This window comes from Ursus arctos, unplaced genomic scaffold (assembly GCF_023065955.2).
Source record: "Ursus arctos isolate Adak ecotype North America unplaced genomic scaffold, UrsArc2.0 scaffold_21, whole genome shotgun sequence".
In the NCBI taxonomy this organism is placed as follows: Eukaryota; Metazoa; Chordata; class Mammalia; order Carnivora; family Ursidae; genus Ursus; species Ursus arctos.
This window is the reverse complement of record NW_026622886.1, coordinates 1,073-287,254: the sequence shown is the minus strand read 5'-3', so window position 1 is coordinate 287,254 and position 286,182 is coordinate 1,073. Positions and strand designations below refer to the sequence as shown.

The 286,182-nt window shown below is 50.6% G+C and overlaps 3 protein-coding genes and 1 long non-coding RNA gene across 32 annotated transcripts; 1 reads left to right on the top strand and 3 right to left on the bottom strand.

Annotated features, from left to right (window-relative positions):
• Window positions 1-16,154: 16,154 nt before the first annotated feature.
• Window positions 16,155-41,019, bottom strand: A4GALT (alpha 1,4-galactosyltransferase (P blood group)). Of its 20 annotated transcripts, XM_057316384.1 has the most exons (6): window positions 39,416-39,442; window positions 37,604-37,822; window positions 35,564-35,690; window positions 19,592-19,824; window positions 18,210-18,750; window positions 16,155-18,066 (listed from the first exon to the last, which is right to left on the bottom strand). In XM_057316384.1, the coding sequence occupies exons 5-6, from the start codon at window positions 18,482-18,484 to the stop codon at window positions 16,959-16,961; spliced, it is 1,383 nt and encodes a 460-aa protein (XP_057172367.1). In that variant the 5' UTR covers window positions 18,485-18,750; window positions 19,592-19,824; window positions 35,564-35,690; window positions 37,604-37,822; window positions 39,416-39,442; the 3' UTR covers window positions 16,155-16,958. The 20 variants fall into 20 exon arrangements, 19 of the variants coding, with proteins under 19 accessions (XP_057172367.1, XP_057172368.1, XP_048073948.1 ...); XM_057316385.1 differs by lacking the exon at window positions 37,604-37,822 and having other exon boundaries at window positions 39,416-39,480; XM_048217991.2 differs by lacking the exon at window positions 37,604-37,822 and having other exon boundaries at window positions 19,691-19,824; window positions 39,416-39,480.
• Window positions 41,020-76,893: 35,874 nt separating this feature from the next.
• On the bottom strand, window positions 76,894-124,631 carry ARFGAP3 (ADP ribosylation factor GTPase activating protein 3). 2 transcript variants are annotated; one of them, XM_026479480.4, is made up of 16 exons: window positions 124,404-124,631; window positions 118,489-118,607; window positions 111,932-112,004; window positions 110,824-110,955; window positions 109,611-109,694; window positions 107,303-107,390; window positions 102,340-102,399; window positions 100,981-101,027; window positions 100,263-100,405; window positions 96,909-97,037; window positions 96,354-96,476; window positions 91,227-91,358; window positions 86,243-86,366; window positions 85,510-85,600; window positions 79,152-79,273; window positions 76,894-77,964 (listed from the first exon to the last, which is right to left on the bottom strand). In XM_026479480.4, the coding sequence occupies exons 1-16, from the start codon at window positions 124,470-124,472 to the stop codon at window positions 77,947-77,949; spliced, it is 1,554 nt and encodes a 517-aa protein (XP_026335265.1). In that variant the 5' UTR covers window positions 124,473-124,631; the 3' UTR covers window positions 76,894-77,946. The 2 variants fall into 2 exon arrangements, with proteins under 2 accessions (XP_026335265.1, XP_044248229.1); XM_044392294.3 differs by lacking the exon at window positions 118,489-118,607 and having other exon boundaries at window positions 124,404-124,469.
• A 444-nt stretch (window positions 124,632-125,075) lies between these two features.
• LOC130544498 (uncharacterized) lies at window positions 125,076-131,252 on the top strand. The gene is made up of 3 exons (XR_008960811.1): window positions 125,076-125,662; window positions 126,577-126,722; window positions 126,838-131,252. It is a non-coding gene; the product is annotated as an uncharacterized LOC130544498 (long non-coding RNA).
• Window positions 131,253-140,704: 9,452 nt separating this feature from the next.
• Window positions 140,705-268,097, bottom strand: PACSIN2 (protein kinase C and casein kinase substrate in neurons 2). Of its 9 annotated transcripts, none has more exons than XM_044392377.3 (13): window positions 222,624-222,923; window positions 203,823-203,994; window positions 199,662-199,814; window positions 178,986-179,123; window positions 162,534-162,690; window positions 160,391-160,626; window positions 158,683-158,838; window positions 153,909-154,084; window positions 151,588-151,708; window positions 148,675-148,796; window positions 146,398-146,520; window positions 145,777-145,973; window positions 140,705-142,479 (listed from the first exon to the last, which is right to left on the bottom strand). In XM_044392377.3, exons 4-13 carry the CDS (start codon window positions 179,043-179,045, stop codon window positions 142,367-142,369), a joined length of 1,461 nt encoding a protein of 486 aa, XP_044248312.1. In that variant the 5' UTR covers window positions 179,046-179,123; window positions 199,662-199,814; window positions 203,823-203,994; window positions 222,624-222,923; the 3' UTR covers window positions 140,705-142,366. The 9 variants fall into 9 exon arrangements, with proteins under 9 accessions (XP_044248312.1, XP_057172144.1, XP_048073756.1 ...); XM_057316161.1 differs by having other exon boundaries at window positions 203,823-203,977; XM_048217799.2 differs by lacking the exons at window positions 199,662-199,814; window positions 203,823-203,994 and adding an exon at window positions 212,635-212,788.
• Window positions 268,098-286,182: the final 18,085 nt, after the last annotated feature.

Sequence of the window (286,182 nt, the reverse complement as noted above, 5' to 3'; positions counted from 1 at the left end):
GTGTGTGTGTGTGCGCGCGCGCATGCATCTCCACTGTATGTGCGTGAATCTCTGCTGTGTGCGTGTGCGTGTCTCCACCGCTCCAGGAGACGTTCCTGGTCATTCGGCGTCCATCCCCCCTACAGATCTCTCCGCGGAGAGGAGAGGCCGCGGTCCCCCCACCCCAAGGGGGTTGCAGTACCCTTGCCCCATGGAGCGTCGGGGAAGCCGGAGGACGGAGCAGAAACTCTGCCCAGGGGAAGGGTTGGACGGCCTCGGGAGGCAGCCAGAGAAGGCCTGGGAGGACCAGCAGGGGTTCAGTGGGTGGAGAGTGTTCTGGGCCCCGACGGCGAGGCTCCAGCAAAGGCCCGGAGGTGGGAGAGCTGGCTGGGCGGGGGAGACCAGCGCGGCCCTGGTGAGTGGCCGGGGTCTCCCTGCGGAGAGCCTCGGGGCCCCTGGGGCCACGGTCTTGGACCCCTCCCCCCCCACCCCCCCCCCACCCCCGCGCACCCTCGAGGCGGCAGCACCCGGTCTCCAGCGCTCCTGATAAGATTGCCTTCCCTCCCGCCCCAGCTCCTTCCCTGGCCGTACCCTCAGCCGGCTTACTTCCCCGCAGCACTCAGCACTTCTAGCCCTGCCCCCTAGTTCTCCAGCACCCCCGGGGCTTCCAGCCTGGGTAGGATGAAGCGCTAGAACAATGGGCAGCAGGCATCTGCGGGGGGGGGGGGGGGCGGCCGCAGGGCCCATACCCCTAGGAGTCCCCACCTGATGGGTTCAAGGAGGCCATGCGGTAGGCGCTGAGGACAGAGCCTGGCACAAAGGAGGCTTAATCAACATTCGTGCTTTGTAATAGCTGTCTCCCCCCAAACCTCCCATAGGGGCCAGTTAACTTCTCCAAATTTCACACTCTGAAATTTTCTTCTGTCCCTTTCTACCTACCTCTTTCCAAAACACACTCTGCTTCCTCCATCGCAACCCAATCTCCTTCTATCCAGTGGGGCACAGGTGCTGAGCCCAGTGGGAGAGCGGGGAGGGGTGTTCCGGAGCCAGCATTTCCCAGGGGACTTCCCAAACAGCCTCCGGAGGTCAGATCCAGCTGGAGCCTGCAGACTACTGCAGGACTGACCCCATGTCAGTTTTTTTTTTTTTTAACTTTCATTCTGAGGCCTGTCCTCCTGGGCAGTGGTGACCCAGGTCACCCAGAACCTCTGAAATCCTGCAGAATTCCAAAGAGGGGGATGTTACTGAGGGCAGAGGTGGGTCCCAGGCCTGGCTTTGACACTGACTTTGACCTTGAGCCCATTACTTAACTCCCTGAGCCTCCATTTCCTAGTCTATAAAACGAGAATAATTATGCCCATTCTGTCTCTGGTAAGCTTTTTAATGCCTCCGAGCTCAATGTTCTCATCTGTAAAATGGAACTAATTATAGCCTTTCCTGTCTGCCTTACAGTTTTGCAATTAAATCCATCCATCCATTCATCAAACAATAAGGGGAGGAGGGTGCTTGTTACATGCTGTATGTGGCATTATGCGCACACCTTTACACATCCATTACTCCCGAGCAGTCTGGAGGTACAAGGCTGTATTACCACCATTCCACAGATAAGAAAACAGGCCACTGGCTCGCTCCCAGGCATCATGCAGCTGAGCGTGATCCAAACGGGGCGGTCCAGCCTGGCAGGCACCTCTCTGGACACGGTCCACCGCAGCAGGAGCTGCTGTATGGTAGCCAATGATAAACAGTGGCCGAGTGAATGACACTGCAAAAGTGCCCTTTGGAGAAAGGGTCCACACCCCAGCCTGCTCACTGACACAGATGAACATTGCAGGGTTTTGCACTGTAACAAGCAAAGGATGGGATTTGCCATGTATTTTCATCCCCATCTGAGATCTGGGATTTGATGGGTCCCCTGGGTGGTCACAGGGCAGGGTCTTTGGGAGAAAGCTCGGGACCCCTTGGTGTGGTTGAAGGAGCAGGAGTTCTATCCTCAGAGAGATAGGAGTTCAAATCTTGACTGTGTGACCGCCTCTCTGAGGACTCAACAGTCTCATCTCTAAAATGGGAATCTTTATTACAACGTAGTAAGGTGATTCTGTGAATTAAACAAGAAAACTAGGTGAGAAATCCTGCAAAGTGAACGGGAACCATGGCACAGACCACCATGCTGTGGCTGTTGAGGCAGGACCAGGAACAAATTAACTTTGCCTGGAAAATACCTTCTTCGTAGCTTTCCGTCATCTCGGCTTCCCGGGGAACCCACCCTGTTTGTCGCTGGGGCCACTCGCTCTGCTTAATTAAGCTCTTCGTGGAAACAGATTGTTTGCAAGTAAAGAACTTGTCGAATCTGACGCAGGATGGCGGCAGGACAGAGGTACTGAACTGCATTTGTTCAAAGATGAATGCAGATAAGCACCGTGCCAAGCTCTGTCCTGGGCACAAAGACAGCCAAGGGGTTTTTCTTTTGTTTTTTTTAACTTTCATTCTGAGATTAATTTTATTACAAAAGAAATCAACCCCATCATTAAAAAAATGAAATGGTGCCATAGTTTTAAATGTTTGAAACGAACAAGTCCTGCCTCTAGTATATTTCCTCTTCATTCTGCTCAAAACTTGAACAGTTGCTTTTTTAGGTCCTCGGTCCTCCTGTATTTTATGACAGACGCTAAAAGAAGACAGCTGGCATTTTCAACATTCTGCCTGGACGGCACTTGAACCAGATCCACACGTCCCTTAGACGCCTTTCCTATATTCTCCATCACCATAGGCAACAACTGGGCTAAGTGTTGTGGCATAAAGACTAAAATTAAAGCCGATATCGTGTACCGAGTTAACTTCTGGTGAAATCAGAAGACCCTCAAATGGCCTAACGGCAAGTCCCCGTGAACCCAACTCTGCTCCTACGGGCAGATAAGGCCACTAGCTAGGGGCGCCGCAGTGGCTCTGTCGGTGAAGTGGCTGCCTTCGGCTCAGGTCATGATCCCAGGGTCCTGGGACTGAGACCTGCATCGGGCTCCCCACTCTGTGGAAAGCCTGCTTCTCCCTCTCCCTCTGCTATTCCCCCTGCTTATGAGCTCTGTCTCTGTCCAATAAATAAATAAAATCTTAAAAAAAAAAAAAAGGCCCCTACATAACCAACCCTCCTTATCACACATAGACCAGGTACAAACTCCCCCTTATTCCTGCAAAGCTCGGGTTTTGGTTCCCTGGCAGCCCGTCGAACTAGACAGCCAAGCCCATCCCATCCACCCATGGAAACCAAGGGCATTCTACCGTCCTGATACTACAAAGCCTGCCTCTCGCCTCCCCTGGTTGTTCATGACGTCCCCAAGTGCAGCCCTGAGTGGCCATGCATGGCCAGTGATGTCACTCATAGACCACTGTCCACCTCACCTGTCTGGTGTTGCGTGACACGTTTAAAACAAGTGTCTGCTTTTAGCTAACTTGGGTTACATGACCGGGGTCCTATTGTCTTCAGCAATCTCCTCACTGTTCTTTAAACTTTGACAAACAGTTTCCTCAAGGCCCTTCCTACTGTCGGGTCCCCAAACCAATGCTGCACGTTTAAAATGTTTGTTTCAACAGCATCCTCCTTCTACATATCAGATTGTCTTTTTTTTTTTTTTAAGATTTTATTGACTTATTTGAGAGAGAGCAAGAACTGAGAGAGCACAGAGCAGGGCAGAGGGAGAGGGAGAAGCAGACTCCCCACTGAGCAGGGAGCCGGCTGGGAGACTCGATCCCACGACCCTGGGATCACGACCCTGGGATCACGACCTGAGGGGAAGGCAAACGCCCAACCAACTGAGCCACCCAGGCGCGCCTATCAGATTGTCTTCTGCTCATTCAGTGCTGCCTAACAGACCGTCCTCTAATTTAGTAGCTTGGAACAAAGATCACTTACTTGTTAACAGCTTGCAATGACGCAGGCCCGGCAGGATCACGTCTCAGCTCCACTTGGCAGCAACGCGGGGAGCCGACCGCGTGGAAGACCCACTCCCTGCCGGCTCACTTGCAAGCTGGGGGCCTCACTCCTCCCGCACGTGGGCCTGGCCCGGCCGCTGCTCGGGCTTCCCGGCGGCACGGCTCCGGGAGGGAGGAAGTGGAAGCTGCCCGTTCTTTTCAAGGTCAGGCCCAGAGCGGCACGCCATCACTTCTGCCCCCACACTCGGCCCAGCCCAGACTCAATGGGTCAGACGGAAGCTCTACATCTTGATAGGACAGGTGGCGTGTGTGCCCTGAGAGGGGAGAGATGGTCTGGAACCATCTTTGGAGAGCAGCTACCACACCCCTGCTTTTATACAAGAGGGGAGCGAGACTCGCAGCGGGGCTGGAGGCTGAAGGGGTGAGTAACAAAGAAATCACAGCATTTGGGGCACCTGGGTGGCTCAGTCGGCTCAGAGTTCTGGGATGGAGCGCCAGTCAGCCTCCTTGCTCAGCGGGGAGCCTGCTTCTCCCTCTCCCTCGGCTGCTCCCCCTGCTTGTGCACTCTCTCTCTCTGAAATAAATTAATTAATTTAAAAAAAATCACATTTCTCGAGCTTTTCCAATGTGCCCAGTCCTGTGGCAGGTGCTCCCACACGCGATGTTACAACAATCCTATGAGGCAGGAACAATTATTATCCCATTTTACAGATGAGGAAATGGAATCACAAGCAGGTAAGTAATTTGCCCAAAGCCATATGGCTTAGAGAAAAAGGGTCCAGAGTCACACCTAAGCAGTCAAACCAGAGTCAAACTCCAGAGCCCATCCTCAGGAACCAGCAGCAAATTCCAAAAACCATTATATTTTTATCTTGGGACCTGGTTTTGGCATTAACAATATAGTGGAGCTGTGCCCAAGATGCTAGCAAGTTCCAAATAAAACAAACTTCGACATTCTTTGTGCCTTAGCATGGTGCATTCTAGAAAATCATGCCACAGAATGGTCTGTATTTTCCCACAGGCACCCCCTGTGGCAGAAATGGACAGTTTCTTCCAAATAACCATTTCTGTGTCTTATATAGCAATGGACTTTTTAGTTAGGCTTCTGGCACCCCACCTAACAACTGTTTTTTCCAGCTCCCCTTGCAACTTAGGGGAGTGAGGTCTAGCCAGTGGGATTAAGAGCTCTGGGTTGAGTCTGCTGGCTGAGTGTGGGTGCAATGGCAGGAGCTGGAGCCGTTGCTTTTGGACCATGAGATGAAAGCTGAGTGTGGAGGGACAAGGACAGAGCAGGGTCACAGGAGCCTGGGTGTTTGGATAACTTGGAGGAGCAGCTAAATCCTTGAGCCCTGACTGCCCACCTTTGGCTTCTTACCTGAGAGAGAAATAAAATTCTACCTTCTTTAAGCCATTGTTGATTTCACTGTTTCTGCATTTGGAATTGTATCCTAACTTACAGGCTGTCCTCAAACGGAAAGGTAAGTATTTGTCCAGGGTGGTAGCCACTGAGCCCATAGGTCTAGGATCCCTCAAGGGTCCTGAAATTCTGTGGCTTTGTGATGGGAAAGGATTGGTTGGGTTGAGGACTTCCAGTGGTTTCTAGGCTCTGGACTGGATGCTGATGTTTTCCTCCTTTTCATCATGTGAACTAGTTTCCCTCGATCTTATTTTGGCCGTCTGAGACTTGAATGCGGGGTTGGACTACACTTAAAGCCCCATGGAAAGTAAGAAGCTGTTTGAGATGAATTTTCCTTTCAGTCTCTTTGGGAAGTTGGGACAGTTACTGATCATTTTGCAATGGCCAGAAATCATTTTGTGAAATGCTGTGTGTGTCTTTTTGCTCTTTGCTCTACGAAAACATCATGGAGTCATTTGGGGTTTCGTGTGTGTGTTTCCTTTTACTCTGATTAAAAAAAAAAAAAAAAGCTTTGTTTCCCCATCATGGCTAGGATGTGGAGTTTCCTGGTGAAGAAATATTCAGTTGATTTAGCCTCTCTGGGCATGGGGGGACTTCCCTGGGATGGGGAACAGGATGGGGAGGCTCAGGAGTTGGGGGAGACAAAAACAGAACTGAGAGAGAGAGGACGGTTGTTAGGCAGGAGGGACTGGAGGCCCAGCCATGGCAAGGCTCAGGTAGGACCACAGACGGAGGAGAGGATAACAGGGCAGCATCGGCGAGGACCGAGGTCTCAGGGCAGGGAGCCAGGTAGCTGGTTTGGGGGACACAGCCCCCATGCCGGGGGCCTCTCTTGGATGGGGCGTTCCTGTCCAAGGGGCTGTGCCTGGCATGTGTCGCCAGAGGAGTCAGCAGTCACACTGGCCAAACATGGAAGAAGCAGAAATTAATTAAAGGCCAACATGAAAATGACACTGACCACAAATGGCTCAACTTGACTTAGAAGATGCTTCGAGATCTTGCAAAGTGGTGTCAATGTAGCCCCTTCATGGCCTGAAAAGAAAAAGAAAAAAGAAAAAAGGAACTCCTTCTTCAAAGGGTGAGTGTAAAGGATAGATGCGTTAACACATGTAAAGGTGGCTGAGAACAAGGGCTCGGAAAATGTGAGGGGCCACTGCCGTCATCATGGTTCCCCCTCCTAAATAATTATTCACCCGAGTCAGCAGTGGCCTTTCGTGACTAAGAACGTCTTTGTCATTAGGTTTCATGCTGCTATTAAAACAGTGGGTGGCCAAAGGCAACAAGGAAGGCACTGCAATCTCCCTGTGATTTGAGGAATTTTATGTTTGGGGTTTCCGTCTCTCAAGCACAGTCAGCACGGACACACGTCTGTTGGACAGGGTTCAAGTTCAAAGCTTTGCCATAGCGCTTCCTGATCTCATCGCGCACTTCCCATCTCCTGTTGATTATTACTGCAAAAAATTAACTGTGCTAGAAAACGCGGAAGGCTTACCCTCTCACGTGTGGGTGTCAAGGTCAGTCGTGCCAGGTACACCCGCAGAGTCTGAGCTCATTATCATTTTTATTTTATTTTGAAGGCTACCTTGCCCTATCCTGGGGCTACTCGTTTGTCACTATCATCAGTCCCTGTTGTTTCCTGGAGGTTCTGAGTTTCCGGTAAGATGAACTCTTCCCGAGTCTCTCAGCTTGGAGGGATCCCACCTCAGCTGGGCCTTTAGATCAAGCTGGGGTCAAAACTGCCCCTGCTCGCCTCAGCCCTGCTCACTGCCCTGGAGAGCGCGGCTGGCTGCGTGGACTTCATCCACCACCACCGGCGGGGGGCCGGGGTGGGGGCGTGGGGGGCTCCAGGGGCGGGGATGGATCTGCAGGAAGCCCTTGCCTCTGAGATGCCCGGCCACCCAGAAACAGCCGGTCCAGCAGGATGGGGCAGGGCCGACCGAGGACCCAAGTTCTGCCCGCACGGGGGAGGCAACGCATAGAAGATGGGCATCTGTCTCTGCGTACGGCCGACATGTGCCGTAACCATGACCAGGCATCACCAGCACCCCCAGTCAGCGCTCACGGAAGCTTGGTCTCCTATCCCCAAAACTTGGAGCGGGGAATGTTTCCACGGCGGTGGGGGTGGGGCCGAGCAGTGTTTCCACTGACTTCAGAAGCCCAGACCGCCAGGTCGGGCCCCATGATTGAGACACCTTAACATCTGCCCGGTGGCTTTGTTTTCGTACACAGAGCTGGGCCACAAGCGCCCATTTCAGAACACTGTCATCACTCCTGAGAGACGCTGCCCCTCTCAGCGGTCATTTCCCCGCAGCCCCTGGCAACCACTCATGTAGGTCCCGTCTCTGTGGATTTGCCTCTTCCGGACAGCTCGGACCAATGGAATCCTGCGGTATGTGTCCGGCTGCTTTCAGGGAGCGCGTAGGGGTGCTCGTGCTTCGTTCCTGAAAAACAGGCCATTGTACGGACACATCCAGGCAGGACTTAACGGACGTTTGGGTCGTTCCCACCGTTTGGCTGTTACGATGGTTCACGTGCACGGTTTCGTGTGGATACAGGTCTTCCACGCTCCTGGGTACACCCCTGGGTCCTGCGGTAACGCCACGTTTAACTTCGGGAGGAACTTTCAAGCTGTTTTCCGAAGTGGCTGCACCACCTTAGATTCCCCCAGCGATGGAAGAGGTTTACCATTTCTGACACCTTTACTGACACTTGTCATTGTCTTTTGGACGATAGCCACCCTAGCAGGCGTGACGTGGTGTCCTCTTACGGCTTTCCCCTTTCCCTAATGCTTCATGGTGTTCAGCATCTTTTCAGGAGCTGATGGGCCATTCGTGTATCCTCTTTGGAGAAGAGACTTTCGTGCTTCCTGCCTCCTCCCTGTCCAGCTGCGGGAGACTCGGGAGACTCGCGGGCTCTCCACCCCTGGGAGCTGCTATGGGAGCAGGGACAGATGGCAGTTGTGTCAGCCTAGCTGGGGTCCCCTGGGGGCTGTCGAGTCTATTCTGCTCAAGCCAGCCCACGGCAAGCTTATGGGATCCAGATGCCACGGCTGGCTCCAACACCTGCAGAGTCAGGCCTGAGGCCTCTCGGCGGAGCCGGAGCCGGGGAGGCTGTGCGATTTTTACCAGCAGGGGTGGGAGCTTCGTTCTGCCTAGATTCTCCCCATTAGAGAGTCAGTCTCTTGGCTCAGAAAGCCCTGTGGTTTACCTGATGGGCCTGACCTGACAGCGGCTCTGGCTGAAGGTGGAAGGAAGGAGGGGTGGGCCCGTGACCCTCTCTGCATTCCCCTCATGAATGAGTTGGCTCTTCTTGGGTTTACCTGGAGGACATCAGAGCAGCACGAGCCCCGGGCTCAGAATCGGACAGACCCGGACCTCGTCACGTCCCTGCCTCCTACTAGCTGTGGACTCCGGGCCAGGTCTTCTCAGGGCATGGGTGTCTCCTCGGTAAAGTGGGGACAATACTCGCCTCACAAGAAGAGGGGGCACTTTGTGAAATGTAAAATCCTGCACCCATGGAAAGGACAAGACTTTGTCCTTGTCCTTGAGGCTCTCACAGCCTGCAGGGAAGATGAAAGTGCTCTGTGCATAAAGGGCTGGGTGGGCAGGGGACAGAGAGGGAGCACAGGGCCAGACTGGAGGTGCTGGTGTTTCTGTGCTCAAGACTGAACGGTTCCAGGGACCTGGGTGGCTCAGTCGGTTACGAGCCTGCCTTCGACTCAGGTCACGATCCCAGGATCCTGCAACTGGCTCCAGTCTGCTTCTCCCTCTGCCCCTGGCCCCTGCTTGCGCTCGCTCTCTCTTTCACTCTCTCTCTCAAAAATAAGTAAATAAAATCTTTAAAAAAAAAAAAAGATTGAGCTGTTCTCTGAGACTGGGAATACACTAGCCCTCTCTGGCACCCGTCTCCTCATTGGCAGGATGACAGTCATGATGCCTCCCCCAAAGAGCTGGGTGAGGAGGCATACAGCACACACTCTCCCCTGCACTGTGCCTGCCCTCTGGGGACAGCTCTCGGGCCTTCACTGCCTCTAGGCTTTGAGGTGTGTGGTCTCCTGGCATGGATGCTTGGATGCTCTATGACAACTCTGCAGGTGGGATCCAGAAACTTCCTCCCAGGCACTGATACAGCACCCCCCCGCCCCAGGCAGCTGGGCCAGAGCCCCCTGTCCCATCGAGGCCTCACGAGGGGCCTGTGGCCACATCCCAGCTCTAGCCCCTGAGGCCCCTTGAAGTTTCTCATATGTTTGGGGATTTTAGAGCCAGAAGCTGCTTAAAGGCTCCTTGGTCTCCTGCCCCCACATTTCAGATGAAGAAACCGAGGCTCGGAGAGGATGTGACTTTCTCAAGTCCCACGCAAGTTTGTGGCCCAGGAACACAATTCTTTCCACTGCCCTGCAAAGCAGCCTTCCAAGGGTCTCTATCAAGTTTGATTTGCATGCCCCGCACAAACTCTTTCCACTTCCTAAGGTAATATTTGGGGTGAATATCCCAAAGGCCCCAAATCCCAGGGCCCAGCCTAGCCCTTCCCCTCGCAGCTGACCTATCCCACTGCAGCCCCTCGGCCTAGCTCTGTCCTCCACACCACGCACCCCAGGCTGCATCTGGCCCAGCCCACCTTGGCTCCCTGTCCATCCTCTGCTCTGAGAGCATGGGCTGGGCTGGCAGGGACCCAGCCAAGTCTCTAGCAGTGCTGCCAGAGCCTCCTCCACCTGGGATCCCTGCAAGGCCTCCCCGGTTGCTGCCAACCGTCTTCATAAACGGGCAGGTGTGGCCTGCTCCCTGCCTGTGCCTGAAGGGAGTGTGCCCGGCACTGCTGGCTTCGGGGTTCGAGGGGCCCCAGCTCTTAGCACTGGGGGCCTCTGTGAGCTCCAGAAGGAACCCCCTTCCCCACCCCGGGCTCACTTCTCAGACACTGCTGGCTTCTGGTCCTCTCTCCACCTCCTCCAGCTGCTTCTCCAGGACCCACTCGCTGGGGGTAGGCATCCCCCTAAAATGGGTCTTTGGCCCCCAGGTACCTTATTTGGCACCCTCGCCTGGGGCCAGCTCATCCCCCTTTCTAAGGCATCACTGGCCATGGCCTTGCATCAACTCAATCCGGGCGGTCACGGAGCTGGAGCCACATCTCCAGGGTCCCCCCACATTCAAGTCTCATCTGAGCTTCCTGTCGGCTCATCCTCCCATTCCCGGGCCCGCAGCCCAGCTGTACCGCAGCTCCTCACATCGTCCTGCTCTGCGGAGTGACAGCCTCTGCAGCCCTGTCCCTCCGCCCCTGTCTGGCTATTTAGGGCATCACACAAACCGTAAGCGTACAATCGGTGAGTGTTCACAGAGTGACACCTCCCCGCAGCCAGCACCCTGTGAAGAAATGGTAACCGAGCCCCCCGGAGTCACCTCCGAGCTGTCTCTGAGCATCACAGATGTGGAATCTGACAGCACTGGGGTGCACGTTGTGAGGAGCTGCCCAGGTTCCCCTCCTGGAACGAAGAACTCACTCCCCAGCTGCTAGGAGAGCAGCTGGAACATGGTCCTCAGTTCTTGGCCTTTTTTGGGCTAAAAAACGCTGCCTTGCCTGAGGTCATGTCTTCCGAGGCCAACCTGCATCCAATGACTAATCAACGTGGGCCGTAAAGACCTGGCCCCTTGCCCCAACTCAGGACAACCCCGTGGGGCCGTCCCAGCCCCGTGGGTGCCGAGGTTGTAGAGAAACGGCGTCACAGCGCAACTCCCCCTTTGCAGCTACATTGTCCTCTAAGTCCTGGCAGATGCTATGAGGTGTAAGTATCACATGCCACTTTCGGGGACTCCCTCTAATGGGCAGAGAGTGTCCTGCTTCAATCCTTCCTTATTCCTTCCGGCTGGAATGCATACGTGATGCTGGCGCTTGAGCAGCCATCTTGGACTGTAAGGCGGAGCCCATGTGCTGAGAGCGGTGGAGTTTCCAGCTGATGGGAACCTTGGGTTTCTTCGCAAGGGAGAAAGTAACCTCTAACGCGTTGAAGCCACTTTTACTTTGTTGTCACTGTTTACAATTGAAATGAACCCTAACAGATTAATTTCCTTCATGATTAATAAATCTTCCAACGGTCTCAACACCAACCAGTCATGGAATGAATGAGAGGCCACAAGAGTAAAACTGTGCAGGGCATCTAATAAAACAGATACAAAAGAACGATTTCGCAAAGAGCCTTAGGGTACTGTAAATGTGCATTCACTCAGTTACAATGTAGAATTAAACCCGAGTCTGCAAAAATACTCCACCATTTACATCATCACGAAGTATTTCCTAAGACCTAATTTTGCTGGTCATAGAACTAAGACGGTCCCGTCAACGGACTTCTGCGGGTCTATCCTGCAGTGGGAGGGGCCTGGCTCTAGAGCGCGACAGGTTCAAGTCTCCTCTGAGCTTCTGGTCTGCTCATCCCCCAGTTGGGGCTGGAACTGCAGCTCTGCCACATATTGGCTGTGTGGCCTGAGGCAGGTCCCCTAACCTCTCTGAGTCTCCATTCCCTCATATATAAATTGCAGCTGCCGTCCTCCTCACGGCGTGAGGTGAATGAAATCACGTGCAGGGAAGTGTTTACCACGGGGCTTGGGGCAGAGCGGGTGGGCAGGGAGTACCATTCCCGTGGAGGCTCCTTCCCCACAGCCATATCTCCCCCTCTTCTTTCTTGCTAAGGGAATCCCGATTTTCTTCTGCCCTCAGGTGGGCTTGTGTTGGAAAGGAAGTGGAGTACCCTTCACCCTTCCCAGGCCTCGGGGGTCAATCTCAATCGGTCTAAGCCAGTCCTTGGACCCATCCACTTCTGCAAGAGAGGCAACAAGGCGCAGCCCTGAGCAGGGCACAGAGGCCAGGAGGCAGGGAGGACGGATCCTTGCGCTCCCCTGCTCTGCCCTGGGCATTTGGGCTCCCTTTGCTAGTCATTGAGTAGGAATGGACAAACGCTGCTTATTTGGCCAGTGAGAGTTAGGGGGAGTCAGCTGGAGAAGGGGGCTTCTGAGAAAGTTTTCAGAGACACAAGGGAGGAACATTCTCTTCTCTGCCTTTCTGCATTAGTGCATAAGGAGACGATGCTTGGAGCAGTGGAGCCACGAAGAGACAAGCTTGAGACCAAAAATCAACTCACGAGATCCTTGAAGACATGAAGATGTTGAGCTACTGACTTACCCAACAATCACCAGACTCTGGTTAGTGTGACAGACACTGCTCACTGTTCCCCTGTGTCCGTTTTCCCTGCCATCTGTTTAGGAATAGAATGTGCAGAGTTTCAGCGGGCTGTGTGTCCCCCCAGCTTCAGACCAGCCTTGGCAGCCGGGTGTGGCCAAGTGATTAAGTCCAGGCCAATGGGATGTGAGCAGGAGTGATGTATGCAAACTTCTGGATTAAAGCTGGTTGCCTTGGGCACTCTCCCTCCTTCCCACTAGCCGGAAAACGGCAGCAGCTGGAGCCTTCCAGATGCCCCGTCTTGGAGATGGCAGAACGGCCCCAAGGGCCCCGGAGTACTCACCTGGGGGCTGTGATGTGGGAGAGGAACAATCTTCTGTCTTCTTTAGGCTACTGTACTGTGGAGTCTTTTCCTCTATAGCAGCTTCCTGGGTACCTTAACCACTACGACATGTGGGACGATAAATGCCCTTGTGGTTTCAATCACCCTGAGTTGTTTCTAGAAGCCAGAGGCCCCGTCTCTGATCTTGTTTCTCTCCTTGGAACTTGGTGGGTCTGGGGGCTGGGTTCTGATTTGTGTTGGTGGACCACGGCTGTGACGAATGTCTTCCTGTTTGGGGACCTCCCCCCTACCGTTCAGTCTCACCCACCACCTTGCTTCCCTCCTGCTGTGGCCCCTTGCGCAGGAAGGTGGGTGCTCCTCCCCCCCCCCCCAATAGCCCGGATCAGCCTTGAGTCCACAGCCAGTTGTCAGGTCCCGGAAGCTGTGTCCAGTCTCAAGCCCCGCCCTCACAGCGGAACTCCCAGCATGCCTTGCCCTGGGCTGGCCCCTGTCAGGACTAGCAGGGATTTAGGAACAAGCGAACCGTGAAGCCAGACTTCCAGAAACACACTTCTCACTCACTCACTCATCCTCCATCTCTGTTAGGTACTCAGATGGAGAACATTCCAATTTAATATTTAAACAAGAAGTTGAGTATTGATACAGGGGCAAGGGGAGATCATTCCCTCACCCCAGCTATGCGCTCCTTGCCTGTGCTTGGTCAGCTAAGAAGGTTCATTCAATTATTGACAACACACCTGCCTCGGGCCCTGCTGGGCCCCTTGCTGACCCCCCATGAAGGGACGGGTCCTCATCTCCTTCCCCAAGCCCCAGACAAGGACATCTGCGAATGCACCACCAGAACCAAACCGCAGGGATCCTGGGATCTGATTACTGTCCCCAGGGCAGGCTTCCACGGAGCCGGCCCCTCCTTTCTCGTTTCCGAGAATTAGAGAACTCAGTTGCCCAGCAAATGTTCCGGCTCCTACCATGAAGGGGGGCAGCCCCGGGCTCCAGAGCACCAGGCAGCTGCGAGCCTGGGATGGGGCAGCACCAAGCACAGGGTCTCAAGGGAATCAGGGAGACGCAGCGGAGCCGGGAAGGGGTGTGTGCTGGGGGGTGCTCTGTGGTGTTGTACGCGGAGGTCAGGAAAAGCCCTCTCAAAAAAAAGGAAGAACACTCTCCAGCTCCCAGAGCCTGCCTCCTTCCTGCCTGGAGCTCGGGCCTCAGGACAGCCCAGGGCTTGGTTCAAATCTCAGTACTGCCACCTTCTTGCTAAGCCTCGGTTTCCCCACATCGCAGTTGGGGGGCTGTTATAGATAGCGTATTCCATGCCGGGGGCCCTGGGGGCCCCGTTGATCACCACAACCATGCGAGGAGGCTGGACCCATCCGTTTCTGCCAAAGAGGCCGCAAGGCACAGCCCCAGCCAGGGCAGAGAGGCCAGGAGGCAGGAAGCGGGAGCCACCCCTGCTCCGCCCTGGGCATTAGGACGATTCCTCCCAGACCAAAAGAGGGCCAAGAACACTCCACCAGGGTGGGCAGAGGCTGGGGTCCACAGGGCTGGGTGGTGAGGGTGGCACCTTGTGGCCTCGCCGCTGGGAGATGAAATCAGCCTTCCCCCCTTCCCTCCGCCCACACCCATCCCCTCGGCCTCGTTTCTCCAGGACGCTGCTGTTATTTCTGGCCAGCGGGATCCTGACTGGTTTCGATCTGCTGCATTAAGAGGCTGGCGTGGGGCAGGCTGAGCGAGGTATAGCCCTGCCCCCCCCACCTCCAACCGTCAGGCTGATGGATGGGGGGTCCTTCGTGGAACATGGGAGAGGAAAAATCACCTCTGTGCCCCCCCCCCTGCCAGCCTGCCCACTTCCTCAGGGAAAGGATGCCAGGAACATCTGAGAGTTATACCATTCTCGGCCCTGCCTGGCATGATGTGAGGAGAGTCTGGGGCCAAGGCTCCCTCCTGGGCCCCATTTCCAAAATGAGGTCCTCTGAGAAGGTCTGTAAACATTTGGCCAAGCTGCGTTCCTACAGAGCTGGCTTCAGCTACTCCGGCCTGGCCCAGCCCCCTGGGTCAGAAGGTGTCAGGGGTGGCCAAGGGCCTGGCGATCTTACTGATGCATCCTGGAGAGAGGGGATCCAGAGTTGGTCCCTCAGCTCTGCACGGACTGCTGGGAACTCCTTGAGGCCCCTCTTCGCCAAAGTGACATGGATGTGCCCTGCTGGGAGCCTGAGACCAAACCCAGGAATAGCCCTGAGGCCTGTGGCATGGCTCTGCCCTTCAAGATCTTTGGGGGAACAGGCCAAGAACCCAACAGTCAAGGGGGATGCTTGGGAGCTGTGGAAAGAGCTGGAGGAAGGGCAATCAGGGAAGGTTTCCTGGAGGGGACATCAGCCTTAAGGAAGGAACAGGAGGAATTTGTTGGTGAAGATGGTTGGGAAGGGCATTGCAGGCAGCAGCACGGGCCTAGAGTATCAACATGTGGCCGTTAGGGGAGGGAGAAGAGTCTCCAGATGCAGTTCAGGGGCGCCTGGGGGCTCAGTCGGTTGAGCGTCTGTCTTCAGCTCAGGTTGTGATCAGGTTGGGCTCTCCTGCTCAGCATGGAGTGTGCGTCTCCCTCTCCCTCTGCCTCTCCCCCTGCTCGTGCTCTCTCTCTCGCTCTCTCTCAAATAAAATCTTTAAGACAGGTGAATGATGTTGTGGTTGGAGAAATAACTGATCTGTAATCCATTGTTGTCATCAAAATATCACCTGTTCTTGAATACCCCTAGAGCCGGGGAGCTCACCTCCTAACTAGGCTGCCCAAGACGGTCGGCAGGCAGAATCCAGAGGTCTTTAAACATCTCCCCCTCGGCTGCCAAAGAGCAACCTGCTGAGCCCCAGACTTCCTGGCAGCACCCCCTGGTCCCGCAGGGAAGTGCTTCTCCAGCCTGGCTGGAATGCCCAGCTCTCAGAGAGGGCTTCCTCAGCACGAACCAGCTGGGGCCGCATCTGGCAGAGAGCATTTTCCTCTGGCCCAGCCAGTGGGGCTGCCAGCAGGGCACCTCTGATCTCTCCCAGGATCTGGGCCAGGCATCCAAGGTGAGACAGGAGGGACCCCACAGGCTCTCACACCTCCCCCTCTACGTCTGGGGGCAGCATGTCCCTACTCTGGTAATGGGCTCCTGGGGTGTCTCATTCACCCCTCCCCCGCCCCCGGCCCCCCTGGGTCTCTGGACTCTGCTCTCTGGGCAGGGCTCTCCAAGCATGTCACCGCCACCTCCAGCCCCAGGTGCTTCCCCATCCGCAGAATGGGGCTAATGCAGGCTTGTGGGAGTGGATTCGCTTTATCAACCACCAAGCACTCGGTGTCAGGGAGTCACTTTTATTGTATTTATTATCCCGTGTTTATCGTGGGCAAGGTGGGGGGTGGTTTTCTTAAAATGCTTTTCCTGAGCCAAAAGAGCTCCACGCCCCCCTGCCCTGGAGTGGCCAGCTGGCGCACGTCACCCTTGCAAATCTCGGGAAAGAAGAGAGAATGGGGTGAGCAGGCAGGGCTCCCCCAGAGGGCTCCCCAGGCCGGCTCTGCTGGCCTCAGCGCCTCTGAAAAAGAAATCAAAGGCAGGAAAGAGCAAAGCACCTGCCCCGCCAAACAGGGCTCATGAGGCTGGGCGTGCACCCCTGCTCCCCCACAGGCTGCCTCCCCTCTCCTCGGGAGCTCTCCTCTCCTTCCTACCCCTTTTCTGGGGCTTTTCCATCCATGCTCTCTTTGTGGGCACCTCGGCCCCCACCAGCCTGGCCTCCCCATGATGCCCGGGCAGCTGCTTTGATGTGCATGGCTCTGGTGTTATCCAGAAGCCCCAGATACTCACTCCAGCTGACCCCCCCCCCACTTGTTGCCTCCACCCTGAGAAAGCACACTGGCCTGGGGGTGTCCCACTGGCCTCACCCTGAAGGGAGCAGGGCCGGGGGCCTGCAGCGTGTCCTCCAAGCACACCTCTGGGGCCAACAGCTCCCCACCCTCCCCAGAGCCTGCCCCAAATCCTAGGCAGCAACTCAGGCCCCCCTCTCCCGGGCTCTCCCATCTTGCCGCCCCCCCCTCCCCAGGAAAGGTGGCTGGGAGCCCTTCCCAGTCAGAAAGCCTGGTGGGGGGGGGGGCGACCGGCAGGCTCCTCACAAGTACATCTTCATGGCCTCATGCGTCGTGGGACAGTAGCGGGCGTGGAGCTGGGCCAGCAGCGCCCGGGACGTGGCCTCCAAGCGTGTGCCCTGGCTCTTCTTGTTCCACACGTGGACAGCGTAGGTGGCCTTGAACAGCTGGCGCAGCTCCTCGGGGCTGACCTCTTGGAAGTACTTCTTCCAGTCCTGCCAGGGGATGGGGTAGAAGGCCTCGCAGGGCAGGGCGGTGACGCCGCGGCAGGCGTGGCTCTCATCCAGGCTGCGGATGGAGCACCACTTCTTGAAGACCCGCGTGAGCAGCTGCGGGCCCTGGTGGCCCCAGATCCAGCCGTTGTAGTGGGCCACGAAGTCGCGCATGCACAGCGCCATGAACTCGTGGTGGCGCTCGAAGGCCAGGAAGGCACCGTTGAGGACGTAGCGGGACTGAGTGCCCAGCGTGTTGGTCAGATTCTGCAGGTTTTTGAGGACGATGAAGTCCGTGTCCAGGTAGATGCCGCCGAACTTCCACATGAGCGCGATCCGGGAGGCGTCGGACAGCACGGGCAGCAGGTAGGGCTCCCAGCGGCGCTGCCGGGCCGCATACCAGGCCGCCAGGGGCGTGTCCCGGAACAGCTCCTCCAGGTCCAGCGGGAGCAGGTGCACGTTGGGGAAGCAGCCCAGAAGCGAGAGGCCCAGGTGCCGGGGCAGGGAGGCGTTGCCGCCGGGCAGCCCCTTCATCAGGACCACCACCCGGGACTCGGGGTGGGCCCTGGCGGCTGACTCCACTGAGCACATGAATAGAAAGTTGGGGCTGGTCCGGTCTGATGTCTCCAGGAAGAAGATGTTGCCCGGAGGCTGGGTGCTAGAGGGCAGCGGAGGGGGCACCAACCGGGGGCAGGGGATGTTGGCAGGCAAGTTAGAGAACTCTCTTTGGCCTCTGGGTCCTCCCACGATGTGCCAGTAGATCATGATGGAGACGAAGAACGTGAACTTGAAGCTGATGATAAACAGGGTGCAGACCCGCTGTCTCGGGGCGCCCCGGAACAGCCGCAGCAGGCACTCAGGGGGCCTGGACATGTTCTCCCCAGATGACGCCAGGAGCCCGCAGCAGGAACTGGCCGGTCTATAAGAGACGAGCATCACATTCGGGCAGACTGCTGGCATCCCTGGCCCAAAAAAACACTTCCCACAAGCACCAGGTACGGCCAACGCCGGCTTCCAAAGCCCCCTGGGCCTGCTGGCTCTGAGTCCCACCTCCTTCCTCACCTGCGAAACGGGAGTGGCAGGCCAGGGGCCGAGGTCTGGGCAGAGTCCCATTTGCTCTCTGTGACACACCTGGGAGCTTCCCGAGCACAGAGCCAGGGCTGCCTACAACATATGGCCATAGCGGGCCCAGCCCGGGCCCTGGCACAGGCGACGGTTGTCAGAAGTGACAGCTCTGCCATGTGGCACGCAGGCCTCTCTGTCCTGTGAGGCCTGGGCCCCTCAGGCCACCGGCAGCCCACGATTCGATGCCTAGCACATGGGCCCCTCAGCCCCATTCAGTTCCGCAAACCAAGTCTGGAGCTGCTCCAAGAGGGCAGATGCCCAGCAGCCTTGGGGCCTTTCAGCAGAAAAGCCTGGGGACTGGACAGGCCTGGGCACTGGCGTGCTAAGGGGCTGGAAAGCAAGCCTGCGGGACGGTGGGCTCCAGGCTCACGGGGATGCACGCCGGGCCCTAAAGCCCTTGCCTCAGACACGATGGAGTCTCCCGGGCGCCTGGCCTCCCCAGCCTCTGACCTGGGCCGTGCTTCTTAGAGACACAAGCCTGGAGAGAAAGGGGCAGGGAGACTGTGCTGTAGCCCGTAACCCTGCCTAGGACTACTGTCCGTTGACTCTCAGCCTCTCCTAGTGATGTCCACCTGGCCAGCAACCAAGAACGTTCTGGGGGCCCTGCGGGCGGCTGGGGAAATGAAATAGGCTTGGGCTCTCCCCAAGGGCAGGGCGATGGGAGCACCTGGAAGACAGACACAGGACCTTAAGTCGGCCTGAACCAGCTAAGACCTGGAGTGATGCACTCAGCTCAGATTTCCCACGGGCAGGGCAGGAACACTGGAGCCCTCTAAAGGGCTAACTGTCGCCACACATGTGCCAGGTGACCTGCTTGGGATGTCACGCACATTTAACTTGCTAGACCCCCACGGCCACCCTATGCAGTGGCGGTCATCACCCCCATCTCACAGGTGAGGACCACGAGGCACCAAGAAGTCTGGTAACGGTCCTGTGGCAGGCGAGTGGCGGGGCTGGGGCTTGAAGCCAGGCCACCTGACTCCGGAGTCTACTCTCTCAACACTGCACCGTCCTGCCTGGGAGAGAAATGGTGCAGGGACGTGGGAACGTGCCTGGCACTTTGGGGACTCGGTGCACGTTCACCTGAGCTGTTCTCACTCTTCACAGAATCCCAGCCACCGTTTCCTCAGCACCTTCTAAATTCTTGGTGCCCCATGCACAGCCCCCCCCCGCCAGCTCTCCATAACCCCAGGGTGGCTGGATCATTTCTACTTTAGAGGCCAGGAAACGTGGACACACAGAGGGGTGGAGGGACTGGACACAGCCTGGGGGCCAGCGGGAGCCGGAGGGAACCCCACCCCAGGACGGACGGGTCTCACAGCCTGAGCGTGGTGCCAGGAGGCCGGCGCTGGAGCATCCAGCCTGCCCTGCCGGCGGGGGGCCAGGAAGCGCGGTGACGTCACCGGCTGGTAACTGACCAGCCTGGGTGGCGCATGGTGGCGAGGTGGGGATCCAGGCAGCCCTCTGCGAGACACGCCCCGGCTCAGCAGCCAGACTCCTCTGCCAACAGGAACACGGCCCTTCCACAAACTCTCCGCGCGCACAAATCCATCTGCAAAAGACGGCGAGACACAGAGTGAGGAGGTGGCGGGCTCACGGAGGCCTCGTCCCCCAGCCACACACGGTCACTTGTTCATGGAGCTGTTGGCTCTCTGGCCCCACAGGGAGTGTGCTTGGGAGAAAGGAAGAGCCAGGTGCAGCTCTGCCCCGGAAGAGCTCTCAGCGCGTGGGGGACCGTCTGGAAGCAGACAAGGACAGTGCCGGTGACAGCTGACATGGAGCGAAGGGCCCGGCGGAGCCAGGGGAAGGTGGCTTCCTGGAGAGCTGGCACAGATAGAAGGGCCTTAGCCAGATGGGCCTCCGTAAGCGCCACGGGGGCTTGTGCAACCCCCCCCCCACCAGAGCCTGGCTCGGTGCCTGGCACACAGTAGGCACACACAAACGGGCTCGTCCTCTCGCTGATCTGCTCACTCACAGACTCACTCCCCCAGCGGCCAGAGGGACGCTCCAAAGACACGAGCCAGGCCAAGTCATTCGTCTGCTGAGACCCTCAGTAACGTGGGAGGCCCAGGTCCAGCAGGTCCTGCGTGTCCCTCACCCCTGGCCTCACACCCCGCGTCTCTCCCTGTCGTCCGCTCTACCCCAGCCACACTGGGCCGGCTTGCTCTTTCTCAAACCCACCCCCCCCCCCCCCGCCGTTGCCGTCTCAGAGCCTGTGTGCACGCTATTCCCTCTGCTTGGAACGCTCTTCCCACAGCTGTTCACCTGGCTCGTTCCCTCACCTCCCTCTCGTCCTCACTCAGAAATCATCTTCCCAGGGCATCTGGATGGCTCAGTTGGTGAAGTGTCTGCCTTTGGCTCAGGTCATGATCCCAGGGTCGTGGGATCGAGCCCCGCGTCGGGCTCCCTGCTCAGTGGAGAGTCTGCTTCTCCCTCCTGCCCCTGTCCCCAGCCCCCTGGACTCGTGCTCTCTCTCACTCACTCTCTCTCAAATAAATAAAAATCTTAAAAAAAAATTATCTTCCTGTGGGGCCTCCTGAGCCCCTAAGTTCCCCCTCCCCTGTCACCTCATGGCCTCCTGTGGACTGTCCCCCGTACCTCATTTAGCGTACGGGACGTTTGGTGCTCGTTGGTGTGGGTTATTTATGAGGAACACCACCCCACGGGGATGCTATTTTCTGTGTTTTGCTCAGCATCTAGAATAGAAGGTGCTGGGTATGCAGTCGGTAAGTATCGAGTGAGCGAGTGACTCAGCGGGTGGGTGAGTGAAGGAACAAGTGAGTCAATGAAGGAGCGAATCAATGAGCCACGTGTGAATCGATGAATGACCAGTGAGTGAGTTAATGAGTGGGCGAGTCCGTGAGTTAGCAAATCAGCGAGGGACCACAGGAGCCATGAACATGTGAGTGAGGAAACGGGCGGAGGTCAGGTGAGCAGCCTGGGATCCCCCAGCTGGGTCATGAGCGGCAGAGCCGAAAGAAATCAAGAACCCCGTGTTCCCCTGCCCTGGTTTTCCCCTGCAAGGAGAGGCTATTTTGGTCCTGAGTATTTTTAACCCCATGTGAACCACACTGAGGAGTGGACAGAGTTGGACAGAGCGAGGTCCCGGCCTCCGGAGACCCCGCAGTGTTGGGGTGATCTGGCTCTTCCGTGGTGCGGGGTGGGTGGGGGCTGGGCCTGCTGGGCAGGCAAGATGTGCCACCCGAGGCCGCGCCTGCCCCAGTGGAGAGTGCCAGTCCCAAGCAGCACCGTATTTGGTCCCGGAGCCCAAGACCCAGGAATAGAAACTGTGCATGGGGCCAAGTTGGCCACAGCCCAATACCCATGTGACCTCAGGTCCAAAGCATGCTCCTGGCCCCCCGGGGATGGGCCTCGCAGCTGCGGCCCAAGTCCTGGCCCTTGTCAGCAGAGCCTGGCATGTTGCCACTGCCTCCTCCTGCCTCCCTGCTCCAGGGAGATGCTTCCCGTTAGCTCATTAACTGTGGCCACGTGCCTGCTCTGAGCCGCTCTGTGGCCCCCCATCATCAGGAGCCCCCATGAGCCATCTCAGGCAGGAAGTGAGGGTGAGAAGCACACAGCTGGTGGGTCAAAGGGCCCAAGGCCTGACCACCTCCTGCTGGCCGGGCCCTCGGCCCCAGCTTTATGGGCCCCACGTCAGGAGCATCGGTGTCAGGGACCAGGCCCACGTGCCTAGAAATGGCTCCTCTGCCTGAACACTGTCACTCCTTCATGGCTCACGGTGGGGGCACTCCACCTCTGACCTGCCCTCGGCTCCCGTGTCCAGCCCAGCTCAGGCCGGTGCTGGTGGACCGTGACCCAAACAGAGCAGAGTCATGGAGATGGTCACACACAGTCCATGCTGAACCGCTGGCTGCCGGGATGGGTGCTGACTGGCTCCTAGAGTCCCAGAGAGGGAAAGGGACTCGCCCACGGTCACACAGCAGTGGAGGGTGGAGCTGGCGCCCTCAGGGAGCCCTTCCTGCCCCTCTGCAAGGAGCGCCGCACCCCCAGGTCTTCCTGGAGATGCTTCAGGAGGCAGACAGCCCAGCAGAAGTCGCAAACCGCAAAACCGAGGAAACAGAAGAGGGACCGACTCTGCAGCTTCCCCAGGTTGCTTTCCTGCAGCTGCTGAAACCAATGACAGGCACCTATTTTCCCACAGCTCTGGAGAGCAGAAGGCTAAAACCAAGGTGTCGGCAGGACGGACTCCCTCTCTAGCTCTAGGGGGGAATTGTCCCTTGCTCCTTCCAGTTTCTGGTGGCTCCAGGCCCTCCTGGGCTTGTGGCCGCTTCCTCCCGTCTCTGCCTCTGTGCTCACGTGGCCTTCTCCTATGTGCGTTCTCCTCCTCCTCCTCTGTCTCTCTTAAGGACACTTGTCATTGGACTACGGCCCACACCTGGCTAATCCAGGATCGTTTCCTCACCTCCAGATCCTTAATATAGTAAGACCTGCAGAGACCCTTTTTCCCAAGGAGGTCACAGTCCCATGTTGCAGGGGGTAGGACACGACGTATCTCCTTTGAGGTCACTATTTATCCCACAACACCCCCTTTCTATGTCCCTTGGTCCTGGAGTCTCAGAGCCACCTACCCTCAGGTCACACACTGCCTGGAACATCACTAAAATGGCAGCTGCATGGAGAATGTGCCTGGGGGGGATCTCTGCATGGCAAGAGAAAAGGGTTAGAAGTCACTTGCACTGGGGATTCCCAGTGGAGATGATGGTCTTGCCTGCCCAGCATCCATTCCCCCTTCTCCTGATAACAATACTCGGATTTCCTTTGAGGAACCCCCTCTGCCCCACAGACCCCACTCTCCAGTTCTTGGGGTGGGCACACGACTCGGGTCTGCCTAATGCCGGTGCCACGTTCTCCTGGCCACTGTGAGAAGCTCAGGAAGGGCATGTAGCCCAATCCAGGCCAAGCAGAGTCACGTGCTTTCCCACGGAGGTGCTAAGATGGAGCCAAGAGCCAGGAGGGGAGAGCCTGCCTGAGAATGAAGCTGGCCCCGAGGCCAGCAGAGACGAGAGATGGAGAGAAAGACATGGTGGTGACATCATCTTTACAGCTGGATTCTCCCACCCCTGAAGCTGGTACATCCTGGACTTCTTCAGCATGTCAACCAACCAACACACACACACACACACACACACACACACACACACACACACACGGGGAGAGAGAGAGAGATGAGGGAAGAGTCTACCAAATTGGAAGCAGGGATGCTTCTGGAGACAGGACAGGATCCAGAACTCAGACCCTCCTTCGTGGGAAGAGCCAATACCCAGAGCTTGAAAGTCCTGCTTGAAGGGTCTGCTGCCCTGCCCCCACACCGCCCTCCCACGTTTCAGGGCATACACAAATATTTCTACTCAAGAAGTAAGAGTTTACTAGAAGATGATCCTTGTAAAAATGGCAGTTTTCAGAGCAGAGGTTATAAAATGTTTCTCCTCCGAAGCCTGTAAGATGTGCTGAAGCCAGCAATCAGGAAGGCAGTGGCTTGCTCTTACCAACAAAATGAGGGAGGTAGAGACTTGTTTTTCCAATAGGCATAGGGCAGATTCTTGGTTCTGAATCTTTCCTCTGCCGCTGATGTCACACAGACCAGCAGGGAAAGAGAAAATAAACCACAAGCTACAGCTTTAGGGCAACTAGGGGCATGAAAAACCCATAAACCCCAACTCACATGTGAGGCCTGAAGCACCTGAGCCCAGCTGGTGAGGAACAGGGTGCAGAGGGGCCCAGAAGTGGAAGACGGCAGGAATCACTACTTCTAAAAGGAAGATGAGAAGTCCGAAGAGTGAGCTGTAGCCTGAATGAACCAGGAGAAGTTCAAGTTTGGAGGCAGGTGACCCCTTCAAGCCAGCTGGGTTCTGCGAGGCGAAAGGGCAGTGGATCCAGAGAACGGTCATCTTTCATTTTATTTTTTAAAAGATTTATTTATTTGAGAGAGAGATAGAGAGAGCACACAGCAGAAGGAGCAGGGAGAGGGAGAAAGAAGCCCAAGCTGACTCCATGCTAAGTGCAGAGCCCAACACAGGGCTCGATCTTGGGACCCTGAGATATGACCCGAGCTGAAACCAAGAGTTGGACACTTAACCAACTGCGCCATCCAGGCGCCCCAAGAAAGGTCATATTCTAAAGGAATAATCCATTTCCATAAAAACAGAGAAACTTAGAGAACTAGCCTGGCCTCTCTCCCAATTTCCATCAAAACCTCCTATTAAATGCTGATCCAGGAAAATTCAACCAATTTGAATTAAAAAAAAAATGGTTAAAGGAATAAAAAAATAGTGTCCATACAAAGATGCTCCAAGAATGAAAAGGGAAAGAAATAGTAATGTTCTCTTACGTGTAAGGAAAATTCACCACAAAAATATTCCCACAAAGCAAATAAAAATTCTAATACAAAATTACAGCATGAATTAAAAAAACAAAAACAAAAACAACCCAACTTTAAAAAGTAATTCCAGCTATGAAGGCAGACCAAAAAGCAGAAATAAAAAAGCTGGAGAAGAAATGGTCGGACAAAGTGACAGCAGGACATGAGGACCATATGTGATGTGAGCATGGCCAGACCTCAGGAAAGAATTAGAGGGAAAATACAAGAATATTTCAGAAACGAAGACTAAGCAACAAGAAATACACAGGAGAACAGACTCCAGACAAAGTACAGGAAGAGACACGAAGATTAATGTGAAAAAAAAGTCAACAAAAATCCAGCAGAAATAAAGAGAACAAAGAACCAAACAAAAAAACAAAAAAAACAAACAAACCAAGATGATCCAACACACGTACAACCAGGCTCCTGAAGAAGAAACAGAAACGAATGAATAGAATAAATCTCTGCAGTTACAATTCAGGAAAACCTTCCCGAAATAGGGGAAGACCTACTGAAAAGGCACACCTTGTACTAGAGAACAGTGACCCAGAATGATAAATCCCAAGACATAAGACAGTAAAATCACTGGGCTTTAAAGGTACAAAGATAAATCTTTGCATAGCTATGTACAAAGCGCAAGCCATCCACGAAGGACAGAGAATGAGGCTGGCGTCAGACTTCTCCGTGGCAGCATTTAAAGACTGAAGATAGTGGAACAACTACAGGGTCATCAAGGAAAGAAAGCTGGAGCCAAAGATTAACCCAGAGCCACACTGTTCTTTATAAAGATGACGGGGCACATGGGAGGCTCCGTTGGTTAAGCGGCTGCCTTCAGCTCAGGTCATGATCCCAGGGTCCTGGGATCGAGCCCCAAGTCGGGCTTGGGGAGCCTGCGTCTCCCTCTTATTCTTCCCCTCTCATCTGCTCGTTCTTGCTCTCTTTCTCAAATGAATAAATAGAATCTTTGAAAAAAATTTAATACGTATAAAGATTACACGCCAACAGTTTTGTATATAAGGACCTAAGGCAAGATTCCTCCTCTGAGGAAAACCGAGGAATCAACTTCGGCCAACCAAGGAGTGCTTGAAAGCACTGTAATAAGAGAACTGAATATATTTAGATGCAGAACCCCCTCTCCCCCCAAGAAAGGGTAGGAATAAAGATGACAGATGCAACGAAAATGTTATCTAGCCAGACAACATGGAAATGATACAATTACCCAAAACTTGGTAGGCAAGGTTCCGGGAAAGGAGGTCAAAAGTGGAATGAGTTCCATGGTTACCTCATCTTTTAACTGCAAGCGGTAAGAGCTAAAAAATCAAACAGTAAATGTTTAAGCATATTTAAAGTACAAACGTGGCAAAAAGGATAACGCTGCCCTATTTTATCGAATCTAGTGAAATGCATTGTTATGTGCCCACTAAAAAACCTAAAATGCTGTGAATTAAACAATGTCACTTTGCTTTCTTATCATGCAGAACTTTCTTGAAAAATGCTTTAGTCAGATTTTAAAATCACCCATCCAAGGGGCGCCTGGATGGCTCAGTCAGAAGACCATGAGACTCCCAATCTCAGGGTTTTCCCACACGGTATCACTCCTGTACCATCACGTGTGGGCCATGCAGCCCTTCTCAAAAGTGCCTCACTGTTGTCCCCAGAATCTTCTTCCAAGCTGCTCATACCTCTTCTTTAGGTCTTCGTGTCATTGCCTAAGTAGGCAATGGCAACTGTCATGAGCACCACCTGACCAAGAGCTGCTGGAAGCATTAGAACGGAAAGAAGATAGGCCGTAATCACTCAGCACAGTGTCAGCTGAAATGGGGCAGCGACAAGAGAAAGGGAAACAAGAAAGAGGAAACAAGTGAAGTTTATTGTTCAGAGAAGAGAAACAATACTGTCTAAAGCGAGAAGAAACTAAGACTATTATATAAAGGTGTAAATAGAAATATAGCCACTACAACAAAAATACAAGCTTTCCCAGGTATCAGAGGAACTTTTTTGTATTTTTCTTTCTTTATTTATTTTTTAAGATTTTATTTATTTATTCGACAGAGATAGAGACAGCCAGCGAGAGACGGAACACAAGCAGGGGGAGTGGGAGAGGAAGAAGCAGGCTCATAACGGAGGAGCCTGATGTGGGGCTCGATCCCATAACGCCGGGATCACGCCCTGAGCCGAAGGCAGACGCTTAACCGCTGTGCCACCCAGGCGCCCCAGAGGAACATTTTTTTTAAACACAGTGAGAGAATAAGGAATATAGCCCTCCCACATGTGTGAAGACCTATCTACGTACATACACACAATATGACAGACCAAAGACACCTGTGACATCAATATATATAAACAGGCTTAATTCACTTATCTTTATGAAGAAGAAGATTTTTTATTTAAATCCCAAGCCAAACCTAACTCTCTCCTGTATCTGAGAGATAGAGATGCACACCAAAGTGATTCAGAAAGGTTAACAGCAAAAGAAAGAGCAAAGGTAGAAAGAAAAATACAAATAAAACCAAAGCTGGGGCCATAATCTTAAGATCGGACTGAGAATTCAAGCCAATCATCACTAAGTGAGCCAAAGAAGGGCCATTTGTAATGCTAAAGGGTATAATTCACAATGTACCAAGTAACACTGCAGCAATTTTCAGGAATTAGAAATTACAAAATGCGGGGCGCCTGGGTGGCACAGCGGTTGAGCGTCTGCCTTCGGCTCAAGGCGTGATCCCGGCATTGTGGGATCGAGCCCCACATCAGGCTCTTCCGCTGTGAGCCTGCTTCTTCCTCTCCCACTCCCCCTGCTTGTGTTCCCTCTCTCGCTGGCTGTCTCTCTGTTATATAAATAAATAAAATCTTTAAAAAAAAAAAAGAAATTACAAAATGCTAGGATAAACAGATTGAAACACACTAATAAGAGATGAAACACACTAATAAGAGATTTTAATTCCCTTTTCTTAGCCCAAGAAATAAGTAGATCAAATTATAAATAAGAATTCAGAAGTCGTAAATAAAAGAGTAAAGTTCCACACTATATCAAACTCTCTATCCTATCTTTAGACTTTCTTTGTAAGAGTGATGAAGCATTCATAAAAATTGAAAACAAAATTGACAAATCTTTAGCTAGAGCCATCAAGAAAAAAAGAGAGAGGACTCAAACAAATAAAATCAGAAATGGAGGAGGAGAAATAATGATCGACACCATAGAAACACAAAGGATTACATGAGAATACTATGAAAAATTACATGCCAACAAACTGGACAACCTAGAAGAAAGGGACAAATTCCTAGAAACATGTAACATTCCAAAACCGAATCAGGAAGAAATAGAAAATTTGAAAAGACTGATTACCAGTAATGAAATTGAATCAGTAATCAAAAAACCCCCAAAAAACAGAAGTCCAGGACCTGATGGCTTCATAGGCGAATTCTACCAAATATTTGAAGAAGCATTAATACCTATTCTTCTGCCTTTTTTTTTTTTTTAAGATTTTAAAAAATGTATTTACTTGAGAGAGACAGCAGAGGGAGAGGGAGAAACAGACTCCCACCGAGCAGGCCCGATGTGGGGCTCTATCCCAGGACTCTGGGATCATGACCCAAGCCGAAGGCAGATGCCTAACTGAGCCACCCAGGCACCCCAATACCTATTCTTCTTAAACTACTCAAAAAATTAGAAGAAGGACAGCTTCCAAATTCATTCTATGAGACCAGCATTACCCTGATACCAAAACCAGATAAGGGCGATATGTGTGTGATGAACATAGATGCAACAATTCTCAACAAAATATTAGCAAATCCAATCCAATGATATACTTTTAAAAAATCATTGTGGGGGGTGGGGCGGGGAAAAAATAATTTGTCACAATCAAGTGGGATTTATTCCCAGGATACAAGGGTGGTTCCGTATTCACAAATCAATTAACATGATACATCACATTAACGAGAGAAAGGATAAAAACCATATAATCATCTCAATAGATGCAGAAAAAGCATCTGACGCAGTACAACATCCATTCATGATAGAAACTCTCAACAAAATAGGTTTAGACGGAATATACCTCAACATAATAAAGTCCATTATGAAAAACCCACGGCTGGCGTCATACTCAATAGGAAAGAACTGACAGCTTTTCTTCTACAATCAGGAACGAGATGAGGATATTCACTCTCACCCCTTTCATTCAACATTGTACTGGAAGTCCTAGCCACAGCAATCAGACAAGAAAAAGAAATAAAAGGCATCCAAACAGGTAAGCAACGAAGCAAAACTCTATTTGCAGATGACATGATACTATTCATAGAAAACCCTCAAGATTCCACTAAAAAACTACTAGAACTAATAAATGATTCAGTAAAGTCACAGGATATACAGAAATCTGTCGCATTTCTACACAGTAATAATGAGGTAGCAGAAAAGAGAAATTAAGAAAACAATCTCATTTACAACTGCACCAAAAGGAATAAAATACCTAGGAGTTAACTTAACCAAGGAAGTGAAAGACTGATACTCTGAAAACTATAAAATACAGATGAAAAACATGAAAGATGACACAAATAAATGGAAGACATTCCACGCTCACGGATCGGAAGAACCAATACTGTTCAAATGTCCAGACTACCCAAAGCAGTTTACAGATTTCATGCAATCCTTACCAAAATACCAATAGCATTTTTCACAGAACAAGAACAAATAATGCTCAATGGGTTCAGAAGCCCCCAAGACCCTGAACAGCCAAAGCAATCTGGAGAAAGAACGAAGGTGGCAGTATCACAACCCCAGATTTCAAGAAATACAACAAAGCTGTCGTCATCAAAACAGTATGGTATCGGCATAAAAACAGACACATAAAACAATGGAACAGAACGGAGAGTCCAGAAATAAGCCCAGCTTATATGGCCTATTAATCTCCAACAAAGGAGGCAAGACTGCAATGGGGCAAAGACAGTCTCCTCAGTAAATGACGCTGGGAAAACTGGACAGCTACATGCAAACGAATGAAACTGGACCACTTTCTTATACCATACACAAAAATAAACTCAAAATGGATTAAAGACCAAGCTGTGAGACATGGAGCCATAAAATTCCTAGAAGAGAGCACAGGCAGTGCTTTCTTTGACCTCAGCTGTAGAAACATATTTCTTGGTACGTCTTCTCTGGCAAAGGAAACAAAAGCAAAAATACATATGTGATTCTGGAATTTGACAAACTGATCCTGAGGTTCATATGCCAAAATAAACAAGCAAAGACCTATAGGAAAACTCTGACAAGGAGGGAAAAGAGAAGAAGGACTGGAAGTTCTTTAGATGGAAAAACATTCTATGAAGTTTCCATACTTAAAACAATGCAGTCTTAGCATCTGAACAAACAGGGCAACGAAACAAAAGCTACCACAGCAATCTTAACGTCCCTGAATATGCAATGAAGGCAGGATCTCCAGTTAGTAAAGTAAAATGGGGGGGTGCCCGGGTGGCTCAGTCGGTGAAGTGTCTGCTTCGGCTCGTGGCGTGATCCCAAGGTCCTGGGATCCAGCCCCACATCAGGCTCCTCTGCTATGAACCTGCTTCTTCCTCTCCCACTCCCCCTGCTTGTGTTCCCTCTCTCACTGGCTGTCTCTCTCTCTGTCAAATAAATAAATAAAATCTTAAAAAAAAAAAAAAGTAAAGTAAAATGGGTCTTCTAAGGCATTGGGCCACTGGAGTAGAAGCTGGGTTCACATCTCAGAACATGCCCCAGGATAAACACCAAATGTAAAATAATAAACCCCATAAACATTTAGAACAAAACATGGGTGAATTCCTTTATAACCTCGGAGTTGGGAAAGTTCTCTTAATTACGTACGAAATCCATCCAGAAGCCATAAAAGAAAAGACGAATACATGTGACTCCTTGAAAAAGCCCAACTGCTCCATGTCCTCCCCCAAAATCCCATCAGCAAAGCCAAAATGGAAGTGACAACTTGGGGTAGGTTTTGTGCCCCTCGGATCCCCAAGGTCCCCAAGGTCCCCAAGGTCCGACTTTCTGGACCCTCTAAACGGCTCCCGGGAATCAAGGAGAAGACACCCAACCACACAAAAGGGAAGAGGCCAAAGCCAGTTCAGACACATGCAAAACATGCTCCTTAGTAAGTCAGCAAGCGTGAGGATCTTTTTGTAAGTAAGAGAAATGCAATCAGAACACTCAACATCTCTCACCTGTCAGACTGGCAAAAATCCAAACTTGGACAACACACTGGTCCGGCCTGGCTGTGAGGTGACAGGCCCCTGGCCCAGGGCTGGTAGGCACGCAAGCGGTCCGCCTCCAGTCCGTGGTGGAGGGCAACCGAACAACCTCTACCAGAAGGACACAAACGCTTACCCTCCACCGTGTACCACCACCGGGAATTCATCTGTAGATAAGTGCCATTTGTACAGGTCACAGGTTTGTTTTCAATTGCCAAGGACTGAAAACAGCCCAAGGTCTTTTTTGAAGGGACTGGCTAAATACACAAAGACACACTGACACGTGTAAACATCGGCTCTCAGAGGCAGGGGCGAAGGCTGCTTTTACTCACTGTTGCACCCCTTGTGCCCTGCACAGGCCCCCGCACACAGTAGGGGCCCAATGTATATTTTCTGAACGAATGAGTAAATGATCCCTGAACGGCCCACGAAGCCAAGATCAGATAGGGTGACCAACCCGTAAGCCATTTGCAAACGGCAAACCGGATGCCGGATGCCGATTACAACTGATAGAAAGTGTAATTGACAGGTCCCGCCTCACCACCGGAGGACACAAAATAAGGTCACATACCTTCGACTTTTCATATTGAAATACGTGAGTCTTTCCTGGTGACCTTCTCAAAGCTGCAGGGCTAGGGCGCAGGGGAGACAGGATTTGCACCCGGGTAAATCTGCCCCCAAGTCGCAGAACTCTCCTTTTTCCCTGAGGCCATCCCTCCCTGCCAGGGTCACTCCAGCTCCGCCCTGGAGGCTGGACTGAGGATCCGGCTGCCTGGGGTTGGCTTCTCAGGAGAGGGTCAAGTCATGCCCCCTGAGCTTTATGCCCAGTTCGGGCAGCATAAGCCACCACGAATCTGGACTCCTCTACGTTTGCTATCTTGGCATGTGCACACACAGGCTTGCAGGACGTCTGCGGTGCCAGGAGGGCTGGCTACGGATGAGCTTTCTGCCTTGGTCATCTGCTACGCCCAGCAATCACAGAGGCACAAGCAGCAGGGAAACTCTTCATCAGATAAGACCGTGGCGGGCAAGTTCCCGCCTGTATTAAGAGCCCTGAGTTCACTGTATTTGGAAGCTCCCAGGTTGCTTCATTTTTCCCTTTTTTACCGTATTAAAGATTACAGATGATTGGCAGCAAAAGAGCACGCCAACCCCGCCCCGCACGACATGCACACACAGCACTGACCATACGGGGTATTCTCCGTCTTAACAGTCTTTGCTGACTGCGTATTACCCAAACAAGGGACCTGGTTTCTATCTTCCACACACTTGCTCTGTGATCTTGGAGTCTGACCTCTCTCTCATCAATTCTGAGCCTCAATTTCTTTATCTGTAAAATAAAGAGCTTGGAAGAGACAATGTCTAAGGACGCTTCTAGAAAGACCTTCCAAATTTGGTTTCTCCAGTACCAGTTCGGTTCAGAGGTGGACCTCGCTGACCTTTCTAGACAGTGTATTTCAGGGCCACCTGCCCCTTGGTGCCAGGCCAAGAGCACAGGCAGATAATAAGGCCAGAAGGATGACAATTCACAGATAAGAGAGTTCCTGCTCAACCTGATTTCAAAAGTCTTCTTGGAAAGAAACCCAAGCCCTTGGCATCACACTCAGTCCCCTGACCCTTCATTCAACAAATGTTTGGACACTTATTATGAGCCATGCCCCCACTCCAAGGTCTGGAAATAAGACAGCAGTCAACAAAGCAGATCCTCTCTTGCTTCCTGGAGTTGAAATTCTAGTGGGAGAAAATTAACCAGTAAAGAAATACATCAGGTGGATAACATGCTATGTGGAAAAATGCAGCAGGGAGCTTGGACTGAGAGGCCGGGGGGTGGGGGCGTGGGGTGAGGGTGGGGGTGCTACATCACACAGACCGGTAAGGATGGCCTCTCTGAAAAGCTGACATTTGTGCCAAGAGCTGAAGGAAGTGAGGGGACCAGCCTTAGGGCTATCTGGGGGAAGTGTGTCCTGGGAGGGAAACTAGTGAGTGCAAAGGCCCTGGGGCATGTGTGCCTGAGGTGCTGATGAAATAGCAAAGTAAGTGAAGTAGTAAGTAAAGTGGGAGGAGGAAGGTACCAGGAGAGGAAGTCAGAGAGAGAATGAGGAGACCAGGTCATAGGGGGCCTTGAGGGCCATTGGAAGAATTTGTCTGACTGGGAGGGCTGCCATTGGGAGCTTTTGAGGAGGAAAGGGCTACAATGTGCGGTATGTCTTAAGAGGTATTTGGGATCTGGCTGCTTTTTGAGACTAAACCACGGGGCATGTGTGGCCACAAGAGAGCAGTTATGAGGCTCTTGGGATAGTCCAGAGGAGAGGGGGGTGAAGGGCTGGGAAACAGGGGGAGTGCTCCTCTTGAAACATCCTTCTGACCCATCTCTCCTTCCCACGCCAGCCCCGTGACCACAACTCAGCTCAGGGCTCGGTTCTCTGCCTCGGGACCCACCACCCCAGCCTCTTGCCTGGCTTCCTGCCTCGGCCCCAAGCAGGTTTCCACACCCCACACCACCCAGGCCTGGTAGGCACTTCCCCTGCAGCCCCTGCCCCTCCCCAGGCCCACAACTTCCAGACCAGCCAGGCTGACCTCTGCCAGATTGCTCAAGCCATCGAGCGCTGGGAGTTCCAGATTTCTGCAATATGCTCTTTCCTTTCCCTTAGAACATTCCTCCATCCCCCTCTCCCCAGCAACCTTTTAACCATAATATGTGGGAAGAGCTGCCATTTGCCAAGAACACACCACAGGTCAGGCATCCTGCCAAGCACTGATCACTCTTCCTCAGGTCTTCATGTCTACCACTATGGCCCCATTTCACATGCAAGAAAATGAAGGTACAGAGAGGAAATGCGACCTTCCCACTGCTGCAGGGCTAGTGAGCGTGAGGCAGGGTCTGCACCCCGGGATGTCTGCCCCAAGTCCTCAGACAGTCCTCCCTCCCTGAGTCTCTCCTGACCTAGGTGGGCAGAGCAGGCCACCTCCAGGAAGCTGCCTGGATTTCAGCACAGCTCCAACTGTGGGCCATGGGCTGGGTCCCCATTCCTGCACACACTGGTCCTTGTGGCTACCTTCCAAACCAGTGTGCCCAAACCCTGGGCCTCGTCCACATCTAAACCACAGGCAGACCCTCAGGGCTCCGGTGAGGCCCGCTGGGAATGGCCAGGGTGCGTGTGGCCGTGGAGGACACTGGGAGCACAGGAACATGGGCACTGAGCCACACGCCACCCACTCTCCCGCGGCTGTAAATGACAGTAACTTAGAGAGGGCACCATCCATGTGTGAGGACTGAGGCACGAAGGAAAGCCGTCCTGACACTCCAGGTGCCCTTGAAAATGACAGTAAAAACAGAGGAAAACCAACTCCATTGCTCAAACCCACCAGGCTCTGGGATTCCCACATTTCTGGAGTACGTGCTTCCCACTTCCCAAGATGTCCCTCCAACCCCTCCCCTGCCCAGCAGCGTCCTAACCAGAATAGGAAAGAAGAGCTGCCGTTTGCTACTAACCGCACCAAAATGCCATTCTGGCTGCACGGGTGACAGGTGACTACAATTGTGGCTTCACGCCTTTGCACACTGTCTCCGTATTTCCACAATCGAGGGGTTGTGTGCGTCTCCGGTCACCACCCTGCAGTGACACCTGCTTTACTCTACCCCGAAGACGAAGACGGTGTGAGGGCACTGAAGACCTGAGGCAAAAGCAGGCGTCATCTATTCTTCTCGGTCCCTTCCGGATGCCTCCCTGCTGGGGGGGTGGGGGCTGCCATGCGGGGCTGTCGGGGCTGTCGCAGACATGGAGCGGTGTCTACCCAGAGCCACAGGAACACAGAGGGAGAGCCTACTGCACGTAATGTCCGACACCTTGCTTTGTTTTTCACTTAAAAATCTGCTGGGCCCCCGTATTTTAAAACTAGATAGTTGCACAAACGTACACATTTCCTAAAACTCCCCGAACCGTGCACGCGCACCGATGTGTAAATTGCACCAGAATAAACCTGCTGGGACGCCTGCGCTCTGCCCTCGTTTCCTGCGGTAAACACCGCTCCATATGCTAATTTTCCGGGGCTACAGCGTATCTCATAGGGCGGTTCCATCCTTCCCTTGGCCTAGTTCCTGTCCTGAGTCCTGGAAATGTGGTTTCCATCTTTCTGCGTTTACAGACAACGCCGTGGTGAATATCTCGGCACTCACGTCTTCGAGCACATCCTTAATTACTTCTGTAGGCCTGGTTCCTAGAAATGAGCCTCTTGGGTCACAGGAAACATAATTTAAAGTTTTAGATACAGATCACTATCTTGTCTCCAGAAAGGTTTTTAAAACACTCCACATTCTCTGGGCACCTGGGTGGTTCAGTCGGTTAAGCACCTGACTTTGGCTCAGGTCATGGTCTCAGGGTCCTGGGATTGAGCCCCCACTTCTCCTTCTCCCTCTGCTCCTCCCCTCCACTCAGACGCACGCTCGCACTCTCTAATAAGTCCATATTCTCTCCAGTGTCAGGACTCACCCACCTTCCCATGACCCTCAGCCCGGGGAGGGGTGAGCTGCTTGAGCCATTTCCGGAAGGCTCCCTGTCAGGCGTGGAGCTCCGTGGTTAACGTAACAATAGTATATACATCTTCTGAGGGCTTCGTCTGCACAGACACTGGTCAAAGTGGTTTTCGTGGAGCAACTCATTTAATCCTCCCGGCAGCCCCGTGAGGCAGGAGCTCTTACCATCAACTACGGTTGAACCAAGGCACAGCTGGGATTCCAGCACCCCTCGCCAGGTGGAAGGATTCAGTCGGCCTGTGGCCCAGCCAAGTTCACCTGGGACTGCTCTGGCTCTGCAGGCTGAAACTCACTGCAATAAAGAAAAGGCGCGTAACCCAGAGCCTCAGTGTCCTCATCTGTAAAATGGGAAGAGCAGCACAGGATGGCAGAGGGATTTTTTTTTTTAAAGATTTTATTTATTTATTTTGAGAGACAGAGAGCACAAGGGGGGGGAAGTGGCAGGCAGAGGGAGAGGGAGAAGCGGACTCCCCGCTGAGTGGAGAGCCGGATGTGGGGCTTGCTTCCCACGGGATCACGACCTGAGGTGAAGGCACTGTGCCACCCAGGCACCCCTGCAGAGGGGGCTAAATAACAAAGGGTCTGGCACCTCATAAGGGCTCAATCCATGGCCCGCCCCCCAGCTCAGGAGGTTGCCTTGGACACCCCGGTGGGAAGGTACAAATGAAGATCTCAGACAACTGGAGGGCTGGTGGGGGCAGGGACCTTTCCGGGCTCTGTGTCTACATCTGGGATGAGGGGTTCTGCTCTCTCAAATCAAGTCTGTTGGGTGACTGTGAAGACCAGCTCCCCTGCTTCACTCTCATGTGCCTGTTCACCTAGCTCCCTGGTTGCCAATTCAGACTTTGCACAGGTCTGACTTTCAGAATGTGCGGTGTGTTCCCGCTGGAGTCAGCTCCTGGCGGGTGAGAGTGTGGGCACAGGGCAGAGCGTGCGGCCATCAGCCAGAAGGGAAGGGGCTCTTCTAGTCCTGTGCCCAACTCAGCTTCCACTGGAAGCTTCTGGATCCACTGAGGTCTGTCCAGAGGGAAAACAGAGACAGACAGGAGAGGAAGGGACGCTCACTCACCTACAGGGGCAGCTTCCTGATATCTCCTAGAAATGGAGGCGCTAAGAGGAGAGCGATTCTCAAGGGCACGCACTTAATGCCTGGACGGCCGACTCGGAACACGTCCCTGCCACTCATCAGCGGACTAAACCTGAACGAGGCCTTTTCCCTCCCTTGGGAGTGGGGCGAGGGGTAACCCCTGCTACACTGGACTCCAAGGGATGAGGCTCGCAAACAGCCCTGGGAGCTGGGGGCCTCAGGACCAGAACCTCTTCTCCCCACTGAGCTTCTCCACCTCCCCCTACATGAACATCAAAGCCAGTTCATAAGGTGTCAGCCTGGCCCTTCCCTTTCGCCTCCTGTCTTCACCAGCTCAGAAGTTCCCTCAACCGGTGCCGGACACCCCCACCTCCTGCATCCTCTGGGACCTCCATCTAGGGACCTGCCTCTCCGCTGGGACTCAGCCACTCCATCTTCTGGTTCCTTCCCAGCAGCTCCTAAACGCAGCCAAGTCTCCTTTATTGAGAAGCACACACACAGATGCAGGAAAATAAAAATAAAAAATGTGCTCCAGCAAAGCACACACCAGCAGCAGCAAAAATAAAAGCCAAATGATAATCTGGGAGGAGGTCTTCGCCACCAGGAGACAAGGGGCAAATACCCTGCCGATGAGCTCAAACCAATGAATCAGAAACTCACATACTGTGGTCATTTCACAAGGTACATATATGCCAATCGCGCTGTACGTGTCCGCTTACACAGCGCTGCGTGTCAGTTACAGGTCAATAAACGGGGCGGGGGGGGGGAGGGGAGCGCACAAAGATCCCAGAGGTTCATACTCTTTGACTCAGTAATTTCATTTCTAGGAAATAACAAGAAATGCACACTCCCAGCCTGGGGAAGTACGAAATGGTACAGGCCCTCTGGAGAGCCAGCTGGCTCTAGGTAGAGCCCTTCGAGAGGTTCATATGCGGTGACGACCAGGTGATCTCTTTCCAGGAAAAATCGGACAATGTACACGTGTGAAAGTTCCACCTAACGTTATCGCAAAGAGCCTACATTTCAAACGTGATCCATTAACTAACATGATGTAACATAGGCAAACACTAAAAAATATAAAAAAGGTTGGAGAGAGGTGAGGAATTTGAAAAACTTACATAGACAAGATCTATTTAAATATGTTAAAAAGTATTTCTAAAAAGTCTGGCAAAAATGGAGAATTTTAACAATAGGATTCGCCAAGTGGTGCAAATACGGCATCTTCCTCCTCCTTCCTACAGTTAGTTCATTCAGGCGGCATTTAGGGAGCACTGCCTATGTGCTGGGCTGGGCACCCGGTTTCAGGTAAAGTTCCTTTTCCTCCCGAAGTTTCCAACCTGGACAGCAGTGGAACAATGAAAAATACAAGGCATTTAGGAGGAGCTGTGAGCTCACCTAGGAGGTTAAGGTCAGGAGGAAGTGCACTCCAGAGACAGGGGTGCAGAGCTTGGGGGACCGGTTGCAGGTGGAGCCCCATACCCCACCTGCCTGGAGGGAGAGCAAGGAGGGGCAGCAGCCGGTGGGGAGGGTGGAGGTGAGGGAGGAAAGAGCTGTTTCCACATTTCAAGCCTCCCTTTCTCATCTGCCCCTACTTCCAGTCCTGTCGCGAATGTCCCCCAGCAGCCACCTCTACCCCCGTCCCAGTTTGGATCTTTAACCTAGGCAGCTAGAAGGGCTTCCATCGGTATACGGGAAGGAGACATATTTCAGAATTTCCATTTGGGAATTTGTCCCTACTATGGAGCCCTCCTAGCAGTCAAGCAGGGACTTGCGCCCGAGGCACTGGGAACAAGTTTGGAAGGAAGAGGAACAGAAGATTCCATCTTGCCTCACCCTTTCTTTTCTCTTGTATTCGGGCCCGCCTGGGGGAGTTCCCCCTAGGGGATCTCTGTGTGGGAACGCGGAGCGCAGACCTAAGTAGGGAGGGTATAGTCCGGGCCAACCCGGGCCCTGCTTCTGCCGACCCCTAAGGGGCCTGCGAGGAGCCCGCAATCACTGAGCAGCGCGGCGAGACGGAGCCCGAAAGGGTGTCCTCCTGAGGGAGGGGTGGATGCAGGGGAGATGGCTTTTAACCCTCTCAGTCAGAGGCTAAGCTGAGTCTGCCGAGGACGTGGGAACTCCTATTCCAGGGTGTCAGATGAGGAAACTGAGGCAAGCTCCCCCGCCCCCCAGCAGCGAAGGGCAGTGGACTCAGAGACTGGACCTCCCACCAGAGCCTCTCCCAAGCACACCACAACTCCCACTCGGGGGCTCCCATCTGGGTAACAGGGAGGGAGCGAAGCGAGCCAAAGGACGATCGGCGGGTCGGGATCCCGAGAACCGGCGCTCGGACCCAGGCCCTTCCCGCCACCTGCAGGGCCCTTCCCCCGCCTGGGCACTTCCGAAGCCTCGGCATCCCCCCACAACTCTGGCCCGGGGCCGACGCCTCCCGCCCCCCGCAATCTCCCCTCCAGCCGGCCGCTCCCCGGCGCTCTCCCAGCCGCACCCCCTCCGGGGCCAGGAGCGAGCGCGGCGGGCCGGCGAGGCCTCCCGAGACCATTCCGCGCCCCGGAGCTACCGGCGCGCCTCGCCCCAGGTCGCCGCGCGGGGCGGCTGCGCCCCGGGCCTCCCGCCCCCACGGCCCCTCTCCGCCGGCGCGGGACCCGGGCCCGGGCGGGGCTGCTCCTCCCCTCTCCAGCCAGGCTCCCGGTGCAGCCGCCGCGCTCAACTTCGGGGCGCAGTTGGCCGGGGACCGCCGCGCCCAGTCGGTGCGCACGCAGATGTCCCTCCGGAACAGGTGGCCCGGGCGGCGGCCGAGCCCTCCCTGCCCTTCCGCAGCCCACCCTCGCCCCCGCCTTCTCGCGGCGCCCCTTCCCACCCGCGCCCCGGGCGCCCCCAGGGCCGCACCCCGGAGTCCCCGCCCGCCGCCCCCTGAGCGCGGTCCCCGGTACCTCCGGCTCTCGCGGTGGCGGCGGCGGCGGACGAGCTGGCCCCGGGGGCCGGCGGGCAGCGCGGCGGCGGGAGCACCGCCCCTCCGGCCCGGGCGTGGTCAGCGCCGCCCCGCCCGCCGCCCCCGCTGGGTCCCCGCTCCCCGGCCCGAGCGTCCCCGCTGCTCCCGGCGCCAGGGCTGGACCCAACGTCAACAGGTACGGAGCGCTCCCCGGGACTCCCTGTCGCCTACTGTGTGGGCTGGTAATCCGATTTCCCCATTTAACAGATGAGAAAACTGAGGCTCGGCCGGTTAAGTCACTTGAAGGTCATGCAACTGAGAAGGGGCAGTGTCAGTATTGGAACCCGGGTCTGCCTGATGCCACCACCTAGAATATATTCATGAGCCTCCCCAGCCCATGCCCCAACTGTGACTGGTGCTAAACGCTTGGCCTGCATGGCTGTGTTTTACCGAATTTCACTTAATTTGCTTGAACCTTCACAACTTCTGAGGGCCCTTGTTGCTATGGCGTCCTGGCCCCGCTCACCCCTCTCTGGGTCCACTGGCTGCTGGCTGTGTTGTCCTCACTCCTTGGGCCTCATCCTCCCCCTCAGCCAATGACTGGGGCCCAGGCCTCCTTTGAGAACATGGAAACTCTCCGTCCCAGCCCTGGAACAGGCTGGCACTTAGTAGGTGCCTTTGAATGAATGAATCAGAAGAAAATTCCCATGGGCTCCCACCATCCATCTGCAGCCTCTGGACCTGGCCCTTATGCTCTGCCTTCCCTCCCAGGACCCTCTGGACCCCAACACCCCCCTCCCCTGTCTACAAGCTGCCGTCCTTTAAGCCCACACTGACTCAGCAGCTCTGCCCTCTTTCCCCTGCCCTGCCTACCCTCATCAGCCCACACACTGATACTTCTCTGATCTTAAAAGAAACCAAAACCCCTTTAAAGATCCCCTAACCCGCTCCTCTTCCCCGCTGCCTCACGTTTGTCCTTCCCTTTATAGCAAAAGTCCTCCAAGAGTTGTATCTCTTGGCTGTCTCCCGTTTCTCCCCTCCTTTGTCCCTTAAACCTCTCCCCCAACTAGCCCACTCAATCTGTCATTTTTTGTCCCCAGCTATGGCCGTGTTCCTAGGTCCACGTGGAGCCTGGTGTTCGTCTCGCCTGTCCCTCCAGCAGCACCTGTCACTGCTCCACTCCCTGTTCCCTGAAGCACCTTCCTCTTTTGGCTTCCCAGACGACACACCTGGCCACTTCTCCTCTGTGACCACCCCCTTCACCGAAACCCTTTTCTGCCCAGCCTCTAGAAGTTTCCACAGGCTGTGCTCAGCTCTTGATCTTCTGCTCCTTCCCCCACTCTTTACCTTGATGCTGTCATCCAGACCCGCGGCTTTGGAAGCATCTGTCTGCGGATGATGCCCATACGTGGCCCGCAGCCCGGACCTCTCCCTGAAGGCACATTTCTATCTGTGCTCCCTTACAGGGCTCCAGCCAGCAGCCTGATCTCTCCCCACGCTGTCCTGCATCTCCCCCATCTCGGTTAAGGACAGCTCTCTTTCCTGGCGCTTGGGCCCCAAACCGCGACTCCTCTCTGCCTACCATACGCCTTCCCCACACCCACTCCAGTGGCAAATCCTATCAGATCCGCCTTGAAAATATGTCCAGAATCTGACACTTCTCACCCCTCCCCCTGTCCAAGCCACTAGCCTCTCCCCAGAGACCTCGTCTGGCCTATACTCCTGCCTCCCCCACTCCCCGGTCCAAACAGCAGCCAGGGGGATGATGGGAGAAGGAGGTCAGGCCACATCCCTCCTCTGCCCAAACCCTTACCCTTCCAGTGGCTCCTCACTGAACTCAGAAGAAAAGCCCCTGCCTCACCCTGGCCTCATCCCTTTCTTGGATGGGGACCCGGCCCAGCCCCACTGGCCTCCTTGCTGGCACTCACCCCCTCCGGGACATTCACTCCCCCTGGACAGGCTCTCTGCCTGCAACAGCTTTGCCCAGATGCCTACGTGGCTCTCTCCCTCACCTCCTTGGTTCAAGCTTCAGTGTCAGCTTCTGAGTGAGGATTCCCTGACACCCCCCCCCCCCCCCCCCCCCCCGTCTCAGATCACACATGCGCGCCCTGCACTCCCCACTGCCTTCTCACCTCGAGTCTGCCCCATACTCTTCCCACCATGTGACACGCTTCACGTTTTTTCCTCTATACATTTATTTTAATGCCTGTCCTCTGCACCGGACTGTGAGTTCCATAGAGTGGGGGTTCCTGCTGACTTGTTCGCTGCTATGTCTCCCTCCTGGAACAGTGTTTGGAACAGAGTGACTGGACAGTAGCACACGTGTGTAGAATGAATGAACCTGTAGGATTTCACCACTGGTAACATTCAAGACCCTTTTTCTTTGTATTGGCTTTTTCATTTCAATAAACGTATTTTATTTTATTTTTTTTTTAAAGATTTTATTTATTTATGTGACAGAGAGACAGCCAGCGAGAGAGGGAACACAGCAGGCGAGTGAGAGAGGAAGAAGCAGGCTCCTAGCGGAGGAGCCCGATGTGGGACTCGATCCCGCAACGCCGGGATCACGCCCTGAGCCGAAGGCAGACGCTTTAACGACTGCGCTACCCAGGCGCCCCTAAATAAACGTATTTTAAAGGGAAACTTTATATTACTACTGCCGTAGGTAGGATACCACTATTACTAGCCTAGAATGGAAGGCAACAGTAACCTGTTGGTTAAGCATCTGTCTTCAGCTCAGGTCATGATCTCAGGGTCCTGGGATCAAGCCCCACATAGGGCTCCCTGCTCAGTAGAAAGCCTGCTTCTCTCTCTGCCTCTGCCTCCCTCTCTCTCTGTCTCTCATGAATAAATAAAATCTTATTTTTTTAAAGATTTTATTTATTTATTTGAGAGACAGAGAGAGAGAGAGAGCATGAGATGGGGGGAGGGTCAGAGGGAGAAGCAGACTCCCCGCTGAGCAGGGAGCCCGATGTGGGACTTGATCCCGGGACTCCGGGATCATGACCTGAGCCGAAGGCAGTCCCTTAACCAACTGAGTCACGCAGAGGCCCCTAAATAAATAAAATCTTGGAAAAAAACAATGTTCAATGGCTCTGGGGACCCCTTTGCCCTCCTACCCTCTCCTTATTAAAATGTAGGATTCACAAGTTGTAGCGAGGTATCAAAGACAAGCCAGCACCTAGAATAGACTTGCTCCTGGACCCAAGCAGAAGAGTTAAAAGAGAATTGAGAGGAAATGACTTTCTTAAGGGATCCCTTTCCTGGGCTCTGCCCAGCCCCACAAGTTCTTCCCAGCGGCCCTAGGAAAGAACACCTATCCCTCCTAGCTGTCCCTCCTAGCGGCTTGCTGAAATCCACAACCCTCTGAGCCCGAGCTGTCACCATCCCCATTTTACAGAGGAGGAAAGTGAGGCTGAGTCGGAACTAGCCCAGCTCACAGAGCATGTCAAGGTGGACAGAGATTAGAACTAGAGTTTGCCTGACCCCAAGCCCTTGGCAGCCTCTGAGGTCAAACCCCCCTTGTCTGCTCTGGCCTGGCTGTTGGGGAAACTGAGGGGAGGGCATGGCGGAAGTGGGTGGGGATAGAAGAGCCCACATGTCAGCCCTGCTCTGGCCTCAGTTTACCCATGTGTAAAGTGCTGCCCGGGACCACAGTCTGGCCGCCCTGGGTCTTTCGTAGAAGTCTGGGACCAGGGTGTGTCCTCTGTCTTCTGCACGGGGCCTGGGGAGTGCGTAGGGTAGAGCTCGGTGGTGTCTGGTCACCACATGACGGGAGGGCCCGTCTCAGAATAGAGCCCACCTCCTGGGGAGGCTGAGCCCTGAGACCCAGGCAGGGGAGCAGGACATCCTGGAGCCTCTGTGTCCCTGTGGCCGGACCTGTGTGGCCCACAGGCTTCCCCACTTCACAGTTACGTTTAACCAGATCAGCGGGATTCTTTTTTCCTTGTCCCTAGAAGAATCCTAATTGATTCAGCCTTTCACTAATGACCCTTTCTGCTCCACCCATAAGCAAGCTGGAGCCTCGCCCATCGCCCATTGTAATAAAAAGGATAGGAATCAAAACGAAAACAACTCCCTCCTTGACCTCGTGACCTCCAACTCTCTCCTACCTTCAGCCAGATTTCTCGAAAAGACTCATCCCCGTTCTGTTGTGGTCCTTCCCTTGCTGGTCCCCCTTGCCTGATCTCATGTGCTTCCTGTCCCCCTCTGGGGTTGGGGCTCTTGCCAGTGTGACAGTGACCTGCCTGTGGCCAAATCCTGTCACTATCGGGTTAACAACAACAATATTGTTAACCTCTGTTAGCAGAACCACAGACTGCAAGAATATACTGTAACTTTATGACCTTAAAAACAAGCATTTCTGGCTTTGTTTCTGATCAGAGTGTCCTAAAAGCCACAGGAGTTTCTGACCACCGTCCCCACGTCTCAGGGACACCCCAGTGCCCAGACGTTGGCCTCTAAGACCTTCTCCCCCGAAGGAAACCAGGATTCTTTGGAACATAAAGAAAAGTGTGAATGGTCCAGGATACCCGTTATGGCCAGAAGTAAAGCCACCCTCAGAAATATTAGGGGAGCAGAGGAGAGACAATGGAACCATTGAAAGTCTCCCCTAACACGAGCCATGCTGTATTAATACAAACATCAAAAATTGTCGGTTGAAATAATTATGGTGAACTTGAATATATTCACTCTGTGAACAGAGTGGCTATAATGATACTCAGAGAAAGGTTAATACAAAGCTTTCCAAGAGAGTTATAAGAAAGATGACTGTCACATGACTTGTTTGAATTTTTATTGAGCTTAAGTTGGGATGCGTTGGTCTGTGTATCTTGTTGGGTTTTTTTTTTTTTTAATTTTATTGTTAACAAGTTAGATGTGTTTGCTTTATCTGTGTAATCAGAAGAAAACAAACTTGGAGCTCTGAGCTGGAGGCCTAGAATACACCAAAGAAAGGAGGACAGATTTGGGGGCTCTGGGGATCCCACGGAAACTCTGGGGTGGACGAGACTCCCTCAGGCGCATAGCATGGGGGTCACCGTCGGTTGTCCAGGAGAAGGGGGCTTCACAGAGGATGTCCACAATGGCTAATTAGCCAAGTCTCATCCCAGGAGCGGCAGCTACGCCCTGTGTCCCAGCCCCCGAGGACCCAAGTCAAACACCCAGATCCAGTGACCTCAGCCTGTCCCGGGAGATTATGGCAAACACGAGATGGTATCCAAATTTCATCACCAGAGCTCTGGGGAGAAAGCAAACAAGTACAGCAAAATCCCTAAGAAGAAACGAAAGCAAGGGTGGGAATGATGCCTATGGCCTTGACATTTCAGAAGAGTTTTTAAGTATAAATGTTATGACAGAGCTGTTTTCGGACCTCGCCATGAGAAATCTGCAATTGTGGTTTAAATTGTTGACAGAGATTTACTTAATCAAGTTTGTAATCAAGGTTGGAATACTCTAGACGAATTGGATTTCTAAGTTTCGTTTATGACACAGAAGAGCTTTCGGGAAGGAAGTCCACATAGCTGTGGCTGTCCCCTCGGGGGACCGAGGTCTCCTGACAGTAATAGCTCTGTCCGCAAATTCACTGGGGGGTTCACGGGCTGCCTTTCTGACTTCCTGGTGGCGTCTGGCTGTTTACCATAAACTCTCTGTGCTCTTAGCCTCCTGCCCTCTGACTGGCCATCCTCCGGAGGACTCTTCGTTCTCCACCCAGCCCTTCCATACTGGAGTCCCTGGCCCTTTTCCAGGCTCTCTTCAGGCGTCTCACGCACATGTGGGCTGGCCTCCATCCTGCCCTGGCCTCCTTCCGAAGCTGAGCCTTCGTCCAGCCCACAGAGGAGCTGTAGGACCCAGAGCCACCATCTGCTCGGCCTCTGGAAATGGCAGCATCAACCCTCTTGGGCCCCCTCTCCCCGCTCTGCCCCCTACCCCCACCACTGCGTGAGGCAGCCGACCACCGACCACCAAGGCCGGGCGATCTCACCTCCTCACTCTCTCAAACACGCCTGCTCCCTTCACCCCGCACGGCAGCCCTCAGCCAATCATCAGTCCCACACTCAGGCCCTTTGGAGCGTCCGCAATGTTTAAGGTCCTGGAAATGCAAGACGGACAAGGGCCTGGGACCGAAGCCAGCACCCCTGAAGTGACACCGTGCACGCTATTCCCGGGGGAATGGTTACAAAGCAGATTCTAAGAGGCTGCTGCTGGCGGTCCTGGACCTCCTCTCTGAGTCGCAAGATCGCAGCTTACACAGGGCTTTTGAGTCTTGCCGGACAAGGTTAGCAGAGAGCCACGGAGGGCCCAGAAGAAGCATCACTTGGTGAAGTCGAAATGAAGTCTTCCTTCTGGGCAAATGCAATGGACCTTGGTTTCTTGCATCAAAGCCTCTTCCCCCCTCCTTGGCTGTATCAGGACATCTCCCGTGATGTTTAATGAGCCTCTTGCCTCCTGAGCTTGAAAGCTAAGATACCCAAGGCTATCAACCCATCTCTAGGGACGAAAACAAACACCCCTGCCTCCGACCCCTCCTTTGTCGCTACATCCAGCCCCAGACCCTGAGAGGGTTTTTCCCAGCCAGCTTCGTGCCTGCTCCCAGCAACCCCTGACTGCTCTCCTGCTTCTAGGATATTTGGTCCAGTTTTTGTCTTTGAACTTCCCAATGCTCCCAGGGCTGAGGATGAGGTCCAGCCCCTCTAGACTGCCCTCCAAAGCCCACCTTTCCGGACCTCCCCTGTGCCTTCCTAGCCTGGATTCACAGGCTCCTCCAACAAAGGGGACACATCCTTTCCTTCCTGCTTTGCTCTTCACCCCTGCTGGTCCTCAGTCTTACAATGGCCTTCCCCTCTCCTTGACTGACCCCCTAGCTTCTTAACAGGATTTTATAGTTTTTACATCTATTTAATTCCTTTTTTTTTTTTTTAAAGATTATTTATTTGAGAGAGAGAAAGAGAGCACATGCAATGCGCCTGTGCTCATGCAGGGGGAAGGTTAGAGGGGGAGGGAGAGGAAGAGGGGGCGGGAGAGCGAGAGAGGGGAAGGAGGGAGAGAGGGGAGGGAGAGGGAGAGAGAATCTCCAGCAGACTCAGAGCTGAGCATGGAGCCCAACACGAGGCTCACTTCCACCACCCCGAGATCACCACGGGATCAGAAACCAAGAGTCTGACGCTTGACCGATTGAGCCGCCCACACACCCCTACACCTATTTAATGTCTATGCAAGCTTAGGGAGAACATGGGATTTTGACCATTTCATAGATGACAAACCAGAGGCTTCACGAGGCTAGGTCCCTTAGCTCAGGTCACACCGCCGGGAAGACATCGGGCGGGGGGTAGAGCTACTCTGATGGAGCTTCTCTGTCCCTCTGTTGGGTGGCAAGAGGTTGGTTTGTTTTTTAGCATTTCCTTGTGATCAGTCCTTCGATGGAGAAGACAGGGGTGATGTGAGCCCTGAGGCTCATCGGCCAGTTAAGTGCTGGAGCCAACTCCCGTCAGCCGGCGAGAGCCAATGGCGGGCTCTCTTCCTGACTCGCGTTCGCAGATGTCACCCTGGTCGTGTGAAATTGGCCATGGGAGGGGCATTTACACCACGAACACTGACAAACGCTCTAAACCAGGGCTTCCTTCCTGGAGAGCGAGTGGCTCGTTGGCCAGCATACCACGGACGCTCACTCGAGTCCGGGAGACAGGGAAAGCCTTGTGGGGGAGATGCCGTCCGAGCTGAGCCTGCCAGGACGGGTGGGAGGCGGACGGAGGGGCGGGTGTTGCCTTCACCTGGACTATTCTACCGCCTGTTTAGGTCTAACACACGGGGGAGCAAGAGCACATGGTCTGTTCTGGAAAGGAAGCAGGCAGTTTCGGGAAGAGGAGGATGCTGGGGACAGGAAGGGGATTCTAGTCGGAGACTAGAGCCGGTACCAGGGTCATCTAACCCAGCGCTGGGACCCAGGGGAAATGGTTTAGAGTTTATCCTGCTCGCACCTGGGGGCCTGTGGCCATTTGCATGCTGGGGCGGGACATGAATGGATGTTTCAGGGGAAGATGTCCCTGGTAGAAGTGGGGAGGCATAGAGCGTGCTGACCGGGGCCAACGAGGAGGCCACTCAGAGAACCCTGAGACTGGCGACAGCAGGTGCCTGGGGTGGCCGTGGCCAAACGAGCCCGCTGCAGATGCCACAGGCCCCGGGGGTCGTGGGGCAAGGAGAGGCAGGCATCTGGAAGGAAGCTGGGTTTCTGGCTTGAGTCCCTGGATGCCTGTCATTTGAGCTAGGGAACCAGGGGGGGCCTGGTTTGGGGGGGATCATGGTGATTTCAAATCGGACGTGTTATTGAGGCACCTGTGCCTTCCAAGGGGGAGGTCAGAGGCAGAGGGGCTTTGCAGCCCCAGCTCCAAGGACGGATCTGGGCTGGAGCGTAGTGACGGCTCTCTGCACAGAGCCCTGAGCAGCACTAGGGTTCAAGGGCACGTCAAGACAGTCGCCAAGTATTTACCATCAGAGAGGTATGGGGTTTTTTGGGTTTTTTCCCTCTTAAAAAAGATGAGACTGTTCAATTCCCAGGGTGGCCTGTAAAGAGCTTGGAGGTCTCACTCCCATCCTCACAACAACAGAAAACGCCGAGCAAACTGCAAATCAACAGCTTTCCTCAGATCCATTAGAAAATTGGGGTCACAGGGCAAACCAGTGGCCCAAAGACGGGAGAGCGAGGCTGATGCAGAGAATCACAGCTGCCGAGCTGGAGCCGGTCCCGGCAGAGACGCTTCAGCTGTGCGGGACGGTTGCTAGAGGCTCAGGGTAGACAAGCTCGGAGAGAAATCTCAAGGAAACCCCCTCACGTTCATGCTGAGCTTCGGGCAGGGAAAGGGGGAAACCAACTCTTGAAATACATCACACACATTCTGTTCTTCTTTCTGTTCTCCGTCATGCAGAGGTAGTCCACACTTTCCTCTACCCTCTTAGGGTTTCCCGTTGGGACCCACATAAGACAGACGGGGGGCGTCTGGGTGGCTCAGTTGGTTAAGCGTCCAACTCTGGATCTCAGCTCGGGGCTTGATATCCGGGTCACGAGTTCAAACCTCACACTGGGCTCCATCCCGGGCATGGAGCCCACTTAAAAGAAACACACAAACAGGGGCGCCTGGCTGGTGCTGTCGGTTAAGCGTCGGACTCTGCTCGGGTCATGATCTCAGGGTCATGAGCTCAAGCCCCGGGTCGGGCTCTGCGCTCAGCTCAGAATCTGCTTAAGACTCTCTCTCCCTCACCCTCTGCCCCTCCCCCCAATAAATACATAAATCTCTTAAAAAATCAGAAACAAAAACAGATTAACAGGGGCGCCTGGGTGGCGCAGTCGTTAAGCATCTGCCTTCGGCTCAGGGCGTGATTCCGGCGTTATGGGATCGAGCCCCACATCAGGCTGCTCCGCTATGAGCCTGCTTCTTCCTCTCCCACTCCCCCTGCTTGTGTTCCCTCTCTCGCTGGCTGTCTATCTCTGTCAACTAAATAAATGAAATCTTAAAAAAAAACAAAAACAGATTAACAACAGAAAAGCATCCAGATTTTATTTACGAGTACTTGGGTGTTCTCACAAGACAAACGAAGACCCCAAAGTTGATGAGGGCCAAGATACAAGGTTGAAGACAGAGTAGCAATTGTGGAAAAATCAACTAAAACATGGGGGAAACTAAAGGAAGGTAAGAGTGATTCTAACAAGGTCTGTTTGTGGGGCGCCTGGGTGGCACCGCGGTTGAGCGTCTGCCTTCGGCTCAGGGCGTGATCCCGGCGTTATGGGATCGAGCCCCACATCAGGCTCCTCTGCTATGAACCTGCTTCTTCCTCTCCCACTCCCCCTGCTTGTGTTCCCTCTCTCGCTGGCTGTCTCTCTCTCTGTCGAATAAATAAATAAAATCTTAAAAAAAAAAAAACCAAAAAAACTAGCGAATTAACATTCTTTAAAAAAAAAAAAAACACAAGGTCTGTTTGTGAGAATTTCTCTTGGCCTTGCCTTTGTTTCTTCCTCCTGGTACAGAGAAGGCACCTTTGACACGGGCATTTTATTTCCTGCTTTCCGAAGGAAAAAGGGAAGGTCAGAGCATACCCTGTTGGGATCCGCTTTTCAAGTGCCTTTAATTCAACATAATCAACGTGCCAAAGCATCACATGTGGGAGGAGGAAGAGGCGTGTTTTGAACTCCTTTAGCAGCAAAGCCAACCCTTAAAGATACTCTACCAAACATTATCCCACTGGGGAAAGGGGAATCAGCCAACTCCATGTCCTCTGGCCTTCTGGTCTTACGTAAGAGAAGGGAAAAAAATGGCTAAGAAACTCCCCTGAAGGTCATAGCCCAGGGACTGTGGCCTGCCAAAAACAACAAAAACCAGGAAGATTTGATTATAAGATTATAGAACACTTCTCCTCCATAACCTTCCCAAACAGAAAGCACCAGACCTAAATGGTTTCACTGGTGAATTCTATCAAATATTTGAAAAAGAAATGACACCGATGGTCTGTAATCCTTTCTAGAGCAAGGGAAACACTTCGTCACATTCTATGACCCCAGCATTACCCTAATATCAAAACCTGATAAAGACCTTACAAGAAAGGGAAACAATAGATCAGTACCTCTCATGAACGTAGATGCAAAAGTCTTCAAGAGAATATTGGCAAATTGAGTGCCACATGACGCGTGAAAAGAATTATATACCAGGACCATGTGAAATTTATTCCAGGTATGCAAGGCTGGTTCAACATTCAAGAATCAATTAATGTGGGGGAGCCTGGGTGGCACAGCGGTTGGGCGTCTGCCTTCGGCTCAGGGCGTGATCCCGGCGTTATGGGATCGAGCCCCACATCAGGCTCCTCCGCTATGAGCCTGCTTCTTCCTCTCCCACTCCCCCTGCTTGTGTTCCCTCTCGCGCTGGCTGTCTCTATCTCTGTCAAATAAATAAATAAAATCTTTAAAAAAAAAAAGAATCAATTAATGTAATCCATTACATCAAAGGCTAAAGGAGAAAACTCGTATAACCATATCACTAGTTGCAGAGAAAGCGTTTGACAAAACCCCACACCCACTCAGCAAACCAGCATAGCGGGGAACGTTCTCAACCTGGTTAAGAACATCTATCCGCTCAATCTTCTGTAAGTGGAAACTGCCCTACAGTAGAAAGTCTGTTAATTAAAAAAACAAACTCTAAAAAACCAGGGGCACCTGGCTGGCTCAGTCAGTAGAGCACGTGACTCTTGATCTTGGGGCTGGGGGTTCAGGCCCTGTGTTAGGTGTAGATATCACTTAAAAAAAAATGTTTTTTAATCTTAAAAAAAGTACTATAAAAAACAAAACCAGGGGCTCCTGGGTGGCTCCGTCAATTGAGCGTCTGACCCTTGGTTTCCGCTCAGGTCATGATCTCGTGGGTCGTGGGATCGAGCCCCTCGCTGGGCTCCATGTTCAGCGGAGAGTCTGCTTGAGGACTCTCTCCCTTTGCCCCTCCCTCCACTCCTGCTCTCTCTCCCCCAAATCAATCAATCAATCAATCAATCAATCTTTAAAAAAAACACAAAACCAAAACAAAACCAAAACTTATCAGGGTAGGTAAAACTTGCATATGGTGCAAACCACAAAAAGTGTAGGGGGGGAAGGAGTGAGCCTCCTCACCCCATCTCCCCGCTACCTAATTTCCCTCTGCAGAGAAAGCAGCTGTTCGCAGATTCCCTGAGCTCTTCTCGAGACATTCTTTGCAGATACAAGAGTATCTATCCTCACACGCACACGCACAAGTGCGCACACACGCACACGGTAGTGGTTTGGATGCATGGTTCTGCATCTCACCTGCTCCCTGAACAACATACCTCGGAGGTTTTTCACGGCAAAGCAACCAGCCAAGTCTCTCTCCACCAGGTTTGCTGCGAGAGCTACAGAAAAGGATTTGGAGGCCTCTTTTCTCGATTGTCCCAGTGATGGGACACAGCTGATCCCTTTCTAGATGCATAGGAGAAAAGCTAATTCAGGATTTTAATTCTCTGGAACGGGGCAAGGGGGCAGCCTGTTCGTGCCTAAATGTTGCTGTGTAGTGTCTCCTGGCTTAACTATTTCATGGTTATTTAGGTGGTCCCCTGTTGCGTGCTTTTTTAATCCTTTTTTTTAATTTAAATTCAAATACATAAATAAAAATCTTTAAAACTAAATAAATTTAAATTCAGTTAATAACATAGTGTATTATTAGCTTCAGAGGTAGAGGTCCGTGATTCATCAGTCTTATACAACACCCAGTGTTTCTATAATGTCACGTGCCCTCCTTAATGCCCGTCACCCGGTGACCCCAGCCCCCCACGCCCTCCCCTCCGGCAACCCTCAGTTTGTTTCCTATGATTGAGAGTCTTACGGTTGTCTCCCTCTCTGATTTTGTCTGGTTTTATTTTCCCCTCCCTTCCCCTAGGACCCTCTGTTTTGTGTCTTAAATCCCACACGTGAGCGAGGTCATACGATAATTGTTTCTCTCTGATCGGCGGCAGTTGCATTTTCATTTCCTTTTTCCCCCAGATATTGTTTCAGAGGCTTTAGAGTGTTCTGGATGTAGGACCTTTGCCGGGAGGTGGGGTTGTTTATTTTACAGTACAGGCTGAATTGTGTCCCCCCCCAAATGCATGTGTTGAAGTCTTAACCCCTAGCACCTCAGAATGTGACCGTATTTGGGGACAGGGCCTTTATCGCGGTAAGATAAAACGAGGTCATGTGGGTGGGTCCTAATCCAACAGGACTGGCGTCTTTATATAAAGAGATTAAGGCAGAGGGATGGTCATGTGGGGACACAGGGAGAAAATGGCCGTCTACCAGCCAAGGAGAGAGGCCTCAGAAGAAACCAAGCCTGCCAATACCTCGATCTTGGACTTCTGGCCTCCAGGATTGTGAGAAAATAAAGTTCTGTTGTTTCAGCCCCCCAAGTCTGTGGCGCTTTGTACGGCGGCCCGAGCAGACTAATACATCGTATTATTAGGTCTTTCCGCCTCGCGCTCAGAGAAGTACCATCTGTCCTACATCTCCTGGAGGGCACTGGTCAAGGTTTCCTTTGTCATCTGCTAGTGTGTCTAGTGGAATTTTGCAAATGTCCCACGAGTACCTACAAGAAAGGTGTGTTCTGTTGTCAGAGTATAGAATTCAAGAATCTCAATGTTTTTTAAGTTTATTTATTTAAGTAATCTCTACACCCAGCTCTGGGGCTTGAACTCAACACCTGAGACCAAGAGTCATGTGCTCCTCTGACGGAGCCGGCCAGGGCCCCTCAATAATCTCAATTAAAATAGCTTTCTTGATGATGTCATTTCAGTCTTCCATATGGTTATTCATTATTTTTATTTCTTAATTTTCTACTCCACCTGTCATGGGAAGTAATTCGTCCGAAGGCTATGAGACAAGCATCTGACTTCAAAATTTCCAGGGCATGGGAGTATGAAGTGAACAAGATAAACGCAATAGAAAACCCTGGTTCGGAGAGGAAGGAAAAGAGAACGGCCCGGGATCTCTGGCCAGCTACTGCTGGGCAGGAGTGACAAAGGTCCTTGCTCTGGCAAAGGGCCGAGCTCTTTCGTTCCCCAATATGGCGGCCAGTGTGGAGGCCCGGCTTCCCTTCCCCCACCTACCCAAACTCTGCTCTGCTTGCCAGAGGCTTCTGCCTGCCTTCTTCACCTCCTGTCCTGTCCGGCTTCAGGAATCTACCGATCTCTGGGGGAAACAGGGAGGACGTGGGGCTCCCTTCTCTGCCCTTCCCTTCTCTCTGGGGTCCTGGCTCTCGAGCCTCTAAATGTTGCTGTCGAGGGTCACAAGATGGTCAGAAGCTCTGCTTCCTTGTCCGCAGCCCCTGCCCAGGCATTGACCCAGCTTCCTGCCCCCTCCCAAGTGAGCAGATGGCCAGAGGGAACACCTGCTCCAGAAGGCCGTTCCCCTTCCCCAGGATCGGGTCCCCTTCCCCTTCGGTTCCTTCGGTAGCTTGAACGCCTTCCCAAGGCTTTCATGCTGCGGGTCGGGTGGGCTGCGCGTTGTCCCTGACTTTCCCGGATCCCGGATCCCGGATCTCGGCGGCATCATCGACTGTTGCGAACTTCTCCAGCAGAGCTGGAAGCAGAAACCCCCTCCTACGGACTTCTCAAGCACCCCTGTTTCCTGAGCCGAGGCTTACGGGATTCTGCAGCTCCCGGGTTTGGCCCACATCATCTTTGTGGGGGTCTGTTGGAGGAGTTCGTCTCATTCTCTGCCTTCCGGCTCCCCAAGTGTTACCACCCCCCTTCTTTTCTGGGTGTTCTGTCCCTGAGAAGTTATGCCTTTGAAAGCATCCCTTCTGTGTCACTTTGGTTGAACTTTGGAAGAAAGTGGAAGTGGTCCTTTCTTTTCTTTTCTGTTTTTTTAAGATTTTATTTATTTATTTTTGAGAAAGAAAGGGAGAAAACGAGTGGGGACAGGGGCAGAGGGAGAAGCAGACTCCCCACTGAACAGGGGCGTCTGAAGCAGGACTCAATTCCAGGACCCTGGGATCATGACCCAAGTCGAAGGAAGACGCTTAACCGACTGAGCCCCCCAGGCGCCCCCTTTCCTACGTGGTCTCCATCTCCCTGTCGGCTTCTGTGGGAGCGATTACCATCCTGGTTTATAGATAGAAACTGAACTGCAGGGTGGTGACCTGACCCGCCGAGTTCAGTGCCCCGGACGTGGGATGTGCCCCAAGTCTGTCTGCCGTCCCTGCTCTTGCTGGGTCGCTCGTCAGCGCTGTGAATCATTGGTTGACCAACCCAGCAGCACACAGAGTTGCCTCCCTGGCAGGAGCGCTTCGAGAAGACGGAACAGAAGAAGCAGGCCCGAGAAGGCCGTTTGCAGCCTGGCGGGGGCTGTGTGCGTGCTGGTTCCTGCATATAGAGTTTGGTCTGATGGGTAAGGCTTGGCCTAAGGTTCCGGGTCGCAGCAGCCTGGTTTAAGGGCTGATTCTGCCCGGGCGAGCCATGTGACCCTGTCGAGCTTCGGAGGGCAATGCTGCTAATGTCGCATGAATTGTCAGAGCTACGGTCCCAGCTCACACGGTCAGAACCCCCAGCACATTCCGCACATCTGCTCCTATCCCCTCGGATGGTCCTCTGGATTCGAGGACAGTGGCTTTCGAGCTAGGGGAGTGCACCGGAACCCTCAGTCGGGCTTGTTCAAACACAGAGGGCTGAGCCCCACCCCTGGAGTTTCGGATTCAGCAGGTCTGGGGCGGGGTCTGAGAATCTGCATTCCCACTGGTTTCCAGGGGCTGCGATGCTGCTGGTCTAGGAGCCCCACTCTGAGAAACGAAATCCCGAAATCCCATCTGCTCTAACCCCCAAGGTCCTGCAGGCTCCTGGCCCCGGGAGATGAATGGCAGTTGCAGACCGTTCTGGGCAGGCCCCCCGCCCAGCCTTGACAGGTCTTAGAGGAAACTGGGTTTGTGTTCCAGCTCTGCGGCCCAACATGGGGACGGCGGGGGTCAGCCTCCACGTCCTTCTTGGGGCCCGGCAGCTTGGCTGTCTGCCCCGCCTCACCTCTCCCTGCCCCCATCGCGGCCTTGGGGACACAACAGAGACACGGTCTGCTTTCTCCTCTCTCAGCCCTGCCGACCTGCCAGCCCTGTTGAGAGGGAGGGCCTGGGTTCAAGTCAAACCCAGCAGTGTTGAATGAATGAATGAATGAATGAATGAATGAATGAATGAAGTGAGGTTTACCCCAAAAATCAGATCAAAGTGACTTTCTCCCTATAAGTGGTTTGGTTTCAAGCCCCTTGTTTGTGTCTAAGAAAGAGAACCCCAACCGCACTCCCCACTTGAAATCACAGCCTTCAGGTCAGCCCCGGGAAGCAGGTGAGTTGGAGGTCATGGTCCCCATTCTACAGGTGAAGACTCTGGCCTGTGGGGCTCCGGGCACCTGGCTCTTCCAGCCTGGATGGAGGCGTGGCCAGAGATGACTGATGTCAGCGATGCTGGACTCCATCAGCTCCCGGTGACACTGACCATCTCTGCTCTAGAGTCCTGGAGCGTGAAAGGCCTTCCGTCCATAGCAGTTCTGTGTGGGGAGGGAGTGCCTGGCAGAGGGGACAGCCCATCCAAGGGCACAGCAGCAGGAGGCGCTGCTCCTGGAAGGATGGTGAGTTCAGTTTTGACTTGTCGCATCTGAGGTGTGACTCCCCTGGGGACGTCCACAGGGCACTGGCTGGGCTGGTGACAAGGGATTTGATGGCTGTGATTGTCCTGGGAGTGGTGATAGTGACCGGAAGAAATGAAAGGCCCAGGAAGAGCCCCAGAGCCCAGCACTAGTCCTGGAGTGGCCCAGAACAGGGGGGAGAATGCCCTCGGGTGACCAGAGTGGGGGCAGGGGAGAGGCCTTGGGGAGGGAGGGTATCGCAGCACCAGACCCTGCAGGGGGGCCAGGAGGAAAAGGGCTGAGGTTCCTGCGATGTGGGGGATGTGGGGCTCGGGAAGGACAGGCCAGAGGGACGAGGGGAGATAGCAAGTGCACGCCACTCTCGCGGGAAGTTTGAATGCAAAAGGGAGGCCAGGGATGGTCAGGAGCCGGAGAGCAAGGAGGAAGGCTTTTGTTTTAGTTTTAGTTTTCGTAGTGATTCAACAATTCAGTACATGACGCAGTGCTCTTCGTGGAAGGGTCTTCACTGCCATCACCTGTCTCCCCCACCCCCCACCCCCCACCCGCCCTCTGGTGACCAGCAGCGTGTTCGCTCTGGCTGAGAGTCTGTTCCTGGGTTTGTGTCTCTCTCTTTTTTTCCTTTGCTCATTTGTTTTGTTTCTTAAATTCCACATATGGGTGAAATCATATGGCATTTGTCTTTCTCTGACTGGCTTATTTCCTCTATCTCCATCCGTGTTGTTGCAAATGGCAGGATTTCATTCTATTTTACAGCTGAGTAACACTCCATTCTGTATCTACACCACATCTTTACCCAGTCATCAGTCGATGGGCACCTGGGCCACTTCCGTATCTTGGCTATTGTGAATCGTCCCGCTATAAACATCGGGGGACACGCATCCCTTTGAATTTGTGTTTTTGTATCTTTGGGTAAATACCCACTAGTGTAATTGCTGGGTCGTAGGGTAGCTCTATTTTTAATTTTTTGAGGCACCTCCACGCTGTTTTCCATGGCGGCTGCCCCGGTTTGCCTTCCCACCAACAATGCCCCGGGTTCCTTTTCCTCCGCATCCTCGCCCACCCTCCTGTTTCTTGTGTTTAAGATTTCAGCCATGGTGACGGGTGTGAGGTGGTATCTCATCGTGGTTTTGATTTGTATTTATTTCCCTGATGATGAGGGACATGGAGCTTCGTTTCATGTGTCTGTGGGCCAACTGTGTGTCTTCTTTGAAAAAATGTCTATTCCTATCTTCCGCCCATTTTTAATCGGATTATTTCATTTGGGGATGTTGAGTTGTAGCAGTTCTTTATATACTGTGTATACTAATCCTTCATCAGATATGCCATCTGCAATATCTTTTCCCATCTAATAGGTTGCCTTTTAGTTTTGTTGATCGATTCCTTCACTGTGCAGAAGTTTTTATTCTGTTGTAGTCCCAGCAGGGCTTTTGTTTTCGTTTGTTTTGTTTTAGGGTTGGGAGGCCGTGAGTCAGCAACCCACCTCATTCACTGAGACACAAAGAGGGTTCATTTGGCAGGTAGCACCTGGGGAGGGAAAACTTCCTGCTCCCCTCGGGCTCCTGGGCTGGCCCGAGATTCAGCGGCAGGAGACAGATCAGCGGGAGAGAAGCGTCCAGGTTTCTATAATGTTTCTATTGTGCGCAGGACTCCGCAGAAGGATCTAAGAGGCCCTTAGGCCCCAAAGCTTATATACTTTCCCAAACGAAGCAGGACACCTTGTAGGGAAGTGACAAGACCAGGGGGCTTGGCTGGCCGGTAGACTGTGGGCCGGTGACCAGGAAGTGTCCAGAGAAGCTCGAGGCTTGTTCTAGAAGGTTTGTTTGTACACATCCAATTTGGCATCAAACCCCCGGGCTCTGGTGATCAGAATGTTCTCTTCTTGGTGCCTCGAGGGCACCTGTCTCTTGGGAAATGTGACGGCCAACGTTTAGGTAGAAAGGGGGCCGGCAGAGAGCCCGTGCGGCATCTGCTGCTTCTCAAGTGCCTTTGAATGAGTGAGTACTTAAGCTGTCACCACTTTGCCCTCGAGCTTTCTAATTGATGAAGTTCTTCCCAGAGTATCTCTTAACTCGTAAAAGACCGGCGGGCAAAGCAGCTGGTGACAGAACGGAAACTACCCCCTCCAGCCACGGGGTCCCCCCTGAGCCAGCAAGTCCCCAGGTGACTGAGCCCAGGACAGTGACCGACCTGACCTATACCACCCACCTGCACGGACCCACCTTACTTCGCCCCTCATTTTCCCGATACAAACCTGGCCGTCTTCTCAGCTCTTTGGGGACAGTGTTTGAGATGTCAGCGCGCTGTCTCCCCGGCGTCGGCCTCCCTGAAAGAAATCCCTTTCCTGCGTCACCGCCACTTGTCTCCCTGCCTTAGGATCCTGTCCCCGGGAGTGGCCGCAGCTGGTCTGTTTGGGGCCCCCGAGCCGGGCGCTCTCGCACCCCTGGGCCCTGCTGTGCCTTCAGCTCAAGAACCGAAACACCAGGGCGGCGTGTTTGGGGGGCATGTTCTGAGCTCCTTCAAAACCAGATCTTGGGGAAGGCAGAAACACCCCAAGCGTGGGGCCTCGAACACCCCCCAGACAGGAGAAAGGAGGGCTCCTGCGGCTTTTCTCCCACGGGCACATAATCTTCGCTGGGGTCCAGCTTTTCCGTGCAGTCAGAGAGACACCGCGCAAGGATTCTGGGTTCCGCCCGTGACCTTGGCCGCCGCCCGCAAACATTAACATCTCGGCAGCAGCGCCACTTAGTGAAGCCCTGGGTCTGGGCTCGACCGGCCTGCGGCTGTGGTGCGGGCAGAGGTTCCCGCAGGCCCAGGGCGCTTCGGGGGCCCTGAGGTTGGTTCCCCGTTTGCGCCTCCGGGCCAGCGCACCGTGGTTTGGACACTCTCGGGGGCTGCTCAGGGCACCCTCTCCCCCTGGGGGGGCCCCGCAGGCCCAGGAGAGGTCACAGCCAGTGTGGCAGGAGATTGAACAACTATGAGGGTCTGGGGCCGGGGGACCCTCAGACTGGGTGGGGGCCAGAGTGCCCTCTGTCCTGGGCCTCGCTGCTGACCTCTCAGAGGACACTTTATTCTGCTGGGGGGGTTTCACACCTGCCCTGCTGACCCTACTCTGCTCACCTCCCCTGCCAGGGTGCCCAGGGGAACAGAGAGGGTCTCTGGGGCCCCAGTTGAGATACTCCTTGGAGCCTGGGGCAGGAGGCCCCTGCTGGTGGGAGCGGGCCAGGCGTTTGGAGCCAGGCTCAGGCTCAGCCCTGGGGATGCCCCCGCGGGGGACCCGCTTGGCCTCCCTCTCTTGGGACCTCTGTTCTTTCCATTGTTCGGCCTTTGCTTGCCCCCAGTTTCCTAGAAGATTTGCTTTGGGGGGGATTCCAGCTGGTCTCAGCTGAACCAAGATGACAGCACTTTCATCCCTGTGCGTCCCTCAGGCTGGGGCCCGGGAGCAGCCCCGGAGGCTGGGGGAGGGGGGGCGGCCCGGTCTGGAAGGCACAGGGAAGCCAGGAGGGGCACAGGGGACCGGAGAGTGTGAGAGAAGAGTGAGCGAGAGAGAGATGGGGACGGGAAGAAATGCCGGTAAAGAGACACCGAGGCCCAGAGATGGGACGGAGAGCGAGAGATGATGGGGGAAGGGTCAGACGGCTCCCGGGGGAGGGAGCCCCAGAGACTGACTCTGGCCCCTAGTCTGTCCCCAGGTATGAGCCGGCTGAGGCCTTTGGCTGTTTCGGGCCAGACACTGAAGATCCCCAGAGCCCAGAGGGAAGAGGGGGTGACAGCCGTAGCTTGGGCCTCAGGCCTCCTGGGGTGGACACACGTGGGAGCCACGCTCCCAGGGCACGGCCACCCGATGGAGCGCAGGAGTTCCAAGCAGGAGCACCTACTACTGGACGGAGCCAGCCTCCCACCACGTGGGCTGTGACCCCACCACTCCCAGGCATTGACTACCGGCTCCGGGGCTCCCTCAGTGCGACAGGACACCCCGGGCTGCAGAGGGTAGGGGTATGGCCAGAGCAGCAGGCATTCGGTCAGCAGCAGCCCGGGTGGTCTCAGAGGCAGACTCACTCACTCATCCAGCAAACCCGCGCTGAGCAGCCCCCAGCAGGGTCTGTGCGGCCGAGGCTCACTGTTTAGGGAGGGGCACAGGCTAATCAGCGGACAGCCGCAGAGTGGTGTGTCCTTGGGCCACAGAAGACCAGAGGACGTGTCTGTCCCAGCAAGGCATGTCTGGGAAAGCTTTCTGGTGAGAAGGAAGAGGAAAAGTGCCTGGAAAAACGTGTTCCAGGGGGTGCCTGGGTGGCTCAGTCGGTTAAGTGTCTGACTTGATTTTGGCTCAGGTCATGATCTCAGGGTCATGGGATCGAGTCCTCATCAGGCTCCACACCGAGCATGGAGTCTGCTTGTCCTTCTCCCTCGGCTCCTCCCCTGCAAGTTCGCTCTCTCTCTCTCTCTCTCTCTCTCTCAAATAAACAAAGTCTTAAAAAAATATGTGTTCCAAGCAGAAAGAACAGCCTGAGCAAAAGCCAAGAGGTGGGAAACAGCAAGGTGTGTGTGGGAAGAACCTGCTGGTTGGGATTCTCAAATTAGGAGAAGAGCCAAGGCCGAAACCAGCCACAGAGCGGGAGAAGGGTGGAGACTGAATGTGGAGGGGACCCGAAAACACCCTGGAGAAGCATCCCTGGGCCACGTGGCATGAAAGGGGCAAGAAAACCCGTTCCCCCAACAGGAAGCTGGGGTCCTGTTGCAGGATTTCTCTGCTTTTAGTGCCCGCAGCTCCTGCTCACGCCGCTTCGAAGAACGAAGAGGTAGACGAGACGGAGAGCGGTGGGCAGCAAGGCGAAGTTTACTGAGCGATAGTACAGAGCTCCCGGAGAGGGAGGGGGGCTGGAGAGGGTTGGCCCCGGAGTTTCTAAGTTTCGGGGTTTTTATCAGCTCTCTTGCGGAGCTATCTTAAGCAACCAGGCTGTGCCGATCAGGGCTTTGGTCACCTATCTGTCTACCTACTAGGTTCATGTCTACACGCTGATGGTCTTTTGTGGCTGACATCTGGCCACACCGCGTCGGCGGCTTGCCCGTGATATTGACAAAGGCCTTGTGGTTAATTGTCTTACTTTAGGACGTTTCGCAGAAGTCATTTCTGCAAGGGCTGCAGAGCAGAGTGTCAGTGCCGACCTGTCTCAGCTGCAGACGGGATATTAGTGCTGTCCTGACCCCCTCTTTTCTTGTTGGGGACCCTGACCCTGACTCCCTAACTCTCTAACTCCTAACAGTCCCAGGTGAGTAATGACCCAGGCTCCTGGCTCCTGGCAGAAGCAAACGCAAAGCGTCTTAGGGGGAAGGCACCCCTGGTTTGGGCGCTCCGGATTTCCAGATTAAGTTCAACATATGAGTTTACAACACGCACACACACACACACACACACATGGAAATAAGCCACTATAAATGAGAGTCAGCTGAAGTAAAACATGCTGGAAATATAGACATAACTCCCCACCCCCACCGAGGACCACAGAGAGCTGACATCAGACACGGAATAGAAAACAACCAAGTTCCAAATATTTAGAAAAATATAAAAGATGAAATTAAATCACGATCGGGGGACCAGAGACCATCAGCAGTGGTCAAGGGTGATTTAAAATTAAACCAGAAGGAACCTGAAGGTGTTAAAAATACAATTAAAAAAAAATTAAATTCTCAGTGGAGAGGGACTTCGTCGACCACTGGGACAGGATGAACTGGCTGGGAGACAGGGATGGAGAAACCGCTCGTGGGGCAGCTCAGAGAGGCAAGGAGGTCGAACGTGTGAAGGAGGTGAGGGACACAGCATAGATTAAGGAGGTACAGCAGAGCCTGAGTCCCAGAAGGCAGGCTTGGAGGACAGGCAGCAAATGAGGAGATCACGGTGGAGAATTTTCCAGAAATGGTGCAAGTCATGAATCTACAAATAGAGGATTCCGAACATATTTTGAGCAGAGTAACTAAAAATAATCTAAACCAAGATATTTTTTCACAAATCCGTGAAGGTTGGACCCCTGCTCTGGGCTCCCGTGGCCCGTGCACCCCCATGCAGCTCCCTTGGTCACAGCCAGATCCCCTGGCTTCAGAGCCTGGCAGCACGCAGGGGCAGGGACTTGCAGGGGGCCACTCTGGGGCCACCCTAGGGCCGTCCTCTCCTAAGAGCTGCCCACGCACCCTCCCCAGCCTCGTGGGGGTCCAGTGGCTGGCTCTTACCACGCCCTGTACCAGGGAGGGGGGGCCCTGCATCAATGTCCAGTCCCCAGCCTGGCTGGCCCCCCTCTGTCCTCAACCTCAGGAGGCTTGGGTCCAAGTCCTGCCGCTGATGCTGTGTGGTCCTGGCCAAGCCCATTGCCCTCTCTAGACCTGAGCTTTCTCATCTTGAAGATGGAATTTGGCTCCTTTCCCTGCCTGCTGGAAGGGCTGTGGGGACAACAACCCTGGGGCAGCTGTGGGGTGCCGCCCACCCCAGGGCGAGGATCAGATTCTTTGGTGGAGGAGGAGAGAGGGGGGAGGAGCGCTAAGCCTGATCCTGAGACTTCCTTTGGAGTTTAAAGTGACTCCTTCCTGCCCTGAGGTCTCAGGTCGGCTGGGGCGGGGCGCAGCAGCGAGAGGAATGTTCCCTGGTCTCTTCCCACAGGGCCCCGCCCTCCCCTGCGGGACTTCGGCCACCACTTCCAGTCTTGAAGCCATCTGAGCTCAGCGGCTGCCCCACAGCCCATTCTGGGTGTGCGGGAAGCTCCTGGCTCAGGCTGGGAACTGGGTCCCTGGCAAAGCTCGTGGGCTCCTCTGCTTCCTGAGTAGGTCCCTCCTAGTACTGCTCTCGGAACCGAATGGGAGCTTCTTGTAAAGCTCAGGGGCTGTGTCATAGCGCGTGTCCCCACAGTTGTGGTCTCGGGGTCCCCCGTGTGGAGGTTGGTATGAGGCCGAGAGCGATGAGTGTCCTGGGTACCCCTGTTCCTGCCCGTGCACCATCCAGCCCGTCCTCTCTCTTTGGGACGACAGTGTCCCCAGCATGTTCTGTCACGTTGGGTGGTCCCTCCAGGGGCCTGGCTGCCTCTGCCAAGGGCTGGGCACAGACCCGGCCAGGCCTCTTGTGGGCCCGCGGGGGAAAGCCCGCAGCCGGCCAGTGACTGATGGCCTCAGCCTGGCGCCTGGAGAGCCTGTCCATCATCACTATACACTGTAATCTCATGAGCTCTCCTCCTGCCATTCGTTTATGGCTCTTGGCCACAGAGCGTCCACGGGAGGCTGGCTTGGCTCCAAGGCCTTCTGGGCATCTGTTCATCCAACAGATGAGTCTCCAGGAGGGGAAACCATGAGCACACACGGGGCCTGACAACCAGGTTCTTCGCCTCCTGCCACAGCCTTGAAGGTGGGACTGGACAACAGTCTCTGTTTTTCAGATGACGGACAGAGACCGGGCTGCAGCCAATGAGGGACCAGGCGCCAAGGACCCCAGGGCTCAGTGAGAAAGCCGAGGGCCAGGCTCTTCTTCTTAACCTTGGGTTTGGCAGCAGGGCCCAGACCTGGCAGGAAGGAGTGAGACCCCCCCCCCCCCAATGGCCAACATTTTACTTTAGGAAATTCCTCCCGTGAAGTAGAGGCCCTCCCAACCCCAAAATAAAGGGCAAGGCCAGGGTTGAGTGGAGACTGGGGGCCCAGTCAGTCTCCACGGGGGGCCTCAGCAGGGCGATTGCTGTCTCCCACCAAACGGCAGAATGAAGCCGCCCTGGGGCGTATCTGACTTTCTCCCTGACTGCCCCAGTCCAAGCTGCTTTGACCTTCTATTCGAAACAAAACAAAGCAATCAAGAGATAGGAATGTACCCTAATCAACTTAAAAAATTGTTCCCCAGAGAAACAGGACAAAGGACAGCACAGCCGAGGGTGCATTAATCATTCGGGGAAGCAAGAGAGGACTTTAAATTGTCCCCTGATTCATGGACATATGTGGGAGGGGGTGACAGGCACCCCCCATATACTCCCTTAGGCAGCATCGAGAGAACAACTCCTTGGACTTGAATCTGTCCCTGGGTCTCCTTCTGGGGGGCAGGGGGAGAGAAGAGGGGCAGAAATGCCAGGGCCCTTCAGTCCCTCTAGGCCGGAGGAGAAAGACAGGGCAAGGGACTGGAGGCCACTGTGGACACCCCACCACCCACCCCACGGTCTTCCCCGCCCTGGGCAGGCCCTAGTGTGGTACCACTCCGCTCTTCGTCCTCCAGGAGACTGGGCGCCGCTCAGAGCCGCCGCGTCCTCATCGGAAAACCAGGAAGAATGTTCATCATTCCCTCCCGCCCGCAGGGTGCAGCGCTGGTTACCTGGGGGCCCCGGGGGCACCATGGGGGCGGCAGGGCCACCCCACCCGCCATAAGGGCTTCTGCAGCCCACGGCCTCCCTCCGTCGGCCCTCCCGGGACCTGTCAGGCTGTCTGTCTGCACAGCTTTGGCCCTAACCAAATTATCTGGGCATCTGCCCCGCCCCTCTCCAAATGGATAAGACAGGCGGATTAAATAGCAATTATGTCTCTATGACCCATGGCTGGGCTTTCCTGGCCTGAGGTGGGGTTTTTCCAAGTGAGAGGAAGAAATCAAAGACGCAGACTCCTGTCATTTCCAGAGTGCCTTTGGTGTACTGGGGGATCACATTCCGGGAAGACTCATTCCACAAGCCCTGTCCACGCCTCCTCCAGGAAACCCCCCCCCCGGAATGTCTCCGCTTCAACCCCCGGGAGTGTGTGCCCAGCTCTGCTGGCTCTGCCTCCGGCCGTGGGCTCTGAGCTCCCATTCTCTTAGCCAGGGCCAGCCAGGGCCAGTGCCCTGGAGTCACAAGCCCCTTTCTGGCTGCACAGTGCTCAGAGAACTTGAACCTCGCCCCAGATGCACAGGCTCTTCTCGACCGCCTTGGAGCTGCTGGGCACTAGCCGGGTGCCTTGGGCATGCCCCCCGGGCTCCTGAGCCTCAGTCTCCTCCCCTGCAGAATGGGGATGCAGTGCACAGTAGGCAGGGTGAGCTGTTACCAGGAAGGGGGGGTGTATGGCCCTAGAGAAGTGTCAGCCACACAGCACGGGCTCAGCGAAGGGGGCTGGTCTCCGTGGTACCAGCGGCCCAGCCCCTGCTTGTCACTGTGCTCCTTCAGTTTTAAGTAAATTTTTATGAAGACTCACAATTGTTGAGATAAGAGAAAATGCAAGAGTTGAGTTGAAAAACTAACAGTAGCTCAGGTCATGATCTTAGAGTCCTGGGACTGAGTCCCGCATGGGGCTCCTTGCTCAGCAGGGAGTCTGCTTCTCCCTCTGCCTCTGCCTGCCGCTCCCCTCCCCCCCTTGTGCTCGCTCTCTCTCTCTCTCTCTCTCTGATAAACAAACAAATAAAATCTTTTAAAAATAATAGTAAATAAATGGCGTTGCCTCAGTGGATAGCTGTAGGGGCAGAAGTAAATTTTGACACCATTCCCCACACCATACGTAAAAACTACTTCCCAGTGGATTGAGAACCAAAAAAAGAGAAAGGTAAAACAATTAACCTTCTAGAAGAAAACATTAGTGAATATCTTCATTACTTGGGTTATACAAAGACATCTTAAAAGGCCACAAAAAGCATTCACGTAAAGGAAATGATTGATAAGTTGGGCTATGTTAAATTTAAGAATTTCTGTTCGAGAAGAGAGAGAAAAAGGTCACCCACAGGGTGAGAAAAGACATCTTCAATCGAAATTTATGGCGACGGTCTGCATCTCGAATCTACAGGGAAGTCCTACAAAGCAATGTGATGAAGAGGGGGAAGAAACGAACCAATGACCTCCCAGAAGGGAACCCGGGGGTGGCCGGTAAATGGTGCAGAGACGGCAAATGTATTAGTCAGCAAGGAAGTGAAAATTAAAAGCACAATGATAGGTCATAGCGCCACACGGGAAAGAGGCCGCCCATGACTGTGCATTGGCTGCTTTGGAAAATCTTTTGGCAACATCCATGGAAGACACACACCTGTTGACCTAGCGAATCCACTCCCAGGTACATGCAACAGAAATCACACCGATGTTCCCCCCAAATCTTGGACCATAGTTCACTGCAGCTTCATTCATAATAACCCCAAATCAGAAACACCCAAAAGTCTATCAACGAGCGAGTGGGTCCACAAACTGTGGTGTATTCACACCTTGGAACCGTGGACAACCCTGAGAAGGAGCACGTCACGGAGACCCAGCCACAGCAAGGACCAAGCTCGCTGATGTCACAGTGAGTGAGAAAAGCCAGGCACACGGAAAGTAAGAACCAGACAATGCTGATGCGGGTTCGAGAAGACCCCATGGGGAGGGTGACTGGGGGGGAGCTTAGAGGGAGCTTCTGGTGCCGCTCATAGAGGGTATTGTTTGTGAAAACTCATCCTATGGGTATGTCTGTAGTCATGACATCCTTCCAAAAGTTACTTGAAAAAAGTCACAGCAATAATTTGGAAAACAACACCAGTTCCTATTCCCGGGGGAAAAGCTGATGAGGTTGACAATCTTTTTCCTAAATGCATCTGTATCCTCTTTAGGCTGCGTGATAAGTCTTACTTAGATCATGGGTCCTGATTCTTCATTCCTACTAAATTAGAAAATCCCATAGGCTATTGGGATTGACTCCTGGCCGTGATGGTCAGTTTCACGTCAGTTTCATGTCGGTCCTTGGCCGGACCATACTCCCACTTACTCAATGAAACACGAATCCACCGGCTGCCATGAAGGTATTTTGTAGATGCGATGTACGTCAGCGATCAGTTGACTTTATGTAGAGATTATCCTGGATGGGGGGGGGGGTCTTGATCCTACCAACTGAAAGACTTTAGAGCCAAAGGAAGCTTCCAGGAGGAAGAAACCACGTGTGGACAGCAGTGTCGGCTCCTGCCCACGAGGTTCCTGCCCACCCTTCCTGGTGGCCTGACCTATGCATTCCAGACCATGACTCACACAGGGCCCTCTGGGTGTTCAGGTCACGTCTGGGCTCAGAGGCTGGGGACGGCTCCCCAGGAGATGGCCTTCGGTGTGGCCCTAGGGACTATATCCACCACACATCACCCTCCTGACCTGGGGGTGCTTCAGACTAGCAGAGTCCTAAGCCTTTCCGGTGGCATTTGACTTTGGAGAGGGTTTCTTCAAGCTCTGCCACAGCATTTATTTTTTTATTTATATTTTATTTTATTTATTTATTAGAGAGAGAGAGCATGAGCGGGGGTGGGAGGGGCAGAGCAAGAGGCAGAAGCAGGCTTCCTGTTGAGCAGGAGCCCGATGGGGGACTTGATCCCAGGACCCTGGGATCAAGACGTTAAACTGAAGGCAGACACTTAACTGAGCCACCCAGGCGTCCCTCGGCCACAACATTCAGAGACAGCTCATAATTTGCGTCATTCATGTAACCCTCGGCACAGTAAACAAAGTGAAGAGTCTCAGTCTTGCAGTGGGGCCAGATGGCTGGGGGCTTCCACGTCCCGACTTCAGAGCTGCGTGACTGTGGGCAAGTCACTCCACCTCACCTGGGAATCCGGGTAGAAGTACCGACCTCAAACACTCATTTACAGATTACACGAGCGGGGAAATAGGAGGTGCTTCAAAGCGTGCATGACACGCAGGAAGGGCGTCTTTGCTAAATGCTTGCTACAATTACTATTATTTTGGTTTTATTGGAGCATATTGGGAAAGAGCCAAACTGTCAGCGACTGAGCTGTTTGCACCACACTTCTATCTTCTAGAAGTTCCCACAGCTTGTTTTTACATGAAACTTGTGATATTTGGCCACGAAACAAATTCAGGCAAAACAAGGTACTTCTAAGAAATGTCATGCTTGCAAATCATTTGAAATCAGGAAAATAGCTTTTACTGGAATTAACAGTGTCAGGAAGGAAAAAAAAGAAAAGGGGGATCGCATCCGGTGTTTCCAGAGTTCCCGCGCAAGGCTTACACTCGCATGTGGAACTCCAGCCCTGGAACGGGGGGCATTTCAGCATGCTAGAAACACACCTCCTCCTTGCTGGCTGCAATTTGGTTTGATTCTTATCTTTCCCCACCTCCCTCCCCACCGAAGCAAGGCAAGGAGGGCTCTGCTGAGCCCCCACAGGTCTCTGTGACTAACGGGAAAATGGAAAGACGCTCGCGCACAACCTCTCATTCCAATTGTATTTGGTGCTCCCTCAGACTGAGGTCAATGGGGCTTTTCCTCTGTTGAAACTAAGGGGGCAGTTAACGCACACTCACACACACACACACTCACGCACACGCACACGCACACATCATCGCTTCTCCTGAGCCTCGGTTCTCAGCAACACACGAGCCATCAGGCGCTTCTCGCTCATCGACAAACTGTCAGAGGCTGAGATGAGCCGAGACCCAAGGTTTTGTCCAAAAGACAAAGAAGTCTACTAGTCCCCTCACGTGGTCTTTCTTGCCATTCCTCAGTACGGAGCTGATATTCTGCGGCCTCCAGCCGTGTCTTTGGATTCAGGAATTCCGCCAGCTGTGTGTCATACTTTCTGAACACCCGTCTTGGGGTGAGCTCATGTCCTGGGGCCGCCGTGAGAAAATACCACAGGCTGGGCCCTTAAGCCACTGAAATTTACACTCCCCACATTCTGGAGGCCAGAAGTCCAAGACGAAGGTTGGCTTCTTCTGAGGCCTCCCCTCTCGTTGGCTTGTAGACGGCGGTCTTCTCTCTGACCTTTGGGCGCGTCTGTGTCCTAACCTCTCCTAACTGTGTAGGTCAGACTGGACTAAGGCACATCCCAGCGACCTTGTTTTAACTCGATTACCTCTCTGAAGACCCTGTGTCCAAAGACAGTCACGCTCCGAGGTTCCAGGGGTTAGGATTTCAACTTCCGAATTTGGGTGGGGTCACAATGGAGCCCCAAACTTTTCCTACTTCTCAGATCCGTTTCTCTTTTCTTGCTAGAAGGAAGGGAGTGTTGAATGGTGTCTCTATAGTTTGGGCATCTCCTCTGCCTTTGGCAACAAAATTAATCAATTTTGTAATGTAGAGAAGGATTTGGAGGGGCGGGGGGGGCTTGTTTCGGAAATAACACTACGCTCTGGGTTTACCGGGAGAAGCCATGGTGCTGTCTTTGAAAACGAGCGGCCGCCACTCCTACGCGGACTGGCAAAGTTGCATCCGCCACTGCGCTGGGAGGCAGGATCCGATAAAATCTGGGTCTACTCCCCATTGTCATCCTGCCAGCGCCTTCCTCTTCCGGCTGCTCTTTGGAAGCATTGCACCTGCGTGCGGATTTGCTGCCCAGAGCGCACTGTTCACTGTTCGGGGTCGCGTCTTTCTCCTGCTCCCATGTTCATGGTCACTGATTCGGAGTTCTAGAATTCATACGTCTCATTGCACCCCCACATTTACGCCTGAGGGAGTCACCTTGAGTCGTGGATTCCAGCTCCGAGTTGGAGGGATATAATGCAATACTATAGTAATAAAGAAAATGCAAATTTAACACATGTAAACTCTAACAGGCAAATAATATGCAAATGCAACTGGCTGAGGTGAACCCGTCAGGACAGTCCTTGTGGCTCACACTCAGCCTTCAGGACAATGATTATTCAGAGCGCGGGGAGATGTCCACGAATCATCATGATCAACCTTGCATCACACGTTGGTCAATTTGTGTCACAAAATGTTGCTCTTTTCTCTACCAGTGTAAACTCCCTGGAGGACCCCTGGATAGACAACTAGGGATCTGCCCGACTTGGAGAAACGCCTCACTCTGGGGATGGGAGAAGAGATCCACTGTGGTCGCTCTGGGGATGGGAGAAGAGACTCACTGTGATCTCTCTGCCTTCGGGGCCTTACGCTCTTGCAAGAAGGCATGCAGCTCTGTAAAAGAGAGTCTGTGAGGATGAAGCAGGGGTGCATTGGACCGGCCAGGCCTTGGCACCCAGAAACGGGGGGCTCTGATCTGGGCTCCACCATTTACTAGCTGTCCCATCCCATACCGTCCGAAAGTCTTTGTTCCTCCACCTGAGACTTGAGGGTGAGAATATCTTATGTAGGGTTTCAAAGTCCCTGCACAGAGTGAATGCTCAGGCAATGTGTCCCTTCCCTCTGGAGGCACCCACCACTCTGCTGCCCTGACCTTTCCCCTTCTTCCCAGAGCGCCCCTACCCAATTGTGTGGTTCCCATGGGAGCCCCTGTTCTTCTTCTTTTAAGATTATACTTACGTATATGACAGAGAAAAAGAAAGCATGAGCAGGGGGAGGGGCAGAGGGAGAGGGAGAAGCAGATTCCCCACAGAGCCCGATGTGGGGCTCGATTCCAAGACCCCAAGATCATGACCTGACACCTAACCCACTGAGCCACCCGGGCGCTGGGGAAGCCCCAGTTCTTACAGGACTCCTCCCTCAGGCCCCTCTTGATTGGTCAGGGGGCGGGTCCCTACAGGAGCAAAGCCAATCAGAGCCCTTTCCTGGGAGTCCGCGCCAGCCGGGAGCCCGTAGGGCTGGCGCAGAGGGCGATGCCCTGAGGCGTGTCCAGGAGCTGTTGGCCTCGGGCTCCTGCTGCCTAAGGAAGCAGTGTGCAGCGAAGGAATGAGGGTGGGGGCGGAAACTCGGGGGGAAGGTGCCACCCACGCAGGAGAGCCTGCCTCCGGCTGTTCCTGAGGCCCGCAGCATCCCCATCCATCCTCTCCCAGTCTGGTAGAACGCCCATGGTAGCCTCTGTGCACATTCACCCCCGGAGGCCACCCTCGGCCTCTGTCGCAAACTCCCCCCCCCCTCCCCCCCCCCCGCCCCAGAGCTTTGATGGATAATGTCGGTTTTCCAGGAGATTCACCAGGCGACACAGGACCGTGCAAGGACTCCCATGTCCTCTTCCCTGTCTCTCCCTAACCCCGCCCCCGCCCCCGCCCCCGCCAGCACACACCGGGGCCCCAGGCTGTCTCCCCCACCACCCCCGACCCTCCTCTTCGCATGTCCGCGTGCAGCATAAAGCAGGGAAGCAAGCCTGTAGTTCTGCAAACTGGAACCAGCTTCTCTATTCACCTGACGCCCAACCCTGAAGGAATTTGGGGTTCTCCACCCAGAGAGGCTGTGCAGTGTTCCCAATGGCACCAGAAGCTTCTCTGATCTGTGGCCCAGCCTCCCCAACACCCCCTCCCTCCACATCACATAGCTGGAGCTGTGCTTTCTGCTGAGCCTGGAGGGGGGCAGGTGGTTGTGGCAGGAAGGGGCCCGGCCTGACAGCCCAGTCTCCAGGGAGCCTCTCGGGGCTGTGGCATTTGTTTCTGTTGGGGCCCATCTCACCGGAGTCTTGGACCCCACACACCCTGGTGGCTTGGGCCCTCCCTCGGCTCCTCAAAGGCAAATCACAGGGTGAGGCCTCTTGGGTAACGCCCAGCCTCGCACAATGAATGGAGCAAGGTGGCGTGCCCTCCTCCCACCCCTGGGAAGCCCTCTTTGTCCCTGAACTTGTCTTCCGCCTGCCAGGGCCTTGGAGGACTCGGCAGGTGGTGCCCCAGTGGCAGGTGGCCAAGCCTGCTCGGTGGGAAGAGACTGGGGTTGAGATGTCTGACGGGCGGGGACTAGGCCGCAGTGCCCGCCTCAGGGCCCCAGGGACCACTGACGCCACAGCCCTGAAATGTGGCTTTGTTCTCACTCAACAGCCCAGTTGCCTCTTGCTCTTTTTCCCAAATGAGCCTCATTGACAGGGGAAGGTAGGAGTTGAGTGGCCTCTGGGTCTCTGATAAAGTCCCCAGGTTCCTAGCGACATGTCTCTGTAAGCTGCTGTCCCCTGGCCATGTCCTGCCAGGCTTCTCCATCATACTTTGGGGCTAGCGGCAGGTTTCTCTGGTCTGAGAGAAATTCAGGAAACTCAGTTAACTGTCCCAGCACTAGCATGTCCCTGTCAAGAGCTGTTGGGCGTTGGGCCCCTGGGACACGACCTCACGACTTCGCGACTCTGAGTCCCCAGTCCTTCCTGATGGTCTGTCCCTAGTGTACCTCTGAGCCCTGTTCTGTGGGGACATTTTGGTGACTTAGTACTAAAGGTGACCGAGGCCTCCCCTCCTGGCTCGCTACTCCCTGCACACTGTTCTGCCTCTTGACTTCAGCCCACGGCTTTACGGGAAAGTATCTTGAACTCCCTTGACCAAGTGATTTCACACAGCAGCAAGCCAGAGGGGCATTCATGCAAAACCCACGAAACTCGAACCTTGCGACCGCCGTCGGGGCTGCCCCAGGAATGCACGCACGCCGGCATATTCTTCCATAAAATTTGAGGAAGTGAGACATTCCTACTGCAATCAGTGAAGACCACCATCTTTTTCCACCTGACCCCACCCACCTCAGCATCTCTCCCTGGGTGTGGGCATCCGGCGAGCTTTGGCGCAGGCCCAGTGTTCCAGTAATCCAGCTACAAAGAAGTTGAGTCCAGGGTGTTGATGGTTTGGGTTTGGGTTGAGTGGGATACATTTACGTGGTTTGTACTCGCCACCCTGTCCCCCCAAGTACAACCACCCAAATAGTGTCCTGTGGGGGTAAGATGGTGTCCCCCAGGCCAGGCCCAGAAGATACATGAGTAATGGGGGAGAAATGTACAACTCTCGACCGTGTGCAATGTCGGTGTTCAATAACGCTTGAAAGGTACAGAGCCACAAGCTCGCTGGCAGAATATTCCTCCAAACACCAGGCAGGTCAAAGTGTATGCAGGGAGCTACATGTCACCAATGCCTGGACAAAACTATCTATAATAATAATAAAATCAATCAACCATACTGGAATTAGGCCAAATTAGCATTCTGTTCTGTCAATAAAAAATGATATTACAAGATAGTCATTTTATAAAAAGGCGATCAGAGAGTACACAGGTTGGAAAAACAAGGAAAAAAGTATTATAGAGGTGCATTGGGCACTTCTAGTAAAACTATATTAAGTGTTTGGATCTTATTATTATTTCTTTACTCTTAATACTCACTTCAATACCTAATTTGGTATTCACAGCTTTGTATCTTTCTTACTCAGAAAGAGGCATCCAGACGGCCCACTTACGGTCCAGCTGTCCCCCCTCTTGCAGGGACAAGGCTGGAGTAGTTGCCATGGCTTCCCTAGGGATGCCAGGGGACGTGGGGCCCTCCTGGGTCAGGTGGGGCCTCTAGCCATCTTGTCCAATGTCACAGGGAGGGTCTGCTCCTGGCTCACTGCCAAGGGGCGTGATTTAATCCAAGATCCAGTTGAGTCCTGCCCAGGTGTTAAAAAGCCCCAAGCAGCCCCTGAATGTCACCAGGCTCAGCTCCTTGCTCTCCAATTGTTTCATCTGATAGAATCCAGTGCAGTCTCGTTGCCTCTCTTTCTGAGGATTCTGATTATCGTTGAAGTTTTTTACCTCCTGAAGGATCACCTCTCTCCACGTTGCCCTGTTTGTGACTGGTGCTCATTCCTCGCGTTATCTGCTTTCCTGAAGCATCTGGTGGTCCTCAGCTGTCTGCTCACATTCAAGGAAGGGGCACCAGAACATCGCTTTCGCACTCTGGGCCCTCGCCCGGGGCGCATGAGCTGTGGGAGTCCCTGTAAGGTAGACCAGCTGGACTGTTCTATTGGCAGAACTGCTGATGCCAGAATTTGGGGGTCTTTTCTCTCGGGGGGCTCAGATTTCCCGAGAAGGATGTTATAAGGTCCTGCCTAGAGGGCAGCCATCCTAGAGTCAAGGGGGAGGACCAGGGGTTTTATGGAAGGTAAAATGGCCCTCGAACATGTCCATGTCTTAATCCCTGGAATTTGTGAAATTTTTTTTTGTTTTTTAACATTTTATTTATTTATTTGAGAGAGAGCGAGCATGAGTGGGAGGGGCTGGATCCCAGGACCCATGGGATCATGACCTGAGCCGAAGGCAGCCATTTAACCAACTGAGCCACCCAGGCGCCCCTAGAATTTGTGAATATGTCGTAAAGACAAAAGGAACTTTGCAGGTGTAATTAAAGTTATGAACCTTAAACTAGGGAGGGCAATTTTCCTACATTATCCAGGTAGGCTCAATCTAGTCATACAGGCCCTTCACAGCAGAGAACTTTCTTTGGCTGGAAGGGAAGTTGGAGATTTCAAGCGCGAGATTCCGCACTGCTGCTGGCTCTGAGATGGGGTGGGTCCGGCTGCACAGGAAAGCAGGGACTTTGGTCCCATAGCTGCAATGAGCTTCCATGAAGGGGACCCAGGGCCATGTGCCTATTGTGCGTCAGGGCCCCGGGAGGGGAGTGCATGCCTTTCCCGCGGTTCCCGCCAACCAGGTGGCGCGCGAGGCTCGCCTCCCAGTTTGTAGGATAAAGTGGTGAGATCATCACCGCCTGTCACAGCCGTGTGGCCTCCAGGACCAGCTCTGGGCCACACGCTCTGAGGGCTCCTTCCTGGCAGAGGTGGCCCCTGAGGAAAGGCCTGGAGGAGAGTCAGAGCCCGGCCACCCCAAGGGCTGTGAGAGGCGCGGGTCCGAGACCCGGGGTCCTTGGGCCACGCCTGAGGAGTACAGGACTCCGAGCAGAAAGGAGCCAGGAGGGTCTTGGCTGGGAACACAGGAGCCATGGGAGGTTCCAAAGCCACTCTCCAAGAGCCGGGGTGGCTGGGGCCGGTGGCTGGGGCCGGTGGCTGCAGTCCTCCAGGTCAGCGGGAGGCCGTGGGGCTGGGGACACTCCGGAAGGGGGCCCTGCAGACCCACTGGCTGTCTGCACGCAGAAGGCGGGAGCAACGACAGGAGGGTCCCTAAGCAGGACCCCAGGCCCTGTACACCTGCTGGGGGCGCAGCCCCGAGGGAACGCCAGCACCCCCACCTGTGGTGAGCGGTGCAGACGAGGGGGCAGCTCACCAGGCCACAGGAGAGTCAGAGGGGGCCGGGGAGGAACTGGGAATGTAGACAGCTGAGGTCATGTCTGGTGCAGGCGGCGGGGCGGAGCGAATCAGGGCGTCCAGGCACAGCTGGGATACTCACCTGGGCCACCCCAGAAAACCCAGGCTCAGGTCCAGGCGAGGGACCAGCACAAAGGGAGGGAGGTCAGGCGCTGGAAGCGTGTTTGCAAAACCAGCCTGTGTGGCTGAGTCCCTGGTGTCTGCTTCCTCGCCATCCCTGTCTCCATCCTTCTGTCCATCCATCCGTCTACACCAGGCTGCTCTTATTTTAGGTGAGACAAATGAGCTGGGCAAGCAGAATGACAGGAACTACAAACAGAGGACAAAGAACCGAGAATGGAAGGGAGGGAGAAAGAGCGTGTGCCTTCATCAGAGCAAACACGGCCGGCCGCTGAGCTGGCGACCAGAGAGCAGCAGCGCAGCTGGGGGAGGGGGGCCAGCGACCCCACATCCCAAGTGCTGGAGCAGCTGGGGTGGGTCCTCATCTGATGCTGGGAGGTCAGTCACCCCAGGTCCCACACCCGATGCCAAGGTGCCTGCATCTTCATTCTGCCCCAATGCCATGGTCCACCGTGTGTCCTGGGCCTTGGGAGCCGGGTGTGGACAGGGAAAGGCCTGGGAACACACCAGAATGGGGGGTGGTGGCAGCAATGGCCTAAAACAGTACCACCAGGAGTTAACACGGGCAGTCTGTCTCCTCCTGTCACCCTGCACATCACCCTCCCTGGGGGGCAGTTAGCAGAACAAAATTCCTCCGTTCAAAATACGTGCCAGGCACCGTTCCAGGCACCGGGGTATTGAGTGACCCAGATGGGGCAGCAACCTGCCCTCAGGACACTTCTGTTCTAAGGGAGCTAGGAAGACAATGCCAATGCTCTGGAAACGCAGGGAGGAGGGGGTGAGGTTTGGGAAAGGGCAGAGACAGCGCAGGATGCAGATCAGAAGGGGCCCGGGTTGGGCTGGTTTAAAAATGGGAGACCAGGGTCATGGAGAAGGTGACTTTGGAGCAGACTGCTCTTGGGGAAGGAGACTGGAGGATAAGGCCCTGGGGAGGAGAAAGGGGAGCAGGGGGTTAGCAGAGGGTCTGGGGGCGGGGCAGGGGTGTGAACCAGTGGGGGCGGGGAAGCTCGAGGTGCCTCCTTAGCTCCTGGGGGCGCCTGAGTCTCCGCCCTGTCGGGGAGGGAGATGCCCTCTCCCGGCGGCTGCACCGCCGGCTCTGTTCACCTCTGGGTAACTACTTCCCAACGGCTCTTCAAGGTGATCGAAAAATTTTGCATTTCTAAGGCGATCTGTTCTGCTAAAGGCTATGAAAACAAGCCCCGCCCCTGGCTTTCTCAATTTCTCAGAAATATCATCTGGTCCTCACTGGCTTTGCTCCCAAGACCTCAAGCACAATCAACATTTTTTTCAAAGCACCCCCCCTTCAGCCCAGTCTGGGCCGGTTTCTACCAGACGCGCAGCGGGGTAGCACCGGTTCCTTTAATCCATAGGTCCAAAACCTGTTTTGTTAGAACAATTATTAACTAATATCCTTACTATACACGAAGCATCCACACTGAGACTGGAACCAAACACCAAGGCCCAAGGATAAATGGGCCAGGAACACAAACCGAAGTCACATGCGTGTGCGTACACGCACCCCCCCACATGCTGGGGGAGGGGGCTGAGCCGCACAGCCCAAGGCACTGAGATCCCTCCTCTGAATACCTTTGACAGTCCGGCGTCAAACCGGGTAAGGAAAGCTCAGAAAGTGACCGGAGACAGGCTGGGGGTGGGGCCCTCCAGGCCCTTCCTTGTGAGGAAGTTCGGTGGTGGGGAAACAGTCCGGCCGCTTGGGCAGCACCCCCCACCCCATGGGATGAGCCAGGCTCCAGCCCGCAGCAGGGCTAACCCAGTGTGGGAATTTCTCACACTGTTATAGACTGGACTGTGTCCCCCTAAAATTCGTATGTCCGAGCCGGCATCCCCAGTGTGACTGTATCTGGAGATGGGCCTTGAAGGAGGTCATGAAGGTTAAGTCAGGTGGGGCCCAGATCCCAGAGGACTGGCACCCTTACAAGGAGAGGAAAGGCTGTGTGAGGACAGAGAGGCAGCGGCCATCCAAAGCCAGGGGGAGAGTCCCCTCCAGAAACCACCCCCGACGGCACCTTGACCTTGGGACTTCTGGCCTCCAGCAGCGTGAGGAAGCTGAGTGTCCCGGGACCGGACGGGGGCACCTTGTCACAGCAGCACCTTGGGCATTGCAGCCGCCACTGTGTGCGCCTCACTTTCAACGAGGACGCCCGCCTGCCACCGCCCTGGGGACAACACGTCAGTTAATGACAGCTGCACATCAGGCCCCCAACATACATGAAAAGCAGATCCACTTGTAGCCACACCACCATCCGACGTGCACCCACGTTACACCGGGAGCCCTGATTTGCCAGATTCTTCGCAAAAGCTTTTGTTAAAAAAAAAAAAATGAGGCGACACAATCTGCTGCAAGGGTTTTATTATGTTTAGTCTACAAATTTGATCTTTTAAGAAAAATTCACAAAATATTCAGTTGAAACCACATTTCTGGTTCATCAAATTCCAAATATATTTTACTGTGCTGAACGGTATATTCTCGTGCTGTCTAAAACACAGCCAAATTATTTGTCTTTATTCATTTATACACATTCTGTCATTTTTTGAAAACCAAGATTAAGATAAAAAATATTAACAAAACTACCCAGTTACAACTACTCTTCTCCCATATACTGAAATCTTTCCCGTGGGTCTATCTTCTTCCCTCCTTCATTTTAAATTCGGACGCTACCTATGTCTGTAAACACACTCGGGGAGTCCTCACCTCAGCGTTTCCCATCAGTTCAAACACCACCACCTTGTGGAAGGATGAATTCCCTTGGCAATGCAGAAGCTTAGTCTGTTAAAAGTACTCACTGAAAATTATTTTTTAATTTATAGATCATACAAAATAAGCATTTACAACGGGACAGACGACTTTCAACATTATTTTGAAATCCCCTTAATATGTGGAAATATAAATGAAGCAATCTGTCAAATCAGACATTTTTGGTCTTTTGTTTTTATTCTTTGCTCCCTTTTGAATGAAATGTGTGCTGTGAATTTGTTTCTCTGGGTCCCTGTAGCATGGGCTGCTCGGGGAGCCCTCAGCCCCTAGGTCACAGGGCACCGAGACACCCCTCCCCCCCAGGAAGGCTCTCAGTCCTCAGTGGGGGGAGAAGCCCTGGTCTCCAGGCCCCCACCTGCTGGAACGAGATTCCACGAAAATAAAGCAAGGATAGCAGGCTCTGCCCAAGGGGGGGATGTGCGCAGGAAGGAATGCACAACAGAAATTACAATAAAGCTCCTAGTACATCAAAAACGAGAATTTCTCCAAAGAAATGCTAAAAATCAGTAATACATATATACCATGTGACAATGTAGCAAACCCATCTGCTGGTCTTGGCGGCGGTCTGCGATGTGGTCGCTGGTTCACCAAAGAGGAATTTCTCCCGGAAGTACAGATGGGTCTGTGGGCACTAGGAACCGTAGCGATCCTGCCGAGAGAGAACCGAGAGCAGGGCTTACTTGGGTCGGTTCCTCATTCTCGTGCAAACGGACTGCGGGCTGTTCCCCAAACTGCCCTCAAGCCAACACACGACACCAGCCCTCTGGTTGTCCGGCGCCCCCGCCCCCTCCCCGCCCGCGCGCCTCCCACGGAAGAGCCTCCTGCCACCCTGGCCTCTGCGGTGCACCTGCGGCTCCTGCGGGGGCGGCGGGGGGGGGGGCAAAGAATCTCGGGGGTAAGACCCAGTGTGAGGCCCTGGGAGGCAGGTGTCACGGGAGGACGGGGTGCACATGTGGAGTCTGAGCCCTGAAATTCTGGCTCGGCCGAGCGATCTGCAGAAGCAACTTGGCCTCCGTCCCTCCACTTCTGCAGCCAGAAAATGAGGATATAAAAGGGGGGTGACCCTCCTCAAACTAGGGATGTCAGGAGCCCCAGGGCTGAGGGGACTCTCCGGGGTGGGGGCATCCCCTCCGCCTCCCCAACCTGGGAAGCCCCTCAGGAGGCCCCAGTGCCCACGGTCGCGTTTTTACGTTAATAGCAGCATCCTGGGCCGCCTGGGGGGGCTCAGTGGGCAGAGCATCTGCCTTCCGCTCAGGTCATGATCCAGGGTCCTGGGATCAAGCCCCGCAGGGCATCCGGATCCCTGCTCAGCGGGGAGTCGGCTGCACCCTCTCCCTCTGCCCCTCCCCCCTGCTTGTGCTCTCTCAAATAAATAAATAAATAAAATCTTAAAAAAAAAGTAAATGCTGGTAACAAAATATCATGGAGAATGTCAAATCATATATACAACATAATCCTGCTTGAAGTTTAAAAAGATATGCAGAGGAATCTAGCACTAAAATAAAATATACCGAAGCATTAACCGAAGTTTTCCTTGTGAGGGGGGATAATGGGTCATTTTTATTTCCTTCTTACTACTTCTCTGTCCCAACATAGAAAAGCAGATCAGGACCACGACAATCCCTGTAACAGTCCCCCAGAGTCACCAACTAGAAAATGTACGCAAAAATAAAATGACAACTTCTGGCGTTCACGATGCCCTGGGTTACGCTGAAGCAAACTATCAATCAATGACATGAAATCTAATTTGCCAGCAGTCGAAGAAGGGTCCAAATCTCATTTTCAAAGCTTGGAGCCACCACCCCACTCGGCTCACGTCATCCCAGTGTCACTGACCTGAATGGAAGTCATGACTCCATTAGCAAAGACCGAGAGCTTTCCAGCAACGGATCGCACTCCCTGCTTAAACTGGGCCATGTCGGGCGCCGTGGGCAGCACGCTTGTGAGGTTGTAGCTTCCTGCACACAGAGCACACGCCGGCGGTCACTCCACAGCTGCGACAGACGGCAAAGCCAGTGCCCGGAACCCTCGATGACCTCAGGGAACGCGGGGTCCCCTCCCCTCCCGCTGCCCACACGCAGCAGCTGTGGTTAAGGGAAAAGAACCTTGTGGTGGACTCAGGACCCGGTTTCAGTGCCAGCCCCACCATAAGGCAGTTGCAAGACCCCACAGGAGAGAAGATGCAGTACTGGGCGCTGGGAGTGTCAGGGGTTCAGATGCTGGCACTGCCACTTTCAAGCTGTGTGTCTCTGGAGAGCTTCCTCACCCTCTCTGGGCTCCTGGGTTCCCCCCAGGTGCTCAACAGGAGATCTGACAGGTCAGTACTCGGTAAATGGCAGATGGGCAGACATCTCTATGTTTCGTGTGCTCAGCATCCCTTCCCCCCTTTTGGTACAAGCCCTCCTCCCTTCCTCTGGGGCGCCCCCTGGACTCCAGCCGGAGGGGTGGGCACGTGACCCAGGCTCGAACAGAGCCTTCCTGGGCCTCAAGGCCTCGTGTATCTTCAAGGGAGAGGTGCCGCCTGCTTGCCCTCTCCTGGCTCCTGGCGGGGCTAAGGCGCCTCTACAGCCCACCGTCACCTCATCGCCACGTGGGGGTGGGGAGGAAGCCTGTCGCAGTAGGACGGAAAGGGAGGTTCCCCAGGCCGGTGAGCAAGATGTTAGGTGTCTCTCTGGCACTGTTTTTGGACTCTGAGCTGGACCCTGCTCACTGGGTAGAGCCAGACCCCCCAGCTTCCTTCCCGAGGCCGGCTCGCTGGGTTTCTCAGCTTCAGCTGTGGTTGCCCGACAGAAACAGCGTTTCCACTGACACAGGCGAAGAGCATCGGTGTTACAATAAGCGGCGACAACCCCAGAGCTGACGGCCAGGCTTTCGTGGTGAGCCTCTGTCACAGAGGTGTGACAAGAAGCTGGAGGGGCTCAGGGGCCGTGAGTGGGCCCACAAGTGCGCCCACCTGCCCCTTCAGCAACAGAGGCCAGGTCCCTTCCCAAGAATGGACGTGCTTATCTTTCTGCACAGACACCGCCAGAAGGGACACTGTTTACCCACAGCACTGTTCCCACGTCCACCACGCAGGGAGGGGACTCAGGTGCGCGCTCTTCCCCTCTCTGCCTCCAGCTGAGTTTTTCAAGTTTTGTGGGCCTCTGCCAACAGAGGGGAAGCCCAGCCTGGCCACTGGATCTGGGTTCAAATCCCAGCACAGCTACTCACCAGGCGGTGCTACCAGCCTAAAGATGGGTCTTTAGAGCAAACAAGGAGCTAGCGTGAGATCCTGAGCGCACCGAGCCGGGGTCCCCACTGCGCCATCACCCGGCGAGGCCCACAGGGGCTGGGTGGGTCCAGACCAGAGGTGGACGGGGTGTCAGCAAGCACGTTCACCTACACATTTCCAGCTGGAGAAGTGTGTAAAGAGGCGAGCACAGCTAAGGCAGGACAGCCTGGGACCACGACCCCTCACTGATCGTGTTCAGTCGGCAGCTGCCCTGACACGACCGCCAGTTTCCTGGCGTCATTCCCTTCCTCCCCTTCCTCTGTACAGAACTCCCGAATGCTAACCCTTGCAACAAGGGGTATAGAGGTGGCAGAGTTCTGGTCAGTCGGTGTAAGCTGAAGTGCCCTACAGGGCTGGGGCCTGCCCCTTTCCTCCCTCTTCCTCCTTCCTGCTGGCCGGGATGCAGGTGTGATGCCTAGGGCTCGAGCAGCCATCATCGGCGTGAGGGGAAGTACAAAGCGGAGGTCAGGAGCAGTAAGGAGGAAAAGGGCCTCACCCCTTGGCATCTGGGAACACAGCACATGTCCCAAACTGCCCCCAGAATCACATGTAAGAGAAACAAATTCGGGTCTGATTTAGCCTCTGTTAACGTGCCTCTTCCTTCCTTCCTTAATCCTCACTAACGACCTAAGCTCCCCGGAGTAGAAGCAGCCTGATAACTCCCGGCGCGGGTGTCAGGTCTCCGGCAAGGAGGCGCCTTGCCACCCTCCGCCCGCAGGTCTGCCGCCCTGTGCCCGACGGGCTCCAGACTGCTGAGACTGACTGAAGGTCTCCTGTGGCTGTCAAGTCTCCTTCCTCCGCAGGTGTCTGCGTGCTGCGTCTCCTCGGAGGGCTCTGGGCAGCGGGCTGGAAGGGACGGGCGGCAGAGCCTAGCGCGCCGGGGCCGTACAATGGGCTCCAGGAATGACAGCTCCAGCTGCTTCCTCAGGAAGCTGGGGTTTGGGTCAGGTGCCCCATTTCCCTGCTATCTGTTCCCAGAACACCCCCAAGGGGCTTTGTGCTAAGGACATCAACACAGACCTGCTTTTCCAGCGCCCACTTCCTCCTGGGGAAGGCAGACAACCGACAACAGGAGGAAGAGGGCTCGGCCACGGTTAGAGGCCGTGGAGGCCCCCGGGGCTGGGGCCGAGCCTAAGCCGGTGACAGTGGAGGGGATGCACATCAGAGTGTCCCAAGGAGGCTTATGGACCAACTGGCTTGGGGGCCGGTGGGGGGGCTCTGGGGAAGAGAGAAATGAAGGATGACGCCAGGTTTCCGGCTTGAGCAACCAGGAAGAAGGCAAGCCAGAGGCAGAGGCCCGGGAGGGTCCGGGCAGGGGTGGGGCGGAGGGCCAGCGGAGCCAGGCCAAGCCGAGTGACTGGTGTGGAGGCCCCACATCGGTCAGGAAGGCCAGGGGACACCGAGTGAACACCTCCCTGCACCCACTGCGGGTCGGCAGGGGGTCTGCTCGGCACAGCCACTCGCTGGAGATGCGGGCCCTCGGGCTGTCCCTCGATGCAAGCTTCCAGAGCCCCCGCAGCAGAGCAGGCGGCAACGCGCTCACCGGCTGTCACCGCTCTGTTACGGCTCGGGCGGGAAGAACGCATCACTGCTGCCCCCGACAGAGGCCGCGATGTCACACGTGGAGCAAAGTATGTTCCTGGCTGTGCTGGGAGGGGCGCTAGCACAGTGGGGGCCCTGGTTCCTGCTCCCCGCTGCCCCGGGGCCACTGACCGGCCCCGCCTCCAGAGCTCCTGCACTGCCGACCACTCGTCACTGCACAGACCCCGAGGGCTTTCTCTGTGCCAGGCGTGCAGAGACGAGAAAGGACGGGTCCTGTCCAGGGAGGACTCCTGCTCGCATTGGGGGAGATGGTCCTCGGAGGGCCTGGCTCCCGGGAGAGCACAGGGTGGCGGGGGCCGAAGCGGGAAGGGAGGATGGAGCTGAGCCCCGACCGGCAGGAGCTGGGTGGTGGAGCTGCACTCAAACCAAGGGCAGGATTTGAAACCCGGACGACCAGGGTGTGCTCTGAAAACTCAGCTGGACGGGGCAGGGGGCGGGGGGGCTCAGCGGGGCAGGAGCAGGAGCAGTTCCCAGGCTCCTCAAACAATGAAGCTCGAGTAGAATACCGTGTACCCATTTCCCTGAAACACAGATGAATGGGGAGAAAGGAGGTCCCAGATGACGCGAGCGCCGAGTTTTGGGACAGAAGCGTCGCAGGGGCGCCTCTCGCGACCAGCACAGCAGCCCCACGCTGACATCAACGGCACTCTGGTCTGCGACCGAATCTGGGTTGGCAAGGCCACTGCGCAGCCTCGATGTAGGACAACCATGGTCACCCGCGGACCAGACAGGACCACCAGTGCTCTGAGATCTGCAGGCCCCGAAGAGGCTCTGCGCCTGAGCGAGGGGGAAGGCGGAGGGTGGCCGAGGCGCCCTGAGGCGACAGAAGAAAGAGGGGGGATCCCGAAGGGCACATGGAGGGAAGGAGAGCCTGGCACCTGGGGGAGGGTCTGTAGCGTCTCTGGCACTCGTAGGTGGACAGGCTCAGAGCAAGGTCATCAGCGTCATTTTCTTGAAAGAAATACCCCGGGGGGGCAGGCTGGCTTTGGAGCGTCTGCTGTCATTCGGCGCCCTAGGGCCTGCCTCGCAAGCTGCTGGGGTTTATGGCAGTCCCCCGCCCCCGGCTGACCGGGCTCTGGGGGAGTGACCACGGGGACCGACGTTGCGCCAGACTGCGCTGGGTGCTCACGCAACTTTCTAGGGCCCTTTCAATACCCTGAAAGGGTCGCGCCCTCGACAGACCAGGGCTCCTGGGTTAACCACAGCCCCAGGAAGCATTTTACTTCTCCAGGAGACCTTTCAAATCTGGACTGTTTCCCTCACACCACAAAGAAATGATAAAGGTACCATGATCGCCCCCATGACACTGGTATTTCACAGATGCGGAAGCTTCCGACACAAGCAACCCAGAGAGTCTCCTAAACCAGCTTCTGCCGTTTGCCGAAATGCGCTGGAAACAAAGAGCAAACATTGCCTGAGGGTTGTTCCAAGGGCCCGCGCTTCCAGCAGGAATTGAAGGCAACCATCAGGATGGGCTTGACGGGAGAGGCAGAGCCAGGGTGACCAGGGTCTGGACCTGGCCCAAAGAGGGAGGGTGGGAGGCCGGGGAGGGGAGGGGGCACCCTTACGGGGCATGCCAGGGGACACCCTCACCGTGACTGGGAGTTCCCAGGGACGGAGTTTGTCTGCGACCCACACAAGGCCCTAAAATTAAAGGACCTTTGTTCTCTGAAAGGGACAGGAAAGTAAACACAGGCTGGCCACAATTTTCCTTCAACAATTGGAAAGGCTGCTTTCATTTCATCTCCAAATATTTTTTTTGCTTTTTTTTTTTTTTAAACAAACAGCGTTTCAGAGTGAAACTTCCAACAACTTGAATTACAAAAACACATACTGCTGGGTAGGGGCGATTTTCAACACGTCAGGTTCTTTGGGCTGACCTGACCCCCCCCACCCCAGGGCTGTGAGGTGACCCAGCACTGGCCCAAGGGGGTGGAGGTGGGGCTGCAGAGACCCTCCCTTCCTAAAGGCAGGGCCAGCACCCCTCTGCCGGGGCAAGCCCAAGAGGAAGTTACCCTGACAAGAGGCCAGGCCGCCCAGAGCCTTGAGGTGAGAACACAAGTCCAGGAGCCACCCCTGCCCCCATCCGGACTCAGTGCAGAAGACAGCTCAGAAAGTGGCCTGACCGAGAGCCCTTGCCTGACTGTGTGAGGTCGGGGGGCAGAACCAAGCACCCCCACCTGTCTCTGGGGTCAGCAGACCCCACCCTCCAGCTGGGACACTCCTTCCCACAGCAGCCAGCAGCCTGGCATGCTCACTGTACCCCAAGGGCCACGCTGGATCTGCTAGCACCCCCAAACCCCATCACCGAAGGTCCCAGGCACTCGGGTCTGCCCTATGCCCTTCTCTCTTGAGGCTGTTTCTCGCTGGCCTCAGGAAACAGCTGTTCTTGGGGGCTGCCCAGGCTGGTCAGCTTTGCCCACGCCCAGCTCCGCTAGGGCCAGGCACGAAGCAGTACAGGTGGTCCTGGGCCTGGAACGCTTGGCTCTGGAGATTCCCCTCCCCTTGGGCTCCCCTGCTGAGTGAGTTTCTGAACTGACCTTAGAGGACACTGCCCCTTGATGTTAGCTGTGACACAGGAGGGACACGCAGCCTCCCTTAGCCCTGCGGCCTGACTGAGGCCTGGGTGGGATCTAACATGGCCCAGGGACCCAGAGGTACACGCAGAGAGTGGCACAGCTCTGAGGTCCACTCCCTGGGGCTCCCAGACTCTCTTCAGTGGGGTCTGGACCCTGAGAGGGATGGGGAGACAGGAAATTCCTCTCCCCCTGCCTGTTCCCAAGGGCACATCCTGCCTTCCCTGGAAGACTGAGCCTGGCGGATTCCCCTGTTCTATCTGCTTCTGCGTCCCTTGGGGCCGGTGCCGGAGCCCCAGGTGTCCCTTTATACACAGCACCTCACGGAAGCCTCAGGGCAGCCCTGTGAGGGATGCATCATCCACCCACTTCGGAGAGGAGAATCTAAGGTGAAAAGTGCCATGAAATGCTCAAGGTCTCAGGCAGGCAGTGGTCAGTGACGCTAGGAGCCCAGGGCTGTCCCCCCGCGAGGCTGCGATACCACACACATCAGACACCACGTTCCCACTGGACTACGACACACTGTTTCGGGAAGATGACTTGCCGGGCAACCTAGGGGACGCTGGTGAAATGTCATGACTCAGTTTCCTGACATGCAAAGCCTGGAGTAATAGGAATGTCTGCTCGGACTCATGGGGGAGGAAGAGCATCACATAACAATTGCTGATAACCTTGGAAAGTACAAAGGTCTGTGCAGAGAAAACGCACCCGGGCTGTAGAGACAGCCCCGCCCCGCGCCCAGTACCTGCCGCCTGCTTCCTCTGCTCATCGAACAGATCGGCTGAGCTGATGGAGGCACTTGCCGAGAGCCTCTCCAGCCGAGCCCTGGTTTCGTACTAGAGAAGACAAGGAATAGAAAGGATTAGGCTCCAAACACCATGAGCAACTGCACAGAAAGCATCAGGAAGGTGCTGTCATTTGCTGCCGAGCATGAGGGAACCCGGAGAGCGAGAATGACACGTCAGTCAGGGACGCACACCACCAAGAGCTCTGCGCCAGCACGCTCCCAACGTTAGAACAAAACCTTAGACCCCCTCGTTGCCGTGAGATCCTTCTGCTTAGCAAGACTCCTCTAACGGGCAACAACCTGAAGATAAATGTATCTACCCTCCAAAAACATGTCTACCTCATTTAACTTCATTAAGAACAATTTAAAAATTAAGTAAATTACATCTGTATTGAAAATTGCCTGAAATTTATTCCAAAGGTAGGCAATGGATGTCTGTTCAAAATACTGAGAAAGGGATTAGGGAAACGTGAGGACTGGTCCCTACCTTCCAGCTGCTCATCCAGCTGGGGCTGCGAGGGGAACGGTCAGGAAGACCTGGGTTCGAGTCCTGACGCCAGCACCCCGAGGCAGCGGCCTCTCACAGCCTGAGTCCATCTTGCTCTGCACCCACCACCGCCCCCCGAGACCCTCGTGTCCCTGCTCGCGTCCTGCTCTACACGGCCCACACTCCAACGCTCTGGACACTTACGTCAGCTTGGGCTTGTCTTCCGAAGTACATATCTGATGAAATGGCTTTGACGTTCCCAAACTTCTTCTGGGCTTCATCTGTATTTTCGACTGGCTCGTAGTCTGGCTTACGGCGAGCAGTAGATCTACAATTAAAAAGAGCCAAAACAGGAGTGACATCGGCAAGACGGTGGAATAGAAGTTTTCTACCATCATCCCGCTATAGAACACTGATTTTGACAATCATCTACAGGCAAGAACGTCTTTACAGGAGTGTGGGAGTGCAGCAGAGAGGTTCAAGCACACTGTCGGAACAAACAATCCAAGACCAGACACATTGAGGAGGGTAAGAGGAATAGTTTCACTTTGCCTGAGTCACCCCCCACCCCAAGGTGGCATAGCTCGGCAACAACAGAGATCCCCTCGGCCCACAATAGCTCCCACAAGGGAAGGTAAGAGGGTGTTGAGTGGGTGCCTGATTTCCCCAACTGTGTGGGACACTGCAGAGGATGCCCCTTCTTTCCCACCCCATCCGGAATACTGAGGTGATCTGCATGGCTTAGGGGCTGGAAGTTGCCGGAAGCACAGCAGCCAGGGCTCAGAACGCATTAAAGGCATGCAGGTCCTGCTGACCGCTTTGTGGACGTAACGCCATGAGGAAGCCCGCTCACAAGCCGCTGGGTACACTTTGCCTGTGGGGACCCCAACTGGCCCATGGGTGCCTCCCAGTGCTCTGTGCACCTCATCCCCGCACAAGCCCCCCACCCATTGTCGGCTCCCTGCACATGCCCCCACGTATGGTGAGTACAAGCCTTCTGGGCATGTGCAGAAAGCCAGACCAACTCTGTGGGACTGGGAGAAAATATACAAACTTGAGCATTAAAGGCACTGAGGGAAAGCAAACAGGAAGCTCAAGCACCTGGCCTGGCCTTGTAGGACTGAGAAAAGGCATACCATCTTAAGAATTCATCCCCCAAAAAGAATAAGTAGCGTGGAGTGGGCACACACATAGGAAAGGTCTGAGAAAGCTTCAGAATCCCCAGCAGGTCTGCCGCTGAAGGCATTTCTCACCCCAAGTCAGTCAGTAGAGACAGGAGGAGGTGACTGTTTCTTCAAATGCAAAGACAGCAACACAAGACCCAAGGAGCATGAAAAATCAAGGAAACATGATGCCACAGAGGGAACACATCAGTTTTCCAGTAAGTGTCCCCAAGGAATTGCCTGATAGGTTTCAAAATAATTGTCTTAAGGAAGCTCAGCAACCTACAAGAACACCCACAGCTCCAGGAAATCAGGAAAACACAAAAACAAAACTAGCCGCTCAACATGGAAACAGAAATCATAAAAAAGAATCAAACGGAAACTCTGGAGCTGGGGAATACAATAGGGGACATCAGCAGCAGACTTAATCAAGCGGAAGAAAGAATTTGTGAACTCGAAGACAGGTCACTTAAAATTATCTAATCAAAGGAGAAAAAAGAATGAAAAAGAGGGAGGAAACCCTACATGAATTATGGCACACCACAAGAAAAACAATTTATGCATTATGGGAAAAAAATAATACAATACGGGAGAATCTTCTTCATCAGGAGAAGAGAGGGAGAAAGGGGCAAAAAGCTTATTTAAAGAAATAATGACTAAGGGCTCCCCAGTCTGGAGATGTGGACATTCAGATACATGAAGCTCAAAAGTCCCAGAGAGATTCAGCCCAAAGAGACGTTCACCAGACACCTTATAACAAAACTGCCAGAGATCGAGAGAGAAAGATGATATGATTCCACTCATAAATGGAATCTAAAAACACAGAGAATAAACAAACAAAAAGCAGAATCAGAACTAAAACTATGGAGAACAAATGACGGTTACCAGACCGAAGCTGTAACAGGGGGTGAGCAAAATGGGTGAAAAGGGAAAGGGAGACGCAGGCCTCCGGTTTCGAAATGAGTAAGTCACGGGAATAAAAAGCAGAGCATAACGGAAAAAAGCCAAAGAATTTTGAAAGCTGCAGGAGAAAAGAAACTCTTCACATGCAATGGAATCCCTGTAAGGCCATCGGCAGATTTCTCGGCAGAAACCTAGCAGGCCGGGAGATAGCAGGATGATATATTCAAAGTGCTGAGACAAAACCAAACAACAACGAAGCCCTGCCAGCCACCAGACTGGCGCCGCCGAAATGCTAAAAGGAGTTGTGCAAGCTGAGCTGATGAATGGTAATTAATAACATAAAAGCATGAACGTAGGGGCACCTGGGTGACGCAGTGGACTGAGTATCTGACTCATGATTTCGGCTCAGGTCATGACCTTGCAGTTGTGGGGTCAAGCCTCAAGTCAAGCTCCACACTCAGAGGGGTGTCTGCTGGGGAATCTCTCCCTCTCCCTCTGCTCCTCCCCGCCTCAAAATAAATACATAAATAAATAAGTAAAATAAAAACTATAACAACAGACAAAGGTCATTATATAACTAACAAGAGGTCAGTTCATCAGGAGGATATAATAAGTGTAAATACGTACGCACCCAACATCGGAGCTAAATATATGCCACAAATATTAACAGATCTGAAGGGAGAAAGAGAGAGCACTGCAATCACAACAGAAGACTTCAGCCCCCACTTTCAGTAATGGACAGACCACCCAGACAGAAAATCAAGAAAAACTGGACTTGAACAATACCTTAGACCAAATGGACAGACAGATACATTCCGGACATCCCCTCCAATAGCAGCAGAACACACATTCTCAAGCATGCAAACATTCGCCAGGACAAATCATATGTTAGGTCACAAAACATGACCTATGTTCGGTCTTAACAAGTTAAGAAGACTGAAATCAGGGGCGCCTGGGGGGCTCAGTCCTTAAGCGTCTGCCTTCGGCTCGGGGCGTGATCCCAGAGTCCTGGGATTGAGCCCCGCATCAGGCTCCTCCGCTGGGAGGCTGCTTCTTCCTCTCCCACTCCCCCTGCTTGTGTTCCCTCTCTCGCTGACTGTCTCTCTCTCTCTGTCAAATAAATAAATAAAATCTTAAAAAAAAAAAAAAAAGAAGACTGAAATCATATTAAGTGTCTTTTGCAACCATAATCGTTCAAAGTAGAAACCAACAACCAGAGGAAAATCGGAAAATTCACAAATTAACAACACACTCTTGAATACCCAATGGATCAAAGAAGAAATCAAAAGGGCGATAAGAAAATCTCTTAAAACAAAGGACAATGGAAACACAACATATCAGAACTTATGAAATACAGCAAAAGCAGTTCTAAGAAGGGAGTTTACGGCCGAGTATCTGAGAAGATGCTCCATATTACTCATCACCAGGGAAACGCAAATCCAAACCACAACGAGACACCACCTCACACTTGTAAGGATGGCAATTACCGAAAGAGGTGCATAGTGACGGGAACTGGAGAAAAGGGAAGCCCTGTGCATGGCTGGTGGGATTGTAAATTAGCAGAGTGAGTCACAGAGAAAACAGCATGGAGGTCTCTCGAAACATTAAAAATAGAACTACCACTTAACCCAGCCATCCCATTTCTGGGTGTGTCTGAAGCAGACAACATCAGGATCTTGAGATCTCTGCACTTCCATGTTCACTGCAGCATTATTCATAGTAGCCAAGATATGGAAACGATCAAAATGTCTGTTGATGGATGAATGGATAAAGAAAATATATATACAATGGAACATTACTCAGCTGTAAAAAAAAAAAAAAAAAAAAAAAAGAGGAAATCCTGCCATTTGTGACAACATGGATGAACCCGGAGGACATTATGCTAGTGAAATAAACCAAACAGAGAAAGAAAAATACTGTACAGTTTCGTTTCTAGGTAGAATCTAGAATTTAAAAAAAAAGTCAGGGTGCCTGGGTGGCTCAGTTGGTTAAGTGTCTGCCTTCGGCTCAGGTCATGATCTTGGGGTCCTGGGATCGAGCTCCCTGCTCAGCGGGGAGTCTGCCTCTCCCTCTCCCTCTGTCCTTCCCCCGGCTTGTACTCTCTCTCAAATGAATAAAATCTTAAAAAAAAAAAAAAAAGTCAAACTCACAGAAACAGAGAGTAGAATAGTGTTTCCCATGGGCTTGGAGGCAGGGGAAAGGGGCAGATATTCAAAGGGCGCAAACCTCCATTTACAAGATGAATAAGTTCTGCGGATGGAAAGTACAGTTCGGGCACTATAGTAAATAATACCGCACCGTACACTTGAAATTCGCTGAAATATGGATCTTAAGTGTTCTCAGTACACAAAATGAAAACAAAAAAAATCTAGACCAAATAGGTTAAACTAATTTGAGGCGAGGCAAATGCATTTCTCATTTATAATGTATACCAATGCCATTTTACTTTTTAAAAAGCTGACTGTGGTAATTTTGTACAAGGATTTCAGGCCACTTTAAAAAGCCTGAAAATTCTAATAAAAACATTAATAAATATCCAAAGCACCCAACGTTTGAAGGAATTTTCCTATTTACACAGACCAGTCCTATCCCTCTTCAGCGCCACAGACCCTCAGCGAGTGAATACTGAGGACGCTGTTCGTAACACACACATGACGCAGCCCCACGTCACGCAGGACACAGAATGAGGGTCTCCTGTCACCGAGCACAGTCCCAGGCTGCGCCTCCTGTCCCAACGTATTCGTCATGTCTCCCTGCACGCTCAGCAGCTCCCGGTTTGGACGGGCGATTACGAAATCTTTCACTCATAATGACCAACAACTGGAGCTGCTCCTTCGACAGGTGAAGGGACACGCGGCTCCACGATAAAGAGGAAGGAACACAACATCATGACCAGAGTCTCCAATGCGCCATGAAAAGTCAAAGAAGCCAGTCGAAAAAGGCCAGTTACTGTATGATTCCATTTCTATGACATTCTGGGAAAGGCAAGATTGCAGGGTCAGAAAACAGACGGGGATGCGAAGAACATTCTTGAAATAGTAAATAAAATCATTTACTAGTCTTAGAGATTTTCGCTAGAGCTGCGTGGCCTCACTATTTACAATCCCCGTTTGTGTTCCTACCTGTCTGAATAGCCTGTGGTTTTCAGGATGGCGTCAGTATCTTTGATGGCCTCTTTCTTCCAGTAAGAATCGGAACTGTCATCCCAGCTGGAAAAAGAACTGCTCCTGAACTCCATCGGCTCCTCCAAGTACCTGGATGAAAAGAGGGACAGTGACTTGGGAGACCTTGCTGATATCCTCCACGCTACACTCCCCGGCCCTTGAAGGTGGGAGCGCCACGGGACTAGAGCTGACGGACGAGATGGCACCAGGCACGAGGAGGGCCCTTTCCAAGCCTTTAAAGTGCCCGCACTCGATGCGCCCAGTCCCCCCTCCCCACGCCACATGGAAGACAAGGTGGTGTTTTCCAGGTGCGACAGACTCAGGCAGAAGCCTCCATCCGTCCGGAAAATCAAGGTGCCGCCCAAAGGCCAGGTAATCTGGACGGTCACCTGCACCCTCAGCTGAACAAGAAGTAAACCCCCACTGTGTTAAGCCTTTAAGACGGGGCGGATACTTGTCAGTGCAGCCTAACTGCGCCCATCCGGTAGCATGTGACATCTTCGAGTGTCTTTACCAACTCGAGGTTACATATTTTGCTTTCTTTGCGTCTAGTTCTGCCCAGTTAGGTAGTCACAACAAAAACCCCATTCAAGGAGCTCCTTGCTGGCACTCCCTGCCGTGTTACCCCCAGCGTAAGCCTTCAATCCTAACACTAACTCCCAACTCCCACTTCACGGAAAGGACGCTAATTAGCCTCCTCGAGCCAGACGCGCAGCTACGGACGGCTATCCTTGGGCCGTCTGCAGAGCTCCGGCAGCCTGGAGCTCGGGGTGGACCTGATCTGTCAGCTTCTCTGAGGAGAGGCCGGCCTTCTAGATCGGTTTACACTTTTGTAGCCGAGCATCACTGAGCAGGGCCTTGCTTCGAGAGCCAAACTCAATGGCAGCCTTCCGTCCTGCAGGCTGACAGAACAGGTCCTGACCGCGAGCAGCCGGGTTTGTCTGGAACACGACAGAGATGGATGGCTGAGGGGGACGTGCCATGGAGCCTCACAATTCACAACAGCCTAGGATGGAAAAGAGCCCTGCCAGATACGCACTCCATTGAAAGATGGGGTTCTGGGGCGCCTGGGTGGCTCAGTCGTTAAGCGAATGCCTTTGGCTCAGGGCGTGATCCTGGCGTTCTGGGATCGAGCCCCGTATCGGGCTCCCCGCTGGGAGCCTGCTTCTTCCTCTCCCACTCCCCCTGCTGTGTTCCCTCTCTCACTGGCTGTCTCTCTCTCTGTCAAATAAATAAATAAAATCTTAAAAAAAAATAAAAATAAAGGTGGGGTTCAAGATGCTCAGAAGGGGCAGATCCAAGGCTTAGGTCCTGAGGAAGGAAAGGTGCTGCAGAGGATGTGGAGACTTTCAAAAACACCACGAGGCATTCTGCAGAGTAACAAAAGCGGCACACGACGTCATGAGAAGTACGGAGATGGAAGGAAAGCCTGGGCAGCCAGAGGCGCCTGTAATCAGAGGGGGCAGCAGGAACCTGCGAGAACAAACAGGCCAAGGGCCCAGATGAGCTAAGATCTGGGAGTGGAAATGGTGAGAACATACTCTTTTTCTTGGTTAAAAAGAAAAGAAAAGAAAAGAAAAAAGCGAGGAGGGATAAACTTGCTATTTGAAGCAGATGGTGTGACTTTACATGGGTAATAGAGAGAAAGCAGAATTTCCAAAAGTGGCCTCTGCCTTCTCTAGCGAGGAGGTCATTAAGAGCAAATCTCATTACACTGGCCTCCTCTCCCCAGGAAGGAAGACGCAGATCAGAGTGGATCTGTGTGTCGGCGAGGAATGGGTCAGGCTCTCTCTGTGGCTGATGGGCGGGTGAGCCTGGAGCCTTGGACAAGGAGACTTCAAGTGGTTCAGAGGAAGAAGGTTTCCAAAATGTGGGAGGCACATTGGCCTGGAAAGTTACCTTCAATTATTTGAGAGACTTATTTGTAAGAGTTCAAGCAGAAGAATTAAGACCAAGTCAATGAGCAATTTAAGAAATCGTTAGTAAGCATCGGTGAGGAGCTGAGGACACAGGGCAAGGAGACATACTTAGTCCTTGCCTGCACGGGGCTGGCTGATTTGGGCTCAGAAACCCAGGGAGGTGTGTAAGTAGAGGTATTATTCCTCATGGAGCTGCCCTTGGACCGAATGGCTGTCTTGAGGAGGAGAGCGAGTGCCGTGCAGGTGGGGACCGCGTGGTCCCCTGGACGATGCTGGGGGTGGGGCAGGGCGGGAAGCACTGGACAGGGGGTGGCTGGAGCTTTCAGACTCTTCACAACTCTGAGCTGCTGGGCCTTAGGGTGTCGCAGATTTAGTTGTCACTCCAAGGAACCGGTCTTCATTCATGTACGCCCAAGTGCTTATCTTGGAATATGCGGGCATCGGAGTTTCTGAATGACTGGGCTATGGAAAATTCAGCAGAGAGAAAGCCATCCTGCTAGGATCCCACCGGTCAGCAGGAGCACCGGGCAGTGTTCTGCGTGCTGGGGCGGCTGGGCGTGGGGGTGGGCTCTCTGCGCCAACCGATGCGGGGGGCGTGCAGCACCCCTCGGGGGCACAGTCAGCTACCCCGCCAGGCCTCAGGCCCACTGGAAGGATGGGCTGACTGAGCAACAGCCGTCCCCGACTTCCAATGACTGACTTCCCAATGTTCTGATTTCTGGATCCTGGTTCTCAGTGCTTGTCCCTTGTATTTTACTCTCGCACTCCATCCGCATCCAACCCTGAGGACGTTCCTTACAAGCCCGTGACAGAAGTACCCCCGCAGCACGTATGAATGGGATTTATAGCCGTAGACAACTGTCTGCCCCAGTGAGGCCACGCTGACTGCAGGAGGCTGGGCAAATTGTTCTGGGGTCATTATTTTGTACTCAGTATATAATTACATTGTTTACATCCTGAATATAATGGAACTCAATTTTAAAAAGCCCAAAGATACGGTGGATCTTATTTTTAATAGAAACAGCATTCTTTCATAATTCATAATGTTCAACTTCTAATGGGCTAATGAATAATTTGGAAGCAGTGCACGCTCTTCACAGAGCGAATATGCTGGCTCTCCCAGAGGCTGTGTCCTCTTTCTCTCAGTTGCCAGGGAACTAAGAGTGTCCTTGTTCTACTCGCAGTGGTTACAACCGAGCAGGGGCACTCACGCTCCTGGTGGACAACCTGCAGGGGATGAGGACACGCCAAGGTCTCTCTGGCGGGAGCCCACTAAGTGAGGTCTGTATAAAAACACCTGCTCCCACGTTTCAAACCATAAATCATTGTTTCATAGCAAGAAAGGCCTTAGGACTAACTCTTCCGACTAAAGCTTTTGGAGAAAGAGCTTCTGGATTCCTGAGGCTCCTGACAAGGCAGATATAGCCCCCCGGGAGCCGATCAGTGACCTAGAGCCAGTGACGTTCTCCAGAAGTTTCTCAGGGCCCGTTCCATGGATAACTTCACTTGCAGCCATTTCTTTGCTACTTGGCTGCCAAGCAGCGGTGCTGACTTAACTTGAAATTTCTTTTCTTTTCTATGCTTTCATGGGCAGGAGGTGCTAATGAGCAGTGAAATAATAAAAAAGGTGTGGAGAAGCCAAACTGGCCAGTGTGGAACCCACGTCACCTCGAGTCTCCTAAGACGCACTCGCTCATTCAAAGAGCGCATCTGAAATGATCTATGTGCATGAAGCTCCCAGATCAAGTTACACATTTAATTTCATCCCGTAGAAAACGTATTTAAATACGGTTAAAAGGCGTGCTTCGGGAGTGACCTCTATGGAATCCGAAACCTGTGTGTCGTACAGGTGACTTGCAGCAGGCAAAGAGAACCCCCCCTCCCACCGTCTCCGACAGGAACACCACTCAACTGCTCCCTGTTTTTGGTAAAACACATGGACTGAAATAACGGGAAGCTATGCGAGAAGAATTTTTTAAGGCTAGTACTAACCAACGAACTCTGAAGAATGGATCTCACAACCGGCTTCTAGTTAATACTTAACACGGATCTGTACTGGCTGTATTGTGAAGCAGACGTCCATCATTATGTATGAAAACGCCTGAAGCCTACGTAACGGCCAGACGACAGTAACGCCCTTCCAGACGTGCGCGATGGGGCCCGTTAGTGACAGGCACTCCTTCGATTTTCCCGACCTCCGAACTTGAAGGAGGCCCGCAATGTGGTTAAGTATCCAACAGTAATTAAACATTTCAACTGGGTCCCTCGCTTCTTGAACTGAATTTCTGTATCATAACAGCAGCTAAACAGAACACGAAGCATAGTCAAGCACTATCCTGAACACTCCATTTGCAAGAATTCATGTCCCCTCCTCACCGCACAATACTGCGAGGCAGACGCCAGTATCCCTAACTTACAGACGAGGAAGCTGCGGCACCGAGAGGCTGAGTATCTTGGCCAAGGTCACACAGTCATTAAGGGGCCTACACTCTTACCGCTGTGCCCCCGGCTGGTGCCCACCTCCAGTTACCAGCCCAGGCGTATGCGGTGCCTTTTTAGCGGGACTCTCCCCGTGCCGGTCAGGTTCTCAGAAGAACCCCCCCCAAAGGGAGTCGGTTCAAGTTTAAACTTGTTCTCCTGCCCCTCAAGCCCCTGAACCTGAACCACCGCACTCAGCCACGGTCGGCTTCACACGGAGCTCACGGCGAATGCCGACGCGCCGGAAGCCGGCTTACCCTGGGAGCCCTCAGCGCACACTAGCGTTTTCCATGACTCGATACACACACACAGCAGTGTTCACCTAATCTTCTGTCCTGCCCGCTGGAGACTCCGGAAATGGGTATTCTGAAACAAAAGGATCTGGACCTCTGGGATCTTACTTTTTTCTCCAATTTCACACTCAGATAAACATAAATTCCAACCTCTAACTTTAACTCTGGGTCGATGATTTTTATTCTCAAACATCTTAATACTTGCAAGCACGGTCCACTTGTGAATGTTTCCCCAATTTTTTTTTTCCCAAAGGACACCCTTGACTCCAGCTAAGCTTTAGAAAGGAATGAAATAAACGGACTTGCAATTTGCTCCTAATGCAAATAAGCGAGTCAGTCCACAGCTTTCGCTGCCTTTCAAAACAACACATTATGGTTGATTTTTAGCACATTACCTTGAGCTGGAAGTAAAATATGAATCATCATTGTCATCACTGTACTTCTTTCTGGGTTTTGCTATGACTGGTGTTTCCTGTTCAATGGTCTGCATGTCTGAAGTCACGGAATGCGAAATACCACTTGAGAAAACAGAATAAAATGGGGAAAAATTACATTCGTTCGTGAGGACACCTGTGTTCACAGAAGAACGCACATTTTAATCTATACTCCCAACAACAACAAAAACGTACTGGTGGGGTTAAAAGCACGAGCAATAAAAACAGTACGTATATCTTTTGGCATCAGCGCTGAAAATCCTTAGCGAGGACTGGAACTAATTACACAAAACAGTCACACGTATCAGTTCTGTCTATGGCGTCCGCTTAGTGACGAGTCAGGCCTATTTCCTTTTTTCTGAGAGTCAAATTTGGAATTTTTCATGCTATGCTGACATTTAAAGGAAAAAACCGAAGAAGGGAAGTAATCAAGAAAAAATAGTTTTCAAGCTGACGTTAATAAGGAAAAAGCCACTCACGATCAGCAACCCGGCTTAAACCCTGGAAGCCACGTACCTTCTGCAGTTTCCGAATCCCATGCCGAGTCTCTCTGACTCTACCTTTTTTTGGCCACTCGTGTTCACCTTCTCGTCCTTTTTCATTTGAATTTCAAGATCCTTATAGGCTAATCGCAGTGACGAAACCCTGCCAGAAAAACCAAATACTCCTTAATTTAGCTTTAATTCTGTGTTCTCCAGTTAGAGCACTACGCAAAATTAAACACGTCGCTTGTAATTTGAGCTTTGTGCCGCTTTCCATAATTAATAATTAGGAAGGCAAGTTGGCACTTTCTTCCCCTAAAGGTCTTCTTTGAGCAGACGCTCAAGAAAACTTGAATGAGTTTACAGCCACTTTTGGTTGCTGCCGAACTGTTCCAGTTCCCATCAGCCATCATCACGTAACAATGGTCTATACCACCTGCTACAGAATTACATGTTACACACAGAAATTACGTCAAACGGGATAGTAAAAAGCATAATTCCTTACCTGGATTAATATTTCCTTTATACTTGCACATTACAGAGCCAAAGTAGGTTAGTCTCACTGGTTTGCTTGGTTTTAAGTATACACCCACCCACACACTTATATGTATTTGACTTTACAAACAGATAAATTAAGAAGGAGTTACTTAATTGCAAAAGGATTCTTCAGAAGATCTCTATATCATCAGGCTTCTGAGAGCATTTAAAACAGCGCTGCAAGTCAGACACTATAAAGATCGGTTTATCAAAAGCTATTACGAATGATGCACCATAGGGGTAAAAAGAGGCATACGCCACTGTCCCCGGCCCCCAGATTTCTAAAAATGTTATAAATACTTGATTTTTCACAAAGAAAACTATGCCTGTATCAGCAATAACAAGAGTATTTTATATTAGTAAGACAGCAACAAAATGTCGGGGTCCTGAAAGGTGACGCACCCACCGTATCAGGAACTCTAAGCTATTATCCATTTTATAAAATTGTGTGAAATGTCATGAATTCCTCGTAAGGCACTGTGTGAATTCCATACTAATATAAATACATTTCTCTGTATTACCAGGGAATGACAACGGAATGTCCTACTAGAAAAACATAGTCTACAGAAAATAGAAAAAAAAAAGGAAAAAAAAGATCCTTCTGCTGTTTTCTTCCTTAGTAAGCCAAGCACGATTTGTTTTTGTTTTGACCTGGTAGTCTGCTCTCTTTACTATTATTCCTACCGAACAGATTCTCACAATGTACTCAGTTTTATCACTCAGAAAGTAAGTAATAGCTTTGAGTATACTTTTTGGAGGAAGACAACAGATCTGTTGAAAATCATGAATAGATAGGGGTGCCTGGGTGGGACAGTGGTTGGGCATCTGCCTTCGGCTCAGGGCGTGATCCCGGCGTTATGGGATCGAGCCCCACATCAGGCTCCTCCGCTATGAGCCTGCTTCTTCCTCTCCCACTCCCCCTGCTTGTGTTCCCTCTCTCGCTGGCTGTCTCTATCTCTGTCGAATAAATAAATAAAATCTTTAAAAAAAAAAAAAAGAAAATCATGAATAGATAAAACGGTAGCACCAGATTCTTCTGGAGAAGATGAATGGATGGGGGGAAACGGTGCTACTAGGGAGAGAGGAGATGGGAGAGCTTTCCTTCTCCAGATCTGACATGGGACTGGGTCTCCTGCCCATGAAAAGCATGCACTTGACTGCCCAGGCTTCCCGTCACACCAATGGAATTAAGAAGTCGAGACTCGTGTTTCTCAAAGTGCGGGAGCCCTTCCTGGTCCCGGCTCAAGGGAGGGCGTTAAGCCACTGAGATCAAGCAAGGGGAGCAGCTCTGCCTCTTCCCACTCTCCCCACCGACAGTGCAGACCCCTCTGAGGGGGGGGCCCAGGAACTGCCTGCCAGGCGGTGAGGACGAGGCTAGTGCACGGACAGTTAGAATTTCACAGGCTGACGAGAGAGGAAACTGCTGCTCCTGACAGTGTACTGAGCTGAAGTAACTATTCACAGCCATTACAACGAGAACTTGTGGAACAGGCTTGTTGCATCTTAAGGGTAAAATGTGTGTTACTGTCTTGGGCTGGCGCAGCCCCGGTTTGGTGGAACTGGGCTGCCCGGGGCTGAGAGGGAGGACCGTGTTTCGGGCGAGCCTGTCCTGAACGTGGCCAAAAAAGCCGCTTCCCAAATCAGATCCAGAACCCCCCGGGGCCCACATCTCTGCGTGTACGCCATGACTGTCCTAAAGAAAGCTACCAGTTAAGGCAGGGCTGCTGCTAACATTATTGCGCTAATCTCCATCCACGGACCCGCAGGGAGGAAGCTGGTGCTTCCTGCGTTCCCCGCCTTCGGACAGGCTCCCACTGGATTTTCCACGCTCCAGGAAAACCACAGCCTAGCAATCTGCACACAGCCCACTCCCAACCTCAAGAGGAGCAGTGTGAGGCCTCAGATTTGACCTTGCCCCGCTTTCCCAGGGTCGAGAACCTAGCACAGAGAAATTAAAGCGAGGTCTGTGACCCAAGGAAGCACATGTTACAGAAAGCATTTCAAACCGTATTTAGCCTAACTACAGTTTAGTGCTGCCCCCTATGTTCTTCGAGTTAAATGACAAGGAGAAATAACAACTTCAAATCCTCGGGGCTTAGCAACCAGAAAGTCCCTCCGCGGACTGTTAGTGTGAATAGTAAGACTCACACAAATTGAGCCCTCCCCCTGCGTCAGGCATTGTCTGGTGCACTTGCAGGAGCGTGAACTAAGTTCATCCTCAAAGCATCAAACCGCATAAAATAAGCATTATTATTTTCTTCATGACGCCGCCTACAGTAACTGAAGCAGAACTGATGGAATACACATGAAGAGAAGAGAAAATATCCAGAAGTAAAATAAACACACGTAAGAACTAGGAACCCAAGCTGCCTCTCCTGTCTGTGCTGTGTTCACCCTGCGCTCTGCTCTCCCCGTGACCGTTTCTACCCAGCACAGGCACTCTGCAGACGGCCACGCCGCTCTTCTGTTCCCAACACGGGGGCCTCTCAAGAGCCTTCAGGGCATACTTAAGCCATTCCCTTGACTGGCCTCCTGGCTTCCAGCTTCTGGCCCACATTCTGTGTGTCCCGATCTCACTACCAAACTCACTTTCCAAAATGCACCCCTTCATTCCAGTGCTCCTCTCGGATAAAACGTAAAACGACTGGCCTGACTTCAAGGTGCTCCACCTTATCATTCCAATTTCTCCAATCCAGGCAGCCCCCCTCCCCAGCAGCCAATAAACAAACAAACAAACAAACAAATAAATAAAATAAAATGGCATCTGGAAAGCAAACCTCAGAGTTGTGTGATTAACAGATTAATGGTTTCATTCACTAAAAACACACTATTGGAACTAAGTTAAACTTACATTGATTCTTCCTTAGGTGCCGCCCTGGCCAGAAGGTCTTCCTGTTCCTTCATTTTATCTACAGCTTGGGCTTGTTTTTCAATTTCATTAAAGCATGTATTCGCCACTTTCTGGGCTCCCAAACTTCCTTTTTTGGCCCCAAGCTAGAAGATAAACAGAATCAGATTCTACCCAAACTGCTGAGAGCTTCTGCGCCAACAGCTGACACGTAACGAGCTTTATTACCTGCCGGGCACTGTGACCTGCACTTTACATCTGTTCTCTCACTTAGTCCTCACGACCCTGTCAAGCTGGCATTACTGTCAGCCCCAGTTCACAGATGAGCAGCTCAAGCTGAGGCAAGTTAAGTGACCTGACCGCGATCACGCAGCCGCGAGGTGACAAAGTGCCTGCCCTCTAAAGGGAGCCGTGGTCTCCGAAAGCTCAGCAACCCTCCAAGCCTGGAGCAATGGCATCGCTTACAGAAATGCACATATGACAGGGACTCCCACAGAGCCTCCGCTGATTTTTAAAAAAAATGTTGTCGACAGAAAAATGTCGTCGAACACTCATTCTAGAAAATCTTCACTACGTCTAACATTCATCTCATTGCACAAAGCACAGGTTCTTCCTCAAAGCCACATGCATCGTACACAATATGGGAGTGACAAAGGCGGCTCTCTCGAGAGCGGGGGCTACTTTAGAGCTGAGTTACCAGGTATTTACACACGATACTCACTCCTCTTTTAGCTTGACTTGGTTTCTTTTTTATGAGAGAGGACACCTCTGCCAAAAATAAAAAGTAGAAAGTCAGCCCAATAGAAATACACAATTTTTCTATTTTTAGTGTATCTTTAACCAAATCTTAAGACACCGCATATCATTATTTAAGAGACTGTAACATTTTCCACATGGGTTTGTCACCCAGAAGGCTCAAGCGTATCAGTGTACTTTACATTAAGAGCTTGGTTAAATGGAGTTTCTCGGTATTTGCAGGCAGTATCCAAACTCGGAGAAAACGTTTTCTGCATACACACTGAAGAGAAAGAGAGCGCCCGGCCTGGCCCCATATGAAGCTTTCTTCAGGAGCACTTCTCATGTGTATCAGGACAAGCTCTATTAAGATCTGCTCTTCAAAAACTTTTAGAATTACTTAAAAATATTAAGCTAGCCAGGCATTATGTATGCAACTAAAGCAGTGATGTTTTTTCACCTTGACTTACTACAGATTTTATCTATTCATCAACACGAATTATAAAGCATTCCATTATTTTAGTAGCAGTACCTTCTAAATTGTACAAAAATCTATGATGATTTAAGAGAGAGTTCCTTAAAAATTGTTTTCTGGGTAAACTTTAATCATAGATTATATATTCTATGTTTACGAGATGCAGTAAGAATAAAATTTTAACTTTTTTCTTACGAAGATGAGAATGTGGTTTAATAGGAAAAGACAGCATAAAACCACAAACAACGAAGATTCAAATTTAGCCCTAATGAGACCTTAACATCATTACATTTCAAGTGTGAAAAAGAGACCCATGGAAGTTTCTCTTTCCATCGCCTCCTTCTGGATGCGTGTGGCAGTAGTCACACAATCTGCCCCCAACCTCCCACAAGGCTGTTCCCGTAGGATGAAAATACCCGAACATTTCTAATAGTTTAGCTATTTTTCGCCCAAGTACTTGTTTTCCAATTAATGCCAAGTAATATGCACTGATTTCAGGATGTAATTCTCTGATAATGAAACATTAAAGATCACTGTAAAATCAGAAAGAGAAGAAAATACTAGCAGTTCTTGAGTCAACGGGAATGACGGGGCTGCTTGCCCTCCCTCTGCTCACGCTGGGAACAAACCAGCACAACACAAATGAGCAAATCAACGGCACCAACAGCAGCTTCAGGCAGGCAATTCACGGGCCTCAAGCTGGCTGAATGGAACGGCATTTTTTTACTCAATAAAATCTTATTAACAGATTAATGGTCACGATGCCGTGTTAAGTCTACAAAATCTAGGTAGAACGTACAGACGGGATGCATTTTTTGTCGTAATGAATCTTACTCTCTAAATCAGAACGTGGAGTCATAGGCCTATTACCTAAAGCAGCCTTCGTTGGTGCATTAAGACCTTCCACGCTCGGTCCTCGCTCTGGTCCGCCTGAAAGGTAAATATACTGCTATTAATATAGAAAACACACTCCTCAAACGCGCTCTGAATGTGTAATAAATTGTACTTTCTCGGTTCCACATATCTTGCCCCGTTTTGCCAATGACTGTTTTTCTGTCTAGTTCCATATTCTATTTTATCATAAGAATTTTGATTAAAAAAAAAGAATTTTGAGGGGCGCCTGGGTGGCGCAGTCGTTAAGCGTCTGCCTTCGGCTCCGGGTGTGATCCCAGGGTCCTGGGATCGAGCCCCACATCAGGCTCCTCCGCTAGGAGCCTGCTTCTTCCTCTCCCACTGCCCCTGCTTGTGTTCCCTCTCTCGCTGGCTGTCTCTCTCTGTCAAATAAATAAAATCTTTAAAAAAAAATAAAAATTAAAAAAATAAAAATTAAAAAAATTAAAAAAAAAAAAGAATTTTGATTTAAAAGTCCACTGAAACAGAAGTATACTTTTTATCCAGTTGCTTTATAGGATAAAAATGTTAGTGGTCTCTAATTACTCGAAATTCTACCTTACGATCTGGTGTTGTAAAATGAATTGCTCTGAGATACCTAGTACATACATGGATTATACACCCAATATATGTTAATATTGGTAAATTACAACGCCAATCTTATCAGTGATAGAAACCTAAATTTCCAGGTGCCAGGAAATCTGTGCTGTTTTCTAGTTTGCCTAAAAAAATGATTCTGGTTAGGAAACTCTATTATGTCTTCATTTAAAAAATATTTTATCTTAATTTTATTACTTTAAAAATGAATAAACAAGGGGCGTCTGAGTGGCTCAGTCGGTTAAGCATCTGCCTTCGACTCAGGTCATGATCCCAGGATCCTGGGATCCAGCCCCACAGCAGGCTCCCCCGCTGCGCAGGGAGCCGGCTTCTCCCTCTCCCTCTGCCTGCCACTCCCCCTGCTTGTGCTCCCTCTGTCAAATGAGTAAATAAAATCTTTAAAAAACTGAATAAATAAAATGCAATCTATCCAGGCCATGGGATATTACTTGGTCAGAAAACGGAATGAAGTCCTGACACCTGCTACGACTTGGTCGGACCTTGAAAACATGACGCTAAGCTCAAGAAGCTGGTCACAGAAGACCCGACATCGTAGGATTCCATCGAGATGAAACGCCTAGAACAGGCAAATCCTTAGAGACAGAAGCAGCCTGGTGCTTGCCAGGGCTGGGGAGCAGGGCAGAATGGGGACTGTTCACAGGTACAGGCTTTCTTTGGGGGCTGCTGAAAATGTTCTGGAGTAAACAGTGTCGATGGTGGCACAACCTTGTGAATACACAAAAACCACTGAACTGAACAGTTTAAAAAAGGGTAAATTTTATGATGCATTGAATTTTATGTCAATAAAGCTGTTATTTAAAACATGGCAGGCCTGACAGAGATTTAGAGGAAACATATCTTATAAGTATTTATTTATTTTTAAAGATTTATTTGTTTGGGACGCCTGGGTGGCTCAGTCGGTTAAGGGTCCAACTCTTGATTTTGGCTCAGGTCATGATCCCAGGGCTGTGAGATCAAGTCCCATGTCAGGCTCTGTGCTGAATGTGGAGTCTGCTTAAGATTCTCTCTTTCCTTCTCCCTCTGTCCCTCCCTGTTCGTGTGCTCTTTCTCAAAAAAAAGATTTGAGAGAGGGCACACACCAGCCGGGGGAGGCAGAGGGAGGAGAGAGAGAATCTTAAGCAGACTCCCCGCTGAGCAAGGAGCCGATCCCAGGACCCCGAGATCATGACCTGAGCCAAAATCAAGAGTCAGCCACTTCACCGACTGAGCGACCCAGGAGCCCCTATAAATATTTAAAAGGTAAACTCTACTTAAGGCATTGGAGTAGGCAAAGCAGGATGAGTGAGAACAATGGCATTTTGTGGAAAAAGGGCTGACTACACATTTCTTATTACCTACCATGGGCCAGGAACTGCTGGGCACTGGAGGAATGCCAGGGAATAAGGACACTTAGGCAGAGGATGTCAGGACCCACATTCCATTGGTCACAATTCTTTTGATCTCCCTTTTCATTATGTAACCCTTAAGTTGACTCAAGACTGCACCCTGTCGCCCCACGCTGACAAGGGAAATGCTGGGCTCAGCCTGGAGAGCTGAGAGCTGCTGGTGAGACTCTGGTGGGGAACCGAGGAGGAAATGCTGCTGCAGGGGGCAAGGGGGGGGTGGCATTCTAAACAATAAAGCCTTCGGGAGGAACTCTTCAGGTAAGAATGTAGATTTTAAAATATTTACAAGGGGCGCCTGGGTGGCGCAGTCATTAAGCGTCTGCCTTCGGCTCAAGGCGTGATCCCAGCGTTCTGGGATCGAGCCCCACATCAGGCTCCTCTGCTATGAGCCTGCTTCTTCCTCTCCCACTCCCCCTGCCTGTGTTCCCTCTCTCGCTGGCTGTCTCTATCTCTGTCAAATAAATAAAATCTTTAAAAAAAATAATTAAATAAAATATTTACAACAGGGGAGCCTGGGTGCTCGGTTGGTTGAGTGTCCAACTCTTGGCTTCGGCTCAGGGTCGTGAGATGGAGCCCCACATGACCTCGGGCTCCGCACTCAGCAGGGAGTCTGCTTGAAGATGCTCTCTCCCCTTCTGCCCCTGCCCCACCTGCACACGAGCACGCTCTCTAATAAATAAATAAATCTCAAAAAAAAAAAATATGTATAAGAACAAAATCTTGTTCTGCAGGTAGTTACCTTTGTCTCCTGGTAGTAAAACAAACGAGACACCCAGACTCCAGAGGGCGCACGGGCTTCCGTGGCACGTGAGCTCCAAGGCCTTTTATGCTAATTAGTTGTAAGTACAACATTCAGATTGTCTTCTGTACTCTCGGGAGGTACAAAGCCTGCCTTTTCTCTGCGTTAGTCAGGACTGTGTCGGGATTATTTTGTCTCTTCTGTCCTTACGGATCAATGGCTCAGGCAGACTCCTTATCTTAAAAAACCACCTCTCCCTGGAGTTGCTCACAGCCCATGAGCTAACGGGGCAGGGTCATTCCCAGAACCAAGGTGCCGCACTACGAGCGAGACCAGACGCAGAAATGTGGTAGTGGCCGGAGTGCCCGTGGGGTGGACGTGGCCTCTTAACAACAGGCCCTCGAGCAGAGACTCCAGGAGGCAGGCAGCCACATGGCTACCAGGGGGCAGATCCCTACTGCAAGCAAAACATAAAGCAAACACAGGAAAGAACCAAAGGGCCGGTGTGGCTGCAGTGTGGTGCGGGTCTAAGGAACTGAAAATCGAAACGCCACTTAGAGATGTGTTCTTAGCAAGCATTTAGGGTTCATACGCACAAAAAATGAAATGTGCAAAAAAACCCACAGGTTGTCCATCATACCAAACCCAGCCATGCCAGAGTCCTTTGCATATTAAGGAAACAAGCTTTTTATCTATATACAGATTGCAAGCGTTTATCACTTGTCATTAAACCATTTCTTCAGAACAGAAATGTTGTATTTGTAACAGATTCATTAATCTCTTCCTCTCACGAGGCTTGAATATGCATAGAAAAGCTTCACCCGTGTTTCTTCTAGTAACCTCATATTTTCGTGATTTGTATTTAAGTAAACCAACTAAATTTAGGTTGACGTAAAGAGTAAAGAAGGAATTCTGCTTTATTTTCTTATTTTTTCCAAAATGCTAGACACTTTTCCCAATTCCATTCACTCACCGTTCCCCAGGATGCAGAATGTTCCCATCCTGGTTTGCTGATAGGTCGACTCCTAAGACCAGTAACATTAAAAACAGGCATCCTAAAATCTGCTGTTTGATGGAATCTCAGACATTCCTACCCTTTTACCTAGAATTCAGTACAAATGAAGCGACTTTTCCTTCCAGCCTGCTCCCCGACCCCACTCACACAGAGACCTGAATGACCACTGTTCTAAGACTCTCTTCTCGATAAATACCAGTCAGTCTCCAACCCTCCAGTAAAACCCTTGCCAGAAAGTTTCTCAAAAATCTTAGTCATAAAGCTGGTTGAGTGTTTGGTTCTTCCTATGACACGAAGTTCCCAAAAGTAGTTCCAGGCTCAGTTTATACCAGCCCAAGCTTTTGGCGCCACAGCCCAGGGGTGCCCTGCACAGCCGTCAAATGGTGCTGTTAATTTACACGAACTTTCTGGCTAACAAAAAATGTTCAATCTTAAAACAGAAAAAGTTGAGGTCTTGATCCTTGTTATTCAAGTGATTTTTTTAAAATACAAGCAACTGATGTAAGTATATTTACAATAAATATAATCCCAGGGCGCCTGCCTGCCACAGTCAGTTAAGCGTCCAACTCTTGGCTTCGGCTCAGGTCAGGATCTCAGGGTCCTGGGATCGAGTCCTGCATGGGGCTCTGCTTGAGATTCTCCCTCTCCCTCTCCCCCTCCCGCTCGTGCACGCTCTCTCTCCCTCTCAAATAAATAAAATCTTTTAGATAAATAAATAAAATCGTATAATAAAATCACCAAATGCAAATCATTAGGTATCGACTATTTACATGATCGTTTTTAAAATTGAAATCTTGTTTTCCTTGTATGGAAGTAACATATACTCATTACAAAAGTTCACTCATTTCACACATGGATCAAGTCGAAGGTAAAAGTACTTTATTCAGTAATTTCACTCTCCAGTTAGCAATCTGGTATGTACCTTCCAGAATGTTTTCTGTGTGTATATGTTTTTGTTTCATTTTTTATAAAAATGAGATCATATTCCCTGTTCAGTTAACTTTTCCCCCACTATACCATCTATCAGCCCGAAATGGGGCTTAATCCCACAACCCTGAGATCGCGACTTAAGAGTTGGATGCTCAACTGACTGCACCCAGGCGCCCCAAGGATCTTATTTTCTATTCGTCTCACAGCACACCACTGAACCAAAGGAGAGCAGTACAGGACAGTTCTGAAGACTACCTTCATTATTGGCTGGGGTGGTTTCCACGTTCCTCGGTGGCAAAGACGACGCTTCCGGTTGTGCCGACGCCCAGCCTGTGCCGCTTGTCTGCCGCAAGGTGAGAAGAGTCATCAGTAAGCAAAGCGAGGAAAGTCACAAAAAAGTCAAAGCAGGGGAAAAGCTAGGAAGTTAACAGTCACCTTCTAAGTATCTTGGATTAGCGGAAAGGAAAGATAATATTAAAACATGTCTATTCTTTTTTTTAAAAAGATTTATGTATGTATTCTAGAGAGAGCATGTGTGCACGTGTGGGGGGAGGGGCGGAGGGAGAGAGAGACAGAGACAGAGACAGAACCTGAAGCAGCGTCCCCGCTGTGCGCAGAGCCTGATGCGGGGCTCAGTCTCATGACCCACGAGATAGTGACCCAGCCGAAACCAAGAGGCAGACATTTGACCGACTGAGCCCCCAGGCGCCCCCAGAGCACACTCATCCTGATGAGCCCCAGTAGTGCACGGAGCTGCTGAATCTTTATACCGTATACCTGAAACTCATATGACACTGTTGTGTCAATTACACTTCAACTGTGATCACCAAGTCATTGATAAATCAGGTGGTGCCTGCCAGGCTTTTCTCCAGTAAAGGTGCCATTTTCCCCTTCCCATCCCCTAGTCCTGAGAAGCGAGTCACCAAGTTGGTCCTGAGGGCAGAGCATCTATGCATATGACTGAATTTTTCTGTAAGGAAGATCATCCCTTCTCTTCGTTTATTTATTCAATCATCTATTTATATTAGTGTAGACTTGTGGGCATTTATTTTATTCTTTGGATTATAATCCAAACGGTCATTACTTAGTTTGCTGTTGAAATTGTTCCGGCTTTCGGGTTGGTTCCTGAGTGCTTTACACATGCCCTCCTCTATCTGCCACCCCCTCTGCCCAGCACTTCCTTCCCTTCCAGCCCTACAGGATGCTCCAGGCTCAGCTGCCCCAGCAGCCCCAGTCCTAGAATCTGCCGTTTCTCCACAGGTAGCCCTAGTCCCTCCTGACATTTAGAAATCAGCGTGGGGGGGCTGGGTGTGCCCGTCTCGGGGCCTCTCGGTGGGCAGAGGCGGGTCCTACCTCTGTGTGTGTAGTCACCCGGGGACACACACATATCTGTCACCAGGGCTCCACTGTGTGGGTCTGCGTGTGTGTGTGTGTGTGCGTACAGAGAGATACTAAAATACAGGTGAGTTCACAGAATACTAATGCCAGCACTTGTGTGCATCAAACTGTTCCTCTCTCTCTTCCCGTCAGCCTGTCGTTTCTACCCTAACACTTCTCAGCTGCCAGTCATGCATATTCTGTACCTTGTTCTACAGTAAACAAGAGGTACAGGGGCACCCGGGTGGCTCAGTTGGTTAAACCTCTGCCTTTGGCTCAGGTCAGGATCCTGGAGATCAGGGATCAAGCCCCTTATCAGGCTCCCTGCTCAGCGGGGAGTCGGCTTCTCCCTCTGACCCTCCCCCTCCATACTCTCTCTCTCAATAAATAAAATCTAAAAAATAAAAATAAACAAGAGGTGCAGATTGTGACAGAACACCTCATTTTTTCTTTTGCTTTCTGTTCCCTCCTTGTTTGGTAACTGCTTTGTCAATGAACACGTACGTGCACATTATAATCACCAAAAAAATCAAGGGTTAGCAACTGATACAACTTGATTCTGGCTCATTCCCTGGAGGCTCGCTCGGTGCCAGCTCCTACTTCCTTGTGTCAGTACTGACTTCGTTCTTTATTTAAGTGCCGAGCCCAACGCAGGGCTTGAACTCACAACCCTGACACCAAGACCTGGGCTGAGATCAAGACTCGGCTGCTTAACCGACCAAGCCACTCAGGCGCCCCTGCCTGCATCCTTCTATACTTCCCTGGCAGCTCGCTATAGAGGTACGACTAAGTTCTGGCTACTAAGACGCGAGCAGAAGTCACGTGCACTACCTCTACTATTTTTTAGTAAAAGGATGGGGCACTTGCTTTCCTAGATGCTTGCCCCCTTCCCACCGCTGCACAAGATCATGGACTGGAGCAGACACTCGGACCGGGAGACGGAAGCCAACATGTGGAGAAGAACCAAATAAATCCCTCCCTCGGTCACCCCTGGACAACCGACTTCAGAAATGCTGATGGAAATTCATTTCCATCTTGTTTAAGAGACTGTATTTCAGGGTTGTGAGTTACAGCAGCCTAGCCTGGCTCCTAAGTGAAACACTTAAATATATACCCATTTAAATATATACACTTCATAAATGTAAGAGTAAGCATACTTTAAAATTGTATGAAGCCTAACACATACCTCAGGAGAAGCATGAGAGGCAAAAAAGTCTTCCTCTTTCGGTGGAGGGGTCAGAGGCGGAACCACGCAGCTATCCAGCCACAGCTAGAACCAAAACGTAAAGCACCACTTAGCCCTTCGTCTGGCTTTAAAAGGGTTTATTTAATCATCCCACTCCCTTCCTAGAGATCTGTTTGCTAAAGACTGGTACTTTCTACTACTATACAGTAGTAACAGGCCTATGCAGGGCCCCTGAGCACCTTTTAGTAATATATCAATCCAGTAACTTTTGCATCCAAACCTTGAGGATGTCAAGTACCAGATTCACAAGCCATTTCTGGAAAGGAGAAATCGAGGACTCAGTTTCTAAGTGCAGGTTCCAAAGTATGGCCAATCCTCATTAATTGTGGTTTCCACATTTGCAAATTCACCTACTTGCCGTAATTTACTTGTGACTCCCAAATCGATGCTTGAGACGCGTCTTCGCAGACGCGCGGATCCGCGAAGAATGTGAGCCACCCAAGGTACGCGTTCCCGGCGGAGGCAGAACAAGGGGATGCCCTGCCTTCTCGCGTTAGCTCTCACACTGTAAGTAAGTGTCCTTCCTGTGGTCTACTTAGTGCCACATTTTTCACATTTTTGTGCTTTGTTGGTGATTTCATTGTCTAAATTGGCCCCAAAGCCTAGTGCTGAAGTCCTACTTAGGGCTCCTAAGCACACGGAGGCTGTGATGTGCCTTACAGAAAAAATACAGTGTTAGGTAAGCTTCATTCGGACATGAGTTATATATGGTGCTATGGCCAGGGAGCTCAATGTCCGTGAGTCAATGAGTATATATTAAATTTTATCTATTATCTGTTAAATGTTATTACATTAATATCCTATTAAGCATCACACACTCAGCTACATAATATATTCAATAAGGGGTCCTTAAGCAGAAGCACATGTAAAATCAGGTTACGTATTGCTCCGTTGAAGGAAACGTCGTGACCAGAAGCTTGTAGGAACCCAGCCCTCTATTTCCCCTGGGAGCGATGCTTCGGCATTTCCTAATTCAGGGCTCCCAGCAGCCTCACGGAGCATGACTTCCACGAACAATGAGAATCAGCTATAGGTTGTTTCCTTGCAAGAGAATCCTGTTAGAAGGTTTGACTATCTGGGATGGTTAAAACCACGTTTTCTACTGAAATAAATGTTCATCTGAAGGAGACAACCCAACCCGCCAGTGACTTACGTCAGTGCCGTGCTTCCGCGTCGCCTGGGAGGCCAGCGACTTGATTCTCTCCCGGTAGAGCTGAGCAGCGCGACTGTTGTACTTGGCGTTGGTGTCATTGGTGGCACAGCCGTGTTGATGGAAAAAGGAAGACTATGGAGGAAAATACACGAATTAATAGCAATACTGCATTAAATCTAACGTGACCGAAAACATTACTTCATGTTATGAAGGATTTTTTGGAAAATACTAGTGAAAACAAAAGTAATTAAACCACATAATTTACAAAAAAAATTTAAACCACATAATTTCATATAAACTTTTTCTTGTAAAAGGAATGCCTTCCACACATGCAACATTAATATTTTGGTAAAACTGGACACGAGACTCGCATTACAAAATGAAATCACTGGCCCTTCGTTCCTCCATTAAAGCACCTCTCTCATTCTGGGTTATTTTGTTACTTCGGGGGACATTTTCCACTCCGGACTACTTTTAGTTCATGAGAAATTCATTTCAATTGGAATTCCACTAATTGAAATTGGTCAGGAGCATTGCTGACCTTCAGAACTATATCTGCATGAACAGAGTCCACAGCATAAACAAGGTGGTAAAACAAATGTTTAAACAATCAGAAGAAACTATGTTTACCTCATAAGGGTCCCTATTCAGACATGAATTACAGAATTCGTATCTTAATTCAAGTAGGCACTTGAAAAACCTGTATGAGCAACTCAATTTGATTAATCAGATATACTGAATTTGTAAATGAAGTTTAACATATTTGAGGACCCTTATTTAGGTTTGTAAGGGGAGTTAAGGATATCTGCTCTAAAACTGTAAGTTAACTGGACACTTATTTTTTTACGCAGAAATTCCTAAGCTGAGATGGGGATCTCGTTTGTCTTGTTCGCCACTGTAACCCGCACCTAGCCCAGAGCTTTGTGTGGACCAGGTATTTCACAGACTTGGGGATAAACAAGTCACCAGGGCCATCCACTGCCAAGCCCTTCCGGACTTTGCTATCCGACAGGGCCCCCCAAGCTCGTACATGCGAATACCGAGCTTCCGTCCTAGTCTAACACGGATTTATTCGAGAAGGGAAATAGCATGTCTAAGGCGAACTTACTGCACTAGCATTTCCTCCAACCTGCATGCATCGCAGCTGAAACCAAGACCAGTTAGAGTCCAGCTCTGTAGATCTAAATGGAAAGAATATTTGCAAACATTAACACATTTCCCCCCCAGAATCAAGCCACTACACTTTAGAAAACAAGAGTTCCATCAGTTTCAGGATCCTGAAGACTTCTAAGTTTGGGTTAACAGTGACATACGATGCTGGGTCTGCAGGGTGCATGATGGCTGTGCCGGCAACTCCTGGCCGCTCTCGTCCTTCCTAGCAGCTAAGTCTCCAGGTGGGGGGGGGGGGGGGGAGAGGCGGCCGCCCGCTCCTCCCCACGCCTGACCACAGACAGGCCAGGCCAGGCCAGCAGGACCTTGCGCTGCACGGACTCCAGCCAGGTTCTCTTCTAGGGTGCAGGGACACAACAAGCTTCCCAGGGCCGCTGGAACCACTGACTCCTGGCCTTGCATCCTCAGGGGCTTCGGATCTAAAAATTGGTAACGCGTCTCTGCTCCAAATAGATGTACTGTTCCGAATTTTTCAGATCAGCTATCCATTTGTCCAGTGTGACCCCTAACGGGAGCCTCCGGGATGCTCACAGCCTTATCACTGGGTGGAAGGGACCTACTCAATGTCACCACCATCAGGGAGGGGAGAAAACTCAGGATTTAGTGCTCTTAAAGGGAAAACTTAAGTGTCTTCTCCCCTATCACACCTTAGCCCTGCTTATCTGTAATCTGAGACCAGATCAGGACAAGGGAAAGGCAATAACTGTATTTCTCAACAATGAAAGTTCACTGAGTGATTACTGTAAATGAAGATACGACAGTACGACGATGTTAGAAGTCTTTATATCAAATCCATAGGTATGAGCAAAAAGCCAAGCTGTCCCATATTCAACAACAGCTTGTCCTACACTAACTGTAAGGACCGTGGACATTTTTAATGGGTACAGGTGGAGTACCCTGTACAAAACAGGAAGGTAGAAAGAAGCTTCAGATTCACTAGAGTCCTCCTTTCATGCTACCCTTCCACATACTAATTTCTACACCGCTCTGTACTGCTTCACCTTTGTAAATGTTAGAATGTTGTTCTGAAGCCAACAGCTACCTTAAGATTAATAATAATACGTATTATTATCACCCATCCATATGACAAACCCACTTCACGGTGATGCATGAAAAGGACAATCTAATCCACCCTTTATACGCAACAGATTTCCCAAAGGCAAGAATAAAATCTTGTAGAGCTTGAGGACCAAGCAACGTGACTGAATCATATATCCTGTTCTGAAATCTTTTTTCTGATAGATCTGGCTCAGTCCCATTTTCAGGGCTCTCCCTCAGTCCCAGTCGGATGCCAGCCCCACCCCACTCTGTCACAGGGTGGCAGTTACCAGCACGGCCTCTGGAGACCGACTGAGAGATTTAGAACAAATCTCACCTCTGCCATGACTCGCTGTGTGACTTTGGAGAACTTACTGAACCTCTCTGTGCCTGCCTTCCTCATGGGCAAAGCAGTGATCATTATACTATGATCTATTTCATTCTTGTAGGAATCAAATAAGCTAATATCTAGAAAGTGCCTGGCTCATGGTAAATCCCATATGGTTAAAATTCTCCTCATCACGGGGCGCCTGGGCGGCTCAGTCATTAAGCATCTGCCTTTGGCTCAGGGCGTGATCCTGGAGTCCTGGGATCGAGCCCCACATCAGGCTCCTCCGCTGTGAGCCTGCTTCTTCCTCTCCCACTCCCCCTGCTTGTGTTCCCTCTCTCGCTGGCTGTCTCTATCTCTGTCGAATAAATAAATAAAATCTTAAAAAAAAAAAAAAAAATTCTCCTCGCCACCATCACCATGACCACGTTAGCCCTGTCACTCTGCGTCAGGGGCAGCAAGCTCCAGAGGACGGGGATGGCCCCTCTTTTCCTGCCCCACTCCTACCACAGGCGTGTAACAGGTACCTGAATTTGTGCCGCCTTCATTATGTCCTAAAACTGGGGCTGCAAGTCCTCGGATTTGCTATGCAGCCTGACAACTTCTGGTCTTAAACGACCTTTAAAAATAATAAAGCCAAATATTTCTCTATTAGTCAATATTTCTCAAATATTACTCCTTAGAAATGAGGATTAAAACTAACTGCTCCTGACCTGGCCTGCCAGGGATTCTCTCTCATTACACTGGAATTTCAGAATAAAAGGTTTTGATGCCAATGGATTGTGACAATAGTCAATCTTAAGAGGAAACTTCACTGCTCCTGAGTGCCCGACATGAGGAGGTGACTTACTTTAGGTTATTTCTTACCTGTAATTTAGATTAAGACGTGTGAAAGGTAATAGTCTGTGACAATGCTAAGAAAAAAGTAAAGCAGAGGAAGAAAGAACAGTTGAAGAATTAGTGTCCCTTTGACAAAGTCGCTCCTGTTAGCCAACTAGGTAAATGAGAACAGGTTTCCACGGCCTCTACAACCCTTACGAGTCAAGATAGGACCTGCTTAAAACTGCATGAATTAGGGGTGCCTGGCTGGCTCAGAGTCATTAAGCGTCTGCCTTTGGCTCAGGTCATGATCCCAGGATCCTGGGATGGAGCCCTGCATCGGGCTCCCTGTTCAGCAGGAAGCCTGCTTCTCTCTCTCCCTCTGCTTGTGTTCCCTCTCTCTCGCTGTGTCTCTCTCTGTCAAATAAAAATCTTAAAAAAAAAACAAACAAAAAAAACCCTGCATGAATTAGGGGCGCCTGGGTGGCTCAGTCAGTTAAGCATCTGCCTTTGGCTCAGGTCATGATCCCAGGGCCCTGGGATGGAGCCCCACATCAGACTCCCTGCTCTCTCTCTACCTCTCCCCCTCTCGTGCTCACTTGCGCTCTCTTTCTCAAATAAATAAACAGTATTAAAAAAACTCTGCACGAATTAGCTTCACTGGTGGCTGCCAAACTCAGTATTTTTTTGTTAAGTAGAACATTTAAATAGATTTTAGAAATCAGAAGGAATCTCACCAAATAAACATGACGAAGTTATCATGTAATGAAACATTTTAAATGGAATTTTATCCATTTACCACAATTAATCCAGACATTTCCTTGCAGACAAGCCCGGGAACAGCTTCCAGGCAGCCAGCTGTTTGTAACTGGCCTGAGTGCTTAATAGGACGCCATGCCTTCCTACGCTCACACCACAAAACGGTTCTCCCCTCACATCCACTGGGCAGGCACCCAGACGACTCCGCCCTTCCCTCAAGGGAAGGAAACGGAAACATGGAGAGGGAAGGAGCACAGGCAGAGGCGGTCCGGGATGGTGACGGGAGCGCCCTCTCTCCTAACGCCCCCTGGGCACTGCCAGGCCAATGTCTGGGGGACCCGCTGCGCCCAGGGCCCAGCCTGCCTGCATTCGCCCTTCAACGCCTCAGCAGTTAAGGACAGGCTCCGGCCTGGCAGTCAAGGCCCTCCACAAGGTCAGCCGAATCTTTGCCCTTGGAATCCTTCATCACCTCATTTTCCTATGCATATAAAAATTAGCCACATTTCCCTCTTTCCAGCCTCTATACCTTTCCTTAAAGTCTGAGTGCTGACCTCCTTTTCCCTGCCTGTTTCCATTATCAAAATCTCACCAAAACTTTGAGGCTGATTGCAAGTGTCACTTCCTCCTTTCAACTTGGACTCATCTTCCTCAGAAGTAGATGTGGTCCTGCTTCCATGTCCTGGATGGCACCTGACAGTCTGTCCTCTTGTTCATGCTGTTTGTAAGCCTGCCCCTGCCCCCTCAGCCCACTGCGGGGAGGACGAGATTCCATTCATCCCTCATAAACTCATGAAATACTTAACAATGAACTTGAGGAGAAACAGAGCTGAAGGGAGGGGAGCACGGCCAGGCCCAGCTGCCCCAGGAGCTAAGGCGCAGAGGTCAAGCCCCAAGAGGCGCTGGGCTGGGGCCAGGCCGGTTATACCCACTCTGCTCCAAGTGGCGGCTGGCCGTTGCCGTGGCCCTTGTTGGTTGGCAAAGGCAACAGTACATCAATTTTTTCCTTTGTACAACTGTTGACCCGAAATTCTACTTTCAAAGAAAAAAAACCCAAATCTCCATTTAAATAAACATTCCACTCAAGCCAAACTGTGCATCTGTTCATGCCTGGGGAGCACCACGCTGAGCGTGGGGGCGTGTGCGGGTGTGTATGTGTGTGTCTGGCAGCAGGGGAGAGAAGAGGAGAAAGGGATTCAAGAGGAAGGACTTCTTACTTTATGAACTTTGGAACTGCTTGGATTTTTTTCCCCATTGAGCTAGTGTTTGTAATTGTTTGAACAACAAAAAATGCCTAAAGAGCAAACCTCCACCTCTTAAAAACAAAAACCCTACCCTTATCATCCTTGACTTACTCTTGCCCAACTCCCAGACAGCTGTCCTCCAGTTATACGGGATTTTTTAAACAACTGTTTCTGAATCATTTATAAACACTGTGATTCATAGTTACATTTATCTGACGTTTTAAAGGCTAGTCATTAAACCTGCGGCGGCCCAAGGAGACTCTGCTGTCTAGCCTCATTAGGCTTCCGGTCAGTCCTTCCCGCACCCGGGAACACGTCAGATTTCCTGGAGTGGTTTAAACTGGAGGTGTGCTTTGGTGGTGAGGCGGAGGGAGGCCCAGATCGTAATGGGCGGCACTCGGCAGAGAGGAAGGGGGAAGAACAAAGAAAGACAGCCAATTATGTATTGTCTTATGTCCACTAGTAACAACCGCTCGGGGACTGGACGGGGGCGGGGGGAAGTATATTAAAAAGAAACTTGCCGTAGCAAGTAAATACCTCAACATTAAAAAAAAGAGGTAAGAACAGGGTAGTATATTCAAAATATTCTGGGACCAGTATCTCTAAGAAAAAAGAAAAGACAAGAAATGGATAGATACTCTGAAACCAGGAAGAACGCACAAAAGAACTCCCTTTTCTAATTAATTACTATGGAGTTATATAGCTATAAATATTTAGCCCCTCATGCCTCCAGGAACTGATTTCTGAAAAAAGAACTCATGAAAGTACAACAGGAAAGGTCTTTTTTAAGGGGCGCCTGGGTGGCGCAGTCGTTGGGCGTCTGCCTTCGGCTCAGGGCGTGATCCCGGTGTTCCGGGATCGAGCCCCACATCGGGCTCCTCCGCTATGGGCCTGCTTCTTCCTCTCCCACTCCCCTGCTTGTGTTCCCTCTCTTGCTGGCTGTCTCTCTCTCTGTCTAATAAATAAATAAATAAATAAATCTTTAAAAAAAAAAAAAAAAAGGAAAGGTTTTTTTAAGTTAACATATTAAAAAAGAAAATTAAGCTATTATTTGTACTATATAGCTTTTATGTCATCATATAAAATATCTCATCACAAATTATAATTGATTTTACCCTATAGGAAATAATGCTTTCTTTTAAAGATTTTATTTACTTATTTGACAGAGAGTGAGTGAGAGAGAGAGCACAAGCAGGGGGAGCGGCAGAGGGAGCAGCAGGCTCCCCACTGAGCGGGGGGGGGGGGCTCAATCACAGGACTCTGGGATCATGACCTGAGCCGAAGGCAGACGCTTAACCGACTGAGCCACCCGGGTGGCCCGGAACTAATGCTTTTCATAGTAATCACATTGTCTCAGTATTCCTTAGGCCATAATATACAATAAAACCGCTCACTACAATCCCAAATAGCCTGCCTGCCTCCTTGGTTCCTTCCCTGGAAAAAGAAGTGGCAGGGGAACAGGTGAACTGGTTGGAGGGGGTCAGCGATAACGGAGATCTGAGCCAGGGCTGCTCAGGGGTGCCCTGCAGAACGTGTCCTGGCCAGGGCCCATGGGGGACGAAGTGCAGGCTTTGCTTCCAAGTCCTGAGCCTCCCTAGGGATCCTTCTGCTATTTCAATTTATTGTACTTCACACAAGGGCACTTCAGCCCCCTCACTGGACTGCAGGGCTGTGCCCCACGGAGTACACAACAAAGGCCCATCGAGGCTACTACCAGACTGAGTAGAAGATACAATCTCTCCAGGAGGAGCCAATGCAGCCCAGGTCTGCAGATAAATACAGACAGACTTCCTTTTTACAAGCATGAACTTGTCACTAAAATTCATACAAAAATCACTCACTCGGGCTTTGTGAGATCAGTGACCCTGGGAGCCAGGGCTGCAGGACTGTGCTGGACGTATACCCACGTTACAATGAGGGCTTCTCGCCCTCTGCATCAGCTCTCCTCCTGATGGGGCGTGTGCCGGACCCACACACCCCGATCCTTCTCTATCACGAATGTGTCATAGTAAGATTCCTGAGCTGCCGGTTATTACAAGGTGATAAAAGGAGAAGAATGTCTTGAATCCTCCATTCTGACTCCATCGTCAGCACCGCGGCCCCAGGTCCCTGACACAGAGCTCTACAGAACAGTAACTAAGAGGAAAGAATTCATTTTCCCTGTTCACCTAATTAGGAAGACTTAAATCCCTAAAACTCACAGCCAGCCTCTCGTTTACTTCATGTCAAGGCAAACATGAAGGAAAAAGGGGGGAGGAGCTGTGTAACCAAAGGATCCCTCCCACCCACGACGAGAGAAGACTCACTTACCGAATAAAACTCAAGTGAACGCCCAGTGACCGGTGTGACCCTGAACAGTCAATGCAAAGAAACACCCCGTAGGTTACACTCGCCCAGCTGGGATTCTTGGCACCACAATCAAAACATACCTGAAAGAAAATTTCAAAATTCGGTTATTAATTAATTCATATTAGCCAAACGAGCCCTCTTACAGGATACAATACAGGGTTTACCTTGAAAGTGGCCTCACCTTTCCACTTTTTTTTTTTTTAAAGATTTTATTTATTTATTTGACGGAGATAGAGACAGCCAGCGAGAGAGGGAACACAAGCAGGGGGAGTGGGAGAGGAAGAAGCAGGCTAATAGCAGAGGAGCCTGATGTGGGGCTCGATCCCATAACGCCGGGATCACGCCCTGAGCGGAAGGCAGACGCTTAACCGCTGTGCCACCCAGGCGCCCCTCACCTTTCCACTTTTAAACTGGTTATTACAAAATATCTCACCTACAGGCACCTGGATGACTCGGTTGGTTAAGCGTCTGACTTTGGCTCAGGTCATGATCCCAGGGTCCTGGGATCCAGCCCCGCATTGGGTTCCCTGCTCCGCGGGGAGCCTGCTTGTCCCTCTCCCTCTGACCCTCCTCCCTGGCTCGTGCTCTCTCTCTCTCTCAAATAAGAAAAATCTTTTTAAAAAAATCTCACCTAGAATTTTTTAAATCTCAACTTTCAATTTTTTTATTATCATATTATGTATAATTTTATCATATTAATTAAGCATCAACAGGGCTTCTACCAGGCATGCGCACCCTAGCCAGGACGTCCCCCTGCTGGGAACGCTCAAGGCCTTGTGGCCCTCCAGACGGTGGCTCTGCACCAGAGGCAGCACTCATGCATACTCCTGTCCCCAGCCAGACGAGACGGCAGGTGCGGGAACCCCCCTCACCGGGCAGGGTGGTCTGTGACCAATAATAAGACAGAAGTACCGGTAGGTCATTTCTGAGATTAAGTTACCAAAGACACTGTGGCGTCCTTTCTGCCTCTTGCTATCTCTCTCCCTTGGATCACTGGCTCTGGGGGAAGCGAGCCACCATTCTGGAGCACTCGAGAGCAGCCCAGCAGAGAGCCACAAGTGTGAGGAACTGAGGCCATGAGTCCAACAGCCAGTGAGGAGCGGAGGCCGGCTGAGCTCCACATGAGTGAGCTTCTGAGCGGGAGCCCCAGGCTTCAGAGACGGCAGCCCCAGCTGAAAGCTTGATGGCAACCTCATGAGACCCAGGGCCTTCCTCCCTCAACACTAACTGAAGTCACACGTTCCTCATCTGACAACACCTGGCAACAGGGGCACAAAACGACTTTAAAATACACAGAGTTTGTCACGGAAATCAGTATTTATAATTAATTAAAGTCAGAACAACAGAATAGCAAAAATTCCACTAGTAAGAGAACACTTCATTTTTTTTCCCAGAAAAAGAGCCCTATATTTTATTTTATTTTAAGATTTTATTTATTTATTTGACACAGAGAGACAGCCAGCGAGAGAGGGAACACAAACAGGGGGAGTGGGAGAGGAAGAAGCAGGCTCCTAGCGGAGGAGCCTGATGTGGGGCTCGATCCCATAACGCCGGGATCACGCCCCGAGCCAAAGGCAGATGCTTAACCGCTGTGCCACCCAGGCGCCCCAAGAGCCCTATATTTTAGATACACTTTAAAGACAGAGCCACCGATGTGAAGGTTCTTCCAACTCCAGTCATCAAGAAAGATCTGGCTTCCGGCCTTTTGAGGGGGACACCAAAGTGAAAACATGAGCAGACCGTCCAAAGCCCCGCACCATGACGGGCTCACATTAAGCATGCACGAACAGTGGGGCTGGAGAGACAACGGACACAGAAGGTGCCAGTCCATTCACTTTGGTGTTATCGATTGCTGGCTGTATGCCAGACATTATGGCAGGCACTGAGCTATCCAGAAATATCTAGCCTCACAGATCCCACGGACACTTGCCGAGTCCCTACCCCCTGCCAGGCCGTGTGCGGGCCTTATGCATGTAGGGTAAGGAATCCCCTTCCATGGGACGCCACACGGTGTGACCAACTCTGCCCATGGTGCTGTCCCTCAGCAAGAGGCCGTCTGAACCCCCCGCTCACTCAACTAAGAGTTGTGCACTTACTACCAAGGAAGTATCCGGGACGCACAAAGCAGACATACAAAGATAGCTCAGGAAAGGTCATCCCACACGGAGCCCACGCGTAGAGCCCACAGTTTAGCAGGAAAGACAATTAGTTGTAAGTTGAAAGCTGGAAGCAAGGACAGGATACAGAAAGTTTTCCCAAAAAAAAGAGGTCCAAGAGGCAACTGAAATCGCAAGAATAGAATCTTCAATGGCAGTAAGTGACAAAAGCATATGTAGGAAGTGGCCCTGTGGAGGGAGGTGACGACAGAGATGGTGCAGAGCCTAGAACAGGTAAGACTGAGACTCACTCCTGAGGTGGTCTGGCGCAAGGCTGAGAAGAGAGCAGAGAGCCTTCTAACCATGCCGGCCTCAGCACCCTCCTGACCCCCCAGCCAGGATGAGGAATTGCCAGAATGTCGCTCCAGGGGGCCGGGGGCCCTCCTGTGCACCTGAGCTGAGCACGGAGCCCGCACCAAGTACTCGCTACGCGCAAATACAGGCTGGTGGGATAGTTCCGAGGGGTGGTGGAGATCGGGAACTGTGGGGCCTGAGTTCAGGAGGCGCTAAGAAACCCAAGTCTGGCTCTCACGAATGCCGGAGCAGGAGGCTGTGCTCTAAGAGTGGGGACTGCACTGTTTCGATAGGCAACCCCAAACCTAAGTTGAGATATGGTTTTCTAAGCAGAGGATCGCTTCCTATGGTGATGAAAAATAATGCCTTTGGGGCGCGTGGGTGGCTCAGTTGGACTGTTGATTTTGGCTCAGGTCATGGTCTCAGGGTTGTGAGATCAAGCCCCATGGTGGGCTCCACACTGCTTAAGATTCTCTCTCTCCCTTTCCCGGTTTGTTTTGCCTAAGGATGAGACCAAGTACTAGAGAAACAACAGCTAATGCTGAGTGTTTATTCCGTGTCAGGCATTGCTGCGGACCAACCGAACCACTGTAATGTCCCTATAAGGAGGTACTATTACTGCCCGCATGGAGGCCAGCTTCTGGGCATGTGTGTGACCTGTGCGGCTGCCCACGGCCCCACACTTAGAAAAGCCCATGGTTGCTTAATGCTCCGCTGTCTCCTCTTGACATTCTCAACACTTTTTAAACAAGGGCCCTGCATTTTCATCTCACACATTTTGTACTCTCTGCAAATTATGTAGTGCAGTTTTCATCCCCGTTTTAGAGAAAACTGAGGACTTAGGAAGTCAAGCATCACCGCGGAGGAGCGGTATCTCGGGGACTAGACCCTAGGACGTGCGCCCCACTCAAGCTCACTCTTCACCCCTCACCACATTGCCTCTCATACGGCTTGGCTGGCCGGGCTGGCCGTTATCTGTCTTCCGCCCGCTAGACTGACAGCTCCCAGAAGGCAGGAGCCGGTCTCCCTCTCCATCGGTGGGCCCCACCGCTCTGCACAGCGCCCAGCGCACTGCAGGGGCTCGACGGATACTTGCTGACAGTAACTCACGCAATAAAACTAAGGAACACAGAGACGAGGAAGGATTTCTCAAACCAGAACACTGACCCTTCTGGGTTAAAACCTTGATCCAGAGTAAATATTCATCACCCAAGAGATAAAGAAGCCAGATAACATAGTCTAAAAGTAAACCCAGTTGTTTCTCTTGAAGTACCTCCCCTCTCTGTGTATCTTACAGCTCTCTTTTACAGCCCCTTGGGAAGAATGCTTCCTGTTCCCGAAACTCTTCCATATTATTAAAACTAGTTTTCATCTTTGCTTAGGTAACAATCCTAATTGCTTACTAACAATCCAATGAAAACTCTTAAGAAATGTAGCAGAGGACTGCGAACATTACCGGAAAATTAGTTTTTGCCCCGTGCTTTTATTAATCTTATTACAGAATATAAAATTTTCTACAGGTGTGTTGTTCATCAGAAAGACTGTAAAAAAAATGCCTGACGCTATTAAAGATTAGCACCTGCAGGTACTGCTCTAAGTGCTTCTCTTGGATTTTCTCATTTAATCCTCCCAATAACACCCTGAGTTAGATCCTGCTCAGGCCTCCACTTCCAGAGGAGGAAAGAAGGTACGAAGTGGTCGAGTAACCTGCCCAAGGCAACACAGTCACCAGCAAGCCCACACAAATCCCTCAAAAGTGTCATAAAGACAAAGACTTCTTATTTTATTTTTTTTATAAAGCATTTGGTGGTTGCACGGCCACTTTTTTTTGTTGTTGTTGTTAAAGATTTTATTTATTTATTTGACAGAGATAGAGACAGCCAGCGAGAGAGGGAACACAAGCCGGGGGAGTGGGAGAGGAAGAAGCAGGCTCCTAGCAGAGGAGCCTGATGTGGGGCTCGATCCCACAACGCCGGGATCACGCCCTGAGCCAAAGGCAGACGCCCTACCGCTGTGCCACCCAGGCGCCCCGAGACTTCTTATTTTAAAGAGGGCACCTTCCCTCTGGTGAATTCAAAGAGAACACACACTGGTTCTGAGATAGAGCAGACAAAAAATATAACTTTTACGCTGCTAACTGCAGATCCTAATTTTGTCTAGTTATACAGCAACCACTCCCTATAAGCAGGTTATCTCAACTTGAAAATCAAGAAAACAGCAAAGAAAATAGCACTAAAGAATTCTTGAAGCCCTTCTCCTCCTGACTTTCCTACACTCATCAGACAACACCTCCAATAAACTTTTTCCTTTCTCACTCCTTGTCTTTAAAAATATGGGCTCCCTCCACCGAGACCTAAAGACATCTAATATAAAACTCAGGATCTTTCCATGCCATGATGTCATAGTTCATGACCATGATCATTAACAGCTGTTCACTTTGGTGACGGTGGGGACCAGACAAACTGTTGTCGCAGGAGGGGAGGGGAGAGTCCACGCTGACACACTGACAGCCCTTTGTACTCTCCAGGTTCCAGCCTGACCTGCAATCCTCGGTGGAGGGTGTCACTTTAGCCCGATGTGTCATCACATCTCCAGCCAGTTGCGAAAAGTTGTAAAAGTCGCAGAGGAGAAAACCACCTCTGAGATAAAAAAAAAAAAAAAAAAAAAAGGAAAAGGAAAACCCCAATCTCCAAAGAGACCCAACGGGAAGACAGAGAAAGGGTAGGTGGTGGGCCTTCTTAGCAAGAGAAAAGAGCTCGAAGCCGTTGCAGAAACCACTAAGTCGCTTTATCAGACAGGGAAACTGACGCTGCCATCAAAGGGCACAGTGGACCAACCAGGCTCCAACAGGCACCCCAGAACTCAGCTCCACCGTGCGGAGGGGGCCAGTCGAGCTTTCCCAAGCGCCCAGCGCTGCCAGCTGGAGTTTCTGGGCCGGTGCGTGCTTCCCAGCTGGGTCACAGGTGGCCTGCGGTGTCCACCCCGCTCACAGGAGCCCCCGTGTGTGCTCCCCAGTCTTCTCTGGGGGGTCCCCGAGCTCGCCCCCAGCTCTCTCAGGAACTCACGGGGTCCACTCCGCCACCCCCAAAAGAGCCCCCGTGTGTGCTCCCCCGCCGGTGTCAGGAACCATAAGTGTATGCCCCCGGCCCCCGGGACCCCCAGATGCTATCGCCTCCAGCCCCCAGGACCCCCAGGTGCCTGCCCTGCCCGGGACCCCGGTGTGCGCCCCCTACCCTCTCCTTGCTGAGGCTGGGGGCGGCGCGCGGCCGGGACCCAGGCGAGGCCCAGGCGCCGCGGCCGCAAGTGCGACGTGTCACAGGCCGGGCCGGCTCCTCCTCCCGCGGCCGCGGCCACTGCCGCAGCGGGGGCCGCCCGCGGGTTCGGCACGGATGCCCAGCCAGCCTGTACACGCCCGGAGGCCGTTACCTTGTTGGTGGGCACCGAACGGAGGCGCTTGAAGATGGTCAGGATGTCCTGCTTGCTGGGGTCCCCCATGGTCACCAGAGAAACGAGGCGCTGCCGGCCCGGCCAACCGGGAAGGGCCGAACAGGAGCGGTTGCCGCCTCCCGGAGATAGACGGCGGACGAGGGGGCGGGGCTGCGCGTGACGGCCAGGCCCCGCCCCTCCAGGCCCCGCCCTGCCCACAACCCGAGCTCACGCGCCGCTCTCTTCTCGCGGCCCTCGCTCAGGGGCACCGCTGGCTCCGCCTGCTCGAGTCCCGCCCCGGCGCTGCCGGCGCATGCGCGGAAGCCTCGCGCACCTTCTTGCGGCGGCGCGTTTTCGATAGGGGCTGTGCAGGGGTGAGGCTGGGGCCGTTTAGTGTCGGCTCCTGAGAGCTGGGACTGGGACCCGCCACCTCTTGGGCTGGTCGATCGCCACTTCGACCGACGGACTGCTTGCTTGGCCGAGGTCTTCTCACCTCGTCCTCGTGCCTCGTGCGGGCGCAGAACCAGCCCCTCCAGGTGGAGGAAGAAACATAAGGGGAAGGACCTACCCGCCACCTCTGGACGCCCGATTTTCACTAGTCACCTTTTTTTTTTTTTTTTTTTTTTTTTTTTTTGCTTTAAGCCCAAGCCAAATCCTGGGTGGGAAGTTTTCATCACCCGAAAATTCGTTTTCTGAAAGTACCTGTTTGGGTATCAGGTCAGCGAGAGAGAACAGTTTTCTTGAAGCTCAGTCCGAGCTGGTGAAAAGCAGCGGGACTTTTCCCAGCGCCCCGGGCTGCGGCCCACCCTGTGGCTGACATGACAGAAGGGTTCAGACGCTTGGAGAAGGGTGCCTCTTTTACTGTCATGGGTGGAGAGCCGCTGGAAAAATGTCTCCTGAGGTTCGGTGGTGCAGTGCAAGGAAGACAGGTTTACCTTGGCTTTAAACCCATTCAGCCAGCTCCTTCCTAGCTCTGTGACCTTAGTCAAGTCATTTATCTTCTCCAAAACCTGCCACACTGATCTATGCAAGGGGGCTAGATATAAAGAATCAGTGCCAAGCATGTGGGAGCCCCTTCCCAGGGGAGCCCCGGAAAAACCTTTGGCACTGCCTTTCTGCTTTTAGAAGCTGGGAATGCTCTTTCAACCAGTCTGGTTAGATACCCTCAGGGGAAGTTGGAAGTTCGCAAGGATGTGGACTCAGATAAACCCAGCGTTGGAACTTTTCCGGGGAAGGGAAATGTATTGCACAACAGAACAGTAAGTTAGTTTTGCAGATAGCAGTAACTTAAAGCTCTTCCTTCTATCAAGTCAAAGCATATACTCTTGCACTCTGTGTCCCGTAATACTGATGCAGGCTGACCTGCCTGAGGACCCAGAGGGAGAGCCACAGGACCAGCCAAGAGGGTCCTTGGTTTTGTGCAGGACAGAAATCAAATGCAAACTGAGAGGAAGTGAGAGCAAAGTTTATTAAGTAGTGTTTAAGTGATAGAGCATAGGAGACAGAGTGTCTGGGAGATTCAGAAAGGAAAGAAGAGAGTCGTTCGCTCGGGGTTGGGGTTTTTATTGAGGATGGTGGTCTGATGTACCTGTCTTAAGCATCCCAGAACCGGTCAATCAAAACAGGGACACGTGTTCAGGTGTCCTCCGTAAGTCAATTATGCCCTGGAGTCAGGGATCTTGACATCAAGGTATCTGGAGTCGGGGGTCTTGGAAAGCCTACATGATGACCTCTCCCTGTCACTCCTTGGATGATGTTATCTACTGTGCTGGAAGACTCCAAAGAAATCATTAACTCCTTGGCCATTACAAAGAGGACAGACATTAAGGCATGCATAACGCGGGGGTGATGAGGGAGCAGAACGGTGGCTGAGACAGCATAAGCTGACACCCTGAACCTCCCCCACTCCCGGGTGGGACAGGAGTGACATTCTTCCAGGAATCTCCCAACTATCTTAATGTTAATGTCTTGCTAGAGGGAAAAACCACCTTGACAGTGGCAAGGTCTCTGGTATCTTGTAGGTCGTCTTTAGCTATGAAAGTTCTTTTGAAACCTTTCTTCCTTACCTCCCCACAGTATATAATCAGCCACCCTTCACAACCCCGGGGCAGCAGCTCTTTCTGCCCATGGGTCTTACGCTCCTGCTTTAATGAAATCTTTTTGCACTAAACAGGTCTCAAGAATTCTTGGCCGTCAGCTCCAGACCTCAGCAACGTTCCAAAACATCACAAGGAGAAGGAAAAAAGTGCAGTGAAGTACAGTGTCTATGGGAGGAAAAATACCATTTGTAGGCCCATCACTGGCTCATCTCTCGTCTTCGTAAGTGTTCTTCATACAACTTCATACCACCTAATACAATGTGCAATACTGTATTTCCTCCCTTGAGTTGAACATATGTTGAGATCAGATCTGTTTCGTCTACCTCTGTCCCCAGCACCCAGAACAAGCAGTACAGATGTGTGGAATACGCCCAGAATATAGAAAGCTACAAAGAGCGTCACTCCCCACATGGTAACAGACTGGAGAGTCTCCAAAAGCATAGCTTTCCTTAAGCCTATCGGATGGAAAGGTTGCAAACCAGCCAAGTAAACCGAATTCCAAAGAGAAACGAGCCTCCCCAAAGACAGATGGAACGAAAGAGCACCCTCACCTTTGGTAAAGCACAGGAGAAAGGTGGCCACCAGCACCTGGGCAAGAGGAAAGTTAAAGTGTAAAATGAATTCGTAAAGGCCAAGCATGGGCTGGCTGTCAGTTTGAAATAGCTTGAGGCCTCGGAGAGTTTACGTTCATTCACAAGCTCTTTTCCATAAACCTCTATTGGAAATCTTTCATAAGATGGAGGCAAAGAGAGAAACCCCTTGGGGAGTAGGGTACCCAACTGTCGGGCGAGGGGCACCCCCCCCACACATCCCTTCTGGAAAACAAAAGCAGCAATGCACACTCCCTCAGAGTCCAGGGAAAGACCCCTTGCTGCCAGCGGGGGAGTAGAAGCAAAACCCTGTAATACCAAATCTGAAAGAGAATGAGAGCTCCTCTCACCCTCAGAAGAGGGCAGGCAAAACTTCATTGCTACGGATTTAGGAATAACAGAATAGAGAGGGAACCAGCCATGAGGCAGGTCCCCGTTGCTGTGCAGTCCTTGCTATTTCTTTTATGAAGACATCCTGGTGTGCCTGTGGCCAAGTGCAACAGCGTTTAGTCTATTTAGTTCATTCAGTGAAACAGGAACTTGCTGAAAGCCAGATGTCACTCTCAGGAAAAGCTAGACTTGCCTGGATAGTCATATGATGAACCACAAAGTGCGAATAGGCACAGATCTTGTCCCTTGTCCCTGGAGGACACCAGGGAACTTTCGTTAATGGTGAAGAGAAGACCTGCGAATGAATGCTCTGTGTTCCATTTCTGTAGGGGTCAGGTACATTTGAGAATGAGCATTATCTGATTTCCACAAACCCCCGCATGCCGCAGCACCCTCGATTCGACGACTGGGGAGAAGACGAGGCACAGACAGGTTGGCTTGTGAAAGAGTGCAGGTGCAGGGGACGATGGCCATGAGTGATCGCCCCCAGTGATCGCCCCAACCGCTGCAACCTCGCGTATTTATTGGCAACAATCAAAGGCAATCACAATCACAACCGACCAAGGGAGTGATCCGTATGACATTCTGGGAGGGTCACGGGATGGTGGTACAGCGCGGAGAAGGGCAGGGCATCAGGTGATGTAGCATTTAGCAAGTGGGGCCTATTCTTAAACATGTTTCTAGGGGCCCCGCGGGCCATCGTCAAGCCAAGGGCAATCAGATTTCAGTAGTGTTCTGCCCCAGAACAGCTGGGCATTTCCAACTGGCGGGCAGGCCGGGCCTTCCCGACTGCTTGACCCTTGGCTTGACAATGAAGCCCGCAAGGTCACCAGAAACATGTCTTTCCTATTATATCCCTAACATAAGTCTTCGGCCAGTGGCTGCTGCATCTCCCCCTTTTTCTTTTTGCAGAAGCAGGTAGGCGGACTCGGCCACTTCACGCTCCATCACACGTCGGAAGGCTCTTCTTTGGCATCTGAGGACTAAGCATATTACAAACAGAGATAAGTAATAGCAGAGCTTCTAGGCGGCTACTACCGTTATTGTTAAACCACTGGAAAAAATTTGAGGGGGACAGTGTCCCATCAATATTTTCTACCAAGCTTAAGCCTGGTACATTTTGTAAATCGGCGTGAGTAATGCCTTCAATAGTATCTTATAGTTGTTTAATATCAAGAGTTAAATTGTTACCATAATGGTTAGATAGATGCCTTCGAACTTTCTCCCAAGGAATCTCAGTTGCATTGTAACGAAAAGGAGTAACACAGAACGTTGTGACATTCCAGTCACAAAGAAGGCGTACGTGCAATTTAATATTTTGAATTTCATCTCCCAGATACGTCATGGCATATTCTAGATCTGAGCGCCGTTCACTCACTTTTTGATCAATAATAATTTGTTGACTCCATGCCCTACTGGCGTTATGGTGCCAATCTTGCACAAATCTTGTCGTCTGTACTGTTTGATGCAATGCTCTTCCTGCCACCGCAGCTGTGGCAGTGATGGCAATAATGCCAAAAATGGTCATAATAAGTAGTCCTATAAACCTTTTTGTGCGGTGGGCCCACTTCTGTAGGACCGTCAGCAAGGCACGCATGTCCGGAGAACTCTCCCATGGATGGGGGTGTTCGACGGGTATCCCTATTCCAACTCGCCTTCGTGCTAACAAGATGGTTGATTGGTCAGTATTTATGCTACGATTTAGGCAGGTATGTAACCTGCAATTTGTGCAAAAAAGCTCTTTTTGGAGCATATCCAATTTAAGAGATCCTACTACGAACACATATGGATCTCTCACACAAGCTTGAATATAGTCTTTATCAACCGTCTGAAAGCTTAAAGTATAGTTTCCATCTTTAAGATAGGTCCCATTCCAGATCTTAATAGGGGACTTTGCCGCAGCAAGTTTTCCATAAATGTTTTTGTCTTTTGCGGTAGTCCATAAAAGGAGAGGGGGCGGCTAATCGTCCCCATGCCATATTATAGGAAGATCAGATATAGTATAAAGAGTGGTATGATTAAGTACATGCCATCGTAAAGCTCGATGATGACAGCATTGTCTCCCAGTGTAATTAGAGTCTGCGAACCCCTTAGGGGACCAGTCCCACACTATTCCATAGGAATCATTAATTAATATACTGGGATGATTTGCTCTACATTCTTCCCAGTTGGGCTGAATCCCTTCATCTGACCACACTCTGGCCATTTTCCACTTAGGTATTGGTGGGATTTCAATGTTTTCTTCAGTAAAATTGTAGGCAAAGCCCACAGTAGGTGTCAAATAAAATTGCATCCCGGAGGAATTAATGTCTCCAGGAAAGGTCATCAGCCATCCTTGGTTTAATGGTCTTAAGCAATTTTCATAATGGCCAATACATATAGGTCTTGTATTAAAGCCCAAGGGGTATTAATTTCTTGTCCTTCTTTAGGGAAAATCAGGAGTCTAGGGTCTGCTATCCCTGGGATCCATTTAGATCCATTAATGTATACAGGGACAGTATCATCATCCCCTTCAATTGGCCGGATAAGAGGGGGATCGGGTACATAAGCCCAATAAGTAGCATTGGTGGCTGATGCCGTGTGACAAAGTGGGATACTCACGGCTACCGTCAATAAGGCCATCACAGTAACAGCCATATTGCTAGGGGTAGAGGGCTGCTGTCCACTACGCAGCACTTCTGCTCTCTGGGTCGGCTTCTTGATCTGACCCCAGGTGGGTATCTTCGCCGTCTTGGCGTGGCTAGCAACGTAGACTGTATAAAGAATCAGAAAGTAAGTTAGGGGATTGGAGACATCCTGAAAGAGTAATCACAGCCAGTAATTCAGACCTCTGAGCAGACAGATGAGGGGTTTCAATTTTTTTAATTTGAGGCCCATAGTAACAGGCTTTTCCTCTTGCGGCTCCGTCTGTGAGAAGGGTCAAAGCATTAGGTGAAGGCGAAGAGGCTGTGACTTTGGGTAAATAAAGGAAGTTCGCTTAAGACAGACAATAAAGGAATGGAACGATAGTGGGAAGATAAATTTCCCACAAACTGACTAAGCGCAATTTGCCAGGACAGGTTATTCTGCAGAGCAGTTTCGATCTGTGCCTTAGTAAAGGGAAGAACGATTGTCGAGGATCCAAGCCAGTTAATTGTTGAGCGCGTCTCCGTCCCATCTGTAAGACAGCTCCAATATGATCCAAGTAAGCCGTTAGTGCTCTTGTAGTATGGTTTGGTAAGAACAGCCATTCCACAAGGGCCTCATGTTGAATTAAGAGACCAGTAGGCGAATGGGGTGTATGGGAAGTAAGTAACGTTAAAGGCACATTCGGTACAACGCTTTGAGTTTGCATCTTATGAATTTGTTCTTCCACAAATCGCAGCTCTGAAATGGCTGCTTCATTGAGGGTACGAGTCCGGATCACCTTTCAATAATTCAAAGAGATTTTGCAACGCATAGGTAGGGACTCCTATCTTGGGTCTAATCCAATTAATGTCTCCCAATAATTTTTGCACGTCATTTCAAGTCTTAATGGCAATTTGCTGAATTTGTACCTTCTGGGTACGTATTGTGGTACGATGCATTATATAATTATATAACCTAAGTAAGAGTAAGGGGTGGAAGTCTGGATTTTTTCCGGAGCAATGACAAGTTTGTCAAGATCAAATTGATATTTGAGAGAACAGAAAACAGTGGCTAACTCTTCTTCCGTTTTTGCTGCACATAAAATGTCATCCATATAATGGATTAAGTAAGCTTGTGGATATTGGACCCGAATTGGTTCAAGAATCCGGGCCACATAACTTTGGCATATAGTAGGACTATTAAGCATTCCCTGGGGGAGCACCTTCCACTGAAAGCGCCTGGAAGGTTCTGTGAAATTAACACTAGGGATAGTGAAAGCAAAGCGGGGACAGTCTTGTTGTGCAAGTGGAATTGTATAGAAGCAGTCCTGTAAATCAACAATAGGAAGAGGCCAATGAAGAGGCACCATATTGGGGGAAGAAGTCCTGGCTGGAGCGGTCCCATAGGTTGAATTGCTGCATTAACTGCTCTTAAATCAAGTAAACGCCATTTTCCAGATTTCTTTTTGATCACGAAAACTGGCGAATTCCAAGGACTAAAGGATTCCTCTATGTGTCCTTTTTGAAGCTGCTCTTGAACCAAACTTTGCAGAGCCTCAAATTTTTGTTTAATGGCCACTGCTCGATCCAAATGGGGCGTTCGTCCCTCCACGTTAGTGGGATTGGCTCTGGAGGACCCACTGGAAGCCGAGCAGTGGCCCCTACGAAAAAGGCGGATTGGCATCCGTCTCTTTGGTAGGAGGTGGTATCATTATATACACTTCCCACTGTGGGAGTAGATCTCAACCCCGTAGATTAAGGGGAACGTCTATCATATATGGCTGGATAGACCCTTTTTGTCCCTCAGGCCCCTCACGTGGGAGAATATGAAGACTTTGGTTTACATTTTCTGCTTGTCCTAAACCTGAAATTGTTATTGCTGTGGGGCCCTGAGGCCATTTCTTAGGCCAATTATCAGTTCCAATAATGGACACATCTGCTCCAGTATCAGTAAGTCCCTGAAAGGACTTTCCCTTTATCTTTATATAGCAGGTTGGTTTTTCTTTGCAAATTTTCTCACATACACTCCTGACTGACCGGTACTTCCAAAGCCTGCGTCACCACGCGTTTGATTTTTGAATTTTCCTTTAATATATGGCAGCAATAGTAACTGCGCTATTCGGTCTCCCTTTAAGAATTTATATGGGGTATTGGAAGACATTAGAACCATGATTTCTCCAGTACAATCTTGAGTCAATGACTCCTGTAAGGACGAACACACCTTCTTTGGTCGAACTAGATCTTCCTAAGATTAGTCCTACTGTATAGTCTGGCAAAGGGCCAAAACAGCCTGCAGCAACCTTCTGAGTAGACTGATTTGGGAGCAATAAAAAACCTTCTTTACACGGGAGATCAAGCCCAGCGCTCCCTGGCCTGGCATGTAACAATCTAAAATTGTCCGAGATGGAGGTTGTGGGGTGCCCCCTTTTGGTTCGGGGCTGAGGGCTTGCCCCGTAACCCGTTTCCCTGTAGAGCGGTACCACCTTGGTGAACTTTAGAGCGGCACTGACTGGCCCAATGATTCCCCTTTTTGCATCGGGGACAGAGACCAGGGAAATTATTTCTTTTTCCCATCTTTCTGTTCTAAAGACGGCATTGGGCGCGAGTATGCCTGCTCCTTCCACAGCTGAAGCATTGTCCCTTGAAACTATTTGTTGTTAAGGCTGCCATGGCCTGAGCTAGCAAGTCGGCTTTGTAGGTCTCGGTGCCTACACCTTGATGTGATCAGTGAGCGTGCCTTTTCCTTTAAAAGGAGCGGTAACTTTCTTACAATCCGCATTTGCATTTTCATAGGCCAGCAATTGTAATAAAGAGTCGGCAGCTTCCACAGTATTGGTCTTCTAATAGCTTCCTGTGATCTTCCTATGAATTCAGTATGAGGCCCCGAGCACCCTGAATCATCTTTTGAAAGGAGGCATTAGCAGTAGCTTGAGAATCTTTCCCAAGCACATAAGCGACATCTGCGAAGCTGTTCTATAGCTTGGTTGGTCATCTGCACCTGTTCCTGCACTTGACCCCAAGGTCCCATCCCCATCAACTGTTCTAGAGAGACACGGATATTATGAGCTCGATTATAATTTGCAGCCGTTTCCGCATGATCTTGCCACCACGTATGAAATTGTAAGAATTCCCCTGGGGAAAGAACAGCCTTCGCTAACGCAGACCAGGCCGTAGGAATCAATCGGTTGCCTTCTGCAATGCCCTGAATAAGGCCCATAGTGAAGGGCGAACTAGTACCATAGTTTTGTACTGCCTGTTTTAACTCTTTGAGAACTTTAAAGGGAAATGGTTCGTGCGTGGCTTCATATATTCCTTCCAGGTGGTTGGGATCTACCCCGGGAGGCAAACGTTCCCTTATAGTTACTGGGAACGCCAATGGTAGAGCATCTAAATCTCGTTGTTTGGCCAGGAGCAAGCCTTTTTGAACCGCAGAAAGCTGCGACTGATACGGCTCCCTGTATGATGGAGCCGTTGCCTGTTTTTGAGAGAGGAAACCACTGTTCCTCTTTGGAAGCAAAGGTGGTGGTGGAAAGCCGTCCACTCCTATGGGAGGAGGAGGGGGAACAGGTTTTACTTTTCCTCCTTCCGGGACAGCGCGTTCAGGTCCTGTGGAGGACTCATCTTTGGCATTAGGACTCTCGAGTTCAGTATCACTCTGAGTCGGGAGTTTGAAGTGGTTCCGAGACAGAACGTATCAGACCATGTAGGCCAAATAGTGATGGGGAATAGGCTTTCCCCGAGCACGGTGCTGCTTGAGCTCATGCCCTACCTTTTCCCATGCTTGCAGATCTAAGGTCCCCAGCGTGGGAAACCATGAACAGTATTCTTCTATGACTTTTAGTAAGTCCAGAAGCTTGCCTTCGCTAACCTTAACTCCTCCCGCCCTTAGGAGTTGCTTCAAAAGACAGACGTAGTAAGCGCGATAATTTTCTGTGCTCTGACAATTTCCCATACCCTGCTAAAGTTCCCCAACTCACCAGCGGGAAATGTCCACGGCCTTGGTTCTTTACCCACTGGGGCTCCTTCTCCGCTGTAGATTCAGATCCTTGTTCCAGGTCCCTGCTCAGGTCCCTGCTCAGGTCCCTGCTCGTGGTCCCCGTTCTGGCACCACTTGCCGCCACACGTCAGCAGCGCCGCAGCCGCAGCACCCTTGATTCGAGGATTGGGGAGAAGGACGAGGCACAGACAGGTCAGCTTGCGAAAGAGAGCGGGGGGTACGGGTGCAGGGGACGATGGCCACGAGTGATCGCCCCCAGTGAGCGCCCCGAACCGCTGCAACCTCGCGTATTTATTGGCAAAAATCAATGGCAATTACAATCACTATCGATCAAGGGAGTGATCCGTATGACATTCTAGTGAATAGTAGTGCATCACGGGGAGGGTCACGGGATGGTGGTACAGCACGGGGAAGGGCAGGGGATCAGGTGATGTAGCATTTAGCAAGTGGGGCCTATTCTTAAACATGTTTCTAGGGGCCCCTCGGGCCGTCGTCAAGCCAAGGGCAATCAGATTTCAGCAGTGTTCTGCCCCAAAACAGCTGGGCGTTTCCAACTGGCGGGCAGGCCGGGCGTTTCTGGTTGCTGGGCGAGCCGGGCCTTCCCGACCGCTTGACCCTTGGCTTGACAGTGAAGCCCACAAGGTCACCAGAAACATGTCTTTCCTATTACATCCCTAACATAAGTCTTCGGCCAGTGGCTGTTGCACCCACACTGCCCGGGCAGTGCACACCTGGAAATTCACAAGTGCCCCATTTTAAAAGGTGAAATATTTAAATAATGATATTTTCTTGTTACTGAGTTGATGTTATTGATTTGTTTAAAAAATTAAGCTGATGCCATTACTTCCTTTAATGGGATAAAGGATTTGGTGTAATCATTGCTCATTGCTGTCATATTTGCAATATTAAAATATTAGCAAAAATAATTGCAAATGAGACGAAAACTTAGACAAACAGCTGTATCTGAATGTTCATAACAAATGCATGTGCAGTCATCAAAAACTGCTAACAACCCAAATAGCCTTCAACTGGGTTAGCAAACGTGGTGAATTCTTCCAGGGAGACTACCTACAGCAAGAAGGAGCAAGCTAGGGGTGCGTGAAACCGCAAGGATGAATTTCAGATTAATCATGTGAAGCAAAGGAAGGGAAGACAACGGCTGCATACTGTATGACTCCATTCATAGGACGTTCTGGAAAAAGCAAAACTATGGAAACAAAACAGATTAGCAGTTTCCCAGGGTTGAGGATATAAGGAAAGGTTGAATTACAGAGGAGCCGGGACGAATTTGGGCAGCGACGGGACAGTTCTATTTCTCGATTGTGGTGGTGGTTATACGACTATGCGTTTGTCAAAACGTGACTGGACACTAAATAGGGTGCATTTTACTGTATGTAAATTATACCTAAAAAATGAAAAAAAAAATGGAAAACAAAGCAAATGCTCGGCGATATGGGCTTAGGGCCCTCGGACTGTCACGCAGCCATTAAACGTTCTGTCTTTAAGTTAAGCACACACTTAGGGACATGAGAAAATGCTCGTGAAATGTTAAGAGAAGGAAGCAGGGTGCCAAACTACATTTACAGTACGAGCCCAGTTTCGTAAAACACGCACGTCGATGACGGCCACAACAGAATACGTGCCCTACGCACGTGTACGTACGAAAAAAAGACTAGAAGAAATACGCCGGAATATCAGCAGTGTTGCTCTGGCCATCGGGACCATGGGTGACTGTTTTTTGGAAAACTTTTGCTTAGTTTCCAAATTTCCATCTCAACCTTTGTTCCCTTTACAATTAAGCGAAAATCATCAACATTGTTATTGGAAAATGCTGCCGAGGGGCAGGAGCGGCCAGGCTGTCTTGACCCGGAGGTGGCCGATGAGCCGCACACAGTGGCCTGCAGTCAGTTTTGCCTTGCTGACTGAATGTCGTGGGGCTCAGGGCTGTTTGTCTTGTCACCTCCCCACGGGACACAAATCTATAAAATGGATTTCATTTTATCTCTTCGTTTCGCTCCAGGAGCGCCGGAGAGGGAAGGCCTGGGGCTAGAGGTGAAGGGCGGGTCCCCGCACCAAGGAGCTTGCTGTTCGGTGGGAGGGACAGGCGTGCGGGCCTTGACGGCGCGGTCGGGCCAGTGCTGTGTGAGCTGCTCGGAGCCCGGAGGAGGGCCTTTCGGGACGGGCGGCTCCCTAGTGGGGACCTCCAGCCCTTGCAGGTATCACTGAACGAGCGCCGTGGGCGGCAGGCGTCGTCGCCCTCGCAGTCCAACAGCACAGCCTAGTGGGCAAGGCTTGTACTGCACCACCCGCGTCTGAACGTTCGCCCGGCGGTGTGGCGGCTGTCGCACCTTGGGCAAGTTACCTAACCTCTCTGTGCCTCAACCTCCTTGCCTGTAAAACTAGGAATGATAACATTTACCTAGTTCATGGGGCCGCTGTGAGAATCCAGTAAGTTGATAAACGTTGAAGGGCTTAGAACAGGGTCTGGCACAGACTGGAATACAAAAGTGAACCTCTCTTATTCCCATTTTATCAACGAGCAAACCAAGGCTTAGAGAGATTGAGTAGTTCAGTCAGGCCCACACAGCTAATTAAGGTCACACAGTTGGCGTCCAGTCTGAGTGCAGGGAATATTACCTTATGGCCCGTGCTTTTAACCATCGACTTCATTTTCATGCCTCTGTAAGACTGTCGAGTGTCAGAGAAGAAAAACATCTGTCCGAGTCCGGTGTGGAAACCCCAGCCTCCGTGCATACAGGTTCATACGTGGATGAACACATGGCTTGGAGAAGGCTTTCGTGCCGGGTGACTGGTTGGGGAGGATTTGGAGTCTCCATCTGAGGTCGGCTTGAGCCGGAGTGGCATTCGGGGTTAGACTACCATCATGAAAGAAAAGGTAGGAACCACTTCCGCCTTTTCCAGATGAGGAAACCGAGGGTCAGGGAGAGAGAGGGGCTTATCTGAGGACGGGCAGCTCATCAGTGAGCATCTGACCCCGGGCGCCTATCTGACCCCGGGGGACACCTCTCCCTCTGCCACCGGGCTGCCACTTCACCTTCCCTGCCCTTTGCATGGGAATCGTAGGAATAGCAGGGATGGGATGTCACATTGGCCTGTGTGCCTTGCTCCCTGGGCTCTCTTTGGACATACTTTCCCCGCCTCTTTGGGCTGGACCGTGGGCGATCAGTCTCGGGGTCCCCAGGACCCACCCAGAGCTGGGTTAGGAGTACCTGCTGGTTATATGAGCAAGCCAAGGAACACATGGAAGTGCTGGTACTTTGTGGCTCATGCTTGCTATTTGGACCAGTGGTTCTCAAAGTGTGGTCCTGGGTCAGCATCACCTGGGGCTTCTTAGATATGCAAACTCTGGACCTCATCCCCAACCTCGTGATTCGGAAACTCTAGAATGTGGTCCAGCAAGCTAGGTTGTAACAAGTCCTCCAGGAGTACGATAGCACCTGCTTTTTGGAGTTAGGCACTGGAGTTGAAACCCCAGCTCTGCCCCTAACTCCACCTCTCTGATTTGTTTCCTCATTTGCAAAATGGTGTTCATACATAATGAGGGTTATACGACCCTTTGCCAAGAAAGGTGCTCAGCCCTGGACCCGGCATGTGGTGGGCAAGGCTGCTTGGAAACAGTGGGCTGAGAAACTGCCCGTCCCCTGACAATGCCGGGGTCAGCCTGGCTCCTCTAACTCCGTGCTTGGCAGCGGCCCCACCTGGTACAGGATGACCTTGAACCTCAGCAAGAGGCCTGCCAGACACGGCTTGGCCCGGGTCTGTCCTCCCCAGGGCAGTGCAGCGCCTCTATCCCAGCGCTAGGGCTCTCTGCCGGTGGCCCCCATGTGTCCACTGGGTGCTGCGGCCTGGGCCCTGTGGCTCGCTCCCATCACAGAGACCAGAGGTCCAGCCCAAAGTCACTGCCTGCCCTTCTAAGGGAAAAGAGTCCAGAGAGGGCCACACACCTCCGGCAGGTGTCTGGGGGAAGGGATGCCGAGGGCAAGGCGCCTGACCCCCAAGGTCATCCCCACTTTATGGAGTGAGGCTCAGGCCCTTGCTTGGGTCACACAAGGGTGGGGGTCTTCCCCAGTTTACAGTCCACCCTGACCTCCTGCCAGGCAGGGATGCTTCCCACTGCAGGTGGGGGGAACAGCTCAAGGACCCCACAGTACTGTGCCCCCAAGGGCCTTGGAGCTGGGTTGGGGGCCCTGTTTGTCCTAATTTCCTGAGACTTGTCGGGTGGGCTCCAGAATCCACCAGGCACACTCTCAGGGGACCATCCTGGCCCCTCCTGTCTGGTGTCAAAGTGACTTGGACCCTCCCTGAGCTTCTGGAGTTCCCCAAAGGCAAACTTCATTTTTCTCCTGTCACCACCTTGTCCTGCACACAGTAGGTGCTCAATAAATGCACGGTGAATGAATAGTACCCAGGGAGAGAGCCAGCTGATTCCCTGCCAGGGAATCCGGCCAAGCTCAGCTCCCCCCAATCACTCACTCTGTGACCACGGGCATGTCACTCCTGGCCCTCACTTGGCCTGTTTCCCCATGAAGAAGGAAGGGGTTGGTCAAGTGGTCCACGGGGGCCCTTCCCAACCTCAGAGGCCCACTCTGACCTCTCTCAGGGACTCATTAAACCTAGTGTTTTTAGCTCAAGCTGCTGCAGAGCCAGATCTCAGCCTGGGTCACTCACTGGAGCTCGGTTGCCCTCTGGGCATGCCCAGGGGGCTCAGACAGGAAGATGAAATACCCCCTCCCACCCTCCATGGAGGAGAAGGGACCGGGCAGGCTGTCGAAGGCCCCGGGACCTGTGCAGGTGGTGCGCACAGAGCAGTGATTCCGGGGCAGAAGGGGCAGCTTGGCCCCAGGCAGTGGCTATGGGGAAAGGAAGGACAGAAGGACAAAGAGGATTTGGTGGCCCAGCATGGAGGGGGTGGGAGGGGCAGCCAAGGATGCCAGAGGCTTCTGGCTGGGGACCAGGAGGAGGGGTTATCACTCATCACCACGGTAACAGTTACTGCGTCCTGGGTGCCTGGGGCCTTGCACACCTGCCTCTAACCCTCAACCGGAAAGCCAGGCACCACTCTTGCCCGGGGAAGCTGAGGGGTGAGTTAGGATTCCCGAGCTTGCCCCTGAGGGCCAGGATGGGAGAGGACAGGCTGGCAGTGAGGACCCTCCAGGATTTCTTGCAGGAGCTCTGACAGGCTGGGAAGGGGCCCCGCAGAGGTGGTTTTATTCTGACTTTGGAGGGTTCCTCCTCACCTCCCCCCCACCCTTATCTGCCAGTGGGGGGAACAAGGAAGGGCTTGTCCTTGAGAATCCTGTAGTTCTGTCATGGGACTTCGGGCAAGCTGTGGGACTTGAGTTCCCAGACCTTCCGTGTCCTCTTCTGTGAATTGGGGTGACTCCAGCCTCCCCTGCAGCGGTCATGACAGCACATGAGCTCACCAAGTGCCCAGGACCGGCTGGCCTAGCTCACGCTGCGGGAACCAGGAGCCCACTCGGACCCGTCCCTCGGCCCCGTCCTACCTCGTGTCTGTGGCAGCCTGAGGCCGGGGAGGCAGGCGCCGGTGTCTGCCCTGGGCCGCGGGCAGCTCTGAGGGGCTCCAAATCCTCCTAGGCGGAGAGCAGGGACCCCACCGCCCATCACATGACAGATTCTTCTCTGCCATTCCTGAGCTGGGCAAAGCAGCGCCGCAGTGGCCGCTGCCCCCCTCACTCCTCCTGGCTCCAAGGGCCTGCTGAGCAGAAGGGGCAGCTTTCTTGGTCGAGCCTTACCGGGGTTTGGTGTGTCGGGCTGCGACAGCCCTCACATCTCTCCTTTCTGGCCTTCCCTGGTCTTCTTTCAACTCAAGTCACCCCAATGAGGGTGGAGGATCCCACAGGGATTTTAGCGCCACAGACCAGCCGGGACTCCTCGGGGGAGTACGGCTCTTGGAGCCTCCGTGTCCTTCTCTGTAAAAGGCAACAGGGAGACTCAGCCCACACAGGGATGTCTGGAGATGGGCATGCTTTTTTTTTTTTTAAAGATTTTATTTGAGCGAGAGAGAATGAGAAGGAGGAAGAGAGAGAGAAGAGGGAGAGGGAGGGAGAGAGCGAGCACAAGCTGGCAAGCCGGGGGAAGAGGCAGAGGGAGAGGGAGAAGCAGGCTCCCCACTGAGCAAGGACCCCGATACAGGACTTGATCCCAGGACCCCGGGATCACGACCTGAGCCAAAGGCAGACCCTTAACCAACGGAGCCCCCCAGGCGCCCCTGGAGATGGGCATGTTATTTGCAGATACCGTAGGAGCAGAGCACAGGCCCAGTGCACAGCAGGCGCTCAGGGAATGTGTTCAAAGAAGCCCAGGTGATGGATGGTCTCTCATCTGGTCCTGCTGTTTGGGCCTCGGGGAAGGAGGTGCTGCCAGCCTGCTGTCTACACTGGGGAAGCCCGGGCCACAGAGTGCCAGGTTTCAGGGGGAGGGGAATCTCGAGGGGCTCAGGTGCCTCAAAACCCCAGCCTCTGGATTGGCAGTCCACGCGGACCTTCGCCCGGCTCCACGTCTGGGAAATGCTGACGAAGACACAGCCACCAGCCGACGTGAGCGTGAGGGACGCACGGCTCTGGAACAGTCACACTCATGAGATCAACTGTTTATTGATTCTTTTTTTCTAAAATACTAGACATTTAAAGAAACTCCCAACTTAAAAGACTTGACAATTTTTGGTAAATCTGTAGCAAAGGAATGAGGATTTCTGCTGGTAAGTTTTCATGACAAACACAGGCGCACGTCCACTTTCCAAACAAGACATCAGGCTCACTGGAAACACCAAGAAAATGCATAGCTCGTGATGGCGGCGGCCACTTCACCGATGTCTGAGTTACACAAATAAAGGTTTTCCCGCCGTCCCCCTCCCCGCCCTGTGATTACAGTGTGGCTCCTGCCCCGGCACACCTGCTCCTGGGCACTCAGGCCGCTCAGAGAGAGCCCGGTGCCCTGGGGAGAGCCCCGGCCTTCGAGTGCTCGCGAGGACCTGGGCGGGCTGGGAGCTGCAGCCGCTGGGAACACGCGGGAGGTTTTCCAGTGTCTGCTACGGAAAGGACTAAGGCTGGTCAGAAGGCGGACCACAGCTGGCCAGCGAAGACAGGCTTCCCCACAGCGGTCTCCACTCCAGAGAGGCCCAGGCCCGCGCCCGGAGCCCAGGGGAGGCCCAGCTGACCAGCCAGGCCTGTGCCCGAATGTCACAGTCTTCAAGCAGTTTACAAATTAAACCCACTGTCAAAAGCCATTAAATCTCATTAAAACAGTAGACAGACTCTTTAGATTCTCTGAATATCAAATAATATGTACAGATATACACCAAGACACGACAATCTAACAGGAAGCATCTCCATCTACGGATGCGTGTGCTTGAGAAGTTAGCTTCTTACTTTTTAACCTTTCGAACCACTGATAAAATTGTTAATTTGCAAGAATAAAGTTTTAAACACAAATAGAATGAAAATAGTTTTTAAATATGGGGACATCTGGAGTACTACCTAAGGGTTACTGCCGGAAGTCACAGCGGGTGCCCCGCGTGCGGAGGGCGCTCAGGACAGACACCCAGCCGAACGCGCTCGCACCCTCCCCTGCGCTCTCCGGCCTCGAGCAGCGCCCGTCTCGGAGCTGCGGCTTGCCCCCGGCTTGCCCCCGGCGTGGCCCGGCTGAGGGACAGCGCAGCGCGGAGAGATATCCTTAAGACGGGTGTATATCAATCTGTGCCATAATTGAAGTATAAATGAATGGAAGAACAGGTCTATAAAAAGTATAACTGTACACAGCCTTTAAATTATAAACCTCAACGTCTTCACTCAGAATATGGCAGGTACGTTTGTTCATTTACGGTGCGGGTGATGGGACTCATCAGAGGAAGTGATCAGTGGGACAAGAATCAGTGGGACCCACCAGTGACTCAGAGGAGAGGAGGAAAGACAAGGTCAAGAACAGACAGATCCATGATAAGCCAACACGCGCAGTGAGCAGGATGAGGGGACGGGGCGAGTTCTGTTGTACTGTCTTCCTGCGATCAGACCTCTCCGTCTGCACCGCGTGCGGAAAGGTGCCGAGTCCCAGGTGAAACGACCAGCTCGTCTGCCTCCGAGAGACACCATGAAGCCAAGAGCAACGGAGCCATCATGTTACAGGAAAAGGAGCGGATGCTCACACAGCCGGCTGCTGCCGGAGTGCCGCTGCCTGGGGCTGACGGCCAACGGAGCTCCTGGGGCCCCTGCCTCCACTCTCCGCCAGCCAGCCGGCTGGCCCGTCACTGGATCGCCTCGACGTAATTGGCTGGGTACAGGCCGACCTGCCCGTTGTCCAAGCGTCCCTTGCACCAGCCCTGTTCATCCTCGTCCTCTATCTTGGTCAGCTCGTCCCCTTCAAGACAAGAAGGAAGCAGTCCTGGTGAGCAGGCGGTGACACGCAGACCACCCGACACCTGGTCAGAGTGTCCTTGTGGCTTAGCCCCCACCCCTCGCCCACAGAGGGTCTCTAACTTGGGTGGGAGGGGCAGGGATTCTCTTGGGCCAGACCTGGTTATTTCCCGACTAAGTTGCATTTTAAGCTGCTCTTTCAGCCAGCCATAGGAGCCCCTGAGAGGTCTCAAGACCACCATCCCGCTCAGGGACTGCAGAATTCAATGCCACAGGCCCTGTGCTTCCTGACTGTTCCAGGTCAGGGCAGAGGAATGCTTTTAAAGGGCCCAAGACACCCCCGTCACCACCCTCTCCTGCTGTCCTCCTCCTTCCCAGGCCCCAAGACCGCTCAATCTTTGATCTCTGCTCCAGCACTTGTTGCCCTAAGCCAGTGTGTTCATTTCTTCTTTGTCCAGAGAAGGCTGTGGGAGGGGCAGGGACCCATCACTCTATCCCCAGCCCCCAGCTCAGGGCATTTATCCTCTGACTTAAAGAAATCAACCCCTCTCAACACTGAGATGGAAGCCATCGGCATAGTTCTGGAATCTCCCCATGGCTTTGTGTTACTGTGGTTTGATTCGTCTCGTCTGTTCAGACATGAAGGAACCCCTACTTCAGGCTGGGCCCAGGTAGTGGGGGAGGAACACTGATGACGGGGGGATAGACAGAGCCCTGGTCCTTCAAGGAGACAGACGGGGGCAACAGAGACCAAAGGTGCGGTCAGGGCCGTGCTGGTGGAAGGTCTGGGTCTGGCATCTCCCATTCACAGAGGACAGAGCAATCCAGCACCAGGGGCCAGGCAAGGAGCCACCTGGGGCTCTGGCCTGTGACTGCCTGCAGGGGCGCTGTGGGAACCCCATAACTTGGGCCTTCTGGGGAACAGGGAGCAGGGAACGGGTGGAAGACTTAGCCCTAGGACAGTTTTTGCCTTTTGTTTAGCTTGAAGCTTTGTATTTCTCATTGGCATTTTGGTTCCCTTTGCAGGCTTAGTTGCAATTTCTTCCCTGGGCAGTCATGCTGTGTTTAGGCATTTCCCTGTCTCTATTTCGTGTAGCCGCGATTTTGATGAAGATGCCTGTGGGACCAATATCCAGGGCTGCTGCTCATGGGCAAAGCGCCCCGCCCCTGGGGCCTGGTTTCCTCCTCTGTGGACCGGGTGCTAGGATGACTCAGTGTTAGAGCAGGGAAGGAGCCAGGGTGGCCAGCATGCAGTGAGCAGCCAGTTAGCGAGAGCTGCTGTCACTCCCATGGGAGGGACGGCTTTTCCTCCAGCTGCTGAGCCACGGACCACTAAGCCACAGACCGGCACTGGGGACACTCTGGCAGCACCAGTTCCCGTGCAAATATAACTCAGCAACATCAGTGAACACTAGGGGCGAAGTGAGTGCCAAGAGGGGTAAAGCTCAGGGGCGCCTGCGTGGCTCAGTTGGTTAAGCCTCTGCCTTCGGCTCAGGTCATGATCTCAGGGTCCTGGGATCGAGCCCCGCTTTGGGCTCCCTGCTCAGCGGGGAGCCTGCTTCTCCCTCTCCCTCTGCTGCTTCCCCTGCTTGTGCTGTCCAATAAAATCTTTTTTTTTTTAATATTTTATTTATTTGACAGAGAGAGAGAGAGACAGCCAGCAAGAGAGGGAACACAAGCAGGGGGAGTGGGAGAGGAAGAAGCAGGCTCCCAGCAGAAGAGCCCGATGTGGGGCTCGATCCCAGAACCCTGGGATCAGGCCCTGAGCCGAAGGCAGACGCCTAACGACTGAGCCACCCAGGCGCCCCTGTCCAATAAAATCTTTTTAAAAAAAAAAAGGAGGGGTAAAGCTCCATCTTCTCCTGTCCTTCCTGCCCCCGTGGGTCCCTGGACAACTGGCGTTTCTCTCATCCCGCCCTTGCACACAGCCAGGCTCGCAGGTGCACGGTAAGACCAGCTCTGTGATGCTCACTTGGGCTGGAAAGGGCCCAGGGGAGGGCTCCGCAGGTGTCTGAGATGCAGAGGGATGGAGGGCACCGGAGTGTGCTACAGACAAAGCAGCGCTGGCCAGGCAAACATCACAGTAAAGATAACGTATAAAACAGACAGTGAAGAGGGACGCTTTCCAGCTGTAAAAATGTGAAACCAGTGGTTTAAAACATGGGTTTCAGTCAGTCTCCTTTTAACTTTAACTGTCACTCAGAGCAGAAGGATATGTCCGTAACCTGCTGACAAATCCAACGGGTGAGACAGAAGAATTAGAAACGACAATGAATTAATCAACAGAAAAAGGAGGGGGCAAATGGCCCCTAGAGGTCAGAAAACCGGACAAATGTGTGCAGGAGCATAAGAAATGCGTAAGAACTTTCTAAAACCGGCCAGGGGCCCATGAGCACGGACACGGCCCTCCGCCCCACAGCCAGCTAGACACGGGGGTCTGTCCCAGAGGCACAACCCGAGTGGAGGAGCACACTTCAGCCTGAGCTGGCTGAGTTCTGGCCGAGCCTCCCGATTCAGGGGGTGGACGGTGGATCTGGGGTGGCTTCAAGGAGGGGGCAAGACAGAAGGAAAGAACTTGGTGCTCTGTGGGCCCACTTTGGCACCAGGCCACTTCAGCTTCCTCTGATGGGCTCTAAGATAGTGCTTTCAAACTGAGGGTTGAAACCCATTTTGGCAAATCGCAACCAGCATTTAAAAAAACAAAAAAAAAAGACAAAGGCTAGAAAGTCTGTGTGCACAGAGCTCCCGTAATCTGGATCCAGACTGTTCTGTAAAGCAGAAGTTTTGGGTCCTGGCCACAAAGGCATGCTGGCAGTAGAATGTATACAACACGACAGACTGCAGGGAGGAAGCTCAAAGCGCACGGACCCGAGACGCAGCTCCGAGTGGCCCGGGGCCGTGCCGAGCGCTATGCTGGGCTCTGGGCAAGGTGGCTTGCCCAGGGCTCCTCTGCCAGCTGGGGGTCTCTGGAGAAAGCCTTCCCTTGGGGACCCGCACGGCTGGCTGCTTCCAGAAAGCACCTGGGAAAGCCGGCTGGTGCTGGCGATCAGCACCTCCTACCCCCGTGCCTGCGGCCCGCAGTCCTGCTAGACCAGGCACCTCGGGCGAAAGCACCGGGGCACCTCGTGCCTCCTAAGGTTTGGCACTGAGCATCTGCTGCTTTTGAAATGTGGGAGGAGAACTCACAAATGGAACTAGTGGGAATTTTCCAGACTTAAAAAAGAAAAAAAAAAAATCCCAAACCCTCCCGCCAGCAGGTTGGAAGCATCCGCCCCAGATGCCCGCCAGGGAGCCCACCTACCCGCCTTGAAGCTCAGCTCATCATGCTCCTGCCCTTCATAGTCGTAAAGCGCCCGGACCCGTACTTCTGTCCCCGAGGTGGCATCCTCGTCAAATGGGTTGGAGTCCCCGTTGGCATCCGTGGAGGAGAACGGGTTGTTGGATTCGTCATCTGACCAGTCAGTGGGGTAGCTCTGGGTCTTCTCGTAGCTGCTCACACTGCAAGAAAGGGTTGACCCGGGGGCCCTGAGCACGAGGCTGGCAGAGGCACGAGGCCCTGCCCGGAGCCAGGAGCCCTGGGGCTGGGCGGGGGCCTCCTTCCGCAGGAGCACAGCCCCTCGGCATCACAGCGCAGTCAGGCTCCCCGCAGGGCCACCCAGCACACCCGTCTTCCTGCGGTGGTGTGCCAGGGCCTCGGCGAGGGTTAACGGAGGACAGAGAAAAAGCAACCACAGATTGTTAATGGGTGTCCCCCCTCCCTGAGAAATCGAGAAGCCAGAGACTGTCCACCAGCTGGCAGCCGGGCCACCTCCTGCAGGCCTCATGCATTGCTTTGAGTGCCAAAGGGGCGAGAGCCTGGACAGAGAGAGGAGAGACAGAGAGCGAGCGAGGTGGAAACCAGAGGAAACGTTTGTTCACCAACTTTTTGGCCTTAATGTCCTCCTTCTCACTGACGGTGCTCCCCGTGTCGTCCTCATCCTCGAAGGGGTTGTAGCTGGACAATGACTGCGCTGACCGTGCGGGGTTGCTCGGGACACTAAGGTCACTACAGGGAGAGAGAGAGCTTTCAGGGGACCCCAGCTCAGTGCCCACCCCCAGTCCTGGTGCTCCCAGCTGCAGGTTCACAGGGCCAGAGTCTGAAGGGACAGAGCAGCTCCTTGCCAGAGGACGATACGTTGTTCGAGCAGAAAGACTGGTTTAGCAAAAACACTTAGTAATATTTTGGTGAATAAACACACTTTAAACAGCTAAGAGAGAATACATCCATTTCCTCTCTTGCCTCTGGACACAGTCTATCCTGAACAGGAGACCCGGGGTGCGGACAGGCGGCCGCTGGAGCACAAGTGACGTCTGGGATGGCGGCTTCTCCCCACAGTCCTCCCCACTTGGCCCCCCTTCCTGATGCTGTGAGCTGGCAGCCGGCCTGTGGGGCTCTAGAGGCTGGGAGCCCCGCTGTTGAGAGCAGGAGGGAGGCTCCTGGAACTCTCCAGACCCCACAGCACAGCATCCCCTCCTTCTGGCTACAAAGGCTCCAGTGGCCTCCTCCTTGCTTCTTCTGGGGCTAGAGCTTCCAAAATCAGCACCAAAGCCCACTGAACAACACTTTCTAAAACAGAAGGACGCCCTTCATGCTCCAGAGAGAGAACATCCGTCCGCATAACCGTATCAGCCGCCCACTGTGTGCTGGCCTAGAGGGGACGGAGCGGACAGAAATCTGACCCGGGCCCAGGCTGACGGTTGACAGCCAGGATGCAGCGATGGTGGGTGCCAGGTGTGGAGCAAGACGGTAAAGAAATCAGACGGGCCCCTACGAGCCCTAGCACCACAGCAGGGATCAGCTGCAAAGCAGGGCTGGCGGGGCCCGCTCCACCTCTAGCCTGTGAGTCAGGGCTGCAAGCCGCTGGCATTCAGAGTGCTGCATGGACGGCTCAGACAGAGCTGGGGGGGGGGGGGGGGAGAGGAGAGGAAATGCCTCAAACACCACCACTGACCCCGAGTGGCCAGCAGCTGCCTTATGGCTTCAGGTCTGGCGAGAGGCACCGGACCCAAGGCTGCCTACTGCCTACGCCCGAGCCACGTGTCTGAGACCACTAGGCCCTCCTCCCTCCCTGTTACCTTTCTCTTTCTGAGGGGAGGCTGGTGCTGGGAAGCTGAATTTGTGCAGCAGCCCTGGCCTGCCTACACTCTCCTAGACCCTCCTGAGCCCTGGGGTGGTGTCCCGTTCCCCCCCCCAGCCCTGCCCTAGTCACCCAAGTGCCGGCCTCATCCCTAGGACGGTGCTTACTGCTCTGGTCACCTTACCGAGCCCACTGCCCAGACAGAGACACGGCAGCTGAATGACAACTGGCTGTGTCTGGCCAGGGAGCCCATGTAGGGCCTTCAGTGCCTGGGGCTCCAGAAAGGCCTCCAGAACCTGTGCTGACCCTCCTCAGAAACGGCAACCCTGAGCTGTATTATTACTTCTCGTGGCATGGCCGCCTCTGGCCGCAGAGCCTGCAAGGCAGGAGTGGCTTCCAGGGAGAGGCGGCTGGCGGCCTCAGCTCTGCGGAGGATAGTAACGCTATCTGCTGGGACTCGGAGGCCCGGGGGCAGGCCTCATCTAGCACACACTTTCCAGGAGGTTCTAATGACCTCAGTGCCACTTTTTCTACCCAAACTTGGTTTCAGCAAACAACTAAATCAGAAATAAAATAACCAACCCTCTCACCAAAGAGGTGACTTGAAAAGGGGGGACACTTGACAATGATCTTCTGCACTCCTCCCCTCCCCAACCAAATCAGGCACCTGCATACAGGACAAGGAAGTACAAACCTGGCTAGGATACCAGAACCCGCCCAAAGGACGGCATCGACAGTGACCTCCACCTGCCAGTGGGCACTACTTGGGGACACACAGTGACCAGTACCTGACACCACATCTTGCCCTCACTTGGGGCCCAAAGCATGTCTGTGGCAAAGGCTCCCTTCTCTGGATCTTTCCACAGCTCTAGCATCAGGTGAGCTGATGATCCTCCCCAGAAATGCCTTTGGGCCACTGCCCAGCAGAGTTTGGATACCCAAGGAACATCTGGAAAGACACCTGTGGGGTTCCCTGCAAGGCCTCACTGGGGAGTCTCCCAGGTGCCCAGGCTGGGAGCGTCCGGCCCACACAGAGGACTGGGGGACCTATCCCAGGGGACGGAGGCTGCTGCAGCACCCACCTGCTGGGCTTGTTCTGCAGAGCCTGGTCGCCCGTCTGGTTGATGCCTGTCAGGGTGACGCCATCAGCAGCCTTCTTCTTCTCTCTCCGGCTGAGAGTTCGATTCAGGTCTGCGGACCACTCCTGGGCAGCAGGCAGCGAGGGAGAGAAATGGGGAAGTTTGTTTGTTTGAGGCCACATCAGTTTAACACACCAGCCAGAAGGCCAGTGGCCTGCCCTGCACAATATGTGACACGGAGCCCCGCGGCCTCGGTTTGCTTTGTTTCCTAGCCAACCTCAGGTTCCTGACACCCTCCCGCTACCCCCTCCTCACTGCTACAGGCGGGGACTCCAGCCTGTGGAGGCCTAGTCTCCAGAAGGAGAGTCTGCCCAGCCAGCACTCAGATGTCCAGGAACTAACTTCCTCATTCTGCCCTGGCCCCTAGGACACTAAACCTCCAGCCACCTCTGGCCAGCAGGGGTCGCCAGAGGCCTCACCAGCTTTCCTTGAGCCTTCCAAAGCAGACGGGATAGTTCCCATCTTTCCCTGAACTGTTTCTGGCTCCCAGCTGGGCAGGAGAGCTGGCCGCAGGGCCTGAGCAAGCCTGCGCCATGGGGACCGCACACCACAGGGGTTGGATGTCACATGACCGGGGGGGGGGCAGGGAAGCTAGCCCACCATGCAGGTCTCCAGGGACTGGCGCCCTCAATGGTAGCACAGGCTGTGGGACTAACAGAGCAAAGCAAAGCGCTGACCTCCTCAAAGGTTCACCAGTTTCCCAGCATGTACACAGCTTTTATCAAGTGCACTGAGAAACACTGGAAGTGGGTTAAAGGAAGGGGCGATGACATCATCTCCCAGAAAGGTGTGTGTGTGCATACGGTTAACCAATTCTCCTTCCGGACCCCACCCATCGCCAAACAACCTTAACTGAATTAACCCTTGGTGTGACTGAGTCCACAGCTTGGCCCGGGTTAGAAGCCATCTTAGAAACATCAAGTCTAACCTGCCAACTTGTGAGACAAGAAAACTGAGGCCCAGAAAGAAAAGGTGACTGGCCCACACACAGTTGGTGGCAGACCTGGGCCCCTGACTACAGACCCTGGTCACCTATTTGTTTTTCCATTATTTTCTCAACTGAAGTAAGTTGACTCGGAGCGACCACGTGAATATTATAAGTCTGTCCTGACTGGGTGACTCCCTTAGGGCCCACGGGATCCACACCCGGCCGGCTTGGGAAGGAAGGGCCAGCTGTTAGTGCGGCCAACCAACAGCAGGGCAGCATGGCTGCCACGCGTCTTTTGCTGGCCCGCGCTGTCAGAACCAGGCTGTGGACCCCACACCGACCCATGCGGGCCGGACACACACTGCAGGAGGTTTGGGATTATACATTAGCCAGAAAGTAGGAACTTACTTCATCCTGCAGCATGGAAAATAAAAACAAATAATTTTATTAGAGAAAGTCAACCATGATCCTCTAAAGAACCGTAAGCACAGGCCATGAGTGGATGCTGCTTCCCGGCCTGCAGGATCCACGAGAGAAGGGCCACGGTGGGCTCTGGCCGGGACGCCCATCCCAGTGAGACAGCCTGTTAGGTCTCCCTTCCCAGACTATTCCACTCTCTGGGTATTGGTGGACAACCACAAGGGACTGGGGAAGGGGTGCACATCAGAGGAGGCTTCCCGAGCTCCTCTCCCACCCCGGAGCAGTATACACTCCCTGCAGGGTGAAATCCCACTCCATACGCGGAACTCCCTTCTTCCAGTGCACCCTCGCCGGGGGCGGGGTAGGCTCTGTGCTTTCCCCTCTAGGGCCACTTCCACTCGGAGGGCCCTGGGCCTCTACTTTGTCCTGGTGCCTCTGTGGAAGGGGTCCAGTCTGCTCTTGGCCTCCTGTTGGGAGCAGATGTCTGAAAGAGCAGGGGGTGTGCTCAGCTGCAGGGACCTACACTGTCATCGGAGCAACTTTCTTGAGAAGCTCCAGAAGACAGAGGCACATGTGTGAGGAAGGACACAACTGTAAGCGAAGAGGGGGCCAATGACCAGCATGGACTCCCAGCTGTCAGAGGAGATGGGTGCTGTTGTTATTCCCATTTTTACACGGAAACAAATGACTTGCTGAGCGTCCCACAGCTGCCAAGTGGTGAGACCAGACATCAGCGCAGCCGGTGCTCTGGCGCCCACTAGGGCGGGAGAAGCCCCTTGGCCCTCACACAAGGTGTCCTCCCTGGAAGGCAGCAGCCGAGCCTTTCCTGGCCCCTCCTTTACCACAAGGTGGGGAGAATCCTTGCCCTCAGAGAACAGGGTGGCAGGACTCGGTGTGGGTGGGAGGGGCAGCGGGGCCTGGTGACCCAGGCCTACGGCTGGAAGAGACCCGAGATCCCCAGGCCCTCACATTTTGCATGTAAAGATACTGGAAGCCTCAGACCCATGAAATCAGGAAAAGAGAAAAGTTAATCCTGAACCAAAATTAGCTGAATTTACTGCCTGAAACAAGGAAGAGTCCCTCGTGTGAAGGGTAAGAAGAGCTACACATACCCACACCCCGCCCACCCCTCGCCACCCCTGACCTGAGGCCCGCCAGGCCTGGTATGCACTGTGGCAGCTCCCTTTGCAGCCAGCCTGCGGGGGTGCAGGGAACTGGGCAGCTCCTGGGACTCATCACCGAGAAGAGAATGCCAACGGTCAATAAAGGACCATCAAAGTTTTCAACAAGAAAGAACCTAATTGCACCTTCACTGAGATTAAGGCCCTTCAGCAGTGCCCTCGGGACTCTCAGCACTGACCTGGATTCCAGAGTAGCCATACTTAAAGGCTGCCTCATGAACAGGGCAAAGGCCAACACCGAGTTCGAACGAAAAAGAGAGCATACGCCTCAATGGGGGTCCCGGCCCCTGCCAGACCAATGGGGTCATGGGCACAGCCTCCTCTTACCTCAAACTGTGGCCAGTTCATGGACATGCCTGGCCCGTGGTTGGCTCGGAACCACCGCAGGTCCTCCACCGCATCGGCGGCTTTGATGCTCTGCTCCAGGTCTCGGTAAATGTTCTTGTAGCTACACCAGGGAGAGGAGATGTGTGACTCTCTTGGAAGACAGGGATGGCCACCATTCATCCCAGCCCGGAGCCTGGCCACAGTAGGAGCGTGGGCTCCAGCCACACCAGAGTCAGCTTCCTAGCACGGACCAGGACGCTCTGCCCGGCTCGGCTGGATGATGATGTGGCCTCAGTGTGCACAGCAGACACAGCTTTGGCTTCCCACGAACTGGCTTTAAATCAAACCGGGTGGGAGAGCAGTGCTCTGTGTCAGATAATGAGGAACGTGACGGCATGTCGGCCGCATGGACACCGATCTCTGTGGCTGCACTTAAGCAGGTCCAGAACCGAGTGTCAGGAAAGTTCCCCCTCATCCCTTCAAAAAAGCTGGAAGGTCTACACTCAGATGTGCAAAAGCCGTAAATGAAGGCTGCCCAGCGCTCACCAGCTCACCATCCTAGGAAGCAGACCACGAAGGACAGGAGCATGCATCCCTGAGGGGTCTAGTGTTTTCCTTTCTCATCTATATGGCGGGCAAGCCATTTCCCTCCCTGGGTCTCCATTTCCTCCTCTGTTGAGTAGGCACAGTGCCCTCTGGTATAAATTGAAGTGCGTCTTCCACACACGGTATGTTAAAGTCCTGACCCCCAGTACCCTAGAATGTGATTTTATTTCAAAATGGGGTCTTTATAGAAGTAATCAGGTTAAAATGAGGTCGTTGGGGTGGGCCCTAATCTATGGGCACCTTTTCATAAGAAAGGAGAAATGGAGACACGCAGACACACACGGAGGGAAGGGTAGGTGAAGACATACAGAGAAGATGGCCATGTGACAGAGGCGAAGTGTCTACAAGCCAACAACTGACAGCAGACAGACTGACAGCTGCAACCATCCTCCCAAGAGCCTCAGAGGGAGCACGGCCCTGCCAACACCTTGATTTCATGCTTCCCATGTCCAAGCTGAGCGAGAACAAATTTCTGCTGTCGTAAGCCACGGGTCTTCGGTACTTTGGTACGGCAGCCCAGGGACACTACTCAGCCATCTACTCCCCGGGCTGGCGTCGAGGACTCAGTGAGGCCGGGCATGCCGGCCAAGGACAAGCATGCACATAACGGGCACAGCCCGCCCCACCCCAGCCCGCCGTGCAGCCCCGGGCAAGTCAGGCCACCACAACCTGCCTCAGTTTCCCCATCGGTGAGACAGGGAATAATGCCACCCACTTTATAGACTGTCATAAGCACTAATTAAATACTGGCAGAGCAGCTGTACAATAATTGTTCCTTTCCGCTGTATTGTACAGGAGACAAAGAGAATGTAATTTCCTATGAACGACAAGCCTTAGTTGTGAGTCATTTCTACACGGCTCTGCAATATGGATGACTGAAGTCCCCATCCATGGTTAGCCCAGACCTCTGCCCCAGTGAAGGCATTGTGGGACCAAAGACAAAGCAAATGCAGAAGAAATATCACAGCCTCCACGTCATGATCCAGAGCTGAGTCTCGGAGGGCATGTGCTGTCCAAGGGGCCCCTGAGAAGCCAAGGACTGAGCGGGCAGCCAGCTGCTCTGAAAGGAGGGGCTTCTGGAAGGGCTTCAAAGTAAGACAGTACCAAGGGCGGGGCACACCAACCCAGGAAACACCGAGAAATGTTCCTGGCTTGATTTCAAATATGCCAACTGTGGCTGGTCCAAGCTGCGGCCCTTCCTTCCTACCTGGACCTAGAGTGTTGTACTCAGAGCCGGCAGTGGATGGCCCACCTTATGGCGTGGCGGCCGCCCAGCTCAGGCCAGCAATCAGCCATCCCGGGCAGTGGGACACCTGGCACAGGCCGACCCCGCAGCTACAGACAGGCTCAGCACAAGGTCCCTCCCTGGGCAGAAGGACTTAACCAGGGGGAAGAGCCTTTTTTTTTTTTTAGATTTATTTATTTATTTGAGAGAGAGTGGGGGGAGGGGCAGAGGGAGAGACAGAGAATTCCAAGGGGACTCCCTCCTGAGCACAGAGCCTAACATGGGGCTTGATCTCATGCCCCTGAGATCATGACCTGAGCTGAAATCAAGAGTCAGATGCTTAACTGACAGTTACCCAGGCGCCCCCAGGGAGATGATCTTCCGACAAACACTGCCATCCCAAGTCTGGAGAGCCGTGATTGAGCTTTGTTCAAAAGCAACTTTCCACTGACCTCATGGTGATGTGCTCTTCCTCTGAATGGAAACTTACCTGGCCACGTTTGACAGGTCTAGGTGCTTCTGAACCTCCAGCAGAACTTCCCGGAAGAAGCGCAGACGCTTTTCCTCAAACTGCTGGCACTGCTCAAACACCTGTTCCATGTTCTCCATGTACTGCGGCGTGCCCTGGTCCAGCTCCTTCAAGGACTTCTCGTACTTCTCTCTGGTCTACAAGAGAATCCAGCCACAACAGCACGAAGGTTCACTTCCATTCACCCTGCTTCCCTCTGTCGGAGAGAAAGCGAGCCAGGCTCTGCACCACCCTGTTCCTCACCTGCCTTCTGTCCCTTCCTGCCACTTCTGAATCCATCAGCATCTAGACCCACTTACCAGGTGACAATATTAAAGCAGACACTTTGAGTGACTTTATAAGCAGGGTGAGGAGCTGTGACCCAGCATCCAAGGATCGACTTCCTCAGGTTCCAGCCCAGAAGACTCACGCTCTCCCTCTACTCCCAAAGGGTGCTCCCACCCACTCTGGGCTGGGAAAATACTCAGAAAGACGCCCTCCCCACCCCACATGGCCAGGCATCCCAGGCGCATCTCGGATGCCACCTCCACCACTGAGGTCACTTGGGGAAAGCTTCTCAGGCCTCACATTCCAAAGCACAAAGAGCACAAGCTCTGGAGTCTGACAGACTCCACTTTCAAATTCAAATTCAAGTTCCAGCCCCTCCACTTCTGAACCGCAAATCACACTCCTGGCATCTGCCAGGCTTCTCAGCTAGTACCAGGCCCAAACAGGCAGATGCTGGGGGAGGGGCGGTCACTCTGGAGCCCGGGGTGCATGGTCTCAGGCAGCACTGCCACACTGACTCCTGCCCACGGCATCCATCGTGTCCTCTCTCCCCGGGGAAGGGCCGTGCTGGGTCCCCCTTGAGCCTCGGACCTTGCCCACAGCAGTGGTGACTCAGCAGATACCTCCGGGCAAGATCATGGGGTCTGAGTGCCAGACAGACCTGGGGGCGAGTCCTGGCACCTGAATTTCTTACAGCCTCACTTCCCCCTGCAGAAAACGAGGTACAGGAAAACCTCGTTTTATGGCGCTCCACAGTATTGCGTGTTTTATGGACCAAAGGTTTGTGGCAACCCTGCATGGAGCAGGTCTCCCGGTGCCATTTCTCCAATAGCACTTGCTCGCTCTGTGTCTCTGGTCACATTTTGGTAATTCTCTCAGTATCTCAAGTTTTCATCTTTATTATTACATTTGTCATGGTGATCTTTGATTAGTGACAATGACTCAATGAAATCTCAGATGATGGTTAGCATTTCTTAGCAATAAAGTATTTTCTAATTAAGGTTTATAGATCGTTTTTAGAGATAATGCTGTTGCACACTTAATAAATCACACTATAGCATAAGCACAGATTGATATGCACTGGGAAACCCAAACATTCATTTGACTCACTTTCTTGCATGGTATGGAGCTGAGCCCCCCATGCCTGCAACTTCTACTCACAGCATTCTGATATATATATATTTATTTATTTATTCATTTTTAAGATTTTATTTATTTGACAGAGAGACAGCCAGCGAGAGAGGGAACACAAGCAGGGGGAGTGGGAGAGGAAGAAGCAGGCTCCCAGCGGAGCAGGGAGACTGATGCGGGGCTCAATCCCAGGACCCTGGGATCACACCCTGAGCCGACGGCAGACGCTTAACGACTGAGCCACCCAGGCCCCCCGGCATTCTGATATTTAAATGAGGGGTCACACCACAGGCACCAAGCTGCATGAAGTAGGCACTCAAAAAAGCCCTAGTTCCCATGTCCCCCAGCCCACCGCACCCCCTACACAGCCGTTCAGTCCAAGACTGTCCTCGAGAAGGGGTTTTACCAGAAAGGAAATAGGGTAGGACCATAGGAGCCTCCTGGGACACAGTGAGGAATGGCATGGCTGGGGGCGTATTTACTGTAAGCCTTCCCACTATGGAGACCCTGAGAAATGGGGGACTCATGGGCAGAAGGGCTGGCCACCCAGGAACTTCGCTTTTCTGTCCCTGACGACAGTGTGGATTTCTGAGGAAGGGCTGAGCCTCCCGCCTTCAGGGTCAAAGCCATGTCTCAGGACCCCAGCCCTGGCCACCTCTGGAGCAGCTCTGCCCTCACGAGAGACTCCAAATCTACTCACTGTCTACACTGCTTCCCTCCCAGACACCCTTCTGTGACTCATGCCCTGGAAAAACTCCCCTTTACGCTCCAGAGACCCCTCTTCTCGAAGACTTCCCTGACAGGCCCCACCCACTACCTGGAGCCTCCCCTCCCCAGCCCCCCCTTATATGCTGTTCCTCGTTCTGCTTCTGAGCCTCCTGACTGGGCTTGGGTCCTCTGTGACCCCAAGAAAAGGTGATCCTTCCAGAATTTGGGCATTCCCGGCAGGAACAGAGTGCCACCAACTGCTCTGATTACTCACCGTTATCATGAGCTGCCCCGTGTCTACACGTGTGAGGCCCTGTGTGTGATCACCAGCTCAGTGGCCTCAAGACATGCAGCTGTGGGTTAAGCACCCAGTGCCTGCGGGCACCGTTAGAGCGGCACAGGGCAACCACTTCAGCAACACACAGCAGCCTCCCCCGAGCCCCCGAGGTGCCCAGTGGCAACATGATGCCCCCAGACCCCTGGCCTGGGCTCGCCAACAGACCTGCCCCAGCAAAGCCAGGTACAGAGCAGGGTCATCCCCACTGGGGAGTCCCTAGCACAGAGCACATAGAAAGTTCCTAGTAAACATCCATGGAGTGAAATGAAAGGCAGCCTCCGCTCTCCTGTGGACTGGGGCATTTAGCACTGAACATGAGAAGTTCCTTTCTGATGGATACTGCAGGATGCAGTCACTGCCTCACCAGTAAGAAACACAGAAGGGCGTATGCAGCCAGTCAGCGCTGGTTTAGAAACTGCTTCAAGAAGGGGAGTGGGGATGGGGTGGCCCTCCTGTGCCGGCCAGCTCTTGGCCTACAAGGCCCATCATGCCCCAAGATCACTGGCCAGACCACAAAGTCAGGAGGGAAACCTCTACAAAGTGGCCCAGTCATCCTGATAGGTGACTTATGTCTGATCTCAGACCTCGGATCAATTTGGTGGACTCTGTTGTGAGCAACCATGAAACACGAAAGGTAATGTGTCTACGTCCCTCACCCCCACCCCTACCCCCCGCCCCCCAGGAGCGGAGACGCCTCATCTCTCCTCCAGGCACTGTCCTGGACACCTGGCAAAGGCAACCCTCAGCAGTCCCCCAGCCTTCTGTTCCTGGAGCCCAGGTGCCCTCCCCATTCAGTATGTAGCCCCAGGCTCCTTGCCTGATCCCATGGTGGAGGCAGTCAGCTGCTCTAAACCCCACCTTCCTGGCCCCAGCCCCAGCTCCAGTCCCAGAGCCAGGTGCGCGGAGTGGGGGCTGCTCCCCTAGGGCCTCTGGTGCTCAGTGTGAGCAATGAACTCTTCTGCGGACAACATTCCCCACAACCACCCTCCCTATGCTGATGACAAAGCGGTGAGGAGCGGGGAGAGAGGGTACGGGCCTTCCCCCACTCACACTACCGGGGGCACAAGATTGAGCCTCTCTGAACTTAGTTTCCTCTGTCACACAACAGAGAGGCCACCACCTAATTCCCTGGGCTGGGTGGTGTCCATCCAAGCCTGAAAGGTGGTGGGTGTTAACAGAGCAGCTCGGGGCTCCTGTTTCCCTTCATGGCTTCACATGCTGTTCCCGGGCTGCAGCCCTTCTCAACTTGGCTGCCTCTCTCTCTCTCCAAACGCAGGCGGCATCTCCTCCCTCAGCACTGCCGCAGGAGGGCTCCTGACAGCGGCAGCCCCCCACCCCGCACCCCTCACCACACAGCAGAGGCGGTGGCCTGGGCCTTGCTTACATCAGCTCTCACTTCCTGGAAACTTTTAAATGATCTGAATCTGTCTAGTGTTTGCACCCCGTGACTGAGGCCTTCCAGGAAGAATCACTACCTGCATCCATGAAGCCCGACAGTTTAGACCATCTAATCCACAGCAGCAGGAACCCTCCCCCACTGCACAGAGGACAGAAGAGCACCCAGGACGCCGCACTGGGCCTGTTGCACACAGGGCCTGTTCACAGTCTCTAGGCTGAGCGCCCGCAACCTCCACCCATACCTCTCCGGGGCCTTCACTGCTGGGGCTGCTGGGGAAGCCTGCCTGCTCCCCCCACCCCTCCAAGCTCCCCACGGCCACAGTGTGCTGGGCCTCCTGGGCACTCCACCACCCCTTCGTGGGACTCCCTCCACTCACCCCCAGAGCGATCCTGCTAAGCTGTGGTCCTCCTCCAAACCTCTGCTCTCCTGGGCTCTGGAACCTTCTTTCAGTGGCTCCTTGTTAGCAGTGTCCTAAGCTCCTTACTTCACTTGCCTTGCAAGACCACTGGCGATTCGGTCGTCGTGACCCTCCGTGCCAGCTCATGCATCAGCTCCCTGACGCTGACACCCACACCTCCGTGTCCTGCACAAGCTGTCCCCTCCTGCTTCCCCCGCAGCCACCCTGGCCAACCTCCACCCTTCCCCGAGCAGAGGCATCATCCATTTCCCCGCTTGCCCAGCACTCAGTTCTGCCCCCGTCCTGAGGAGGACACAGAGGGCTGTGGTAAGGTGAGGTGCTCACAGCAGGCCCCTCCTGAGGGCAGGAAGAGGTCTTACTGGTGTGCCATCTCTCCACCCATCCCATCAAGCGGTGACAAAGGCTCACCATGGGCCAGAGAGGTGACCGGGTGAGGCCCATGCATTCAACATGGAAAAAGACGCGCCCCGTTTACCTTCAGAACGTCTTGCTTGCATTTTTCTACTTTGTCTTGCAACTTCTTAAGCTGCTCAGGGTTGAGGGATGGGTCTGCTTTGCTATTGGTTTCTCGTGATGTGGCCAACTTCTCCTCTTTGCATGCCGCGTGGTAGGCCTTCTTTGCTGCTTCTACCTACAGGGAGAAGGAGCTCCTGAGTGCCACACGTCTGCAAGTTCAAAACCCCGGCCAGAGGTTTCACAGACTCCGCTTGCACCCCCCAGAAGAGAGGGGAAGAGCAGGTACAAAGCATGCCGTGTAATTACAACTAGTTACGAGGGAGGAGTTCATTCAACAGATACGACAGAGCACCTGCCTCGGGCCCGGCGCTGTCCAAGGCACCGGGGTGCAGCACCAAAGATCCTGGCTTCTGGGGAGCTCTCTGTCTAGCCAGGGAGACAGCTACAAAAGACAGCTGAAGAGCAGGTGAACAAGAGGGTGATGAGTGCCAAGGAGGAGAGGACAGCGGGGAAGAGAGGTGGGGCTCCGTGCTGGGGTGGCGTGGGTCAAACCGCATCTGGAACGGCTGGAGAGAGCCAGCCAAGATGACATGGAGCAAGAATGTGCAGGAGGTGTGGCTGTCTACGGGAAGAGCATGCCAGGCAGCTGGAACAGTGAATACGAAGAACATTCCAAAGTTCCAGAGCTACCAGGAGGGGGTCATGGTGGGAGGCAGAGTTACAGGCCTCAGGTTCCATGGCTATCTCACACAGGGAGAACACATACACGCACACAAGTGCAGACACATGTGGCTGTATCTTCATTTAACAGATGCTTCCTTCCTTGAGCCAAAGTCACAGAGTTCATTCTAGAGGGGAAAGATGAGTTTTGATTTTGTTTTTTTTTTTTTAAGATTTTATTTATTTATTTGACAGAAAGAGAGACAGGCAGTGAGAGAGGGAACATAAGCAGAGGGAATGGGAGAGGAAGAAGCAGGCTCATAGCAGAGGAGACTGATGTGGGGCTCGATCCCAGAACGCTGGGATCACGCCCTGAGCCAAAGGCAGACGCTTAACGACTGAGCCACCCAGGCGCCCCGGGAAAGATGAGTTTTGAAACCATGGCCTCATGAGGGGTTGGGGGTAGTCATTACAAATGAGGCCACAGACAAGAAGCAAGAGAAAGGAGACGTGGCAAAAGCCAAGACACAGAGAAAAGAAGGAATGCCTGTCGTTACAACCCGAAGACAGAGACGTCTGTTCCAGGTGACTCCGAGGAGGAGGAATCTGGGGAGGAGGGAGGAGGAAGGTGGTGCAGCTCCTGAGAACAGGTGAGGATCTGGGGAGGAGGAAGGTGGAGACGGAAGGAAGCAGCAAATCCGCCCCTGAGAAGGGGCGGGCCAAGTTGCGGTGGGGTTGGGGTGGGGGGTCCGCTTGTGGGCAGGGGGTACGTGTAAGAGAGCCTCCAGCTAGGCAAGGCCGGACGAGACTCAGTGGCTTTGGCTACTTTTAGAAAAACCGGTATCGGTATCATTTGCAAACTTCAGAGAAAAACACATACAAAAGAAAGAAAAATTTTAAATTAATCCTTTCTACTAGCTCAGAGGGACTTTCATGTCGAGCTCCGGTAAATGTTAGCCAGCACGGACTTCTGGCCTGAGGGCTCCCGGGCCCGCAGCAGTCAGAGGGGGACTAGCCAAGAAGCGTGGGGTCAGGCCGGGCTGGGAGCAGCCTGCGGGAGGAGGCACCTCTTTCAGCTTCTTGGCCCAGGGCTTCTGTGCCTTCCTAAAGCCGTCCTCGGCTTCTTTGGTCTCCTTGAAGCCTCCCATCATCTGCTTGTGAAAGGCTTCCTTCTGCCAGTTCTTGATCTTCTCGAAGTCCTCATTCATCAGCGAGGCCTTCACCTCCAGGTGCAGCTCGCTCACCTTCTCCGCCTCGGACATGACCGCCGTCCAGGCCTTCTCCAACGTCCCATACTGGGGCCCTGGCACAGGAGAGAAGCTGTGGTTACTGGGCACCAGGGCTCCCAGACAGGCCCTGCGTGGGGATTTTGTCCGTTAACCTCTCTCAGCTGTGAGGACGGGATTCTAGGCCAGCAGCCTGGCTGTGGGGGCGAGTTCTTTCAGATAGTTTTCTCTTAGTGGCTGTTCCTTTTTCAGTCTGGGATGAAGAAAGAATAAGGAACTGAAGCTGGATCTAGTCAACCATTCTTTTGTTAGGGAAATTAGGGGATTACACACATTTCCTTTTTTTAATGTCACTAAGCTTTTCAAAAACTTCAATTTCTGCATCTTGGAAGTTTTAATTTGCTTCAGGCTGGCTGGAGAAGGAGGGGCCTCTGAAGTGAGCTGACCTCAGCTGCTCAGGCACTTTCGCAGTCCACCCTCTCCCTTCCCTACGGTGGACTCCTCAGCGCCTCTCTCATTCACTCCCACGAGGAGAATGGAGCCCGGCCCAGAGCAGGAACTCAAGAGCTGCCTGTCCCCTCAGCAGAATGGAAGCCCCGTCTTGGGGAGAGGAGAGTTGGAGTCAGGAACCTGCTCTGGCGTGATGGAAATCTCTAGATAGTGGTCACCTCGCACACTGTGCTCAGGAAGGAAGCTCGTAATCTGGCCTGTCATTCTGTTGCGGGTGTGGGGTGGCATGGCATCAAGTAAGGGAGGAGGAGGCTATGACAGAATCTGAGGATGAAAATGGGAAGACCCAGGCAGGTCCTGTCCTCAAGGCTCTCCCAGGGGACAGTCACTGTTGAGCTGGGTAATGACACAGAGAGGCACTGGAGGAGGGGATAACCGTGGAAGGTGAGTCCTTCTGAATTTCAAATCCCTGTGTCTACAAAATGAGCAGCTCCCTCTCCTGCTTTGCTCTGCAACACAGGGGCAGTATCCACAAGGTGAGGGGGACAAGCGTGCTTTGTGACCTCAAGTTCTGAAGAAACACAAGGGACAGAGCTGACAACTGGACCCTAAGAGGTGGAAATAAAACAACAGCTCCAGTTTACTGGAGGAGCTGCTGCTTCCCTGGCTACTCGCCACCCATGCACGGCCACTAGGTTCCCTGACACCTACTCTGAACCAAGGCACCGCGCTAAGCTCCACAGACGACTTGTTTCAGCAACAGGGGAGAGACGAGCAGCTGGTCCAGACCCAGCTGCAGCTGCCTGGGGCCTCGCCCCTCCAGACCACTCAGCCAGATGGCTCCCCATCTTCTGAGGTCACCTTACTGGTAGAAGGGCCTGACCCACAGCACACCCTGAGAAAGTCCCACTATCTGGCTTCTGTTCCAGGAAACCCCGTAATCCATCAAGCTCCCACTCTACTGCTGGGAAGTGTATTCTGAGTACAATCTGTATCCACAGCAGCATTCTGTTACTAAGCTCCAGAATCTTCGGAGTGTTTTGCTAGGGAGGAAGTGGGGGCAAAACCTGCACCATTCAACACCTCTAGTTACTCCTGTTAAAGTTCAGAATTAGAAAGCCCGCCGGACGTCACCACTTAGTCCTCCCTGACGTGCTACACAGCCAAGCTTACAGATGAACAACTCTCCGTGTTGGAACCCACAGTGTGGAGCAGCAAGGCCTCTGATGTGATAGGCACTCTACTCAGATCTGGGCCCTGAAGGAGCTGTTTCTGAGTCACACTAGCAAGTGAGGCATGTCCTATGGATGAGGAGGGCTTCGACAGGAGACTCTGGTGCTGTCTGCAGAGGAGCCCCGTGCCGCAGAGAAAGGGAAAGGAAGCCCACACAGCCTGTGCTGCTGGGCGATGGCACCCTGCTGCTCCCCCGTACGAATCACAGCCCCCCAGAACTGCAAGACGCACCCTTGCCCTGATCTTGTGAGATCTGCCCAGAGCGTCTGGGCGGAGATGCCCTGGGTGGCGGCTTCCCTACCCTTCTCCACGAGCTGCCTCCAGCGCCGCGCCCACTCCGTGAGCTGCTGTGCGTATGCCTTCTCGATGCGCGCCCGTTCATGCAGGCAGTTCATGAGGTCGCTGCACAGACGGTGGCCATCGTCTATCCGCTTCACGGTCCGCTTGTAGTTCCCAACCTAGGAGACAAAACCACACCATGAGGCTGGGGGCCCCCCCTGGGAGTGGGGCACAGCCTTCACGCTAGCTGGGCTCCTGGGAGTTCATCCTCTCTCCCACTCGAAAGGCTTCCTGCATTGTTAGATGACAAGCTCCCCATTTTTATTACTAGCAGCAACACTAAAGTTCTCAAAAACCACATGGCCAGTGTCCACGCTCTGACCCGTGGGTCAGGGAAGGAGACAGACCAGCACAGGAAGGGCTATGACGGAGGGAAGTAAAGGGCTGAGGGTGCCCAGAAGGGCAACTCGTGCAAACTGAGGGGTTAGGGACAGCTACCCAGAGTAAGTGATGTCTGACTAGAGAGATTTAAGGAAAAGAAAAAAAAAAAAAGAAAGAAAGAAAGAAAGGAAAAGAACTCCGTAACTCAGATTCAAATGATCTTATAATTAATATTACAGAATTGGCAAAAGACCTTTTGATCATCATTGGTATAAACAGGTTTCAGGGATCTACCCCTTTAATGTCATCCCATGCTGGATTATTATTACTTCCCAATTTGGGCAATAAATACTATTTCCCACTTACTGAGCACCCACTATGTGCCAGACGCCACAGTGGGCATTTTACACCTCCAAATATTGCCCTGCCCTAACGAGTAGGACTAACTGTCCCCATTTTAAGAGGAGAACAGCACTTAGAGTATGACATCGTTCTGGGATCCTGCAGTAGCAGGGGCCGGGCTGCTGCCGAGGGCAGTGGTTCAAACGGCTCCAGGTGGACAGTCCCGAGGGCAAAGCTCAGACTCTTATCTGCTTTGAAGAGGGTTATGGTGAGTTTTGACTACTTTCTCTCACATGTGAAAAGACAGATTAGCTCATCTATCAAATACATAAAGGATCATTGACAAAGTATTAGTGGCTAATTTGTAGTGAGAATCAAAGTGTTCAAAATGTTGCTTTTTTTCAGCAGTTGATTTGAAAGGAAAGCCTGTAGCTGCCCGCGGCTGACCCTGGAGCACTTGGAGGGCATGTGGCATGAAAATGATTTGTTCTATTTCAACCCTTTCTTTCCCTGTCTTCAAAAATCTTAAGCAGGAGCGCCTAGGTAGCGAAGTCGTTAAGCGTCTGCCTTTGGCTCAGGGCGTGATCCCGGCGTGCGGGGATCGAGTCCCACATCGTGCTCCTCCGCTGGGAGCCTGCTTCTTCCTCTCCCACTCCCCTGCTGTGTTCCCTCTCGCTGGCTGTCTCTGTCACATAAATAAATAAATAAATAAATCTAAAAAAAAAAAAATCTTAAGCAACTTTTATCAATTTTACCGTTTCTAAAGCTCTCTGCCAGGCTGATCACTCTCCTATTTCATCTCTGCTTGGGCTCAGTCTGGAAGCTCCTGGAGAAAAGGAAGGACTGGTTCCCACTTCTACAGCAAAGGGGACAGTCCTCTCTCTCCCAGGCAGCCTGCAGAGACCAACGGCACAGCCCACTAACTCCGACTTAAGAACAGTTCAAACTACCCGAGTTTCTCCTACCCTGAGCGGAGTTAGCCAGGTGGAGGGGGTGGTGGTGGGGAAGACCTCACAGAGGGACAGAACACAGGGGTCCCCACAGGCAGATGGGCAATGGGGGAGAAGGGGCTCTGGGCCCTTTAGGAGGACTGTCCCTGGGGCCAGAGAGGAACCCTGGATGTGAAGTGGCCACGGCAGCCTTCTCCAGCAGGCACGCTGAAGTACATGAATCGCTCCGGGAGCCCGTGTCAGTTGTCCCAGCTCAGGGCCAGGCTGCTACTCCTCGCCAAAACACAGGCCTTTCGACTCCATCCTTCAGCAGCTCCTTTCTTAGCAAGGCAAAAGCAAGCATTTCTTTCTTTTTTCGATTTTTATTTATTTTTGAGAGAGACAGAGAGCACGAGTGAGGGGTGGGCAGAGGGAGAGGGAGAGAGACTCTCTCAAGCAGACACCCCGCTGAGCGTGGAACCTGACAACAGGGGGCTCAATCTCACACCCTGAAATCTTGACCTGAGCTGAAATCAAAGTCGGTGGCTTAACCGACCAAGCCACCCAGGCGCCCCTAAAAGCAAGCATTTCACAACCAGTTGGAAGTAACACCACGTGCTCACTTCCCTTAAAATAGGGCCTTGCTGTCATGTAGAAATTTACAGCAGGATGAAAAAAAGTAACCGACAAAACACAACTCTGTTGCTGAGCTGGCGACAAGAAGAGCTAAGCTCATCACAGCTTGATTGAGACTCGAGAGTCGACAGGAAACCATGAGGCAGAGCTGGCTTTCATCTCACTGTCCCCAACAACATTCACACTGGTAAACCTGCCCACTTCTCTGCTTTTCAAAACCCTTGTAAAAAGATTTAGGGCAAAGAAAAGCGTATCCCCTAAAAAGGCACCTGTCGATACGACCCTTCAGCGTGTACCTTAGCTGCCGCTGACATTTAAAGGACAAACTCTTAAAATCTGAGAAGCAACAAGGAATACAGGCAGGATGTTTCCAGAAGCGTGAGTTCAGGTTTAAATGCTGGCATTGTGACCACTGCTGAGGCCAAGGGGAGAAGGCTCCATGTGGGTGCAGGCCGCCACACACAGGCACATACACCAGGTACCACTGTCATCTCCATAAACCACCCAGTGACAGAGCAGCGTGGCCTTCCTGCTCCCCTGAGCAAGGCACTGGCAGTCGTCCTAAGAGCAGAACTACTGGCAGCTGTTTCTCTAAATGGAAATATAATCTACAAACAGTAACGCTCACCCTTCACAGGTCTAGGCTTGAGTACAGCTGAATGTTTGACGTGCATAACCATCACCACATCCAGGTGCAGAAACTTCCATCTCCCCACCATGTTCCCTATGCCCTCCTGCAGTCAATCTCCACCCCACACAGCCCTGGCAAACACTGATTTGATCTGCGTCCCTTGTAGGGGCCAAGGGCAGGCTGCCCCAAAACAGTCCACTTTGCCATGAAGATTATTTTGAGTTAAAAAGCAATCATACCCCAGCAGATTCAGGAAAAGCTCTTTATCTCCCCCACAACTGCCTACGAAGAATTTAGATAGAGGACCTGTTCCAGGAAGAGAGCTACCACCATAGATAAGTACATTATACTCTGAACTAGGCTTGGTGGACAGGGAGGAACCCAGCAAGGCCTATCTGATCAAAGTCCTCTGTGTCCATTGTTTCTGAGTGGCCCAGCAAGCATTAGTTCTCTAAACATTTACTCTTTTTCTTTTTCATCTTCCTGTGAATCACATTCCTTCCCTTTGAAGTCCCAGACCCCTACCCACCTTCTCCTTGGTCCAGGATGACGATATATACCTCATTTTGCCTGTCTTTGGAATATGCTTTGTCTGTGTGGATTCCCCATATATACAAATTAAATTTTATTTTCTCCTGTTAATCTGTCTCATGTCAATTTGATTCTTAGTCCAGCTAGAAGGACCTTGAAGGGGACAGGAGATTCTTTCTCCCCAACACTCTTTACTAAGCTGTCTAGAATAAATGGAATCATACAGGATGTGGTCTGGCTTTTGAGACTAATCCATGTTATTTTCTATGTCCGTAGTTCTATGTCCTTTTTATTGCTAAGAGGTATTCTATTGTATGAATACACTATCATTTGTTTGCCTTTTCATCCTGTTGAAGGACACTGGGGTTGTTTTCAGCTTGGGGCAATTACTAAAAAGGCTATAAACATTCACTGACAGGTCTTTGTGTGGACATACGTCTTCATTTCTCTTGGGTAAATACCTAGGAGTGGAATTGTTATACAGTAAGTATATGTCTAACTTTATAAGAAATCGCCAAACTGTTACCCCAAGTGGCTGCACATTTTGCGTTCCTCACTGCAGTGCGCGAGGGTTCTGACGCTCCGCATTCTCACTAGCACTTGGTACTGTGTCAGGTTTGTTTGTTCAATATTTTGCCACATTAGTATGTAGTGATTATCTCATTGTGATTTTAATTTGCACTTTCCTAATGTCTAGTGATGCTGAGCGTCTTTTCCTGTTCCTGTCTGCCACCCATACGTCTTCTTTGGTGCAGTGTTTTCTTTTTTTAAATACATTTTAAAAATTGAGGTATAATGATGACTGGTTTTTAAAAAACAAGGAGAGTTAATTTTCAAATACAGGACAAACTGATCATATGTTAAAATGAGGACCTATATGGTTAGCTATTTCTGTTTTATCAGTTTTATAATTTAAAAGTTTCTCTCTTGCTTTTTAAAACACTAGTTTGTTATGAGGTGGACAAATGGCAAAGAACTTTATGTAGAAATTTAAAAAATAAACAAGATTTCTTTCAAACCTTATTACCAATTGATTTATTCACAAAATCCCCATTTTAAAAACTAGGTTTGAAGATATCTATGTTCCTAACTTCCTCGAAATTCAGGCTCACTCCTTCAGACACCAAGATACTAAAGACAGACCTCAGCACACATACGCCTGGGTGCAGGGCTGGGACACCCTCCCCTCCCTCAGGGACTGCCCAGCTAGAGGGAGGAGTGAGAGGTGGGGAAGGTATACTGGAGGCAACATCCAAACTGAATTTTCAAGGACAAGTCGAAGCTGGCCAGGGTAAAAGAGAGGAGAGAGAGGTCTCCAAGAAGAGAACAGTGTTGGTGAGAAGATGTACCAGCACGGAGACTCGGGTATGCTGTCCATGAGGCAGGGAGCATGGAACACAGGATGCAAGGGAATGACCAGCGATTTAGACAGGGGGGTTGGGTGCACCTGGGGGTTGGGGGTGTCAGATGGTCATCCTGAAGGGTGCCGTGTTCGGGGACTTGGGGTTCACGTTGGGGTTCAGGAGGGTGAAGCTCCCGGAGGAAGGTGCAAGAGTGGCCTCCTCAGGCTGGGTCCATAGCGGTGGGGACAGAGAGCGGGAAGGCAGGAAAAGGGACTGCTCTGTCCTCCAGGTGGCAGGTGGGAGCCAGACAGAGGTAGCAGGATCCCGGTCAGCGCCCAGGCACCTCGGGCTGTAGTCTGTGCAGGCTGGGCTTGGGAAAGAGCAGAACCATCACCTTTCTAGAGTCCTCCAGAAGCCACTCTCCTGCCCCCCTTTTCCCTAGGGGGTGAGGGTGGGGCCACACTTCTCCCAACCTCCAAGCTCTGCTGTCCTCCCCGGAATCCGGAATCCGGAATCTGAATCACTCTATCTTCTCCCCACCCACAATCCCCCATTCTGGGGCCTAGGGCCCCCTAGCAGCCTGCCCTCCTCAAGGCTCCCTACCTCTCCCTTTCTCTAAATCTGGCTCCAGTCATTCCTCTGGTTTTCCTCCACCCCAGGCGCTGAGAATCCAGCGTCAGGCACACCTTGGATTTACAGTCAGCTAAGATGAGTCTGGGGCTGGAGTTGCAGCAATCCTTGTGCAGAAACATCGACGTAATCGGGAATCAGGAGAGAGACAGTGGGCTCTAAAACCCAGCAGGCTTATAATTACAGGGGGGCCGGGAGGGACTGCTGGAACAGGTCACACCAGTTCCTCCTTTATCCTCTATGTGTAAACAGTCTGGAACTGCCCTTCACAAGGACGCAGGACAATGCCTGCCTCTCTGACTTTAGAGACTGCTTAGCTTGGCCGACTTCTTTCTGTGGAACACAGTGGCCAACGGCAACAGGAAGGCAGGAGGATTTGGAAGCAACCCAGTGAGACCTCTGGGGATCCCAGGTGGATGACAGGGAAAGTGAATGCCGACCTGCAGCTCCTCTGAGCCTCCCACCCATCGGCCCCCCAGTTTATTCTTTTTTTTTTTTAAGATTTTATTTATTTGGGGGGGAGGGGCAGAGAGAGAGGGAGAAGCAGACTCCCCACTGAGCTGGGGGTCACATGATCCCAGGACCTGAGCCGAAGGCAGACACTTAACCAGCTGAGCCACCCAAGCTTCCCCAAGTTTATTCTTTGTACTCTCCTCTTTGCTTGCTGACCATCAGATCCATCGCACAGACAAACTGCCTGATTACAACCTAAGTTCCAGAGTGAAACCAGTGGCCCAAATGAGAATGGGACCAGGCAGGGCTGCCCCAAAGCTCACACGCCCCACCCTGTGCTGCCCTGGCTTCTTCCTGCCCGCGGCTCATCTCGACACCACCAACAATCCCAGTGGACTCTGGACCCCCCAGGAACTCCAGTGAAGTTCTGGCTGTCTCACTGCTGACTGGATGCACAACAGAGTTAGGGAGTGGCAGCCTGTGCCCTGGAACACCCTGCCCTCCCTAGCCAGCTCCTGTGTCCATGCCCCCAGACGGCCTTCCTTCATGCCATCCCAAGCTATGTGGATCAGAACCCGCGGTGCACAGGACATCAAGCCCAAATACCATCCAACTCTTTGCCCTAAGAGGGTGTGGACCTTTGCCTTCCTCATCCACCGCTCTTTCTCCATTGCCTTCCACTGGCTCTGCCACATGGCCGGCACTCAATAAAAATGTAAGGTAGGACCTGAAAGCGACTAGAAGAAAATGCAGGTGACTATCTGTGTGACTTAGGGCCAGGCAGGATCCTTAAACAAAATTTCCGAAGTCAAAGCTGTACAAATACTTACATATACATGTGCCTATGTGTGTAAATTTTATTAGATCAAAAATTAAGAATTTCTGTTCAGAAACCAACACCACGGACAAAGTTAACAGACTACAAACACTGTTTCCCAATTTGCTATGTCTAAATTCACGAAAGACTAAACAGGAATATCCCAGGAAGTCCTATATATCAACATGAAAAAGACAGGCCCTGAGGGAAGTTGGGCAAAGGGTATGACTAGGGCAACTTCAGAGAGAAGCAAAGTCCGAGGGGCTCACAGCAGCAAGGGGCTCACCCTCGTGTGACTTGGGGGGATGCCCATGATCACAGGGCTCTTCACTTTACTCCTACAGACTGGCAAGCCCGAGTGTGGGACAGAGGGGGCACACAGGACCCTTATTGTGTACACTGGTGGAAACCAGACTGGGGCAGGCCTGAGAACAAGCAGGCAGTAATTAAGTCATTAAGCATACACATGCCCTAGGAGGACCTAGCAATTTTGTCCCTGAGTCATATCCCCACAGAAATGTTCTCTTGGGCCACGGGCACGCAGGAGTCTTCTCCCTGGAGAATGTGTGGGTGAACGTTGGGGGGGGGGTGCATACCAACATGGAGGCAGCAGGAAGAAGTGCAGGACTGGGTGTAGACACTGCAAGCTGCACAGACCTCACCAGCAGTGGAGAAAAAGAAACAGGATGACAGGGAGCACGATGTCCTCGATGGGAATTAAAAATAGCTGCACAAAACAAGGCTATAAAGCTCACAGGGGCCGGGGCTAACACAAGTCCTACCACTAGGAAAGGGATTAGTGTCAAAGGCCGGGAGAGAGACGGAGACGGGCGTGGGTGTTGAGTCCCATCCTACCTGTCCCAGTTCCAGCTCTCTATTAAGGCTCAGCTTGTCTTCCCTACGGAGGCTTCCCTGACACCCGCTGTCCCTGCCGGACCACCGAGAGGGAGCGCCTGCATCACCCGCACTTGCAGACAGTCGGGACCAATTCCCCACCACAGGCTCCTGCTTGCTGGTCCACCTGGGGGCCACGAGGGCCCTTCCACACACTGTCCCCATGGCCTGCAGCCACAGCGTGTCCCACATGGGTCACAGTGGTGCATGTTAGCCCCTGGACTAAGGCACCACGCACTGTTTCTCATCAGCAAGAGCATCATAATAGAGCATGCTTACACTTTGCAAGGCAGTGTGCTACCAGCTCGGCATGTGCCACCTCATTTAGTCCTGTGACAGTCCTTGGCAGTGGGTACTATTAGCGTCCCCGTTTTACAGAAAAGGAAACTGAGGTTTAAAGAGGCAAAGTCACCCATGCTCATGCAGCCAGAAAAAGGCAGAGCCCACCTTCCAGAACCTTCCTCAGGTTGAGAACAGAGAGGGTAAAGCCAAGACTTAATGGGTCGTCAGGTGATGTGTGTGCTTCCAACCAGCCCCTTGGGTCCCAGGGAAGGCCACAGACGGAGTTCAAGACTGAGAAGTAATGTACAGGCCCTGCTCCTGATTCCACTGTGTGCCGCCGAGGCTCACGTTAGGAACCCCGAACCTATAAACTACTAAGACAGCTTGCCAAAGACGACTTGATTTCACCCTCAGAAAGCTCATGCCCTTTAACCTGTGACCCTGAAGGCCCAAGCACCACAAATGCTCCTACTACGTCCCGGAGAGGCAGGTTCAAGGGTGAGCCAGCTGTGCTGTGCTGACCAGACAGAAGGAAAAGCCCTTGGTGTTGTCCCTCCCTCCCAGCAAGTCCATGGAGTCAGAGTCCAATGTTTTATCCAAGACTGATAAAGTACACTGAGAGGCTCCAGGATATTCTCAACCGGCTTTTCTGAAAGACAAGGATGAAAGATGACCCTTCTGGGATTCCTTAATGACAGTCTTGCAGATGGCAACGAGACTGGCTGACTGAGTTTCTCTTATCTGTTTCCAGTCCCTCAGCCCTCCACCGCCCTCTCTGATGAGGCCACCTCTCAGGAGGGAGAGGCAAAGATCTGGCCCTGCCCCCAAATAAAGACCTTGTGTGGGTCTCTCTCCCCACCTTTCTGTTCCTTCAGCTGTAGGGTGGAGGTAGAACTGATTTCATATAGACTAAACACACTGCGCTGGGGTGGGTTTCTTCCCAGCCGGGCATGCTCTTAGCCCAGCTCAGGCACATGCCCGGCTCAGGTAGCCCTTGACCAGACCTGGCCATTTCTACACCTTGTCCATTGGGAGAAAAATGAAGAGGGGGGACAGAATTAGATGATTTCCAAGGACCCTCTGCAATTCCAGGATTCGTAACTGAAGAGTCTGTCAATGCTACCAGCTGGCCGGCTACCCCCTGAAGCCCGCATAACTCAATTTTTGAGAGCCTGGCACTGCCCTCTTACCACACACCAATGTGTCATGAACACCTAACAATGTGCCGAGGACTATGTGAGGGACGAGGGATATACTGGTAAACAAACTGTTGTGGTCCCTACCTTCCTGGGACTTACGGTCAGATAAATAACCCAATCACAGATGGCCACAAGTTCTGGAAGGAACACTCTGGGTGGTCGGCACTGCCTAAAGGAAATGCTGTTTGCGGTTAAGAGCAGAAGGGAACTCTGAGGGGCAAGGCTACTTTCTGAGGCTTGAGGCAGGATATCAGGGCCCACAGAACACGAGCTATACCAGATCCCACCCCCTTGGGAAGCCTTCCCCCTCAGCTCAGCCTTCCCTTGTTACTCTTGTATGGACATCTGCTGTTGCATGCCTAACTGTGCTAACAGTGGCTTTGAGGGTAAGGACTGTGCCTTCATTCTTCTCCATCCTCCATGCCAGGCACACACGGGGCACCCCGTAGTGTCTTCTCAAGGCCTGAATGGTGCTGGGAGTGGGAATTCCTGCTCCAGGTACACAGGAAGGGACTGGGAAACTGCTAAGTGCTCAGCTATTGGCATGGGCAACGAAGACCTCAAGATCCTTTATTTACCAAGTTCTTAATCCAGTGAGTCATTCCAGCTCTCCTCACAAAAGCTAAAAAGAATCAACTCTTAGAGCGCCATCAGAGAGTAACTCCACAGACGACAAATGAGCAGCTAGCTAATGCTTCTGCCAGTCTGGAAAGAGCCATGTAAGCACAAACCAGCAGGAGAGCCCCACAGCTGCTTCATTTATGCTGACAAGGCTTTCAGTCAAATCCAGGATCCAAGTTAGTTTATCCCCAAGTTTACCTGCATCCCAGGCAGGCCGGGAGCTTCCGGGCCTGGGCCTTGCAGTGTCACCACTTCCCCACCCATGTTCCTTCAAAGCACATGACAGATGCCATACCCGGCACACACCAGCAGGGCGTCCCCCAGGTGCCAGCACAGGGCCTCCTATCTCAGCCTATCCCAACCCCTACTCTGAGCTTTCCTTTCCAAATGGGGTCGCTATGGATTTTAGGGCTGTGAAACGTGCTGGGTGCTGAAAGCACAGGGGAATAAGGAGTATCTCTGGGCAACCATCAAGTCTGTGCCTTGCTTCACGCTAAAGCAGAAGCATTAAGCGTGTGGCAGTCAGAGCAAAAGACCATTTCTCTTCTCTGAGGAGCTCCTGGGAGGCTGAGAGCTGAGGCAAGAGAGCAGTTCTAGAGGGAGATGCCTGGGCCCGAATCCCAGCTCCACCACCTATTATTTATGTGAAGCTGGGCACCAGCAAACCACCCGAGCCTCAGTTTCCCCACCTGTAAAACGAAGATCACAATCTCAGAAGGCAGTTGTGAGGCTCAAGAGCACCCATATAAGCCAGAGCAGGGTTCTGGCCCAGAGCAATAAATGCTAGCCATTATCACTGTGTTAACCGTACACACACCATGAGCATACGGCTTACGTGCACGCAGCCTGACGACTTACCACACACACCCACGCATGGGATAGAGGGCTGGGGGGCCAGAAAGTCCCTCTCTCCTACAGCCACCTCTGACACAGTTCTGGCGTGCCCACTCAGGAGGGATAGCCTCTTCCACATCCTCACAGTGCTTCATCTGGACCATTTAAAAGTCACTTCTGGGGACACCTGGGTAACTCAGTTGGTTAAGTGTCTGCTTTCAGCTCGGGTCACAATCCCAGGATTCTGGGATCGAGTCCCCTGTCAGGCTCCTTGCTCAGCGCGGAGCCTGCTTCTCCCTCTGCCTGCCGCTCCCCCTGCTTGTGCTCTCTCTCTGACAAATAAAAAGAATAAAATCTTAAAAAAAAAAAAGGTCACTTCTGTCTGTTTTGTCCATGCTGTATCCGCAAGGCCTTGAATGGGGCCTGGCACATAGCAGTGCTCCACAAATGTTTACTGAAAGAACGATTTCTGCTCACTATGGTGGTTATTTGCATACAAATTCTCTTTCCAAATATTTCATTGCAAGCTTATGAGCAAAGCATGTCTTATTACCTAGCATTAAACCTCTTCCTTTCTCTGACTTACTTGCGCATTCAAATCAACAGTCATTCAGCATGTCAGGCACCACCATGCCAAGACCCAGGGACGCAGGGGAGAATCATGTCCTTGCCCTCAGGTTGTTCAGAGCCCAGAGGAGGAAGCAAAACGTGAGACTACACACTGGATGGGCAGGCAGGAAGGCTGTAAGTCTGCCGGAAGGGGTCGGGGAAGGCTGCCTGGAGGAGGAGCTGGGAAAGAAATGGAGATCAAGTTGGAGGAAAGACAGCCAGGAAGGGAGGCAGCTCTTCGTGGACGGGCACCTAGAGGAGGAGCCCCGGGCAGCCGCCCACACATGCTTATGCCTTGTTACACTACAGAGAATGGTTTTACTTTGGAGGTGATACAGAAAACTGGAGCTTCCCACGCAGGGCAAGGAATCCTACAGGCTTGCTTTTCTGGATGGGCTGCCCTGGTTTCAGGGTAGAGAACAGACTGAACATGGCACAGGGGAGGCCAGCGCCCTAATCCCCGGTCGTGTCACAGCAGATACCAGTTTGCCTGAAAGAATGAATTTGTGGTTCCTTCAGAAACTTCAGGGGAATCAAGGCATGCCACCAGCCTGCCGGGAGCTCTACCCGAGCACAGGGGTACACCGGAGCTGACACACCCACAGACAGGCCATCCTGTGGGGAGCTCCATCCAGGTCTGCGTAAGTGGGGGGTGGCCAGAGGACAAATGGTCACTGCTGTGGAGCGGCAAGGCGATTTATTGCCATGCGCCTCGTGCTTCCACCGGCCCTTGCTGCCCTACAACTGCCCGACACGGCAAATGTTGGCTCTGGGGCCTCAAGATTATGTACCCGTCTTGGGACCCCAGGACTCAGCCCCGGCTCTGGACCATGGCGGGTGCCAAATCTGGCTCTGTGGAACCCACGCGCACAGGGCAGCGGCACCCTCTAAATATGTTAGCTACAAAATTGTTCTAGAGGGATGGGAAAAGTGCACACCATTCCCTGTAGTCAGCTCTCCAGACAAAACCACGCTCCACGTGCAGATGTTTTCATGCGATACTGTCTCCACAGTCGGAGAGGAAGCTGCAGGGAGAGCCTTCTCTGAAGGAGACGGTAAATACTGAGAGTCGCATGCCAACTCTTTAGGGCTAACATTCTTAGAACATTTTCAGCCAGATATTTATGTTCTCTTCATCTCCCCAATAGTCCTCTCCTCAAAGGCTCTTTGTGCCCACAGAGAGCGCAGTACAGGTCAGCCGCAGCCTGGCTTCTCCAGGGAGGTCTGAGTTCTAACCGCACATATGGCTGACAGCTGAGCAGAACCCCTGACTTGGGGATGAGGCAGATTCAGGACCCAGTTCCTGAAATTAGCAGTTTGCCCTCCCAGCCTGGCCACCAAGGAGCCCTCGGAGACTCAGGCAGCAGCAGGCCTGCTGGCGACAAACCCGCCCTTGTGTGCCCAGAGCCCACGGAAGGCAGAGGAGGTCAGGCTCTCACAGGAAGTACTGGTGACACGTGCAAAGCCCCACCACCTGCAGCCTCAGCTCTCTCTGTACAGCAGCCCCGGGGCCGATGGGAAGACCCAGAAGCAGGGCCTAGAAGCCGAGGACGCAGGAGGAGGGCCCTCAGGCTCCTGCAGTGAGCCAAAAGACTTGCCAGAAGTAACTAAATGGCCCTATCCCACACTGGGAAGCCTGCGAGGAGGACAGGCTAGGCTCCAACTTGCTGAAGAAACCACCCACTTGGGGAACAGCCTCTCCTCAGCCCCAACCTACCCAATCCCACATGACTTCTGGCCTCCAAAGAATTCAAGGTCTTCAGCCCTCTGCAAGGCCATGCTCATTCCGGCTTCCAGACTTTGCTCCAACTCAGTATGCCATCCCATCTCAAAGTCCAGCCCTATCTACCCCACACGGCTTCTCTGGTGATGCCAGGAAGCAGGTCCTTCTCCTCTGAACACCACGACACTCAGAGGCAGACTGTGGCTTGGCCCCACTGACCATCCCCCTCCATGGAGGCCATCGTCCTCTCTCCTCTGGGAGCTTTCAGTGCAGGAATCAGAGCCCACTCCTCTTTTCTAAATGGCTTACTGTTAAGTATTGGGTAATATAGAAAGTGTCCCCTCCAAATACCTACAACTACTTCCATTAGATATTAGTCCCTGTCGGTGATCTCTCCTCCCAGGACTTGCTCACTCATTCATCTAGCAAACACATGAGTGCTTAGTAAGTACCAATCCTGCTCATCTTCCAATGCATTCTCCTGCCCTGCCCCCAGCGGGAGCCCCTGTTTCCACTGTGCCCCCCCAGCAAATCTTACAGCACTCCCTACGATGATCTGTCTGATGTCAGTCTCCTCCCATGAGAGCTTACCTCCAAATGTCACAGCCAAAGGCTCCTGGAGGACAGGCCCATGTCCCTCCTGTGCAGGCACATAGCCAGCATACAGAAGATGATTCTGGAATGACCCACTCCAGCGAACACCTTCCAGTGGAAAGGAATAAAACTAAGCCCAAGGACTCTTCCGCCTCGAGACCACAAGGCTTTTGGTAGATCTGTACAGGTCTGTGGGTCACATCAGTGAGAAGACACCTCCCGTGGGAAGGAGGGACCCTGCTGGCAGCTTGGAGAGATGTGTGTCTGGCAGCATGCACCCAAGTGACTCACAGTCTAATGGGGTGGCTTTGCCCTCAGGAATCGCTCCTCCTTTCAACGAACAGCCATCAGGGAGGAGGAGGACGACAGCACTGCTGAATTCCACAAGCTGAAGAGTAATTTCAGAGAGCGCATCACAAGATGAGCGGGGCCTGACTAGAAAATAAACCATTGGCCTTTGCATTCCTCGGGCAAAAGGAGATGTTCTTGTCTATTGACGTTACTGCAGCTAAGAATTTAACAGGGAGCCTGAGAGCTTAAATCAGTAACAGGACTTGTTAGAGCTGCTTGATTTAATATATGCTGGCAACTTTTTTTTTTTTTTTTAAGAAGCAGCTGAAGACTTCTGTAATAGCACTATATTTAGCTACCGAATTTCTCCAGAGCGGGTTCTGTCCTCAACTGGGTAATTCAAATGATGCTGCCAAATGCACCCTGAAGCCACAGTGATGTGCTGTGTGTGCTGATGGCCCCCGGCTCCCACGTCGGAGGGACAGAGCTCCCAGCCCACACCTATCCTGATGCCCTCCACCACTTTACACGTGTGCATTCCTGAAACCCTCACAGCTATACCAGGATATAGGTACCATTTCTATCCCCGCTTTACAGATTGGGAAATTGAGGCAAAGAAAAATTAGGAACTTGCCCAAAGTGCCCCCCCTCGCCCCCAAGGCAGGGAGTCAAGCCCAAGCTGCCCGGCTCCAAAGGATGCATCTGAACCCGTCCGTTGCCTCTCCGGGCCTGTCGCTCACAAGGCCTGCTGTGTGTGCCGGCCTCTGCACCGCCATCCAGCTCAAGGCAGGTACCGATTAGTGCCAGATGCTAATGTCACCACAGCTACAAACAGAAAGTTTCCCCACAGCTCTAAAGGATTCTATCTAGTTTTGGTTCAGTGTTGAAACTGGCAAGGACCTGCTTTTCCAAAGGCCAGCCTCCCAGGATCTCCCAGGAAGGCTCTGCATGCCCCTGCTGGCTCCCCGAGTGCTTCTCCAATGCTGGCAAGGCCACAGCCTCCCTGGGGGCAAGCAAGCAAGACGTGTCTGCCCGTGAGCCTGAACCTGCACAGGGAGGCTGAGGGGCAGTCCTGAGTTTCAGAACTGTCCCAGAGGCACCTCCAAACTGTATCTTGTAACTGCCTGTTCTAACACAGCTCCACCTATTTCACCCCCAACCCCTGCCAACACCCCACCAATACCCTGGTGCTGTGAGAATGTCCTAACAATGCCAGGGAGCCGCTGCTGCAGTGGCTGGGACTCAACCGTGACTCTATTGCCACCTTGTCACTTTTGTTGCCTTTTGTGAAATGTTTCCCATGGCAGATGCACCTCTTTGGCTACTGAAATTTGAGCTCTGGCCTGGATACCCCCAGGAAGCCGCTACCAGCCGAGCGGGAAGGACTCGGGCTGTCACATTTCCCACTGGAGCCTCAAAGGACCTAGCACAGAGTACCTGCTCATGAAACACATACTTTTAATAAAATGACGTATTCAGCTAAGAGTCGATAATGACCTTCTGCCCAACTTTAAGGAAAGTGTTAAAAGAATTTGTTTTTAAGATTTTTATTTATTTGAGAGAGAGAAAGAAAGAGGGAGAGAGAGAATCTCTCCTGCGCTGAGCACAGAACCCGACATAGGGCTCCATCTCATGACCCCAAGATCATGACCTAAGACAAAATTAAGATGCGGACGCCTAACCAACTGAGCCACCCAGGCACCTTGAAAACTGTTAATAGAATTTTGAATTCCTTGTCCACCTTTTTTAAAACCGGGCACCTGTGATCACTGTCTCTATTAGACAATATCACGTGGTATTGGCTCTCAGATAAAATTATACACCTAATCAATCAAAGTCTACAAAACTAATTCATGCTAGTCCCCAGCAAACCCCTGGCATCCTCCCCATCTTGTGCACTGCTCGAGTGTCTGGGGTCAGGAAAGCACCCACCTGGGTGCGGACGTGTATATTCTCATTTCATCCTGCAGTTTCCCTCAAAGGCCAGTATCATCCCCCCTTTAGAGATGAAGACCTGAGGCTCAGATCAGTCAAGCAACTTGCCCAAAATCACACAGCTAGCGATGGAACAGCTGGGATCAGAACCCAGATCTTTCCAACTGCAAAGCTAGTGCTCCTTCCACTAAGCCCCCAGCTGCCTGGAAAGTTCCAGAGGTTTTGCCACAAGAACAAAAATGGACCTTCCTTTAAGCAGCAGGCAGGAAAAAGTGGGCTCAGGAAGAGTGACTTCCAGAAAAAACAACCTACCCCCCGAGTATCTAGTCAGGAAAGGAGGGCCTAGATTCACAGGAAGATGCTCTGAAAGGCTCAAGGGCAGTTGGTCAGCCCTCTGGCCACCTGCCCGCACTGTCCAGCATGATGTCACATCACTACTGTCCACTTTTCCACACACAAGTCAGAAGTAACACTGCCTCTCAGGCCAAGCCCAGTAATGAGTGTATGCAGCACCAAGTCACGTCATGGCTAAGCATGAGAAGGAAAATCTGAGAACAGACAGACTGATAAGACCCTGACAGGCACCTCTAGTCTCTTTATCACTCTTTCCTAGCCAGGTAAGTTCACCACCTGCACTGACAGCTTAGCCACGCCCGCCGCCATCTGGATCTGACCACAGAGACCTGGCCTGTTTGGGGTCTGCTCAACTCCTCCCCCAATTCCGGCCAAGAGAAGCCAGGTGTGTCAGGCGCCATCAGCCTGGTCTCTGCATCCATGAGGAAGCAAGCATGGGCATTACCTCCCAGAAGCTATCGCTGGACACTTCTACTCCAACGGAATCATCATAAGCGACAGACATCTCTTCAGGCAGTGAGGGAGCAGCAGCGAATGCTTAAAGCAGAGGTCAACTTCAGATGCTCAAAACCCGTAGACAAACCTATAAAAGAAAAGCACATTGTTGTGGTTTTTAAATTCCTAAGGTAATAAGCAAGCCATCCCCATCCTACAACTTCCACTCCCATCACTGCCTTAGTACAGAGCAGTCTCAGATGTTCCCTTGAGGTGAGAGAAAACTCAATAACAATATATATATCTATACACACACCTACACACACATATGTTACACGCGTGTGTATGTGTGTTTCACATTAACAAGTGAACCCTTCCGACATCTTACTGAAGAGCTCAAAGAGCTTTCTGGAGAACAGTTCATGTTCTTAGACCAACAGACTGATAACCTTACTAAACAATCTTCCTTGTCCCATGGAGAGGGAGACAGAGCACGTGTGAGGAGAACACACGAACACGGGCAGAATCCCCGCATCTCTGGGCTCGCCGGGCCCCAGCCTGTCCTACCCACCCGGCAGGACCAGGCCCTGCAGTAAGACACGAGGGGAAATGATCCACCCTGGACACCTGACTTCACCCCCAGATTCCCCCATGTTTCACTTGTGTTGGTCATTGTCTCCCCCCCCACCCATGACTGAGTCACCTTAGCCACTGAAGCCCCAAATTCAGACCGGTTTATTCAGATACTGTCTGTGTGAGGGTCAGCTAGACAGAGTAAAGACAAATAAGCAAAAGGGATCATTTCTGGGTCACAGTGTTCTAAATCCAGGCAAGGGTAAAGGGGTGATTAACCTCCTGGAGAGGGAGGAAGCTGAAGGACCCCCTGCGACATTCATGATTACAGATCATTGTGATGCAATGACCTGTCCACGGCCACATGAGACTCCCTGACTTCTTGGTGAAAAGTGGACTCCAACTTCCTTTCCATCACCCCGTGTTCAGATCACACAGCCAGAGATCTGGAACTTCCCTAACTACCATGGTCAGGAGTCCAAAGCCTCAGCTTTGCTAAGGGAGGGCCCAGGGAGGGCGGGGTGAGCAGAGTGACCCATACTGTTACACCTACAAGGTACAAGACTTTGTTCTAGGTACTTTTCCATATGTGATCACATTTAATTCTCACAATTCCCTATAAGGCAGTCTAGAAGCATAGTAAGGAAGAGGAACACAGGCTCCAATCCTAGACCTATTACTCACTAGCTGGGCAACAGTGGGCAAGTTACCCAACCTCAATGGCCTTATCTATAAAAGAGAGATGAGTATGAAATACACAACACAGAATTATAGTGAGGGTCAAATGAGGACAGACATGCGGGGGGGGGGGACATAGTAAATTACAATGTAATTGTCATTAGATAATAATTACTATCACTATCATTCCTTTTACCTGTCTAGTTGAGAAAACTGATGCTCGGGGAGGTTAAGTAACTTGCCCATGGTCACCCAAGTAATGAATGGCGGAGAAAACATTTGACAAGTTTGTTAAGGTAATGTTCTCTCCATCATACCAAGAGGTTTTCCAAAAACTATCTGAAGTTTAAATAAATCTGGTGTCTTATAACCTAAGATCTAGTTGCTATTAAAACAGTTTAATCTGATGGATGTGACAGCTTCTAAAGTTGAACACAGAACTATATGGCCAATAAATTCAAAGAACAGATGACGGTACTTCAAAGCCAAGTGCCCCAAATGCACGTACACTATAACCAGGCAATTGCCCGGGCGCCACGTGCACACTCTTCCTGCCAGCATGCTGTCTCGACCTCTGCTCCTTCATCACAGGGCAGCATGTCATTGTAACTCCAGGATATCACAAAGGCCGACAGGCTGCTCTGGCTGGGCCCTGGTGCCACGTTTCACAGCAACCCCTTCCCTAAGCAATCCTGTGCTCTTGGCCAGGGCCCTCCTGGGAGCACGCCAGCCCACATTTGCAGTGGCAAAAAGTCTTCTACCCAGAGCGGCTGTCTCTGCTCCAGGTTCCTCAGGAAATATCTGGGCTTTGGGCTCAGGCAAGTCTGAAAGTGACCGAAATGAGCCACTGGCTGGGCTGCCTAGCCAGCTGCGGGAACAGCTGCAGGGAGCAGGTGCAGGGAGGAACAGGTGCCTGCTCTGGGTGTAGAAGCAGCTCAATACCTGAAGAGTTCAGGCAGAGGGATTCATTTTTTGCCAGCGTTCAGACATGGTTTGGACACAAATAGATGGTCCATTCTGCATAAGGTTTATTAAGAGCCTACTAAATGCCAGGAGCCAAGAAGAGGTTGCCACTGGGCTCAGCACAAAAAGACACACTCAACTCCTAGGAGAAAGAACCTGAACCGCCAAGAAACAAAACCAAGTAACACTGGAGCTGCAAAGGACTTCAGAGGTGAGGCACGCTCTTGGCTGACCGGTGGGAACAAGGAAAGTCCAGTTTTCCTTGCCCGAGTCCCATGGTGGGACATACCCAACGTCCAGCGCCCTGTGCCCACCCTGGCACTGTGCTCAGCAACTGTGACAATCCCCAAGGTGACAGTTTCACCAGTGCCAGGCTGACCCTGGCCTCAAGGACAGAGCTTTCAACATTTCACCATGAAGTATGATGTTTGCTATACAGTATTTTAAAGTACCACTTTTTAAGTTAGAAAGTTTCTTTCTACTACAATTCTACCAAGAGCTTTTATCACAAAGGGATGTTTACGTAAGACTGGCTTAATTTTTCCTTAAATGTTTGGTAGAATTTGTCAGTGAAGTCACCTGGGCCTGGAGTTTTAAGCACTTTTAATCACAGATTCTGGTTAAAAGGGAAAAGACTATTCATGTATTTTCTGTTTCTCTGTGTGTTGACTTTGTAGAGTTGTGGTTTTCCAGGGAATCCAGGTGATTTTTTTCTTCAAATCTATTGGCATAAAATTGTTCATATTATCCTCCTATGATCATTTTAAACACTGAGCGACCCGTAGTCATGCCTTTTCATTCTCATCAGAGATTTATCAATGTATATTTTTATTTTTCAAAGAATCTATTTGTAGCTTGCTTTCTTTCAGCTGTCTGTTGCATATTTGTCTTCTTTTTCCTTTATTTCTTTCCTTCATTAATTTCCTTCCTTCTACCACCTTTGGCTTCAAGTTGTTCTTTCTGTAACTCTGGACACGAAAGCGTAGCTCATTACTTTTCTGCTTGTCTTCTTCTCTCATATGTGCATTTAAAGCTATAAATTTCCCTCCAGGCGCAATTTTAGCTATACTCCACATTCTCATTCATTTTTCGTAATAGTCCATGAGGTAGGTATTCTTATGCCCTTTTCACAGATGAGAAACTGAAGGTCCAGTAACTCGTTTAAGGTGATAAATGATGAGATCATGACTCAAGACCAGGTTCTGTAGTTCTAAAATGCAAGTTCTTCCTATTACAGTACATGACACATAATGAGCAGTTTGTGGGTATTATGAGTAAACTGCTATGAAAATACCGAGAAAGCAAGAATGAGAGTGCTTTCCTTCATAGGGTATGGGACAAGCTAGAAAGGGACTTACAGGCAGATGGGCTCTGCACAGGCACCCAGGAGAAGGGCTTCCTATCTGTAAGCAGGGAGGGTGGTCAAGATGGATCAAGGGAGACCAAAAGTAACAGAATCAGCTCGAAGACTTCAAGGCTCACACAAGAAATGTTCTCCCGACAAACAGTGAGATTTGTTCTTTTATGACCAGAATTTGCCTGGCCCCACGACTCAATGTGGCACAATAATCAGCCACTTTTTGTGGGCCCAAATGACCTCCCAAGTCACACCAGCCATACCCAGGCTCAGAGATGGAGGGGACTGGAAGAAAGGAGCCCAGAACGTATCACTGGCTCAGTGACAATGGTCATGTGTGAATTTAAAACTGGAAAGAGGGGACGACCTGCCATTGTCAGGTGCTCGTGGTGAGTCGGATTCATTCATTCAACAAAGATCGAAGTTTCAAGAACTCAGCTAGTGCTGGGAATACAAACAGCCCATGAATTAGGCCTCAGTTTCTTTTAAATGAAACTGAAAACAACTAAACTGGACTAGACTAGTGGAAAAATCTTCAGCAAATACCCAAATGTTACATTTGTCAAATGTAAGCAGAGGAAATATTCTTTGCCTTTCTAGTGCTGTAAATAAAGTGAAGTTGGGGGGCACCTGGGTGGCTCAGTCGGTCAAGAATCTGCCTTCGGCTCAGGTCATGATCCCAGGGTCCTAGGATGGAGTCCCACATTGGGCTTCCTGCTCAGCGGGGAGTCTGCTTCTCCCTCTAACCCTCCCCCCCTCATATTCTCTTTCTCTTGCTCTCTCTCAAATAAATAAAATCCTAAAAAAAATAGGGGTGCCTGGGTGGCTCAGTTGGTTAAGCATCTGTCTTCAGCTCAGGTCATGATCCCAGGGTCCTGGGATCGAGCCCCATGTGTGTGTGGGGTGTCCCTGCTCAGCGAGGGGCCTGCTTCTCCTTGTGCCTACTGCTCTCCCTGCTTGTGCTCTCTCTGACAAATAAATATCTTTTAAAAAAATAAAGTGAAAATAGTAATAAATGCTTGATGACAATCAAAATAAAATCTCATAATGTCTGCTTTACATATTCACACAAGAAAAAGTGTCAATACCCCCATGTTAAGGGGTCTCAGTGAACCAATCAGCTTGGGTATCCTTTTTTTTTTTTTTCCTTTAATGTATTTGCAACTTAGAAAAACAAAAACAACCCATGTTTCCATTGAGAACTCAAGACGAGAGTTTGTCAGAGAAAGGACAAACAGGAAGAAGGACCAACCATAGCTCCATCACTCACGGACAGCACAGTACATGCTGTTCCCCACAGCTTCTTTCCTGGATCCCTTCATTCCCTCCTTAAAGCGAGGGTGGGGGGTGAAGGGGACACATGTGACTAAGGTGCCTAGAGCTGCAGACAAATAACTCTAAGGTAAGAGGAGAGGGCACAGGGCACGGCCTGTGCTCTAGAGCAGATGAGCTTCCTGAACAAAGCCCCCTACTGTCCAGCCAAACGCTGGTGCTCTGTTCTAGCGTGTGGACGCGCACTTGAGTGTGCCCCCTCCTGAGTGGGAACCAGTTGTAGACCAGGCCATACCCCAGGGGCCAGGCTCAGTACCACGGGGAAACCAAGGCCACCAAGGAAGGAACTAGAAGAGCAGCCTAATGGTACCACACAGCTATTCAATAACTAAGGACCGAACGATACCCCCAAAGTAGCCTCTCTTGGCTGAAGGCGGCCATGTTTGTGTCAAATAAAGCAAGCCTGCTTCAGTCACACGTGCTTCTGCTGTTCTACCGGGGAGCCCAGGTAGGAATAAACCAGTAACACGCGGCTCCCCTGCACCAAGCACCTCTTAGCACCACCAGGTGGTCTATGTGACCTTTGGACAGATTTTTATCCCTCAAAAACGCTGCAGAAGTTGAACAGGAAGGCAACTGAGGTCCCAACAACTCAAATCACTGGTCAAGGGCCCACAGCTTGTAAATGCTAGGCCAGGACTCAAGCCAGACCATCTGAGTCCATGCTACCCAACCGCATCAGGACACTGCTCATCCGGCCCGAGTCTTTCCCAGCTCTGGAAACCCCGCCGGAATGGGAGGCCGCTCCCTCAGAAAGGGGGCTTGATTCTCAGGGCTGTCTCATTAATAGTGATGTCCAAAACATCCCCCAAAGGTCCTCAGACTGTCAGGGAATATTGCTCAGAATTTTTTTTCACACACAAATGGCTCTAACCATAAAAATGAATCTGGTTTTAGAACCCTCTGGGCTAAAGAAACCCGTAAGTCAGGGAAATTGAGGCTTCTGAGGACAAAAAGAGAACCCACAAACCTATTTCTTCAAAGGAGATCAGGTCAGGCAAATCTCCTAGTTCTGCTTCCTTCATTCTTTCAGGGTCTTGAGTCAGCCTGAACCACTGCTAAGCCTGGAGACATGCTGTGAAATAAGATGGTTTCTACTGCCAAATGGTACCGAATACTCCTGAAATAGGTCTATCGATGCCAAAAACATATAATGTATATTTGTTAATTAGCTGGGTACTTCTCCGTGGGACGGTGAAGCTCCTGGGAAGGCAGCATGGCCGTGAGTGGAAAACGCATGTCGGCTCCACCTCTGTCAACTCAGTCATCTGTCCCCTGAGAAGCCTGTCCTCCTCTGTCAGGCAGGGACACCACTGGCACCCTTATGTCCCGAGGTATGAGGCGGCTCAGGGGAGATAACGGATGTGGGAGAATTCTGGAAGAGTACAAAGCGACAAACAAATGAGCTCGCACTGCTTTGGTCTATGTCACACTGTCTAGCACCCCGTAGTTGATGGATTATTTCTTCCTGAAGACACTGAACTACAGGACTCGACTCTAACGCTGAACGGGTTCCACTAACTCTGAACAGAGGCTGCACACCCTCCCAGTCCCCGCCTGCCTCATGGGGTACACTGTGTGCCAAACACACCAGAACAGGCTTTTACGATCTAACCTGGCGACAGGAAAACGCCATCTGAATTTCAAACAACAGATTCAGAAATGAAACTTTAGGACAAGGTAGTGTATACGTTGAGTTATTCTTGATTCCTTCCCATCACGAAGGGAAAAACAAAGCCAAGAAAATAGGTTCACCATGGATTGCCTCTAGCTTTGTTTGTTTCCCCCAAATCACAACAAAGCAGCCAGTTCAAGCGCGGCACACACATCTCTCCTTCCTCCCCGCCAGGGTCCACCGGGCCGACAAGAAGGAAGCTGTAACAGCTCAGCGGCACAGCAGCAGGCTGGAGGACATGCCAGGAGCAAGCAGACAGGCCTGCTCCGGGAGAAGACCTAGAAAACCATCCCCATTGCCAGGGTGGGAGTGAGCCTCCTCGGGCTGAAAAATGCTAAGGGCAGGGGGAGGGGGCGGGAGGGGGGCTGCTGAGGGGTAATCACAGTAATTTTTAAAACTGCATTTGTGACAAGCAAGCCTAGACTGCCTTCAGGGGGCCTGCCTGTGGCCATGCCCAGCCTCTCACAGAAATACCGTCTAGGAGCCCAGAACAGCTTCCTACACTACACATCAGCCCTGTTCTTTGATAAGCATGAACTGCTAACCAAGGGTCTTCACAATCATGAAATAAATAATAATGAAATAAAAACCCAAACCATGAAAGGACCAAGATCTACAGGGCAACTTTAATCTGGGGCTAATCACTAGGGAAAACACAGATACTTCAGGGAACAAGAGAGAAATTCTAATAAACTCTTAAGACTTCAAGAAAGTTGAGGGTTATTGTACCCATAAAACAGCAGTAAGCTGCTATGAAAAAGGAGAAATCAGGAAATTAGTAAAGATTTTTTTCTTGATTTTCAGGAACCTTATTACCAAAATAATCATTTTGATGGATAGTCTGTATAACAGAATGACAAGATTAAGGATGAAGCCCGTGACCTGGCTGTAAGACCACACGCATTTCCTATCACAGAAAACAGGAGGGGAGAGAGATGTGAGCAAGAGGCCGGTTAAGGGACAGAAAGAGCCACCAGGTGGTCCTGCACGCTGGGAGGGGCCGAGGGGTCCTAGAGTGCCGCTGGCTTCCCGCTCAGGTCTAGCACACCCAGCACTGCACAGAGAAGGTGCTCAACAAAGACCCGAGGGCGTGCAGAAGGAAGAGGACTTGGCAGCCCTTCCCTGCTCTCTTTCCAAGGGTTCTGGGAGAAAGGCGGCTCTGCTGCAGCCACGCAGTGAACTGCTGGTCCTCAGTGCGACAGTGTGCAGTCCCTCAGGCCGGCGCCCCTCGGAGACCCTAATGTTACAGCTGCTTAAGAGCAGGGACAATGCGCCTCTGCCTGGGACCTTGTCTGTCCAGTGCAGGTGTATGAGCAGCAAGGGGGAGGCTTGAGAGCAAGGAAATCCTAACCGTACAAATCACCACCCCCTTTCTTCCCCACCCTCCTGAAATGCATATTCGTGGTCCTCCTTGCATGTCCTGGGCACACAGTAGGCCCTCAACAGATGTTTGCTGAGTGCGCATTCTAGGAGGCACCTAACAGGAATCTGGAAATCCTGGAATCCAGAAATGAGGCGGGGGGGGGGGGGGGAGACTTCCAGATCTCTGGATTCCAGTGACTTCTGCCACTGAGGTATATAAACACTGGTGAGTCACAGCTACCCCTAAAAGGGTATGCAGAGTCTCAAAGGTTAATAGAGGTTGCCAAGGTGCCCTTGGCCCTGCCCTAGCTGGGAACTGGCATAACCTTCTTTCCCTCTGGGCCTGATAACAGGTATCAAGTAAACAAAAAGTACACATTAGATAAGTACATCAAGCTCCCTCTTAATGCCCTTAATTCGTTCCAAAAAGAAAAAAGCAGAACAGGTCATTAGGCCAAAAGGCTATATTACTATAAAGCCAGAACATTCAGAACGAAGGCACCATGTTGCTGTCTCCCCTGAGAGTCGGCCAGCCTTGGGGGGAAAGTCCCCTGTAGTCCTCCATAACTGAGGGAGGAAGGTGTCCTCACTGCTGCCCCTTCCCCGCCAACACTTACCTGGCTGTGTGCTGCCCGGCAGGCCTCGCCATGAGGACATGCTGGACCTAAGAAGCCTGCTGGCTTCTTCATCATCTACAATGGGAAGAGACCAGAATTTCTTCTAAGCCACTGTCTGGCCCCGAGTGAGGGGAGGATCATTCCTTAAGTACAGGGCGAATTTGCCCACTCATTCTACAAACTGATGTTTGAGTACCTGCTACGTGTCAGGCGCCGTGGCGAGGTCCCTAGGATGGAGCAGTGAATTACAGACGCAGTCCCGGCCCGCCTGGAGCGGACACCCTAACACGGCAGGCTGACACATAGTGACTACAAACAGCCGCAGTGTGAGGGCAAGCGGGCATGTGAAGGACAGGGGAGAGGCTTTTCCAGAAGACGGAGGGCAAGGGCAAAGATTCCACGAGTGCTGGGCCCATCCCAGCACCCAGCAGGGTGGCAGTCCACATGATTGCCTGAGGCGGCCCTGAGGAAACGGGCGGGGTGCCCTGGCACACTGGTCAGCTGCGTGGTAACTCAGATCCCCCTCTCTGAGCTACTGGTTCAAAACTTTGAGCCTCAAGCACCTGTAAGATATGCTCTTGGAAACCAAGCCATGTATACGCACGGTCACTTCAGGTTTGTCCTTACGTGTTCTTACATGCCTCTCAATGTGTGGTGTATTTAACCAAAGAGAAATACCTAGCCTTTGACCCAACTTCTTCCTCTGAAACTTTATCCTACAGATGAATTCATCCGAGAGTCAAATGTAGGTATTCACTGCGGTATTATTTGTAATAGCAACAAAAAAGAAAGAATCCCTGAAAACTACTCACTGTCCATCAAGAATCAAAGATGCCAGTACACTTCTCCAGGGAACAGGGGCAGCCAGAGGAGACAGAAGGAAGGGAACTGTGTGTACAGACACAAAAGATGTTCCCACCTATCAAATGGGAACAGTGGGTATAGTGTGGTTCAGGAGACTGATCCCACTGGTATTAAAAAACAATTAGGTGTCCACCAAAGTGAACCCCTGCACACAGAGTCCCACTGAGGTCTCTGATTTGTTCTAAGGAGTGACTTGAGGTGGGAGGGGACTTTATAGCTCACCTCATAACCTTCTAAACTATTTGAAAATTGTGACTATCAGCATGTAATACTTTTACAATACAAAAACTAGTTAATAAAAATACCTTTCTTTGTTTCATTAATGGCCTGTGCTTGAATGGAGGGAGGGCCCCTCTGTACCATGTGACTACCCCCCCCCCGGCTTCGAGAGAGGATGTCCACGGGCACCCCCAAGTACTGACCAGCTCTCACACTCCCAGACACCTTCTCTGTTTTATTTTTCTCCCCCAAGCCCTTATTTCCTTCCAACGAGTTATATCATTTACTTGATCCTTTCGTTGTCTATTCTCTGTCTCCCCCTCTGGAATGTAGGTTTTGGGGAGGGCAGGGAATTTTGTCTGTTTTGTTCACTGCTATAATCCCAGCACCCAAGGTCTGACACATAACAGTCACTCAGTAAAAACTTGCGGGATGAATTCAGGATGAGAAAAGCTGAACTGGAAAGTCTCCATAGTTTTGATTTATACAGACTGAAGATCCACTGGTGGAAAGTAATCGGAGCATTCTTGTGAAGATGTTTTAACTCTAGTGATTAGAATTCTTTAATAAATGACACTGCATATGTAAACTAAACCAGAAATGGGTTTACAACCATAGTAGGAGGTGGGGGGGGGTGTGGCTCCGTTCCCAACTGACTTCACCAGCCACACAGGAAGCCCTTTTGCAGCTCAGCCCCCTGGGCCTGACCACCCGTGGGGCCCACAGGCTCCTAGGTCCTCTCTGCCTCCAGCCTTGGCTCGGGCTATTCCTGCATGTCCAGTCAGTCCCTTGTGAGGAGGACAGGGTTTCTTGCTTCTCTCTAGCTCTCTAATCACCTCCCATTTAGTGGGCGCTCAGGGAGCAAGGCCTGAGGTAATACACTGCTTTGCACCATTAACAAAGCAGGAACATTTTTTAAAATAGCTCAAATATCTGGCACAGCCTATTTTGTTTCCAGTGATTTCATCTGGAAAAGTGAACAGTCCTCAAAGGAAGAGATAGAGATCAGCAAATAAAGTGACTTATATCTCCGGAACACTGTGTAGCACATTGACTTCAACAACGGAAGGCTGCTTGTGCACTGCAGGATGCTTGATTTTAAAGGCTGTCCCCTCTGGGGGAAGAACACCAAAGCCCACGGCTTGGCAAGTCACAGGCCGGGGCAGGGAGGGGAGGGTCTTCCAGAAGCACCCACCAGGGTGAGCAGTGTGGGCTGAACACACTGAAAGATGCTTCCAGAGATTAAAACACAGTATCTGTGAGCAGACAGCTTGGGGTGGCCGTGGAAACCGTCCCTGAAACTAGCAGAGGGGTCCAAGCACTGCAGGGCGTCGAGCAACCCGCTGCAAACTAAGGAGAGTGCTGGTGAGAAGAAGGGGAATCTCAGGAACTCCACGGGGACACACAGCAAGGGACACACAGCTGCTGCGCTCAAAGCAAACAGGACCCAGCCTCCAGAGTATCCCAGTTGGGAAGAGAGACAGAGTGGGAGAAGGCACATCCTATTTTGTTTTAGTCAACGCCACGGAGCAGCCCTTTTCCTCCCACAGAGAAAGTCATGTTGGGAAGGTCCGAGGAAAACAGGGAAGCTCTCCCATAATACGAAACCTGGCGCCACTGTGGTTCAGCACAGCCCCCGCTGCGAGGGTCCTTCCCTAGCTGCGCCCTGACAGCCTGCGCTCCCCGCTCAGCCGGCCCCTCCCTTGGCTGGCAGAGGGCTGTCCGAATCACCCAGGGCTCCTTGTGGCCTGGCCTTGGCCCACCGACCCTTGCTCTCATTCCTCGGGCTTCTCCCCACTGCCATCTATGGTCTGTCTGCGCTGCCATCATGGCCGACGAGCCATCCTGTGGTCTGCTTTTCTCAGCTGCATAGCAAGCATTTCCCAAGCTGTCCGGGCTGTCTTCCTGTCGCTCCTGATGGCCGTGTAAAGTCACGTTGTGGTCCCACACGACTGTCCAGGCCCTCATGGCTCGACCTCAGGGGTTTGGGTCTTTCCTAGTCAAAGCCAAGACAGGGGCACGTCCCACTTCTGTCCTGCTGCTTCGTCGGGCTCATGCGCTCTCATAACAGCTGGAGAACCTCCCGGCTATAGTTTCAAAAGCAAGATCTCAATCTGGCCTCCTCCATCTACATTTCAGGGGCAGATCACACGCCCGTGAGAAAGGATGACTCCAAGACACACCTTGGCAGAAAAATGCTGTTGCCTGTGGGGGTCCCATCTGTTTTACATGGTATATCGGAATATTTTAGGAGGTATTCACGTGAATATTACACAGTACTCATAGTACTGCACATGAATAAGAAATGAATGGAAAAGGGACAACTGAAGAGCAAGCTCACTTGTAAAGGAGGCTTTGGCTGTGGTGGAGACAGGTGCGCAGCTAGCTCTTCCTGTCTCACTGCATAAATACAGAAATCAGATGGATTGGGGTTTTTGTTTGTTTCTTTTCAAGAAACCTCGAGTAAATAAACATTTACAAAATTTTACATAGGAAATGCCTTTAGTGTATAAAACAGTCACAGGGTTGAGGACTCACTCTGTTCAAACTGACACGGACACCGGTTACCCGCATATGGATAATCTAGCGGACCAGCGTCCTTTAAACTGATGCGACGGTGTGAATGTCTGAACACAATTCCCCTCAAGAGGCAGGAATGGAGGCAGTGGTGGCGGTGGTTAATCAATGTGGTTCAGGGAATCGCCAGGTACACCCAGCCAGGAATGACAATTTAAAACACACACACACACGCACACACACACATATTCACATGCCCCAAATAAGCCCAACAAAACTATACTGAGCATAACAATTTCTGATGATTTAGAAGCCATTTTCTACTCTTACTGAGGGCTCTCAGGGCCAATGTTTGGAAGACTCAGCCCAAATTTGCCATCAAACAGCTGGGACCTTGGGCAACTTCTCAGTATCCCACTACCCACACTCAAGAGGGATTCAACTCTTAAATTTTTCTGAGCTTCGAATGTTTCACAAGAGCCTCCTACTGGCAAGAGATTGTGGGAGAACTCAAGTGGATTAAAGCCAAGTCATTTTAAGAGTTTGTGCTTGCAGTGACCTTCATGGCTACAAAGTGCTTTCCTACTTTATCAGATCTGAGCCTCACAGCGACCCTATGAGGACATTCTCACCTGGACCCTGAAGTCCAGCTTGAACTCATTCTCAGGGGCTCACTGCAAAACATGCCTCACTTGACATAGAGCCCTTTCTTCCTGAGCATGTCCACATCACAGGAGTTACTGAACAGTGTTGGGGACACAAGGATGTCACCTGTACTGTGAGGTCTGCACATAGGAATGCTAAAGTTTAAAGGGAAAGTTACAGCAATTAACGTGTATTCTACAAAATGAGTAAAAAGAGGCATGACTGTCACATATGCTGTGACAGGCACTCTGACCCTCGTCCCGGGCTCCTCAATGAAGACCCCCTGCCACTGGCTGCTGGGAGGTCAGGCACAGTGACAACTCGGGGGGGGGGGTGCTGCGGTTAGGAGACTGGGGAGCATTAGGTGGGAGCAGTGTGCCTGCAAAGGGCTTAATCCTGCTTCAGAACTGCAGGCAGGAGAGCCCCCCTGCATCCCACAAGCGACTCCTCAAGGTGTTCTCACAAGGTCAGCCTGTCCACCTTCTAGAATGGAGCACACACTGGCCACGTGCCTGGGGACATCTTGCCAATCCTGTGATGAGCTCTCTAGAGGATGACCTACTCCCGACTGGGACAATGCAGGAGGGTTACCCACCTTCTAGGCTTTAGAGTCCCTCCCATCACCCCCAGGGCCCAGGAGAGCCCAGTCCTTTGGGGCCCTCACACCTCCCTCCACATCATTCCTTCTTCCTGGAACCACCTCCCAATTACTGGCAAGATACTAATTATTCTTCAAGGTAATGAGCAAATGTCACACCTCTTCCACGAAGCCTTCCTTTATTCCCAGTCAAAAGGAAGCTTTGCAGCCTGGCCTGCCCTGAGTAGCATGTTCCTCCCCCCCAGTACTCACTCCATCCAACCTTAGGTGGACGCAGCCATGCACGATCTGTCTCAATCAGGAGACAAAGGGTGCTTGAGGGCAAGGACCACGTGGTGTCTACTATACTCCAATCATAGCACAAAGTCAGTTGTACGGAATACAAAAGTCCTTGGGCCCTGAACCCTGCTCAGTACAACGAGATAGAAAGTGGGAGTCTGTGACTCTGGTCTGTTCACCAGCCCCTGGGATGCCGCCCCTGGGCATTAGGTATGAGAGAAATAACCATCTCTCTTCTGCCCCCAGTTTCACAATGAGAACACACAGCAGCACCAAGGCTCACCACCCAGACCCCTTTCTGGACCCAGCGCACTCTGTTGGCCTTCACGTCCTCCAGTCTCAGAGCCCAGCACAGATGAGACACCCACTCAATCCAGACCCAAAAAGCACACCGATGCCCACATTCATACTTGCTAAACAAAGGGACACATTATTAAAGAAATGAATTTTGGAAGTGACTGTCTTTCTTACTTTTAAACTCAATGAAATGTCTCAAAAATGCATTTGGAAGTCTGCAAGTAGGTCACCTGAAAAGAATAAACAGCATGCTGATAAAAAAACAAAAACACTTTGATGGTTTGGATTATTCAATCTCTCCGTTTAGTTCGAATCAATGGGAAAATTTAAACATTACAAAATGTAAGTTTCTGACAGTTCAAATTCAAAAGTAAGTGTATCCCTGAAATAAGTATACTTTATTTCTTACTGATATTCCTGTTCTTAGAGACAGATGCCACATGTATAATATAGTGGCTTCTAATGAGAGGTTAGTTTAGCTTCAAGACTTTAATGTGAACTAATACTCAAGTTCCTGGTATATTATATTCTTTGTAAGTTAAATGTATTTGCATGTACTTCTTTGATTAAAACCATGAAAATATTAAGCAAATGAAATTAATAAATTTAGAAACATCACTACCGAGGCTACAGCAGATGCAGCAAAGAACTTAACAGATGCATTTGGGCAAAACGGGGTGATGAGTGGTCATTTCAGTTCCTGAGGATAATGCAACACTTGAGCTGATTTAATAATCACCTGGACATAATATCAAGTCTGACAGGGACACAGTAGGTAGAAGGGAGAAGTGGAGGAGGACAAGTCAAGGGAAGCTGTCAAACTTGGGATGGGCAGGAGAAAAGGCCAGGACAACAGGGCCAAAAGCTGACCATTGTCCCAGCAGTCCTGTTCCTCACAAGGGTCTCACAGGGTCAGGGCCTCACAGCCCCACAGCCCCCAGATGCACCATGTGGGTGGAACTCTTCCTTGGACATTCCCTCATCTGACATGTACTAGGCCCTGATTCAGTGCCAGACACCATGCTAAGTGTGGTGGGGGGTTGACAGCGCCCTCAGAGTTGAGTGGGGCTCAGTTCTTATCCCCATCAGACAGCAGAATTCACAATAGCGGCCAACATTTATTGAGCGCTTCCTAGGTGCGAGGCACCACTCATTCTCAGAACAGCCCTGTGAGGCAGCTAGTACTATCATCCCCATTTTACAGATGAAGGCATGAGGTACACAAGTGTTTCAAGAACTTGACCAAAGCCACCTAGGTAGCAGGTGGCAAAGCTGGGACTCAAACCCGGGCCAGGTGCCCCAGAGCCTGCCTCTTAGCTGCCAGGCCACACTGTCTCCCTGGGTGAGACATGGTGGTGGAAAACTCCAAAAAGAGGCAGAGGTGAACAATGTGAGCATGACTCTGGGGGCACAACAGGGACAACACTCCAGCTGGGACTCCAATAAGGATACAATGTCAACAAGCATGCGTGCAGACAGACATTCACTCATTCAGCATTCACTGAGCACCTGTGCAGGAGTCCTGCTCTGGAAGCACGCCTGCTCAAACAGCTTAGGGTGGTGGGGGAGACAAACCCATACCCCCTGCCTGGCTTGCTCACAGGTGTACCCCAGAGCTGGGCATGGAGCCCAACATAAACAGGGCAGAGATATGTGAGAGGGGGAATGAACTAAGCATGACCCCAGCCCTGCTGCACACCAGCTAGATAACCATGGGTACATTACTTAAACTCTCTGAGCCTCGGTTTCTTCATCCAGAAAGGAAAACTGATACTGACGATTACTTCTTGGCCTTGTGGCCGGATGGAATACCTCAGTCACGAGTGGAAGTAGCTGCTCTCCCCCGGGGGCTGAGGAAGCCCAGAATCGCACAGTGGCTACCCAGGGGCCACGAGCGGAGTCCTGAGGAACCCATGGGAATGAGGCAGGTGCACAAGGGTAAGGGCAAGGTGCCCCAGACAGAAGAATCCTTAGAGAAGGGCAGGGGTGGGATGGGTGGGCAGGAAGGGAGCACATGCTAGTCGGTGTCAATGAGAGCACCCAGTCTTCAGAGGGCTAGACAGCATGGCCGGGTGCCCACCTTGAAACAGGAACAGTGAGGAAGGAAGGAGGAACTGGGGTCACATTTCTATACAAAAATCCCCATGTGGTTTAAACTTGATGAGTTTCTCATAACTTACAATCTTCCAGCTGCTAGCTGGGCTGAGAACAATGTTATGCACTATTAACAGGGACATTTTTAAATCGACAGGACTATGCAGAGATCATTTTGTTATTACTACTGTTAACCACCAGAGTGTTATTTACTTACATAATACCTCTCTTCAAAAAGAGCCCAGAAAACTTCACAGAATCCCAAATACAAGGAATGCAGGTGGTATTAATAACTCTAAAACTCCAAAGTTAAAATGCAAACAAAAGTTTAATGTTTTCTTAGGGAAGCCCAAAGTTAGGTAGATCAGAAAATCCACCCTTTCAATTTCTAGTCTCCCCAGGGCAACCTTTTAAAATACTTAAATCATGTCACTTCTCTGCTCAACACCCATCACACTTGGAGTTAAACCCTAACGCCTTGCCTTTGCCACAAGTCCCATCACGACCTGGCCCCTGCCTGCCCTCTTCCACTCTCCCTCACTGACTGGCCCTGTTCTGCTCTGGCCACAATGATATTCCCGCGGTTTCTCAAACGCACTGAGCTCATCTCTGCCTCAGGACTGTTGCACATGCGGTTCCCTCTCCCCAGAATGCTCTTCCCTAAGATAATTGCATGGCCAGCTCCCTGGCACCATATGGCCCTCTGCCCAGAGGTCCTCAGAGACTCCCTCACCATCCTCTCTCATTCAGCCCCACCTCCCACCACCACCACCCTACAAGATCTGTAAGATCTTGACAATAACATTCTGTTGTTGGGGCGCCTGGGTAGTGCAGTCGTTAAGCGTCTGCCTTTGGCTCAGGGCGTGATCCCGGCGTTCCGGGATCGAGTCCCACATGGGGCTCGTCCGCTGGGAGCCTGCTTCTTCCTCTCCCACTCCCCCTGCTGTGTTCCCTCTCTCGCTGGCTGTCTCTCTGTCACATAAATAAATAAAATCTTTAAAAAAAAAAAATAACATTCTGTTGTTAACAATTTCATTCACGAAACCACATACTGACATCTCTTGGATTATATGGAAAAGAAGAAAAAGACTCCTAAGATGATTAACCACAAAATGTTTCTTGAGCTGACAGCAGAACTTAATTTTTCAGTGATTCTTAAAAAGTAAATTCTTCTACATTACCAGTCTGTATAGTTAGAAGACCTTCCCCTGGAGCCTCCTGGGTAGCCTCCAGAGTACCCGGAACCACAGCTTTGTTTTTGTTGTTTGTAAAGGGGTCCTGTCTGAGTCAGAGGAAGCAACTGTGTTAGGAGCCAAAGGCCCAGTCAGTTACAATACACTGTAAATTGTCAAGTATTAGGACTTGCTCTATCATTGAGTCAACATTTGTATTTATAGGATTTCAAAACACTTGGCCAGACTATCCCCTATAATGAACCTCAAACACATACCCAGAACCTAGCTGGGTTTTTTTTTTTTTTTTTAAGATTTTATTTATTTATTTGAGAGAGTGAGGGAGCACAAGCAAGGGGAGTGGCAGGCGGAGGGAACAGCAGACTCCCTGATGAGCAGGGAGCCCCATGCAGGGCTCAATCCCAGGACCCTGGAATCATGGCCTGAGCCAAAGGCAGACGCTTAATGGACTGAGGCACCCAGGCGCCCCACCCGGAACCCAGTCTGATACCACATTTATGTGTCAGAGGAAAACTGGTTAGCCCTAAAACGTGAAAGATGGCAAAGACTTTAAGAGATTGGAAACAAACTATCTCTACGATTCTGTATTATTCTGGAACTTTCTTTTAAATTCTGAACAATCCTTTAAGAAATACACATTTCTCAAAGCGATGAAATGCAGGAAAGGATCTCCATGAATAATCCTAAATGCCAGAAAGAGAGGGCATTTGACTGTGAGGACCAGCACTGTTTCTCTTTTCACTACAGATTCTTAAAAACAAGAGCCCTTCCCAGGGTGGAAGCCTCAATAAGTCTAAAAATAAGTGAATAAATAGAGCGAGAGGACATACACTCACACTGAAGGAGAACCAAGAACCAAGAGTGTGTTGGATATCTGGGCCAAAAACATCCCATGCCAGCATGTCCCAAGCAAACATGGCAACGTGCCCAACCTGTATCCCCAACTGTGGGATCCAAAAGGGAAGTGGCTCCCCACAGATGACACTGGTCCTCTGCTTAGACCTCCAGTGGGAGCCTCCTAAGAGCCCCTGCCCACCCCCCACTTACTACACTATCCTCCTTCACAGAACCACACCCTCTCTCCTCCCAACGTCTCTGATGGGGGAAAAACAACTAACTTTTCCACTCTGAAGCAAAATGCTATTGCAGCTGGAGAAACATTCTTGGATATCATAAATAAGATATTCTGATTCTAAGGAATTGTAAATTTGATGCTGAAGTGTGTGAAAGGATGAACAAGCAGATTTGAGGAAATATTATGGAGCCATGGTAACAGAAACCACAGAAGAAACTCCAGTTGCACAAAACTGTTTAAAAATAAACCGGATACTAAAATACCAGCAAAAAGCTACAATGACTCACACTGTTCTCCTCAAATACTTATGAGAACAGCCAGTTCTTTGACAGTCTCCCAGTCTTTTTCCCTATTGGAGAAACGTGAGACAAAGAAAGTAAAAAGAAGCTTTGCAAATTTTCTCTAATTTTACCAGCAACTTGATATGAATAAGACCGTATATGTTTTAGAGTTTGATGAGAGCACAGAAATGTATATTCATGATGAGAGAATTGTCTTGAGCCTTATAAGGCTTTATTTAATAAAATAAATTCAAAAAGCATAACTGAGGCCCCAGAGTGCGCTATACTGAGTGCTCAAGTACTAGTACATGTGGTAAAGAACTACAGCACAACTTCTATCATTAATGTACAACCTTTCAAGGCATTTTGTATATGTGACCACCGTTCCCTTTCTTCACTTGTGTGCACGCCCCCACCTCCTTCTCTTGAGCCCCATCTCCACTGCATGTCCTCTAACTACACTTATACACCTTTTCATGTGGCAGCTGCATACGCAAGACCCTTTTGGGACCACGGATGGAATCGACCCACAGGTTCAGCCTCCTGCCAGGCCCTGAACAGCCGCAGGTGCAGCACACTGCTGCCTGAGACTGTCAATTCCTGCTGTCCATCCCTGTCAATTCCTACCTGTCCTGCAAGGCCCAGTTTGAGTGTTACCTCCTCTGAGGAGCGCCCCCAATCACAGCAATGACCCTCTGCCCACCACTGTCCCAGGAGAGCTCCTCTACGGTGCCATTATTTGGTTATATCCCTATTTCCCCAACCAGGCTGTTAGCTCCTGGGGTAGCCTGGTGCCTGTCACAGCAGCTTTAGCTGCTCAGAGACCGTCGTTGAAGGAAGAATGGAGCCAGGGAGTGAATTTCTAGGAAATCTCGGTCCTGTGGTATCTGTGTTACTCCTCATTAGCCCAGGACCTGTCTCCTAGCCTGTCACCCCTCTCCCCTGCCCTTGTCACTATAGCCCTTCTCTCTTTTCCATGTGAAAATAATTGTTCTCCTGTGCAAACTGCCGCTCTTCCAATGTGCCCAAAGACCTGATTTGGACATACTACACGCTCATCTACAATTTTTTCTGGAGTCAGAGCACCAGAAAAACTTGTTTGCAAAAAGCTTTGCTGCCAGTTGGTGACCAGTTTCAATGAAGTAACTGCACTTAGGCAATCTCAAAATTTATTTTGTTTGTTTAGGGCTAATTTTAAGATCTTTTGCAACATAAATTATTCATCAAGCCCCATAATCACTGAGATTTCAATGTAGTTTGTTACCAAAAGCCCAGGAGAACCACTCAAACACACACCAGCTTCTGAGCAGGGGAAAGTGTCGCCTACAGAGACAAAGGTCAACCTGAGAACACACTCACCGCAGGAAAACTGGAACACACTGAGCCAGGGCAAACACAGGTGACTGACCAGCGGCTGCATCACACAGAAGATCTGGAAAGTGTACTCTACATGCCCACCACCAGAGCTAAGGAGGAAATGCCCTGCACATCCCAGGAGGGGCTCCAGGGATGTCCCCAAGAGCACTGGCCAGGAAGGGGACTGACTCAGCCATCTGAGGCTTACTAGCTGTGTGCCCCAGCAAATCACATCATTGCTCTGTGCCTCTGATACACCACTCATAAAACTGGGATGATGATGAGCACCCTGCAGGCTTCTTAAGGAGGATTAGCTTAGAAAATGCAAGGATGTGCGTGTCTCCTATGTGGCAAAAAATAAATGTTGGTTCCCTTTCTTAGCTCTGGTGCAAATCTTATGAGATGGAGCAGAATGACCTTGAACTTAGTATTTTAGCCTTTGGACCTTCAGTTTCCTTGTTCACAAAGTAGGTGCTCTTCAAGTTTTATTGAGATTCGGACATGCTAAGGGAGCCTGGGAGTGCAGGCACAGGATGGACTGGGGCTGGCACCGGTTCAGAGTCTGCAGTGAAAATGTGTATTATGCATTTTGTGTCAAAACGAGAAATGAAGAGGACTTTTTTTTATTAAATAAAAGCAGTAATCAAAAGGGGGTTTTACTTTTCATTAAATTAACATATATCCCTTGCGAATACAATGGTAACTACCCACCTGTTGTTTGCTTTCCATTCTCTTGATATCTGCAGTCACACTATGTTCTGGGTGCTAGGGAATCCAGCAGGGTCTGGAGCAGAAGAAAAGCCCCATCCTCATGGAGTCACGTTCTAGTGCAAGTGACTGACGAAGAATAAATCAGAGTAGCTGCTACATGGAGAAACACAGCAAGGAAGAGGGATGAGGGTGAAGGCGGAAAGGAGGTTGAGCTTTTAAGCAGAGTGGCTAGAGAAGGTCTCATTGAACAGGTGACACCTGAGACAAAGCTGAAGGCCCCGAGGGCCTCCAGGGGAAAGGCACGTGGCAATAGGAAGCTCGAGTCTGAAGGCAGGAAGGCCTGCCTGGCGCAGCTGGGGACGGCGAGCCGCTGCAGTGCCGCCCAGTGAGAGGGACAGTGGCCGCCACCAGGGAGACAGCAGCAGAAGCGACGACGCAGGAGTTCTGAAAGAATCTTGAGCGTAAAACAAAATGACCTCACTCTTTCAACTTTGATCCCACCAGTGTCCATCCCTGCCCCCCTGCCCAGGTTCTCTGGCTCAGCGGTCCTACAAGCATGTGCCCGGCAACAACCGCACCCTGCATTTCCCAAGCTCAGCTCTCCCCACCGCCCCAGACTTGTCCAAGGCCCACTGTGGGTAAGAAGCAGGGACGTGGGCCTCAAGCCCTTTCCACTGACCCACACAGCCCCAAGAGGCAGGAAAGTCCAGTACCACCAAGGGTCCCACACTGTCTGGGGCCAGCTGGAGAGACATGAGCCAGAGCAGCTTCTCCGCCCTGCTGGAGTGGTCCTGGACCCCCACTTCCAGAAGGCTCCCCTCTTCTCACCGAGCAGATTGGCCCCAGATCATGTCCTCACCATCTCCTGCCCACACCTGTGCGAAGTAAAACAAAATCATCTTGCTAAATGCTAGATTCAAACCGACAGCACTAAGCACTGATGCCATTTGACACAAGCAGGATGTACGGGGTTTCGAAGCACGGCAAGCAGTCACTCTAGGTAAGCACAGGTAGGGTCTCTTGAAATCCCTCACTCTCGATCTGCACTAGGGGTTTAGTTTCTAAACTGTTTCCTGGACTCACCAGGAGCAGAAGATATGAAGCGCAAATACTCAGCAGTGCATTCCTAAAGCCTAAGAATGAAAACTGAGATGGTTCTGAAGGATCCAGAGAAAGGTGTGTCTGTTTATTTTATTCTTAAAATTGGCATGAAGAAGAAAGGAAAGCCCCAGATGCTGAAAATGCTCAATAAAGCCTCCACCTTTGGAATATGAAAGGAGGTGTTAAAAGGCTTGACCTTTCCTTTCCGATTATCTTACAGGAAGTGAACTCAAATCTTAAAATATGCTGTTCTGTCACCAAGCAGGCTTCAGAAGTGGATAAGGAAGTTCTTCCTCTAGGAAGGGCTCCCGGAGCGTGTACTGTGTGTCAACGAGAGCAGACACGCATGGCCCCAACAGGCCACCTGGCAATTCCCCAGGGTCCTTTAGGCTCCACCATCTCCTCCCACCAGCCTAGCCAAGTTAAGAGTCAGGAGTCCGGCCAAGTGCCATCTGTGAGGTTCACAGAAGCCCTTCTACTCCGTGAGGAATCCCCTGAGGGCAGGGTTCTGCCCTTTTATCTATGTATAACCCAAAACAAGTGCTCAAGGAATGAGACAGTATAGGGCACCTGGGTGGCACAGTAGGTTAAGCGGCCGACTCTTGGTTTCAGCTCAGCTCAAGATCTTGGGGTCCTGGGATCGAGCCCCACATTGGGCTCTATGCTCAGCGTAGGGTCTACTTCAGATTCTCTCTCTCTCCCTCTGCCCCTCCCACTCTCTAAAAATAAATAAACCTTAAAAAAAAAAAAAGAAATGAGACAGGATTACAGGTGAAGGGAAGACTAGGCGAGAGAGGAGGTACTGTCTGAACTAGATCTAGACGGTTAAAGGTGACAAACTTTTCCATAGGAGAAATTAGTATTTCAAAATACTAGATGTGGAGTCCTGTAATAACTCTTAAAATGACTATGCTTTACCCCTGGTGTCTTTTACATCCTAATTCCTCAAAGAAAACAAGTGGATGGCCGCCCCTCCTGGTCATTTTCAGCCCCCTCTGGCTCTTCCTGTTCTGAGTTAAAAAGTTTCAGGTTATGGAGAATCATCAGCAAAGGCGGGCAAGACCCAAAGTCACCTGGTCTAAGGCCAGCCCATCAGCTGTGAGTTCACCCACACAATTTAAGGAGGAGCTGGAGCAAAGAGCATTTAGCCATGTCCCCTAAACTAATTTTTCTTATGCAATGGAAACATGTCAGCTGACAGGTCCGTGTCTGGGACTGATTTTTTGCAGTCATACTTGGGAGACTTCCCTCTGCTGGCAGGCACCCTGGGAACATGTAGGCTCAGGCTGAAAATTTCCCAAAGCTAAATATTGACTTGGTACTCCACAGGTTTAAAAATAAAAAAGTTACTTTAAAAAGGACAAAAATGACACATTTGCAAGTCTGATATTAATGTGAGAATACAAACAGCAGTGCAAGAAAATGTACAGGAAGAATCCCAACATTTGAAAGAAAAATGATTTCAAGCAGGCTTAGCCGGACTCCAGTTACTCCCCTCCCCACAGTCCCCATCAGGGCCAGCCCGCAGCAGGGCCGGGACACGCTCCCACGTGGAACACTGATGGGAAACAGAACGGCTTTTGCTCTCCAGGCTGGAATGGGACTAGAATGTACGGGAGGACTCCGGTGCAAGAGCCCCGATTCTAGTGCTCATGGGGGCTTGACCTGCACAGCCTCAGCTTCCCCACCTACTAAGAGACCCATTCCCTGCCCTGCCTAGCACTGGGGGGACCGAAGGACGGTTACTGACCACTGCACCAACAGTGTCACAGCATGTTGCCATCAGCCCCTCTCCTCACTCCCTCATTCACTAATACACAGATCTTGAGATCTGCATGAGATCACAGTGAGCAAGATAAAGCCCCTGCCTTCCTAGAGCTTGCATTTTCATGGCATCTGCAGATGCCAGGCGTTTGATAACTGATGAATGTGGGACTGCGCCACCAGACACAATCACTAGATTTCTCAGCGGGCCTTTTCCCCCTGGCGCACGCACAGCGCAGCCTGCCCCAGGGGAGCTCCTCCCAAGGCGAGGAGGCTCCAGGAGGCCGACGCTTGTGATCAGCCCAACACGTGTTACCTATTACACAGTCATCTATGACACAGTCAAAACCAGCACCAAATGGAAAGAAAGTGCTGGCATAAGAACTCAAATTCCTTCTTAACTGCTTGGTAATTCAGATAGCAGCTTACTCCCAAAACAGATTTTTATCTTCCTTGCAATGAAGGAAGGCATGAAATGCACTGCACTGCACTGCAGAGTAAATCATCAGACTGTGAGCTGCTCAAGGGCAAGCCCTATCTTCTTCACCTTGAAACTCAGAAGCCGCGCAGCAGAGGGTCGGTATGTGCATGCGTTTGCTGACTAAATGACACCGGCTCCTGGTAGTGAGGATAAAGGCTGGGTGCCTGGTGCTGGGTGCTGTGCAGGGGGCCTACAGCCCCACGGGCACTCTTCCGATATCCACTCCTCCTTGAACAGATGTAGGAAGGGAGGAGTACAGACAAGGAGTCACCAAGGTCAGTGGGTTAGGAAGGGAGTGGTGCCACGACAATGTCAGCTCCACACTGAGGACAGGGAGGTCAGCAAGGCCTGAAGATGGGGCACCTGCCAGGCCCTGGTCTTCTCTCCTCCCAGTCCCTTCCCTTCATGCTGGCAACCCCAGCCTCTGCCTCCTCCTCCCATGCCTTGGGGCTTTCTGTTTATTCCTGGAATTCACAACTTAGGAGGGTCAAAAAAATGTTTTGTTTATACAAATGACAACGACCCAAACACATCTCAAGAACATACAAAGGAATGATATGATTTGGCCAGAAGAGGTTGTGGGAGGGGCAATGGTTTAAGTAGTTGAAATTCTGCTGTTTCCCTATTTTTTAAATTGAGATACAATCCACACAACTCTCCCACGTAAAAGGTACACAGTGGTTTTTTTAGTGTGTTCAGAGCTGTGCAACCACCGCCACAGTCAGTTTTAGAACCTTTCATCACCCCAGAAAGCAACTCTGTACCCTCTGGCAGTCACTCCACCCCCGCACCCCCAGCCCCAGGCAAGCACTCACCTACTTCCTGTCTCTGTGGATCTGCCTATTCTGGACATTGCCCATCAATGGACTCCTGCAGCGTGTGACCTCTCGCGGCTGGCCTCTCTCACTCAGCACGATGTCTTCGAGATGCACCCAGCACCCACGCCGAAGCACGCATCGGCTCTCTGTACCTTTCCACCACAGAATACTGGGCCGTCACACAGATGGAGCACAAAGTGATTATCCAAGACCAAGCTGATGGACACATGGGTTATTTCCACTTTGGGGCTGTTATAAATGCTGCTACGAACATTTATGCACAACTCTTTATGTGGACATATGTCTTCATTTCTTTCAGGTAGATATCTAGACGTGGAATTGCAGGGTCATATTGCAACTCTCCAGCTTTTTGAGGAACCGTTTTCGAAAGTTACGTCCACCAGTCAGCCAGACTGTTCCGCAAGGCGGCTGCACCGCCTAACACCCCCCAGCAGTGGGTGAGGTTGCGATGTCTCCACATCCTCACCAGCGCTAGTCAGTGGCTGCCTTTTTTTTTATTATAGCCATCCTAGTGGGGGTGAAGTAATGCCCCACTGTGGTTTCCATTGGCATTTCCCTAATGACTAATGTGCTTTTTGACCATTTGTATACCATCTTTGGAGAAGTGTCTATTCAGATCCTTTGCCCAGTTTTTAATTGGGTTATTTGTCCTTTTGTTGCTGGGGGTTTTTTGTTTGTTTTTTAAGGTTTTATTTATTTTGACGAGAGAGAGTGCGTGCATTCGGGGGCGGGGGGTGGGGAGAAGCAGACTCCCTGCTGAGCAGGGAGCCTGATGCAGGACTCAATCCCAGGACCCTGGGATCATGACCTGAACCGAAGGCAGACGCTTAACTGACTGAGCTACCCAGGCGCCCTGGTTGCTGAGTTTTAATCAAGTTCTTTATATGTTTGTTCTAGGCACAAGTCCTTTACCAGATACAGGATTTTTCAACATTTTCTTCTATTCTGTCTTCTATAGCTGTCTTTTCACTCTCTTGACAGCATCCTTTGAAGCATAAAAGTTTTTAATTTTGATAAAGTCCAATTTATCTATTTTTCTCCCTTGTCATATCTCAGAAACCACTGCCTAACCCAAAGTGAGGAAGGTGTGTGTCTGCTTTCTTCTATGAGTTTTATAGATTTAGCTCTTCCATTGAGGTTTCTGATTCATTTAGAGCTAAATTTTATATTTGGTATAAGGCAGGGGTCCAAATTCATTCTTTTATATGTAGTTATCAAGTTGTCCCAGAACTATTTGTTGAAAGACTGTTCTTTCCCCCCATTGAATTGGCTTTGTGCCCTCATCCAAAATCAAGTGACCATAGAAGAGCTGAACTCTGTTCTCTCAATTCTATCCCACTGATCTATAGGTCTACCCTACAGGCCAATACCACACTGTCTTAAATACTATAGATTTGTTTTTGAAATTTTTGAAATTAGGAAGTGTGAGTACTCCAATTTTGTTCTACTTTTTCAAAACTATTTTGACTATTCTGGGTACCTTATATTTTCATAAGAATTTTAGAATCAGCACATCAATTTCTACCAAACAAAAAAAAGAGGGGAGGCAGTTGAGATTTTTGGTAGGAATCACACGGAGTGTGTAGATTAATTTGGGGGGTGGTGCCATCTTAACCACATCAAGTCTCCCGGTCTATGGATGTGGGATAGCTTTCCATTTACTTAGGTCACTTTTAATTTCTCTTAACAATGTTTTGCAGTTTTCAGTGTATGAGTTTTATACTTCTTTGGATTATTCGTTGCTAGTGTATAGTAACACCATTATTTTTATATATTGATTTTAATATCCTGCAATTCTGTTGAACACAGATATTAGTTCTAATAGTTTTAGTGAATTCCTTAGGGTTTTCTATATACAAGGACATGCTATCTGCAAACAGAGATAGTTTTATTTTTTTCTTTCCAATTTATATGCCTTTTATTTCTTTTTCCTGCTTCACTGCCCTGGGTAGAGTCTCCAGGGCAATGTGAACAGAGGTGGCGAGAGCAGACATCCCTGTCCTTTCAGTCTTTCCTTTCCCAACCCAATGGGTTCTCATTTGTACCCTTTATCAGGCCAACGAAGCTCCCTTCTAGTCCTACTTTGTTGAGTGCTTTTATCATGAAGAGGTGTTGCACTGTTTTGCTCAGATTTCTTTCATGTTACAGAACAAACAGGTATCACCAAAGACCAAAGTTAACTTGGATTAAAACCACCTGACACTATATAGTGGGAGGAGGTGAAGTCTCATTTGGAGGCAAATAAAAATCTATTTTAAGCAACTCAAAGAAATAGTTTATTCTCTGGCTTTAAGAAAATGATAAACTTGTAGGGGCACCTAGTTGGCTCAGTTAGTAAAGTGTGCGACTCTTAATGTCAAGGTCATGAGTTCAAGCCCCATATTAGGCATGCAGAAAGGAAAAGAAAAGAAAGGAAAGGGAAAAGGAAAAGGAAAGGAGGAAGGAAGGAAAGGAAAGAACGGGGGCGCCTGGGTGGCTCAGTCGTTAAGCGTCTGCCTTCGGCTCAGGGCGTGATCCCAGCATTCTGGGATCGAGCCCCACATCAGGCTCCTCTGCTAGGAGCCTGCTTCTTCCTCTCCCACTCCCCCTGCTTGTGTTCCCTCTCTCGCTGGCTGTCTCTCTCTGTCAAATAAATAAATAAAATCTTTTAAAAATAAAAAAAAAGAAAAGAAAGAAAAGGAAAGGGAAAATGATAAACTTGTGATATTAAAGAAACAAAAGAAAGAAAAAAAGATGGATGTGCCCGACTTATGTAATTACTTAAACCTCTGCAAAATAAAATGTAATGTGAAAAGCAAAGAAAGAAAAATGGATTCAACACAACTGATAAAGATCTTATTACTGAGAATACATTAAGGACTCATAAGAAGCCCAAGGACCCTAACCCACTGCACTAAGAAGTTGTCAGAGATGCACACACAGGAGAAAGGACGGCTGGGGCGCAGACAGGAATGCTCACAGAAGCTCCGCCTGCTAAGCTAGACCACACGCCTAGGGAAAAGCCTGCTCAAAGTACGGGGCCCTCTCTTTCCTGCCCGTCATCCATCGAGAAGGATCACGTTGCAGCTACAGGAAAGGGAAATCTCCCGAATTGGCTTGGCCCCAAGGTGACTGTACAGAGCTGCACCCCCAACACCCCACAAGGGACATGCAGAGAGAATGAAGACATTTTTATTATGTTAAGCCCGAGGTTTTGGGATCGCTTGTTACTGCAGCTTAACTTAGCCAAATCTGACACAACAAATTACTGTGTGGGGGGAAAAAAGCACAATTTCCTTAAAAAATTGAAATAACTTGTAAAAATAAGAAAAATTAAAAGGACAATGCCAGTTTGGGTGGTGCTATAGGAAAATACAATGTACTCTAACATTGCTGATAGGCTTCATGGAAAAATCTGGAAATGCAGAACAAGGGAGTTATCAACCTCTGGCCCAGCAGTCCCACCCTGGGGAATATGCCCCAAGCAAATAAACTCAAAGAAAAAAAATAGCTTGAACAAAATGTCCATCCCAGTGATATTTATAACAGCAAAGACTAGAGACAAGTCAATGCTCACAAACTGAGAAAACAATGGTGAATGGACATACTGGACACCACACAGCCATTTTAAAGGACAAGTAGGTGAATCATTTTATGTTTGAAACTGGGTATAAGTGAAAAAGCTGAGTGAAACAGCACAGAGACATTTATTACACGTGAACTTTAAAGGCAAGAATTGCGTGTTTTCATTTTTGTATCCCCAGTGCTTAGCATGCAGTAGACGCTCAAATATTTGCGAAGTGACTGAATGTCTAAGCCAACAAATCATCAAGTCGGGTGACAAGGGCTGGAGGAGACCATGTGGTGATGGAGTTGAGTGCTCCTTATTTCGGTGAAACAACTTTAACATGTGCATTTTAAGAGGCATGTATTTGTACTGTGGAAAGAGAAATCATCTCTTCCTTCACACAACAAACCTGGATTCATGTTTCAAGGGAATGGGTCATGACTTTACACAAAGGACTCACTAAAATTCAAGCTCTCCAGTACGGGGAAGGAATCCTCGGTATTGTCACTGAAGTTCAAGGACAGGCTGGCAGGCCACCTGTCAGTGATGTACAGAGGGAGAGACAAGGCCGGGCCCCTGGGAGGTTGTCCAACAGCCTCACTTATCTGGTAGGTGCTAACATCCCCAGGAGAGCAGTGGACACACAATAAAGCTTTCATCATTCGGACACCCAGACACTTTCTCAGTGTTTACTCTCCAGTATTTACTTTCAATTGATTCCTATTTGTAACCACAGAACCTCCTTCCGTAACTATAAAAATCATGTGTCTTCCTTTGGACTAGTATTCCTATTAATGGAAAAATTCAACAGAAATTCAAAGGGCAGCAATACTGAGTTGTCTTTCATCAGACAAACCCTCCTCATTTCCACACCTCCTCTTTCCTCCATCCTGGGCTGGCCGGCGCCCAGTCTTCCACCCTCTTACCCTCACAGTACCACGGGCACTAACACCACCACACCTGCCTGGTGAAAACACTACCCTCTACCCGACACGCTGCCTCTGCCACAGTTACAAGCAGTCTGCTGGGGGCTGCAGAGAAGTCACACCGCCTCAGGGGGGTCCTCCTCACTGGCTGTCTCCAGGCAGCTCTCCCCAGCTCTCCTACAAAGGCTCCTGCAGACCTCCTCCCTGGCCATCTCCCTTCCCTCTCACAGAGCATGGGCAAGCAGGCCACGGGCCCACAGGCCGGCCTCGCCACTCACACCCCTGTCTAAGGCTGGCCCCTCGTCCTGCTTCCTCCCCCTGTCACCTCTCGCAGCCAAGCTTCCTACCAGAGCTGACCACTCATCTCTCTGCCTGCAGCTTCCTCTCCCGTCTCCGATGAAACTAATCAGACTAGAAAGACCATCTGGTGCAGGCTGTGGCTATTTCCCAGGCTCCCTAGTGTAAAACCCATGGCAGTTTCAGGTCTTCTCAGTGCCCCTGCCCTCTCCTCCCTACCACCCCGCCCATGCTCTCCTCCTACAATCACACCCCCAGTGTTTACAACACTGCCCCTCCTGCTTGTTCTCCCTCTCTTTTGCCCAGGCCTTAGATGTTGGCGATCCTCAGGGTTCTGACCCAGACCCTACTCTCTAGTAGCACACTGTACCCAAGCAAGCTCTTCATTCCCACATATCAAATTATCCTTTTCACCTCATGTCCCCTGATCTGCATCTTTGGCTCAAAAGCCCGGACCCATGCATCCGACTGCCTTCTGGACACCTCTGCTAGGCCATCACACAGTCCCTGCAAATCATTTCCTACCTTCCCTAAGCCCACTCCAGTCCTTGGGTTTCCCACATCGGGAAATGGTCCCCCACCATTCACCCAGCTGCACAAACCAGAAACTCCTTTTCTTCCCACACCCAACCCCCTACTGACCTCACCACATGTAATCAGTTTCCAAGTCCTGACAACATAGTCCCTCCTGAATCCTCCTGCTTCACCCACCCCCACAACGATGGCTACCTTTGGTAAGGCCACTACCCTCTTTGCCTAGACCACTAACAGCATACAAGTCTGGTCCCCTTTCCTTTCATCCTCCATGATGCTGCCATGGCGGTTGACATATCTTTTAGAAGACTAGGTTATGCTTCAACTTGGAACCCCCCCAAGACTTCTCAGCATGACCAGCAGGGCCTCCCAGCTCCAGCCACCGCCCCCTCCAGCCTCACCATTCCCACCACATTCCAGTCACACTGTGCTCATCCAGCCACAGCCAACAACCTGCAGTGTGAGTTTAAATGTTTGAACTAGTGTGAGTATATATTAGAGTACATGAAGTATATATCTAATATAATCCAGGGCAGGGCATCCAGAAGTACAAGTGCCCCAAGTCCATGGCATTCGAAGAGTGAAGCATGGAGAAAGATAATAAAGCCTGAGGACCTGTCAGGGCAGGAGACACCCTGCGCCAGAACTCGGCACACATCACAGGTCCCTCCTGGCTCCTGACTTGGGGACAGGAGTAACATGCTGTGTGCCTACCACGCTCTGGGCCATTCTACACGTGGTCACTCACACTCATATCAAGTCTGCAGGAGGCCTCATTTCACTTGTGGTCAAACAAAGGCTGAGCCACCAAGTCACCTGCCCCAGGTAGCATCCCATGACTGGGGAGGGGGCTGTAGTCATCTGTGGATCTGTCCCACTCCTACCCTCCTCACACTCACTTCTCCCTTCTCCACAGTGTGGAGGTGGGCTACATGGTAAGGATCTTTGCAGTTCCAAAGTTCTACCACTCTACCACTCTAAATGTGGAAAAGCGTTATGACCTATGGTCACCAAAATCTCAAGAAAGCATCTATTACCCAAGATTAAACACACTCAACAGATGTGGCTTCCGCCTCACGAATTCTCGATCGATGGCCCAGGCAGTCACGTTCCACAAAGACTCACTTTATGGGACTAAAGAACAAGCACTCATTGATTTGCCACCATGTCAACCCAGCAAAGAGCCCCAGCTATGCCACAACACGTAAAAGTGCCTGCCCAAAACTGAAGCGGTGTTACTAGAACATAATCTTAGAATGCCCTGACACAAGCAGGATTTTACACATATATGCACACGCACACACGCACAGACACACACCCTCTTGGAAGTCTGCGGCTCCTCTCACTCCCCGCCCGTGTCAGGGCTGGAGAGCACAGGAGGACACAGCAGCTCCTCATCGCCACCACCTCCCCTTTCACTTCAGGGTGTCCTTACCTCCCAGCTGCAGTACTTAACAAGTGACAGACGACCACAGGTACAAGAAATGTGTGCAATGACGTTCCAGGGAACTGGGCTGTCGATTCAGGCACCTTCATTTCATCTTTACCCCCTGAAACTCTCTGAGAGTGCAGCCCCACTCTCCTCGTGCCAGTCTTTGAGGACCTACATCAAACACTCCCCCGAAAATTCCTTCCCTCAATCAGAAGCACTTGCCCAGTGGGATACTTCTTCCTTGAGCTGCAAGTTTTGCAACCCAAGAGACATACTTAAACCCTAAAAAAGAAAAGTCACGTAGGCCCCGATCAGACAGAAAGTGCCTTCTGGCAAAAGCAGAAGGAAAAAATATAGAATGGGTCAGGAGGCTGTCCTTTGTTCAGGCGAAAAATGGGGGCATTCACCAAGGACAGACATGATAGGGAAAGAGAGGAAGAGGAACGCTGACCGCCGGGAGCGCGTGGTTATGAGGCCGCCTCCAAGGTCTGTTGAAGCAGGTTCCCAAGATTCAACAAAGGGCATTATTAACAACACGCATGAGTCAGAGTGGCCTCAGGTCAAGCACTTCAGCTTCTTTCAACCCTTCCACTTTGAGCAGCCCCTTCTACAAGTAGGACTTCCTGTCACACAAAGGGCCTCTGTGGGCAGTTCCCCGCTGCCTCTTTTCCTGTGCAGAGCGGAGCACTTGGTCTCCCCTCCCTCTAAGTCAGACCGAGCGCACCACCCGTCCTCTAGAGGGGCCGCAGCCCACTTGCAAACTGAGGACAGCAGGAGAGAAGCACACGGCATACCTGGATGCATCCATCTAAAAGGCCGCAGAAATCTGAGTCTAGGATTCTTCACGAGACATGCTGGCAGGACCCCTTAATGGCCCAGTCACCTCTGGCAAAATACTTAAGAGGTCTGTGATTGATACTGTTTCTCTGTAACATGGAATCCAATCTGCCTTCGAGGTTGTGAGGATCAAATGGCCTTTGTCTGAGACCTGGCACAGTGCCAGCGTGGGGGCCTTCGATGACAGCGAGCTGCCAGAGTGAGGGTGACTATGGGCCAGCCTCAGTCCAAGACTTCAGGCACAATCACAGAGGCATCCACCTTCTCACAGGCTTGATGGACACTGAACCTCCACCATGGGGCCAAGTACCAGGAGAGAATTCTGCACAAAACGCAGTGGGAGCACAAAACACAGGACGGTCCACACAGGGTGCATGGGGCTGACATTTCAGTGGGAAAGCAGCAGCTGGAGAGGTAGGGAAGGGCATTCCAGGTAGAGGACACTGTGTAGCAAAGAGAAGGGCTATAAACTGCAGCCCAGGGGCACCCCGGCTCTGAGGCCGAGCCCTGGGAAGTGGCTGTGGCTTTTAAGGAGGGAGAGATAATTGCCAAAGAGTGGCAAGGTGCTGAAGGGCACGCCATCCCAGGTCGCCAGCCTGAGTCACTCATTATACTGCAAGAAGAGTGGCGTCTGCTCCGTGCTGCTGCTCTCCTCGAGTACAGGAGGGAAACCACCGATTAGACATCACGCTCATCAGAGCCGTCAGGAAATAAACTGCTCAAATACTTCTTAAGCAGTGCTGTGAATACATGCCTTTGAAGTTAAAAAAAAAAAAAAAAAGTCATGCAAACCACAAAAGGATTTGATTTTTAAGTATTATGCACTCAACTACGGTGGCACTTTCTCAGGACAGTCTTCCGTTTCATTGTACAAGCACAAGCCAGAGCATTTGGCTCCAGAGAAGGCTACGGGGCCAGTGTGGACCTGGTACGACAAACTGACAATGGGCTTCTAATTTGACAGTGATTTTATTTTTTAAAAAAGTTCACATAACATGAAGGTCTCCCCAGTAATTTGGAAAAATGAATAGGGAACCCGCTTGTCAAGCAACAATCTAAAACTAATGAGCTACAGCCAAACACAAAATTAGTAGCTAAAGGTCCCCCTAAACAGGGAAAAAGAGCAGGTCTGAACTAGCTGTGACGGGGGCAAATTTTAACTCCTAAACCTCACTCTTCTTATGTGTAAAATGGGGACAAACATGGTCAACCTACTTCATGGGGACGTTATGAGACATTTAAATGACACACTGGGATGCCTGGGTGGCTCAGTCGGTTGAGCATCCAACTCTTGATCTCAGCTCAGGTCTTGATCTCAGGGTAATGAGTTCAAGCCCTGTGTTGGGCTCCACAGCTGGGCAGCTGCCTACTTTAAAATAAAATGAAATAAAAATAAATGACACATTATAAACGAGTGCCTGCATTCACTAGGTACTCAGTAAGTATTCATCTCTACCTGCCTGTCCCTAGTCCGGCTCCTTCTGGTCTCTCCAGCCCACAGGGCAGATGTCACTGGAGTAAGCAGTAAGCAGGATTTACATGCAGAAAACCCCAGGAACACAAAACAAAAACCAAGTCTCTTACATATTTTCTCTTTCCTGATGCTACCTGATTAACATTTTCAGTTACCATACAAAGAAGAATTAATGACATTTCCATTTATGATAAAACACCTAATTACCATATATAATAAGCATTATCTGAGAAGCTCTAAAGAAAATGCCTTGGTTACTATCTTAACTTGAATTACACTACCAAGCACACATACACACAGATACTTCACACACATGCCCTATATGCCCAAGCACACATACATTCTCTCTCTCCTTTCCTCTCTCTCACACATACACACACAGATGCAGAAAGAACCCATCTTTTTTTTTTTTTTTTTTCAGTGCAAAAAGGTGGTTTTATTAAAGCATGGGGACAGGACCTGTGGGCAGAAAGGGCTGCTGCCCCAGGATTATGAGGAGCAACTGATCATACACTTTGGAGCTGGTGGAGATAAAGATAAAGGGAAGTTTCCAAAAGGACTTTCAAGGAGCCTATCCTTTTATTTTTTTAAGATTTTATTTATTTATTTAACAGAGAGACAGCCAGCAGGAGAGGGAACACAGGCAGGGGGAGTGGGAGAGGAAGAAGCAGGCTCCCAGCAGAGGAGCCTGATGTGGGGCTCGATCCCAGGACTCTGGGATCACGCCCTGAGCCGAAGGCAGACGCTTAACAACTGAGCCACCCAGGCGCCCCTCAAGGAGCTTATCCTTAATAAAACATTTGTCAGTTTGGCTAGCTCAAGAAATAGTCTGTGTTTCAAGTTTTTGAACATTTTCAATAAAATAGATAACTTATTCTGATAAACTCAGTAAAATTATATATTAAATCAAATATTTTTGTAATTTTATGTATATTTATGCCAATCTTCTAAAAACATTGACTTTCTTTTTTTTTTTATTTTTTATTTCTCACTTTATTTTTTTTAAACATTGATTTTCTGAGTGCCAGAAACCTTGCTAAGAGCCGGGGGAAGGGAATGAAATAAGTCCGTAATAAGACCCAGCCCTGCAGCCCAGGAACTCACAGTATGGCCAGAAAGAGAAGCCAAGGTCACAGCTGATTAGGGGACAGAGAGGAGAGAGGATGGAGGACAGAGGAGGGGCAAGTGGGACTGCAGTTTGGAAGAGGAAGGGGGAGGCCTGCGGCCAGGTGAGAGTGAGGATGAGGTGCTCCAACCACGGCCCAGGCTCAGGAGCTGCTCAGAGAGGCTGGACACAGACCGAAGACAGCACTCAACACCCACAAGGGCACAGGTGGCTTTGCTGTAGCACCTGAGGTCTAAATCACTGACCACTTTAGCTTATTTAAAAATAGAAGTTAAGAGTGTGTGATTATGCAGAAAAAAGAGTCTGGAAGGCTATGTACCAAAATGTGAACTGCTTCATTCAGCAAAGAGTACTGAGGGCTTCATGCTCCAGGGGCCAGGGGGCTTGCAGACAAACCGGGACGGAATGTTGCAGCAGGTGGTGTTGAGGGCTGGGCTCAGACATGAAGCCAGTGGGGGACAGAGCGTTGGGGTCTACTACAGACAGGACGGTGGTCAGCAAAGGTCTTCCTGAGGAGGAGACAACTGAGCAAATACTTGAATAAATGTTAACACTTATTCACCCTCTCTGGATGGTGGAATATGTGAGTTTGGGAGTTTTCTTTTTGCATATCTGTATTTCTTAGTTTTTCTGCCCTAAGAATACTGTTTGGGTCACTTTTGAAAATCCAAAAGGAAAATAAGGCAGTGCCCTAGGCACCTTCTGTAATGTCCATAAGAATGAAACCCAAGAGTTCTGGTAAAGGAATCCATGTCCCTTATCGTCAAGTCACTGGTAATTGGCCTGTGTATCACTACACTCACTCAGTACAAGTGCCCACGCACTCTCCGGCCCCATCCTGCAAAGCACCCAGCAGCACCCTCACTGCTGTGAAGGCCACAGGGCCCAGGCCTCTGCACTCTTTCCTCTTCTCTGCACACCAGTTTCTAGGTGATCCCTCCTTCCTGTGACTTTCAACACCAGCCCACCACTGATGTCTCCTGACTTTATTTCCCCAGCACAGACCTCCCCTCTGAACTCCAGCCCAGCACAGCCCCAACCACTGGCTCAGCATCAACTCCTTGGCACTTGATGGGCCTCTCTGACATACTGCCCGAAACTCAGCCCTGGCTCCTCCATTCCCGAGAGCAGCTCCTACCCAGTCCTTCTCTTTCAGTGAAGAGCGCCATCATCTAAGCAGCTCTTAGGACAAATGCCCCCATGCCACCCCTGACGCCTCTCCTTCCCTCACACCCTACACCCATCGGCTCCACCCTGAAACAGAGCTAGAGTGCAGCCACCTCACACCATCTCACCCAGGCTACCCTGGGTCAAGCCACCAAACTTAAAACTCGCCAACAGCTGTGTCTTTCAGCACGCTGAAAACGCTCCTCACTCATCTACACTTCCCACCCTGACCTCCAAGATCCCATGCGATCTCGTCCCAGCTTCCAGCTCCAGTGTCGGCTCATTCCCATTCCAACCCCTACCCCGGGCTCCTCCAGTTACAGTGAACTTTCCGTGGGCGTCCAAATGCACCAGGCTTCGACCTATCTTCACACTTGCTTCCTCTCTGCCAGGAACACTCCTCCTCCAGGGTCTGCAGCCTTTGCTGCTTCACATCATCACACATCTGTTCACATAATACCTTCCTAAAAAGCCTAGCCTGGGGCGCCTGGGGGGCGCAGTCGTTAAGCGTCTGCCTTCGGCTCAGAGCGTGATCCCGGCGTTCTGGGATTGAGCCCCACATCAGGCTCCTCCGCTGGGAGCCTGCTTCTTCCTCTCCCACTCCCCCTGCTTGTGTTCCCTCTCTCGCTGGCTGTCTCTATCTCTGTCGAATAAATAAATAAAATCTTAAAAAAAAAAAAAAGTCTAACCTGTCCCCATTCCTCTGACACACCAGCCCCTAAACTCTGCTTTATTTTTTAAATAACACCCAGCCTCCCATGCCAAATTATGTATTTATATACTGTCTCTCACCACCACAAGAACACAAGCTCCTGAAGAACAAGAACCGTGTCAAGTTCAGCCCGGTATCCTTAGCACTGATGCACAATAGGAGCAAAATAAACATGTCTGGAACGAATGAGTCAAGGAATGTGCTAGGCTCTGGCACAAATATGCACTTTGACAGAACAGGCTTCTGTTTTCAGCAGCAAGGCAAACCAGGTATCTTAATGAGTCTTCCACTGAAAAATTTTAGCAGCTGAATAAAATGCAATTGTATCACTTATTATACTCTAAATTATCATAAAGGAATCTAAAGACACCAAAAAGGCAAATTTAAAGAAGAAATATAAGTAGATAAGTCAGCTTTCTCACCGAGGTAACAAAGAGAGACAAAGGAAGAAAATATAAAATATTGATTAAAGACTTGGGAAAAAACAGTAAAGCCTAACTTACATCTAAGAAACTTCCAGAAAGAGGTAACATTAAGGATGGGTAGGAAGCAATCTTTAAAGACCATTTTTCAGTGTGCCAAAAGACACTAAGCCACAGATCAAGGAAGCCGGATGAACTCAAGCAAGATTTTAGAAAGAGAGAGAGAGCCACACCAAGATAAAGTAAAACTGTAGAACCTCAAAGGCACAGAAAAGATAGTGAGAGCAGCCAGCGAGAAAAGACCACAAAGAATGACAACTGGACTAAGAGCAACAGTGAAATCCAGAAGACACTGCAGTGATAGAGTCTACGTGCCGAGCAACAGTATTTGCCAACTCAGAATTCCATACCCAGCAAAACTAGTTTTTAATAAGAACTAGATATTTTCAAACAGATAAAGTAGATACCACCACCACAACCCTAAAAAAGACATCACAGAAAAGAAAATTCTAAAAGGTCTTCCTCGGGCAAAAAGAAATTATCTCAGAGGGAAAGCTTGAAGCACAAGAAGAAATGGTAAGAAAATACACAGGTAAATATACTACCATATAAAAACAGCACTGACTATATGAAACATAATATCTAATTTGTAGGATTCTAAAATTCAGAAAGGAAATGCTGAATAAGTTGGGAGGGATGTGGAATTAAAATGTTTTAAATCCTTCCGAGAGAAAAGAGAAAAGACATTACTTTAGATTTGTTATGTGTTAAAACATTTAGGGGATAATCACTAAAGGGCTAGACAGAGAATTTAACTTCCAGAGTAAAAGAGAGGAAGAGAGAAAACAAATGCAATGGGGAGGGGGGGGGGCATGATGGAACTCAATGGAAACAAAAGAAAACCAACAAAACAAAACAAAACACCTCACCAGAACTGCAGCAAATAGCACAGGAACAAGAAAAGGCTGCTTCTTATCACCTTTTCTATTCAAATTGTACTGGAGACAATAGCCAATAATGTAAGAAAAATCAGTAAAAGGTACAAGAATTAGAAAAGAAGAAAAAAACATCGTTATTGATGTAGATGATGTGGTTTTCGCAGGGCTAAAGGGAAGCGACATCCAGAGTGTGACAGCCCTCAGCTACGATTGAAGAGCTTGCTAAACACAGTGAGGGGTTCTATGCATTTGGTTTCATTTAACATGAGGGAAATACCAGACTTATTTTACAGAAGAAGAAACTGAAACTCAGGGAAGTTAAATATCTTGCCCAAAGCCAGCTGGCAAGTAAAGGGTTGGTTTTGAAATTAAGTCTATCTGTCCCCAAAGCCTAACCACCGCGCCTGCCACAGACAGAGACAAACCACGACAGCACAGGATGAGCACCCGTCAGTACTGTCTCTCAGGCGAGTACTACCGTGTGATTACCAGCAGTCTGGAATAAAAGGGAAAACGAGATCAACCTGAAGCAAGCCAGGGAGAGAGCCGAGGGGCGCTGGGTCTGCAGCCTGCGCAAGAATGCTCAGGCAGGGAATGATACTCTGGAGGAAGTGCCGCACGCACTAAGGTAAAAACGTATGAAAGAATCAAGAATGTGGCAGTGGGGGACAAGGAGAGGGAAGAGCTGGATACCAGGAGGCTAAACAGGTGCCAGCAGGCTAAGTCCCTTGAGGGCCACACTAGGGATTTGGGCTCCTCCAGGTTATGGGGAGGGACCTGGATATGGTCCAGGAAGGAAAGTTCCCTCCGACAGAGGGTGGAGAACAGTCCATCGAGCCTCTAGACCTGAGCGTCCTCTAGACCAGCCACCAGCTGTGGAACACTTGAACTACAGCTAGTACAACTGAGGAACTGTCTTTTTAATCTCACTGACTTTTAATTCATTCTAATACAAACAGCCACCTGTGCTTAGTGCCTGCTATACTGGACAGTGCAGCTCTAGTAGAAGGAAGCAAGAGGAACGGCTGGGTGACGAGGACAGACTAACGCTCAGGAAGAACAGAGGACGTTGTGAAGGATTATGCTGGGTAGGACTGGGGGGTGGAGGAGGAAACAAGGATTAAGAATTCCTCATCCTGGAGGCAAGGTATGGGGTAATGTCACAAAGAGAAACAGTTCAGAAGAAAGAACTGGATTTGGATGGAAAATAACTGGTCTGAGCCTGATAAATCAGAGGTACCATGTGTGTGCAGTCCAGCCACGTCACACTCCCGAGTTCTGCACACCCCTCCCATCTCCCTGCGTCTGCACACATGGTTTCCTCCGCCTCGTTGGCCGGACAGGCCCCCCTCTCTGAAACGCACCACCAAACTGTGCCGTTTTCCCTAACTCCGCCATTCTTCACAGCAGAATAAGGTCCCTACAGCTCTATAAGAAGACTCATCACCCTGGCGTTTACAAGTCTCTACCCCACTGGGCTATGAGTTCATAGCTCCTCAGGGGCAAGAACTCAGTCTCAACCGTCATGGACCCCAGGGCCTAGCACAAGACCTGAGGTACCCTCGGTGGACAAGAGACTCTGGCAAGTGGGCAAACTAACCGTATGAACACACACAGGCACAAATGAGCAAATCACCTGATCCAGCCACCCACCATCCAAATGACCCGTCCCTCCAGGTGGTGACCTACAGATGGCTGGAAATAAGCTCAGAGCTCGCCCAGGTGCCTTCGTGTCCGTCAGTGAGCTGTCAGGCTCCAGGATGATCACAGCCTGCGTGAGCCCTGCTGTGAGCCCTGCTGTGAGTCCTGCTGTGAGTCTTCATCCTTATGACAACAGCTACCATCCCAAACTCACACTCCTCAACCTCTCCAGTTGACCGGATGTGCCTAAGAATAAATGCGATGTCGTGGAGTTCAACACTGAATATGCAAAGACTTCTGCACAAGGGCCCTGATGCTTCTCTGGGAGGCCTCGGGGCCTCGCTGTATCATATTCTTCTCAGGGAACCTGCGCTGAACACACTCCCAGGTGGTGAATTAACAAAACACTTCTGCTTCCCAGGTCAACAGGTATTGGGTCATATCCCCCATTCCCATCTTTAGCACCATATCCCCCCTTCACATCTTTAAATTCACAGGCATACCAGAATTCACACTAAAGTAAACAGAAGCCAGGGGTAAGGAAGAATATCAAACATTACTTACTGACTAGGACAATCGCTTATTAATATGTTTATGTATCCCTATATTTATATGCATAACTATAAATATACATACATATTAAGAAGACCAATTATATATTAAGAAAAGGAAGCCAGTTAAACTATTCTATACTTAATATGTACTAAAAATAGTAAAGATAAAATGCTAGTTGGGGAACAAAGGTAACTAAATTATGGGAGAAGTGAACCAAGCCACTCTCTGCTCGCCCTTTCTTTGGCCTTTGGATGTGGTCATCTGGCTCTTCAACTGAAAGCAGCAGCTTCTTCAAGGGTAGTGACAAAAGTGCCTGCAGAACAGCAGGAGGGAAGACACAGTGCCAACCTACTGCACAGAAACACTGCTCACATGGCCTACTTCATTCTTAAGTTTTATAAACTAAAATAGGTATAAAGTTATTGACCACAATTTCAAATACAATTAAAGTGTCTATGAAAATACCTGTTTTCCTGTAGTGTACTTGTTTCTGAAATTCTTGAAGGCATATACTCTTACTACTTCAGAAAATACAAGTAAGTACTTTTCTATGAACCTCTACAAGGAATTCAAGGTGAATTTGGACAGACAGTGACACCCTATCAGGGCACTGCTCACTTAGGCCTCTATTCACATCTAATTCCCAGACTTGCATTTCAGAAGGACTCAAATTCAATTTTTAGAAGAGACTATTTTTTTAAAGGTTTTTTTTTTTTTTTAAGATTTTATTTATTTATTTGACAGAGAGAGTACAAGCAAGGGGAGCAGCAGGGAAAGGGAGAAGCAGGCTCTCGCTGAGCAGATAGCCTGATATGGGGCTCGATCCCAGAACCCCGGGATCATGACCTGAAGTGAAGGCAGACGCTTAACCGACTGAGCCACCCAGGAGCCCTAGAAGAGACTATTTTTAATTGATTCTGGAAAGTTGTGGATAAATTCCACTTTTATAAATTAAATCATTACCCTCTTTTTTTTTTTTTTTTTAACACAATAATGTATTGTTTCAAAGTCTACCACAGTCTAAAACCTGGGCAGTCCAGACTTACAGCCATCAGTACTCCCTCAGACAGACTGAAATGCCCCCAGACTTCAGGGTTTACTTTTCACATCCTGAAGAACCCTCTTCCAAAGAACTGAGTACTTTTGTCTGTTTCTTCTAATAGCTGTGAATTTATTAAGTTTGGAATTTTCAGCTAGCAGGTAATCATATAATGAGGTATGCTTACAACAGTAACAACTGAGTAAGGCCTGGTTTAGGGGCGAAGCAAGAAAAACTTTATACAATAGAGAACTCTTTAAGAAAAAAATCTCCCTTGGGGGGGAGAAATGTCAACGCTCTTCCGGCTTCAGGTAACTCACTGTATACCTATGTCCAATGGTACTAACTTAGGGAAGTTATTGCATATAAAAGCTGAATATTTGAAAATGAAACAAATGAAAATGGACTCATTAGAAGAAAAAAGCCATTCTTAGCCAAGTCCTATTAATCATGAGATAATATGTGAAGAAAGCAGAGAAGAGAGGCTGGTGCCCCAGAAGTTGGTCTAGATTCACTCAGCTACCAACAAGCCGTGTGACCTTGGACGAGTCAACAAGGTATGTCACCTCTTGGTCTTAATTCCTTTGTTTAAAAAAAGGGGGGGGGGGCCTGACTAGACCTCCAGTAAGAGCCATTACAACTCTAAATATCATGTTCCCATCTTTTTAACTATGCCACCAAATGAACAGCAGAATTACGTGGCAGGGCAAAACAGAGGACTAACGATGTATGAAAAGAAAGAGGGGAGGCTTATTTTTACTACTGGCATAAATCTCAGACCTGCAAGATGTTTCAGTCTGAAGTTACTATTCCTCTCTGTTACTTTCATAAACACAGCATTTAAAGTTCATCTAGAATTCAGTACGATATCTTAGTGTGAAGAAGAACTTGATGAGATACTCAGAATTACAACAGCAAGGGCAAAACCTATGGACCTCATTAAGGTCTAAGAGAAATATCATATGCTTGGGGGATTTCTAAAAAAAAAAAAAAAATAGGAAAACACAACCCTAAAAGTGTCAGAAATACACAAATCATACAAGGTAACGACCTAAGAAGAAAATATGCTTCTCTATGTGGCACAGACTGTACCAGCATGACACTTTCTGGAGAACAGAAGGAAGACCCTGATGTTGCCTTTCTCATGTTCACAGCAATAGGTTATCCCAAAAGTATATTCACCTAGCAATGGATCATTCAAGTATTGGGATTTAAAAAAAAAAAAAGCCCTCTAATTAGAAGCACAGTACTGCATAAACAAAAAGGAGGGAAGGGGAGCCATAATTTTCAATTTCAGAATATGACTTGCAGATAAGAAACAATTAAATATGTATGTAAGGCTGCTCAGTTGTTGGAACAATAAAACTTTTACATTGTGGTATCTACTAAAAATAAAAGCACAGTGTCTGGTGACAGCCGTCAAATGGAGCTGAGGGCACCAGGTCCAGCTGCGAAGAGGAATAAGAAAGAACTGACGGAGAAGGAAGGCAGAGGGGGCCTTGGAGCAAGCCACATGCTAATTCTGGGAGTCTGGAGCAGACGGCCATGAAACAGCAATTAGCGTCAACAGGAGAAGCTAATTTGTTTGCTTTTTCTCCCGAGTCCCATTTCCGTGTTTGTAGGTTAGATTTGGCTGTTAAGAAAGGAAATGGCAGCATGTAAAAGACATAATGCCTGACAGTAGGAAAAGAAACCAACCCTCTATTAATAGTTCACTCAAGTAACTCATTTAGCTCCCCAGTAAGAAAACAATCCAGCTGGAAGTATGTAAGCTGGCCTCAGCTATGCCAAAGTTTCTAATTTATTCCATCTATTTAGGAATGAAGCATGCATATATGTTCTAAAACCAGAGTAAAAATTATAAAGCATAATCTTCCATTTGTTTAGGCCAAAATCTATTCACCAAGGAAATCAAACATTTACTCTGACATTTTCTCAAGGCATTTTGGATAAAACACACTGGTTAATATTGAACTAGGTGAACATTTCCATCAAGAAGCTCTAAAACTAAGTGTGTTTAAACGGCAAGATTTCTGTTAAATCAAGCTCTCAGAAGAAAAAAAAAATCAATGAAAACTCTGCTTTTAAAAAGGTCTCCCTTAAAGGAAATATAGTAAATAGCACACTCACGTTTTTCTGTCAGATGCCAGCTTCAACGGCCTCACTTTGCAGATCAGCTTCCGTACCTGCCTCCTTCCGACCCTGCTGGTATGTCTGACCTCCAGCTCCCAGCCGAATTCTCCCAGCACATTTCATCATTTCCTGTTGGCTGCCGACTCCTTGCAGCGAGATAAGGCCAGTCCCCCACACTGCTGCAGGCACCCTACAGGCACCAGGTTCTCAGACCTCGGCTCCAGGCCCGCTACGACCATCACAGAGGAGCTTTCTTTTCAGAAAGTGGCCAAACAGAAATCTCAGTATTCGAGAGAAAGTCAGAGAGAGGAGATCGGAGAACAAAAGTCATATTAACCTCCCCCCCCCCCCCCCCCGCAAAATCAACTTGTATATAAACTAACTTACACAGCATAGGACAGTCTTAGACTCTCTCCTTGGGTTTGATCCTTCCTAACTCAAGAGGAAGAAAAGACCTGCTCTGGAGCAAAGGTGCCAGGCATCACAGGAGTTCATGTGACAGGGACTTCCTTCCACGGGATGATCTTACATTGTCCCTCCATACAAAACTCAACTTCTCTGCCATACAGCAAGGCAAAGCAGCTCAACGGGGGAGATGCAGAGGAAGAGGATGCAAGCTCAGCGCCAGGGACCCCAGTCTCTCGGCAGCACACACTGTCTCCGCAGGCACGTACATGTGCACGCGTGATTCCCCAGAAGTAAAAACCAAACCCCAAAACCCCTTTCTTCCTAGAGTTTTACGAAGAATTAAAAGGGAAAAAAAGAATAAATGTAACTTTAAGAGAAGAGGAAGATGTCCTAACTCATTTTAAAATGTATGCGCGCATGAGAATACATACAATATAATATAATTCCCTCTAGATAAAGTGAAGAGGAGGCACAACTAGCTATGGGGCTTGAAGCTAGAGCAGAATGGAAAAGAGACCCGGCACGCAAGGGTCCTCAGGAATTCTTCTGATCAGGGCTCTGTTTCCTGAGCTGTTCGTGTGCTGCATTTGTGAAAATTCATCACTGTACACACTTATAATATGTGCACTTGTATGTATGTATATATATATGTTCTATCTCAATAAAAAGTGTTTTAAAAATGTATGCAACAACATAAAAAAATACAAACACTGCAAGAAAGAACAGGTATTGAAACTAATATGTAAAACACAAGAAACAAATATTTAAAGAGCTCATTTTCCCCCGAAGTACCCTCCCAGAAGATACATGTGCACCCCCAACCCCTATGGCAAGCTAGATGCTACATTTAAGTGGTGGTGGCCAGAACAGAGCCAGACCATTCCCTCCCTTGCAACACGGGCCCTGAGTCTGACCTTGTAACATGAAACAAAATAAGTTAAAAATATCTTTCCAAAATCTGTGTTTAGAAATTCCTTGATGGAAAAACACCAATAAAGCAAAGATCATATGAACACAAGGCTCAACTATTTGACATATGATAATAATTCATACTTGGAAAATTATTATACTACCCTTTCCCCCGCCTAAAAAATCAAACACAGAAGTCGACCCAAGGGGCGCCTGGGTGGCACAACGGTTGAGCGTCTGCCTTCGGCTCAGGGTGTGATCCCGGCGTTATGGGATCGAGCCCCATATCAGGCTCCTCCGCTATGAGCCTGCTTCTTCCTCTCCCACTCCCCCGGCTTGTGTTCCCTCTCTGGCTGGCTGTCTCTATCTCTGTCGAATAAATAAATAAAATCTTAAAAAAAAAAAAAAAAAAAGAAGTCGACCCAATACAACACAAACTTCGCTGTATTGCACCATCAGCTTAGTTAGATCACTCGCATGCTTACAGAGAGGCACACGCTGGAGCACTAGGCCAGCCCTGCTCTCTGGTCTGCCGAGAGGCCGGCTGCTTCATCCTGGCACTTACTAGAGGTTTAATGGCCCTAAAGGTCATCTTGTCCAGGGACACGAAAGCTGAAAAAGGCTGAATAATGTTTCCAGATACTACTTCAGTGTCCTTGACCACAACACACAGACAGGCTTTCTAAATCTAAGGGTCTGGCAGTTATCTTCCAAAGCATTTTAACTAAATTTAAGCAGCACAAAAATACGGTCACAAAAGTCCTTTTCTGGGGGTATTTTCTTCCACTAAGAAAAAATAAACACCTGAGTTCTGGCAGACCAAGCTGATTATCTACCTTTCCTTTTCATTAGCTAGCATGACCAAAAACTCTTCTTTGTCCCAGAGCCCCACTTAGGGCTCTTGGTTATGAGAGAGGACAACCACAGTAAGGTGGATTTATTCTTTAATTCCTTTTTTTTTTTTTTTGTAATCCAACAAACACAAGCTGCTCAGTAAACATTTATATAGCACTACTTTATGGTTAATCATGAAAATAATCCTATCAGGGGACTGTCACCTCTTCCATTTTCCAGCTCAGATAACTGAGGTACAGAGAGGTTATATTACCTGCCCTGCATCCCAAAGCTGGCACGTGAGGGAACCAGGATCCGAACCCAGGCAGTCAGCTTCCAGAATCTAGCTGTTTAACCATTATACGGCCTCTCCATCTTGGCTTCCCTCAATAAATCAGAAGTGGGTCTTGGATACAGCTGCCATGGAATAAAAATCTGATTTGAAGTGAAGTAAGAGTGCAGATAGCAGTGGGACTATGAAGTAATGAGCCCGGCTTTCCACAGTGGCTGGGGCATTCTCTCCTGGTCCCCACAACCTTGGCCAGTGGGCTCCTACCTGGAGACCAGCTGTCCTGACCCTCTGGCAGAGGACGAGACTGGCTCAGGCAGCTATTCCACCCCTAAGGCGGTACTGGGACAGAAACACTGCTCCAGGGAAACCCACCTGCTAACCTCTTGCACGTGGTGCCTAAACTGGTATTTCCAGTTCCAATCTGGTTTCTGTCACCAGACTTGAAACCTTCGGGCATTCATTCAACAAACATTTGTGCCAGGCACAGGGCTTAAGGCCTCGGGGCCCCACGGCTGAAAAAGCCAAAATCCCTGCCTTGGATTGCTCAGTGTATGCGCAGGGCAGATGCATAAATAAATAAAAATGGCACGAGCTGCTAAGTGCTAGAACCAACATGCACTGAGGGCTGAGCGAACACTGTGAAGGGAGCAGTGAGCTAGGGTGGGAAACAGGGTCAGGGAAGTCCTCATGAAGGAAGGGACGGGAGTGGCTTCTCCAAGAGCTTGCCATCAACCTACTTAAACCATGTAGATTAAGGCAGAAAAAAATTCTGAAACAAAATCCAGCAAGTTAGCTGAAGACTACCGATGCCTTCATGACCTCCGTCCTCAGCTGATGGCTGAGTCCATGCGCCGCAGTCATGAACCTCGCATCAGGCACAGACATCAGGGCAACACCGGACCGGCTGTCTCTTCTCTCCGATACCGCTGTTCTGTTATAGGACTGTGGCATGGTGAAAACGGCTGCCTTCACTGAGCTCTTTTAAAAGACTCCATAAGATAGGTACTACTAGCTCCGTTTCACGGAAGGAAAACCACCACAGAGAAATTAAGCAGCCTGCCCAGTATCACCCAGCAAATAATGGCAGAATGGGATTCGAACCCAAGTCTACTTGATATTTTCAAAGCCCATCCTCCCTCCACCCCACTCATGCCTTCCCTGGAACTAGACCTGTGAGGAACATGAGGATATCTGGCAACAGGTCATGTCACATGGGGGAAAGAATAAAATTTTCACCGTGTGATTTTTTCCCCATTCCTCTATTGGTCTGTCCTTGCTTTAATGTCACACTTTTTCTAAAACAGCTTTATCGAGATGTAATTCACATACCACATAATAAAGCCATTTAAAGTATATAATTCAATGGTTTTTAGTATATTTACAGAGCTGTGCAACCATAACCCCAATTTTAGGACATTGTCTTTACCTCAAAAAGAAACCCCATGCACATTAGCTGCCACCTTTTACTCCCCCCCCTTCCCCAACCCGAAACAACCAGTGACTCTTACAAGGTGATTCTTAAAGAGGTTATCAGCACACAGTAATCAGGTTGTTAATAAAACAGTGCAAATTGCAGTTCTGTGCTTCAGGCCTCCTTCCTAGGCCAAAGCTAACAGCTGAGCCGGATAGGGCCAGGGAAAAGCCAGGTAACTTAGAGGTAGGTGCTGGGGTGAGAGGCGGAGGTATCTGGCCGCCCCATGCTAGATGGGCTCCACAGTTCCCATGTCCCTGAACTTAGCAAGGCCTAAACACAGAGCCAGGAGATCTAGCCGCTGCCGGAATGTTGGAAGTCATGCAACAACTCTAGAAGAGGCCCTCTGGTCACAAGACCTTACACCATTAAGAATGCCCAGCTCCCCACCTCTAGAAAGACAAACCAGGATGGTATCCACTACCATAGGCTGGGGGTACCCAGAACAGAGTTGTTCTGAGAAGCCAAACTCTTTAAGGATTGATTACCAGGACTAGTGATGGCCTGGAGGAAAAGATGTCTCCTCTGCTCTTCCTCCCAGCCTTCCTCAAGTGCTAAGGAGAGTTAGGGGAAAGGGGTCTACAAACAGACCACGCACATACTTCCACAGAGCCCTGATTTCTCTATCCACTTCTGCATACAGATAACAGAAATGGCTCTGTGCAGCATCGCCACAAGTACAAAACTCCTCAACGCTGAAGAGGAATGAGCTTCTGACAGATGCAAATGGGTAAATCACAGAAACTTCATGGTGAGCAAAAGAGGCCAGATGCAAAAGGGTGCACACTGTGTGTTCTATTTACATGAAATTCTAAACCCGGCCAAACAAATCCATAGTGACAGATCAACGTTTGCTGGGCGCCAGGAGCTGGGTGGGGGCTGACTGCACAGGGCACAAGGAAAGTTCTGAAATGATGGAAATGGTCTCTGTCTTGCTTGGGACAGTGGCTACACAGGTGTATCCATTTGTCATATCCATTTACATATAAATTAATATCTCAAGAAAGAGAAAGGGGAGGGGAGGGAAGGGGGGGCGGCGAATGAGGGAAAGAAGACAGGAGAGAAGCCTACTGCAGAGCCTGAACAACGGAACTGTCCGCCCTCTCCATGGGCGGCACAGCAGCTACTGCCTTCACCAAGGATTGGCCTGCAAGATGCCACCAAGGCCCAGGTCTTGCCAGCACGCGCGAATTGCCCTGGGTCTCAGTTTTTGGAACTGATCCTCTAACACACACAAATGATTCTGATGAACCTGAACGGTCCACTTTCTAACCAGGTTAGCTCAGCTCTCCAATATCACTGCAGTAAAAAGCGTGATGACGTCAGCCAGCGACTCAGAAATGGCAGCTTTCAGTGACAGGCTCCAATGGCTGTTTGACAGTCAGTAAACAAGTAAAATCTAATGCGATAATTACAGGTATTAGCTTTTCTTTTTCTTCAAATGATAAGTAAATCTTAAATTCTAGGTTATACAAAACATTCTGATAGGTCAATGGGGGGGGAAGGGCAGCAGCTATGTTCAAATTTTACATGTTAGCCTTTCATATTTTTCATGAAACAAGACATAAATAGAGCCATCTTGCCTTTAGTCTTCCCACAGATACGTATATATAAAAAGGAATAAACCAAGCCAAATTTCTACCATTCTCGATCAAAGAAGAAGGTGCCAGAACAAGCTGAACTAAGTACTAGTTCTATCTTTGGCAAAGTAAAAAAAAAAATAAAAAAATAAAAAATAAAACCCTTTATATAAGCTTCTTTGCTTCCCTGGCACTCACCCAAAGCTAAAGAAAAAAAAATGAAGCCAAACTAATTAAAGCAGAAAGCCCAATTGAGAAAAACTTCAAAGCATCAATGTGATATGAAAAATATGTTAATTTCTTTTCTTACACCTTTTATAAAATGCCATCATGAGAAGAAACACCTAGGCTTCTAACACAACATCTCGGTGGTTAAGATGTCACCCGCAGTACTGGGGCCAGCTGAAACCTTCCTTGGACAACACACTGAAGATGGAAAATGACCCCTGAAGGAAGATCTGAAATCAAAAAGGAGTGGTGAACAAGATTTGTGGTGAGTTTTGGGGTATTTTCAGGAACAAAGATAGAGATCTGCTCTGTTCATGTTTTACTGGAGGTTTACGGGTGTGATTTTCCCCCTCGTTTATTTCTATGTGCCCTCTCTATGCTAGATTCTGGAAGTTACAAGCTAAATAATTTCCCGCACTTGTCCTTAAGCAGCTTAGAGTTTAGTAGGGTAGAGAGACAAGCACCCAGAGGACTGTACAGTGGGACAAGGGCACATAGCAGACCTAGGCAGGGAGCCCTGCGTAGGAGAGTGGGGCAGATGTGGGAAACCACCGGGGAGGCTGGGCGCTGAGCTGAGTCAGGTAAAGAAGGCGCTGTATCTCTCCCCTCTCTGGCTGGGGCTTCCTCCTCCCCCAGCTTTACTGACCAGGGTATGGCACTGAGGGCAGAAGCTCCGAACGCAAGGCTGCCAACTTTATTTTGTCCACTAAGGGCACTAAAAAAAGAAAAACCAATCACCTCCCATTATTTCATTTCAAAGGCATTTTAATAATAAAAAAGGCATTTTAACACTAAAAAGCAGGTCATACAACATCAGAATATAGCAAAAGCCTCAAACTAAGTATTTCTAGCTTTGTAAAGAATAATGACAATGTTGATATTTTAGCCCCATGGCAATAAAAATACCATCATGAACTAGAAACTCTGCAAACAGAGGCTAAAGTTAGGACTATTTTACGACATTTTATATACTTTTGCCAGAATCTTTACATACAATGACTATACTTCATGATAACCCTGCAAAGTGGGAATATCGTCCCCATTTTTCAGAAAACTAGAGCCCTGGGGCAAGTGGCTTGCCCATAGTCACACAGCAGTTACACAGAGCTACTACACATGGTTCCCTCTGACAGCGGAGCCCATCCGGTCCCACAAGCACGCTGGGATGGTATGGGAGAGCTCTGGGTGACCTCTGAGGTCCTCATTAGAAATAAACATGTTTTATTGTTGTTGCTTTGGAGATCGCAAAGGAAGAATTCAGCTCTGGTTTTTTGTGTTTGGTTTTTTCTTTCTTTCTTTTTTTTTTTTTTTTTTGGTAGTCCCAAACAACCAGCTCAAACCCTTTGTGAAACCAAGAGAGATATAAATATGTAAATAAATGGAAATCATGATCCCAAGCATTCCAGAATGCTGCCATTACCTTCTCCTTCTCCATTTGGACCAGTGCTAGGGATAAAGAAGATGGGAAAGATGGGAAAAGATCAAGAATCCCGGGGCGCCTGGGTGGCTCAGTCAGTTAAGTGTCTGCCTTCAGCTCAGATCATTATCCGAGGGTCCTGGGATTAAGCCCCACATCGGGCTCCCTGTTCAGTGGGGAGCCTGCTTCTCCCTCTTCCTGCCAATCCCCGTTTCTGTGCACGCTCTGTCAAATAAATCTTTTTTTTTTTTTTAAATCAAGAATTCCAATGTGCCAAGAAACAGGGGACATTTGAACCCTGACTCAAGAACACTATACTTCAGTTTGGCACGTAATAAGTATACATTTAGAGTTTAATGAATGAATCTAAAGCCTGTAGGTAGTGCTGAGTGCTATATAAATTCAATTTAAAAGATATGTTCTCTAACCCCTAAAAGCTTCCATTCTAGGGTCTGAAATGTTATTATAAATAAAACACCAACTGAGGCGCCTGGGTGGCTCAGTTGGTAAAGCAACCAACTCTTGGATTAGGCTCGGGTCATGATCTCAGGGTCGTGAGATCAAGCCCCACATTGGGCTCCACACTCGGCATGGAGTTTGCTTGAGATTCTCTGCCTCTCCTTCTCCCTCTGCCCCTACCCCTACTCACACACACACCCTCTCAAATAAATAATCTTATAAATAGAATACCAACTACAAACTTAAAAGTGCATCTCATTTTACACATTTTATGTTTTTCTTCTACCATTTAAAATTGAAGCCTACTGTACTTAAACAATCTTAAACACAAGGCTCCCAATTGTACTTCAACACGGGATGAGATCCTTCCAAGTGAGGAGGTTAGAGGCTGGCCCCCTACAGGACCTCCATACCTGTGTGGAAAAGACAGAGCTGAGTGGGGCCAAGCAACAGAGAGGGGCAGTCGTGAGCAGATACAGGGCCTTGGCAAGCTTCTAGATTCCTCCACCTGTAACGTGAAGACAGCCTCAGGTACCACCCAAGGCTTGGGAAGATTAAGTGAGACAATATACACACAGTGTATCTTTAAATGGTAGCCACTGAGGTCATCCCCTGATGACAGAACCGGAAGCTCCCAATGACGGTGATCACAGCTGAAGTCACGGAAGGGTCAAAGGGCCCTATCCGAGGATAGGGTCGAAACACAGTAGGCACATGCTTAGGTGGCAGGGCATAAGGTTAATCCCCAGCAAAGTCAGAGAGCAGGCAACCAATAAATGTCAGAAAATCAAGGAATCAATGACACAATCTGAATGGAAGCAAAGGCATGGTGACCACAAGGAACGAAGTATGGGCATGGACGGGGCTGGTTCAGAATGTCTTGTGAAGGCAAAGAAAGTGAAGGGACTTTGCCAAGAGGCCGACTAAGCTGAGTGGCAGAGAGTGCCGAGCCCAGAACAAGTCTCACCAGCACACTGTGAGCCACCTGACAGGAGTCACAGGGAGAAAGCAAGCTGCTCGGCCTGGCAGTGGTTGCTCTGCGTCTGTGACAGGTGACCCAGCTTAAGGCAGAGTACAAATGAGGAACACAGTTCTCCCATTCGTGAGGGTGAGCTAAAGAAGGGCATGTTACAAAACAGTGTAAACCATATGATCCTATTTGTCTTTAAAAATCACATTTGTGTGTGAGTAAGTATAATGATCTGGGAAAGCATATGTCAAGGTATTGACAGTAATTTTTCTCCTTTTGAATATTTGTAGTTGTATTTTACAAAGTCCATGCATTGACTTTATAATGAAGGAATACACTGAGTTCCTTAGGAGATCTTAAAGCCAGACAGCTGACTCCAAGGCAGCGAGCAGAAGGGCTGTGGAGAGACTACTGCTGCACAGAGGGTGCTCAGGACCACAGCACTCACAATCTCTGGGCACTAACAGATACGGAGGGCAGAGCCCTGCCTGCAAGGCTTCCATAAAATCCCCTGTTCTGGATAAACCCTGGAGCAAGATGCTATCAACCAAAGCCTGAAACCTCATCCTCCAGAGGGAGGCACATCACCCTTGCAGGTGGCTTCACCAATTGTGCAAAATTTCATATGGGAAAGCCAAGGGATGGGATTCCTGGGCATACCCCACAATTCACTCCATGAAGTCTGAGATTTTATGAACCATTTCCGTAAACAAACATAAGTCCCAGGAATGGTCAAGGCTCTCCAGCTGCATGCAAAAGCAGAAGATGCCGGCCCTGGCCTCAGACCAACAATCTCATTCACACAGTATAGAGGTTCTTTAAGACCTCAATGTCACACAAACGAATCCCATGCAGAGACAGGTCTAAGGGAGACATTCTGCAGAATAAGCACATCTTAGTTTACCAGATGAACGGAACCAAATGAAAGGCCCAATCCCCAGTGCCAGCCACACATAGGCAGGGCGCTTCACGAGCTTTCACAACTTCAGCCCTCCTAATGATAACCCTGAGAAAGGGGAGTCAGCCGCCAGATAGCCCCTTCCCTAAGAGGAGACAGGGATCCCAGTGCCTCTGACAGCACACATGACCCACAGAACTTGGTGACCACCAAACCTCGACAATGAACATACGCATGCAAAGCTGTATAAAGACCTCTGATAGGTCAGAAGGTCCTGTGACAGGACCTATGCACTTGGATTAGGGCTGGGGGAAATTATTTTATAAATAGCTGAGAGTACTGACTTCCAGGGTCAAGATGTGGCCTGAAAATGTGGCACCGAGTGTGCTTACTACGCTTTGTGACAGCGTTCATTTTCACAACTCCTCACTCTGTGACCGTGTGTTTGCAGGTTAATGGAAATGGAACACCAAGAGTGAGCTCACCCAGATCCTGGGTCCTTTTGTGCTTGTCCCCCCAGTACACCCCCTCCAAACCCACTTACAATTCCCCACCTATGAAAAAGTGTCTTCAGGCTCAGGAGGGGGAACTAAGATCTTTAAATGGTATCAGTATATTTCTCTGTTACACTTACTGAAACACCACACTTGTCGTTTGTAATGTCAAAACAGTGCATGTATAAGAAATAGGCTGTGTCCAAATTTGTTAGATTTAGATGCTCTTTCCAACAAATACGACAATAAATAGTACAGATTTTCTTTCTGTTCCACAACTGTATTCCAACTAATCTGTAATCTCATTTTATGTAGAATTATTTTCTGATAGCACACCAATTATTGTTCTTCCTCAAAGATGTTGAGAAATATTATTATGATGTAATTTTTAGCAGTACCACTTAACAATGGTTTACACACAAGTTTTTCTTCCTATGGAGGCCTTGGGGAAGAATCAAATACTTTTAAGATGAGTAATAGCCTGAACAACTCTGGCAACAACCAATACCATAACACCTACACTATCAAAACAATCTGGGATTCATTATATCTGTAGACTGGAAATGTTTTTCTCTTCATCTTTCATGGAAAATGTCAAATGTATAAAAAGTACAGAATAGAATAATGATGCCTAGTTTCAACAACTATCAGTAGAGGACCAATCCTGTCTCACTTGTGATTGTGAAAATTATTAAATGCTCATGGAATCATAAGGCCCAAGTGTGTTTTTACGTGACCTGGCCGGTCCACAGCATGAGTCCTCAGTCTGGGAAGAGGAGACACAAAGCAAGCAGAGCAGAGGTCCTCACCTGAAGGGGATGGCAACTTTATAGGAACCAGAGCCCACGTAAAATGTGTGTAAAACCAAGGAATAAAAATACGAAGCCCACAAGGTGAGCCTCACCAGGGGTAAGTCATGCTGACATCACTGTACGCCCTGATACGATGTGGTAAGGAAGGCACTTCACCTCTGCAGTATTCTGCCCCAAAACTCATAAGCCCAGTCCAATAATGTGAAGAAGAAAAAAAGCATGAGGCAAACCCAAATTGAGGGACATTCCACAAAATATCCGACTAGCAGTCTTCAAAATTGTCAAGGTCGTGAAAAATAACACAGAAACTGTCACAGATGGAGGAGACCAAGGAGACAGGACAATTGAACTCAATGTGATATCCTGGACTGGATCCTGGAACAGACAGAATCTCAGTGGAAAAACCCGTGAAATCCAAGTCAAGTCTGTAGTTTCATTAATAACACTGCACTGATGTGAAAGTCTTCATTTTGACAACTGTGCTGGAGTTACATAAGATGTTAACATTAGGGGAAATTAGGTGAAAGGTATATGGGAATGCTCTGCATTGTCTTTGCAACTTTTCTGTATACCTAAAACTTTTCCAAGATAAAAAGTTTATCACAGAAATAATATAAAAAATTTAACTGGCTAATAAATACTCATTATATCCTTCACAAGAAAGAGTCAAAGGCAATGTGACCTTCATTTTATTTTTTTTTAAGATTTATTTATTTTAGAGAGAGAGAATGAGAGGGAGCACGACCAGGAGGAGGGGCAGAGGGAGAGGGAGAGAATTTCAAGAAAACTTCCCACTGAGCATAGAGCCCACCAACCAGGGCCAAAATCAAAAGTCAGCCGCTTAACTGACTAAGCCACCCAAGTCTCCTGAGGTCTTCATTTTAAAATTCAGCCAAGGGGAGGCAGTGCCTGGGTGGCTCAGTCGGTTAAGCCTCTGGCTCTTGATCTCAGCTCAGCTCTTGGCCTCAGGGTCGTAAGTTCAAGCCCTGCACTGGGCTCCATACTGGGTGTTGAACCTACTTAAAAAATAAATAAAATAAAACAAAGTTTAGCCAGGGGAGTTGAAGCATAAAGAAAGAAAACAATTTGCTACACAGTCTCAAAGAAAGGAAGCACCCTGAAACCAAGGCAGGGCCCCTATAAGCTGAAGGCCACACAAGGAGCACACCACAGGACACGGAGCATCTGACTGTGATAATGAACTGGGCTGACAGAAGTGACCTCCAAACCACGAGACTGCCCTGCCCGGTCTCCTCCACCCCACCCTCCCTTACTACCCAGCTTCTCCCCTCCAGCGCCTCTCCATTCAAGCAGCAAGTTCTGAGGGTCTGTGAGCTCACTGAGTGAGACCAACAAAACGAGGAGGTATTACATACCACTGTATGCTAATTCAGTTAAAAAAAATGTGTTTTTTAAGTATCTAGAGAGAAGATGAGCTGTGATCAGAACTGCACTAGGAAATCAGATGCTGTAACTCTGCCCAGGGGATGGGCTGGAAGAAGCAGGATTCTGCCTTGGTCTTTCTGACCAGGACACCACGCTTGGAAGGACTGAGCCTACCGCCACACAGTGACTGAAAATTCACTCATGCTTTTAACTAGCTTTGCACTTAATATAAACAGTGTGCTTCTTTATAAGAGTACCTTCCTACATTTGAAACAGGACACAATTCTAGAAATAAAAGCACACACCTGGGTTTTCAAAGTATGAACTACGTGTGGGGATTTAATTCATTCTGAACCGGATTTAAGAAAACTTTAAAGGCTAGAGTCAACACAAAACAAGCATCTTAGAGCAGCCAGATGTCTGCCTGGGCACTTGAGCAAATGTCTTACACTGAAGGTCAGCTCAAGGAAGAATTTATGTGAAATATTCCTGCCCAAATGCCCTGCAACAAAATTACTGAAAGACGAAGACAGAAAACCAGCAGTGATTTTTTGAAACAATCCTTAAAAAGAAAAGAGAGACAGTTTTAAAAAGTTGTATTTGTTCTCCAAAACAACAGTTTGAAAATGACAGAATCTGCCATCTTTCTCATCGATGAGCAGCTAGCTTCATTACTTCTGCTTATCCAGTAATTGAAGAATGTCTTGCAAAATTCAGGTCAAAACTTCCCCAGCGCTCTGAATTATGTAACCTGGAATCTGTACAATAATGCCACTGACCGACAGCCCTCCACTGAGGCTTCGTTCTTCAACTTCACATTGAGAAAAAGCCCACATATGCTTTTTCCATTCATTTTTAAAATGTTTTTTGAATTAGAAACTCTCCAAATACACCCTGGTCTTTACACATTCGATGGTTCAGACTTCAGGGGCCGTGTGCCCGGGCTCACCAGGTATGGAAAGCCCCACACCAGTACTAGGCATAGCAGCCTTCCCCAGATGCCCAGGGGGGTGGGTTGCTCAACTGTAAAAAGAGGACAAGCACCTCCCACCCTCAGGTTGCTGAGAGGGTTAAATGAGACAAAGCACCTGGTCTGGTACCTGACAGCCCATCTTGTCCCCAAATCTAAGTCTCCTTCCCTCCAAATCCCTTTATCCACTCTCCTTCTGGTTGCCCTCCATCTGGCCCACCAAGACCTAGGTACAACAGAAAAGCCAATTCCCCCAAGGAGCCGGCACCTTTATCGTCCCCTCACAGCTCTTTCCTGTGAGCACCAGATGACAGGTACCACATGCAACACATTCATCTATTAATCGAATACGAATTTTATTTGTATTCCATCTACCTCTCCACTGATTTCCATGAGGAAGGATTTTCTTCTCTTTTTCTGAGACAGAAAGCAAGCGAGCATGGAGGCAGGGGGGTGGGGTGGGATCTTAAGCAGTCTTCATGCCCAGCATGGAGCTGGATGCAGGGCTTGATTTCACGACCCTGAGATCACTGAAATCGTGACATGAGCCAAAATCAAGAGTCAGATGCTTAACCGACTGGGCCACCCAGGCGCCCCGGAAGGATTTTTCTCTAAATGCTCCTAGTCTGTTACACAATGCCTAACTCCTCCCCAGGAAAAAAACAGTACAGTGCTCTTCCTGGAGGGCAGGGGACAGTGATCAAATAGAGCTTCTTGTCTGGGTGCAGATCATCATTTTTTTAAGATTTTATTTATGCATTTGAAAGAGAGAGAGCACAAGTGGCAGCTGGGGTGAGGGGGGGACCAGAGGTAGAAGCAGACTCCCTGCTGAGCAGGGCTCCATCCCAGGACCCTGGGATCACGACCTAAGCCGAAGGCAGCCACTTAACCAACTGAGACACCCAGGTACCCCTGGCTGGGGATCATCATTGAAAGATCATAAGCAAGAAGAACAAAGCTGGCGGCATCACAATCCCAGGTTGTAAGATACACTGCAAAGCTGTGGTAATCAAAACAGTATGGAACTGGCACAAAAACAAACACAGATCAATGGAACAAAAAAAGAGCCCGTGGGGCGCCTGGGTGGCTCAGTCGTTAAGCGTCTGCCTTCAGCTCAGGGTGTGATCCCGGCATTCTGGGATTGAGCCCCACATCAAGCTCCTCCACTGGGAGCCTGCTTCTTCCTCTCCCACTCTCCCTGCTTGTGTTCCCTCTCTCGCTGGCTCTCTCTCTCTCTGTCAAGTAAATAAATAAAATCTTAAAAAAAAAAAAAAAAGAGCCCAGAAATAAACCCACACTTATATGGTCAATTAATCTTTGACAAAGGAGGCAAGAATATCCAATGAGAAAAAGACAGTCTCTTCAATAAATGGTGCTGGGAAAACTGGACAGGTACATGGACCACCTTCTTACACAATACACAAAAATAAACTCAAAATAAAGACCTAAATGAGAGACCTGAAACCACAGAACTCCTAAAAGAAAACATAGGCATTAAACTCTTGAATATCAGCTTTAGCAACATATTTATGGATCTGTCTTCTCAGGCAAGGGAAACAAAAGGAAAAATAAACTATTGGGACTACCCCAAAATAAAAAGCCTCCGCATGGCAAAGAGAAAACAAAAAACAAACACCATCAACAAAGCAGAAAGGCAACCTACTGAAAAAAAGTCATTTGCAAGTGATATATCTGGAAAGGGGTCAATATCCAAAATAAAGAACTTACACAACACCAATAAATAAATACATAAATACATAAAATAATAAAATATGAGCAGAGGACCCAATAGGACATTTGTCCAAATAAGACTTACAGATGGCCAACAGACACATGAAGTTCAACATCACTAACCATCAGGGACATGCAAATCAAAACCACAATGAGATATCACCTCACACCTGTCAGAATGTCTAAAATCAAAAGGACAAGAAACAGGTGCTGGTGAAGATGCGGTGAAAAAGGAACGCTCACGCGCTGCTGGTAGGAGTGTAAATTGGTTTAACCACTGTGAAATGACATGAATGATATAAAGATTCCTGAAAATATTAAAAATAGACCTACTACATGATCCAGTAATTCCACTGCTGGGTATTTACCCAAGAAAATGAAAACATTAATTCAAAAAGATATATGCACCCCTATGTTTACTGCAGCATTATTTACAATAGCCAAAAAATGGAAGTAGTCCAAGTGTCCATCAATAGACAAATAGGTAACAAAGATGTGATATATGTATCTGTATCTAGATACACACACACACACACACACACACACACACACACACACACACTGGAATTTCACAGCTGTAAAAAAGAATGAGATTTTGCCATTTGCAAGAACGTGAATGGACCCAGAGTGTGTTACGCTAAGTGAAATAAGTCAGAGAAAGACAAATACCATATGATGTCACTTATATGTGGAATCTAAAAAACAAACCAACCCAAATATAGAAACAGACTCATATATTCTAAGAACTGGTGGTTGCCAGAAGGGAGGTAGGTGCAGGGATGGGCAAAATAGGTGGAGATTAAGAGGTACAAACTTCTGGGGCGCCTGGGTGGCTCAGTCAGTTAAGCATCCTACTCTTGGTTTTGGCTCAGATCATGATCTCAGGGTCCTGGAATCAAACCCCACGATGGGCTCAATGGGCTCCACATTGAGCACAGTCTGCTTGAGACCCCCTCCCCCTCTCCCTCTGCCCCTCCCCGCTATGCTCTCTCTCTAAAATAAAATCTTCAAAGAGGTACAAACTTCCAGTTATAAAATAAGTCATAGACATGAAAAGTACAGCATAGGGAATGTAGTCAATTTAATACCGTAATAACACTGTATGGTAACAGATGGTGACTACACTTATGGTGAGCACTGCATAGTGTGTAAAATTGTCAAATCACTATGTGTGCACCTGAAACTAATATAACACTGTACATCAAGTATATGTCAAAGAAAAAAGAAAAAAAGATCATAAGCAATGGAAATTAGGCCTCTTTTTCTTCTCTCTCCCCTGCAGACCAGTGCAAGGCAGCCATCTGGAGCAAAGATACCTGCTCCGCAGACCCAGCTGACCTCGAAGGAGGCTATACCAGAAGGTGGGTCAGGGAGAGTCAGCAAATCCACTTGGCTAGCGCTGCGTATAAGCTATACTCCGGCATATCCTCCACGCCTGTTGCGAAGGGGTATCTGGTCTTATTCTGACACTCTCGCATCACTCTCTCACAGGTCCGAACCTGAGTGAATTTAACTTACTAACTCGTTCAAACCCAATACCAGTACTCATTTACTAGCATTTATTAAACTCTCATCACCCGCTCACCATAAAATGCTAATTTTAAGGGATATAGAGATCCACTTAGAGAGTCTCTGTCCTTCTGGTTCACTCATAAGGAAGTTAAAACCAAAATACTTTTATTAAAAGGCAGAATGGGGACACCTGGGTGGCTCAGTCAGTTGAGCATCTGACTCTTGGTTTGGGCTCAGGTCATGATCTTGGGGTCCTGGGATCAAGCCCCAAGTCGGGCCCTGCACTCAGCATGGAGTCTGCTTGAGATTCTCTCTCCATCTCCCTCTGTGCCCCCCCCCCAAGTCGTTCTCTCTAAAATAAATAAATAAAATCTTTAAAACAAAATAAATAAAAGGCAGACTGGAGGAAGGGAAGGTTGCCTCTAGTGGTGATACGTTGATCAGGGACAAACTGGAAGAAGACCCACAGGGCTAGAAGAGGTGGAGAGGAATGGGGAGTTGTTTAATGAGGACACAGATTCAGGCTGGGAAGATGAAAAAGTTCTGGAGACGTATTATGGTGGTGATTGCTCAACAATGTAAATGTACTTAATGCCACGGAATCATATAATTTAAAATGGTTAAAATGGTAAATTTTATATTATGCATACTTTACTGCAATAAAAAATTAAAATTTAACAACAACAAAAAAAAGCTAAGAAACAGACCCACACATGTTTCTAAACTCCTCTATGACAGAAGTGGTGTTCCCAAGGCACAGTGGGGGTCTCCCAATAGTGGTGCAGATTCAACCAGTCATCCAAATGGAAGAAAATAAAATTGGATTCGTACTTCATGCAAAAATCAATTACAAAATCAACTTCAGACAGACTAAGGCTTAATGTGAAAAGCAAAACTTTAAAAGTGTTAAAGAAAATAAAGAATATCTTTATGACCTCAACGCAAGGAAGGACTCCCTTTATTTATTTATTTTTTTAAAGATTTTATTTATTTGAGAGAGAGAGAGAAAGAGAGAGAGAATCTAAGGCAGACTCCATGCTGAGCTTGGAGCCCAATGCAGGGCTTGATCCCAGGACCCTGAGATGACAACCTGAGCCAAAACCAAGAGTCTGACACTTAACCAACTGAACCACCCAGGCGCCCCAGGATTTCCTTTAAAAAGTCATTAAAAGGGGCACCTGGGTGGCTCGGTTGGTTGGGCATCTGCCTTCGGCTCAGGTCATGATCCCAGGAGTCCCACATCGGGCTCCTTGCTCAGCGAAGAGCCTGCTTCTCTCTCCGCCTGCTTCCCCCCTGCTAGTGCGCGCGCGCTCTCTCTGGCAAATAAATAGATAAAATCTTAAAAAAAAAAAAAAGTCATTAAAAGTACTGAACTGGGGCGCCTGGGTGGTTCAGTCATTAAGCGTCTGCCTTCGGCGTTCTGGGATTGAGCCCCGCATCAGGCTCCTCCGCTGGAAGCCTGCTTCTTCCTCTCCCACTCCCCCTGCTTGTGTTCCCTCTCTCGCTGGCTGTCTCTCTCTGTCAAATAAATAAATAAAATCTTTAAAAAAAATAAAAAATTAAAAAAAAATAAAAGTACTGATCTTTAAAGAAAAGATTAATATAGTGAACTGCACTGAAATTAAAAATGTTTGGGGCGCCTGGGTGGCTCAGTCATTAAGTGTCTGCCTTCAGCCTCAGGTCATGATCCCAGCGTGCTGGGATCGAGCCCCGCATCGGGCTCCCCGCTCAGCAGAAGCCTGCTTCTCCCTCTCCCACTCCCCCTGCTTGTGTTCCCTCTCGCACTGCCTCTCTCTCTGTCAAATAAATAAATAAAATCTTTAAAAAAAAGAAATTAAAAATGTTTAACAACAGATAGCACAATGACAGTAAAAACACATGGACAAGGTAAGAAGTGATATCCGTATCTCATAGAACCAGCAAATTGGCTTCTATGCAGAATGAAGAACAACCAACACAAATCAATAAGAAAAATAGACGAGTTCAGGCGAATTCAGGGTGGGACGGCCATAGACATAAAAATACAGACAACCCAAGAGAAGTATAGGAAAAGACTCATTGGCTAATTCCTCGCAGGGACAGGACAGAACCATGGGTGCCTGCCAGGTTACCCGCACCTACAGCTGGCCCTCAGCACTCTAGACGCCACTCTTGGTTCCTGGTACTTGCCCTACTACTGCTCCCTGGGCCTTGGGGAGGTGGCTTGTTACAGTAACAATCCTCTTCCTCACTCAACCCCAGGAGTTCATTCCTGGTTCCTGCAGGGTGAGGCCAGGAGCCACACCTGGTGGTGAAAGGCCAGTGGGAAGTCCTCAGGGACAGGTGGTCACAAGCTCCAAACAGAAGAGAGGCACAGGGGCAGCTCAAACTGAGCAGACACTGCCATGGCCACTCCTCTGGCCCCTTCCCCATGAGCTGTCACATCCACAGGATCATTTTGGGGGTTCACAGATGTGGAGGAACAGTGCTGCATGCACGGTCCCTGTCATGCTGGAGCTTAATGGAATGAGGACTTAATGTGCTTGCTGCTGGGTTCTGAAAATACTTCCACATTTATGTATATTTCTTCTATGACCATTTTACTTAGATTTTTATTAGGATTAGCTGCTAGTTTTTATTACATGCCTTTTAAACATCTGCTAATATAGTCAATATAGGTTTTTTTTTTTTTAAGATTTTATTTATTTATTTGACAGAGATAGAGACAGCCAGTGAGAGAGGGAACACAAGCAGGGGGAGTGGGAGAGGAAGAAGCAGGCTCATAGCGGAGGAGCCCGATGTGGGACTCGATCCCAGAACGCCGGGATCACGCCCTGAGCCGAAGGCAGACGCTTAACCGCTATGCCACCCAGGCGCCCCAATATAGGTTTTCTTTTTAATGTTATGTACTGAATTGTTAAGCATCACTTTAAATGAGCACTTACTATATACCAAGCCCTGCTCTAATCACTTCGCATGTATTATCCCACGTTCAGCCCTTACATCAATCCTATATGATGGTACTACACCCCACAAAATCCTGCTAACTTTACAGATGACACTGAAGTTCAGGAGATTTAAATAATTCAGCCAAAGTCAGAGAGTTAACAGACATCAGGACTGGAACACACCATGCTTTTCAGACCCGAGCCAGAGCTTTCTCCAGCAGACATACTTCCTGTTAGGATACCCCTGTACTTCTGGAATAAGCCTTACTTGGTTGTGGAAAGCAAACCTTTTTTTTTTTTTTAATTCAAGTATAATTAACATACACTGTTATATCAGTTTCAGGTACACAATACAATTATTCAACAATTCTATACATTTCTTAGTGCTCGCCACAATAAGTATACCACACATCCCCTTTCTTTCACTACCCTCCTGCCCACCTCCCCTCTGTAATCTTTTAATATGCCACTATATTCAAATTGTTGTTCTATTTAGAAATAAATTTAGAAATATATTTAGAGATGTTGCAAGTAAATATAAACATATATATGCGCACACACACACACACACACAGAGGAAATTGGTCTGTCGTCTTCTCTAGACCACGGAAGGAACAGGAAATCTAACCACTATAAAGAGACAGACATATATGACTACATAAAAATCTTTAAACTTCATGGGTGGGAAAAGACATCCAAACAATATAAAAACAAATTATAGAAACAAATAGCCGGAGGGACATATTTGCAATACATACAACAAAGGATTTATAGCTCAATATATAAGAGCTCCTAAAAACTGTAAAGAAAATCCAATAAAAGAAAAAAATGGATAAAAAATATGGATAAAGAACTCCTAGAAGAAATACAAATGGCTAATAAATATGTGTAATGTTGCTCAGCCTCATGGGTACTAGGAAAATATAACAATAGGATGCTATTTTCACCCATCAGATTAGCAAAACACAACATCTAATGCTGGCGGGAACGCCCAGAAGAGGCACACAACTCATACACTGTTGGTATAATTATGTCCTACAAAAAAGCTGAAGCAATTCAATCTGGCGTAACTACAAAACACTGCTGACGTGGGGAGACATCCAGAGTGCCATCCGCTCATCCTCACTCAACAATAAGCACCTACAAGACACAGCGCGCTCTGTTAGATCTTTGTTCTCAGAGTAGAGTAAGGGCCGTGAGAAGAGCCGGTTGCTGAGTGGTGTCTACGGTATGTTCTTGCTCGTATTAAAACATGCACCGATGTCTGGGAGGGGCTAGAGAAAGCTGTGGAAGGCCCTGCTGCGCCCGGTCACTGCCGGTTTACCTCAACAGCGTTAGGGCTGGAGGTTCACTACCAGCCCCACGTGTATGCATCTTGTTGCTGCACTTGGCATGAACGCAGAGTAACAAAGGCAATAACCTGTAACTTTGAGAGATCTAATGAAAAATATTACAAACAGCTTCCGTTGACAGACAATAGAAGAAGGGCACAAGGTCTACGTCAGGTTGGTGGCAGAGCCAAGAGTCCACCTTCTGTCAGACTGATGACTGCAAAGCTGGGCTCTCTGCATCCAGATGACGCTGTTTCGCCTCACCTGAATTCACCCATCCACAAAGGGGGCAACTCGAGAAGCCTTCACCTCTCCTACTGACAGTAAGTTTTGGGAGGCAGTCTGGAAACATGTCTTGAACTCCTATATATTACACTATTTCTTGAGTTCCTACGGATGATGTGCTATACTTTTTAGCCTACAGAAGTTCAGGGGAACTCATCTGAGACACAAACAAAAGTGTCTTTGCATCCTGGATTCATCCTGGCCCTTAGTTGGTTGTGGTACTATCCCATTTCACCGGGCACCCCACAAACAGACTGCTCCTTGCCCAGCACCCACGTCTCCTCCTTCTGGCAACCGCGTTCCAACTGGGCTTTGGGGAATCCCTCCGCCCCTTGGAGACAATCGACCTCCCCTGGCTTCTTTTTAGTCTGTGAGGTCACCCTACCCACTGTCTTCCAAAGAAGGGATTTTAAGCTCAGGTTAGCTCAAGGACCACAGAACCATGACTGGTATACATTGTTTCCTGACTGCAAAGAACACCATCCCTCTCGCCCAATCCCCCGAAGCAGAGCACAGAGGTGTTATAACGTTTTGTCACTTAGGAGAAACAGCCTGTGCCTCTACAAAGGTTTGAGACACAGAAACTTCAAAGCTACTTAAGATTTTCTTACCACTTCCCAAGACCCAATGACAGTTACATGTTTCAGTCTCTACTTAGAGAAAAATATTCAACTAAATACAGAAAGAAATGATTGGGCCAGGTCAAATACCTGCTTCTCCATGAGATCTCTGATCCCTTCCTGCTGGGAGTACACACTCTCTCTGAAGGCATCTGCCAGTTTTTAACTCGTGTTTTAGTTACTGAAATACAGACATGACCCCCACTAGGCTGGAAGCTTCCCGGGAACAGAATTCCCATCTAATTTACTAAAGGACTCCCTTGGCATATCAACTGCACATGGCAAACAGACCCACACGCTGCCCGGGGTGCTCAACAAGTGTTTGTCCCTGTGAAATTATTAACGAGACAGCTCACTAAAATGGAGTTGGGAAGTTCTGGCAGGGGGAGCTCCCAAGTCCTACCTCTGGTTAGTCAACTGCAGACCCAACAGGAAGAAATGGACTTGACCTTGCATAGATTTGACCTTGCATGCATACTACTCTACTACTCAAGTGGGAGGAAGAGATGTTTTCCTTATCCCTCGGTCAAGGGCTCAGCCAATGAAAAACCACCATACTTCCATCTCCCAGGTTACTCCAATGGACTTTTAGTCTATAACAAACTTCCTAGTTTACCCCTTCCTCCTTAAAAAAGCTTACCTCTCTTTCATTCCCTGGACTTACCTATGGTTTTGCCAAGCTCATTTGTCCTGAATTGCGATCTTCTTATTCCCGAATAAACCCATCTTTTGCTGGTAAAATAACTGGGAGTTTTTATCTTTAAAGTTAACATCCCCAAATCTATTTATGCCAACTGTACCTATAAATATATACGTATAAAAATAAGCATTTATATATGGGTATACATATATATGTATTTATACGAGACTGTATATACACACACACACTTAACTATATAAACCCATGAAAGAACTACACAGTTGTTTCTGTGAAAATTACAATTTGCTAATTTTTTTTAACTTTTATAAACCCTAAATAAATTACAGGTGTAGGTGAGACAGGTAAGGCAAGCATAAAGGACTGGGTGAAAATTTGTAAAAATCTAGAATTTAGCAACTCAAGTTGCTCTACCCACAGTATTAGTTCTCAAGCCTCTTCAAGAAAACCCGAATATGGAAGACAACAGATTATGGGTGTGGTTTATGCAAGAAAACAAGGGATAATTCTGATCCACAGATTCAAAGTAAAAAAAAACATTAATAAAAGAGGGGCACATGAGATACACTGATTTTTTTTAAGTTAAAAATAAAATGCCTAAATTATGTATTGTTTTGTATGATTCCTGCTTTATCCAGCCTCTTCAATTAGCTGACTGGTGGCCTGTCCCAGTATCCTGAGACAAATGCAGAGTGGCCACTGGTCAGGTGTCATGTCAAGTACTAGGAACAGTGCTGCCTCACAGGAAATGAACTAGAAGACTTGGCTGGAGGAGGCATGCACAGCCTATGGGGTACAGCACTTAGCAGGGCATTAAAAACATTCTTCCTACCATCAATGAAAACAGAGCAGCTATGTAATTTGTTTAAAGACCAGGACAAATTAATAAAAGTACCTAATTCAGAATTCTTAATTTACAATCTGAAAGAAAAGCCCCAGGCTTCCCTGAAGGTACTGTGATGTCGATGTTTGTGTAAGAAAACTCTGCTCCCAGCTTGCACTTGGCCAACTCCCCAGACAGAATCTGGGGATGCAGGGAGAACTCACCTGCCAGGGACAAAAGCATGATGGCTGACCCGGGACAGCTGGGTAGCTCCACCCGATGCAAAGATGGCTCCAAGTGGAAAAACCACTCCCTTTACTCGGTGCTTCAGGGCATCCGGGAATAAGGAGCAAAGTAAACCAGAAGGAAATGGAAATTAAATGTCTCTTACCTCACCTGTGCCAAAGCTGTGGCCTAATTTGACTGTTACGACCTGGGGAAAGGCTAAACACCTCCCCATTACAGAGACACAGGTCTCCTCCCCTTGGCACATCAACAATGCCAATTTAAAGATGATGAGAGCACAAAGTCAAGCGGTTATGATGGACTACTCCAAAAGAGGTGACTGCTTGCCCAAAAAAAGCAGGGGTGGGGAGGTAGTTGGAAAACAGAAGTGGGGCCAATACTTCATTTTCCTATTTCTAAATTAAATCCTAAAAATGGATATATGCTGGTTTGTTTGTTAAGGTAACCAAAAGTCAGGAAAGCCGGCTGCTTCCTATAAAAAATGAAAGCAGGAAGTGTGTGGGAACAACATGACCAGAGAGAAGCCCTCTCCTCTTTCAGCATCGCACCTCTCAGAACAGGATGCTCACCCCCAGAGCTATTTCTATGGGCTTCACACTCCACCCATTAGGGCCTGAAGATGGGTGATTTGGAGGCTCCGCGGTGTTAACCCTTGGTCCTCCTCCCCCAACCCTCACCGCATCCAGACCCAGTTCCGGGGCTCAGCAGAGTCCCCCTTTACTAACCAGCACCCCCAACCAGCCACACCATCCACCAGGCCTCAGCCTCAGAAGGGCCCACCTGTTTGGGTTTTTTTTTTAAAGATCTTATTTATTCATTTGAGAGAGAGAGAGACAGCCAGAGAGAGGGAACACAAGCAGGGAGAGTGGGAGAGGAAGAAGCAGGCTCCCAGCGGAGGAGCCTGATGGGGGGCTTGATCCCACAACGCTGGGATCACGCCCTGAGCCGAGGCAGCCGATGCTTAGCTTAACAACTGAGCCACCCAGGCACCCCGGGCCCACCTGCTTTTGAAACACTCGCAAATATAAACAAATGAGCATAATGAATCACACACACACACACCTGCTATCCAGCTTCAGCTGATTTTAACCCGTGCCTGCCTCTGCACCACATCATATTCTGGAGGAAGAGTCAAGTTTGAAAAAATCCTTGTAACCTGGCAAGTGCCTCCACTCTATCCCCCACCCTGGATTCACTAAGCAAACCAGGTTCGGGCCTCAGGCTCCACAGCCCTATCTCCACTTGAATCAATTCCGCCTCCACCTCCACCCCCACCCTCACCCCTACCCTCACCATGCCCCGCCCTCACCACAGGAATGCAGGACTGACTTGTCCACTAAGGGTACATAGAGAGCCCCTGGCTGCCTGTCTCCACGACCACAACACCAGCACAAAGGACACATCAAGGTCATCTTGACTGAGCCTTGGGGTCTGGCCCACTGCAAATGTCCAGAGCCAGGAGATTGGAGCTGTCATTTCAAAATCGATGATTCTCTTGCTCTGTAATCTTGATCAAACCACCCCAAGTCAATTTCCCTTTTCCCAGAATTAATACAGAAAAATAAGTATTTGACAAAGGAGATACATGAAAAGAAGACCGGGAGCTCCACTGGGGGATTTAAAAGAAGGAAATGATAGCTAGCAAAAGAGAACTTGCCCAACGGAAAAGGAAAAGCGATCCAAACTAAGCAAAACGACACCGCTGTTGAGCCACAAAGCTCAGCCACAGAAGTGGTCAGCAAGTCTGGCAGACATCCCAGCTATTTAGGAAAGAGCAGCGGCCACCCAGCTGAAATATCCACAAGTATAAATCAAGGGCAGCATCAGTGCAGCTCAAAGAAATTGGAAAGAGCGACCTTGGCACCACGTCCCCTTTCCAGCCGTGCTACTGGCAAAGCCACTCGCTCCCGCTCCCACGGCATCTCGGATCCTGCACCTCGACTGCCCATTCACACCACACGTTCGTGGAGGCCCCATGGCTGGGGAGTGGCTGCAACTCTACCCCTGCCTCAGCCCACACCCCCAGAAAGGCCAGAGCCACGTACTTCACAGCATTTAGATGAACACAGGACACATATCATCACTGACACCCCAATGTGGAACTATGTGTGAGCAGAGGCCACGTGCTCACATCCCCAGCTATTCTCACTGCTCTCTGCAGCCTGGCACAGACCCACTGGACACTGAGAGAGGGGTCTACGTTAAGGAGCTCAAGAGTGTGGCACATCAACCAAGCCCACAGCATAGGCGAAAGACCAAAAGAGACTGGCTTTAAATCCTGGCTCTGCACATAACTAGGTACAGGACCATGAACACATACATTTTCCTCTCTGGAGCTGTTTCCTTTACATATAAAAAGGAGATAACAGTATTGGCCTTGAAGCACTAAGTGAGAGTTGAATGGAATGCATGTGAAGTACCTGCCACGTGGTAGGTACTGGACCCCGGATACTACTGGTATCACATGGGCTGGCTAGCTCTCCACAGAGAAAGACTCTAACTCAAGCCCCTAGACGACACCCCTAAATACAGCCAGCTTTTCCCCTCAGCGACCTCACCGGCCACCCACCACAGTGGTTCAAGACCACCCACTCTGAGTTCAGGAACAACAGCAATCCAGCCCCCTGGTGCCATGTTCCGACGTCAGGCACATGCCAAGAACAGGAGTGGACCACAGCCAAAAAGACCTCGAACTTATTTTCATAAAGATATAACCTAACCTTCTATTTTCCTTACCTCCCTCCACTGCCCCTCCCCCCCAAAAAAGTAGACAAGTGAGATTTAGGAATCCTGCCTCCTAGTAAGTCAAGGGGAAAATACATTCTGCAATGAGCTGAAAATTTAATTCAAAGGTTCCTATCTCACCAACCCCTACGCGTCCAGCCTCAGGGCCAACCGGCCAGAAGTCTAACTGCTCCCAGCACGACAGCAGTTGTAGCCCTAGCATGAGGACTACAGTGAAATGCCGCAAAACATTTCCAAATAGCTCTCTGTACTAAGCATAGTTAACGTTTCTCATCAAACTTCCTTCTCTTTCAAAAAGAGACACGACACTAAATCCATGTTGGCTCCAAAGTCCCAAAGAAACATTTTCAAAAATTCAAATTATTTATTGAGCTTGCCATAAAAATTATGCCATTATACACATTTGGGAAAAAAATGCACAAACTTAAATCCATGATCTAAAAGACGGTCAAAGAAATAGTATGCTTCTTAACACAATAGAAAACTTACTTTCAAAGAGGGAAAAAAAAAGATTATGTAAGTCTGGCTCAAGATTTAAAGGACTCATTGAGTGATGCTTTGTAAATACACCTAATTTCTGCAGTCGGTCCACATTACTTCCCCTATTAAGGCAGCCCTGAAAACTGAGGGTCCATGTATTACTCACACCACGCTCATTCATCCCACAGATGTCTACCTGCCTATTATCACATGCCAGCACAGACCTAAGAGCTGTGGATTCCAATATGAAAGGCAGTCCCTGCCTCCACCTCACCGAGCACCCTGCCCAACAGACCAGCCCACAGTCAGTCAATCATACCCTAAGTGAGATGCACTGGGACAGGTAAGGGCCTTATACTCTGCAGGACCAGGGTTGGGATGGGGGGTGTGAAAGCACTGTTGAGTTTTGAAGGATGAGCAGGAGTTCAGCAGGCAACGACAGAAGAAAAGGCATTTGCAGCAGAGGTAACAGCATCTGTGGAAAGAGAAACACACCAAGCTCACTGTGGCAAGAGATAAGGTTGAAGGGGTAAGCAGGATCCAGATCACAAGCTTGGACTTTACTGTGATGACAACAGGGAGCCACTAAAAGAATTTTAATCTGGCCAAACAGCAGCCCAACTGCTACCACTGCTGATAAGGAAATGAAGACTCAGAAGAGAGCAATGTAAATCACCCTTCCTAGTTTGGTTCAAAAGAGTTAATGAAAAATGTTAAAACAAATCCCTCCTCCAACATTCAGTAACCTACTGATAAGCATGGCCCAAAGACATCTTAAATCTGGTCACCTATTCCGCGCCTCTTTCCTCATCTGTAAAATGGGCTGTAGCCCCCCCCCCCCCAGGGTTCATGTAAGGTAACGCAAACAAAGGACTCAGAACGCAAGAAAAGCTCCATTGCTGTTAGGTGCTGGTGATGGTACTAGCAGTGCTAGTACCAGTAGCACCAGAAGTACCAGCAGAAAGCAAGATCAACTGCGCACAGGTCAAAAAGCAGACGAAGACGACTTTCTGGCCGCCTGTGAAGCAGCTGCATAGCAGTACAAAGGTGGAGGCTGCACAGACCCCTTCGGGACTGAAGGGAAAAGAAGAGCATCCCACCCCTTGCACACATGGTCATAAAGCTGAGCCAACGGGGCCCTCGGTCTGAGGCCGCTCACACCGTTGCCAGCCCACACAGACAGTGAATGGCCCCATTCACCTTCCCACATCTCCAGCCTGGGCCGCACTTCATCCACCCGGGCACAGAGGCTTACTGTCCCTCCTCATTTTATACCCAGCAGGCCTCCGCAATCACCTCTACGCATGAGGCATTGCCCAGAACCCACCTGCCAGGAAGTCCTCAAAGGCTCAGTGCTCAGGACTCTGGAAAACCCGGAATAGAGGAAGAGACCCCAGGAGACCCCAGCATACTTCTCCCAGCCCCTCTCACACCCGACCCGGTGAGAGGGCCTCTGCCATCAAGGGGCTTAAGTCACAAGTGAAATGAAGAAAAAGGAAGGCTGTGTGAGGCTGATGAGAACTGTAAACAGTCACAAAAGGGAAGAGATCTGTATGCCTAGAACCACAATTCCCAGGTCTTTGGATTTCACTAACTAAAAATTTTCCCCCAAAATTTGGGGGACTTTTCAAAAAATAGTGCTGAAATAACTAGATATCTATCCACATGTGAAAATATAAACAGTATTCCATACCTTATACTGTACACAAAAAATAACTCTAGATGGATCACAGACCTAAATGTAAAACCTAAAATTATAAAACTACAGAAAATATACAAAAATATGTGTGACCCTGGATTAGGCAAAGATTTTAGCTATGACACCAACCAAAAAAATACAAACCCTAGAAGAGACTTCATTAAATTGTTTCAACCTCTGCTCTTCAAAAGACACTGTTAAGAGAATGAAAGGACAAGCTACAGACAGGGAGAAAATATTTACGAATCACATATTTGATAAAGGACTTGTATCCAGAATAAAGAAATCTCAAAAGTAATAAATTAAGCAAACCAATTTTTTAAATGGGCAAATGATTTGAATAGCTACTTCACCAAAGAAGGTATACAGACAGCAAATACGCTCATGAAAAGATGATCAATATCATCAGTCATTAGGGAAACTCAAATTAAAACCACAATGAGACACCACTACAGACCTACCAGAATGGCAACAAAGACAGACCACAACAAGTGTTGGCAAGGACACGCAAGAACTGGAACTCTCACACACTGCTGGTGGGAGTGTGACATGGTACAACACTTTAAAAACACAAAACAGCCTGGCAGTGTCTTAAAAAGTTAAACATTGCCATATCATCCAGCCATTTCACTCTAGTATTTACCCAAGAGAAATGAAAACTTATGGACAAAGACTTGAACTCAAATGTTCATTGAAGCTCTACTTATAATAGGTCCCAACCACAAACAGCCCCAATGTCCATCAACAGCTGAATGAGTAAACAAACTGTGGAAACCACACACTAGATAAAAAAGAATGAAATACTGATAGGTGCTACAACATGGGTGAATCTCAAAATAATTTTGCTGAAAGAAACCAGACTTAAACAAGTACATATTGTATGATTCCATTTCTGTAAAATTCTAGGAAATACAAACTAGTGTACAAGGACAGAAAGCAGACCAGCAGGTGCCTAGGAGTGACGAGGGGCAGGCAGAAAGGACTAAAGTAGCTCAGGAAAATTTTGGGGGGTGATGGATAGGGTCATTATCTTGATCATCACGTGCAACTTATTGCTTGTTAATTATACTCAAATAAACTATTTAAATTTAGGAGCAGTAGGGATGCCTGGCTGGATCAGTTGGTAGAGAATGCGACTCTTGATCTCGGGGTCATGAGTTTAAGCCCCATGCTGGGCGTGGAACCTACTTAAAATTAACATTTGGGGGCGCCTGGGTGGCTCAGTTGGTGAAGCGTCTGCCTTCAACTCAGGTCATGATCCCAGGGTTCTGGGATCGAGCCCCGCATCGGGCTCCCTGCTCGGCGGGAAGCCTGCTTCTCCCTCTCCCACTCCCCCTACTGTGCTCCCTCTCTCACTGTGTCTCTCTCTGTCAAATAAATAAAATCTTTAAAAAAATAAAAATTAAAAATTAAATTAAAAATTAAAATTCGGGAGGAGAATAACATAAAGCTGCTTACTTTTTGTCAAGTAAGAATACTCTTTAAAAACTACCAGTTCTTTTCACCAACATGAAAAGGACATTTTAAAACTAAAAGACAGAATGGCCACAATTTTATACCGGAAGAGAGCCCTTCCCAAGAAAAGGTAATTGCTAATCTTAACATATAAAAACAACACAGTCCTTTTTCTCACGTTGGTGACAATAATATTTCAGACCAGCTTTTGTGACCCATTGGGCTGGGGATACTAAAGGCTGCACAGTCCTCAGACAGTTCCTGGGCTCATCTCCATCTCCAACCTGGTAGCTGCTCCTGGACGGGAATCACCCCAGCTCCAACAGCACTGGGGAAGGTCATGTGTACAGTGGGACACTGCAACCGTGGCAGTGACCCAAGACACTGCGTCCTCCCCTCCCAGAGGACAAGAAGACACAAGAAGTATGTGCCCCAAAAGGTTTCTAGAGTGCTACCTGGCTGCTGAAGAAGTGAAAGAAGAAAGAAGAGCTATTTACCCCAAAGCCAGAGTATCTGTGTTTTGCTGCAAGGAAAGTTTCTTAAGTCAACACTAAAACTGTTCACTGGGGAATCTTCCAGGCTAAAGTCCATTAAGCTAAAGTGGAAATAAAATAAGAGCTCTAAAAAAGACCACGATATAGACTGGAATCTTCTGATATTGTGCCAGAATGCTAGCAAAATCCAAAAGATCCCAATTAGCCAAACCCTAGAAGACTTTAGGTAAAATGGAGCACTACAAGTGATCCTCACCATGTGTGGCTGGTTTAGTGGTAAGAACAGCTGAGACGGGGACACCTCCCCAAACCCCAGCTGTCAAACAGAGGGACCCCTCCAAGCTCTGCAGGGTGCCATGGGCAGCAGAGATGGCAGGGCCAAACACATTCAATAAATAAGCATGGACTCTCTTATTTCAAGAAACCAAATACACAACGAATCCAGAGCAGTGCCCTGCACCACAGGACCCCCACATGTGATCATGGGAACACTCCAGCCTGCACACCCAAGTTCCTCCCATGCATATACTACCTGTACACATCCGCCATGTGGCCACCTCTCAGCTTTAAGTGTATGTACACCCTCAGTGGGACCCAGGCAGGGAAGAGGCCTACACAGTTCTTACAAGTGAACTGGAGGAATTTCAGGGTCTCTGTCTCCATGCGAGGTCTGGAAGGGGAAGCACAGGTTCCAGGTAGGCACAACCACTGGCCTTTCAGATTCCTCACCCTGTGGGGAGAGTCACATTGGAAGAGGGTCCCAGGGAGGAGCCCCATGTGCCCAATCTAGGACAACACTGATATAGATATATATATAGAAGGTTTGGGGCACCTGGGTGGCACAGCGGTTAAGCGTCTGCCTTCGGCTCAGGGCGTGATCCCGGCATTATGGGATCGAGCCCCACATCAGGCTCCTCCGCTATGAGCCTGCTTCTTCCTCTCCCACTCCCTCTGCTTGTGCTCCCTCTCTCGCTGGCTGTCTCTATCTCTGTCGAATAAATAAATAAAATCTTTAAAAAAAAATAAAAAAATAAAAAAATAAAAAAATAAAAAAAAAAGAAGGTTTGTGGGTTCACTGCAGCCCCTGAACATCTGCCCCTCACCCCCAGCAACAGCCTCCTAGCCAGGGAAAGAAGCCACACAGCTGCTTCCCACAGACTCAGAAATCCTACATATTCTCTCCTCAGCCACCCCCCCACAGCCCCACCGCTTCCCCAACCTCCATCTTATTGGACTTCAAATCTGGACTCCTCCAACTCTGCCTCACCCCTTTAGACTGAAAACTATTTAGAATGCCTCCCCGACTCCCTCAGGACTTGACTTTCAACAGTCATCCCTTGGGCGCAGAGACAAAGGGATGACTTCCCTCTCCCAGCCCCAGGGCTGCTCCAGACCCAACTAACCAGGAAGAATAACTGGACACTGCAATGTTGAGTTAGCACCGAGCAGAAACCCAACTGCTCCTCCATGATGTGAACTGGCTGCAGAGAAATTTAACCCTGGCATGTAGTCATGTTTCAGAATAACTCTAAAGGTGCAGTTCCGTGTTTGGCATGAAGTTGTGGCAAGCCTGAGAAGGAAGCAGAGCTATAAAGTTATTAAATGTAAATATTTAAAGAACTAGCAGCTGTTGATGCCAGGAGGATGGCAGCTTGCAAACTTCCAGTCAGAATAATGATTCTGTTATGTCAGGGGCTGAGTCAAGATCACAGATGCTATTCCATTCCACCCACTACAGAGGATACAAACTTTAAAAGCAACTTACTCTGTCCATTGGGCAGTGCCTTAAAAGTTAAAATAAGAAAACAACTGTCTGATGTGGAAAAAACCAGTGTGCACATAAATCTCCTCCTCTTTTTTTTTTTTAAGATTTTATTTATTCATTTGAGACAGAGAGCTACAGAGAGAGAGAGAGAGCATGAGCAGTGGGAGAGGCAGAGGGAGAGGAAGAAGCAAGACTCCCCTCTGAACTGGGAACCCCGATGCCGGGCTCAATCCCAGGACCCGGAGATCATGACCTGAGCCAAAGGCAGATGCTTAACCACCTGAGCCACCCAGGTGCCCCAAATCTCCTCCTCCTTTAAGCCAAGTACTAAATAGCGTGCACTTCAAATGCCATTCACGAGGCAACTGTTCGGACCGAGGAGGAGATTATACAATTTTACTAACAATAAATACATACATGTTTGGTAACTTCAAGTGTCTATACTGTCTACCATGTAGGGGCTTGAAAGAAGGCTCCACTCATGTTTCCGTCCTTGAGCAAGGCAATCTGATGTGACAATCAGGCGAAGATTCCATTTCTGACAGCTAAAGGAACCAATCAGAGAAGGGAGGTGTCCAGGACAAAATGGACACACTTTATTTTCTGTTGGCATTTCTGATGATGCCCTCAGGCCTAGTTTGCTGAATTCCACACCCCCGAGCTGTTCACTGATCGAACACACACACACCCTCCCCTGCCTAGCTATGAGGCCTGCCACTTAACCTAAGCCCAGCTTCCCACCTGCAAAACAAAGCTGTCCTAAGGACAAGTGTAATCATGCACTGAAAAGTAGGGCACCTGCCTCAAAATAAGCCTCCATAAGTATTAAATTTTGAAACATCATTATGATAATGATGAAGTAAAAAACGAGTTCAGGTGGGGCAACAACCTGCACCCTGTTGAGCCCTGAATAAAGCTTGGGTCAAAGGCTGCTAAGGAATCATGCCTCATGGTCAGTTACCAAAGGGCATGTCCTGAAATGAAGTAGCCCCATGCCACGCACCAAGTCAGGGCAGCTGAGCAGACATTTCTCGGGAAATAAAACAGGAAGTGTGGGAAAGACAAAGGGAAGCTAAGAGCGTGTGCCTCTGGGACTTGGTAGTTACCATCCAGCTTGGCTAAGAAGCTGCAAGGATGCCCGAGCCTTCCAGCCCCTGCCAGAGCCTTCACCACACACACACAACCAAAGGCTCAGCCAGTTGCCTAGGCAACAGCCAACCTAGGCACACTTAGGCATCTGTGGAAACCAGGGCAAAGTACAATTTCCATACTTGTGATACAAACACAGAGTGCCAAGCACAGTACAAAGCATGAGTCTAAAATTTGGGTCTAGGGGCGCCTGGGTGGCTCAGTCATTAAGCGTCTGCCTTTGCCTCAGGTCCTGATCCCAGGGTTCTGGGATCGAGACCCATGTCTGGCTCCCTGCTCAGAAGGAAGCCTGCTTCTCCCTCTCCTACTTCCCCTGCTTGTGTTCCCTCTCTCGCTGTGTCTCTCTCTGTCAAATAAATAAAACCTTTAAAAAAATAAAATAAAATAAAATAAAATAAAATAAAATAAAATAAAATAAAATAAAATAAAAAATAAAATTTGGGTTTACTGACAGAATAAACATGAGTGGGGAGGGGCAGCAGGAATCGAGGCAGCGCTGAGTGCAGTCAAGGCAGTTAGGCTAGCCACACAGCGCGGGCAGCCAAAACCCACTTGTCTCTGAGAGGCAGCACTCTTGCCACGCTTCTGTGCTGTTCGTGATCATTTCCTCTTATTTCTTTAGCGTGTAGTAATGTCTTTTGTTTTGCTGTGGATGTCAGCCTTTCTTAGTTAGGATAAGAGGAACCAAGAAAAGAGCTTTTGTCCCCCAGGGGCCAGAGAACGAAAGGGAAGCATGCCCTGCCCACCCCAGAGATGGCAGGATGTGATGGAGGCACAGCAGGAGTCCGAGGGAGAGGACGGAGGGTGACAGCTGAGGCCCTGAGGCCTAGCACTGCTCCCCACCTGAGCCCCTCCTTGTCCCTCATAAGCATGTTTTCTTTTGCAGACCCTGAAAAAGGAGCCACCTGGAGAACAGGACCCTGCTCAGTCTGAGGGTGGATACCGAAGGGACAGTGGAAGATGAAACAGCCGGCCAGCCCATGGCTAAGGGACACTGTGAAGGGCAGGGAAGGACACAGCAACTTCCCAACAGAAAGACAAACATAAAAACAAGGAGAGTAAGCACCAACATTATAAACCTCCCAGAATGTTCTCTGAAATGTTGGTCTCTAACAACAGAGCCAGCCACATCTGTGAGAGCGGCCTCTAGAAGCTATGTGAGGTAAAATCTGCAGGATCGCTTGATCCCCAGGCTGTTCTGCCATACCAATGACCCCGGCAGCAATAACCTGGCAGAGTCCTTCCCAATATGCACACTGTAAAAGAGGAAAAGAACAAGTCTGAAGAGATGCTGTGGTTCCGAGTATCAGGACCACTGGGTCGATGAAGGAATGCAACCACAAACATTTACAACCTTGGGAATGTAGAACATTAGCTCGGGTGACCATAAACACAGTAGTAAGGCTTTTTCAAAGACTGTTTCTTGCTTATGAAAAGAAAGTATCTAAGTCAAGTAAAATGATATCCAGAAACCTAGAAAGGAAATATGACTCATTTGAGAAAATCTCACAAAAGTTTCTTATCTCACAGATACTTGGAAGTTCTAGAGGCCAAGGCATCTTAAAGAGAAAGAATCCCTCAATACTTTCACCCATAAATATCCGAAAAATAAACCCACAAGCAACAGAGGAGACATTCAAAACACTCTAAGATGCTCATATCCTTTAATCCAGGATTTCTATTTCTGAGAATTTATTCCCAGGAACTAATCACACAAATGAAAAAAGGAAAATGAAATTGTAAACTACAAATTCATCTACAATAGCAAAAAAAAAGTTGGAAATTACCTAAAATGGCCAGCAGTAGGGAAATGGTTTAATCTCATTACATCCACAGAATTATGCAATCATTAAAAGTCTTGTTAAAGACATCAGTAAAAACCCAGAAAATATCTTATAAAATATTTAGGTGGATCTGAATAATACAGTCCTAACAGCAAAACATTAGTGAAAAAGAAGCAGGCACGTGCAGTCAATGCGGGCTTCAGAGCCACTCTTCCATTGACAACCTGAACAACCTTGGACTAGGCACACGATCTCACTACCTGCAGTGTCCTGGCACTCAAACTAACGACATCAGAGGTAAACAGAGGCAATGCACCTCTTGCCTCTTCTGAGGCCTGGAACCAAGCAGGCAGCTGGTAGGTGGCAGCTACTCCTCTTAAGGTACGTTAAACACCTCTACACATGGGGAAGGTAAAACAGAGTTCTTTATTCAGAAATTTCTTTTTTTTTTTTTTAAAGATTTTATTTATTCAACAGGATAGAGACAGCCAGCGAGAGAGGGAACACAAGCAGGGGGAGTGGGAGAGGAAGAAGCAGGCTCCTAGAGGAGGAGCCTGATGTGGGGCTCGATCCCATAACGCCGGGATCACGCCCTGAGCCGAAGGCAGACGCTTAACCGCTGTGCCACCCAGGCACCCCTATTCAGAAATTTCTATTTTCTATGTTGTACCTTCAATATTTAAAAGAACTAAAAAAAATAAAAATAAAGAAAGAACTAAAAGACAATTGGAGGAAAAAACCTTTTGACAATTACCAAGCATGAAAACAATGATCTGTTCTAATTTACCTCAACAACTGGTCTTCATTTGATATCACAATGTCAACAAAACGGGAAGATCTTTCACAATTTTACATAATGCAAAAATGAATGCTCTACAGAAATGTAATTTCTTCTCTTTCAACTCGCCGCTTTTGAACAGCATATAACACCTTACAAAATAAGCTAGTGGAAGGTGAGGAAAGGGCACACCTAACCCGGGAGCTCTGGAATCCCCAGGCATGCTGCTCCCGCCTCTCCCAGTCGAGCAGGACAGGGGCAGCAGGTGGACAGGTAGACAGCAGACACACAGACGATGGACAGGTGGATTATGGCCACCACCCTGATCACACACCTAGCAGCTGGGCTGGGAGAAGCCTCTCCCTTTTCTGCCCTAATCTCCCTGCTGTGTAAACTGCTACAAGCTTTCAGCTTATCTTAACCAAGTTAGTGGCAGGCATAGATCCTATCTTAAAACAAAGACCACATAACTTGCCTCTTTTCTGTGTTTCTGAGAGGTAGGGAGGGAAGATTAACATTTAAAGTTTACTTTTACAGGAGGGCGAGTGACTCAGAATCCACCTATTCAATGCAGCAAGATCAGTGGCAAGAGTGTGGCTTCAGGGGTGCCTGGCTGGCTCAGCTGCTACAGCATGCATCCCTTGATCGCAGAGTCGTGAGTTCAAGCCCCAGGTTGGGCATAGAGCTTACTTTAAAAAAAAAAAAAAAAAAAAAAAAGAATGTGGCTTCAGAGTCAAGTGGAAGGCCAGTTCTGATGATGACCCTGTGACCCTTCATCTCTCAGAGCTTTGCCTTACTTATGTGTGAAACGGAGTTAAAGCTATCTTGTTGCAAGACTGAAATGAGTAGGAATGTAAAGCTTCTTATATGATCCCTCAGAAACCCCAGAACCCCAGGGCCTGCCCCAGATGGTGATCCTCACCCCTGACCGACCCCCACTGTCGCAGGCCTCCTCACTGGCCCCTGCCCAGACTCCTTAGCTGATGATGCATTTGCTGGTGCAGACGTCACAGTTGCTTCTTGATTAAAACACTGTCATGTCCAAGCTAAACAGCACCCAGGCAGGCCAGCTCCATCCTCCAGCAACCAGTCGGCTACAAAATCCACTAATAGCGGGCTTGGAGGTCCGTGTGGGGAGCACAGCCTGCTCTGTGGTTCCTCTGAAGACCACAACTCACAGACTTGGCACGCTCAGTTGGCGACAACATAATTGGGTACAATGGAACACAAACATAGTTTAAAATATGAAAATGCTCACAAACTCTGATTTGGGCATCACTTGTAAATTTCATTCAATTAGGAAATAGGAAATAGGAAACTTCAAAACACTAGGTGCCTCCAGACCTCCCTCTTCTCCTCTGAACAAGAAAGAGGGAAGCCAACCAACAGGGCTGCTCTGGAAACAAAATGCAAGCTATGGGAAAGTTCTGGAAAACTGCAAATGCCTACACAACCAAGCTGTTTTTGTATATATTTTCATTCTAAAATCAAGTTATTACTTAAATACTAATTCTGAAAGTAAAAGGGTAATGGTGCAGTTTGGGAAACAAGGAGAAACTTTCCATAATTCTGCAACTTAACTACCACTGCTGTCTATATTTAAATAGTTTACACATGTAATGAGTGTCCATATACCTGACAACTCGCTTTCTCAAGTCCTGATATTTTTCATCACCTCAGCGTGAGCCACCATCACCCTCACACACGCGCCTCCAGTCACACCATCAGCCTGTCATCCCAGGCTCAGGATTTCTATAACTTAGAATATACAACTCAGCCACAGAATCGCCAACCAGAAGAAGCAAGGCTTCGGTGAGTCTGGGGTGCCCTCACAACCCAGAGATGATAGGACCACCCTCAGGCCCTCAACCCAACAGGAAGGGCAGAAGCAGACAGAAGCAGAGAGCTGGTAGGAGACAGGAGCCAGGCCTGGCAAGTGCTAGGATGGGAGGGAAGGTATTCCATGCAGGGCCAGAGGCCTCGCCCATATCAACAATACCGACATCATCCCTACAACCCCGAGTCACCAAGGAAAGGTCCAAAAAGACTAAATATACTTAAGCTGGAGAAAAGAACACATTGTAAGAGGATTTTCAACAGAACTGGATAACACAACATCAAATTAAGCACTTTAATGGTACATTTTGCTTAATTAGCAAATTCACTTAATTAGACATTGTACTTTGAGTGATACCAAAGTTACTGAGCCAGCACCACAGACCTGGCACAGATGTTGACCTCTCAGGGTCCAATACCCCACACTGCCCTTCCTCAGCTGTATGAGGAGGAGGCTGTCAGAGTCCCAGTTCTGAGGATGTTGAAGCATGTGGCCAAGGAAGGCCACCCAGTTACCTAGTGGTAGAGCTGAACTCAAACCGGGGCTGTGTGACTCTGAAACCATGTTACCTCCCTCACCTTACTGCAATATGACCTTTCCGCTGGCAGTGAAAGTCACCTCCTGACTGCATGGATCTGCGACCAAAAAACAAACAGGAAAGGCAGCAGAACCCAGGAGCCACTGCGTTACCAACGAAAAATGTAAACGCAGGCAAAGAAACTGAGGCAAGACTGCTGCCAATCCCACTCTGGAAGCCCGTCATTGGAGAGTGCAGCCACTGCTTCCTGGAAACTTTAATGGCAATCTTTGAGCCTCCAGGGACACTGGTGACCTTTGTTAAAATGAGCTACCTGGATCACCCCTCCTTGTCTGCATCCCTGACTTCTCAACTGACATTTCCTTTCTGTGTGGAGCTTGAACCTGCTGTGTCTACTGCCCTTAAACAGCTCCCCGTTGAACTCCATCCATCCTCCAGGACGAGGTTCAAACACGAGCCTGGCATGCAAGGCAGGTTACCCAACCTGAAGCCTGCCCACCCAGCCTTCCCTCCCTCCACCTTAAGCGGCTCCTCTCACACCAGGCCACTCACACCCCCACATTCTTTACAGCTCTGCACCTCTGCCTGGGCTTCTCCTTCCAGGCATCGCCAGCCAGAGAGCACCTGTGGATCTGGCAAAACCACTCCCAAAGACACCTCCCTGAAGGTCAGCTCTCTGCAGTGTCCTGAGGGCTGTCAGACCCTCCCACCTGTCCCCTCTACTTTGTACACACTCCTATCTGCTACTGTCACAATGAAATGCAATGGCTTCCAGGTCCACCTCCTGACTGAGCTGCCTCCACAGAGCGCAAGAGTCCCCCTTAATCTTGGGATCCCAGAGCTGTGGGCGGAGTCAGGTTCACTGCACACATAGCAGCCAGGATGCCCTGGGCGGGGGGGGGGGGGGGGGGGGGGGGGGAGCACCTTGCCCACTTCCCCAAACACTCTCAGTCCCAGGAGTGAAAATGACATAAAAAGCAGGCACTTTGACATGGCAGCCTAACTGAGCTCCCAAGTGACAGCCCTGCCACTCTACCAATATTTAAAACGGACAGGAGGCCACTGGAAGAGAAGGGCCAAACTACGGATGCAAGTTTTCTGGTCAGAGTAAGGGCCTGTAAATACCAGCAGAGCTGAAGAAGGAGGCATTATGGCAGGTCATGTGTTTCACTGGACACCACCCCTGCAAGGTGGCAGCAGCCTAAGGCTTACCCTTCGTCACGGGCCTTGCCCTCCAACAGCATCATTTCCTGACCAGACTTCTACTTTTGGTAATTTCCAAATGCTCAGAATTCACTTCTGCCTTCAGCCCCACCAATTCCTCTCTCTGGGAAGCAATGCATTTAAGGAAGGTGACACATGGCATCAGGCTTTCTGTTCAACATCAGGGAGACCCTGCTTGTCTGCCTCATCCCTGTGGGTATCCTAAAGAAGCGTGTGGTGAAACGAACAAATAACCTTTTTCCATGTCTGGGCAATGAATAATAGTACCAGACATAACAACAGGAAGACAGGACCCCACACAGACTCATACCACATTTGAGTGATACCTACTGTATACCATCCTATACCTCCATATCTGAGTATGCAAATCATCTTTACTATGATGATTCTTTTCACGAGTAATAAACCACCTAATATCCGTGTGTCTTTAAAATTCCGTGTTCTTCTGTACACATGAGCTCTTTACATAGCTGAGACTCTGTGCTCTGTTAATAACCTGAAAAAAAAAAAATCAGTCCCTACAATATTCAGAATCTGGCCAGAAGGCCACAAGAAGCCACTGTTGGGTAGTCATGATCGTTGGCACAATGCACACCCAGCTCTCAAACCCACCCAGAGGCTCACAGGCTAGAAGGGACGTCCCATCTGTAAGTACATATTTGGATGGAACAAGTCAAACATTTGAAGTTTTCACTTAACATTTATTTCGTGTTTCAAGTGCTAAGCAACTGAGAAGTAATCATTTCAATGTACCCTTTAGTCAATAAACGTTAAACAACTCTGCTCAAAACACCGAAGTCCTACAAATGTGTCCCTATGAAAAATATGGCAAGAAAAAATAACAAAAACAAAAAAAGTATCCTTTTGACAGTCAGGCAGAAAGGTGTTTAGTGATCCAAATTCAGACAAAAAAACAGCCCTTTCAGCAGATGAGCAAACAGTTTCCTCTGCAAGTGATACATTCTGGGATATCAACACTGCCAAACATAACTCATAATGACAACCACCAAGGAAGCAAAACCTAATGGAAAAACCCCAAGCTGGAAACCAGGTGCCCCAGTTCTGGTCCCACAAGCCTCTCTGTGTGATCCTACCAGAGTGGTAGCCAGTCCTGTACTCCTTTCTTCAGCACAAGAAGGAATATCCATCGCTACCCATGCCACTCAGAAAAGTTTTAAGGGCAAAAAACTGAGGTGAAAATGCTTTGGAATGGGGCGCCTGGGTGGCACAGCGGTTAAGCGCCTGCCTTCGGCTCAGGACATGATCCCGGCGTTCTGGGATCGAGCCCCACATCAGGCTCCTCTGCTCTGAGCCTGCTTCTTCCTCTCCCACTCCTCCTGCTTGTGTTCCCTCTCTCGCTGGCTGTCTCTATCTCTGTCAAATAAATAAATAAAATATTTAAAAAAAAAAAAAGAAAATGCTTTGGAATGTGTCCTCTATAAATACAAGTCATCATTATTATTAGCTCAAAGATGACGGAAAAAATAGGATTATAGAATATCAGTGGTGAGGGGCACCTGGGTGGCACAGTTGTTAAGCATCTGCCTTTGGCTCAGGGCGTGATCCTGGCATTGTGGGATAGAGCCCCACATCGGGCTCCTCTACTGGGAGCCTGCTTCTTCCTCTCCCACTCCCCCTGCTTGTGTTCCCTCTCTCGCTGGCTGTCTATCTCTGTTAAATAAATAAATAAAATCTTTAAAAAAAAAAAAAGAAGAATATCAGTGGTGAGAGGGAGCTTAGAGATGGGGTGATCCTGGAGTCCTCAATCTGGCCCAGGCCTCTGAAACTGAACACTTTCTGGGAAGGAGGCCACAATTTTTATCAGATTCTCAACAGGTTAAGAACCACTCAGCCCCTCATCTTACAAATATAAAAACTGAGACCCTAAGATATATGACATTCCTAGGCTTCAAGGTTAGTAAGGGAAAGGCTGGCCCAGGGCTCATCTCCATCTATGCTCCTCCCATTCCACCATGCCACATTTTTAGGGAGGACAAAAGTCACACAAATCTCAAACAGCCCCAGAGCGTATCACACAAGCCGCCGCACGTGTGGTTGCTAAAGTCAGAGCAAAGTTTCTATGCTCAGTTTTCTCTTCTTGAGGCTTCCTGCTGAGGTCTTTGCCGGTTGAGACAGCTTTTCCTTCATTTCTGTATTTGCCTCTCTACCTAGTGTGGTGCCTGCGGTCAGGAAACACTCAAATGTTATTTTTTGATATCAAAAATTTTTTATTATACACAACTAATGGATCATCGAGCCTTACATCGAAAACCGGGGACGTACTGTATGGTGACTAACATAATATAATAAAAAATCATTATTAAAAAAAAATTTTTTTTAAAGAAATTAAATACACATAAATGTATGTCAAATATATCTCAATTAAAAAATTAAGATTTTGGGGGGCACCTGGGTGGCTCAGTTGGTTAAGTGTCTTCCTTAGGCTTGGGTCACGATCCTGGGGTCCTGGGATGGAGCCCTGCATCTGGCTCCCTGCTCAGTGGGGAGCCTGCTTCTCCCTCTCCCTGCTGCTCCCCCTGCTTGTGTTTTCTTCCTAAGTAAATAAAATCTTATTAAAAATATAAATAAATAAATAAATAAATAAATAAATAAATAAATGATTTTGGGGCACCTGGCTGGCTCAGTCAGTGGAGCATGTGACTCTTAATCTTGGGGTTGTGAGTTTGAGCCCCACATCGGGTGTAGAGATTATTTAAGAATAAAATCTTTAGGGGCGCCTGGGTGGCACAGCGGTTGGGCGTCTGCCTTCGGCTCAGGGCGTGATCCCGGCGTTATGGGATCGAGCCCCACATCAGGCTCCTCCGCTGGGAGCCTGCTTCTTCCTCTCCCACTCCCCCTGCTTGTGTTCCCTCTCTCGCTGGCTGTCTCTATCTCTGTCGAATAAATAAATAAAAATCTTAAAAAAAAAAAAAGAATAAAATCTTTAAGGAACACCTGGGTGGCTCAGTCAGTTAAGCGTCCAATTCTTGATCTCAGCTTAGGTCTTGATCTCGGGTTGTGAGTTCAAGCCCCATGTGGGGCTCCACACCGGGTGTGGAGGAAAAGAAAAGAAAGAAAAGAAAAGATCTTAAAAAAAAAAAAAAAAATTAAGTGGCACCCGGGTGGGCTCAGTCAGTTGAGCATCTGACTCCTGGTTTTGGCTCAGGTCATGACCTCAGGGTCCTTCGATAAGACCCTGCGTCAAGCTCAGTGCTCAGAGCCAAGTCAGCTTGGGATTCTCTCTCACCCTCTCTCTGTGCCCATCCCTACCCTAACCCCCCACCCTCACGCAAATGTGTGCACTCTGTCTCTAAAATAAATAAATCTTTAAAAATAATTAAAAACAAAATGAAGATTTTATTCTAGGAAATAAAAAATAGATCACATGGTGCTGTTTTACTAAAGACACAAATGTGCAATTATGGGAATAAAAAGAAATCAATCCAAAAAGAAAGGAGACTTGTTGTTTTATGTGATTTTAATCAAACTACCAACACGTGTGGTCTTAGATGGCTACTGTTCTTCAAAGAGTTATCTTTGGAACTACACATATGCCAAGAATGTTGCACGGCACAGAATACTTCTGAGTATACTTTGAGAATTCCTCTTTTAAGACTGTCTCCAGTCAGCAGACAGAACATAATCGTCTGAATACTAAATATTTGAAGGAATTCGTACACAGCCATCCCAGAGACCACCACTGGGACCCATCAGGAGTCAGGTTTCAGGCACTAAGATGTGTTCAGGTATGTTAAGGATCACTGCCAGGGCCATAAAGAAAGGTCTCTACCTGTGGAATGCAAACTGACTTCATAACTGAGGCATTGCTGCGCTGCTCTCAGGTATGCCACTGCAGTTCCAAACAACCTAATTGGGAAAAAAACTGAGCCAGCACTACGGCTCACATGAATGTGTCATTACCCCCATAATCTACAGGGCGGCCTCCACAAAGCGGCCATGACAATCTGATGGCAGATAAGGCAGGTTCGAGTCAGCTGGGAGGTGAGGGTGGCCAAAAAGCCCTTGGTAAATGCTACCTAATCTCTAAACACAAGGCACCATTACTATTGTTAAGGAATCTATGAAATCTTTTTGATATTCCATAACATCCTAACTGATGACCCTGTCACAAGCAGGACGCGTGAGCATCATGTCCTTAACTCAGTCTACGAAGATTTTCAAGTGAATAGAGAAGAAAATGAAAAGGTGAAAGACAAATGCCCCTTAGCTCCCACCCCAGAAATGGTCTGGCTATCAGAGATCTGGATTAGGCATCCAGGACTACGGAAAGACAACCTTATCTCCCAGGGGCAGGCTATGTCGGAGACCCAGACACTGTTTTTTACATATGCATACTTTTAGGTTATTTAAATATTATGACCTCTCATATACTTAAGACTAAAAGTAATAAAGTTCCAGTTCCCAAACAGCATGAGCTGTTTCCATTCAGATGAGTTTTTAATCTTCAAAAAAGTGAATCAAGTGTGCAGACTTAATCACTCTTCTATTCCTCTGTGTTATGTTACTTTCCTAAGTAATAAATATCATCAGCCTACACTGGCCAGTTTCTTTAAAGCTTGAAGACAATTGTCAAAAGAAAATCACACACCACAGAAAAGTTTTTTATGTGGCCTCGTATCTCAACTAACGTAACCTCACCAAGGAGATTGATTGCCAAGCTCTAGAATTAAGTTTAAACGCACACAGATGAGTTTCCCATGTGAATCAAGAGAAACCCAAGCTGCACTGGCTCCTATTCAATACCTCTATGTGGAGGCTGCAAGCCGGCTTGTGAATCAAGTGAAGTAAGAACATCTGGGGCCAGAACGGGAGGGCTGGCATTCAACAGCGCCCACCTGGTTGGTTTCCTTGCCCTGGGCTCCAAGCTGGCAATCCCAAGAGGGTTAAAACAGAACTTCGGCATAGAACTGCAGAGGGAGGAACTGCAGAGGAGGGAAGGAAGCTGTGAGCTCACCGACAGCAGCTCAGGTTTGAATTCTTTTAGCTGTTCTCTTGATTTTCATCAGGCCAGCCAGGGAGTGTTTGGTAAACAGTGTAATGAGTAGCCGTGGAGACTCTGGGCAGCCTACCCTCCTTAACCACAAAAAAACACAGGACAGTTGCAGTACAGAAGACCCAGGAATGGCTACACACACTCCACCTTGAAGTCCGCCATCCCCTGAGCACCCAACTGGAGAGCAGCATCCTCAGAGGCTAGAGCTGTGTGGGCCCCAAGGAGGCAGCACAGCTTGCTCTCCCGACCAGCTCCATCCCAAAAGAAAATCGCCCTTCTCTGGTGGAGCCAAAAACCCAATGAACCACTGAAATTAGGGGGCAGAAATCGCTACCTCTCCGATGCCCCGGCAGGCTCGGAAACCCCAGAAGAGAGAAGGCGCTCACGTTTCTAGGAATCAATGACAGTCTGGGAAACTCCGAGGGTGGAACTGGTAAACAGCCCCAGCCTCTCCTGCCTGTTCCCCCAGCCCTAGGACCTGCTCGCAAGGAAGGCCTCGCCGCCCCCACCCCCGTGGAGCCAGGAGAGACACGGGGAGGGTGGGAAGGAAGGACGGTTGTCAAAGTGCCCCAAATCAGCTCATCCGCGTCTGTGTCCCGCCTGTCCCCGCTACCCCTCGAACCCAGCCCTGCCCTCCAACTGGCGCTTACCAGCCACACCGCTGCTCCGGCCCGGCTCCCGTAGCCGCCCTCGCCTCCCGCGTGTCCCCCAGCGAACTTCTGCGCCCCTCGGCTTCGCGGCTTCCCCTGGAGCTCGCCCGCGGCTCCTCCCCGAGTCTCTCCCGAGCCGCCCACCTGCCCCTCGGCAGCAGCTCCAAGCCCGCGGGCCCCGCGGCGCCACTTCTCTCCCCGGCGACCCCAGCCAGAGAACTCTCCGGCTAGCGTCCGGAGCCCCGCGCCGAGCCCGCCCTCCCCAGCCCTCCGGCGCCCGCCGCGGCCCCCGAACACGCCCCCTCCCACGGCGACAGGAAGTCCGCGCGCCGGCGGCGCGGCCGCAGAGGCTTTCCCCGGGCGCGGAGCGCGGCCCCGGCGCGGCGGCCTGACAGAGCGAGGGCTCCGCCGCCCACCCGCGCCCCGCGTCCGCCCGCGGCGCCCCAACCGTCGCGGCGCGCCCCTCACCTCGGCCGCCGCTCTCCTCCCGACACGCCGCTCACCCCGCTCCGGCCGCGACGGCGTCTTCGGGTCAGGTTCCCGCCCTCGCTCCGGCCGCGCTCTTCAGCCCTGCCCTGCCCGGCTGCGGCCGCCGCTGCCGCCAGCCTCCGGCGCACCGCCCCCGCCGCGCCCGCTGTGCTCGTCTCATTGGCTGCTGGGCGCCGGGCCCCGCCCCTCGGCCCCTTCAGCACCGCGGATTGGGCCAGGGTGCGAGGAGGCGGCACGCCCCCTCGTGCACAAACGGACCTCCCCCGAGCGCCATTGGCAGCGTCTCCTGTCCATCAAAGGGGGAGCACCTACTTAACCAACTGATGGGGGCCGGCGCGGGAGGGTGGTCACTGTTCTGGGTAGCTCCCGGGCTGTGCTTCGCGGGGCTCGCTCCCTGGGGCTAGAGTCCTGCGGCTTTGCTGGTACCCAGGCGCGGGGAGCGCGGGAGGGCAGCACCTCACCTGACTGGGAGTTCAGGGAAGTAGTCGTTCTGAAAGTTTCCTCTCCTGGGGCACTTGGGGAAGCCAATGTCAACAGGGCTTCCTCAGATTCCCGCCTCAAGTGTAGATCCCTCTTGAGCCGCTTAGTTTAAGCCGGGCAGAGAGAGAGAGAGAGAGAGAGTGTGTGTGTGTGTGTGTGTGTGTGTGGACGGAGCAGCCAGGGAGAGCCACCGGGCACCGCACAATGGAGCACTTTATTTCTAGTTTTTACCAGACCTCGCCTGATGGGGTATCAGCCCCATTCTACAGAGAGAGAATAAGTAAAAAAAAAAAAAAAATGCTGACATCCACGGCGCACTACCCTCAGCACTTTCCAAGCATTGCTTCCTGCGGTCCTCCTGGAGAGGAGGAAAAGACCATGCCCAAGGGAGGGTTTGGAGCCTGAGCGCAGGAACAGGGCGGGGGGCGGGGGGGGGACTGGATAAAGAGAGTAAACGGCAGAGCCAGGAACAGAAACCAGGTCCCCCCAGCCCAGGCCTGTGCTGGTTCCACATCACCACCTGGGGAATAATCACAAGGATGGTGTAGCAATGCTGGAAAATGCTTAAACTAAAATGGTCAAAGGGAAAGCCAGACACGAAATGGTGGGGACTGTATGATTCTACTACCTATGGATAGGAACTGAGAGAGACCACAAAGAAATAGAGTGGTTTTTCACTTTCCAAACTGTTTGGAAAGTAGCATTATGTTTGCAATAGAGAATTGTGGCTAGAGGTTTCTGAACAGGTGTTGGTCACCTGCGCCTCCAGCCTCCTGCTCTTTCCCCGGCGCTCGCCAGTCCTTGCCCCCCCCCCCCGTCCCGTTCCTCCTGTGCACCCGTGCTCACACACATCCCCCTTCACACCAAGCACTGGTGAGGCTGGAAGGGGTTCCTGCAGACTGGACACCACAGGGAGGCGGCGAGCCTGGCACTGCCCAGCAACAAGACACCCCCCCCCCCCCCGAGCCTTTCTGACCTCCTAGCCTCAGAGGTCACTTCCTAGCCACGTGACCCAGGCGGCGCTCCAGCATCTACACATTGGCTCCTTTCTTGTCTCTCTTTCCTTCTTAGTGTTACAGGATTTTTGTCCCCTTAGTGCCTGTGGTTCTTGGTCACGCCGCTTTGAAGAATGAAGAGGTAGACCAAAGAATGGTGGGCAGCAAAGCAAAGTTTATTGAGTGATAGTAGAAAGCTCCTGGAGTGGGAGGAGGGCCTGAGAGGGTTGCCCCCAGAGTTTCTAAGTTTAGGGATTTTATGTGCTCTTTTGCGGAACTATCTTAAGCAATCAGGGTATGCTGAGTCGTGCCAATCAGGGCTTCGGTCACATATCTGTCCACCTATTAGGTTAATGTCTATGCACTGATGGTCTTTTTTGGCTGACATCTGGGGCTTAGGTCTTAACTGCCCCTTCCTGTAATATTGACAAATGCTTTGTGGTTCATTGTCTTATTTTAGGATGTTTTGAAGAAGTCAGTTCTGCAAGGGCTGCAAAGCAGAATGTTAGTGTGGTCCTGTCTAAGCTACAGACAGGATGTTAGTGCTGTTATATTTTAACTGTCCTGACTACATATTTTCTTGCTGGGGACCCTGACCCTGACTACCTAACTTTCCAATTAACTCCTAACATTAGAGCAAAACCAAAATTCCTCTCATTTTCCTGCACCTAGAAATTTGACACTGTTGCTGAACCTTTTGAATCTTGCCTTCCATCCCAACAGCTTATCAGGGTATTTTTCCAAAGAGAATTCCCTTTTGCCAGCTATGACCATCCCAACTTTGATCCCCGCAAACATTTCACAATATTGTGTCCAGCCTCCTTCTTCAATCATATTCAAACTGTCCTGGAGCCCAAACCTACCTCTTTCCCTTCCCCCACTGAGGGGCCTTGGGCAAGTCATTGCAGCAACCTGCACCTCTGTGTCCTGGTCTGTGACATGGGGGTGATCACAGAGCCCATCTCATAGAGTTGTGTTCAGGGGTAAGTGGGGCAAAAAAAGTGAAAGTGTGGAGAACAACTCTGGGCATGCATATATGAGTGCTCAGTATCTGAGCGGTTAATGTGTGGTCATGCTTTGTCAACTGCCATTTTGTGCTCTCCTCCCCACAAAATGTGCCCATTACCTGGGTCTGGGACCAAGGCTGACTCAGCCAGTCCTTTATTAGCCATTTCCCACTAAGCAGTCTGGATAAACACTCCACCCAAGTCAACACATATTTTCATTGAGATCAAAATATTCTCCCAAAAAAACCAAACAAACAACAACAACAACAAAACCACAAAAAACAAAAACAAAACCTCCCAGATATAGTTGTATTGCTGGTAAAATAGTCTTTCTTACACAGTGATACACGTTCCTTGTTCAAGAAAAAATATCAGGGGCACCTGGGTGGCACAGCAGTTAAGCGTCTGCCTTCGGCTCAGGGCGTGATCCCGGTGTTATGGGATCGAGCCCCACATCAGGCTCCTCCGCTATGAGCCTGCTTCTTCCTCTCCCACTCCCCCTGCTTGTGTTCCCTCTCTCGCTGGCTGTCTCTATCTCTGTTGAATAAATAAAATCTTTAAAAAAAAAAATCAAAATCTGTGGGACACTTGGGTGGCTCAGTTAGTTAAGCATCTGCTTTTGGCTCAGGTCATGATCCCAGGCTCCTGGGATCGAGTCCCAAGTTGGGCTCCTTGCTCAGCGGGGAGCCTGCTTCTCCCTCTCTCTCTCTCATTTGTCAAGAGAGAGAGCACTAGCAGGGGGAGCTGCAGGCAGAGGGAGAAGGAGAAGCAGGCTCCCCACTGAACAGGGAGCCCTTTGTGGGACTCGATCCCAGGACCCTGAGATCATGACCTGAGCTGAAGGCAAACACTTAACCAACTGAACCATCCAGGCACCCAATAAATCTTTAAAAAATAAATAAATAAAATAAAAATCTGCTACAGACATTCACTCTATAAATAATTCCAGTGTGTAGAATGTGCAGGGCAGGGCAGGGGGGAAGTTGGCAGTTCAGGGAGGGATGGACCTGGGTCCTGCTTCTGCTCCTGAGAAGACCCAGCAAAGACACAGATTCTAGAAGAGACCTCCCCATCAAGGGATAGCAGTGATCCTCAAGAACCAGAAACCCTCCAGTGGGAATGAACCCTCCATTCATTCCAAAGTGAATGGAAATGAGAGCAAAGGCCCAGAGGCAAGAAATCCTGCTCTCCAGGAAGAGAGGAGGGTTCCACTTGGTCAGAGCCTTGCAAGCCAGAGGGGAAATAAGGTGGGGAAAGCAGCTGAGCTGCGAATAGCTATGGGTGCCGGCAAGTTACTTTGCCATTCCAGGTCTCCGTTTTCCCAACTATAAAACGGGGACAATCATAGAATCAAGGGCTTAGGGGAATCTCAGGGATTCGTGAGCTGTTACCTGCTCGGAGGACGGATCCTGGCACGGTCGGCAGTTGTTGAGTGTGTCCAAGGACCCCCCGCCACACACACACAAACACACATACACACACACACATTTTGTAAGAGTGCCTCAGGATAGATTCAAGTTTTAAAAATGTTTAACTGTGATCAAATAAACCAAATGCAAGAACACGTATTCTGCATCAACCATCAACATTTTAGAGACAGCAAAGCGTTAACTCTTGCGACTGGAGGAACACATTTTTGGATATACCTCAGAATGAAGCTCTTCCCTGCCAAGTTGTAGAAAGATCTGGATTCCTTGCAAATGTGTCATTGCTTAGGAGGCAATTATCCCGGCCTTCCTTGCTTCACTTTGTTTCATTCCATTCTGGCCTGTGCACACCTGCTCACGTGACATTGTACCGTCAAGCCCACAGCTGTACTTCGAGGGCCACATTCAACTCAACGTTGCTGGGTAGGACACTCAGGCCTGGGACCAGCTCCCACCCAAAGCCAGCAGGATGTGGTCACATCAACGACGTTGGACAGCATTTCCCACCATGGGCATCTCCAAGACAGCCTGCATCAGGAGCACCCCATTTTCCACAAGGTCCTCAACTCGTTCTTATGCCTCATTCGGTTTGAAAGCACCATTCCTAAAGGATTCTTCATACTTTTGCTAAGTGCAGAGGCTCCTGGTGGGGGGTCAGTGTTACAGTGTTGCCATTTGTACCAAAGTAGAACAAGTGGCAACAAGGAAACCAATACATGAAAGTGAATGTTTTGAAACTTTGAAGGAAGGACTTAACGCCCAGACTTTAAATGATACATTGTGTAAAGTATTTCCTACCCTCTGATGAACGTATGGACTCACTCCCACACTCCCTCTTTGAGTTCCTGCCATTCAGGAGAATGAGAAGGTCCTGGATGCCAACAGTGATTCCATTCTGAATCCAGGTATCATCTTGCCCTTAGCGGGCTACTGGATTAGCTAAATTGAAGGGCATCCCGCAATTGTAGAACAAAATCTTGGTTTATTTTGTTTTACAATGTTACCATATGCTACTTCTGTGATTCCATTTCCTTGATACAAAATAAAATTGCATACCAAAGCTAATTTTTTTAAAACATTACAGTGGTCTCAAAATGTGCATTCATTAAAAAAAAAAGTGACTTTGCCCTTATTGATTCCCTTTATAACAGAGGAATGTTATAAACTTGAACTTATAAAAGAAGTTGTATGCCATAATTACATTATAAAATAAATGTACACCCATCAAACGCTGCTATTGATCACATGTAAGATTTCATGGAGAGTGCCACAGATAAAGCACAAAGAACTTGAAGACAGTGGGGAGCCATCAAGGGCTGCTCCTGGCCCCCAGACCAGCTGTTGCCAAAGGACCTGCATCTGTGTGTCTGAGCCTGACATGTTCAGTCACCATCTGTGAAATACTGGACGGGGTGGGGTGGGGGGACTGCCTCAGGGGCAGCCACACCTCACCTGGGGTGGGTGGGCCACTTCCTGGTGGAATGATGCCATATATGGCCCATAATGCCACCATCATGACAGCAGTACAAGAAGCAGGTGGTAGAGGTCAGGCTCCCATGGACACCACCGTTCTGGTTAATATTTACCCAGGTCCCCGTCACTTCTTGGTGTCAGAAGAAAGGAGGAGGAGAGGCTTAAGGGACATGGGCTGTTTAATCTTTTGCTAAAAAGATTCTTTTCCCCCAGCAATTAGGAAAGCCTAGGACTCAGTCACAGGCTCAGAGGTTCCTCATTCTTTTCATTTTATTTTGCTTTGCTTTTGTTTGAAGAGACTTCATTTTTTTTTTTTCAGCGTTTGGGCAAGTCACCTCACTTCTCAGCCTCAATGTCCCCATCTGGTCAGGGGAGCGATGGCTCACCCCCCCCAACAGGATGGCCATTGAGGAATTAAATGTAGTAATAGGGGCGCCTGCGTGGCACAGTCATTAAGCGTCTGCCTTCAGCTCAGGGCGTGATCCCGGCGTTCTGGGATCGAGCCCCACATCAGGCTCCTTTGCTAGGAGCCTGCTTCTTCCTCTCCCACTCCCCCTGGTTGTGTTCCCTCTCTCGCTGGCTGTCTCTCTGTGTCAAATAAATAAATAAAATCTTTAAAAAAATAAAAATAAAAAAAATAAATGCAGTAATAGATGAAAAATCCTTCCCACGTTGCCCAGCACACAGTAGGCACCAGTTCAACGGATGCTGGTATTGGCTCATACCATTGTGCACCTGCTTGCCATAGTCGCCTCCTGGTTTGTGAAGGGGAAAGTGGAGCAGGTGAGGAGCCTGGCAGGCCCCAACAGGCATGCGTGCTCCTTCTCCCTCTCCCTCACTCCCTGGCCCAAGAGCAGCAGAGCCAAAGGGCACTGCTCCGGAGAGTAGACATTGTCCAGGGGAGGTGGCCTCGCTCTCAGGTTATCACCCACAGAGGAATGCGGGCACCTTCTCACTCTCACAGGCCGCCCCACCCTGCTGCCTGCATTCCCACTCCCACGGCCCTCTGCTCCTCCCAGGCTTCATTCCTGCCTCCGCCTCATCTCCCTGTCCACCCTTCTCCCTCCCTGGGACTGTCCAACCCAGTCTGAGAACAACCCAACAGAACTCACTCTCTAATCTAAACAGCCCCACTGGGGTTGGAAAGGCGGGGGAGGCCAAGACCCTCCAAATCAAGTTCAAGCAATTCTTCCACCTGGTGGACCACCCATGCCAGCCACGTTCTCTTCTCTCTGGGATTGGGCAGCAGTTGAGAGATCCAAGCCAGAGGCTACCAGGGTGAGTATGAATGGTTATGAATCGACTGCACCAGGGCTGTGAAGGCCATGTGGCAAAGCCTCAGGAGTGTGTGTGACTAAGGAATATTCCTTTCCTTTTCCAGGTGCATGAATGATGGGCGATAGATCAGAATAAGCGGCCAGCAGATTAACAGGCATGGGCGTGATGAGTTCACATTAGCAGTATGGGGCAGGCAGTGGGGCAGGGAAGAGATTGGCAGGAAGAGGCTGGGGAAAGCATTTGGGACCAGAGAGTATTAAAGCCAGGAGACCCCAAAGGACGACCAGGTGAGACCTACCCTCCTTCTAAGGTGAGAAAGCAGAGGCCCAGGGAAATCAGGTGAGTTGCCCAGGTTTTCCAGTCATCAGCGCCAGGGGTCCTTCTCAAACTTGGGGCTCCTGGTTCCTTCTCCAACATTCTTTCCCCACGCCAACACTATTTCTCCCTTTAACACAGAAGACACATAATACCAAGGACCAAGCGAGGCATGAATGAAAAGTACACATTCCCCACTTTTGAGCATCTCCTGCCGGGTGGGGGACCAGAGGAGGCAGGCTATGAGCAAGGCTCCAGAGGGGTCCAAGGAAATATCTGGGGGTCCTGGGCAGCTCCTGAGAAAAGTAGAGTTTGAGCAGATCCTTGAAGATGATAAGCAGGCCTTGAGAGGACACGTTTCAGGGGCAGGTAATGCGGGCAGTGGGAGTGAGGGGCTGTTGGCCTGAGGTCGAGTGCAGGCAGATTCCTAAACTCTGTGGGCAAGCAACCTTCCTTACAATTTAAGACCAAGGTCAGGGGCGGCTGGCCAGGGCTGTGTCTAGCACCGTGCCGAGCGCACTCTCCCGGTAGCCATGTTCTGGGCATCTGGGGCCTGGCCGCTCCTGGGAGGAGCTCCTGGCCGAGGCCCCCTCCACCATCCCTCCCGCAGGCTCCGAACACGCCCTTCCTGTTGTGACAACTCTGTTCTCTGTGCAACTGGTTCCAGCCTGTGGCCGGGGTTTCAGATTCTGGCACGTGCGCTCATTGAGGCTGACCAGAGTATCACGTGGGCACCAGGGAGAGCCTGTCCGCCCGCCTGCCAAGCCAGCCTGGGTTAATTACAGGTCATGGCATTCCTGCTGTGTGTCCACAGTGGCACCCAGAGCCAGGCCCTCCCCAGGACCAGGTCTTGGGAGAGAACCACCACTCCCTCATTCATGGGTGGGTCAGCCTACAATGAGCATCTACGGGGGCAGATCTTGGCCTGGGCACCCAGGGAGGGTCCCAGGGCTTTGGGTGGCCCTGGATTCTCCCAGCCCCCAATGATAATCACGGCTGCCACCCAAATGACCCCTCTCCATGGTGACAGGCCCCATGAGGGTGCTTTCTATATAGCAACTCGCAACAATCCCACTTTGCACTTGGGGAAATGGAGGTTCGAGAGGTAAAGTGACTTGTCCAAGGTCACGCAGCTCTTGTGTGGCGCCCAAATCGTGCGGTTCCCACTCCCCCAGACCATGTGAAGTCTCCCAGAAGAGAGGGCACAGGGAGAGCAGGGGCTGTGTCTCTGGTCTGGGGGCCTGCCTGAGCACTGGCCTTGGAGCCCTGCCAGACGTCTTGCTCTGCGGTGCTCTCTCCAACTTTCTTGCATTGGCTCCTGCTGACTATTCCTCACCGGCTGTTGGCTAACGTGCCTTCCCAGACAAATACCGCTCCTCCTTGGAGGCCCTCCACTGGATGCTTCCAGAAGACCTCCCCCATAGCCCTCTCCCTCTTTGGAAACCGCTTTCTGAGAACACAGAAGTCATATCCTGCAACTCTCCTACTCTTTTCATTTGTCAAATTGCAGGTTGGACATTTTTTTTAAAAGTCCATGGGCCTTCCCTTCCCAACCAGATCCAAGGAGCCTCTGTCTGACAGCAGGGAGCAGTCCACGAATAGATTTAATCCTCCCAACTGTGGGGTAGGAATTACCCTCCCCATTTACAGATGAGAAAAGTGAGGTTCAGAGAAGTGACAAACCTAGCTCGAGGAAGGGAGAGGCGATGCCAGGATCTGCAGCAGCCATTTCTGCTCAGCCTTTGTGAGTCTGAGAGCCCTGTTCCAATGGTGGGCCCAAGCCAGGCCTCTCAGGGCCCCACAGCCCCCTACCCTGGGCTCAGGCACTGTTTGCCGCCCAAACCCTTGACGTGCGGATGTGTGAACCTCTCGCCACAGCACCAAGCATGGTAGGAAACAGCCAAAGCCCCTGGAGCTCCTCCTGTGGCTCGGACCTTGGGGAGAAAACAGAGGAACCACGCAGAGGGGACATACGCAGTCTCCAAAGGAGGAACATCTTCAGTGCCATCGAGAAAAAAAAGCGATTTCTTTTTTTTCACAAATAGACTTTTGTAGAGTTTTAGGTTTACAGAAAAACTGACCAGAGAGTACAGAGAGTTCCCACCTATCCACATTTCCCCTCCCGAGATGGCCCCACTATTTGCACCCACAATGGTGCAGCGCATTCGTTACAGTCGACGAACCAACGCTATCGCTCACAGAAATGCGGTTTGTGGTAGGCCGCACCCTGTCGTACCCTCAATGGATTTCGACCAACGCGTAAAGAATGAGTCCATCTTACCACGTCATACAGAATAGTCTCGCTGCCCTAAAAACCCTCTGTGCTCCGCCGGTTCCTCCCTCCCTCCTTCCCTCCAACCTCTGGCAACCACTGGTCTTTCCCTGTCTCCACAGTTCGGTCTTTTCCAGAAGGCCGTGGGGTGGAACCACGTAGTACGTAGTTGTGTCAGACTCGCTTCTTTCACTCGGCAATCTTCATTTACGTTTCCTCTATGTCTTTTTGTGATTTGAGAGCTCATTTCTTATTATCTGTGATAATATTCCATGGTCTGGGTGCCACACAGTGTATCCGCTCAGCCACTGAGGCCATCTTGGTAGCTTCCAAGTTTGGGCAGTTACGAGTAAAGCCTCTGTGAGCGTTCAGGCGCAGGTTTTTGTGTGGACCGGCATTGTCACCTTGCTTGGGTAAGGACCAGGGAGCGGCAACATATATGTTTTTTTCCAATGGGCAATCCTTTGGTATTTACAGACTCTTGCGTCCTAGAACTGTGAGATGAGAAAAAGCACCTGTGATCAATTTGGGTAAAAATATGTGTGGAGTTATATGAAACTGTTTGAGGCCATCGGAACCATATTCAAGCCGGGGTGGTGGGAAGGGAAGATGAGCCAGTGTGGGGGAGAGGGGTGAGCCTACCGTAACTGTGGGACACCTGCGGACTTGCAGGGCGTGGTCGCCCAGGCCTGAAACGTCAAGGGCAGGCGGAGGAGGCGGCAGGTGCGCATCAGAAAACGGCTTGAGGCCTCAAGCACACGGTGTTTTAACTGGGCCTCAGGAAGGAGCAGCATTTCAGCAGGAAGAGGAGGGAGCAGAAGAGCAGGCCAGATTGCGGGCACAGACTGAGCTGTGGTCCTGGGGCAAGACGGTGTGGGGGCCGGGGACACGGATGGCTGGGAAGGGGGATGCCTGGAGGTTCACCTGTATCTGCAGACGGGAAAGCCCCTTTAGGCCAAGTGACAGGCCAGGCCATGTGCCGGCGGGGAGCTGAGGCTCCAAAGATCCTTTTGAGCTGAGGGGATTCCCTGGTGGCTGTTGGTTGAAATTTTCCATTTGTCCTCCTGTTTCCTTTCTTTCTCAAAGCCTTTCTGTTTGGGCTCCCTTGCCTCGAGACATGAGACACAGCACCCTCCTGGCCGGAAGTGAGTGTTGTGTCACCAGGACACACCCCTCAGCTTTTGTGGCTGTGACTCAGCCTTCACCGTGCCCAGCGCTCTGCCAGCCCCGAGTTCACCCTCCCTTGGCACCCATCCACATCCTGGCTCCACCAGCCAGGGTGCTCTTCCCCAAAGCCAGTGGGTGGCACCTGGAAACTGCCAGCCCAGGGGACAGACGGTGGGAATGGAGGAGGTGGGACCCCGCCACAAAGATGTGTGATCATGGCCCCTGAGGAGAGCAGGAGAGCAACCACCTGGCTGGTGGGGATGACTGTCACCCTCACATCACCACGCACCCTGAGCAAACAAGGAAGTGCATGCCGAGAGGCGAAGTTGCTGAGAGGGCATGGCAAGTGAGTAGGCAGGGATTCTCCCAAGGACTCGGATTCTAGAGCCAGGCTTTGAAGTCAGGTCTACTGAGCACCAGCTAAGTGCTGGACACTCTTGTGGACACGGTGGTGGGCTCTGGGGGTGCTGCGATGAATGAGATGAGCCCCCGCCCTCCCGGGGCAGGCCTGCGATGGGGGAGAGGAATAGTCCACAAATCAGCCAGCCAGCAGAAAATTTACTCTTGGGGTCTTGGAGTATGGCCCGTCCTCTCCCTGCTGACCAGCACCCAGACGGCACATGCACGCTGCTCGCCTTCCCCTCCCTGCCCTAAAATGACACTTGCCCCTTTTCCAGAAACACCAGGTCAAAATTCTAAGCCACCTCTGAACATTGGGACAGGGCAGCACGCACCTTCAGCTGAGGGGATTCCTAGAGGCTCAGAGGGAGAAAGGCCCCACAAGCCACCTGTTCCAGAATTCTCCATGTTGTATCCTGTCTACCACACTCTGGGGAGTGGTACACTCCCTGGGACAGGAGGCTCACTACCTCATAAGGTGGACCATTCCGGACTAGGCAGTGCTACCAGAAAGGCCCTCCCTAAGCCAATCCACCATCTACCTCCTCATTTCTTCTGCCCTCTGAGACACCCCCATGCCCTATCCCATCAACTATGACTCCTCTTCACCTGACAGCTCTTCAAATACTTCGTGTTACCCTTACATCTCCTCTTCTTAAGAGTACATTTCCTCAGATTTTAAACCATTCCTCAGACACGGCCTGGTCTTGCTCGGCTTGTCAGTGCCCCCAATGCCTACCGCTCTAACAATGCCCAAAAATGCTTCCCCAAGTGACCATCGAGGACACGCAGGACAGAATGTCACCCTGATCTCAAGTTCTGCCCCCTCTCAGCCTGGGGATGGATGGCAAAGGCCCGGGCAGGAGGAGCCACACAGGTGGGGGGTGAGGACCGTCCCAAGTAAGCCGACACCTGAGTCTCCTCCGGCCAGTCATCCAATTGTCATTTATCCAGTGCCTGCTATTGCCAGGCCAGTGCCCACTGAAGGCTGGGGTGGCCCTTGCTGATGGCTTTGTGCAGGAGAAAGTAAAAAAGCAAGTAAACACCTGGTTAAGATAATTCCAGACAGTGAGCAGCGCTTTGAAGCAAACAGAAGACTCATCAGGAAAGGATGGTCAGGAAAGCTTCTCTAAGAGGAGAGGGCCAGGCTGCCCCAAACGGTGAGATGCAGCCAGCCCGCAATGAACAAGGGGAAGAGAATTCCAGGTAGAGGGGACTGCCAGTGCAAAGGCCCTGAGGCACTCAGAGGCCGCTGTGGCTCCAGCAAAATGAGCAGGCGCAGAAGGGAGAGGGTGGTGGGAGACGAGGCCAGAGAGGCGAGGAGCTCGAGTTTATTCTAAGTTCCAGGAGCAGTTCCTTTGGAGGGCATTAGGCCTCAGATATGATCTGACTTATGCTTTACATTTTAAGAGAAGGAGAGACCAGTGTAGACAAGAGCTGTCAGTAAAGGCTTCATGGAAGAGTCAATGGAACCTTCCACCACAGAATTAAAGGTAAGTCACCATCTCCTACCAGCAGTGACAAACGCATCCCTTTCATATGGTTTCTCTCGAGGAGAGCTACGCATGCTCCGTAAGCCCGGGAAAAGATGCTCCACGTCATGAGTCATCAGGGAAACGCAAATCAAAGCCACAGGGAGATGCCACTTCACAACCACCCAAGACGGCTGCCATTAAGAAGACAGACAGTCAGAGCTGGCGAGGAGGTGGGGAAAGGGGAACCACACACACCACCGGTGGGATTGCAAAACGGCACCAACCTGCATTGCCAAATAGTTTGGCGGCTTCTTAAAAAGTTATTTACCTGTGACCTGCAATTCTCCTCGCTGTCCACCCGTGAGAAAGGAAAACGTGGCTCCACGTAAAGACCGCGTGCGAATACGCAGAGCGGCGTCACTCACGATGGCTCAGGGGTGACCACCACTCACACGTCCGCATTAGCGGCGTCGTGGGTCAACACACCGTGGCGTCTCCACCCGCGCGCTGTAGAGCGAAGGCACGAGGGGCCGGCACGTGCCGTAACCTCAGAAACATGATGCCAAGTGAAAGGAGGCAGATGTGAAAACACACACAGGGTAGGATCTACACGAAACGTCCAGAAACGACCAATCTGTAGACACAGAAAGTAGGTGCGCGGTGGTCAGCGGCTGGGGGTGGGAATGGGGAGTCATGGCCAACAGGTGCGAGGGATCTGGGTGGGGGACGGAGATGTTCTAAGAAAAACTGGCCTGTGGGGGCGCCTGGGTGGCACAGCGGTTAAGCGTCTGCCTTCGGCTCAGGGTGTGATCCCGGCGTTATGGGATCGAGCCCCACATCAGGCTCCTCCGCTATGAGCCTGCTTCTTCCTCTCCCACTCCCCCTGCTTGTGTTCCCTCTCTCGCTGGCTGTCTCTCTCTGTCGAATGAATAAATAAAATCTTTTAAAAAAAAAAAGAAAGAAAGAAAAAGAAAAACTGGCCTGTGGCGACGGTTGCACAACTCTGTACGTTTGCTAAAATCACTGAGTTGTACGCTTGAAATGAGTGTTGATGGTACGCACGTTACACCGCAGTACGACTGCTCGATGCAACGCCTTCTCCGCCAGCACTGGCTGGATTTGATGCTCCCTGATGGCAGGGACGGGCCCATCGTTCTTAGTAGTGTCCCAGCCCCTAGAGCGGCTAGGCGCACAGGCAGCGTCCAGTAAGTCTGGTGCGATGAATGAACGAAGCCACTGAAACAATAACCTTTAGTTGGGCGTGCAGCCCCGCGGACGCTCCCACTCTCTTCTCTCCCTCATCTCCCTAGTTGAAAAACTTCGTCTACACGGCTGATCCACTTCCTCGTGGGTCTCCCTGCCATGCTGTGACCCTGCACTCCCAGGTTGTGAAGTCCCAGGCACCCCCAGGTCTCAGCTCCGTGACCCCACGAGCGCTCACCCCTGGCCTCCGTGAGATGCTGCACCCTGCCTGTTCCTGTGGGCTAGCCTGGGACGGCTGACCTCTGCCTTCAGGCCACCTGCTGGGGTAGACTTCCCCTCTCTCTACTGATGGCCCTCAGTTCTGTGTCACAGTCCAGCCTCAGCCCCTCAACTGCTAATAGGACAGCCCATGGGTGTGTCCCTAGGACTCCTCACGTTCGACGTCTCTAAGCCTGAAGGTCCTCCTTCCTCTGAGCCCTGCTCCCCTGCAGAGCCCCTGCCATGAAAGAACCTTCCAGAAACGTGGGCATCCTCCCTGACACCTCTCTCCCACTTCCTTACTCATCCCCCGCACCAAGTCCTGTCGACCCTACTTCTAAACATCTCTGCTCTCTCCAGGCTACCACCGACCATTGTCTAGGTGACAATTCTCCTATCTGTTCTCCTAGCTGTAACCAGAGTGACCTTCTTACGGTTTAGGCCGCTATTGGTTGTAGGCACCGGGAGCCACGCTTAGATAGCTCAGGCTAACAGCACAGAGAGGAAGGAGACTGCAGGTGTTTCGTGCAAAGGAAGGAAGAATTGAACAGTCGGTACTAGGGAAAGAAAGTAACCGGGCAGCCCCCAGACCTCGGCCTTTGAAGCTCAATGGTCTTTCTCTCAAGGGGCCTCCACCTCAGCAACTCAGCCTCGAAGTCTCTCTGCTCGGTTTCAACGGGGCCAGCTTGGGTGAGGGGCCCACTTGGAGCCTCAGAGCTCTTTCCAGACCCCAGAGAAATCACCCAGGCCTAGCGGCCAGCCCTCCCAAAGCCCGGTGCGGCTCACAGGGCTCCCCTAATCCTGGGCACTGGTCCAGACACAACCCGGAGGGCTGGCTTCTCGCACACGCAGCTCCCCCAGGCCCTTTGCGGCACCTCCCTGAGCAGCTTCAGGGCCCGCCCTCTGGGTCACAGCACTTCTCGCCAGCCCCAGCGCCCAGCACGGATCAAGCAGCAGCTGCCCCTCCAATGTAGGGATGGCTCGGTGGAAAAGCGGGAAACTCCGCTCGCGGGGGAGACGTTTGTGTCTCGGACACCCGTGGATGAACAAGAGTTTGCCTCTAAGTCAGCTTTCCTATGGATTTACTTTCATTCTCATTCTTTTTTTTTTTTAATGATTTTTTATTATATTATGTTAGTCACCATACAGTACATCCCCGGTTTCCGATGTAAGGTTCATTCTCATTCTTAAAGCTCTGATTTTTTTTAAAAAAAGATTTATTTATTTGACAGAGCACAAGCAAGGAGAGCGGCAGGCAGAGGGAGAGGGAGAAGCAGGCTTCCCACTGAGCAAGGAGCCCAATGTGGGACTGATCCCAGGACCCTGGGATCATGACCTGAGCCCAAGGCAGACACTTCGCCGACTGAGCCACCCAGGCGCCCCCTGAAAGCTCTGATTTTGTTTTAACTAGTCCAGGACTCAGAAAGCAGTGACCTTCTCACTATTGCCTGCACAGAACTGTGACACGGAAGCAGTGTTACCTCCTGGCCATGCATACCAGGACCTCACTGAACATCTCCTGGAAAGTACAGTTGACTCTGAACAATGCAGGGGTTTGGGGGTGCAGACAACCCCCCTCCTACCATGCAGTTGAAAATTCATCTATAACTGGACCCACTCAGTTTGAACCCGCATTGTTCAAGGGTCAATTGTACTTGAGTTAACTTGATTTTGTAATGTTTCTTAACGCTTACTTTCAAGGCTCAGACCCCTTTCACACATACGCCCCCTGCTGGGCAACTGAGAATTGCTCCAGGCTCTGATGCTCTCCGTCCCAGGTGAGCAGAAGCCACTCCCTCCACACCCCCCACCCTCCCACCTGCCCACCGTCAGTGCCCAGCCTGCGTTCACGTCCTCAGCTCTTCACTGCTGTGCTTCCTTCCAGCCTCTTCTCACCTCAATCATCCTTCGAACCACCCCCCAGACACACATTTCAACACTAATCTTGTCGCTCCTCAAAAACATTCAATGGCTCCCTAGTGCCTATGGAACTGATCCAAATTCTTTAGCCTGGCATCCAACATTCTTCATAATATGGCCCCGAACCATCTTTCTGAAATTACCCCTCACTACTCCCCTGCTTTCCATGCAGTTTCCACTCATTCTTTAAGATACAGCTCAAGCTGCTCCTCCTCCAGGAAGCCATCCCAGATCACCATTATTGGAGCATGTGCTCCCCACGCCACTTCTCTAGCACTGAGCCTATGCTGTCTTTTTCATTGCTCACATGCCTTGTCTTTACAAGAACCAGCCTGTGAATTCCTTGAGGGCAGCCACCGATTCTTAAAACAAAAGATGTAGCAAACATGTTAACTACTAGTGATTTGGCAATTTCACAGCTATTCCCTTCCCTTCCTCCTGATGGCCACATGAGGTAGGCGGGCACAGGTTATGAGCTCCACCCCGCAGACAAGGAAACCAAGCTCAGAGAAGCTAAGCGACTTCCTCACAGTCACACGGCGAGCAAGCAGAAGGGCCTGGAGAGAGCTGGTTCTTCTGCTGCCGGATGCTGTCCTTGTTCCGTTACCCCCTGCAGTCTCCCTATGAGCTTCCCACATCCCACCCTTACCTATGGAGAGTGACAGCATTTGTCAGTGATAATCTTTCGTTTCAGTCCCTGGATACTGTCCCGCTGCCATAGTGACCTGGTGTTCCTTTGTCAAAACAGCCTCCAGAGCAGACGGCACCCTGGGCTGGAAAGAGCTGGAAGTCACATTTGCCAGGTCCCAGTGGAGCCCCTGCCCTTCACCAACTGTGTGACCTTGGGAAGCTCCCCCACCCGCAGTGAGGGACTGGGCAGCGTCCTGTGACTCTCCGATTAGGGGCTGGGATATTTTTTATTATTTTTTTTTAAATAGGCCTTATGGCTTTGTGAGGAAACCAGCTGTGAGCTAAGTAACTACTCGGCTGCGTTCCCCCACAGTAAGGGGGGGCGTGGAGTTCCTGCGCAGAGGAGCCCGAGGCCAGCGAGCCCCTCGCCTGTTGTTCCCTCACCACTCACCACCTGCAGCACCGGCTGAGAGAAAAATGGGTTTACCTGCTCTCCAAGATTAAACAGGGCCTCTGCCGACCTTGGGGAAGAAGTCAAACACTTAGCCACATCGGAATGAATGAAATCCGCCATAATGAAAGCCTTATGCATTCTCTATAGTCTCGTGTTCTCCCCACCAAGACTGGAGGGGTGATCGCCCGGGGCCTAGAGGGAGAGCCCCCACGGCAGCGGGGGGCGCTCAGTAAGAGGGTTAGAAAGGACTTACAGGGTATTGGGCGAGTGTTAAGGGGTACGGGGATCCTGAGGAGGAAGGGCTCTGCTCCAGACTGGACACTGTCAGGAAGGGGCATCTCAATAACCCTCGTCCAGGGGCGCCTGGCTGGCTCAGGCAGTACAGCATGCGACTCTTGATCTTGGGGTCGTGAGTTCAGGCCCCCACACTGGGCATAGAGCTTACTTAAAATAATAGTAATAACCCCTAGTCCACAGGGCCTAAAGCCAGCTAGAGCTGGGACTGAGGAAGCCAGGCCGGGGAGATTTGGTCATTCCGTGGCCTGAACGACATTCACGCTGTCATCTGTGCTCAGTGATGACCGAGAGGTCTTGTCTTTCTCTCGATTATCAGTCCGAGTGGCCTTGTCTGGTGTTGATATTCTGTGCTCTCATTTAGGTTCCAGGTGAGGACACCAAGCTGTGAAGGCTGGGCCCACCCCTGGCTGCCAGGCCACTTTCTGCTCCTCGGGGACAGTGTCAGAGGACAGAAGTCCTCTGGTCTCTCCAGCTGGAACAGTTCCTGGTGCCCACATTTTAAGACGTCTTCTCACCACTGGCTATCTGTCTGTGGACCACCCAGGCCAGCAGGGTCTAAGGCCGGGACAGAACATGAATGAGGCAGCCACAGGGCTCTGCTCGGGGGGGGGGGGGGGGGGGGGGGGGCACACCTGGAACTCGGTGCCTGTCCAGCTGGCTGTTCCAGCCAGAATGGGAATCAGGCCCAGGTGTGAGCTGAGGCGACCGGGGCCTGCCCAGAGTCCTCAGCCACAGCAGGAGAGACCACCAGCAGGAGACAGCCCCCACGGTTCCCTCTCCCCAGGAGGCATCCAGGTACCAGCACCTGACCCTTCAGGTGTGCTCTTGGGAGAAGCAGCTCTGGGGGAGGGGTGGGGAGATTGGCTGGAGGCAGTGGACAGGGGAATGAGCGGGGGCAGAGGTGACACTGGGGACCATACAGGAGACAAAAATCACGAAGACTCAGTTCCCGCCTGGAATGGAAGTGGGGGGGGGAGCACTGAGAACGGCCCTGAATCACCCACCAGAGGCACAAAGACACCAGCGGCACTTGGACTTGTACGGGCCACAGGCGTCGTGGGGCCATTACTGCCACATAGGCCAGGAGCCTCCCCCCCCCCCCCCGACCCGTAGCAATCACATTCACATGTAGTGATCACATTAC

Excerpts from the sequence above, each read along its gene's own strand:
- A4GALT (XM_057316387.1), bottom strand. The coding sequence starts at position 18,484 with ATGGGGCTGAGGGGCCCATGTGCTAGGCATCGAATCGTGGGCTGCCGG. Across the intron at positions 18,067-18,209 it reads CTGCCACTCCCGTTTCGCAG|ACCGGCCAGTTCCTGCTGCG; the intron begins GTGAGGAAGGAG and ends CGTCTCTTATAG.
- ARFGAP3 (XM_026479480.4), bottom strand. The coding sequence starts at position 124,472 with ATGGGGGACCCCAGCAAGCAGGACATCCTGACCATCTTCAAGCGCCTC. Across the intron at positions 109,695-110,823 it reads CGCGGAAGCACGGCACTGAC|CTGTGGCTGGATAGCTGCGT; the intron begins GTAAGTCACTGG and ends TTTTGGTTCTAG. Across the intron at positions 100,406-100,980 it reads CAAGTCAAGCTAAAAGAGGA|CTTGGGGCCAAAAAAGGAAG; the intron begins GTGAGTATCGTG and ends TTTATCTTCTAG.
- PACSIN2 (XM_048217801.2), bottom strand. The coding sequence starts at position 179,045 with ATGTCTGTCGCTTATGATGATTCCGTTGGAGTAGAAGTGTCCAGCGAT. Across the intron at positions 158,839-160,390 it reads GGGCCAAGAAGCTGAAAGAG|GTAGAAGCAGCAAAGAAGGC; the intron begins GTGCCTCCTCCC and ends TTCTCCCTGTAG. Across the intron at positions 154,085-158,682 it reads GCAAGCAAGACGTTCTGAAG|ACCAGAGAGAAGTACGAGAA; the intron begins GTAAACGGGGCG and ends ATTCTCTTGTAG.